The 283,897-nt window shown below is 50.7% G+C and overlaps 3 protein-coding genes across 7 annotated transcripts; 2 read left to right on the forward strand and 1 right to left on the reverse strand.

Annotated features, from left to right (window-relative positions):
- Positions 1-1,897: 1,897 nt before the first annotated feature.
- On the reverse strand, positions 1,898-2,557 carry LOC115507709 (putative claudin-24). The gene has a single exon (XM_030306162.1). The coding sequence runs from the start codon at positions 2,555-2,557 to the stop codon at positions 1,898-1,900; it is 660 nt and encodes a 219-aa protein (XP_030162022.1).
- A 46,877-nt stretch (positions 2,558-49,434) lies between these two features.
- WWC3 (WWC family member 3) lies at positions 49,435-168,842 on the forward strand. 2 transcript variants are annotated; one of them, XM_030304666.1, is made up of 23 exons: positions 49,435-49,534; positions 91,846-91,955; positions 98,313-98,516; positions 109,004-109,080; positions 110,469-110,548; positions 121,531-121,660; positions 124,611-124,757; positions 128,812-128,885; positions 138,620-138,862; positions 141,620-141,709; positions 142,517-143,082; positions 148,376-148,496; positions 149,525-149,599; positions 150,420-150,506; positions 151,242-151,434; positions 152,973-153,119; positions 153,450-153,601; positions 155,065-155,230; positions 158,477-158,641; positions 161,303-161,395; positions 163,943-164,170; positions 164,608-164,735; positions 166,104-168,842. In XM_030304666.1, exons 2-23 carry the CDS (start codon positions 91,940-91,942, stop codon positions 166,168-166,170), a joined length of 3,249 nt encoding a protein of 1,082 aa, XP_030160526.1. In that variant the 5' UTR covers positions 49,435-49,534; positions 91,846-91,939; the 3' UTR covers positions 166,171-168,842. The 2 variants fall into 2 exon arrangements, with proteins under 2 accessions (XP_030160526.1, XP_030160527.1); XM_030304667.1 differs by lacking the exons at positions 49,435-49,534; positions 91,846-91,955; positions 109,004-109,080; positions 110,469-110,548 and having other exon boundaries at positions 98,446-98,516.
- Positions 168,843-189,634: 20,792 nt separating this feature from the next.
- Positions 189,635-253,975, forward strand: CLCN4 (chloride voltage-gated channel 4). 4 transcript variants are annotated; one of them, XR_003966489.1, is made up of 14 exons: positions 189,635-189,775; positions 190,902-191,173; positions 215,063-215,217; positions 217,875-217,974; positions 222,351-222,538; positions 224,785-224,907; positions 230,168-230,374; positions 230,505-230,585; positions 231,560-232,105; positions 233,799-233,985; positions 235,455-235,853; positions 243,070-243,286; positions 249,946-251,768; positions 253,153-253,975. XR_003966489.1 is itself a non-coding variant. In XM_030304668.1 (14 exons), exons 3-13 carry the CDS (start codon positions 215,074-215,076, stop codon positions 250,034-250,036), a joined length of 2,283 nt encoding a protein of 760 aa, XP_030160528.1. In that variant the 5' UTR covers positions 189,635-189,775; positions 190,902-191,173; positions 215,063-215,073; the 3' UTR covers positions 250,037-250,043; positions 251,110-252,641. The 4 variants fall into 4 exon arrangements, 3 of the variants coding, with proteins under 3 accessions (XP_030160528.1, XP_030160530.1, XP_030160529.1); XM_030304668.1 differs by lacking the exon at positions 253,153-253,975 and having other exon boundaries at positions 249,946-250,043; positions 251,110-252,641; XM_030304669.1 differs by lacking the exons at positions 189,635-189,775; positions 190,902-191,173; positions 215,063-215,217; positions 253,153-253,975 and adding an exon at positions 216,746-217,076 and having other exon boundaries at positions 249,946-250,505.
- The last annotated feature ends 29,922 nt before the right edge of the window (positions 253,976-283,897 follow it).

A 283,897-nucleotide genomic window follows, 5' to 3' on the forward strand; every position in this document is an offset into this window, starting at 1 on the left:
CCCCTGCTCCGGTGACACGGGCTATGTTCGTGGCTATGAACATAAGCTGCTGTTTCCTGGAATTTCAGAAGCCTCCACGTCTCCTAATAGCTGGGAGTGATTTTCCCTGACTTTCACTCCACCAGCCAGTCTAATCTTCCAATTCCTAATTCTCTGTACTAGATCGTTCCTGTTGGAAATATCTAGAATTTTCCTGACTAAAACTGACTGATGTAGCAGAGATGGTTTCCAACAGTTCTCACTGCACATTTGATGATCCCTTGGCTGCTAGCCTTGTTGAAGGCAACCTCAGACACCAGATGTGTTCCCGCTTCCCGCCAGGCCTCAGGTCTCTGCAAAGCGGGGCTTCTCGGTCGTGAGTGGGCATCAGAAAATTCACTGGAAGGCGTGCAAAACACAATTTCCTAGACCCCCAACTCAGCATTTCTGATTCAGTAGGTCTGGTTTGGGAGTTAAGAATTTGCATTTCTAACAAGTCCCCCACTGAATGTTGACACTGTTAGTCCAGAGCCCCCGCTGGGAAACATTGGCAGCCGGATCCCAAAGGTCAGTCATTTTGAACGCCTGGCTGAATTATCAGAATTAAAAAAAAAATTTTTTTTAACCTTGATTTATTTTTGAGAGACAGAGAGAGAGCACGAGTGGGGAAGGAGCAGAGGGAGAGGGAGACACGGAATCCGAAGCAGAGGCTCCAGGCTCCGAGCCGTCGGCACAGAGCCCGACGTGGGGCTCGAACTCGTGAACCGCGAGATCATGACCTGAGCTGAAGTCGGACGCTCGACTGACTGAGCCACCCAGGCGCCCCTAGAATGTTTTTTTTTTTAAGATTTTATTTTATTTTTTTCAAGATTTTATCTTTAAGTCATCTCTACAGCCAACGTGAACTTACAGCCAAGCGAACTTACAACCTCGTGATCAAGAGCTGCACGTTCCACTGGCTGAGCCACCAGGTGCCCCTGAATTATTAATATATTTAAAAACGAACTCTTTAGTGATTACTTTGCTATAATTTGTGTGGACTGCTACAAACAGGACACCACTGTGTGTTGTCCTTCCTTTCCCTAACGTTGTGAGGCTGCCCACCTTTCCCAGTGTTGCCTTCTCACCTCCCACCTTTCCGATAGCATGTGAACTTCAGGCACCCGCTTTTCCTAGGGTGTGACACTTGACTTTGAAGTGGGAAAATGGAGCATAAATTCACCCATTCGAGGAGGCTTTTTCAGCTGGTATTTAATCGTGAGCAGCAACAGATGAAAATGAAGTCAATCCACTGTGGGAAAGCAAAGAGGAAGAGAGAAGGAGGGAAAGAAGTATGATTTCTGATACTTCTAATTAAACAAAGTGTCAACTACACTTTCATAAAAAAAAAAAATAGTAGTGCAATTTCTGAAAGACAAGGAAAACAGTGCCGCGTTGGAAACATTCTTCAGAAAGCTTGAGGTTAACGGTCCATTTTTTTTTTTAATTTTTTTTTTCAACGTTTTTATTTATTTTTGGGACAGAGAGAGACAGAGCATGAACGGGGGAGGGGCAGAGAGAGAGGGAGACACAGAATCGGAAACAGGCTCCAGGCTCCGAGCCGTCAGCCCAGAGCCCGACGCGGGGCTCGAACTCCCGGACCGCGAGATCGTGACCTGGCTGAAGTCGGACGCTTAACCGACTGCGCCACCCAGGCGCCCCAACGGTCCATTTTTTAAAGGAGAGAGTGAGTGGGGGAGGGGCAGAGGGAGAGGGAGAGGGAGAGGGAGAGCGAACCCCAAGCAGGCTCCGCGCTGCCAGCGCAAAGCCTGATGCGGGCTTTGAACTCACGAAACGCGAGATCGTCACCCGAGCTGAAAGCAGGAGCGGGACGCCCGGCCGACTGAGCCACCCAGGCGCCCCGGTCGGTGGTCCATTTTTAAACAAAGTCTACTTTAGCAAAAGGCACTTTTCTTGAGAAGTCCAGTTTTGAAGGAAAAGAGGTGGGGTTTTCAGCCAATCTGTTGGCACAAAGCTGTGACGCGATCAGAAGAAGGCCTCCGGTCAAAAGGAAAAATCCGCCAATCCAGCCGCTGAACATGGCATTGCCGTAGTCCCACCGGGGCACGTCGGTTGGGAACTCGGGGCCCCAGAACCTCTGCACGGTGACCCGGGCGATGTAGGACACGGGCACCAAAGTGGCGAGTCCAGCGAGGAAGAACAGAGCTCCCCCTGCAACGTTCGTGCTTCTCTCCAAAGAGCTTCCCTGGTGGCCCCCGTACCTCACACGTGTCAGTCCCAGAAGGACGGCCACCAGCCCGAGCGAGCCAGCGACGCAGGCGCCACACATGAGGATGCGGGCCACCAGCATTTCGGTGGCCAGGTCCCGCAGGCTGGCAGAGGCCTGGCACACACGGCCACCCGTGTCTTGAATCACACACGTTTCCCACAGGCCCAGCGTGTACTTCTCACTCTCCAGTAAGCCCGAGGAGAGGGTCAGCCACTGAGGGATGCAGAGCGTCACCAGGGAGCACACCTGGCCAGCCAGGGAGCCCAAGAGCCCCGCGTTCTTGACCAGGCGGAGCACCCCACTCGTCATCTCGCTGGCCAGGCCCGAGTCCGCTGGGGAAACTGCGTCTCCACCTAAGAGCAGGGCGGCTTTGCAAACATGACTCACTCCTTGGTTAACCAATCAGAATGCGGCGGCTATTGTTCACCCTTCATGAATGCAGACGGGCACCTACCATTAAAATAGGCCCGACAGAAAAGCCCGGGCGACCCAGGCCGAGGGGGAGGACAGGCGGGCTGGGTCAGGTAATACGCACTTGGGAGAATTCTTCCCAGTTGTGAAAGGTATTCATTTCAGCAGTCTTATTTTCAAAAAGGAGACAGTTTGGAATGGAGTTATTAAGCATTCGAATCACTGATCAAGGTTTTTCAAGGAATCTTTCATCATTTGGAACCATTTTGAATTCTCTGTTAGCATTACCTCTTCCAGGGTTTGGTATCTGGTTCCATCATTCCTAAACCTATCCTCACAGGAAGCCTCTAATTATCCACACCTTCCATTAAAACAGGAGATGGGGATCTTCCCGAATTAAAAAAGACTCTCATGGTCCAGCAGTCGCGCTCCTTGGTATTTACCCAAAGAAGCTGAAAACTTATGTCCACGCGAAAACCTACAGCAGCTTTATCATAGTTGCCAAAACTCGGAAGCAACCACGATGGCCTCCAGAAGGTAAATGGATACATAATGGTCCATCCAGACGTGGGATACTATTCAGTGCCAAAAAGAAATGAGCTACCAAGCCATGAAAACAAAGGGAGAAACTTTAAATGCATGTTACTAAGTAAAAGAAGCCAGTCTGAAAAGGCTACAGACTATACGATTCCAACTACATGACATTCTGGAAAATTCTGGCAAAACTACGGAGACAGTAAAGAGATCAGTGGTTGCCAGGATATGGGGTCGGGGAGGGGGGTGGGGGGAGGGATGAACAGGTAGGGCACAGGGTATATTTAGGGCAGTGAAACTATTCTGTATGATATTATAATGGTGGCTACTCACCATTATACATTTGTCCAAACCCACAGAATGTACACCACCAAGAAGGGACCTTAATGTCAAGTGCAGACTGGGTGATGACAATGTGTCAACGTAGGTTCATCAGCTATAACAAATAGTACTGCTCTGGTGGCAGATGTCAACAGCGAGGGAGGCTATGCATGTATGAGAGCAGGGAGTATGAGAGAAATCTCTATACCTTCCCCTCAATTTTGCTGTGACCCTGGGGTACCTGGCTGGCTCGGTTAAGCGTCCGACTTCGGCTCAGGTCATGGTCTCGCGGTCTGTGAGTTTGAGCCCCGCATCGGGCTCTATGCTGACAGCTCAGAGCCGGGAGGCTGCTTCAGATTCTGTGTCTCCCTCTTTCTCTCTCTTTCTCAAAAATAAATAAAAACATTTTTTAAAAAATCAAAAATTGTTTTTCTGTGACCCTGAAACTGCTCTAAAAATTAAAGTCCGTCTAAAGAGAGAGAGAGAGAGAGAGAGAGAGAGAGAGAGAGAGAGAGAGACTATTATCTGTCACTCCAGTTCCCACTCAGGGTCATCATGATCAGTGATAAAGGAGAATTTTCCATTGTCTCTCTGCTAGGTCCAAAATGATGTTGGGATCCCTCAGCCTGCCCCGGGGGGCTTCTTCAGGAAGCCGAACCCAACCTCTCAGGTTTCCAAATTCTCCCCCTTTGGGGCTTGCATACACATCATATTCTCTTGGAGTGCCCCACCCTCCTTTGTGCTGTTGTAAATGTTTGGCAAGTGGAAGATAAATCCACCCCCAAAATTCTGTCTCTGTCCCAGTTTGAGATATGGGTCTATGAGAAGTCTAAGAAAGTACAGAGACACAGTCAGCTTGGCCATTACTCAGTATTAACCAGAATCAAGGAGATTTCTGTTTCTCCAGCTTCTAGAGTGAGCACGTGAAGGAATATCTCACACACACACACACACACACACACACACACACACACACATTTTTCGGCGAGAGGTAGAAGGAAGAAAAGAAAGAAGAGGTCTTGACCTGCTGGGAGGAGGCGGCATCTCGCCAGGAGGAGGGTGTAATTACCCCACACCCAGTCCCCATTCCTAACTCCCCGATACCATCTAGAGAATGGACACCCACAGCCAAAGGGACACACGAGGTACGACTGTATCTGTGATCTGCCAGGAGGCCCTGAGCCTTCACTCCAATGCCAAGGACGGAGAGACTAATTCTGGTGAATCCCAAACAGGGATCTAGCGTCAGCATAATCAGTGCTGGTCAGAGCCTATTACGTTAGGGTGAATTCCCGGATTTAAATCTCCTACTTAGACATTTTTAGTCAATGGTTTTATGGAGCCCTACTTCTCACACAGGCTTTCTTACTCTTTCGGGACAAGTCTAAGGAAGCCCTGACTTTTGAGATCCGGTGCAAGGCCTTCGAACACACCCATGTTTGTCTCTTAAAGAGAAGTAATTAGCTTCATGTAAGAGAAAACTGTGTCAACACAGGTCTAGCCAAGATGGATATTGTGACAACAATATCCACGAGCTGATGTCCCTGCATCTCTGATGACTCAACAATGCCTCCTGCCCAGGACGGGCACTGCTTGGAGCAGATCGTAAAATAACTACACATCTCCAGCAGGGCGCCCATGTCTCTTGCCCCAGGGGATTCTATTTTTTTAATGTTTATCTATTGATTTTGAGAAACAGAGAGAGAGACAGAGAGACAGACAGAGAGAGAAAACCCCAAGCAGGCTCCAAAACAGAACCCGACGTGGGGCTTGATCCCACAAACTGAGATCATGACCTGAGCTGAAATCAAGAGCCAGATGCTCAGATGACTGAGCCACCCAGGTGTCCCCTTTTTTTATTTATAGAATCTTTTTTCATTTGTCTGTTTTTATTAAGTTTCTTTTTAATTTTAATTCCAGTGTCGTTAACATACAGTGTTGGATTATAGTGATTCAACACTTCTGTACGTTGCTCAGTGCTCATCATGATGAGTGTAGTCTTTATCCCCTTCACCATCCCCCCCCCCCACCTCCCCTCTGGTGACCATCAGTTTGTTCTCTATAGATAAGCGTCTCTTTCTCGGCTTCTCTGTCTCTCTATTTTCTTTTTATTTGCTTGTCTGTTTTCTTAAATTCCATATATGAGTAAAATCATATGGTATGTCTTCCTCTGACTGACTTATTTCACTTAGTGCTATATTCTGTAGCACCATTCGTGTTTTTGCAAATGGCAAGATTTCGTCCTTTTTTGTGGCTGAATAATATTCCGTTGTGTATATATGCCACATCTTCTTTATCCATCCATCTATCAGTGGACACTTGGGCTGCTTCCACAATTTGGCTGTTGTAAATAATGCTGCAATAGACTTAAGGGTTCATGTATCCCTTTGAATTCTACTTTTTTTGGGTATTTTTTGGGTAAATACCTAGTAGTATAAATCCCGCATTGTAGGGTAGTTCTATTTGTGACATGTTGAGGAACGTCCATACTGTTTTCCACAGTGGCTGCACCAGTTTGCATTCCCACCAACAGTGTAGGAGGGCTTCCCTTTCTCCACATCCTCGCCAACACCTGCTGTTTCTTGGGTTGTTGACTTTAGTGACTCTGACAGGTGTGAGGTGATATCTCCTTGTGGTTTTGATTTGCATTTCCCTGATGATGAGTGATGTTGAGCATCTTTTCATATGTCTGTTGGCCATCTGGATGGCTTCTTTGGAGAAGTGTCTGTTCATGTCTCCTGCCCATTTTTTGATCAGGTTATTTGGTTTTTGGGTGTTGTGTTGTGTCAGTTCTCTCTATATTTTGGATACTAACCCTTTATTGGATATATCATTTGCAAATCTCTTCTCCCATTCAACATTGCCTTTTAGTTATGTTGATTGTTTCCATCACTGTGCAGAAGCGTTTTATTTTGATGAAGTCCCAATAGTTTATTTTTGCTTTTATTTCCCTTCCCTCAGGAGACATATCTAGAAAAATGTTGCTATGGCCAATGCCTGTACTCTCTTCCAGGACTTTTATGGTTACAGGTCTCACATTTAGGTCTTCAATCCATTTTCAGTTTATTTTTGTGTATGGTTAGAAACTGGCCCAGTTTCACTCTTTGGCATATAGCTGTCCAGTTTTCCCGATGCCATTTATTGAAGACACTGTCTCTTTCCCATTGGATATTATTGCCTCCTTTGTTGAAGACTAATGACGATATAATTGTTGGTTTATTTCTGGGCTCTTTATTCTGTTCTATTGATCTATGTGTCTATTTTTGTACGCATACCATGCTGTGTTGATGACTACAGCTTTGCAGTATATCTTGACGTCTGGGATTGTGATATCTCCAGTTTTGTTTTTCTTTTTCAAGGTGGCTTTCGCTATTTGGGGTCTTGTGTGGTTCCGTGCAAAGTTTAGGATTGTTTGTTCTAGTTCTGTGAAAAATGCTGTTGGTATTTTGATAGGGATTGCATTACATCTGTTGAGTGCTTTGGGTAGTGTAGACATTTTAACAACATTTGTTCTTCCGATCCATGAACATGGACTATCTTTCCATTTGTGTCATCGTCAATTTCTTTCATCAGTGTTTTCTAGTTTGCAGAGCACAGGTCTTTCACCTCTTTGGTGAGGTTTATTCCTAGGTATTTTATTATCTTTGATGCAGTTGTAGATGGGATTATTTTCTTAATTTCTCTTTCTGCTGCTTCACTATTGGTGAATAGAAATGCAAAAGATTTCTGTACATTGATTATGTATCCCGTGACCTCCCTGAATTCATTTATTAGTTCAAGTAGTTTTTTGGTGGAGTCTTGAGGGTTTTCTATAAATATAGTATCATGTCATCTGCAAATAGTGAAAGTTTTACTTCATTACCAGTCCGGATGCCTTTTATTTCTTTTTTGTTGTCTGACTGTTGTGGCTAGGACTTCCAGTACTGTGTTGAATAAAAGTGGTGAGAGAGGACCTCCTTGTCTCACTCCCGACCTTAGGGGGAAAGCTCTCAGTTTGTCCCCATCGAGGATGATATCAGCTGTGGGTTTACAAGGCCCTCCGGAGATTCTTCATGTACCTGCATCAGGATGGGGATGTTTCTGGCCGGGAACGCTGCCCCACAGACACCGCCCTGGGGACAAGAGCTCACAGGTCTTTCTGTCCTGATATTAACCTGGAGCAGATCCAGACTCAGAGATGGGCGAAGGTCAGGTCGGGAAGCAAAGGCCTTGGCAGTTATTCTTGTCAAACGGCTCTGGGGTCATTCGGTGTGTAAGCCTCAAGCATCCGGGCCTTCCCAGGCCTTCCTGCTTTGTTCCCCTCTGAGCCCTTGTCCGGCAAGCTGGAGTTGGGGCCCCTTCCTTCCACTGTGGCGGTCTCCTTGGCTCGCCGAGCATGACCCAGATGACTCAAGCAGCTGCGTTATCCCTCAAGGGGCTTTGGATAGGGTTGATATTTACATTCAGAGACACACAGAAGTATTAACAACAAATTTTATGGAGACTGATACTATGTATGTGCATCACGGGCTATTATGATCTACATTCAGCTGGCCAATAATTTACCTCATGTGTAAAGATTATGAAATGCCTAGCACATCACAGGCCTCAATTGTAGGCCATTTCCACCCTCCTGGACCCTTCCCTCCCCACTGGGCACTGGCACACGGAAGACCTGTACAAATGACAAGCCTGGCTGTGGAGTTCAAACTCTGTCCCTCCTAGTTCCAAGGTGGCAGAGATTGTGAGACTGACTCATAACCTGCGACCGTCTTGGCCCAAGTTTCCAAGCAACTGCTCTTAAAAAAAAAAAAAAAAAAAAAAAAAAAAAAAAAAAAAAAAAAAAAAAGTTTATTTATTTATTTGGGGTGGGGAGGAGCAGAGAGAGAGAGGGAGAGAGAAAATCCCAAGCAGGCTCCGCACTGTCAGTGCAGAGCTCCACGTGGGGCTCGAACTCACGGACCCTGAGATCACGATCTGAGAAGAAATCAAGAGTCTGGCGCTTAACCGCTAAGCCAAGCCACCCAAGTGCCCCCCAAGCCACTGTCCTTCTATTATACTGGTTGTTTTTAAGGGGTGGGGAGAGCGGGCGATGTGCCAATAATGAGAACAGAATCTTAACTGTGTCTCTTCAAAAGCCATCAAGCAGATTGAAAGAAGTGCTGTCAAATAAGACCCGATCATTCAGATTAATTGTGTTCACTATTTAAAGTTTTTTTTTTTTTGAAGATTTATTTATTTTTGAGAGAGTGCACAAGCTGAGAAAGGCAGCGGGGGGAGGGGGGGGCAGAAGGTCCAAAGTAGGCTCCGTGCTGACAAGTAGCCAGTCCACTGCGGGGCTTGGACCCACGACCTGCGAGATCGTGACCTGAGCCGAAGTCGGACACTCGACAAGACTGAGCCACCCAGGCGCTCCTGTGAAAGGGCTTCATTTCAATTCTGATTTCCAAGCAACTACTGCACGTACACAGCCGGGCTGTTGATTTTTGTGTTAGTATCCAGCGGCTAACCGGGGTTTCCGCTGGGTTGGAATAGCTTTTTCAGGCGTTTTCTTGGGCTTTTGAAGGCATAGAATCAAGTTAGCCGAACAATGACTTATGTGCCCCTCTAGGATAATTATACCTCATTTCTCTGTCTCCTGACTTATGTCAGACCGGCTAGACCTTCCAGAACAATCTTACGTAACAGCGGTAATGACAAGTTTTCGAGTCTGGTTCCTTGTTTTCAGGGAACTGGTCTAACGCAGCGATTCACAGCAGGGACAGCAGAGGGGGTGGTTTGCTGGGGCTGAGGCCGAACAGGCCTCATTGGAAAAAGCCTCACAGGCGATTCTGAAAAGCCCCACCTCACCCAAGGGGGGTAAACCTGCATCCATGTTTCACCAAAGATTTAAATGTTCATTTAAAATAGGCATCATCAGGGGCGCCTGGGGGGCTCAGTCGGTTAAACGTCCAACTCTTGGATTCGGCTCAGGTCTTGATCTTGGGGTTCATGAATTTGAGCCTTGGTACCCGGCTCTGCGCTGACAGTGCGGAGCCCGCTTGGAATTTTCTCTCTCTGCCCCTCCCCTGCTCTCGCTCACTCTCTCAAAAAAAATAAATAAATAAACTTAAAATAAAATAAGATAGATATCATCAAGTGAAGCGTCTTTTGTTCCTTAGTTTACAAAGAGCGTTTATCAGAAATTAATGGTGTCCTGGTGTGAATCTCGAAGATAAATAGAAAGGTTTTATTGAGCTATTATCTACATACCGTACAACGCACCCATTTGAAGTGTGCAAGTCAGTGGTTTTTAGTGTATTCACAGAGTCAACCAATCACGGCAGTTGGAGAGCATTCCCACCCCCACAAAAAGAAAACCCACCCCAACCAGCAGCCACTCGCCTTCCTGCGCTGGCCCCGACAGCCACGGCCTCCTTTCTGTCCCCCTCGCCTGCTCTGGAAATTTCATGCAAACGAAATCAGATAATTTATGGCCTTGCGTATCTGGCCTCTTTCACTTCACATCGTGTTTTCAGGGTTCATCTACCCACGTAGTAGGAGGAGGAAAATTAAGTCATTTCCTGACTTATTCCTACCAAATTCACCTGGCTCAGCGACCGACAGTCCTGCAGGGAATACCCTTGGCAGCCGTGAACTTCCCCGTTCCTGGTCCCGCAGGGTCCTAGCGGAACCCCGTTCACAGCCGGGGCTCGCGACTTTCCAAGATTTCTCCTCCACGCTTTTGTCTGGAGTCTAGAGACACATCCCCTAAAGGGCATGGTGTGCTCCCGGCTACCCAGACTCCGGCGAGGCCACAGTGGCCGGGAAGTAGAAGGCTTCAGGTGTATTTGTCAGCCAAGATCTTCAAAGTCCGGCCGTGAGTGGCGCCAATAGCCTCCGACAGCCTGTGTTGCCCAAGGGACGTGCGTGGGCATCCCCTTTAGTCACCACACTTGCTTGTCCTCTATTTCCCAGCAAGCCCCACGCCTTGCCGCTGCTGCCTCTTTAATCTCTTCTCCCTTGGGGCCTGTCGCCACCTGTCATGTGCTTTGCCGCCATCCTCCCCCCCCCCCCCCCCCCCCCTGCCCCAGGAGCCACGTCTCCGCCCCCACGTCGTCTGCCGACCAGCTCTCTCTCCTCTCCTGGAGACCTTCCCCGGCTAATGGTTACTCCTTTCCCCCCATCTACCCTCCCCAGAGCCCTTTCCAGGCCCTGTCCTGGGCCCCTGCGGCGGCCTGTCTCTCCCCTTGGTGGCCCTCTGTCAGGCTGAAGTCACTTGCCAGTCCACACTGTCTTCCAGAGGCTACACGGCCTGACCCCGTCCCCCTCAGTCCTGCACTCCCAGCCCCTAATGCGGGCACGAGGTAGGTTCCCAAGAAACGTTTCTTTAGTCTGGGTTGCTCGACCCTGCGCTGGTGACACTGGGGGCCACACGACTCTCGGGCAGGGGGGCGCAGCGCGGGGCGCTGTCCCACGCCGGCACAGGGTTTAACAGCATCCCTGGCTTCTACCAACCAGAGGCCAGTAGCACCCTCCGGTCGGGACATCCCGAAATATCCCCACACGTCGCAGCTGTCCCCCGGGGCCAGTTCACACCAGGCTGAGATTCCCTTCAAGGCCTCAGCGAAGGAACGAAGGGATCCTGTCGCGACAGACTCCATCCGTGGCACCGATCAAACACCAGGAGGCCACTTTTCCTCTGCTCCATCTAAGTGAGCCAGAGAACCTAAAATGAGACCTAAAAGAGCAGGGAAAGAAATCAGCCATTCTACGCATGCTCTATACACCCCCACTCTATTTTTTTTAATATGAAATTTATTGTCAAACTGGTTTCCATACAACACCCAGTGCTCATCCCAAAAGGTGCCCTCCTCAATACCCATCACCCACCCTCCCCTCCCTCCCACCCCCCATCAACCCTCAGTTTGTTCTCAGTTTTTAAGAGTCTCTTATGCTTTGGCTCTCTCCCACTCTAACCTCTTTTTTTTTTTTTTTTCCTTCCCCTCCCCCATTGGTTTCTGTTAAGTTTCTCAGGATCCACCTAAGAGTGAAACCATATGGTATCTGTCTTTCTCTGTATGACTGATTTCACTTAGCATCACACTCTCCAGTTCCATCCACTGTTGCTACAAAAGGCCATATTTCATTCTTTCTCATTGCCACATAGTACTCCATTGTGTATATAAACCACAATTTCTTTATCCATTCATCAGCTGATGGACATTTAGGCTCTTTCCATAATTTGGCTATTGTTGAGAGTGCTGCTATAAACATTGGGGTACAAGTGCCCCTATGCATCAGTACTCCTGTATCCCTTGGGTAAATTCCTAGCAGTGCTATTGCTGGGTCATAGGGTAGGTCTGTTTTCAATTTTTTGAGGAACCTCCACACTGTTTTCCAGAGAAGCTGCACCAGTTTGCATTCCCACCAACAGTGCAAGAGGGTTCCCGTTTCTCCACATCCTCGCCAGCATCTGTAGTCTCCTGATTTGTTCATTTTAGCCACTCTGACCAGCGGGAGGTGATATCTGAGTGTGGTTTTGATTTGTATTTGCCTGATGAGGAGCGTCGTTGAGCATCTTTTCACGTGCCTGTTGGCCATCCGGATGTCTTCTTTAGAGAAGTGTCTATTCATGTTTTCTGCCCATTTCTTCACTGGATTATTCGTTTTTCGGGTGTGGAGTTTGGTGAGCTCTTTATAGATTTTGGATACTAGCCCTTTGTCCGATATGTCATTTGCAAATACCTTTTCCCATTCCGTTGGTTGCCTTTTAGTTTTGTTGATTGTTTCCTTTGCTGTGCAGAAGCTTTTTATCTTCATGAGGTCCCAATAGTTCATTTTTGCTTTTAATTCCCTTGCCTTTGGGGATGTGTCAAGTAAGAAATTGCTGTGGCTGAGGTCAGAGAGGGTTTTTTCCTGCTTTCTCCTCTAGGGTTTTGGTGGTTTCCTGTCTCACATTCAGGTCCTTTATCCATTTTGAGTTTATTTTTGTGAATGGTGTAAGAAAGTGTTCTAGTTTCATTCTTCTGCATGTGCTGTCCAGTTCTCCCAGCACCATTTGTTAAAGAGACTGTCTTTTTTCCATTGGATGTTCTTTCCTGCTTTGTCAAAGATTAGTTGGCCATACTTTTGTGGGTCTAGTTCTGGGGTTTCTATTCTATTCCATTGGTCTATGTGTCTGGTTTTGTGCCAATACCATGCTGTCTTGATGTTACAGCTTTGTAGTAGAAGCTAAAGTCTGGGATTGCGATGCCACTGTTTTGGTTTTCTTCTTCAATATTACTTTGGCTATTCAGGGTCTTTTGTGGTTCCATATGAATTTTAGGATTGCTTGTTCTAGCTTTGAGAAGAATGCTGGTGCAATTTTGATTGGGATTGCATTGAATGTGTAGATAGCTTTGGGTAGTATTGACATTTTAACAATATTTATTCTTCCAATCCATGAGCATGGAATGTTTTTCCATTTCTTTGTATCTTCTTCAATTTCCTTTATAAGCTTTCTATAGTTTTCAGCATACAGATCGTTTACATCTTTGGCTAGGTTTCTTCCTAGGTATTTTAGGATTCTTGGTGCAATTGTGAATGGTGCAATCCATTTCTTTATTTGTCTTTCTGTTGCTTCATTATTAGTGAATAAGAATGCAACTGATTTCTGTACATTGATTTTGTATGCTGCGACTTTGCTGAATTCATGTATCAGTTCTTTTTTTTTTTTTTTTTTTTTTTTTTTTTTTTTTTTTTATATGAAGTTTATTGACAAATTGGTTTCCATACAACACCCAGTGCTCATCCCAAAAGGTGCCCTCCTCAATACCCATCACCCACCCGCCCCTCCCTCCCACCCCCCATCAACCCTCAGTTTGTTCTCAGTTTTTAACAGTCTCTTATGCTTTGGCTCTCTCCCACTCTAACGTCCTTTTTTTTTTTTTTTTTTTTTTTTTTTTTTTTTTTTTCCTTCCCCTCCCCCATGGGTTCCTGTTAAGTTTCTCAGGATCCACATAAGAGTGAAACCATATGGTATCTGTCTTTCTCTGTATGGCTTATTTCACTTAGCATCACACTCTCCAGTTCCATCCACGTTGCTACAAAAGGCCATATTTCATTTTTTCTCATTGCCACGTAGTATTCCATTGTGTATATAAACCACAATTTCTTTATCCATTCATCAGTTGATGGACATTTAGGCTCTTTCCATAATTTGGCTATTGTTGAGAGTGCTGCTATGAACATTGGGGTACAAGTGCCCCTATGCATCAGTACTCCTGTATCCCTTGGATAAATTCCTAGCAGTGCTATTGCTGGGTCATAGGGTAGGTCTATTTTTAATTTTCTGAGGAACCTCCACACTGCTTTCCAGAGCGGCTGCACCAATTTGCATTCCCACCAACAGTGCAAGAGGGTTCCCGTTTCTCCACATCCTCTCCAGCATCTATAGTCTCCTGATTTGTTCATTTTGGCCACTCTGACTGGCGTGAGGTGATACCTGAGTGTGGTTTTGATTTGTATTTCCCTGATAAGGAGCGACGCTGAACATCTTTTCATGTGCCTGTTGGCCATCTGGATGTCTTCTTTAGAGAAGTGTCTATTCATGTTTTCTGCCCATTTCTTCACTGGGTTATTTGTTTTTCGGGTGTGGAGTTTGGTGAGCTCTTTATAGATTTTAGATACTAGCCCTTTGTCCGATATGTCATTTGCAAATATCTTTTCCCATTCCGTTGGTTGCCTTTTAGTTTTGTTGGTTGTTTCCTTTGCTGTGCAGAAGCTTTTTATCTTCATAAGGTCCCAGTAATTCACTTTTGCTTTTAATTCCCTTGCCTTTGGGGATGTGTCGAGTAAGAGATTGCTACGGCTGAGGTCAGAGAGGTCTTTTCCTGCTTTCTCCTCTAAGGTTCTGAGGGTTTCCTGTCTCACATTTAGGTCCTTTATCCATTTTGAGTTTATTTTTGTAAATGGTGTGAGAAAGTGGTCTAGTTTCAACCTTCTGCATGTTGCTGTCCAGTTCTCCCAGCACCATTTGTTAAAGAGGCTGTCTTTTTTCCATTGGATGTTCTTTCCTGCTTTGTCAAAGATGAGTTGGCCATATGTTTGTGGGTCTAGTTCTGGGGTTTCTATTCTATTCCATTGGTCTGTGTGTCTGTTTTTGTGCCAATACCATGCTGTCTTGATGATGACAGCTTTGTAGTAGAGGCTGAAGTCTGGGATTGTGATGCCTCCTGCTTTGGTCTTCTTCTTCAAAATTCCTTTGGCTATTCGGGGCCTTTTGTGGTTCCATATGAATTTTAGGATTGCTTGTTCTAGTTTCGAGAAGAATGCTGGTGCAATTTTGATTGGGATTGCATTGAATGTGTAGATAGCTTTGGGTAGTATTGACATTTTGACAATATTTATTTTTCCAATCCATGAGCAGGGAATGTCTTTCCATTTCTTTAAATCTTCTTCAATTGCCTTCATAAGCTTTCTATAGTTTTCAGCATACAGATCCTTTACATCTTTGGTTAGATTTATTCCTAGGTATTTTATGCTTCTTGGTGCAATTGTAAATGGGATCAGTTTCTTTATTTGTCTTTCTGTTGCTTCATTGTTAGTGTATAAGAATGCAACTGATTTCTGGACATTGATTTTGTATCCTGCAACTTTGCTGAATTCATGTATCAGTTCTAGCAGACTTTTGGTGGAGTCTATCGGATTTTCCATGTATAATATCATGTCATCTGCAAAAAGCGAAAGCTTGACTTCATCTTTGCCAATTTTGATGCCTTTGATTTCCTTTTGTTGTCTGATTGCTGATGCTAGAACTTCCAGCACTATGTTAAACAACAACGGTGAGAGTGGGCATCCCTGTCGTGTTCCTGATCTCAGGGAAAAAGCCCTCAGTTTTTCCCCGTTGAGGATGATGTTAGCTGTGGGCTTTTCATAAATGGCTTTTATGATCTTTAAGTATGTTCCTTCTATCCCGACTTTCTCAAGGGTTTTTATTAAGAAAGGGTGCTGGATTTTGTCAAAGGCCTTTTCTGCATCGATTGACAGGATCATATGGTTCTTCTCTTTTTTTTTGTTAATGTGATGTATCACGTTGATTGATTTGCGAATGTTGAACCAGCCCTGCATCCCAGGAATGAATCCCACTTGATCATGGTGAATCATTCTTTTTATATGCTGTTGAATTCGATTTGCTAGTATCTTATTGAGAATTTTTGCATCCATATTCATCAGGGATATTGGCCTGTAGTTCTCTTTTTTTACTGGGTCTCTGTCTGGTTTAGGAATCAAAGTAATACTGGCTTCATAGAAGGAGTCTGGAAGTTTTCCTTCCCTTTCTATTTCTTGGAATAGCTTGAGAAGGATAGGTATTATCTCTGCTTTAAACGTCTGGTAGAACTCCCCTGGGAAGCCATCTGGTCCTGGACTCTTATTTGTTGGGAGATTTTTGATAACCGATTCAATTTCTTCGCTGGTTATGGGTCTGTTCAAGCTTTCTATTTCCTCCTGATTGAGTTTTGGAAGAGTGTGGGTGTTCAGGAATGTGTCCATTTCTTCCAGGTTGTCCAATTTGTTGGCATATAATTTTTCATAGTATTCCCTGATAATTGTTTGTATCTCTGAGGGATTGGTTGTAATCATTCCATTTTCATTCATGATTTTATCTATTTGGGTCATCTCCCTTTTCTTTTTGAGAAGCCTGGCTAGAGGTTTGTCAATTTTGTTTATTTTTTCAAAAAACCAACTCTTGGTTTCGTTGATCTGCTCTACAGTTTTTTTAGATTCTATATTGTTTATTTCTGCTCTGATCTTTATTATTTCTCTTCTTCTGCTGGGTTTAGGCTGCCTTTGCTGTTCTGCTTCTATTTCCTTTAGGTGTGCTGTTAGATTTTGTATTTGGGATTTTTCTTGTTTCTTGAGATAGGCCTGGATTGCAATGTATTTTCCTCTCAGGACTGCCTTCGCTGCGTCCCAAAGCGTTTGGATTGTTGTATTTTCATTTTCGTTTGTTTCCATATATTTTTTGATTTCTTCTCTAATTGCCTGGTTGACCCACTCATTCGTTAGTAGGGTGTTCTTTAACCTCCATGCTTTTGGAGGTTTTCCAGACTTTTTCCTGTGGTTGATTTCAAGCTTCATAGCATTGTGGTCTGAAAGTATGCATGGTATAATTTCAATTCTTGTAAACTTATGAAGGGCTGTTTTGTGACCCAGTATATGATCTATCTTGGAGAATGTTCCATGTGCACTCGAGAAGAAAGTATATTCTGTTGCTTTGGGATGCAGAGTTCTAAATATATCTGTCAAGTCCATCTGATCCAGTGTCTCATTCAGGGCCCTTGTTTCTTTATTGACTGTGTGTCTAGATGATCTATCCATTTCTGTAAGTGGGGTGTTAAAGTCCCCTGCAATTACCACATTCTTATCAATAAGGTTGCTTCTGTTTATGAGTAATTGTTTTATATATTTGGGGGCTCCGGTATTCGGCGCATAGACATTTATAATTGTTAGCTCTTCCTGATGGATAGACCCTGTAACTATTATATAATGTCCTTCTTCATCTCTTGTTACAGCCTTTAATTTAAAGTCTAGTTTGTCTGATATAAGTATGGCTACTCCAGCTTTCTTCTGGCTTCCAGTAGCATGATAAATAGTTCTCCATCCCCTCACTCTGAATCTAAAGGTGTCCTCAGGTCTAAAATGAGTCTCTTGTAGACAGCAAATAGATGGGTCTTGTTTTTTTATCCATTCTGATACCCTATGTCTTTTGGTTGGCGCATTTAATCCGTTTACATTCAGTGTTATTATAGAAAGATACGGGTTTAGAGTCATTGTGATGTCTGTATGTTTTATGCTTGTAGTGATGTCTCTGGTACTTTGTCTCACAGGGTCCCCCTTAGGATCTCTTGTAGGGCTGGTTTAGTGGTGACAAATTCCTTCAGTTTTTGTTTGTTTGGGAAGACCTTTATCTCTCCTTCTATTCTAAATGACAGACTTGCTGGATAAAGGATTCTCGGCTGCATATTTTTGCTATCTAGCACCCTGAAAATCTCGTGCCAATTCTTTCTGGCCTGCCAAGTTTCAAAAGAGAGATCAGTCACGAGTCTTATAGGTCTCCCTTTATATGTGAGGGCACGTTTACCCCTTGCTGCTTTCAGAATTTTCTCTTTATCCTTGTATTTTGCCAGTTTCACTATGATATGTCGTGCAGAAGATCGATTCAAGTTACGTCTGAAGGGAGTTCTCTGTGCCTCTTGGATTTCAATGCCTTTTTCCTTCCCCAGTTCAGGGAAGTTCTCAGCTATTATTTCTTCAAGTACCCCTTCAGCACCTTTCCCTCTCTCTTCCTCCTCTGGAATACCAATTATGCGTATATTATTTCTTTTTAGTGTATCACTTAGTTCTCTAATTTTCCCCTCATACTCCTGGATTTTTTTATCTCTCTTTTTCTCAGCTTCCTCTTTTTCCATAACTTTATCTTCTAGTTCACCTATTCTCTCCTCTGCCTCTTCCATCCGAGCCGTGGTGGTTTGCATTTTGTTTTCCATTTCCTTTAAAGCGTTTTTCAGCTCCTCGTGACTGTTCCTTAGTCCCCTGATGTCTGTAGCAAGAGATTCTCTGCTGTCCTGTATACTGTTTTCCAGCCCAGCGATTAATTTTATGACTATTATTCTAAATTCACTTTCTGTTATATTATTTAAATCCTTTTTGATCAGCTCATTAGCTGTTGTTATTTCCTGGAGATTCTTCTGAGGGGAATTCTTCCGCTTGGTCATTTTGGATAGTCCCTGGTGTGGTGAGGACCTGCAGGGCACTTCCCCTGTGCTGTGGTGTATAACTGGAGTTGGTGGGCGGGGCCGCAGTCCGACCTGATGTCTGCCCCCAGCCCACCGCTGCGGCCACAGTCAGACTGGTGTGTGCCTTCTCTTCCCCTCTCCTAGGGGCGGGATTCACTGTGGGGTGGCGTGGCCCGTCTGGGCTACTTGCACACTGCCAGGCTTGTGATGCTGGGAATCTGGCGTATTAGCTGGGGTGGGAAGGCAAGGTGCACGGCGGGAGGGGGGGCAGGCTTAGCTCGCTTCTCCTTAGGTGATCCACTTCAGGAGGGGCCCTGTGGCAGCCGGAGGGAGTCAAATCGCTGCCGGAGGTTTGGCTCCGCAGAAGCACAGAGTTGGGTGTTCGCGCGGAGTGAGCAATTTCCCTGGCCGGAGCCGGTTCCCTTTGGGATTTTGGCTGGGGGATGGGCGGGGGAGATGGCGCTGGCGAGCGCCTTTGTTCCCCGCCAAACTGAGCTCTGTCGTCCGGGGGCTCCGCAGCTCACCCTCCCTTTGTCCTCCGGCCTTCCCGCTTTCCGAGCAGAGCTGTTAACTTATGACCTCCCAGACGCTAAGTCGCGCTTGCTGTCTGAACACAGTCCGTCAGGCCCCTCCGCTTTTGCAAGCCGGACTCGGGGGCTCTGCTTGGCCGGCGAGCCGCCCCTCCGCCCCGGCTCCCTCCCGCCAGTCCGTGGAGCGCGCACCGCCTCGCCGCCCTTCCTACCCTCTTCCGTGGGCCTCTCGTCTACACTTGGGTCCGGTGACTCTGTTCTGCTAATCCTCTGGCGGTTTTCTGGGTTATTTAGGCAGGTGTAGGTGGAATCTAAGTGATCAGCAGGACGCGCGGTGAGCCCAGCGTCCTCCTACGCCGCCATCTTCCCAGAATCCAATCACATGTATCAGTTCTAGCAGACTTTTGGTGGAGTCTATCAGATTTTCCATGTATAATATCATGTCATCTGCAAAAAGTGAAAGCTTAACTTCATCTTTGCCAATTTTGATGCCTTTGATTTCCTTTTGTTGTCTGATTGCTGATGCTAGCACTTCCAACACTATGTTAAACAACAGCGGTGAGAGTGGACATCCCTGTCGTGTTCCTGATCTCAGGGGGAAAGCTCTCAGTTTTTCCCCACTGAGGATGATATTAGCTGTGGGCTTTTCATAAATGGCTTTTATGATGTTTAAGTATGTTTCTTCTATCCCGACTTTCTCGAGGGTTTTTATTAAGAAAGGATGCTGAATTTTGTCAAATGCTTTTTCTGCATCGATAGACAGGATCATATGGTTCTTATCTTTTCTTTTATTAATGTGATGTATCACATTGATTGATTTGCGAATGTTGAACCAGCCCTGCAGCCCAGGAATGAATCCCACTTGATCGTGGTGAATAATTCTTTTTATATGCTGTTGAATTCGATTTGCTAGTATATTATTGAGAATTTTTGCATCCATATTCATCAGGGATATTGGCCTGTAGTTCTCTTTTTTTTACTGGGTCTCTGTCTGGTTTAGGAATGAAAGTAATGCTGGCTTCATAGAATGAGTCTGGAAGGTTTCCTTCCCTTTCTATTTTTTGGGATAGCTTAAGAAGGATAAGTATTATCTCTGCTTTAAACGTCTGGTAGAATTCCCCTGGGAAGCCATCTGGTCCTGGACTCTTATTTGGTGGGAGATTTTTGATAACTGATTCAATTTCTTTGCTAGTTTTGGGTCTGTTCAAGCTTTCTATTTCTTCCTGTTTGAGTTTTGGAAGTGTGTGGGTGCTTAGGAATTTGTCCATTTCTTCCAGGTTTTCCAGTTTGTTGGCATATAATTTTTCATAGTATTCCCTGATAGTTGCTTGTATTTCTGAGGGATTGGTTGTAATAATTCCGTTTTCATTCATGATTTTATCTATTTGGGTCATCTCCCTTTTCTTTTTGAGAAGTCTGGCTAGAGGTTTATCAATTTTGTTTATTTTTTCAAAAACCCAACTCTTGGTTTCATTGATCTGCTCTACAGTTTTCTTAGATTCTATATTGTCTATTTCTGCTCTGATCTTTATTATTTCTCTTCTGCTGGGTTTGGGGTGTCTTTGCTGTTCTGTTTCTAGTTCCTTTAGGTGTGCTGTTAGGTTTTGTATTTGGGATTTTTCTTGTTTCTGGAGAGAGGCCTGGATTGCAATGTATTTTCCTCTCAGGACTGCCTTCGCTGCATCCCAAAGCATTTGGATTGTTGTATTTTCATTTTCATTTGTTTCCATATATTTTTTAATTTCTTCTCTAATTGCCTGGTTGACCCATTCATTCTTTAGTAGGGTGTTCTTTAACCTCCATGCTTTTGGAGGTTTTCCAGACTTTTTCCTGTGGTTGATTTCAAGCTTCATAGCATTGTGGTCCGAAAGTATGCATGGTATGATCTCAATTCTTGTATACTTATGAAGGGCTGTTTTGTGACCCTGTATGTGATCTATCTTGGAGAATGTTCTATGTGCACTCGAGAAGAAAGTATATTCTGTTGCTTTGGGATGCAGAGTTCTAAATATATCTGTCAGGTCCATCTGATCCAATGTATCATTCAGGGCCCTTGTTTCTTTATTGATCCTGTGTCTAGATGATCTATCTATTGCTGTAAGTGGGGTATTAAAGTCCCCTGCAATTACCACATTCTGATCAATAAGGGTGCTTATGTTTGTGATTGTTTTATATATTTGGGGGCTCCCGTATTCGGCGCATAGACATTTATAATTGTTAGCCCTTCCTGATGGATAGACCCTGTAATGATTATATAATGCCCTTCTTCATCTCTTGTGACAGCCTTAAATTTAAAGTCTAGTTTGTCTGATATAAGTATGGCTACTCCAGCTTTCTTTTGAGTTCCAGTAGCATGATAAATAGTTCTCCATCCCCTCACTTTCAATCTGAAGGTGTCCTCAGGTCTAAAATGAGTCTCTTGTAGAGAGAAAATAGATGGGCCTTTTTTTTTTTATCCATTCTGATACCCTATGACTTTTGGTTGGAGCATTTAGTCCATTTACATTCAGTGTTATTATAGAAAGATATGGGTTTAGAGTCATTGTGATGTCTGTACGTTTCATGCTTGTAGCGATGTCTCTGGTACTTTGTCTCATAGGATCCCCCCTAGGATCTCTTGTAGGGCTGGTTTAGCGGTGATGAATTCCTTCAGTTTTTGTGTGTTTGGGAAGACCTTTATCTCTCCTCCTATTCTAAATGACAGACTTGCTGGATAAAGGATTTTGCTGCATATTTTTTCTGTTCATCACATTGAAGATTTCCTGCCATTCCTTTCTGGCCTGCCAAGTTTCAGTAGAGAGATCCGTCGCTAGTCTTATCGGTCTCCCTTTGTATGTTAGAGCACGTTTATCCCCAGCTGCTTTCAGAATTTTCTCTTCATCCTTGTATTTTGCCAGTTTCGCTATGGTATGTCATGCAGAAGATCGATTCTAGTCACGTCTGAAGGGAGTTCCCTGTGCCTCTTGGATTTCAATGCCTTTTTCCTTCCCCAGGTCAGGGAAGTTCTCGGCTATGATTCGTTCAAGTACACCTTCAGCCCCTTTCTCTCTCTTCCTCTTGTGGAATTCCTATTATACGGATATTGTTCTGTTTCATTGCATCACTTAGTTCTCTAATTCTCCCCTCATACTCCTGGATTTTTTTATCTCTCTTTTTCTCAGCTTCCCCTTTTTCCATAATTTTATCTTCTAATTCGCCTATTCTCACCTCTGCCTCTTCAATCTGAACGGTGGTCGCCTCCATTTTAGTTTCACCTCATTTATAGCATTTTTTAGCTCCTCCTGACTGTTTCTTAGTCCCTTGATCTCTGTAGCAATAGATTCTCTGCTGTCCTCTGTGCTTTTTTTCAAGCCCAGCGATTAATTTTATGACTATTATTCTAAATTCTTGTTCTGTTATATTGCTTAAATCGTTTTTGATCAATTCGTTTAGCTGTCGCTACTTCCCGGAGTTTCTTTTGAGGGGAATTCTTCCGTTTCGTCATTTTGGATAGTCCCTGGGGTGGCGCGGAACTGCAGGGCTCTTCCCCCGTGCTGTCTGGAGTAACTTCTGTTGGTGGGCAGGGCGCAGTCAGACCCGATGTCTGCCCCCAGCCCACCGCTGGGGCCACAGTCAGACTGGTGTATACCTCCTCTTCCCCTCTGCCAGGGGCAGGACTCACCGTGGAGCGGGGTGGCCTCTGTCTGGGCTGCTTGCACCCTGCCGGGCTTGTGGCGCTGCTTCGATGGGATCTGGCGTATTAGCCTGGGCGGATCCGCAAGGTGCACGGGGGCGGGAGGGGCAGGCTCAGCTCGCTTTGCCTTTGGTGATCCGCTTTGGGAGGGGTCCTGTGGCACCGGGAGGGAGGCAGACCCGTCGGAGGGATGGATCCGCAGAAGCACAGCGTTGGGTGTTTGCGTGGTGCAAGCAAGTTCGGTGACGGGAACTGATTCCCTTTGGGGTTTCGGCTGGGGGATGGGGAGGGAGATGGCTCTGGCCGGCGCCTTTGTTCCCCCGCCGAGCTGAGCTGTGTCTTCCGGGGCTCAACACCTCTCCCTCCCGGTGTCCTCTCGCCCTCCTGCTCTCCGAGCAGAGCTGTCGACTTATAACATCCCAGATGTTAAGTCCTGCTGGCTGTCAGAACTCACGCAGTCCGGCCCCTCTGCTTTTGCAGGCCAGATTCGGGGGCTCTGCCTGGCCGGGCGGGCTGCCCCTCCACCGCCCCGGCTCCCTCCCCCCAGTCCGTGTAGCGCGCACCGCCTCTCCGCCCTTCCAACCCTCTTCCGTGGGCCTCTCGTCTGCGCTTGGCTCCGGAGACTCCGTTCTGCTCGTCTTCTGGTGGTTTTCTGGGTTATTCAGGCAGGTGGGGTGGAATCTAAGCGGTCAGCGGGACGCGGTGAGCCCGGCGTCCTCCTACGCCGCCACCTTCCTCCGGTCTCCCACCCTCTGGAAAACCCAGCCCAACCCACGCAGTAGACCTCTGGCAGTGTTTTCCCTCTCGGCCCGCCGCTTCCTCGGACGTCTTCCCTCCGCGGACCGTGGCTCCCGGGGGCTGTCCTGTCCGTACCCGCGCCGCTGCCCCCGGGGCCCCCCATCCCTGCCTTCTCAGCCTCTCCAACGCGGGCTCTCCCCTCCCCTGGTTTGGGGCCCCACGGCCAGGCCGATGACGCCCATGACAGCAGGACCACTTCCCGGGCACCTCCCACGGGCCGGTGCCGTCCCGCAGCACACCCGGCTCACACGGGCTTAGCGGTCGGCCCCAGGCCCCACGACGCCTAAGTGGCGGGGGCAGAATTGGAACCCAGCTCTTTCCGAGTCCGGGCCCGGTCCCTCTCAAGGCTGAAAGGTGGGCCGCGCTGAGAGAGCTTCTCCTCCCGGGACACGTTTGCTCAGGACAGCCCGGAGGTGTAGGAAGCTCACCCCTCCCCCGCCCCCATCGCGTTCCTGGCCACCAGAAACTCGTAACAAAAGCGCCTTCTCAGTGGGGGCCGGAAGGACCTTTCCCAAATGCTAACCCACCGTGAGGCCCCCTCCCCAGCGCCAAATGTGGGAAGGGTCCCACGTCCTGGCGCGTCCCCTCTGCCGCCACCCGCTCCCTGCCTTTCACTCCCACGGCATCCGGCCATCGGTCCCGAAGCCCTCACCGCCCCTCGCCCGCGCGTGAGTGCTGCCCTCGTCAGTGTGCTCTGACCTCCGGTCTTGACTTGCAGGTGGCCTCCCGGGGCCTAGGGCAGCATGTGAAGCGCCGCGAGTCCTCAACAAATGTTGGCGGCTGGAATGTAGGGACCAGCGGCTGGAATTTTGCCGTGGGTTTGGTTTTTTTAAATATAATTTGTTGTCAAGTTAGCTAACAGTGCGCTCTTGGTTTGGGGGGGGGGTAGATTCCCCTGATTCGGCACTTGAGTACAACGCTCGGGGCCCATCCCAACAAGCGTCCCCCCCGTGCCCATCGTCCACTTTCCCCTGTCCCCCACCCCCCATCCACCCAGTTTGTCCTCTGTGCTTCAGAGTCTCTTGTGGTTCGCCTCCCTCCCTCCCTCTGTGTTTGTAACTATTTTTTTCCCCTTCCCTTCCCCCACGGTCTTCCGTTAAGTTTCTCAAGTTCCACATAGGAGTGAAAACCTATGACATCTGTCTTTCTCTGCCTGACGTATTTCACTCTTGCTGTGGGTTTTTAAATAGTGAACACAGTTGGGGCACCTGGGTGGCTCAGTCGGTCGAGCCTCCGACTTCGGCTCGGGTCACGATCTCGCAGCTTGTGGGTTCCAGCCCCACGTCGGTTCACTGCTGTCCACGCAGAACCTGCTTCAGATCCTCTGTCCCCCCCCTCCCTACCCCTCCCCCACTCATGCTCACTCTCTCTCTCTCTCTCTCTCTCAAAAATAGATAAACATTAGGAAAAACAATGAAGTCCCTTCACAAAAGCAACGCACTCTCAATGTACCCCCCAGATGGGAAGCCCGCACGTATCTTGCAAAATTGTTCAGGCTTCCTAGATGAACGTGTTGACTCAACGTCATTCTAAGCAAAGTATCGATGATAAGTAGTTAAGTGAAAAAAAGGGGCAATATCCACACGTACGAAGAAGGGTACCGTTCGCTCTGTCAAGTTTATACCCAGAGAAGATCACCACAAACACACACGGATCACTAGTTCGTGGCTTGCTTGTTGACACACTCAGAGAGACGTGTTTACAGACGTGTGCAAGAATAAGACGGACCGATCGATGGATACAGGGATGGGCGTGGGGACAGACATGTGGGAAAGGAAATACAGGTAGAATCTAGGCCGTAAGTATTCGTGTGTTAGCTGCAAACTTTCTTCAACCTTGTTGAATATTTGGAAATTTTCATAATGAAAGGTTGGGGAAATACAGAGCAAAGAATAGCAAAACTGAAAATGCATGTACAGTATGAGTCCAACTTTAAAAATGTGAGCTGAAGGGGCACCTGGGGGGCTCAGTCGGTTGGGCGTCCGACTTCGGCTCAGGTCATGATCTCACGGTCCGTGGGTTCGAGCCCCGCGTCGGGCTCTGTGCTGACAGCTCGGAGCCTGGAGCCTGCTTCCGATTCTGTGTCTCCCTCTCTCTCTGCCCCTCCCCTGCTCAAGCTCTGTCTCTCTCTCTCAAAAATAAATAAACATTAAAAAAATTCTTTTAAATATGAGCTGAAGACAGATGGGGAGGAAATGGGCTAAAATATTGCCTGTGGTGAAATTATATGTGGTTTTTATTTACTTTTTCATACTCCACGTCCTGACCATATTTTCTTTAAAAAAAATTGTTTTAATGTTTGTTTATTTCTGAGAGAGAGAGAGAGAGTGAGAACAGGGGCAGAGAGAAAGAGATACAGAATGTGAAGCAGGCTCCAGGCTCCGAGTTGTCAGCACAGAACCCGTTGCCGAGCTTCAACTCACCAATCATGAGATGGTGACCTCAGCTGAAGTCGTAGGCTTAACCGACTGAGCCACCCAGGTGCCCGTCTTTTTTTTTTTAATGTCTATGTACTTCTTCGTTTTGAGAGAGGGCCCACGTGCACACACGCATGAGTGGGGGAGGGGCAGAGAGAGAGGGAGACAGAGAATCCCAAGCAGGCTCCGTGGATGCCAGGGGGCTCAAACCCACAAACAGTGAGATCAGCACCTGAGCCAAGAGTAAAAGTTGGGCCCTTAGCAAACTGAGCCACCCTGGTGCCCTGAGCATGTGTCAATTTTTTTTAATTTTTTTTAATGTTTATTTATTTTTGAGACAGAGAGAGACAGAGCATGAACGGGGGAGGGGCAGAGAGAGAGGGAGACACAGAATCGGAAGCAGGCTCCAGGCTCTGAGCCATCAGCCCAGAGCCTGACGCGGGGCTCCAACTCGCGGACCGTGAGATCGTGACCTGAGCTGAAGTCGGACGCTCAACTGACTGAGCCACCCAGGTGCCCCCATGTGTCAATTTTTAATAATAAACTTATATATGATATCTTTATCACTATGCAAAGAACGCTTTGGGGTTTTAGAAATGCCTCTACGCATTCAGGAGCATTCTTCCATTTCTCCACGAGAGGGCGGCATAAGCACAGCAAATAGCAAAAATGCTTTGAAAGTATTCAGTCTGAAATTGAATGCTGCTGTTAATTGTTCAGTTTATTTGTTAAATTTTTTGTGTTTATTTGTTCATTTTTGAGAGAGAGAGAGAGGGAAAGAGCAGGGGAGGGGCAGAGGGAGAGAGAGAAAATCCCAAGCAGGCTCCTTGCTGTCAGCTCAGAGCCCGATTCGGGACTTGATCCCATGAACCGTGAGATCGTAACCTGAGCTGAAATCAAGAGTTGGACCCTGAGCCATCCAGGCGCCCCGAGCATGTGTCAGTTTTTAATAATATTATTATATATGATATCTTTATCACTATGCGAAGAACGCTTTGGGGTTTTAGAAATGCCTCTACGCATTCAGGAGCATTCTTCCATTTCTCCACGAGAGGGCGGCATAAGCACAGCAAATAGCAAAAATGCTTGAAAGTATTCAGTCTGAAATTGAATGCTGCTGTTCAACAGTTGTTTTTTTTTTATGTTTATTTGTTCATTTTTGAGAGAGAGAGAGAGAGAGAAAGCGGGAGAGGGCAGAGAGAGAAGAGAGAGAGTTTCAAGCAGGCTCCTTGCTGTCAGCTCAGAGTGAGATTCAGGGCTTGATCTCATGAACCGTGAGATCATGACCTGAGCCAAAATCAAGAGTCGGACACTTAACTGACTCAGCCACCCAGTCCCCCCCCCCCCCGATTTTCTTTTTACAATATCCAGGGACTACTATCACCATAATCCAAAGGGTATCGCTGCCCACCCACTCACCCTATGGCCAAGCCAGAAAGGCCCGTTGGGCATCGGTGTCTCACAGGTGTGCTCCGTCCTCGTGGCTGTGGCTTTGAACACCTCCTGGGTCCCCAGAGCCCTCTAAGCACAGCTCTAGACATCTGTCCACCTTGGCTTCTCAGGAGATGACCAAACCTACCAGTGACTTGAGTTCTCAGGCTACGCCCCACCCTGTCTGTATCTCTGCCCATCACGGGGCTACCGCAGCCTCTTGTTCCAACCATACCCTGTTGCTCCCTGTAGTTTTTGTCAGTTACTTCAAATGTCTTATTTTAAATGATCTTTGCCTAGAAACTGAAAAGGAAGAATTTACAAATTTTTCTATGTGACGATGTAAAATCCCTGCTCAGGGAAGGAAGGAAGGGAGGAAGGGAGAGAGGGAGGGAGGGAGGGAAAGAGGGAAGGAAGGAAAGAATTATGAAATGACATTTGCGAGAAATATATTTGCAACATACATGACAAAGGGCTGATTTGCCTAATTTATACAGAGCTCAGAATCAAATGTCAAAAAAAAAAAAAGGAAGATGAAGAAAAGCAGATGAAAAACCCAATAGAAAAAAAAAGGATGAAGTAAACAAAAGGGTACAAAGAAATCTAAGTCACCAACACACAGGGAAGAGCTGTTGTACCTCACTGGTCACAGAAGACACGCAAACCAAAACGATAACGGAGTAGAATTTCTTACCTTGCAAATTGCCAAAAGTGAATTGAAGTTGGGTGACACCCGGTGGTGTTGAGGATGGCACATTGGGAAATGAGCGCTCACGCGCATTTGAAAAGCACGTGCTTGTCGAAAAGCACGAAGGGATGCAACTTTCTGAAGGACCATTTGACAACATCGATGAAATTTACCAATGCATGTAGCCACCAAGCTACGCCCTGTTTGGAACTTACACTGTAGAAATATTTATATTTCTATATATGTATATGGAATTTACATTATAGAGAATTTTATACCAAAAAAAAAAAAAAAAACCCAAAGCGAAACAAAAACACAAAAACAAAACAAGGAGCTTGCAGCAACCGAAGTATCTGAACAGGGCAAAATTACTAGATGTTTATAAAAATGAAGAGGCTTGATGATAGGTTAAAAAAGCAAGAATCAAATACCAAAATCAAGTTCAAAGTTGGCACCCATGTAGCAGAAAAGTAGACTTTAAGGGCACCTGGCTCAGTTAAACGTCCGACTTCAGCTCAGTTCATGATCTCACGGTACCTGAGTTCGAGCCCCGTTTCGGGCTTTCTGCTATCAGTGCAGAGCCGGCTTCAGATCCTCTGTCCTTCTCTCTCTCTGCCCCTCCTCTGCTAGTGCTCACTTTCTCTCTCTCTCTCTCAAAAACAAATAAACATTAAAAAAAAAAAAAAAGTAGACTTCATACTGAAAGAACTATAGTGCCCTGATCTTTGTTTGTATCTCTTCTGCCTGGGAACTCAGAATCCTGACCCAATGGTGAAATGAGATCATGTGTGATTTTTTTCTTCTGTTGTACTTTCCTGGGTACCCTAAATTTTATGTAATGAGCATGTGTCGATTTTTAATAATAAAAGTATAGATAATATCTTCATCACTATGTAAAGAACACTAGGAATTTATAAATTACATTCATGAGCATTCTTCCGTTTCTCCACGAGAGGGCGGCATAAGCACAGCAAATAGCAAAAATGCCTTCAAGGTATTTGGTCTGAAGTCGAACACTGCTGTTAATTGGTCAGTTTGGTTTTTTTTCATATTTATTTATACATTATTGAGAGAGAGAAAGAGAGAGAGGGAAAGAGAGAGAGCGCGCAGGGGAGAGTCAGAGAGAGACAGAGAGAGAGAATCCCAAGCAGGCGCCTCACTGTCAGCTCAGAGCCCGATTCGGGACTTGATCCCATGAACCGTGAGATCATGACCTGAGCTGAAATCAAGAGTTGGACCCTGAGCCCTCCAGGCACCCCGAGCATGTGTCAGCTTTTAATAATATTATTACATATGATATCTTTATCACTATGCGAAGAACGCTTTGGGGTTTTAGAAATGCCTCTACGCATTCAGGAGCATTCTTCCATTTCTCCACGAGAGGGCGGCATAAGCACAGCAAATAGCAAAAATGCGTTGAAAGTATTCAGTCTGAAATTGAATGCTGCTGTTAGTTCACCAGTTTTTTTTATGTTTATTTGTTCATTTTTGAGAGAGAGAGAGAGAGAGAAAGCGGGAGAGGGCAGAGAGAGAAGAAGAGAGAGAGTTTCAAGCAGGCTCCTTGCTGTCAGCTCAGAGTGAGGTTCAGGGCTTGAGGTCATGAACCGTGAGATCATGACCTGAGCCGAAATCAAGAGTCAGATGCGTAACCGACTCAGCCACCCAGGCGCCCCTGGTTATTTATTTTGACGTGTTACTTGCACAAGCAAATTGTTCATTAAATTGTTTATTTGCATGATAAAATGTGTAGTCATGGTAAAAATTGGTATATAGGAGAAAACACAAGTCACCTATGGTCACACTCCTCATATGTAGCCAAAGTTGACAATCTGGCATTTATCTTCATGTTTATAGGTGCGTGGTGGAAAGAGGAAGCTACGGGTTTTTAAATAAAATGTGCCCACCCGTACAATTGTTTTGTAATCCGCCCTTTTGCACCAAATGTCTCTTGAGGATCTCCTTGTTTCCCTAAATTCTTTTTTTTTTTTTTTATTTTTATTTATTTATTTTTTTTTTAAAATTTTTTTTTTCCAACGTTTATTTATTTTTGGGACAGAGAGAGACAGAGCATGAACGGGGGAGGGGCAGAGAGAGAGGGAGACACAGAATCGGAAACAGGCTCCAGGCTCCGAGCCATCAGCCCAGAGCCCGACGCGGGGCTCGAACTCACGGACCGCGAGATCGTGACCTGGCTGAAGTCGGACGCTTAACCGACTGCGCCACCCAGGCGCCCCTCCCTAAATTCTTTGACATGGTGGTTTTTAAAGGTGTCATGGTGTTCCAGCTGGTGGACACATTGTACCTTGCTTAACTGACTTACCCTGGTCATTTAGGCTGTTCTTTTTTTTTTTCTTAATTTATTTATTTAATTTTTTTTTAAACATTTATTTATTTTTGAGACAGAGAGAGACAGAGCATGAACGGGGGAGGGTCAGAGAGAGAGGGAGACACAGAATCTGAAACAGGCTCCAGGCTCTGAGCAGTCAGCACAGAGCCCGACGCGGGGCTCGAACTCACGGACCGGGAGATCATGACCTGAGCTGAAGTCGGATGCTTAACCGACTGAGCCACCCAGGTGCCCCAACATTTATTTATTTTTGAGACAGAGAGAGACAGAGGATGAGCAGGGGAGGGCCAGAGAGAGAGGGAGACACAGAATCCGAGGCGGGCTCCAGGCTCGGACCTGTCAGCACAGAACCCGACGCGGGGCTCGAACTCACAGGCTGCGAGATCATGACCTGGGCCGAAGTCGGACGCCCAACCGACTGAGCCATCCAGGCGCCCCTCATTTAGGCTGTTCTAACCATCTTTAAATTACAAAAGATTTCCCATGTACAAAATACACAAGGAAAAAGAATGGTCACCCAATTAATCACTGCTCAGATTTGATACATGTTAATTTTTGCCATCTCTGCTTCAGATATTTTTTAAAAGATTTTAAGTAATCTCTACACCCAGTGTGGGGCTCGAACTTAACAACCTTGAGATCAAGAGTCACACGATCCACTGCCAGGTGCCCCTGCTTCAGATTTTTTTTTTTTAATTTTTAACTGTTTATTTATTTTTGAAGAAGAGACAGAGTTAGCAGGGTAGGGGTGGGGTGGGGGGGGGGACACACAAAATCCGAAGCAGGCTCCAGGCTCTGAGCTGTCAGCACAGAGCCCGACGCGGGGCTCGAACCCACAAGCCATGAGATCATGACCTGAGCCCAAGTCGGACACTTAACCAACTGAGCCACCCAGGCGCCCCCAGATATTTTTAAGAAAGAAAAGTTTATGGGTAGAGTTGAAGGTCCCTCTGGCCAGTTCATTTCTATCCTTCATCCCAACAGTCACCTCTAACATGAAGTTGGTGTTTATTTTTCCTATCCTTGATCTCACACTTTAATTGCAAAAATATGTTCCATAAACAACATAGTAGTGTTCTGAGTTTTAAAATTCTACACGTAAACGGAATCACGAGGGCATATCCTTTATTCACTTAATATTGTGATTTTGAGATTTACTCGAGTTGATATAGACCCAGGTAAGTTTAACTGCCCCAAGATATTATCATTTATGCATAGAATTCATTAACACACTCCCCCATTGATAATCAGGTAGGTTGGTTCTGACAGTCACTGCTTTTTGTGATGGGGCAGGTGGACAGGAGTCTCTCTAGGGGTCAGCCCATACTGAGCTGAGTTTGGCATTCCAAGAAGGGCCGATTCAAAGGGGCGAGCCTCTTCAGCCCTACCGGGTCCTGCTGAGTCACACTGTCGAATGACTGTGGTTTCCAGGTCAGCCAGTCTTTTTTAATTATTATTCTTTTAAAGTTTATTTATTTATCTACATAATCTCTACACCCACCGTGGGGCTTAGGCTCACAGCCACGAGATCAAACGTCACAGGCTCCTCCAGCTGAACCAGCCAAGTGCCCCCAGGTCAGCCAGCCTTGAAGGAGTGTCCCCTTTCCCCACCTCCACTGTGTGGTAGGACCCGTAGCTTTAAGCATCATGGAGATGAAGCGTTTATTCGTGGTCACCGGCCAGCAAGGTTTGTCTCTTGCGAACTCCCTACCCACGGCCTTTGCTAACTATGCACTTGAGTTATTCGTCTTTTTCTTGCTGACTTGTATACGTTTTATACATATTTCTGATTCACACCGGGTCTCTGCAAGACGCACGTGGCAACGCACAAGCCCAGTAATTTAAGGAGGGCTCGATAAAGGTGAGGGGTAGGGCGGCCAGCAAGGTGGGCAACCTCAGGCCTGAAGTGGCCGATGTTCAACAACAGTTCTCCCCGGATTTCTGGGTGTTTCCACACGGTCCCGCTCTGCCGAGCAAAGGGCACGGACGAGCTTGTCCGGGGATGATTGGATAGCAGCCGGCCTTGAGAGCTGGACTCGATGGAGATGAGAACATCGAGAACACCGCCCTCCCCGGAGACATTCCAGGATCCTAAAGCCAGCTCCTGCCGGCCCGGGAGACCTTTGCTTACCTTCCCCTGTGGCCCCTGAGGGGGTTTGGTTTGCTTGCATTCCAGATAAGGTCATGTCTCCGGAGGGGAGGATGGGCAGGCCATTAGCAGGCCTGAGAGCAGCTGGCTTTCCTAACTCAGGGTCCCTGTCTTGTAGTGCGTCCCCCCCCCCCCCCCCCCCGTGCAGGTGAGCGTCGCCCTGTGGGAACTGGGGAGCTGCTGCCGGCTCCAGAGAGTGTTCTGGCCGCTGCTTGTTGCCTAGCTAAATCCTGTGCCTCTGACCAGGGCTCCGGCGCTTCCCGGCCAGAGATGCCCACGAAACGCGGGCGGGCCGACTGGTTAGCCTGCGGGAGGGCACGGTCTCAGACCGCAGCTTCCGACTCGCCGGCAACGAGCGGGGCCGGGGAAGGGCGGCCGGCGGCTGGCCGCAGCCGCGCTAGACCGCGCGACTCAGCAGGAGCCGAGCTGGGCGGAGGGACGCGGCCAGCTTCCTCCGCGGGGGCGGAGCCAGGACCAGAAGCTCACACGCCGGCCGGCGGATCTCCCACGGAGGCTCCGCCCCCCCGGAAACCGGTGGGAACGGAGCGCCCGCTCCCAGGGCCCGCCTCCCGGGCGCCGCGTGGGGAAGGCTGGGAAAGGGACGGGCCCGGGAAAGGCGGAGAGGCGACCGGCGCGGCCGAGGGTTTTGTGCTCGGCAGATGTTTTCCCTTGGACTGTGGCTTCCCTTTCCCTCCAGAAACGTGGTCCCCTTGCTACTGATACTTTGGGGATGTGTGCAGACTTGCTTTGCATACTTTTCCCAGGTCTGTATTTGTAAATGTTCCACGTGTGTATTGACTAATCGCTGTGTGCTGGTTCCTGCGTATGCCCCGTTAGCGCAGGATGAACAACAACAATAATAGTAACCGACCGGAGCAGGGTGTAGCCGTGGGTTGGTTTAAAAAAAAAAAAAAAAAAGGTGGAACTATGCCGGTTGACTCTTGATTTCAGCTCAGGTGGTGATCTCACGGCTCGTGGGTTCCAGCCCTGCGTCGGGCTCTGTGCTGACAGCGTGGAGCCTACTTGGGATTTTCTCTCTCTCTGTCTCCAAATAAATAAATAAACTTAAAAAAAAATTTTTTTTTTTTTAAAAGTGCAACTACAATCCTTGGCAATAACCACGTGCAGGAGGGCAGGCCTTTCTGTGAGTTAGAACGTTCTGGGCGGTAAGGGTCAGAAACCGTGGCTCAGCTGGATCAAACAGTAAGGAAAGTTAGAGCTCTTTTAGCAAGCCCAGATGTAGCTGTCTTCCAGGCTGGTTGAATCTTCAGCGTCATGATGTTACCGTGGACCTAGACTTTTCCATTTCTCTGCTATCGTTTCCATTAGTTTAATGAGCATGCCCGGAGCAAGACATTTGTAGCAGTTCCAGGAGCCTCGTCCAAACTTGACAGTGTCGAGAGGAAGAGATAAATAATATTGTCCTTGCCTTTGTCTTGAAAAGAGAGGAGACTTCTCCCACAGCCTTCTTAGCCCACTGCCCATCGCGTGGCTGGAGCTGGGTCACACTGGTTTTCCTGACGCCATGACTAACAAGACAGAAGATAGTAAGTTACTCGTGTTGAGCTGATTCTTAGAGCAGGAGAGGGACTTGGTTTTCCCTTCAAGAGACTGGCTGTGCAGGGCAGAGGTGGATAGCTGAACAATATTTGGATTCTCTCAGGTAGGAAGGAGAGTAGGCGGATGCTGGGTAGGCAACCCAAAGCCTTCACTACGGGTGACCAAACCCTTGAACTCCACAGTTAAACACCAAACAATCCCATTAAAATCTAGGCAAAAGACGTGAAGAGATATTTCACTGAAGAAGATACACAGACGGCAAACGGATGAAAAGGCGCTCGACGTCATTAGCCGTTTGGGAAATACAAATTAAAACCGCGATGAGATATTATCGCACACCTATCAGAAAGGCTAAAATGTAAAAACAACGACAGTAGTGACAACACCAAATGCTGGTGAGGCGCGGAGAAACCTGACCGTTCCGACGTTAGTAATAGGAATGTGAAATAGTGCAGCCGCTGTAGAAAATACTTCGGCAGTTTCTTAGAAGCCTGAACATAGGCTTACCCTATGAAATTCTAATTTCGGTGTCAATAGAGGCAGTCTTACTGGTACACACCCATAACCATTCGTTTACATATTGTGTAAATACGTTAGGCCGTGGCTGCTTTCACGCCACAACGGCGGAGGCGAGTAGCTGTGACACAGACCTATGGCCTGCAATGACTAAAAGGTTTACAGTCCGACCATTTACAGAAGAGCTTTGCTGACCCTCGTTTTAGGCCAGATCAGCCCAAACACAGACACGCAACGATACCGTCACGGAGATCCAATGAACCACAACTACACGCAACAACGTGAGTGAATCCCACGGACATACAGCTGATAACAAGAAGCCAGAAACAAAAAAATACACAGAGTACGCATCCCAGTGGTAGCACATTTAAAAACAGGCCTGACCGTCCCCATGCTGATTGTAACCCCGAGGGACAGCCAGTTCAGCGCCCGGAAGGGGCCGGGACAGGGCATCTCGAGCGCCGATCTGGTGCCAGTTCAGCGGGTGAGTTCACTTCGTAAAAATCCACGGAGGCTTCCGCTTACAATCTGCACGCTTACTTGTGGGAAGCTGTGCTTCGACGAAGACTGCAGAAGAAGACAAGGGATGCGGCACCACTGCTTGGCCACATCTGGGAACAGGTGGGCCCATCAGAGCAGGCCAGGATTTCTTCTGTATTTGCTCCCGTTCTGTTTCTCAGCTAGCCACCCCCCGCCCCATCCCAGCTTTCACTGCTTCCTCACCGCGACCTTTCTAACCCTGCCCTAGCGGGAGGGGCTCCTCTTAATTTCGGCAGACCCACTCTGTGACCGGGAGGAGGTAGGTTGCCGGTATGCAGGTCTGCGTTCGTCAGAGCTATCTATTGCCACGTGACAAGTCACCTCCCAAGTGAATGGCTTAAACGACAATATTTTGTTGTTTGCCCCTGATTCTGCACAGCTGGCCAAGATGGAACGTTTAAGAAGCCTTGACATACGTAGTTGGGCTCCTCAGTGCTCCTTGCCACATAGCCATCTTGAGCCGCCTCATAGCGTAGCGGCCTCAGAGTAATCTGATTCCTCACATGGTGGCTAACTTCCAAGAGCAAGAAAGTGAAAGGGCCCATTCTCCTAAGCGTGGGAATGGACGCCTTAGAACATCACTTCCACCCAGTTTTACAGGGCAACGTAAGTCACGGAGAGGAGAAACAGACTCCCCCTCCTGATACAAGGAACAGAAATGCATGTGTGACCTTCTTTAATCCACCCAGAACTTTATCTAGGATGATAGGGCTGGAGCTTAGCATGCTTCCTGGAGCTCGAGGGTGCTAGGGCTCCAATGATTACAGCAAAAGCCCGGGTCCATCCCCCAGGGGACTTCCGCAGAGACATTATGTTCCAACCACCCAAGCGCCACTTGCATTAACTCAACAACAAACACACACATAATTGAATAATTTATAGAGAACCTTTGCGGAATAAATTGAATGGGAACTCGGTGGCTTTTCATTTCAAACAAATGCTACTGTGTACTCTGTTGAGCGTGAAACTCAAGCAACCCAACATCACTGAATTACCTGAATTTCTTGTCTAGACCAATGCTTCCCAAATTGTAATGTGCATGGGGATCACCTGGGGATCTTGGTTGTTTTTTTTCCCCAAGTTTATTTACGTATTTTGGGGGGAGGAGAGAGAGCGTGTGCGAGCGTGGGGAAGGGACAGAGAGAGACAGACTGTCCCAAGTGGGCTCTGTGCTGACAGTGTGCCGGGTTGAACTCACAAACCGTGAGATCACGACCCGAGCCGAAATCAAGAGTCAGACGCTTAACAAACTGAGCCACCCAGGCGCCCCAGGGATCTTGTTAAGAAGCAGATTCTGATGTCGCTTCACCAACTGAGCCACCCAGGCGCCCCAGGGATCTTGTTAAGAAGCGGCTTCTGATGTCGTAGGTCTGGAGTGGGGTCTGATGGCGCTGCTCTCAGTGTGGTTGGGCACAATCAGACCACAATGGAATTCAAACAGAGTTCGGGAACTTCCAAAGCACGTACTGGCTACAAACAGGGTCATTTGGACCCTCCATCAACACTCCCCTAGTTAAAGTAGTATAGAGTTAAGCTGATCCTTTGTAAGGAACATAAACCAGTTGGTTAGGGGTGAAATAATTTCTTCAGATGACAGTCAATCACACACACACAAATCTATAAATGAGAACATGACAAGGGCCGAAAATCAGATTCAGATTATGGAAAAGGACAGAAACACAAGCACCTCAGGAGGAATGCAACTTTAATCATACCAGACCTTATCAGCTCTAAGCAGGATCTGGAGAGCTAAGTAAGGTCCTGAGCTTGGGCGGAATTTATTTGGTAAACAGTATTGGTATTTGCTCGTATCATTGCCATAGGCTCACAAAGATGGACTTGTGCTATTTTAAATGTGAGCACATTCATTTGTACATTGTACAGCTCTTCAGAAATGGTGATCAGAGCCCTCAAAGGTGGTGTGTGTGTGTGTGTGCGCGCACGCGCATGCACAAAAAAAGATTTATTCAGTTTTACAGATTTGATAGCTTATTTAAGTTACAGGTTCAAATGCCTGGTTTACCTGAACCTTTTAAGTTCAGCCTAGAAACCTCATTATCCTTTTTCTGAATTCATTTTTAAGTCTAGCCAATAATAGCAGCCACTTTTAAGGGGCCTTCGGAAAATACTTGATTTTACTTGCAAACTTAGTTAATTAAACACTGTCACGAATTTTCAAGTACATTTAAAACTTAGTGTGGGGCACCGGGCTGGCTCAGTCGGTGTGGGGTGGGACTCTTGATCTTGGGGGTGTGAGTCTGAACCCCACGTTGGGCCTAGAGATTACTTAAAAATAAAATCTTAAAAAAAAAGAAGACAAAAAAATGTAGTGTTCTGTAGTTTCCTTTTTAATCACTTCAACTGTCTCAATTAACAAGCAAATACATTCCCAACTGTGCAAATAACTTTTGAGTCTAGCGAATTAAGCCTATAGTGAAACTTAAGTTTTCTTAAAATGTTCCAGTACCGTATACAAAATTAGTTTTCAACTAAAATCAAGAGTTTAGATTAATTACCCAATGATGCATTTTACAGTCGTTTCCAATGCTCAGAAAGTCTCTGAAACTTGTCCAACTACATAAAATATCAAATAGGCATAGATTCCTTCCTCACCCCAATGATGAGTCTCGTATTTTTGACTCTCTTAAGTTTCTCCACTTTTCCTAAATTCTCGAACTCAGAGATTCGTCCCCATTACAGATGATAGTTACCACCCCAAGACTGAGCCTGCACACACAGCCAAGATTTGGGCTGGCCTCTGGCTAGATTCTTGTCAGTGACCCTAATGAGATACCTGAAGCCTGTTAATGATTGCTATGTCCACGATGCGATGCTGTATTTCTTGTGAGGTGGAATCAAGACCCTGACCCTTTGTTTCTTTGTTTGCTTGTTTAGATTTGTTTCTGTAAGATTTTATTTTGAAGGAATCCGTGCATCCAACATGGGGCTCGAAACTCACAACCCCGAGCTGGAGTCGCACGCTCTGTGGACTGAGCCAGCCAGGTGCCCCCCTGACCCTTAGTTTTAAGCTGTACACATTCTTGGATTTTCTGTGCACTCCTGGACATTTGTAGAACTGGCAGCTGGATCCCCTGACTGGATTTCACATTTAGGCGGTTCTCACAATATGTACTTTTCTCTTTAGCCCCAAAGACCTTTGCACTTGAGGAATCCTAAGATATGTAAATACCCTTTTATCTGCTAATAAGACCTTGGGAATCCGTGGAATCTTTGTAGAGGCTTTGATCAGATTGGCTTTGGATTTTAGGGCCTGGGTGCCTCTCTCCGAGATTTCAGCAGAACACATACTTTTTTGAATATTTCAAATTACATTCAAGTTTTAATATTTCACATGGCTCTGTCTGAGCTGTGGTCACCAAAATTTGAGGTCCTTTTACTGGCAAGGTTTGATGCATATGATCAGCAAGCTGCTTCTTTACTAATTCAACAAATGTTTACTGATCACCTGCTCTTTGTAGATACGCAATAGAAAACGTAAGATGCTCTTTTCCTTCTGTCCTTCTTGCCCCGAATTTCTCAACCTCAGTACTACAGTCCATGGCCTCTCCCCACTAGATTCCAATAGCACCCTCCCCCCCCACCCCCCGCCCCGGGTCTTTCTTGACAATCCAAAATGTCTCCAGATATTGTCAGATATCCCCGGGAAGTAAAATCACCCCCGTTGAGGTATGCAGGAACCATTATAGGGTGTCTCGGTTTTGAACGAAAAAAGGTTAAGTGTTTGTCAATCTGAAATACCTGGTCCGAATCACGTCTGTGGTAGGCAGAATAATGGCCCCCCAAAGACGTCCGGACACATCCGATTCCCCCAAATCTACGTTTCTCTACGTGGCATACGGGACTTTGCAGATGTGGTTAAATTAAAGCATCTTGAGGTGGGAAGATTATTCTGGATTATGCAGGTGAACCCAATGTGATCACACGGGTCCTCATACGAAGGAAGCAGGAGGTCAGTGTCAGGGAAGGAGGAGTGAGATGTAAACTGAGGCTGGAGGAGGGACCCAACTGTTGGCAGGGGGATGAGCCAAAGACCGCAGGCAGCCTCTAGATGCTGGAAAAGGTAAGGGGACTGGACCTCCCCTAGCGCCTCCGGAAGGAACAAAGCCTTGCCGACACCTTAATTTTGGCACAATAGACCCATTTCAGAGTTCAGACCTCCAGAACTGTAAGATAATAAATTTCTATTCCCTCCGGTCACCATGTTTATAGTAACTTGTTACAGCAGGGAGACAAGATGAATACAATATTTAAATATTCAGATTCTATTGGCTCAGATGTTTTTATAAAGTTCCCATGGAATGAAAACGTTTTTTTGTTATTATGGAAATTTTAAGCATATGTAAGTGACAGCGAACAGCATAACGAACCTCCTTGACTCATCCCCGGCTTCAACAATTATCAACGCACGATGACCTTGTTTTAAACCCACTCGCTCCTGCTCTCCGTCACCTGTATTTTTATTTTTTATTTTTATTTTTTAACATTTATTTATTTTTGAGAGAGAGAGACAGAGCATGAGCAGGGGCGGGGCAGAGAGAGAGAGAGAGAGGGAGACTCAGAATCCGAAGCAGGCTCCAGGCTCTGAGCTGTCAGCACAGAGCCCGACGCGGGGCGCGAACCCATGAACTATGAGATCACGACCTGAGCCAAAGTCGGACGCTTAACCGCCTGGTGCCACCCAGGCGTCCCTGTATTATTTTTAAACAAATCTTAGCCATGTCACACTTCCCATGCATTTATAAAACGTATGGACTATTTCAACGGTAACTGAAATACCATTACCCAACCCAAATTTAAAAAAATAATTCTTTAATACCATCAACTATCAAGGAGCGTTCCCGTTTCCAGTTGCCCCACAAATATCACGGATATTTTTTCCAGTTGGGTCTGTATAAATCCGGATTCGCACACAGCCCACGCCGCGCTACTCGTTGCTACGTCGCTTCAGTCTCTTTTTCACCTGCAGGCTCCCTTTCCATCTCTCTTTTGTCCCCCTTGAAATTTATTTCTTGAAGAAAAAAGGACATTGGTCAGGTAGAGCTTCCTCAGCTGGGGTTTTGCTAATCTTCGCAGCCACTGAAGCTCAATGTCAGGATCCAGTCAATCCGTGGGGTGGTGGGGGGAGGGGGGGTTCATTCACATTTCTGATTCCCTCACTGCCCCTTCGGGATCAGCTGAATGTTTCCACAAAGGGACCCTTCTCTCATCTACAGGTTGGATACCCAGTGGTCCAAGGTGGGTCCGAGCTCCGGGTAACACACGGCGAATGTGGGCGTTCCTGGTTTGCTTCCCGTCTGGACTGGGTGTCAGCCTTTACTGTTTATGGAATGTGGTCTTGGAATCAAGTGTGACATACCTGGGGCTCCTGGGTTTGGTGGGATTTCTGGGGGCTGTCAGGGTGGGTTTCCGTTTTCTGGGATTCCCTGGCATTACATGGGATTCTGTAGACGGAGGTCTACAGATTCCCGACAGATTTCCAGGCGTATTAGTTTCCTGGGGCCGCCGTCACAGAGTGCCGCAGACCGGAGGGCTGAAAACAACAGAAATTTCTTCTCTCGCTGTTCTGGAGGCTAGAAGTCTGAAAGCAAGGTGCCAGCGGGGTCGCACTCCCTCCCTCCGAAGGCTCGAGGGGAGCGTCTGTTCCGTGTCTGTCTCTTAGCTTCCGGTGTTGCTGGCAATCTTTGGCTTTACAGGAACATCACTCCCATGTCTGCCTCCTTCATCACATGGCCTTCTCCCTGTGTGTCTGTGTCTTTTCTCTCCTCCAAGGACGCCAGTTATATGTGGTTTTGAGGGTTCACCCCACGCCAGGATGACCTCATCTTAATGTAACTGATTACAGCTGACCTTATTTCCAAATAAGGGCACGTTCACAGGTACCGGGCGCAGGACTTGAACACACCTTTTGGGGGACATAATTCAGCCCGCAACACCAGAGAACCCAGGGCGTAGGAGCAGTAGACCTTCTTCTTGCCAGCGATGTCACGGTAGACTCGGGGAGGGAATCAGCTTGGCAGAGACGTCCTGCGGAACGAGTGGTTTGATCTGCAGGAACAGAGCCTCGCTCCCCCAAACGGTCTTCCGTGCTATCGCTGAAAACTGCCGTCCCTTCGGAATGTCCGAAGGACACAGCAACTAGAAGTCAAAGGTACGGACAGGGCCCTGTGCTCCAGAGGACTTGTGTGAGTGAGATTTAGTGCTCTACCATCACCCTCTCGAAATTCTTCACAGTTTTTGTAAACAAGGATCCGCCATGGTCTGAATGCTTGTGTGCTTTCCAAATTCGTATGTTGGAATCCTAACCCCCCTGGGGGATGGTATTAGGAGGTGGGGTCTTTGGGAGGTGTGGAGGTCATGGTGATGGAGCCTCGTGAACGGGATCAATGTTCTTTTCTTTTCTTTTTATTGATTTTTTTAAGTTGATTTACTTATTTTGAGAGAGAGGGAGAGGGCGTGCGCGTGAGCGAGGGAAGGAGGAGCAGAGAGAAGTGGAGAGACAGGATCCCAAGGGTGTTCCACGCTCAGCATGGAGCCTGACCCGAGTCTCGATCCCGTGACCGTGGGATCATGACCTGAGCCGACATCAAGAGTTGGACGCGCAACCGACTGAGCCACGCAGGCGCCCCATGGGGTCGATGTTCTTTTAAAAGAGACCTCCCAGTTCAGGGTGAGGGAAACAGGACGGCGGCGTCCAGGAACAGCTAGTAAATTGCTGTCATAGAATTCAGCCTTTCTAAAGGGAGGACCAGACTCCCCCCCCCCCCCCCCCCCCCCCCCCCCCACAGCAGATGTCCCCTAAACAAACTAGTCAAGGGCACTGGACCTATTGGAGAGAGTCTGGGACTTAGTGACTGAGGAATTGGGGTTCTGACCCTACTCCGGTAAGTTGTACACAGGTGTCCCGCTCTCAGAGGGTTGGTAAAGGTTAAACTATACATAACTGTATAATCCATATAACTATATAAAGGGCAGGCCATAGATTTCGCTATCTCTCGCGTATAAAAAAGAAGTGTGTTCCACAGTGCCAAGCAGGGTGTGTGCTCAATAAACATTCTTTTTGGCCATTCATGAATAAATAAATAAGAAAGAGACCTGCCGGACTTTCCTCGACCCTTCTGCCCTGGGAGGACACAAAGACCCGGAAGAAGACCTTCATTCAACCATGCTGGCACCCCGATCTTGGACGTCCCAGTCTCCAGAACTGTAAGAAATGAATTCCTGGTGTTTATAAACCACTCAGCCTGTGGCATTTTGTGAAAGCAGTGTGATCGGAGTAAGACAGGGCCCCACATTTCCATTGTGCACCGCAAAGCACAGACCACACATTATGCGGCCAGTTCTAGGTGGGGACGCCGACCGGGGGTGGGGGGTGTAGAGGCACAGGAAACGAACCAAAAATCAAATGTTGTTTACAGCATAGTCGGCTTGGGGCTGGCTTTTTGCCTCTTTCTTCTCCTGTGCCAGGTAAGTCTGGCTGCACTTCACGGAGACATGGCCTAACCTTGAGTGACAAGCAAACCCGGCTTCTTAGCGGTGCTTGTTGTGCGGAGCGAGTGTGGACGTGGCTGTCACCATCCTCCGCTCAGTGACTGGAGTAGGGCTGGGCACCTCTTACGTGGTCAGTAAACCTCGACTGATTATGACGCTAAGTAAGGAAACCGTGACCTAGATCCTCTTGGAATCAGCGTTGTGAAATCTCTTCCCTCCCCCCGCCCCGCCCCAACACCATCCCCTTCTGTGTGTGTGACCTGGTGGGACCCACACGAATGGGTCTGGACTCGGCGTTACGGTGAGCTCCCCCGCGCTGCTGGTTTATGAACCTCTCTGTGAGTGGAAAGACTTGTAGAAACACAGAACAACTGCTTATGGAGTCGAGACGTGTGATGGATGGTTTGTCTGTTGACGTGACCGGACCGTGAGGTGCCCAGAGAGTTGGTCACGCGGCGTTCTGTGCCTGTGAGGTTGCTTCTGGATGAGCTGAAGGTGTCAATCAACAGGCCAGACCGAGGAAAGCGGATGTAGGTGGGTCCCATCCAATTCGTCGAGGGCCTGAACGAAACAGAAAGATTGACGCTCTGCGAGTAAGGGGGAACTCCTCCTGCCTGACGACTGAGCTGGGACATCACTTTTTCCTGCCGGCCTCCGCCTGGAACTGCACCATTGGCTCTCCTGGGTCTCCAGTTCACTGACTGCAGATCTTGGGACTTGTCAGCCTTCATAATCATGTGAACCAATTCCTTATAATGAATCTCTTTATTTATATATCATCTGTCTGTCTATCTATCTATCTATCTATCTCCTATTGGTTCTGTTTCTCTGAACTTCCATCTCAGGGCTGATGCTTTTTAGCAGCGGCCAGATCACATTGGATCAGCTACTTACATTCTCTGAGCCTTGGTTTCCCCGCGATAAAGCCTAGGCGGTACAAATGTGATCATAAGTCACACATACACTATGGGGTTTCTCATGGGGGCTGCATCGTTCTCTGGGAGGTGGGGCCACCCTGTGCACTGTGGGAGGGTGAGCAGCCTCCCCGGCTCCTACTCACTGGATGCCAGTAGGGGCCCTTCTTCCAAAAACGTCCCCAGACCCTGCCGCATGTCCCCTGGGGGCCACGGCCGGCCCTGGTTGAGAATCACTGATGTATGACAGGCGTCCTGTGGTTTTGCTCCAGGATCTAGCCAGGTTAACTGTGTTCCAAAGCTGTTCCATTCATGCGAGGAAAGAGACTAAGTTGTAACACCAGCATTGGCAAGCGGAGAAAAAAAATGGTTCGTGACCCAGAGGCTGCTCCTCTCTGTGTTGCATAAACCCTCCTTCTTGTTTCTGTAAGCCGGAGACTTCCAAGCGGCTCTGCTTGGCTCATAAGGCAGAGGTCTGCAGTTTAAGAATCTGTTTTTCCAAAGACACAGGGGACCAGAGTCCTAATCCTGAACCAGAGAATCCAGCCAGGAGGAAGCATCTCGTAGTATGCTGGCTCATGGCAACTGTGTCTTCCTAAAATTATGGTTTGCCTGGGATACATTTTCAGTTGGCTCGTTAGCATTTTGTTGAACAGAACCCACGGGTTGGGAAGGAAAAGAAGTAAAAGTGTAGCCCTGGGAGGGGAGACTTGGAGAGGAAGGAAGTGGGTGGTTCCGAGTGTTCTAAGTTTGGGAGAGAAATTGGTCTCACATTTTTTTTAATCTGAATTTTAATAACCCAGGTACAAATGGAGTCCTACAACATGACAGCCACGACCAATTCCAAGAACACCGCTTTGTGCTGAGACGCCGAACGATGCAGAGCAGAACGATGCACTAAAAACGACCAAATACGGACCTCCCGTCTTATCCACACAGCTGACTTTTCCAGAACACCCTGCATGGCTTTCGAGTGGGAGATCAGGAAATGAGACAAATCTTAATCTCAAAACTGGATGGGGGCGCTCGGTCGGTTAAGTGGGTGACTCTTGGTTTCCGCTCAGGTCATAATCTCGCGGTTTGGTGAGTTTCGGCCCCTCGTCAGGCTCCACGCCGGCGGAGGCCGACCGTGCGGAGCCTGCTTGGGATTCCCTTCCTCTCCCTGTCTTTCTGCCCCTCCCCCACTTGCACTGTCTCGGTCGCTCTTAAAATAAATAAACAAACTTAAAAAAAAAACCAACTGGATGCGTCTACACATTTGGGAACAGCGCTGCCAGTCTCTCCGTCCACACTCAGAATCTAAACAGCAGCCTTTCTGATCACGAGTCAAATAAGCGTCTAAAGCTAAAGGCATCAAGCCACAAAATAAAATATCAGGGAATAACCCCACCCTGTCCCCATTCCAGTCCGTGAGCCTGCCTAGGGGTCCCGGGTTGGGGACCTTGGCATTTTTCTCTTCTTTTGCAGGCCCCAAACCAGCAAGACGGGAATTAGCAAGCACTACATGTGATCTCCTCCACAGCCTGTTGGATTTGCATTATTTAAATGTATGGGAAGTGCCCATAATTGAGTAATTATTCTAGCATTTAAAGAATGCCAAACAATGAGCCATTTCTTCTTCAGACCCGATCCGGCCCACTTCCGGTTTCCTCCCCGCACAATGTGCAGAATTAGCCAATGTGTCATTTCCTAGAACACTTGATTGTTTATACAAGTAAGCAAGACTCCTTTGGCAGTATTTATTTCTCTCATTTTAGGCACGATGATTGTGGCCTTCGTGGTACTCCCTTCTCTAGAAGCTTCTCAAGTGTTGAATGTGTACAGATGCGATTTGGTACCTTTTTTTTTTTTTGTACCTTCTTTTTTTAAAATAAAGATTATCCTCTGGGAAGAGGGGCGGGGAGCGAAGGCGGAATCCAACTGAAAGAGCAAAACTCTTCCAACTCTGCGTTTGCTTCTCTGGCGTGCAAAGAGTCTGTCGGTTTGACTCCTTACCAAGCATTTTAAAGAAAATATTCTGCGAGCTGTACTTGAGTGCATTTTAGCAGTTTCAGAAAAGGGATTTCCCACAAGGTCGGAAAGGAGGAGAACAAGTATTCGCCACCTCAATGACCCAGAGCCTAAGTGGATTTTTCCTGAGCTGTTTTTCCATCAGAAATCTCGGTGAGAGGCTAGGTCACTATGATGTTTGCACTTTTGTTGTGGGCAAGGCTGTGGTTTTAATATAGAGGCAATTAGGGGCGCCTGGGTGGCTCGGTCGGTTAAGCGCCCGACTTCGGCTCAGGTCACGATCTCACGGTTCGTGGGTTCGAGCCCCGCGTCGGGCTCTGTGCCGACAGCTCGGAGCCTGGAGCCTGCCTTCGATTCTGTGTCTCCCTCTTTCTGCCCCTCCCCTTACTCGTGCTCTCTCTCTCTCTCAAAATAAATGAACTTAAAAAAAAATTCTTATAGAGGCAATAAAGAATGCATGCCTGTGCCTTCAGCTCAGACCAAAGCCTTCTTCCACTACAGTGTTCGGTGTGTGCCTGTGTTTTTAGTGCAACATGGAAAACCTGGTCTATAACAGGCCTTATTCTCCCTAACGGTCCACACCCGCACACCATACTTCCCAATTCGTGGCACTGCTGGGGAGTCAGGAGTCCCTTCCTCGGCCACCGACTTCTCTTCCACCCCAGCTCCCTATACAGGTCTTCGGGGAGGGCCAGAGGCCGGCTAGGGCAAACATTACAAGTCAAAAAGTATGAACGGTGCCATAAACAGGCCCCGGGAACCCCGAGTTCTGGCCTCTCCCCTTAGCTCATTTAGGAAGAAGTGCAGCAGGTCCGCCGACCTTCTCTGAGTCGGAGAGGTGCAGGGGCCACGAGTGGGCGTGTGGATAAGGCTTCTCCAGTGAGGGTCTCTGTCTTAACTGGCTGTGTCACCCTTTTTCTGAATTCCCCTCTTGTGACACGCACATGAAATTAGGGATACCCGTAGATGTCGTCATGACGGTCAAACGATTTGCTTGCCAAGTTCTTGGAAGAGAGCAAGCGCCCCAGACTCTCTTAGGTCAGGCTCCGGGAAGGGCGCCTGAGGTGGGGGTTCTCATGTGAGTGATTGATGGGGGGGGGGCGCGCTGACTGCAGGGGGTTTGGGAGGTGGGCCGGGGCAGGGGGCAGCCCAGCCCAGGGGGAGCTCTGGAGTGCGGTGCCCTGGTGTTTGCCCCAGCAGGGCAAGAGGCAGGGCTGTCACATAGCAGACTCAGTCCCCGGGGGGGTGGGCACAAGCTCTCAGACGCAAGGGCAATCCTCCGAGAAGGGTGTGTGCCCGGGGCCACGGAGATCTGGGTGGGATGCGGCATCTGCTATGCAAATCGACAAGTACTTGGGGCCAGCGGCTCCACATGCCGAGGGGACAGGGCCCAGAACTTGGGAACCTGAAGACCTGAGCCTCACTTTCCTCATCTGAGGCGTCTTCCTTTTAGTCTCGCGGGCCTCCCTGCATCCTCAATTTGAGGTTGGCACCTGGGCTTCATTTGTAGACAAGTCACAGTCGGTCACTGCCTGTTTCTTTGTTTCATCCCCAGCTTGTGGCGTGGGGCGTGCACAGACTCTGTGTTGCCCTCTGCAGCATCCCAGCACCCAGCACGATGCCTGCACACAGTAGGTCTGCAGCACAGTCCGATTGGGCACTTGGGAGCTCCCATGCTCAGCGAAAGGCCCGTCCACTCTTGCCTCTTAGCTCCCAACTGGATGTAGCCTCCCCCACCCCTACTCTGCGGATACTTTCTCTTCTTGCCTTTCCCCGGATGAGTCCTTCGATGTGCGGGTGTTCTCTCTCTGTAGACGCTGGCTTCACTCTAACACACCCCAGCCCCATTCGGGGCAGTTTCTAGCGACAGTACCCAGATTCACGAAATTCTGGAAGGACTCCGTGCCCGGGAGGGCCGGGACGCAGCTTCAGCCCTGCCACGTTGGGAGGCAAAGTGACTGCGTGCGCGGTGGGCCGGATGAGAGAGAAAAGGCTGTGGCAGCCCCCTTGGCAATAACGCATGCCAACCTGAAGGGAAGGTGTCAGAGCAAAAGCGCTTGGGCGTCCCCTGGAAAGCGCAAGATCAGAAAGTATTTGCTTTTTTTGCTACTCTCCCTACCCTTCCCTTGGACATTTAATAAGCCATCCATGTTTACAAGGACTCGAGCGGTGTTATTTCCGGCACATACGTTTTGGGTGGGGGCGGATACTTGGGGAGCAAGGAAGTTTCCGTGTTGTGGTGGGAAGACTGGAGGAAAGACCTTCCTCAGCGATGTCCCAGTTAGCAGTCTCCACGCCTTCACCGTCGTTAAAAACAACTTTCTCCCTTATGAAAGTAGTATTACCATTTTACAAACAATGTGGAGGGTAAATAATTTTTAAGCAACCATCTCACCGAAGGAATGCAAACTACCTGTGAGCATGTTTCCTCTAGTCTCTTCTCCCATGTGCCCAGATTTGGATCTCTGTTTTGACTTTTTACTAGATATTTTTATATCACTCTAAGAGCGTTTTAACCCCTCCCCCCCATACTTTCCTGCATTTCCTGGCATTAAATCTTGTGGCCAGGGAACTGGAGTACTAAGTAGCCGGGGCATTTGGTGCAAGAGACAGCCCCAAAGTTGGACTTCAGTTTCCCCAGCTTGAGATGCGAGTGGAACATAAACTGCCATCGAGGTTTCCAGTTTTAGGAATTGACCTGGCTTCCTCCCCTGCAGTGGCCTACTTGGGTCTCTGCTCAAACTAGCAGATCCTTCAGGCTGGACGATGGAAGAGCTCAAAGCAGGTCAGGAGGCCAGGCCCAGAGTGGGGACTCCGGATCAGTCCTTCTGGGGCTCTCCTGGCAGGGATCCATAATGCGTAAGTGGCCACCTGCCCAGCTCCCTGCTCCCAGGTGTGTCCTCCCAGCTCGACCCAGGACGACTGGCCGCGGCTTCCTCCTCCAGCTCCCCAGCTCCCTCGGCCTCCCCTCCGGGGCATTTCCCGCCCTCGCGGGACCGTCTTGGGCACTCGGGAGACCCAAGGCGCTGTCCTCCCCCACCCCAAGTCGGCAGAGGGGAGGCCAGACTTCCAAGTCCCGGGAGTGGGTAAAGTGAGGTGACCGCCCTCTCCCCCGGGAATTGTGTGGGTCCCAGGAGTCAGCCCCGGGGCGGGCCGCGCCTGCAGCTCGGGCGGGGTGCCGTCCTCCCGGCCCTCTTTCCTCTCCGCGGTGGCCCGGGGGCGGGCGGACGCGGCGGCGCCCATCCTGGCCCCCGCGCGGTTTCCCGGCGGGGCCGGAGGAGGGAGGTGATGGAGTGGGAAGAGGGAGGAGCGCGCGGAGCCCGAGGGGAAGGAGAAGGAGGAGCAGCGGTGGAGGGGAGAAGGCGCCTCCGGCGGGTGAGCCGGAGGAGCGGCAGCGGACGGGGGCGGGGGCTCGGGGGTAGAGGAGCGGGTAGCCGAGGAGCCCCGGGGAGCTCGGAGGCGGAGCGGCGGAGGGAGACTGGGGGACTAGCGGCGGACGCGGGCGGGGCCGTCGAAGCGGCCGGGGCAGAGGGGGGCGGAGCAGTGGGAGGGGGGCGGGGCCTACGCAGCCCCGCCCCCCTCCCGACCGGGCCGCGCCGAGGAACGAAGATGGCCGGGCGCGCCGCGGGAACCGAGGGGCCGCCGGCAGCAGCGGTGGCGGCGGTGGCGGCGCCGGGGCTGTGACTCTACGCGTGGCGGCGATCCGAGCGATCCGGGCGGGCGGGCGGACGGCGGCGCGCAGGGCCAAGAGGGCAGCGGGCGGGCGCCGGTGCGCGGGCGCCGGGCGGAGGATGCACCGGGTGCGGCGGGCGGCTCCCCGCGGCCGCCCCCGCGCCCCGGGCGCCGGGCCTTAGTGCTGGCTGAGGAGGCGGCGCGCGCGGGGCGGCCGGGCGGCGGCGGCGGGGCCCGTGCCGTCATGCCGTGGCTGAGCGGCGGCCGGCGGCGGCGGCGGGGAGAGCCGCGGGAGGCTCCGCGGGAGCCGCAGCCGCCCGCGCAGCCCGCTCGGGAGCCGCCGCCGCCCGCGCCCCCTGCCGCGGCCCCCGCGCCCTCCGCGCCCTCCGCGCCGCCGCCGCCGCGGGCCCGGGAGAGCGCCGAGCTGCCGCTGCCCGCCGGCTGGGAGGAGGCGCGCGACTACGACGGCCGCGTCTTCTACATCGACCACAACACGCGCCAGACGTCGTGGATCGACCCGCGCGACCGGTAAGGGCGGGGGTGCGGGCCGGGATCCGGGCGCTCCATCCCTTGGGTTCGGGGAGGGGATCGAGGACGCCGGGAGGCCTCCGGATCTGGACGAAGATCGCGCGTCCTCGGGGGTCCGGGCGTCGATTCGGGCCCTCCACGCCCCCACCCCGGGGCCTTGGACGAGGATCGAGGCGCCCCCTCTCCCGGCCTCGAGCCCCCGGAGTGCGGAGCCCCGGCCGCCTCCCGGCCCCCGCCGCGGGGCCGACACAGTGACTTGGTTCCCTCACGTCACCCGCTGACCGGCGCCTGGAAGCTGGGCGCCTGGAATTTCCTCTCCCGGGGCTGACGGATGGCCCTCTTTTCCTTTTTCCGCCGCGGCCTCGCCCATCCCTGCCGGGCCTCAGCGGCCCACCGCCCCCGGCCCCGCGGTGGCCAGATGAGCTGTCATCTTGGAGCCGAAACGTGCGCTCCAGCTTCGTGGTGTGGGTTCCTTGTCTGGCGGGCTCAGCGTACTTTCCATCCAGAAACTGGTGCCAGACGGGCCACTTCAGGGATTCCCAGTTCTTTTGCAGTTGGGAGAGCCCGCTCCCAAACTATGATGGTTGCTCTTTAGCGCCTTAAAAATTGAGGTAAAATTCTGATGGAAAGAGCCTTGCCTACTGCAGGCAGAATGGAATATGATTAGACCCATATGGTTTTGGGGTAAACGAAAAACAAGAGCTGAATTTCAGGTTTCCTTTTTGTGCAAGATGTGAACAGGGCACCAAGTTATCGTCTTATTCATGTAAATAAATCCCATGGAGGAGAAAAAAAGGATTCTTCTGAAAGCACTACCATATTGCATTTAATTAAGTTCATGTAATGACGCTTTTCCTTAACTTTCTGTTTGATTGCTGGTTTCAATGGCTCCGCTGCTTTTGGAGAGATGCAGTGTGTGTGTGTGTGTGTGTGTGTGTGTGTGTGTGTGTGTGTGTAATTGGGGATTCTGTTGAAACCGAGTATTTCTGGTGGTTACCTGATATCTTGCTGGGTGCCAGAAAGGCAATAGTGCTGGCTCCCCAGGGATTTCAAGACTTGAGAAGGTTCACTTTGGTGACATTGGTCCTGCTTTCCCCTCACCTGCACAGGAAAGGCAGTGCTGCATGGCACTGGCATTTGAAAATAAACTTTGGAGGAGGGAAGCTGCTGCATTATTGTTTGAAGATCTCTGTGGGTTCAGATAGGGAAAAACAAAGCCAAAGGATCGTGCTTCCCTAACATTTTCCCTGAACACAGCAAACTTCTGGACTCAGAAACTTAGATCAATCTTAGCACAGTTTTATGGGTTAAAAAGATGCTTGGTTATTTTGAAAATCAGGTGAGATCATATAATAATTTTAACCAAAGGCTAGAGCCACAGCTGTTTGATCAAGCCTTGGATGGTTCTGGAATTGGTAGAACTGCTTGGAGTGTAACGCCCTTTTATGCTGTATGTCTGTTAAAAACCCAAACAACTGGAAAATGAACCAGTTAAAAACACCGTTTGGCTTAGAAAAGGCTAAGGCTCATTTTATGAGGGTAATATAAAACAGTTGTGGTTACGTCGGAGTGGGGATTCAAGATGAAAAATATAAATGTGAAACTTTCCATTTTAATGGTATGACCCAGGGCATAGGTGAGCAGACCCAATGGAAGTCAGCTTGTAGAATCTTCCTTTCTGTGTGCTTCATACACATTTCGTATGTTCTTTTTTCCAGAAATCTGTTTGCGCGAACTGAATGACATTTTCCCCCTTTTCAGACATTGCTTATGTTATAGATTTTTGTTAGAAGTCCCCGTTTCTAATGCTTAAAAGTGTCGATTGAGTGAACAAAAGTGCATATTTTACATTTTTTGTAAAGTAAAAACATGTGTATACTTTTATGAGACATTGTTTTTATAGTGAGTGAAATTCAGCAGGGGACAGCTTGCACTTCAGCTCCCATAATACCTTGCCCGAAATATGTATGGAATGTTCAGCAAGCCACAAACATTTAAGTGGAGTCTACCGAAGGGTGTAAATGGGGTATGGTGTAATAGCCATTCTTTTTCCTCTTTCAAAACAGAACCCTGCTGATTTTTATGGGTGACTGATTATCCTTTAAGGTTGTAATTGATTTTTATCATATGGAAAAAACGGTTTGTCGGAGCACATTTTCTCCATGTGCGTCTGACAGTTGAAACCCTTTTTGAGTTGTGTTTGAGCCACACAACTGGAAGACGCTGTTCAAGGACTTTCTCCAAACAGCTTCTAAATAGAGGACCGACAGAGTGGCAGATACACAAATAGGTTTTTAAATTTTTTTTTTTTTTTTTTTTTCAACATTTCCATTTATTTTTGGGACAGAGAGAGACAGAGCATGAACGGGGGAGGGGCAGAGAGAGAGGGAGACACAGAATCGGAAACAGGCTCCAGGCTCCGAGCCATCAGCCCAGAGCCCGACGCGGGGCTCGAACTCACGGACGGCGAGATCGTGACCTGGCTGAAGTCGGACGCCCAACCGACTGCGCCACCCAGGCGCCCCCACAAATAGGTTTTTAAAGAAAACGAGATTATGAAGGAATACGTGAATGTGGTAGGTTAGGCGAAAATTGTTGCTGACTTAAAACATGATTTCATATACGATTTAGTAAAAGCCATAATAGCATAAAATATGCTGCTGTAAGCAAAATAACTGAGGACCGAGGGTTGTAAATAATCTCTTCTAGGGTTTTAGAGTAATTCCATTCACTGTTGTGTTTGACAACATTTGATATTGCCACGGCTCGGGGTGTGTTGGTGAATTACTGTAGGTATCGTTTCTTTTTGGAGTCACAACCAAGAGGTTGCAAGCCCAAGGAAACAGTCTTTACAGATGTGGCTACAGATTAGTATAAAAAATTTCAGTATTTCCAAAATGCAGTTTTTTTAGTTTGATTTTGAATCCCCACCCCCACCCCCCCACCTCAGGTTTAAAAATTACCATCTCTGCAGATCAGTACTGTGTGTATAATGTTCATACGTTTATACATGTTACATATGTATACATATGTATACAGTTATTACGTATACAGTTATTACATATACACGTATACATGTGTATACATGTATACGCATACATATACAGTTATTACATATAATGTTCATACATTTCCTTTAACAAAGGATTTTGTCCTTTAACAAAGGGTTTTGCGTTAAAAAATATAAAGTGAATTCATCATTTCTATGGCTCGTAGCTCCCGTGGATGAGCCTTGTGTGGTTTACATTAGTTGCACATATGCATCCTACGTATATTAACTCAGAGTTCAATGACTGCTCTATAAAAACGTGTTTGCTGTTGAGGCAGAAAATTTGGGAAGAACATTTTTGCCTCCTTTGAAAACCTTGAGTGCTTTTGACAGCTGTGTATATGTGTGCTTCCTGTGGGGTTGTGTCGATATCATCCTATAGGCGGACTGAGTGATCGAAACTGTTTCTTGTAGCTCAGTTGAGATTGTGCAACACTGGAATACCAACTTTGGGCAGCTTAGGAATGGTGGACCAGATCACACTTGAGGTTGAACAGAATGTAAATAATCCCGACGGTGGTGGAAGACCCAGACGATATCATGACATAAGCTTTTAGGGACCCATTTGTTCACGAGATGGGATTTGACCTGCTCCAACTGGAGACATTCTGTGGTATATTAAAATTCCTTTGAACAGGCTCTTGCTTTATGGAGAAAACAATCCATGGTTTGGGAATTTGCCAGGTTTGGAGCCCCATATGACAGAGCCAGGTGACATCATGACCCCCTTCTTAGAACTTTTATTCAGTATTAATTAATGGGCGGTTTACCATATTTACTCCACAGAATCTGTTTCTGGGTTATATAAACTTTCTGATAGATAAGCAACGATTGCTCCATTTTTCATTTTTTTTGAAGAATAGGTACTGTTTGTATGGACATGGGGGAGCATCTTGCTTTTAAGGCCATAAGGGGTGGGCTCCTGGAAGAATCAATAGTCATTTCTTGGTCTATTCTTGGCTTAGTATCTTTCTTTCTTTCTTTTTCTTTCCTTCCTTCCTTCCCTTTTTTTTTTTTTTTTTAAGAAAAGCGAATGGAAAAGTCATTTCTGAAAATAGATCCCGGATGTTTGGAACTCTCTAAGTTTCCTCTTCTCCCTTTTCACTCTGATTCTGAAAGTGGAAGTAATGTTTCACCTTCTGTAGTAGGTTCTGCTTCAGGAGCCCATGGGTCAAGTGATGCGTTAAAAGTCACCCGGCGAGCCTGGTGAGTTTCTTTAGTCCAGGTCCCTTTGCTACTGCTGGTTGCCTTTCCCATACGTTCAGTAAAATTAAGCAGAGTTAAATGCTACTGAATTCAGTTTTTCCCATTTAAATCCAGTAAAATGTAGAAGTATTTACAGAGATTCTTGGGAAGGTGGATGGGGAGACCCGGGTTTTCTGGGGGATGGGAGACAGACATATGCAATGAAGACAGTGGTCACCAAGCACCATTGTCAGGTGGTGACGGCTTCTGAGAAAAGGACGGGGGGCTCATTTGAGCCTGCGGGGTCTTTACCTTCTTCCATTGATTTCCTGGGTTGAGGGTTTCTTGCGTGCTCTCTTGGAGCTGGGGAACAAAAGGAGGCATGTGAGGACAGTGCTGGAGACAGGAAGTGCTGCGTGTTCAGGATAAATGAGGTCAACTTGACTGACCCAGAGTCTTTGTGTAAGGGGGGTGAGCCTTGGGTAACAGCACGCAGAGCTCGGAACCCTCAACTTTGGGCTTGGAGGAGCGAGGACGGTCTTGTGCAGGCTCTCATTTCGCACTGGAAGGCCACAGCTATGGGGACGTCCTGCCGGCAGATGGGCGGACGGGGAGTTGAGCTGGGTCTTCTGGCCCTGGCCCGGAACCAGTGCTCTTTCTGGTATGCCACTCAGCTGCCCAAACCCCACCCACTCTTAAGCATCCTACCTCTGTGTTCGTTCGTTCGTTCGTTCGTTCGATAACTGTTGCACAGCCTCTCCGTCTCGGGTGCTCTTCCAGGGTTTGAGACTCTAGTGGCGAGCACTAGCAGACGGGCCCCTGCCTCCGTGGGGCTAACACACCTCACCGTGCTGTTCCTGCCTCTCGGTTGTTCCCCACTGAGATCCCTCAGGTCTGTGATGGTGGTCAACAGAAGTGGAGTGCTGACCGTGTGCCAAGCGCTCTAGGTGTTTGTCTGGATGCTTTCACTGAAAGCCCACGGTGGCCGCATGGAGTGTGGGTGGGCAGGTGATGAAACAGGACAGGGAGGTTGACTTAGTCACCTCACTGCCCACAGCCAGAGAGGGGCAGCGTCTGTCTGACTCCAGAGTTGAGCCCACGTCTACTACCTGGACGTGACCCTCCCTCGGCCAGGTAACTGTGCCCCTTGCTCGGTGTTATACCCACCAGTTATTTTTATCTTGCATTCATTGTTGTTTGATATTTTGCCCCCTCTCCCCCACCCCGTGGTAGGTAGAATAACGACTCCCCCAAAGATGTTACAATGACATCTGTAGGTAGGATTAAGTTAAGAATCTCGAGATGAGGTGATTGTTCCCGATTATCCGGGTGGGCCCCATGTAATCATGGACCTTATAAGAGGGAGGCAAGAGGGTTGTTTCCCATTGAGAATGGAAGCATCTGGTCAGCTTGGTGTCTTTGATAATAACGGTGATTGCTGGTGCTTGTAGAATGCTTAGGGGGTACTGTGCTGGTATGCTCGTTACATCCATTTTCTCCCTAGCTCCTCCTAGCAGTTAGGAGTCCTTGTTCCTTTCAGAATAGCGTAGAGTCTCACCTTAGTCATCTGATGTGCTGGCCAAATGTGGGGTGGTGGGTAGGGTGAATTTCCAAGAGAAGAGGCCAGTTGGAAACTCTTGGGAGGTCTTCGTGGATGGTGAGGGCCTGATTGAGAGAGATTGGGAGCAGTGGGGCTGGAAAAGGCAGGGATTCTACGAGAGAAACTGTGATGAAAACAAGGGCACAGTATTTAGCTAATACTTGAATCAAGGCAGGTGGAATCGGGAGCTCTTGACAGACATGGTGAGGGCGTCTTGAAAGGCTGTTCGTGGAGCTGCGGAATCTCCAGTGTTTTCTACCTGGTGGGCCCTCTTTTTATTTCTTTAAAGGGGCTAAGGAAGTGAGAGGGAAGGAGAAAGGGAGTCGGCTAGGCTGGTCCTTAGGCAGAAAGCCCTGCACTCGGGTGGGTGAGTCATCGAGCCAGGCGGGAGATCTTCTGGTGGGTCTTATGCGCCAGCCGCGGCACCACCAGGAGATCGAGCACTGCCAAGGTGGGCACGGCATTGCCATGGCGTGGGAAGCTCAGCCAGGACACCGGATAGCCACCGTGGGAGACGGACCCCTTCTGCCCGTGGAGCTCTGTGCCACGGGAAGGTGCTCGTCTCCAGTGCGGGGCAGGCCTCTGAGGGTATGGATCCACTGGATTTGCCCTGAAAATTCTCCCCGCTTAACAAAAATTGAGACAAGATTTACTTACTCTAAAATGTACCATTTCAAAGTACGCTGTGTAGGTAGTGGCTTCTAGTATATTCGCAAGGTTGTGCCGTCGTCACCACTAACTCCAGAACTTTTCCTTCACCCCGAAAAGAAACCCTGTACCTGTTACCCAAAGTCACTCTCCACCGCCCCCAGCCCCTGGCAACTGCTAATCTGCTCTCTGTCCCTGTAGATTTGCCTGTTCTGGACGTTTCATCTAAGTGGAGTCATACGCTCTGTGGCCTCCCGGGTCTGGCTTATTTTGCTCAGCATGATCTCTTCGAGGTTTATCCGTGTCGCAGCGTGGATCGGTGCTTCCTTCCTTTTCGTTGCCAAGTACGGCCCCACCGGGTGGCTAGGGCACAGCATTAGAGGCTGCCCTGAAGTGCCGTCCTTGTCCAGGTGTCCCTACAGACTATAGGAAGTGGCCGTGGCTTGAATTCCACCCTGTCAACTGCAGCTGTTCTACTCACAGAAGAATGACCCTTCCTATGTTTACAGTGTCAGAATGTAAACATGACCTCGTGTATTCCCTGAAAAACACGAGGCTTGGGCTGGCTGTGATCAGCTGTTGTCTGTTCTCATTTGCTCGCTGCTTGTTGTGGCCCCTCCGTAGTGCTGTCCATGGTTGAACCGGCTGGAGGGGGTGGGGGGGTCTTCCGAGTCCCGGCGCCCTCTGCACGTGGCGCCCAGGTAGCCCGTGTTTTAGGTTTGAGTTTCTATTCCCTGACACGAGCCTTGAGTAGATTGCTGTTTCCGAAGATGATGTCACAGCTCCACACGGTGTTACGATGTTGGGCTTAGGTAGGTGTGTTCAGTTCTGTCACTGCGCTTGGAATTTCAGAATTTTGACAAATGGCTCTTTGTTGCGTGCTGTTTGGGAACTGCTCATTCCGGCTCTTGGGAAAATGTTTTCTGGCCCTTTTCCCCCAGGTCTCCGTTAATCCTGGGAAGTGTCTGTGATCTTGGGACGGACGGGAGAGCTCAGGTGAAGCCCGTGAGGATTTGGAACGGGGGGAGTTTGGCCCAGGACAGCTGGCGGACCTCGCCTGGCAGGTCAGGGCCGGGGCCAGGGTCACGCCCGCCTGGCCGGCCAGGTCCCGATGTGCAAGGTGGGGCCTGGCACTCAGAGCCCAGTGCAGGGGGGAAGGGAGGTCTGGCTGAGGCCGCACACCTTTGTTGCACCCTCGCTCCATTCTCTCTCCCTTGTCCAGAAACGCCCTTCCTGCACGCCGGCCCACTTCTCAGAGAAGAGAATCGGGTTTAAAGGGGAGGGTGATGCTGTCCCGATGGGCCCTTCTGCAGCCTGCGGGACTTGTTTGTGACGTCTGATGCACTTCACGTGACTGATCAGCTGATGGACGTGGGTGAGCCGCGGGAACCTTGGTAAAAATCCGTTGTTTGGCATCACGGCAACTGTGGCCCCTCACTTGGCGCCGTGCTCCTGTGCACAGCTGTGCGTGGAACCGACTGTGGCTGCCCTTTCACGTGTCGAGGCCCACGGGGACCTGGGGTGTTCCTTCTGTTCCACGGGGAAGCCACTGAAGCGTTCCTGCCACCCGAGAACGAAACCGTGCATGAACACGCAGAGTGCGTGCAAATCCCCGCCTGCCCCTTCCCAGAGGGAGCTCCCATAACCTCTTGCTGTGTGTCCTTTGGTCCCTTCTCGACACTCTGCCGAAACACATATGCATGAACCTGGACCTCTGTCTGGGGATTTTTTTTTTTTTCTAAAATTTTTTTTTTTTCAACGTTTATTTATTTTTGGGACAGAGAGAGACAGAGCATGAACGGGGGAGGGGCAGAGAGAGAGGGAGACACAGAATCGGAAACAGGCTCCAGGCTCCGAGCCATCAGCCCAGAGCCTGACGCGGGGCTCGAACTCACAGACCGCGAGATCGTGACCTGGCTGAAGTCGGACGCTTAACCGACTGCGCCACCCAGGCGCCCCTCTGTCTGGGGATTTTACAGAAACGGGATCATGCTATCGACTTGCCCCCGTGGCTTGACACTGTCGCTTAATGATAAGTCCCGGTGCTCTTGCCACTGTTGGAATATTACGGATCTACCACCGTTGTTTTCCATGTCGTTGTACTGAGGTACGTTTCATAACAGAATTACTCATTTTAAAGTGAGCCACTCCGTGGCATTCAGTTCGGTCACCGTGTCGTGCGGCCGCCCCCGCTGTCCAGTTCCAAAACCTTTCCTTCACCCCGGTAGGATACCCTGTCCCCATTAAGCAGCCACTGCCCGTTCCCTCCCCACCCCCCGTGGGCCCTGGCAGCCCCAGGCTGCTTTCAGGCCCTCTGGCTTTGCCAGTTCTGGACATTGCCTCCAAATGGAATCATATGATCTACAGGTGTCCCATCCCCTGGGCAGGGGACTTGGGTTCCATTACCTCCCCAAGGGCTCTTACGGTTGGCCCCATCCCTGGGGGCCATTTCCCCATTAACCACCCGCCAGCCCGAGGAAGGGTGAGGGGGAAGGGCCATCAGTGATATTAAAGTGGTGGTGGTGGTGGTTGTTCTAAACAAAATGGAGAAGCATAAATAAGTGAAAGGGTTTATTTCAGTTCCATAAAATGGATGAATGAATGAATGAATGAATGAATGAATGAATGAATGGAATCGTACGCTATGTGGCCTTTTGTGTTGGGCTTCTTTCATCTAGCCTAATGTTTTTGTGGCTCATCCCCATTGTAGGGGTCTGGTTTTATGCTTCTGCTTCTGGTTTAATACGAGGATACGCCCTCACGTGATCCTAACTGAGGGCAGCTGCGTGAACTTGCCCGCGGGAGCTGCCAGCACATTCTAAGAAAAGTCAATTGACAATCAAAGAAAAGAGATTTTTGCTTTTCGTTTGTTCCCTAATTTAGCCTTTAATTTGTTACTTTGAGAAAGAGAGAAATGTAAAATCTTTCACATTTCTCTTCAATGTGAGGGACAGGGAGCCAAAAAAAACTGATATGTACAGTAAGACTTTTCAATAACCTAGATGCAAAGAGAAGAATCAAAACAACCCCAAACAAACAAACAAACAAACAAAAACCCCGATCTACATGCTACGTCTGTGCCGGGGGCCATGGAGAGTAACAAATGAACATCCCCTAGCCGCTTTCCTCGGGGAGATGGAAACGCCGCTGGGGAAAACAGAAGAACCCACGTGGAATAATAAGCCGGTGCCGGGGTGGTTCGCGGTGGGCTGTCAGGACCGCGGCAGCCCTGGAGCCCGACGACGCGGGCGCCCCAGGTCAGCGCCTGCCACCAGCGCCGTGCTGCCGTGCAAATCCCTGAACTTCCTTGTGCCCAGAGTTTCTTACTTGTACAAGGAGAAGGGCAATACTTGTCGTTAGATGGACCAGCGTGTAAGTGTAGGTTCTTTTCCAGATGCAGTGGCCGGCCCCGGGAGGTCTTAGGAGAGGGGGGGGCCCAGCATCTGTTCCTGGGCAGCCTGTGGGATAAGAATGGGTTTTCCATTTGCAAATGGTTGAATAAAAAGAAGAGTAGTATTTTGTGAAATTTATGTGACATTCGGATTTCAGCGTCCACGAATAAAGTTTCATTGGAGCTTAGCCGCACACTCCGTGGCTGCTTTCGAGCTACAACTAACTACGAGGACAGAGTTGAGTGGCTGGGCAGAGACCGTGGGGGCCGCAAAGCCGAAAACGTTACTGTCTGGCTCTTTACAGAAAAAGTGTGCTGATCCCTGATCTTAGAAGACAGGATTGGGGCGCCTGGGTGGCTCAGTCAGTTAAGCAGCTGACTTCCGGCTCAGGTCATGTTCTCACGGTTCGTGAGTTCGAGCCCCGCGTCGGGCTCCGTGCTGACAGCTCAGAGCCTGGAGCCTGTTTCGGATTCTGTGTCTCCCTCTCTCTCTCTGCCCCTCTCCCACTCGGTCTGTCTGTTTCTCTAAAAAATAAATAAAAACATTAAAAAACAATTTTAAAAAAAGGATTAATTAAGGTCAGGGGACCTGTGGTCAGGGGACCATTCATTGGTCAGGGGACCTGTGGGGGGTGGCACAGGATAAGACCTGAAAACCCCAGTGGGAAGTCTAACCAGAGGAAAGGGGCATGGAATCATAAAAGCCAGTGGGGACCTTAATTTAGTCAAGGAACTCCTCCATAGAAACTTCTTCGGAAAAGGATGTTGTAGGGGTGCCTGGGTGGCTCAGTCTGTGAAGCATCCGACTTCGGCTCTGGTCACGATCTCACCATTTGTGAGTTCGAGCCCCGCGTCGGGCTCTGTGCTGACAGCTCGGAGCCCGGAGCCTGCTTCGGATTCTGTGTCTCCCCCTCTCTCTGCCCCTCCCCCGCTCACACTCTGTTTCTCTCTCTCTCAAAAATAAATAAACATTAAAAAAACAAAAAGGACGTTGTATCTGTCATATGACAACCGGTAGAGTTAGATTAGATCATTTAAATAGGATGCGAATTAAGACTGTATAAGAAGGCAGGAAAATAACCACATTTAAAAAGATTTTCACTAAAAATACATTTTTAATTCTGGGGATCTACTGCACAGCACTGTTATTATAGTGAACGGTACTGTGTCATATGCTCGAATCGCTAAGAGAGTAGATCTTAAATGGTGTCACCACAAAGAGGAAATGGTAATCGGGTAACGTGATGGAGGTGTTGGCACACGCTATGGTGATAATCATATTGCCATATATAAGCCTATCGAATCATCATATTGTACACCTTGAACTTACACTATGTTATATGTCAATTACATCTCAGTAGAGCTGGGAAAAACACAGTTAAAAAAAGCTAAGGTTTGAAGGTGCAAAAAAACCTTAGTTCCTGGGAGAATTTTGAGTAAAGGACTCATTCTTTTGTGCTCCTGGGTAAGTGGACCCGCCCCCCTGTACTTTATGAACTGAAGTGGGTTTTAAAGGCCCGTTAAGAGAATTGTGTGTGTGCACATATGTTGCTTGCTAAGAACACGCAGATGGAAAGAAGAAACCCAGCTGTTCTCTGCCCCTCCACACCCCCCTTCACAGGCCTGGAGGGGCAGAAAAGACCCCCTGGGACCAGTGTTACAGGGAGGGCCCTTCATTAGCCTGTTCCTCTTCAGAGCAAACCGAGACGCAGAAAGAAATTGGTAGGATTCCGTTTATATAGCATTCTTTTCTTTTTAATGTTTCTTTATTTTTGAGAGAGAGACAGAGTGCAAGCAGGGGAGGGGCAGAGAGAGAGGGAGACACAGAATCCGAAGCAGGCTCCGGGCTCCGAGCTGTCGGCACAGAGCCCGACGCGGGGCTCGAGCTCCCAAACTGTGAGATCGTGACCTGGGCCGAAGTCGGACGCTTAGTCGACTGAGCCACCCAGGCGCCCCGATAGCATTCTTAAAATAATAACATGGAGTTGGAGAGCACATTAGTGGTTGCTGAGGGTTAGGGATGGGGGGCAGGGGTAGGTGTGGCTATAAAAGTGGCTCGAGGGAGGCATGTGGTGGCAGGATATTTCTACATCTTCATTGTGGTTATGGAAACTACACATGTGGGGAAATGACACGGAACTAGTACACAATGTGTACAGCCACTCACGTGCACACGGATGTGCACATGAACTCTGAGTAAGCCGTGTGGGCTGTGTGGGTGTCGGTCCCCTGGTTTGGCCTTGTGCTGTAGTTGCGCAGGGCGTGACATGGGGGGAAACTGGGTAAAGGAGCCTCCCTTCCACAGAAGGAGCAACTTTCTGTGAATCTGTTATTTCAAAATAAAAAGCAAAAGGAAAGAAAAGTGAGAGAATGAAGGGACCAAGCATTTATAGTTTTGTTTTGTTTTGTTTTTTTTTTGATTTAAACCATCTCCTTTCCTTTAACTTATTTAGATTTTACTCTCCTTTTCTACACAATACCTACCACGCAGTGGGTGCTCAGTAAATGTTTTTTGAATGTAATTATGCATGTAGAAGCAGGTTTTTTAAAATGTTTATTCTGAGAGAGAGAGAGATTCAGAGAGAGCGGGGAGGGGCAGAGAGAGAGGGAGAGAGAATCCCAAGCAGGCTCTGTACTGTCAGAGTAGAGCCTGACGTGAGGCTCGATTTCACAAACCGTGAGATAGCGACCTGAGCCGAGATCAGGAATTGTACGCTCAACCGACTGAGCCACCTAGGTGCCCCCCTAGAAACAGGTTTGACTTACTTGTGTATTTCTGTGTTCCACTTAGTTTTTCTCAAATATTCTAGAATTCTCAAGAGCAGTCGTCTTTGCCTGCGGTCAGAGCCCCTGCTTTGTTGGAGTGCCCACCCTTGCCTTGGCTCAGGGGATGTTATCCTCTCTGCAGCTCCTGCTGAAGTCCTGCTCGCTCAGAGCCGGTGGGTCTCCGCTGGGAGTGGGTTTGCCCCTGCGGGGCCATTTGGCCATGTCTGAAGACATTTTTGATCATCACAGCTGGGGAGTGGGGATGGGGTGCGACTGGCATTTAGGAGGTGGAGGCCAGGGAAGCTGCTGGATGTCCTCCAGTGCATAGGACAGCCCCCAGCACCACGAGGAGTTATTTGGCCCCAAGTGGCAGTAGCCGGGCCTGCCTGCGTTTGGCCGAGGCAGGAGCACGTGGCCCAGAGCTGTGCCGTGAGCGCAGGGGGAGGTGCGGGACAGCCAGAGTTGAGGACAAGGCTCCTCGTTCCTGCGGACCTGCGTGGAAGTGACTCCTCCTTCTGCTAACCCGTCTCCACCTACATCCGGAGCTGGGTGGTTACGTCGCTGCCACAGAAGCCAGGAGGGAGCTGGCCGAGAAGCCCAGGGTGGCGGAGAGAAAAGGCTGCACCCTTGGTAAGGTGGGTGGTAGCTGATTGAAGAAGGTTCTAGAGCTACCTGCCCGCAGCACCTTTTCTTACATGAAATGTGAACTAACAGTGTCTACTTAACCCTCCAAAGCCGGTTGAACTGGGGTCTCTGTCACTTGCGGCCAGCAGAGCCGTCCTCGCTCGTGTGTGTCTATCTCGTGGCGTCTGCAGTTTCCATCACGGACATTCTTTTTTTTTTTTTAATTTTTTTTTCAACGTTTTTTTATTTATTTTTGGGACAGAGAGAGACAGAGCATGAACGGGGGAGGGTCAGAGAGAGAGGGAGACACAGAAACACAGAATCTGAAACAGGCTCCAGGCTCTGAGCCATCAGCCCAGAGCCCGACGCGGGGCTCGAACTCACGGACCGCGAGATCGTGACCTGGCTGAAGTCGGCCGCTTAACCGACTGAGCCACCCAGGCGCCCCCATCACGGACATTCTTACTGGGGGTGCAGGCTGCCACGGAGCGTCTGGGCCTCATCTCATAAGTAGTCCTCTGTTTTTGACCCTTTAGACTGTCCCTTGATATTTGTGATTATATAAGTACTATAATTATAGTGCTGCTTAGGTGCAATTATTTTCTCAGCAGCAGTGCTTTCCCCCGCGTTTGCTTTAGGAGATAGCTAAAGGCCTGGGCTGAATGCAGACCAGTGGTTGGTTGGTTGGTTTTAATACACATCTGTGTTGGAATGTTTTAGAATTACAGAAGAGTTGCAAAGATGAGACAGCTCCCCCCATTGTTAATATCTTATATCACCATAGTGTACTTGTCAAAACTAAGAAGCCAATTTGGATATGTTTCTGTTCATAAAACTCCAGACATTATTTGGATTTCACCAGGTTTTTCCGCTAATGTCTTTTTTCTGCTCCGAGAGTTTTTAGAACTATTAAGTTGTTGGCATTTGGATGCCTCAAGCCGACTATTGTATGTTTCTCTTATATCTCTCTTGTGGGTGTTCATTTATCTTCCGTGCACTTGACAGACTTGTTAGAAGTGCTCCCAGGCTGCTTTTCATTTAGGCTCGTGACGTCGTATGGCATCCATTGAACAGTGGAGGTTCGTGAAGAACCTTCTTTGCTTTCTCCAGCTCTTCCTCGGCCTCGCACCCATCCTAGCATTAAACTGTGGTGTGCAGTCACTAGATACAGCCCCCAAGTACCCAGCGGGTTTCACATGAAAAGGGAAGGGATCAATGAACCTCGAAGACACGATGCTGAGTGAAAGAAACAGACACATAAGACGGCACAATGTCCCCCAAAGGCAAACCCATAGCGATAGAAAACTAGTTGTTGCCTGAGGCCGGAGGTGGGAAAGGGAGCTACCTCCGCGATGAGAACGTTCGAACGCTGGATTAGGTTTTGTACAACTCGGCACGTTTACTAAGAATCAGTGAATTGTATACGTAAAAAGGGAGGGTTTTATGGTATGTAGATTATACCTCAATAAAATTGTTTTGAAAAAATCTTATAAAGCGAACCTGTTCTTACATTCCAGTGCCTACCTTGCTTTGGTGGTGGGACGGACCAGGCTAATGTCAATGAGAGTTGGCAGCCGCTCGCCACGCAGAAGGCTTCCGGGCTCCTCAGAGTGTCCATACGATGTAGCGTTTTGTATGTCAGCTCTGCTGCAATGGACAATAAAAAAAAGCTTTTGGAAATGTCCCTGAAGTCACCAGGTACCCTTAAGAAGCCGTATGCTAACATTGTCCAGGAGTGTGGCCAACTGTAAGGGGAGACCACCGCCACGAACAATCTGGTGATCATCACTCGATCAAAAACATAGGTGGTTTTCATGAAGGCACCTACCTCCTTCATTCAGAGGAATTTTCCTTCTAGGAGGACTCACCGGCGCTGCTTTCTGTTTTAGAAGAGTTGATGTGACATCTGATTATGTGGCAGTGTTTGGGTTGTAATGCAGTTTGTGGCTGAAGGGTCGATTGATACTTGGGCCTTTATTTATTTTTAAAATTTATTATTATTATTATTATTTTTTTGGTGTTTACTTTTGAGTGAGCGTGTGAGCAGGAGAGGGGCAGAGGGAGAGCAGGGCAGAGGATCCAAAGCGGGCTCTGCACTGACAGCAGAGAGCCCAACGCGGGGCTCAAACTCACGAATCGTGAGACCATGACCTGAGCCGAAGTCGGACGCTTAACGGACTGAGCCACCCAGACGCCCTGATACTTGGGCCTTTAAATGTCAGCATTCTTCTCTTTCACACATTTTTTTGGAAGAAGCTCTTAAAATTGTACTACATGCTTCTTGTTTCTTGGGTGTATTAAAATGTGACATTTTCTTGATAGTTACGGTTTGTATGGGTGAACAGGGCCGTTGATATGTCCTGAAATGGACCACTAACCATAGGGACCACCCAAGTGTGCTTAGCCCTCATTTTAGACGTAGACATCTTGAGTCTGACTCCTGGCTCTGCCGTTTGGTGTGTGCCCTAGGGCAGTATTTGGGCTCTCTGAGCCTTAGTTTCCTTTTCCATAAAATGGGGGCACTTAGGTCAATGTCTAGTGCATAGTAGACACATTTTAATTGTTCTTGTGATCATAGTAAATAGTCTTTCAGCATTGTGGGTCTTCAAAGTCTTTTTTCTTCTGCCTATCAAATTTTCCTCTCTCCATTATCTCTCTTCCGCTTCTGAGTTGCTTCCTTATTTTCTTTGTAGTTGTGTGGCCCTGGGGACCCACCAGTGTAAAGGCAGGCACTCAGAGTTCATGATAACTATTTTTCCTCTCTGCTTGAAGCTGTTCTTTGCATTCTCTTGGTTTTGTGGGCTGAGTGAATGAAGTTGCTGGGAGTGAAATGTTACTAAAGAGAGTGAACAGATTAGAGCAGGGCCATCAAACTTTCTTGGTAAAGGGCTAGAGAGAAAATATTTTAGGCTTTATAGGCCACGGGGTCTCTGTTGCAGGCACTCAACTCTGCTGTTGTAGCTCAAAAGTAGCCAGAGGCTATCCCTAAATGTGGATGGGCCTGGCTGTGCTTCAGTAAAGCTTTATTTATGAAGACAAGAAACAGGCTGAATTTGGCCCACAGGCCCTACTTTGCCAATCCGAGAAATGATGTCATGCTTGTTTGTGTACCGTGTTGACACAACAGAAGCTTCTACATGTTTAACTTTCGTTGTTATTGTATTAGCTTGGATATAAATCTGAAAATACCCCAAATATATACCGAATTATTGGTTTGCAGGTTTCAGCATCATCTTGTTCTGGAACTTGGTATTTGTAGCACTCAGTGATGTTGGGGACTTTCAAAGAATTCACATCATATGATTAGATCTTGTTCCGTAATTAATGTTGGATACTTAATATTGGACAGATATTAAGACCAGGAGAAGTTGATTCAAGGTCAAGGTCTTCAGCTACATCTTCTCAGCAACCTTGTGCACTATCTACACAGTTTTCGTGTGTGTATTAATAGCTTTTGGCTGCACATTATTTATTTATTGAGAGAGAGAGAGAGAGCGCTCGAGCACGCACAAGTGAGGGAGGGAGGGGCCGAGGGAGGAGTCTTAAGCAGGCTCCACCCTCAGTGCGGAGCCCGACGTGGGTTTTCATCTCATGACTGTGCCATCAAGAGTCAGATGCTTCACCAGCTGAACCACCCAGGTGCCCCAGGCTGGATATTTGACAGACAGACTTACTTTGGGGATGAAATTAAGTTTACCCAAAACGCTGTGCTATTTGGGCCTTGGAAGGGGGACTCTCAGAGCGCATGTCCGTAGCACCGCCTCTGGAAAGTCCTCACTCCTGCGCGGCTCACCTGCCGGCGGTGGGAGATGGGTAAGTGGGTGGACCGGGGCTGCAGGGAGGCAGCGAGAAACCGTTAACATTCACTTCAACAGTTAACTTAGATATTTTCCTAGCAGCATGTGGCCACAGCTGTAAAAGCTATCCCGGCCCTCAGGTTCACCGATTCCACCAAAACCAAGGCTGTCAGCTGGGGGCGGTTTCGCCCTCCAGGGGACGCGTGGCAATGTCTGGAGACGGTTCTGGTGGTCGCAGTTTGTGGGGAGGGGTCGGTACTGGCGTGCAGGGGGCGGAGGCCGGGGATGCCGCTCGATGTCCCACAGGGCACAGGGCAGCCGCAGCAGAGAGTGACCCGGCCCCTGTGCCAGCGGCGCTCAGGCTGCGACCCTGCTCGCGGGGGCACGCCGATGCCCATATGATGTCACAAATTGTTGTGTTTAGAAACTGAGGTTTTATTATTAAGAGCAAGTGGTGGCTGGTGGTTGCTTTCTAATGGTTGGATGGTTTGGGGTCTAAAGCAATAAGGCACAAGCCCGCGGTGGCCGGCGCGGCAGAGCTTCGTCACCGGGTGACTTTTCTTCAGAAGCGCCGTGGCGCCGTGTCGTTGGCCGTCCACGGACCGCTTCCGAACGCGTCGCACCCGGATCATTCTGTGATTGATCTGGCCCCGGGTTAACCGAGACCGTCATCCCCTGAATCTCAGTGTTAAAAGCCAAGACATCAGAAACCGAAGCGTCCCTCCACCGGGATCCTACACCTCCCGAACGTCAGCGTGCAGATGGCACATTGACAAAAATGTCGAGGATTACCAAGAATAGCTTCTTGCACTCACACGCACGCGGCAGGGAGGACAGAGCGGCGTTTGCTTCTCCAGGCCAGAACCAGCGACTCCTCTTGGAGCAGCTCCCCACGCTCGGCTCTGTCTTGGAACCGTAGACACACCCACTTTCAACTTTTAAATACAGATTCGTGTACTTATTAGCCATTATACCTTTAAAATGATTAATTAGCATTTTTCTTAGGCCGTATATCACCCAGCCCCTTTAAAAATATGGGTCACCCTGAAGTTCTCTATAAACACGTAACTGATGAGACGCACGTTTCCCTGAGTCATCGCCGGCATCTCAGTTTGAAATCTGGTGCCAGCTCAGTAAATACTCGGGATCAAAGTCTGCGCTTCCTTCAGATGGGCTGATTTTTATCTTGTGTAAAGTGGAGAGACCTATCACGTTCTTTCCATCTGTTTTGGGGTGGCTGGTAGCCACTTTTTCGTCGGTTGCAGTGGCTGCCATCGCTTTTTGCACCGGGGAAAATAACACCCTTGGCACGCTTTTGTTGTTGTCAGGGTTAGAAAACCATGTGGATTAATCCCAGCCGGGGGGTGGGGGAAGGAGCAAGAGCTAAGCTGGTTCTTCCACCTTCCAGAGCTGCGGGATTAGTTCCTGGAACACTCACCAAGCTCATGGCAGTTTAAACGACCTGGATTGCACAGGAGCTGGTCAGTGTCACCGCTGAGCTCTTCATCGATGGTGTGACAGAAAATAACAAGCATGCCGCTGAGTCGTTCCTCTTCTTCCCAGGATCCTTTTTTTTTTTTTTAATTTTTCTTTAAATTTTATTTTTGAGAGAGAGAGAGACAGAGTGCGAGCGGGGGAGGGGCAGAGAGAGCCGGAGACAGAATCCGAGGGAGGCTCCAGGCTCTGAGCGGTCCGCGCAGAGCCTGACGTGGGGCTCGAACTCACGGACCGCGAGATCACGACCTGAGCCGAAGTCAGACGCTCCACTGACGGAGCCACCCAGGTGCCCCCTTCCCAGGATCCTTTTTTACATTTCACTGGTGGCTGGTTGCTTTACCTCTCCACCCAGAGTAGAAGAAGGTGCTTTGGCGTATACAGAACTGGTAAAAGAAATGAAAATGGACAATTTTCCGTGAAGCTGACCAATGACATGGTAGTAACACAGGCATGTGAGTTACTGGAATTGGTTTTGTAAAGCAGTCAGCTGGTCACGTTTGCAAAGCTGGGAGGTGTAAGTGGTTGGGGTTTTTTTTGTCACCCAAACAGTAGCCCTACATTAAAGTTGAACATTCTTGTATTAATTAATGGGTTCCAAAGAAACTGAAGTTCTTTGTTCTTCCCGTGAAAGTAAAGGTGAAATGAAAGTGTGACCTTTAGGCCGTCGTTCTTTTCATAATTAGGTCTTAGACATGCTAGAAAGATAGGATCGAAGAACTCTCCAGAAGCAAGGAAAAGAAAGTGCTAGAGAAAGTACTCGATCGCAGTGCGGTTTGTTTATAAAGGAGTAAACGAATGCTATGTGCGGTGGTCCCTCTTGGTAACTACCTCCCCTCTGGTGGAATTGTGTAATAAAACGGTGTCTCACCATCTCTGGTCAGTATTCAGAAAACGAGATCTCTGAAATACCAGCAGGAACCGTCTACCGTGCCAGAGGCCGAGCAGCATGGGCTTGACGCCACAGGCATATTTCTGTTCCGAGGTGGCCCTTGCCCCTCAGGTGTCCTCAGGAATCTCAGACTGTGTGTTGCCATCGACAGTCACGGGGCCAGGTCCTTTCGGCCCGATGCCGTCTCCAGCCCTGGACGGTTAGCCGGCTCACGGTTCGAGCGGTCGGCCTTTGGCTGGGCTAGCCTGGGCTGCCGCTTCCAGCTCCCCTACCCCCTTTGGTCCTGGTTGGTTCCCCTAAGAGTCCATTATCGTTTGCTCTTATTTCATGTTCATCACGAACACGTCATGCTCAGTGCTTACTGAGGACACCCGTCCAGTTTGCATTCATCTGTGTAAATTGCACTCTGGGTCCTTCCATCAGTGTGGGGGCATGATTTTAAATGGGCACACTGTCCTGGTTATGTTGCTCTTGAGTGCCCTGTAGCTGGGATTTTGTCACGGCTTTGTATTTCTGAATGTTATGTGTCTATTTATATTTTTGAAAAATGCGTTGATTTTTTTTTTTTTTTCAAGAGAGAGGGAGGGACAGCATGCCATACTCTTTACCCAGGATGAGTGCAGCATCAGGTAAAACCCTGAGGTCTTAGCCACCGAAATGCTCTCATTTCTGTATTAATTTAAAGTTGCACATATGTTGGGGCGCCTGGGTGGCTCCGTCGGTTGAGCGTCCGACTTCGGCTCAGGTCATGATCTTGCGGTCTGTGAGTTCGAGCCCCGCGTCGGGCTCTGTGCTGACAGCTCAGAGCCTGGAGCCTGCTTTGGATTCTGTGTCTCCCTCTCTCTCTGCCCCTCCCCCGCTCATGCTCTGTCTGTCTCTCTCTGTCTCTCTCTCTCTCTCTCTCTCTGTCAAAAATGAATAAAACATTAAAAAAAATTAAAAAATAATTTAAAGTTGCACATATGCATGTGTGCAACCTGGTGCTTTTCAAACCTAGATGCAAGATCAACCTGGGGTGCTGTATATTTGTGTTTATTTGCATTTACACACACACACACACACATACACACAGCACTACCCTAGGAGATTCTGATCAGCAGGGTCCAAGAGGAAGCCCCCTTTGACCCATTTCTCTCCTATTTTTACACTTGATCTTAGGCAAAAGGCCGAGAAGCGATTCTCCTATTTTTAAAGACTGAGGTAGAATTCACATAACATGAAATTAACCACTGGCCTTTCCCCCCACCCCCCACTAACCATTTCAAATGGTTAATCCAGTGGCATTTAGTATGCTCACAGTGTTGTGCAACCGCTGTCTTCTATCTAGCTCCAAGATATTTTCACCACCAAAAAGAAAACCTTGTACCCATTAAGCTGTCACCCCTCATTCCTCCCCCCTTTCAGCTCCAGGCTGCTTTCTGTCTCTATTGTTTGCCAGTTCTGGACGTTTCGCATAAGTGGAATCGTAGACGATACGGTCTTTTGGGTCTTGCATGATGTTTTCAAATTCATCCATGTCATAGCAGAGATTGGGGTCTCATTCTTCTTACGGCCACCTACTGTTGCATTACACGGAGCACCCCACTGTGTCCCTTTGTTCGTTCACGGACACTTGGGTTGTTTCTGCCTTTTGGCTGTGGTGGATAGAGCTACTGTGAACACGCACTGCCGGTGTCTGTTTGCAGACCTGCTCTCAGGATCGCTGGGTACGTCCCTGGGATTGGATTCGTTGGGTCGCATGATAATTCTACGTTTCACTTTTGGAAGAACGACCCAACTGTCTTCCACTGTGGCTGCGCCATTTTACAGCCCCACCAGCAGCGTATGAGGGTTCCAGTTTCTCCATACCCACGTCAGTTCTTGTTATGTCCTGTTTTCTTGTTTGCTTGCTTTCTTGCTTTTTAAAAAGAAGGCCATCCTAGTGGGCATGAAGTGGTATCTGTTGTGGTTTTCATGTGCATTTCCCCGATGACTAATGATGGTGAGCCTCTTTTCATGTGCCTGTTGGCCATTTGTATGCCTTGGAGAAATATCTATTCAAGCCTTTTGCCCGTTTTTACATTGGGTTGTTTGCCTTTTTGTCGTTAAATTTGACAATTTGCTTCTACTCCCTGGATATTAGACCCTTATTGGACGCTATGATTTGTAACTGGTGTCTGTTTTGGAAAAGTTCTGGTGGGTTCAATTAGCGCAGATCTGGACCAGTGATTCTTGAGGCATCCTACAACACCTAGAAAGCTTTCTAAAAACAAACCGACCCCCTCCAAAGTGCAGCCTCCTACCCTCAAGCTACCCTGGGTTCTGATAAGCCCCCTCTCCCCCCACCCCAAACAAACAACCACATGGCAAAGCAGCGGTTAGAGGTGCCCGATGACCTAACTGAATGGACAGGTGTCATTAAAACAGAGAATCCAGCAGTTCATAGAGAATCCGCCAGCATCGGCTCCCCGCTCCCCCTTCTCCAGAATGTTCTGGGCGTTCGGTAAATGTGCAGCAGGCCGCCCTTCCTCATGCTCACGCACATTACAGGATGGCCTGGGCCTCCCGAAGGACCGGCACCGAACCTGCCATGTTGTTTGGCCTCTCAGGTAACAATTCATCTGCCTGTTTCTCCTGTGCCCTGGGGGAAGGGCACCTCAGCATTGCCGTGTAAACCCTTGAGCTGCGTGCTCATGTTTCTTTTCAGTTTCTTCTGATGGAGAGAGCACTATTGGTGCTTGCTTGAAACGTCATCTTAATCATGTTAATGTGGGATACTGTGGTTTTCCTCTCGAAAGAAACACATTGTCAGCCTGGGTTCCCTCTACCTTCTGTACCCTTAACTGCAAAGGATGGCTGAAAGCTTGGCTCAAAACCGAGAGGGTGGGATGGTTCTGGGTCCGTTGGTGGAACTTTCTAGTGAAAGAAGTTCTCATCTGATAGGAAGCTGGGCGTGGGGGTGGAGAGGGCGAGATCCCCAGGGTTCTCTGCTTCATAGGAATCTCTTTATTTATTTATATATATTTTTTAATGTTTTAATTTTGTTTTTGAGAGAGAGAGACAGAGCACGAGCAGGGGAGGGGCAGAGAGAGGAAGACACAGAATCCGAAGCAGGCTCCAGGCTCTGAGCTGTCAGCACAGAGCCCGATGTGGGGCTCGAACTTGGGAACCGCGAGATCGTGACCTGAGCCGAAGTCAGACGCTTAACTGACTGAGCCACCCAGGCGCCCCTGCTTCGTAGGAATCTCTTAAGAGAAAATATCTTCCGCCGATGCTTGAGCCATCCTTTACCACCTTGGCGGGTCCCTTCTTGTTCCTGGGTTCATAGGGGCTGAGAGCCTGTCATGTTCTGTGTACATGGTTCTTCCTTCCCGTGCCCTCCGCTCCAGTCTGCCACCTGCACTGCTCCTCCCATGTCTCCAGCTGGTGGTAAAATGACTTAACTTCCATACAAACTTTGGGAACCACATAGGGACTCCTAAGAATAGATTCTGATGGATGGGAAAAGAAAAGAAAAAGATCGCCTCAAAGGGATTCAGTGCCACAGCAGTGCATGTGTTTTATTAAATTCCACGTTACGGCGCAAGGTAGTTTTGCTGGGCGGTTTTTATGGGATCCTTATGTGTTGCATCACATTTAGCCTTAGAGGAAGAACGCAACGAAATGTGTTTTGAATAATCGCCTGGTCAGCCATACGTCTCCTGCTTATTAGCACGTGCCCTCTGTACCAGTTTTAAAAAATCAATTACTATTTTGGAACTACCGTCTCCCTGCGAAAAAGGAGAAGCTGGCCCTGGGGTACGTGTTGCATTTCATTGTTACTCCGTGCAGAAGCCTATCTTCGTGAAATGTAGGTAGCCCATGTATTTGGTTGGCGCTTTTCTTTTCTTGCCTTTTTGTCAGACCATATGCCTTCTGGGGCTTGCCCTCGTCTGCTTCCTAGAGCGTTTCCTGCACTTGGCACGTGGCAATGCCGTCCCCTGGGTAGGAGGAGAGATAATTGTTTGATTATAGCTCCAAAGATATTTTAAGTATTCAAGGTGGAATTCTTGGTTTGAAAAGCAGATGCTGGGGGGCACCTGGGCAGCTTAGTCGGTTGAGCGTCCGACTTCGGCTCAGGTCACGAGCCTACGGTTTGTGAGTTCGAGCCCCGCATCAGGCTCTGCTGACAGCTCAGAGCCAGGAGCCTGCTTCGGATACTGTGTCTCTCTCTTTCTCTCTCTCCCTCCTCCACTCACGCTGTCTCTCTCTAAAAATAAATAAATAAATAAACAAACAAACAAACAAACAAACAAACATAAAGAGAAGAAAAGCAGATGCTTGTGGAAAGTAACCGATGGTGCGCTCCCGAACTGTGCTTCCCGACCCTGCTCACTTACCATCTTCCCTCTCCGGGGCAATGCCACACACACAGGAGGCAGGTGACTACCCGCCTTTGAGCGTCACTTACCCGAGGGTCTCAACCCCGACTTCAAGTTACAGTGATCCAAGGAGCGCTTACAAGCTAGTGTTCCTCGTGTGCCACCACGAGTCAATTAAGTCCAACGCCTTGGACAGATCCAGATGTCCCTGATGATTCGAGTTGCAGCCAGGGTGGAAATCCACTTTCTCACGGGCTCCCTCTTGTTCACGGGACTGAAGGAATATTTGTTGACGATTTCAAGCCCTTTGTGACACTTGGGCAGATGAGCCTTGATCTTGACGACCAGAAACACGGAGGTTTGTAGAGGAGAAAGAAAGGTTAGAACAGCTACAAATGCTGTTATATCATCGTTCTGGGGCCGTGAGACGGGGGATAAGGATCTGATGTTCTGCTGACCATAAAAATCATTTATGTTCCTGTTGAAACGTTTCCTCCTCTGAGCCTTCTGTAGCGTTCTGCGCCCCTGCCACTGAGGGGATCTGTCGGGTGGTGACCATTTGTTATTTCTTTGCTCCCGCCTGAGATGAAGTCCTTGAGGAAACTCTTGGCACCTCGGATCTCAAACAGTCTTCCTGCACTGACTATTTGAACAAGCAAATAGCCCTTTATAGTTTTCCCACAGCTTGTCCTAGGGCGTGGGGCCCCCAAGCTCTCTCATCCTGAGCCAAGATTATATGCCTGAGCCGGTGAGCATCATCTATACCAAGCTTGGTGCCCATCTCTGCTCGCACGCCTCGTGCGTACCGTTTGCTGGGCTGTTCCCGGGAAGGACTTTCCCACCTTTGTGCCTCACCTTGGTGCAGTGATTACGGACTCGAGTGCCCACCAGGGCTGGGATCCCAACCACGTGACCGCGTGTCAGGGGTAACCAGGAGCGGTGGGGACCGTGGCCAGCTAGCAAGCCGCCCCTTCCGACGGGGATGGCCCTCCTCGGCTTTTGTCACGCGTTGTCTTTGGGGCTCATCACCCCCGTGTGCCGGTTCTTCTGATGTTCAAGAGAGGTAGAAATTCAGGTGTTTGAAGTGAGATCTTCTGAGTTTAAGTATTGGCAACTCGATGGGGTTTCGGTAAATCACCGTGAGGGCCGGCGCCGCAGACCAGACAGAACACGTCTGCAGGCCGAGTTGGCCTCCGGGTGGCTTTGGAGCCCTGCGCTGCCAGCTCTCGCCGCCTGGCTCGCCTTTCTCCTGGGTGGAGGGGAGCAGGAGCGCGATGGGAGCGCGGTGGCGGCCGCGCTTGTCTGTACGGATCGTGGGAGGAGGAGAGGAGACGGAGCTCTGTTGGATTCTGGGTAAACTCTCCCTTTTAAAAAATGATTTGTTTGTGTAAACGCACCACAATCCAGTCCAACCTCTACCGACAAGTACTGCCGTGTTCACATGTCTTCTGTAGTCTTTTTTTTCTTTTTGTAACCAAAGGAACCAAACCGTGGTCATGTATCAGCTAATTTGATAGCCACTCTTTCTCCCTGATCAATAACCAAAGCCCTTCCAAATTATTCCAGTGTGCTGTTAAACACACTTTAAAAATTATACCAGGTAGGGGGCGCCTGGTTGGCTCAGTCGGTTAAGCAGGTGACTTGATATCGGCTTAGGTCAGTATCTCACAGTTTGTGGGTTTGAGCCCCGCGTCAGGCTCCCTGCTGACAGCGCGGGGCCTGCTTGCGATTCTTTCTCCCTCTCTCTCTGCCCCTCCCCTGCTCTCCCCCGTCTCCCTGTCTCTCAAAATGAATAAAATAAAACTCAAAAGAAGTCCCCGGCGCCTAAGCGAAGTCTGACATGTGGTAGGTCCTCCGTGAGTAACTCTTGAGTGATTGTCAGCGGGCAGTAATTTATCGGATCCTATCCTGTCCTTATTGTTGGTCGTTTTTCCTTTTTTTCCTGTTGCCGTACACAGTGCTGTGATGCACCTCTTTATACGTTAAGCTCTTTACATATTTTAGCTGATTTTCATAGGTGGTACTGATGACCTCACGGCCGGGCAGTTGTTTGTTCTGGGGCCGTCCTGCACATTGTAGGATGTGAGCAGCATCGCTACGTGCCGGTAGTTCCTCCCCTTGACGCTCGTGACAACCCCAAATGTCTCCAGACACTGCCAAGTGTCCCTGGGAGGCCAAATGGCTCCTGCGAGAGCCGCTGTGCCGGAGGGATCAGCCAACCAAAGAGTGGCAGTGTATTTTAAGATTTTCAACTTACAATGTGTGCTGCTCCGAAGAGATATTTCAGCAGACTATGGTCAGCTGCCTTCCTGTACTCCCGTTTTACCCAGTCTCCTTCCCCCGAGAGATCAGAGCGTCCCCACTGCCCTGTGACCGGAGCAGTGCTGTCCAAGACGGCACTGTGCGATGATGGACATAGTCCGTGTCTGCCCTGCCCGGTATGGCAGCCGCCAGCCGCGTACGTTCCTTGAGTACTTGAAATGTGGCTGGTGCAACTGAAGGGTGAAGTTTTGATTTTATTTCATTTTAATTAATTGAATGTTAAATAGCCACATGTGGCTAGTGGCTGCCACAGTGGACAGTGCAGGAATGCTTCTCTCTGGCTCCCCAAAATAACCCACCCTTTCTCAAAGCGGCCTTGCTGAAAATCAAATCAGTAGCAGGTTTTGGGGCAGCGTCTCTGTGGTTGGTGTGGGTTTGCTGTTGAGTTTGGCTCCTTCTTTCGCTACCTTCCAGCCTCCCAGTTAGGAAAGCAATCTAAAGAAGTAAAGCCTGATTAAGATACGAAGGAACTGGGCTGCCCTCTGGCCCCCTAAGCCTGCCTGGAATGTGTTTACCTATAAATCTTGATGGACCTGGTTTGGGAATTCCGGCTTTCAGTTCCCCTTAACTCCTACCATCCACCTTCTCCTTTTCAAGACCTTTCCTCCCTACTGGCCTGTGTAGATGGATTCTTTATCTGTTCACCCCTCCCTTTCTTCCTCCATCCTTCTCTGTCCTTCTGTCCATCCTGCTCCATCCCTCCGTCCACCCATCCATCCATCCATCCTTCCACTGACGCCCATCCAATTATTTATCCATCTGTCCGTCCCTCCATCCACCCCTTTGTCCATCCTTCGGTCCATCCCTCCACCCATCCTTCCCTCCGTGCCTCCGGCTTTCCCCCTCGCCCTTTCTCCCTTCATCTGTCTTAGCATAGTGCACTCCTGCTGTAAGGTCAGGGTCTGTGCGAAGTGCTGGGATGTCAACATCTCTGTGTTCCCTGACTCTGTGGTGTGCACACACGAGGGGGGGCATCCGAAGGCCCCTGCCCTTCAGTGACGATTCAGAGCAGAGTTGGGAACGGGATTGCCTGGGCTCGTGGTGAGGGGGCCTCTGCAGGGCGGGGGGCTATGGATGCCTAGGGTGAGAAGGTGAGTTAAGGTCATTTCAGGGTTACAGCGCTGGGCTGCTTTGGGGAGGATAACGAAGACCAGAGGCCTGTGTCCCCGCGGGCTCATTCTCTGCGATTGGGTTTTCAGGCCATCACGTCTGGAAGTCCTTTGGTCTTCCTTGGTTTCTGGTCCTGGGGCTAACTCCTTACTTTGCTCGTGTCCCCTCTGCCATCGTGAAGCGGACCTCAGGCCCACAAAAGGAACTCGCGGTGGAGTCTGGTAGGCAGCGTTCCAGTGATCCGAGGGGCCTGGCGGTTCTGCGTGGGTCACGAAGCAGACCCGATTGACCTTAGCTGTGCTCTTTGCTGCCCGTGCTGAACTCTGCTCAGATGGAACCAGGCTCCGAGTGCTGGCAGTCCGGGCTTAAGGGTGTGCATTGACAAGTCGGACGGAACAAATGTATTTCAGAAGAAGAGCCGGTTACTTGTTCTAAGTGTGGCTTTCTGTTTTGGAGACAGCCAGGTGCCGTGCTTTTGCTCTAAGCGGCTGGCACATCCGGAGAGGAGCAGCCCAGTGCTCAAGGGATGATTCCGTGGGCTTCCTGGTGGTGGTTTTCAACATGGGAGGAGCCATCGGAGAGGGCCGGAGCGTGTCCTCCAGGGGAACTGACTCTAACCCAGAGTGCCCGGCCGGCCCGGAGGGGCCTGCACACGCGGCCCCGTGCTGGTACTTGGCAGGCTCGGTGTGGACATGAAGGGTCTTCCAGAGGCTGTAGGGTCTAGAAATTTAAGCCAGAGCGGCAGGGGCATGAGAGGAAGAAGCCTGGAGCCGGCGAGCTTGCGGGACGTACCCTGGCTCAGGTCCAAGGAGTGTAGACTTTCAAGCGGTTGTTAGAACGCCGCATGTTTATTGTGCTCTCTCGGGTGGGAAACGTTAGCTTCTTTTTGGTTCTGAAGGAGAATTTGGGGCTCACTATTAAAAAAAATTTTTTTTAATGTTTATTTTTGAGAGAGAGAAAGAGAGAGAGAGAACACGAGCAGGGGCGGGGCAGAGAACGAGAGAGAGAGAGGGAGACACAGAATCCAAAGCAGGCTCCGAGCTGTCAGCACAGAGCCCGACGCGGGGCTCGAACCCACGAGCTGCGAGATCGTGGCCTGAGCTGAAGTTGGACGCTCAACCGATGGAGCCACCCAGGTGGGGCTCACTATTAAGCCACCTCATGGGGCTGCTCAAATATTGTTGGCTTGCAGTCCTACTCTGAGGCTTAAAAAAATTTTTTTTTTCAGTTCCTGCAACTCAGTATTGAACAAAATGACAGATTCCTGACAGCAGTGCCTGCTGGTTTGGGGGTAGCTGCTTTTCTTACAGGACATCCTGACTCCAGCCCAGTAACGCCTGGACTGCCTCACTCATTCATTGGGTCGCGGCCCATGCGTTGGGCCCCCTGCTGGTGATGCTGCGATAAGGGCAACGGTGGCCTGTTCCCACCTCTTTGGAGAGTATCAGGGGAGCCTGGCATCGTCGAAACCTTTCCACCAATGACGACTTGCCCTTTGGGTAGGCGTGCCTTCGTGCAGATACACACCAAAGACCTCAGACTCAGCGCCTTCCTGGTGTTACTGAGAAGGGAAACCAGCAGGGTAATCAGCAGGGTGACGGGAATGAACGGGAGTGGTTACGGAGTGGCGCTGGGGTTCCTGATACTCTCCCCGTAGCGCCCACCCTCCGGGAGGCTGCCCCCCTCACCCCGGTCCGGGTCCCAGCCCTGGCCCTGCCACTGTTCCCCTGGCCCCGTGCTCCTCAAGCTTTGTTTCCTGCTCACGCCTCTGGTCCCTCCTCCTGCCGTCCACTTTCTCTACAGCCCAAGGGATCTTCATGCGCAGCTGATGTGATGATGGCGCGCCTAGCCTCCACTCCTCCTGACTTCGTGCCACCTACGGACTGCGGCCCTGCTTCGTCAGGACGGCCCACGCCTTCTGGGGGACGCTTCCCTTTGCCGCACCCGCCCGTGCGCCGTCCGCTTGGGGCCAGGGCAGGGCCCGGTCCTCCTGGGACTGGCCTGCGTGGCGCTGGCAGCCTCCTGTGCCCTTCCCGGGCAGGTCGGAGGCGGTCTTGGTGCTCCTCTCTCGGGCTTTGAACCTACCGCCGGTGAACCGGCCCTTCCCCCGGGAGCCGCACTGTCTACCTGGTGCCTCTTCCCCTGGGCAGGGAGCCTTGGGCACGGGGATCCTGAAACCGGACTTCCCGGACTGGCAACGTTGCATATAGATGCGAGTGGCATTCTGGGTGTACATGTAGGCACATTTTTCCAGGGAGGAGATCAGTGGCTTATCTCAGATTCCCAACGAGATCCGAGACCTGGAAGATCCGCTGTCCCAGAGAGCTTAACTGACTCCTCGTGTCCTCTCCGGGCGGGCGTTTCTTCCGAGGAGCTTGCTGGGTGGTGACTGAATGTCTTAGATGTTCGGGCATGTCCCCTTTGCTTTTGTTCGTGGATTCAGATGGTGATATGTGCAAAGATGCATTAATAAAGAATGGACTTCTCATGCCAAAAAGAAAACAGATTGCAGAAATGTGGCTGTTTTCTTCGTGGGGGGAGAGGTAATTCGTGCAAAAAGAGATGTGTGATGAAGTCCTTTTACTCTTAAAAGCCCGGTACAGGACTTCCTGCAACTGGGAACAATCCGAAGGGGTGAGCTTGATCTGGACGCTGTTTGCAAAGCTGAAATTGAGATCACGGAGCCCGGAGGACTGTGACGTCACCACTGTGTGCCGCTCCTCTGAAAGGATGGCCAGGACCCTCCCTGGTTGCCTCCCCCTGTGATGCCATTTCTAAAGAATGTTATTGTTGGGCCTCTTGGCTCTCCTCGGCCAGTGAGGTTTTCCTCTCTCGTTTCAGTTGAGTTTACTTTTTCCGTCAATTGTTACTATTTATTTCTTTTTTTCCCAAATCCTTCCTTACAACCTCCCCTTTTAATTTTTAAATATCCCTTCCTGTCCGTTGTATTCAGTACTAAGCTAAGAATCAAACTTCTGTAACACTGTATTTTATTTTTAGAGTGAAGTCCCTCATCCGGCATTTTGTCCATGTTAAAAATAAGACGGTCATTAACTAACTTCCATGAAGTACTCCCGTCAGAGTAATCCTCACTAGAAGTTTCTCGGGAGGATGATGGAGATAGAAATTATTTAGAGGTGGAGTATGGTGCGTGTATGCTTACAGGCACACCTGGGGTTTGGTTCCAGACCGCTGCAGTAAAGCGAGTGTCGCAAAGCGAGCCCAATGAACTTTTTCCCGGTGCATATAAAAGTTATATGTATACTATACTATAGTCTGTTAAGCGCACAATAACGGTATGATGTCTAAAAAACAGCGTACGTGCCTTATTATAACACACTTTATTGCTGAAAAATGCTAGCCATCATCTGAGCTCTCAGTGAGTTGTAATCACTGATCACAGATCACCGGAACAGTTAGACTAATAAGGAAAAAGTTGGAGATGTTTAGAGAATTACCAAAATGTGAGACAGAGACGTGAAACGAGCGAATGCTGTTGGAAAAAAGGTGCTGATAGACGTATTCTATGCAGGGCGGCCACAAGCCTTCGATTTGTGAAAAAACACAATTATTTGCCAAGTGCCATAAAAGGAGGTGTACCTGTATTTTATGGCATCTTTAGTTCTAGTGTTTTCCCCAGGGATGGTGGTTCCTGCCTGATAGATTCTTGGAACTGTTTCAGTTTTGCTTGGAATCCTTGCTGTGAGCTCAGTGGGAGTGCGGGGAGCCAGCCAGCGACCCTGCAAGGGCTTCTTCCGAGTCCTCGTCTGGTCTGGGTATTTCTTAGGCATGCATCCCCGAGCTCAGGTTCCTGCTGGGTGAACTGGGGGTGATGATCGTGGACCCATCGCTTAAAATTGTGCTGACTGAAGGAGACTCTCCCTGTCTGGCCAGAGCACAATGCGGGTTTGCCCCCGGCTGCCGGGTGTGGCCGCACACTTTCAGTTGTGTCTGCAAGACTGCGGGGAGGTGGGCGGTAGCCCTACACCGAAGTGCCTAACGTATGACTGGGTGCACTTGCCTGTGGGTATAAACCAGAGCATCGCCCTTCCCAGTACTGCTGACTGCTACGGAAAGGAAGGAAGGACTGTTTTGTATCGCATGCACGACCAAAAGACAAGTTTCATAACGTCGTATGTACCATGCTACCCCTCAGAGGTGTGCTGTGCTCTAAGATTTTCTTTTTAAACGAAAGCACTGATTGCGACCTGCCGGGTGGCTTTCACTGTTCATGAATGGGTTGACTACACACGAGAGCCCGATACAGGGTAAGGTGATGAATGAGTGCAGAGGATCGGAAACGGTTACTTTAGAGAGTGTGTCAGCATGCGTCCAGCTATTTGGAGGACGTTCTGGGACATTGTTGAGCCATCACTTGGAATCTGTGGATCAGAATCGCCAGGGGCGCGTAACAGCTTAATGTGAGATGACAGTGAAGCTGGCTGTTGTCCAGAGTGTTTCATATGATTTGGAATCTTGACATTGTTTCTTCCCACTGTAAATCATATGAAACACTCTGGACAACTTACAATTTTGAGAGAGAGAGTGCAGGGGAGTGGCAGAGAGAGAGAGAGAGAGAGAGAGAGGGTCCCAAGTAGGCTCTGCATTGTCAACACAGAGCCCGACGTAGGGCTCGATCTCACAAACTGTGAGATCATAACCCGAGCTGAAATCAAGACAAGAGTTGGATGCTTTACTGACTGAGCCATCCAGGCGCCCCTGTGTGTGTGTGTGTATTTTTAATACACCTTTAGTGAGGTGTAATTTACACAGCACAAAATTCACCCATTTCAGTGTAGTTTGAGGAGTTTTAGCAAATGTGTACAGCTGTATGACCATCACCGTGAGTTGGTTTTCGCATATTCCCGTCTCCCCCACCCCCGGCATGTCCCCTTTCCTGTTCCAGTCCCTCAAAACCACAGATCTGCTTTCTGTCTTTTATGTGTATTTTGGAATGCCTGCTTTTCTGGTTCCTCTTTGGCAAAGACACATTCCAGAAGTCAGACTTTCCTGGAAGTCGTCATTTCTCCACTTGCCCTGCTGAGAGAGAACTGCAGTGGCTGGGACCCTCCCTGGTGACCAGCTGCCTGGTCTGGAGCCCAGGGAGGAGGACAAACTCAGATTCGTCTATACAGGTTGGGCACTGAGGGCCGCTGGTCTGCGTGGGCGTGGAATGGGCGGGTGGGCTTTTAAGGCAGCCGTGGACTATTGGAGGACCCACAGCTGACTTTGGGTCTGCTCGCGAGGGCCCCTCAGCCTGCCCTGGCTCCCGTCGGTTAGTGCCGTGGGTCCAGGATGCCATTTCTAAGTCGACAAGCCCGCGTTTCCTATCGCATAGTAAACAGCCCCTGAGCACCTGTTAGTCCCATCCCCGAGAGGAAGAGAGGCGTCCGCCACGCTTCAGCTCGCTCCTTGGGATCCAGTCTCTCAGGCCTCAGATCTGCACACCTGCTCTTGAACGTATTCTGTCGAGACAGAGACATCTAAAAACAGCTCTAGAGCGACCACAGACTCCATTCGCCATCGATCAGATCAAGCCAGTAACTTCCCCTGCGTGTGCGGTTGTGGCACCTACGGGACACTCTGGAGCTCCGTGGGGGCAGGGCAGAGTTGGGGGAGATGCGGTTCTTGCCCAGAAGGAACCAACAGTGGGGGAGATGCGACATGAACGAATCACCACGTTCTGCTTGTAGGTTTCATAGATGTCCCAGGAGGAGAGAGAGTGCTGAGGCTGGGAGAGAAAGGGCTGCCTACTTCCTGCTGGGACGTGCTGGGTACGGACAGGAGGCATTCCGTGCCACATCCTGGGACACGACTAGGATTTGAATTGGAGGGGGACGGGAGGGAGGCGTGTCAAAGGGAAAGGACAGTCCAAGTCTGGGAAAGCAGTTCCTGAAGGTTGCTGGGAATGCAGGTGAACAGCGAGGAGCCGGAGGGAAGCAGAGTTCCCTGCATGAAGTTTTGTGGTCTTAGAAACCTTAGAAAGCATCTAGGATCCCCACTATGGGCTTGTGGAAGAAGGCTTTTCAGTGTAGATATTTCCTAAGGGCCCAGCATCTCAGCGGGTGGATTTTGCTGTGACCTTTTGTGGAGTCAGGTGACGGTAGAGCAGGGGAACCCCTCGGGCCATGCTGTCCCGCCCAGTAGCCGCTGCCACATGGGCGACTGTGCATGTCCCATCGTAGTGAGCCCGAGATGAGGTGGGCTGTGAGTAAAACGTACACTTTGTAGAAAAACAGGTAAAATATCTGTTTAAAATTTTTATCATCATCATATGTTAAGTGATAGTTTTTTCTATATATTGGGTTTCTTAAAAAAATACACACACACACCCATACACGTATATATGTATATATATAGGTTTTTCTTGGGGGGGGGGTAAGGAGGGGCTGAGAGAGGGAGAGAGAGAACATCTCAAGCAGGCTCCATGCTGATGCAAGGCTCGATCTCATGACTGTGAGATCATGACCTGAGCCGAATCACGAGTCGGCTGTTTAACCAACTGAGCCACCCAGGCGCCCCTATAAAATATCTTAGTAAACTTAATTTCACCGGTTTCCTTTTAAGTGTGGCTGCTAGAAACGTTTGAATTCGGTATGTGGCTCTTGTATTTCTCTTGGATAGCACCGCCCTAGAGAATTCTTTCCACCCACTGGGCTGACGTTTATCTTCTCCGGGCTCTAGCTTGTACCGTTGGAGCTCATTCGTGGAGGTGGACAGTGTTTTCTGTTGTCTGGGGACTGGGCACTTGATGGGCTCCATGAGAAATTCTTTTTCTCTGTGATTTTCACGGCAGAGGACCCTGCTGGCTGGGGCTCTCGGGCAGATGGCTGTGCTAGGGTGCCCCTCTGGGTGTGGTTTTCTTTGGGTGGTACACTCCCATCACATAGCGGCCTGGGGCCTGCTTGCTCCACTCTGCATTCTAGCACCTGAATCCCAGGCTTTTAAACTGCGTGCCATTTGTGCAGTATTCTGCTAAATCAGAATGATAATTACATTTTTCCAGTTTCTAGACAAAAAAAATACGGAGTATGTAATAAGTTTCAGAAACCTTGATAATGGTCACAGCCTTTCAGCCTCACCACCCCGCTGTAAAGATGAGAAAACGGAGGCCACAGTGCGACAGGCATTTGCCGAGGCTCGTCGCCACTTAAGTGGTTCTAGTTTCCTTGGTTGGAGGTTGTCTCCCACAAAGGTTACAAAAGTTAATTGCTGTCTGTGTCCACTGTCACTGCGATTCAACGAAATATATACCGAGGGACCCTGTGCTCACTCACGCACCAGCTCGTGGTCTTTTTTGGGTGTTGTGACTTTCTTTCACCAGTGCGTGAACCATCTGAGAACCAGGAGGATCTCTGGGGAGGGGGAGCCTCTGGGAAGTTTGCTGGTCTCCCGAAATACCTCCTAGACTGGTTGCCTTCGGACAGTTTATTCTTTGCCGGTCTTGCCTCTGTTTGCTCCCTTCCCGGTAGACAGGCCCACGCTCAGGAAACCAGGGCATAGGTGAGCCGTCGGCTCGGTCGGTAGAGAATCAGAATAGAAAGCTAGGGGAGGTCTTCAGGGACATTTCCTCAAGCTGTGTGGCCTGCCCAACTGCCTTTCTTCCTTCTCAGGATGTATCTAGAAGAGCTGTCAGAGGCAGGAATGAACCCACAGTGCCTTGGCCTCCTGAGCCCTGCTTTTCTTGTAACGTAGACCTTGTGAGCTCAGTCAAATTCTGAGTGCCCTTTTCTCTCTCGAGTCTGTCTCTTCCCGTTGTTTCTTGACTGCTCGTTGGTTCCATTTTGGTTTTTATGTGGTACCAGTTTCTGAAATTGTCCCGATCAACTTCTCACACAGTCTCGTGAAGGCCCGTTGTGTGCGAGGGCTCTGGCTTAAAAAGGTGGATTAGAGAAACAGCATCCTTGCTTTCAAGGAGCTGACAGACCAGTAGGGGAGGCAGCCAGGTGAAATAGCGATTGCACTACAAAGTGACAGCACTGTTGAGAACAGAAATATGCGCAGCGGTCCTTTTCACCCGTTCCCCCCCAAGACTCCATGGTAGGGGAAGGACAGACTCTCCAGTCCTCTCCAAATAATGCCTGCGCTTGGCTAACACAGTTTGAATCACCAAGGACGCCCCTATAACCAAGGGAGGCGAAACACTCAGACTTTTCACTGATTCTGATTCTCTCTGCCCTTCGTCCGGATCTCCGAATGCGTTAGCCAACCAAGTGCTCTAACAAATGGCTCAAAATCTCAGTTGCTTAACAGAAGTTTCTCGCTCCTGTAAGTGCAGTGGGGGTCCCGGGGGTAGGGAAGGGGCTTCCCAGACCCTCGGATCCATACAGCCTGCTCAGTTCTGTGAAACCAAAGTGCGCTTCTGATCTCCAGGACTGTAAGATAAAAAACCTATGCTGTTTAAAGCCACCACGTTTGTCATCATGCGTCCCAGCAGCAAGAGGAGACGAATACGGTCCGAAACGAGTCTCCTGGAGACACAAGAGGGAGGCAGGAAGGGGAGCGGCCGCAGCCCGCGTCCAGGCTGTAACTAAAGAGGCCACCCCCAGTTAGCACGAGCCTGGCGGGTTTGTTGGCTCATCCCCATTTTGAAGATTTGGAAACCGGGGCTCAGAGAGAAACAGAATGACTCATCCAGGGTTTCTCGGCAGTAAATGGCTCTCTTGGAACTGGCACCGACTGGGGCGGCCCGATGCCACCTTCTTAAAGAGCCCTGGGGGATGCAGCAGGTGGAAGGGAACGAAAGAAACCGGCATCTGTGCCGTCCATCACTCTCTCCCTTCTTGTGCACCGGCTCTGGTAAGATTGGCCAGCGACACGTACTCCTCTCCTCTGCTGAGGCCGAGAAGAACCGTTTGTTAAGGGGAGACTCCGCGAGGGGACTATGTCCGAGTGGTTGTTGAGGGCAGGGGGCACCTCTCCTGGCCGGCGTCGCTCAGACGGGGCGGCGGGGTGAGGGGCTGGTGAGGGCCGGCCGGTGTCAGGGCATGCGTTGAAGCGTGGGGACGGTGGGTGCCCTGCTTCTCGGTTCATCGCTTTCCATGTTTCCCCAGCTCCCCCGCATCGGGAAAATGCCATCAAACTCAGGCTGTGCTCGCTACCTACTTGTTGCCTGAAAGCAAAGCCCGCTTGTGCCTTACGGGTTTGTTCTGAGCCCTTGAGCAAGCGCATTGTAGATTTCCCCGGAGGGTGATGAGGCAGACCGTCTCTTACCTCTCTGTCAGGGGTCACGCACTTGGGCAGTTTATGTCAAGTGCTTACTGGAAGCTCACATTCGTCATTGACAATAAAGAGCAGAGTGTCGGGACATACCTGAAGAGGTGACTCGAGGTGCCTGGTAAATGGGTTATGCTTTTTACTGCAAGTGATGGAAGATTCCAGCATGGCAGAAAGTGGTGCTAATGCGGAGTGAAAGGGCACGAGGAAATAGACCAACCAGTGTACGAAATTGTATGTGGTGTCGTATCAGCTGTGGAAAAGTGAGCTGGAGGACAGAGAAGAGAGGAAAAGAAATGAAAACGTGAATCCAGGGCTTCTGGGCTTTAGGTGATTCTATCTCCTATTCTTCGTACTTTACTGTGAATGTTTTACATTGGGTTGGAGATACGGGGAAAAGAGCGTCATGTTCTTCAACCTTGAAAATTTACTTCTTGGACTCTTGAGGAAGATAGTTGTAAATGCAGATTATGAGCTTTCTAATACAGAGATGTTCCTTTCATCATAGTTTTACAAATTGGGATGTAATTCACATATAGCACGAAACTCACCATTTAAAGCGTGCAGTTCATGAGTTTGAGTGTATTCATATTGTGCAGCCGTCACTGTCTCATTCCAGAACATTTTTATCCCTCCCAACAGAAGCCCCACACCTATTAGTGTCACTCTCGTCCCCTCGCCCCCAGCCCCTGGCAACCACTGATCTACTTTGTGCCCCACTGGACTTGCCTGTTGTGGCCATTTCTTATAGATGGAGCCACACAACACATGACCTTCTGTGTCTGGCTTCTTTCACCCAGTACGATGACTTCAAGGTCCATCCGTGTTGTAGCAAGTGTCCATACTGCGTTCTTTTCTTGTGTTTTTAATGGCTATATAATATGCCATTGAATGGGTAGACCGTGTTTTATTTATCCATCCATCAGTTGATGGCCCTTCATTGTTGCCACCTTTTGGCTATTGTGAGTAATGCCAGCATGGACCTTCATTTGTGTGGATGTACGTTCTCATTTCTCTTGGGTATACGCCTAGATGTAGAATTACTGGGTCATATGGAAACTGAGTGTTTAACTATTTTGAGAAATTGCTGCACTGTTTTCTCAAGCACTGCTTATGAATATTCGTATTAACAGAAGTCAGGAAATAATGTAGCTTGTCAATAGTAGGAGAGTGCTTAGGCGAATTGTATTAATCCCCTTAGCAAATGCTTGGTAAGAACGCAAGTTCTTTTATTCCTAGATTACGTACTAGGGGTCAAAGGCAGTTGAAATGGGATAATTGTCCCTATTTAAGATTGAGCTTAGTCTATTCTACTCTTCTAGGTGATGTTTGCAGATAATTCAAGAAGGGAGACAGAATACTTGGGCTATAGTGTTAGGCCAGCTCCAGTAATTTGGGGGGAGGCTCCAGGTATGAATTAATAAGTAAAGATGTTACACATTACAAAGTTGAGTGGAATAGACAGGACAGAAAATTGTATATACTGTGTGAGCGTGACTGTGTCAGAAAAAACAAATTAAAAGAGCACAGAGGGGCGCCTGGGTGGCTCAGTCAGTTAAGTGTCCAACTTCGGCTCAGGTCACGATCTTGCAGTTCACGAGTTCGAGCCCTGTGTTGGCCTCTGCTGACAGCTCAGAGCCTGGAGCTGCTTCAGAATCTGTGTCTCCCTCTCTGTCTGCCTCTCCCTCGCTTGTACTCTTGTTTCTCTCCCTGTGTCTCTCTCTCTCAAAAATAAATAAAACATTAAAAAAAGAGTGAAAAGAACACAGAAAAAAGGTGGAGGAAAACACAGTAAAATAGGAATAATGGTTTTATTTGAGTGGCGGTATGAATGGACAGTTCTCTCCTATTCAGGTGTAGTTCCTAAACTTTCTGTAATGGAAACTGTAATAGAAACAAAAATGCCCCTGAGCCTGTGTGTGGTGACTGTGGGAAGGTGTCGGCTGGAAAAATCTAGCGTCAGGTTTCTGGGGAGGTGAGAATTCAGGAACTTGGGCCGGCCTGCCTGTGAGTGAGTGAAGACAGAACTTTGGGTTTGCCTTAGGGAGGACTCGTAACCCCAGTCTGGGCCTATCCTGGCACTCAGTGCCGTGCACCTGCAGACAGCCACTGCGCTCGAGGAGGGGCCGTTGGACATCAGTGTCTCCACCCCCTTGGAGGGATGAGTGTCACCAGGATGAAGGGTCACAAGATTGTCCCGGAAGAAGCCCACCACCTTGCTGAGGGTGCTGGTCGTCTCTGGCTGAGTATGAGATCCTCCCCCACGTGGCTCCAGGCCTCCCCCTGATGTACAGGAATCCTGCTTTTTAGCCAACAACAGCCAGAAAGCACTCCTTGCTGAAAAACTAACACCAAAACAACTCCACTGTTCCAGACTCCCAGACGTTGGCCTTCTGACAGTGAAAAGGGAACCAGGATTTATTCAGCTCTCCTCATTACATCAACGTGATCAAATACATCCTAAGACCGAACCTCTCATCTGAAGTGATTTAGTCATTACTGAAGCAATGTTACCCACCAACACCCTCCTTGGGAGAAAGACATCATTTTGATATTGGTACAGTTTCAAATATTCAAGGATGGCCTGTGCTGTGCAACAGAAAACCGTGAAGTCTTTGTCCCATAAATATTTCGGAATGATGATTAGGGCAATCAATTTAGACACGCTCGATGCTGTTGTTGAAAGTCAGGCCAGAATGTGCCTGTGTGCCATGAAGTCGCAACTGTCTGGAAGTCTGGAGGGTGTGTCGGCCTGGTAGATGGGTGAATCAGAAGATCGGCATGGATGTTTATTGTAATGTTCTGCAATAGGAGGAAAAGCCTTCTCTGCATTTCACTGCCTCCTAATAGAGGACAGCCTGGATCATCACCACAGATGTCCACTGCGGGATCTGACGATAGACTGGGAAGGGAAGTGAGAGCTTAGGTGTCTTATTGGTTTCCTATTGCCGCATCACAGATCACTCTGAGATTTAGTGGCTTCAAATGACAGTGAGCATTGTGTCACGTGACTCCTGTGGTGCAGGAATATGGGAGTTTCACTGGGTGGGCCTTGATTGGGTCTCACAAGGTGTCGTGGTCAAGATGCTGCCCGGGGCCGAAGTCATCCGAAGGCTTGACTGGGGCTGGTGGACCCACTCTCAAGGTGGTTTCCCCATATGGCCGGTCAGTTGGTGCTGGCTGTTGGCAGGAGGCCTCAGTTCTTCCCCATTTGGGTCTCTTCATCGGGCCGCTTTAGGGAGCTCACAACCTGGCTGCCGGTTTCCCCCAGAGCCAGCAATCTAAGAGAGCAGGATGGAAGCACAGTGTCTTTTATGACTGCATCTCGGAGGCCACGCACCGTCATTTCCTCAGTATCTTGTCGGTTGCACAGCTCAACCCTATTCTGTGGCGGAGGGGACTGTGTGAGGCCATGAACACCAGGAGGCAGGAGGCATTGGGAGCCCTCTTAGAAGCTGGCTGTCACGGGTGTCCTGCTGTAGGCATGCGCGTTTCATTCACAGTATGATGGATGAAGCCAGGGAGCGGGTTTTTGTGCTCCTCCTTGCTGTCAGCTGGCCCCTTTGCCGCGTTCTGCCTGCCCAAGGGATCCCTATCTTTGCCTTCTAGCTTACCACTTCTGTCTTTTGGGAGCTGGGAAACGTCATCATTGAGCCTGTTCAGACTACCATCAAGTGAGTAAATGGGCTCAAGGTGTAGGCCCTGTGGATCGATAAGACCAATAGCAAGGACTTGATAAACTTCTATGTGGGTGCAGGGACCTTACTCTTGGCGTGAGCCGGACTCTGAGAGGCGTGCTTCCTCCTCAGCTAGCTTTGTAGTACTGATTCTGTGGATGACTGTGCAAACTCCATGCCTTGTTTATTTTTTTTAATTTTTTTTTTTACATTTATTTATTTTTGAGACAGAGAGAGAGAGAGAGCATGAACAGGGGAGGGTCAGAGAAAGAGGGAGACACAGAATCTGAAACAGGCTCCAGGCTCTGAGCCGTCAGCACAGAGCCCGACGCGGGGCTCGAACCCACAGACCGTGAGATCATGACCTGAGCCGAAGTCGGACGCTCAACCGACTGAGCCACCCAGGCGCCCCTCCATGCCTCGTTTAGAAAGAAAGTGGAGTCAGAGACATCCGGCTTCTCTATCGGGCCAACATAAAATTCACTACTAGAACAGTAGAGGTGTCATTTGGTTTATTTTTAGAACAACAAGTATGGAAGTGTTATTATAATCCCCTGTACTGGCTATTGGACAGAAAATTGAAAAGACGAACTTCAGAGAGTTTTATAACAGTTCTGAATTATGAATTGAGTTGGCCTCAGTAGCTCTAGTTCAGGATTCCCACCTCTCTTTGCTGACGAAATGAGATCACAGATGTAAACGTGCTTGGAATGCACCTGTGCTTGAGCATTTTTCCCCCAGCTTATGTGCGAATCAAGAATGGCAGAGATGTGCTCAGGGCTCCATTTATCCTGAAGTAGCGTCGTTTTTGGTGTGGTTTGATCCCATTCAGGACTTGAATCACGCACAACGCCCTACTGTTGTTACCTGCTTGACTTGGAGCCACGCCGCCATCACGCCATCCCCGACCTGTAAAGGAATCGTGCTCCGGACGTTGGTGTTTCGGGACGGCGTGGCGTGCACTAGGCTCATCCTGTGATGTCGTGTGTTTTGAGTGCATTGTAGTTGGCAGGCTGTCTGTGGTGTATCTTGCCTTCTGTATATTTCTGTTTTGATGTTGACTCTAACATCTAAAAACTATGTATAAAATGGAGACAAATTACAATCTGTTCCATTCTGATGGCGCTTATCAGTTTCTAAATGCTACTGGGAGAGACAGAGCCTTGTTGTCGAACCAGTTTGGGGAAATAACATGTTCAGAATTCATCCTGGTCTTGTGAGGTTTGGCCGTGGTTGTGGTATCTCACTTTCCTGGGGCCAAGGACTTGAACAGAAGATGTGGGAAGATTGAGGTGGTGAAATTTAGGTTATCGGATTCCCATGCATACCAGTCAGTGTGCATTTATAGAGACGACCGAAGAGATAGCTGCCCAGACTCAGACAATTATAAGGTGTGGCCTGTTTCATCCAACAGCTGTCTTGTCAATCATTGTGATCATGGGATGTGGGGGAGGGGACGTCCTCCCTAAAGAAACCCATCTGGAAACCTTTTGCGTATCTATGTCAAGCCAAGGTTTCCTTAATCAGTTGTGCTTCAAGGAGAGAGGTCTGTAGACAATGCGCTTTTGTTGTTTTTCTCCAGAAAACAAAAAAGGACCCTTGGCAATTTCTGCCTCCTACTGTATAAGGAATACAGGCAGTATTTATTTAGTAGGTATCTCCTTGTATTGTCGCCACGCGTGCTGGGCTTTTTGCATTTGGTCAGTGGTTAATGTTTCACTCCTTAACTTCTGACGCCCAGTAGGTGAAACTTACCAATACATTTCAGATAGATTTAAGCTGTAATGCATGCAAACCGTTGTGTGTGTGTGTGTGGGGGGGTCATCTGTAAAGGAATGAGAACAAAACATAGGTGTCCTCTTGTGGAAGGTTCCAGTGTCATCAGCTCATTAAACGTAGTGCTTGGAAGAAGATGCTCGTTTACCTGTTCTGTAACTGTCCATATCTCTTTTCGCTGCTATTTAAAGTTGCACTTTGACATAGGAATGCTTTTAACTGCAAGCGTACAGATATTGTTGCTGATTATTATTTGGGCAAAGCCAGTCAGTTAATTTTCCACCTAAATAGTTGGAGCAAAGGCAGTCAATTAGATGACATAATATCTAATTTTGTATTAAAATCTAATTCTGGAGTCGATTCAAGCCAACGTACACGAAATTGACCTGACTTTCAAATTTGCTTTCATAATTTTATTTTGCAGGATAACAAAGCCATTGACCTTTGCCGATTGTGTTGGGGATGAACTTCCTTTAGGATGGGAAACTGTATATGATAAGCAAATTGGAATTTATTACATGGACCACATAAATAGTAAGTAGACTGCCACATTTGAGTTATTACATGTGAATGAGTTTTCATGTTGATCTCAGAGATGCTAAGAACTCTTTTTGTACAGCTAAAACAATCATTACTATCCGATGCGGCATTGGACTGGATTTTATAAATGTAACCTGAAGTTTTTGTTTGTTGAGTTCTTCAGAAAGTGAAGTGGTTACGTAGCTACCTTGCTTGTGTGTTGCTCCAAAATGCACGGAAAATGTTGAATGGAGAGTTTTAATGGCTAATAGAAGGACTACGTTTCCCAGGCAGTCTGGAAATAGAAAGATCTTTCATAATGAGAAGGTTGTTTATTGCAAAGCGGAGCTTACGGGTTCTTGGAACAATGAACACCCAAGTGATTACCTTACCTTCATTTTGTCTTACACATTTAATTTTAACTTGAATACACCAAACCTTTTTGATCTTTGGGGAGGGTGAAAACTGTGTAAAGACCACAGCTAAAATAAGGGTCCCTTGACCTCGCAAGCTTTCTTCAAAGAACCGTTTAGAGCAGTGGCTCTCCATCGGGGCTGGTTTTGTCTCCCGGGACGACTTGGCAGTGTCCAGAGGCCTTGTCCATGGTCACGCCCGGGAGAGGCGCTGCGGCGTCCAGTGAGCAGAGGTTGGGCGGGGGGTGCCGTTGAACTCTGTCCGCTGATCAGGACAGCTCCCCGAAACGGCAGTGGTGCCGAGGTCGACACACCCTGGTTCACAAGCTCCATTGTATCAGAGATCTGTTTTCCACCGCTCGCTCTCGGCTTGCTGCACTTCCGTCAGCCCTCCTCGATCTGGCCCGGCTGGGACCCACTTGTCACTCAGATTCCCGCTTTTTACTCCCTCCCGGCTTCATTCTAGCTACCCTCAGTGTTTCTGTCGTTCGACATTTTTCATTCCTCAGGACACCAAGCGTGGCTTCCCCTCAGTGTGTTTTCTGTCCTTCAGTTTATTAAGTGTGGGGGTGCCCGAGGGGCCCGAAGACTCGCGATGCCTGCCACGTGAGTGATTTGAAGCTCTTTCTGGTCCCACGGCTTCTCCTGTCCCGTAGTGCAGTCAGCCCAGGTTGGTGTCTTCAGGGCCGATTCTTGTCTGTCTCTTCCAGCCCGGCCTCCCGAGTCAGCGTTTGGAAACCCGAGTGGCGAGGCTTCCTTTCTCAGTCCCCGGGCAGTGGAATTTCTGGTGCCCGGAGGTCAGCCTTGCCCTTGATTGTGGCTCTTACCCCAAGACTGGGCAGTGGGGATAAGTACTGCCCCAGACGGGGCCCCGGCCCGTCTGCCCTGTCAGGTAGTTACCCAAGCGGCAGGAGGGCTTCTGGGTAAATCCACCACCCAGCGGACGGGGCGCTGTCCTTAGCTAGGCTCCAGCTGCGGATGGCCCTCCCTGTAGCCCCAGCCGACCTGGTGTCTCACGACAGTGTGTGTTCAAGGTGTCTTGTCTGGGCTTGCCCTCCCAGCTGCTGGAGGGAAGCTCCTGCAGGTGAGGGCCTCTGCTACAGGTGAGGGGCCGCTCCCGCAGGTGAGGGATGCTTTCGCAGGTGAGGGATGCTCCCACAGGTGAGCGATGCTCCTGTAGGTGGGGGCCGCTCCCGCAGGTGGGGGATGTTCCCACAGGTGAGGGCCGCTCCCGCAGGTGAGGGATGTTCCCGCAGGTGGGGGCCACTCCCGTAGGGGAGGGATGTTCCCGCAGGTGAGAGATGCTCCCGCAGGTGGGGGATGTTCCCGCAGGTGAGAGATGCTCCCGCAGGTGGGGGATGTTCCCGCAGGTGAGAGATGCTCCCGCAGGTGAGGGATGTTCCCGTAGGTGGGGGCCACTCCTGTAGGGGAGGGATGGTCCCACAGGTGAGGGATGTTCCCGCAGGTGGGGGCCACTCCCGTAGGGGAGGGATGGTCCCACAGGTGAGGGATGTTCCCGCAGGTGAGAGATGCTCCCGCAGGTGGGGGCCGCTCCCGCAGGTGAGGGATGTTCCCGCAGGTGAGAGATGCTCCCGCAGGTGAGGGATGTTCCCATAGGTGGGGGCCACTCCCGTAGGTGAGGGATGGTCCCTGCAGGTGAGGGATGTTCCCGCAGGTGAGAGATGCTCCCGCAGGTGAGGGATGTTCCCGTAGGTGGGGGCCACTCCCGTAGGGGAGGGATGGTCCCACAGGTGAGGGATGTTCCCGCAGGTGGGGGCCACTCCCGTAGGGGAGGGATGGTCCCACAGGTGAGAGATGCTCCCGCAGGTGGGGGATGTTCCCGCAGGTGAGAGATGCTCCTGCAGGTGAGGGCCACTCCCGCAGGTGAGGGATGTTCCCGCAGGTGGGGGCCACTCCTGTAGGGGAGGGATGGTCCCACAGGTGAGGGATGTTCCCGCAGGTGGGGGCCACTCCCGTAGGGGAGGGATGGTCCCACAGGTGAGGGATGTTCCCGCAGGTGAGAGATGCTCCCGCAGGTGGGGGCCGCTCCCGCAGGTGAGGGATGTTCCCGCAGGTGAGAGATGCTCCCGCAGGTGAGGGATGTTCCCATAGGTGGGGGCCACTCCCGTAGGTGAGGGATGGTCCCTGCAGGTGAGGGATGTTCCCGCAGGTGAGAGATGCTCCCGCAGGTGAGGGATGTTCCCGCAGGTGGGGGCCACTCCCGTAGGGGAGGGATGGTCCCACAGGTGAGGGATGTTCCCGCAGGTGAGAGATGCTCCCGCAGGTGGGGGCCGCTCCCGCAGGTGAGGGATGTTCCCGCAGGTGAGAGATGCTACCGCAGGTGAGGGATGTTCCCGCGGGTGGGGGCCGCTCCCGCAGATGGGGGATGTTCCCGCAGGTGGGGGTCGCTGCACCGTGGGCCCGGGCACATGCTCACTGCGGCTTCCTCATCGATCTTTGGCCTCCCCGGGCCCAGGTGCTATTACTGAATGGCAGAGGCATCTGCCTTACACAATCTTTCCGGAAAGCCAGCCTGCCACTGAGGTCCTGGACCCGTTCTGGCTCGCCTCTCTCGTAAACCCAACTTGCTCATCCCTGTGTGCCCCCTTCTTTGCTGTGGGCATTCGTTGCTCACCTGCTCACTGTCACGGCGACTGTTTTAGAGCACCTTTCTGTGCTGGCCCTGGGGACACAGGGCCCAAAGTGAGACCCAGTGCGCACCTCAAGGATTCCACACGACGCTCTAGACGTGGCCTTGAACCCAAAAACTGAGTAGTCACCGTGGACTTTCTTCCAGTCACTGTGAGTATAAGTGGGGTGACTCAGCACCGTGGGTGATGCTGGTGAAGACATCAGCTCCGGGATCACACCGCCTCCTCTCTCAGAGAACCCAACTCTTTTGTTTTTTTCTTGCAGGAACAAGAAAGGTTATTATTATTGCAATAGTTTGTACATGGAGGGCCAAACAGCACATTCCAGAAAACTTGCTCCCCAGAACCCAACTCTTCATAGCACAACTTTAAAACTCTTTAAAGGCACAGCACCCAGAGAGTCAGATATTAAATTGGAACCGTGCAGGTGGGCAGTAGGGTGTGAGGGACCAGAGGGACCCTGGTTGACCACCTTCAAGGTTCCCAAGACCCTCCGGGGCACTGGACAGAGTGCAGGCAGTGCTGGTGGGCCGCAGCGGGTCTCACTGCCACACACAGGCGTCGGCGACACCCGGCCGTTACAGATGTGATTCGGCCCCGTCCTGGGCCCGCTGAACGTGAGCTCTGGGACTCGGTCAGGACCCTGATCGTTGTCGTTATATTTGGTTTCTTATCGTCTAGCGTGGGCTTTTGAGGCCTGGAGAGGCTGTCCAGTAGGGGCCTAGAGTGGCAGTGTGAAAGGGGCGGTGGGTGTCGAAGGAAGGGGGTTTAAAGGGAGAACTTACTTGAAACATCCTAGCAAGCTCTTGTGTGTGCGTGTGTGTGTGTGTGGGGGGGGGGTATGTGTGTGTGTGTCTGTGGTAAAGAGCACATGACATAAAATTTACTTTTTAACCGTTTTGAGGTGAAATCCACAAAACCGAAAATTAGCCATTTTAAAGTGTGGAATTCAGCGGCGTTTGTTGCGTTCACTGTTGGACAGCCACCGCCCCTCTCTAGTTGCAGAACATTCCACCCCCCTCCCCCAGAGTCAAACCTGGAACCCATTAGCAGCCACTCCCCCTCTCCCCTCCAGCCTCCCAGCCCCTGGCCACCACTAAATCTCCTTTCTGTCTCTCTGGAGTTGCCTCTTCTGGACATTTCGCGTAGATGGGATCCTACGCTGTGTGACCTTTCGCGTCTGACCTCTTCCACCCCACGGGATGTGTTCGAGGTCCGTCCGCGCTGTAGCCGAAAGCAGCACTTCATTCCCCGTCGTGGCCGAATGACCTTCCATCGTGCGGATGGGTCCTGCTTTATTTATCCCCTCATCAGTTGCTGGACTTAGGCTTGTTTCTACCTTGTTGGCTGTTGCCGTAGAGCTGACCGAGCACACTTTATTCTGTTTTACTTATTTATGAAGATCTGATTGGCTTTATTACATGTTTCGTGAATCAGGCAGCACCCCTTCTCGCAAATAGAGGGGAGCTCCCCAAGCCACTTTAAATGAATTATTTTGCATGTTTGTGTAAGATTGGGGTACTCCTGTACTCTGCACTCCTGTGCCAGCAGCCTGCACGTATTTACCAATGTGTCATGGTTGTAACAGAGCCACCATAGCCTGGGGTCTCTAAATTTGGAGCAGGGACACCGCTTTGCAGTTTTTATTTGATTTGGGGCAACGCTTCGGTTGACATCTCCCCGTTAGGAGATTTGTGGCGGTGGAGGAGGGGAGCGTCTCCCGAGTCTGGGGGTCTTGCCCGTTTGCTCAGTCTGCCGCCTCAGTCTCAGGCTCTGATTTCGGGACCGTTGTCCTCTGCCTGTGGAGCGGACTCCCCTTCCTGCCGCTCGTTTGCTGCTCCTGCGGTCAGCAGTTAGTGATGGCCTTGCCTTGGGTTTCAGATGAAGGAAAAGGTCCTGAGAATATAATGATGACCGAGGCTCCGTGCCTGCCTTTGAGGGGCTCGTAGTTTGGGGGGGAGGGGGGAACAAATGTGAAAACGGTCACGTGCCCAGTGCCAAGAACTGCAGTCCCAGCCGTCGTGGAGAGACATTACATGCTTGCAGGGGCGGGGCAGGCTTCAGAAAGGAGGTGCTTTGGCAAAGGCACTCAGAAGACGGTAGGGTTTCCTGGTGGGGCGGAAGAGGACGCAAGCAGCACGAACAGATGCAGACGAGCACTTCCAACGATGGAGACTTCGGAAAAATTCAGCCTGTTTCGAGGACGTCTTGGTTGGGGGAGGACAGAAACTAGGAGTGAAGCTGGCAAGTTAGTTTCGGGACTCCGGCGTCACGAGGAGGATATTGCCTTGAAAGACGTTCGTGTGTTAAAGAATCGCAAGGCGAGTTAGGAAGGCGACTCTGGTGAGCGCACTGAGGAGGCGGGACGCCTGCGTGGGTTTCGGAGAGGGGTCGTGAGGATCCGATTGAACTTAGGGGAGATGGAGAGAAGGGCATGTCGTCAACCACGATTGTTTCTAGGGGGCAGGAAGCACCAGTTCTTGGTGGCCCGCAGAGAATTCTGGGCGAGGGAGAAGAGCGGGTGTTCTCTGGGGATGGGTCCCAGGTTGGCCAAGTGGGTGGATCTGGATGATGCTGCTCACGTCGAGAGGGGGCGGAAGGAGAAGCAGGTGACTGCTGTGTCCCTGTTGGCGTCGGTTGAGGGCTTGGTGGTGAACGGGCGCCACGTGAGAATGAGTTCTGCCTCGGACGAATGACTCGGAATTCCTCCGGCTCCGTCCGGGTGGAGATCTACCTAGGAGGCAGCTGGAAGAAAAATGGGAACTCGGGAGAGAGGCTGGAGCCAGAGGGAGGCATGCGCCTCCCACGGAGAGTGAGAAAGCCGGGGTGGAAGATGGTGGGGGGGGTGGGATTTATGGGTGGGAGGAGACAAGGAAGTTTGCGAAGAACACAGAGGGGCTGCAGGTCTGGTGCAGAGGCCCGACGAAGGGGAGAAGCCAGGTCATAGGGCATTCGGGGTCAGAGAAGTCAGTGACCAGAAGGTTGGGAGTAGCCATTAGTTTGACAGTGGAGAGCTCATTTGGGTTCATCCCCGCCAATGTTTGTTCGCAGTGTGAACAGTTGTCTGGTATCGTCTCCTCCGCGGGAAACTTCTTCATATCCCTAGAGTTTTCTTCGCGTTCCAACTGTGGATCTACAAACGGCAGGGGTTCCACGCTTCAGGAAGCTTCGTTATGAGGTCGCTTCCATAACGTACATCCCGGCAACGAGTTAATTTTCGTATCAGCCAGTCACGTGGCTGCGTGACTGTTGGTCAACCTCAAGACCTTACTTGTAAGTCACTTACGTTCTCGCCCTTTTAATTTCAGAGCTTACCCAGATTGAGGATCCCAGAGAACAGTGGAGGCGAGAGCAGGAACGGATGCTGAAGGAGTATTTGATCGTGGCCCAGGAGGCTCTCAATGCCAAGAAAGAAATCTACCAGATTAAGCAGCAGCGGTTCGAGCTGGCCCAGGAGGAATACCAGCAGCTGCACAAAATGTGTGAGGACGACAGCCGCTCGTACGCTAGCTGTGAGTTGACTGTCCCCCGTGGGTAACGCGCGGCTTCGGAAGCCGCCTCTCCGCCGGCTTACTGCACACACCGAACTTGACTCGGGCAAGACGGCTCCGTAAAGTTTCTAACCGCGTATCGTTAGGTCGTCGGTAGTTTGCTCTGGAATCGGGTGTCTTCCGTTAGCCACTCCTTTAGTGGGTATTTACCAAGTGCTTGCCCTGTGCCCAGGCACCGTGATGCGGCGGAGCCTGAGGAGGCAGAGGTCCCTGCCCTCGTCGCATCACATTCAGGTGGGGAAGGTAGAAGAGCAACAAGCAGATTTCAGGCAGCGGCACGAAACGACCTCGTGTCTCGTGTTTGTCAGTGCGGAAAAGGGCTTCACTCGGAGCCCTCCGCCACCGATAGGGCGTGTTAGGGGTGATCCCCGGGAGGGCCGCGCAGCGGTTTCGTTGATCCTGCGTGGAAAGACTCGGGAGCCATCACGTGTGTCAAGCACCTGTCCCTCTGTAGAGTCCTTTCTGGGGCGGCGCGCTGAAGGCGGAGGAACTCAGCGTAACCCAGAAGATCGGGGGGACTCCCCGCCTCCGATGGACGCGCACTGGTGTTCTCAAAAGGAATCCCTCTTCGTTTTAGAGGTTACTGGACGTGGGCTCCCATCTCATTAGTACTCGGCGGATGCTCAGGTATTGAAGGAGCCCGGTCCCGTCTCAGAAACCAAAGCATCTCGTTACCGACACAGTCAGTCACTGCTTGAGCCAGTCTCTTCCCCACAGCGCTGTCACACTTAACAGTCCACCACAGGTGCACACGGCCGTGACCGTTCTGGGTGCCCGTGAGCTCGGGAAGAATGCGTGGAGGTGCTACGACTAGGTTTTGTGTGATAACAACCTGAGTCTCTCGTTGAGACACGGGAAACCTTAACCTGTGACGTGGCCGCCACGTTGCCAGGTACTTGGCTCTGGCGAATAATAAAGACACAGTCAGAGCTTTGTTCTGTGTTGCGAGTCAGAATGGAGTTAAGGCCGAGGGGCCATAGGTCTTTTTTTTTATTGCAGCTGCTGTTGAAGGTGAATACGCCTTACAAGCTGTGGGGAAGCGAGGGGTGGGGGTTCCCCTCTGTAACAGGAACTGAAGACAGTGCTATCACATGTCCCGAGAGAAGGTCAGGACCCAAGTATAATGCTGTGTTGTTTCCAGCTTGTCTTATCTCTTGTTCTTTGGATGTTGATATCTACTAGGTTTTTGGTTTTTTTTTTTGGTTTTTGTTTTAACTGTTCATCAGAACGCAGTGCTCAGCTCAGTGCGAATTTTTAGAGGTTGGTTTCCTATCTCCATAGTTTCTTTTTTTATAATGTCTTTCTCCGATTTTGGTATCAGGCCTCACAGAACGAATTGGGAAGTGTTCCCTCCTCCTGTTTTTGGAAGGAGTTTGTGTGGGATTGGTATTTGATAGAATTTGATAGAATTCACCAGAAAAGCCATCTGGATCTTGAGTTCTTTGTGGGAGTGTTTGGAACTATAAATTCAATGTCTTTTATGTCTTTTATAGATATAAGGCTATTCAGATGTTTGTTTCTTATTTTTTTTAATTTTTTTTTAATGTTTATTTATTTTTGAGAGAGACAGAGCATGAGAGAGAGGCAGAGAGAGAAGGAGACACAGAGCCTGAAGCAGGCTCCAAGCTCTGAGCTGTCAGCACAGAGCCTGATGCGGGGCTCGAACTCACAGACTGTGAGATCATGACCTGAGCCGAAGTCGGACGCCCAACCAACTGAGCCACCCAGGCGCCCCTGTTTGTTTCTTCTTGAATCAGTTTTAGTATTTGTGTGTTTCAAGGAATTCGTCTATTTCATGGAATCCAAAAGTCAGCAAACTTTTCTACCAAGGGTTAGGTAGTAAATATTTTAGGCTTTGTGGGCCACAAGGTCTCAGCTGCAACTACTCAACCCTGTTGTTATAATGCAGAAGCAGCCAGAGATAATACATGAACGAATGTGTGTGGGTTGTTCTGATAAAGTGTAAACACAGGTAACAAGTTTGATTTGGCCTGCAGGGAGATTTGCCGACTGCCGAGCCAAGTTGTCAAGTTTATAAAGTTGGTCGTCAAGTTTATAAAGTTTGTAGAATTCCCTTACGGTTCATTTAAGATCTAGACACTCCTAGGTGGTGTCCTGTCTATCATTCCCAATGTTACTAATTTGTGTCTTCTTTTTTTCCTCAGTGTAGCTAAACTTTTGTTGATTGTATTTGTCTTTATAACGAGCTGGCTTTTTTTCCCCTCCTATTTCTTATCTGTTTTCTATTTTATTGATTTCTCTTTATTATTTTTTCCTTCTTAGTTTGGCTTTACTCTGTTCTTCCTTTTCTAGCTTCCTAAAGTAGAAACGTAGACCATTGATTTTAGACCTTTCTTATTTTCTCACCTAACCTCTAAAAGGTATGAATTCTTCTCCAAGTGCAATTTTAATTTTTTTTTTCAATGTTTATTTATTTTTGGGACAGAGAGAGACAGAGCATGAACGGGGGAGGGGCAGAGAGAGAGGGAGACACAGAATCGGAAACAGGCTCCAGGCTCCGAGCCATCAGCCCAGAGCCCGACGCGGGGCTCGAACTCACGGACCGCGAGATCGTGACCTGGCTGAAGTCGGACGCTTAACCGACTGCGCCACCCAGGCGCCCCCTCCAAGTGCCATTTTAACTGCATGCCGCAGGTGTTGGTGTTTTCATTTTCAGTCAACCCAGATTGGCTGTTTCTTTTTGGGTTCTCTAAAAGCAAGTTGTTGGGACTTTTGAATGTTATGTTGCCGATTTCTAATGTAATTCCATTGTGGTCAGAAACTACACTATGTAAGATTTCAATGATTTGAAATCTATTGAGATGACTTTTATGACCCAGCATATGGTCTCTCTTGGTGAGCTCATAGGATTAGAAGCCCATGGTGTTGGTACAGTGAGGTCACGCCTAGCTGCACCAGCGGCTTACAACTGTTCCTGAGAGCCTATGGTTAGCGATCTTAAGTCTTTTCGAAAGTTACTTAGTAGAAGCTATGCCGAACCATAGAAAATTGTTCTTTCTGTAGCTTAAAAAGGGCTGAATATAGGCAGTTTCATATGATTCAGCCTAATGGAATGTTTCTTCCCAGTAGCCTTTAGGGACCTTATCTGTTCCATGGTTGGGTTTGATTAGATCTCCAAAGGCCCTCCGGTTGATTTTTCATCCACGGATGGAATGGGGGAAGGACAGACCAGACAAATTTGGCAGGAACTTTCTTCCAGTGATTGAAGAGAAAAATCGCAGCAAGGGAAGATGTTTCTTACATGTTGCCTACGACCAGTGCAGCTGAGACTTCAGTCGTGGTGAACGTGGGGCCTCTGGGCCTGAGCCTGTGAGGGTGCAAGTAGAGGAGGACCTTGGCGCATCCTGTTGGATTCCACACCCAGCCCTGGGGGAGGCGAGGGAGGAATCCCGGGCCAAAGCTGAGCCCCTGGATTAAGAGCATTCAGAACCTGTAGCCCTGTAGCGATGGGATGTCCCTCACCATCAGTTTTTGTATTTCCGTGGGCTTTGACATTTGGGCATGTAGGAAATCGCACTCGGTAATATTCCTTCCTGTGCTCCATAGGATTTTCCTAATGCCCAGTAAAAGAGAGCTACTCAAGATGCCGTCCTGCGTGGTGCATGAAGAAACCTTCAGTAGAGGAAGCAGATGACTCTGGTGTTCGCTTGACACTCTGAACCATGCCCATCAGAATCCTGACCCGCTAGAAGTCTCTGTGTAGACACCATCTCTGCATCCACTTGTATAAGTGGCCTTGGGGGCCAGATAGGGCCAGCCTGTTTTCATGAAGGGCTAGAGGAGCCAGTGGATTTTGCTGGGGCCTGTTGGCTCATCTGGGATGAGACGCCACATGGGATCGTAACGGACTTAATCCAAGTGCTTCACCAGGTTGCTGCTGCTCTTGGGGTTTGGACCAAGCTCTTTCAACTTGCCTTTTAACCTGAACTACTAATTGCGATGACGAAAACTCTGTTAGTGACTCAAATGAATTCTCTCTGACCACACCGGTCTCACACAGCCCAGATTGCTAGTCATCTAAAGCAGGGAGGCATCTCCTTGCTCCGGTACTGGGAACGGGATACCATTTGGACCCGTTGCTCGTTACTTCCTTCGTTGGCAGTGACTTGAAGCGAAATGAACCAGTATTCAGTGAGCTAGAGTTTTCTGTGCATCGTTTGGATTGCAACATCACGAAGCACATGATGCTGTCTTTGTTGTACACGTGAGAAGCAATACTGGGGAGGCGAGGTTACTTCTTCAAGGTCACATGCCTAGTAAATGGCAGACCTGGGATCTGAACCAGATCCGTTTGTGCATGTAGCCTTCAGTGCTGTGTACTGTTTCCGAGGCATGGAAGAGGCAGCTCAAAGGAGCTAATTGTGTTTTTGAAACACTTTGCCCTCCTGTTGTTCGACTTATCTAGAAGGAAAGACCGATTATAAATTGACGAGGCCTCTGGCAAGTTTGCAACACTCAGAGGGGCGAGTGGGAGGCAGAGCACTTTCTATGTCTTGGCTTTCTTGTGGCCCATGGCAGGATTGCTAAACTATTCGTCTAGTTTCCAACAGATACTTACTTAGCACCTGCTATTGGTATGTCCCAAATGCTGGGGACACGATTTCTGTCTCCCTAATGGCCGATTGTAGGGAACAGTTAGGCAGTGATGGGGAACAGAGGAATTAACTAAAACAGCCACTTTTTAAAGTGTTCATTTCTTGATTTTTGAGAGAGAGAAAGAGAGCACAAGCAGGGGAGGGCCGGAGAGAGAAGGACAGAATCCCTGGCAGGCTCTGCGCTGTCAGCACAGAGCCCGACGTGGGGCTCGATCTCACAAAGCATGAGATCATGACCAGAGCTGAAATCGAGAGTCAGACGCTCAACTGACTGAGCCCCCCAGGCGCCCCAAAAACAGCCATTTTTAATATTGGAGCAGGAGGGCGGGAGGAAATGACGTGCATCTGTCCTACCCCCTTCACAGATTCCTCCCTGAGTTGTGGAAATCACCAGAATAAAACTCCATTCACTGGAGAGAAAAGATTTTGTGTCAATATTGGGCCATCTGGTATCTAAGAATATCCAAACCTTGACCTTTTTCTGTCCCTGAGCAAAGCAAAAGCAGATGCTTGCTGGATTTGAGCGTACATGTCCCCGTGAGGCTAAAAACCCTACGCTACTCTATTTCTGGGAGCCGCCTGGTACCCGGGCCTATTTTGTTTGTAGAACACGGGGACGGAGCTGTTCTGCAGTGGGCTCGTTCTCTTTGAGCACACCGGTTCTCTTCCACAGTTCCATCCTGTCGTGTTCTCCTACTTTCTTCATGTCTTGTTTTGCTGGCAAAGGAGTTTTATTAAAATCTTTGTAGCAAAGGAACTTCTTGCCGCTTTCATTATAACTATACAAAATGAAAACAGAAAATGCTAAGAACTGGAGGTCTTTGTATGTCTTGACCTGAGTGGTTATGTTTGTATTTGCTTTGCATTAATTCATTGTTTTGTATGCTTCTCTTTATGTGTGTTATCCCCCCACCACAAAGCAGAAAGAAAAGCCAGGAGGGGCTACATTAAATTATTAACATTGCTCACATCTAGAGGTAGAAACAGGGAGGTCTTTTTCTTTTCTCAAACCTATTTTAAGATTTGTCTCTTGATTCCACGCGTTTATTTCATGCAGTGAGCAGAATTCTCTCTGGGTGAAGAGTGAATTGATATCTCATTTAGAGGAAGGAGATAGTTCTGTCTTGATTTGCCCTACTTTCTTCGTTCTAATGTGCTCATCTCTTTGCCTTTCCCACTGAATACATTTGTTATGTCAGACGCTTTTATGCTAGAGTTAATCTTTCAGTCTTCCTGAGAAACTTGAGCTCCTAGATGCCTTCAGATGAAGTATTATGACCATTTGCAGGATCTTTTGGAAGGAATTCTTGCATGGGATGAATTACAGTCTAAACCACAGGTCAGCAAATTATGTGTGGTTTCTGGGCTGAATCTTGTCCACTCTGGCTCTTTATAAATAAAGTATTATTGGAACGCAGCCACATCTACTCACTTACCTATTGTCTATAGAAGCTACGATGGCAGGGTTGAGGAGCTGAGACAGAGACTGTACGGTCCACAAAGCCAAAAATATTTACTCTCTGGCCCTCTGCAGAAAAAATTTCCCAACCCCTGGTCGAAACCAGTAGTTCTGAACCCTGGCTACAGGGTATCATCTCCCGAGGGGCTTTTAAAAACTGCTGCCTGGGCCCCACTCCCAGAGATTTTGATCTCCTTGACCTCGGGTGGGGCCAGACATTTTTTTTTTTTTTTTTTGGTAAAGCTTTCCAGGTGAATCCCAGAGTTGAGAATCCGTCGGTCTGGATTGACTGTGATGGTCTCTTCCGGCAGCAGGAATATGACTTTGTGCCTCTGGCTCCTGGGAGCCACCAAAAGTCTGCACCAAAAGTATCTTCGGGTGGTTGGGAGAGCTGGCTTAATCTCCCGTGAGAAAGTGCTGACCCACCCTGAATTCCTGGGTTAGGTGGTGGTGAAGCTTGACCTTATCGGTTATCAGTTTTGCCAACATTCTTTCTGAGGCTTTAGGCCCGTCCCACAAAGACGGCCTTCCATTGGTTACCCAGGAGAGGGGTTTCTCCTCTACTACCTAGGGGAGTGTAATGGCCACAGTCCATCCATTCAACCTTCTGTTTTCCTTCGTGGGTAAGCGTGTTGGAGCTGGCAGGGGAAAAATGGATCACACGCAGCATTTTTCACGGGTATTAGTTGGCAAGACTCAATCTTAAAGGCGATTGCAGAGCCTATGTCTGTTGAGAGATAATCCCCTAGTCTGCCCTAGAGAGCATTTCTGAGAGAACTCTCAGTCTGAATTTGGTGGGATCTTGTGTTACTTCTGTAGGTCGCCTCTGAGCGGGCTTGTTTGATATTTTTTGTTCCTTTGCTTATGGTGCCTTTAAAAACAAATGTCATGCCCTCCTCTGTTGGCCTGGGTTACTTACGTGCATGCCTTTGTCGCTGCTCTGGTAATTAGTACCTGTCAGCATGGGAACTGTCAGGGCTTGCCATCCTGTCTGCCAGGGTTCTTTTGGCTTCCTTGAGCAACTCCCCGTGGTGCCGATGCCTGGAGGTGCACACCTGGTCCTAAGGGGCAGTCTGCCCAGAGGATGTCTTTGGAGAAGGACTACTGGTCTTTCAAAGCATGTTACCCCCCTGGGGTGATCTTAGGTTCCCACAGCACAGAGGAGGCCTGTGTGTATCAGAGAAACAGGGAGACAGAGACAGACACACCAGCAGACGTGTTTTCCCTTTTCGATACCCTGGAAAATCAAAATCCAAAATAAGTCCTGGGGTCTGCAGCGTCATGAGTGCTAAATGCACGGGCCACGCTCACCTCTTGGACAGTGGGCACTGGGGAGCCCGGGGTCCATTCCTTCTCTTGTTGGAGAAGCTGATCTGATGGAAGAATCTGGGGCATCTGGCCCACAGGAGCCCAAGATTCAGACCGAGGTCCCTTTTTGACTGATGTAGATCAAGGCACTGGAAACTTAGTCTTCGTTCAAGTGGGGAGACGTGATCATCGTCTCTCACAAAGATTTTCCAAGAGTTGATGTCGCTGTGGTCCAGCTAGACTGTAACCTGATTTTCGTGTTACCCAAAGCACTACGGTATGCCTGAGTGGGCTCCTTAAGCTGTTTAATAGCTGTGGCCACTCAAGTCTTCAAGAGAGAAGAAAGCTTCAGAGGCGAAGATCTGGTATTTATCATAAACCTTGAGGTTGGAGACGTGTCTTAACAGAGGCATAATTCTTTTTTTAAATGTCGTGGAGTGCACGCCGTGAAAAATGGAGGCTGGTGCCCTGAGGTGTTCCTTGGACTCCAGAAATGGGTTCCGTTAGACCTACCGGCCGATGTCAGGAACTAAGGATTTGGCTTTGCAAGTTAAATCACATTATTAAAAGTCATGCCAGTGTTCGTGACGCTCCTTCGTATTTGAAGATAAATGGACTCACTCTTTTAAGTACTTGAGTTGCCTCTTCCCTCGTCCCAGTCCTGGAATTTTTAAATTTTAGAGACTGTAGCAAAGCTAACGTGAATGCTGTCTGCATAAGGAAACCCCGTTTTATCATTTGGGATGGTTTCAGCCGTAAGTCACAGAAAAGACCCGCTCCTTGTCACATAAGAGTCCTTCAGCGGTGGGGTGGGCCCCCCCGGTGGGCCCCCCCATGGGTGCATTCGGTGGCTCAGGGATACCATTTCTCTATCGGGCTCCCCCTCCAGGACTCGGTACACCTTGAGTCTCCCCCAGGGGAGGGGTGCACGCCCAGCGAGCCGAGGGTCCTGTTAGAGTTAGGAAGGAGAGCTGGGGGGCTGGTGGCTGTGTATTTGTCTAGCCGTATCCTGTTATTTCAAGTCTGTCGGCTAATTTTCCCTGTGAAATTGTGCAGAAGAGGACTTTTGTGGCAACGATTTCAGACCGTTACGTTACTGCTGTCGAACGCTGTTGTCAGTTTCCCCGGACTCTGGGAACCCAGAGTTACTTTCTGCCCCACGTGGGAACGACCGCAGGTGGCAGCCGTTGGCGTGGTCTCCCTCGAACGCAGGGTGACGGGTGGACCCATGTGGGGGTGAGCAGTCAGCGAGCCTTGGGCTCATTTGCTTCTTATCTGCATCCAAGTGGAAGTCCCTCTACCTCAGGTCGGGGGGAACGTTTAAGTCCTGGGAGTTCAAGGTGGGGGTTTTGTAGAGATGATTTCTGACTCTTAAGGGCTTTGTTTGGGGCGTTGCTTTCAGTACTGGTCTTAAATGAAGCCAAGGAAGTCAGTCAAGATGGAAGTCGAAGGATTTGGAAATAGACACTCTTTGTCTCAGAAAGAATTCTGTTTTAAAAGTATTTTACTCCGTGTCCTCAAGAGATTACGATTCTAAGGACATTTGAGATAAAGTTGGCAAATGCTTAGCTCCTCCGGATATTTATTTCTAGTAGATTCTAATGGTTTGAAATTCTGACCGTGATAGGGACTATCTTCTTCTTCTTATTATTTTAGAGAGACAGGGAGCACACGAGCAGGGGAGAGGGGCGGGGAGGGGGGGGAGAGAGAGAATCTTAAGCAGGCCCTATGCTCAGCTTGGAGCCCGATGTGGGGCTCGATCCCACGACCCTGAGATCGTGACCGGAGCCGAAATCAAGAGTCGGACGCTCAGCCGACTGAGCCCCCCAGGCGCCCTTGGAACTGTTTTTTTAAAGAGATATCTGAACTGCTCACACTACCTTTGGATGCAGTTCTAATTGAGGGTATTAAACAATCTTGCTGTGTAAGCCCCTTGATGACTTTGAGCCGTCCTCTCTGATGCAAAGTCAGGAAGTGATTTTGAACTAGTCGCTAGCGGTTGGCACCCAGTCATCCGAGTGACAGGCAGCCTTCAGCTCCCAGAGCAGAGGGGTGAAGAGAAAGATGCCGGCGCTGCCGATGGGTTTTCCGAGCAGGTGGAATCAGTGGGAATAACCCGGACGCAGACGAGAGCGGTGCGGGGTCGGCCACAGCCGGGGACAGGGGCGCGCCGCCAGCCAAGGTGGGGGCAGAGACGAGTCACTCCGGCACAGGGGCCGACGGCTTCCGAAGCTGAAGAGAGGAGACGGAAGCATCAGGAAACAGCAGTGCAGGGAGGTGAGCGGGGTGATAGAAGTTCGAAGCGGCCACTAACTGCTCGGCTGCGGAATCCCCGGAAAAGGTTCTTCGCTGTCCGCACCGCCGGAAATTGGCTGACTGTGCTCCGCGCACAGCTAAACAGGCCTTCGCGTCCTGCTCACGCCAGGTCCCGGCTGTTCATAACGGTGCCGCGTCTGGCCCGGAGCGCGCGGCGTGGAAGGACGGCTTTTTCTCGGGCCTGCCAGCTGCTGACACATTGCTAGAAAGTCGTCGTTTTTATTTGATAGAGCTTTACTAGTTGTTTCTCATGCCAAAAATCGTTCATGTGGAGAATACAGATGTGAAGAAAGGAGAAAGAAAACCTTCTGTGATGAAACCAATGAGGATAACCACAGGTAGCTTTGGGATTCTGTCCTTCGAGTGACATCCATGTGTATATGCGTTTGAAAAGGAAGCAAAAACGGATTCATCCTGTATGTGCTATTTATCTACTTAGAGCAGTTTTCCATATCATAATCACCGCCCCCTGCCCCCGAGCGTATCTGTGGTTTTTAACCCGAGTAATTTTGCTTTCGAAGCAGTTTTGATTTACCGATAGCCATGTATTGCCTCGTGTGGAATCACATAGAAGGGCCACATGCAGAAACGTCAAGATTTGAGGCTGTGAAATGTTAATTCCTTACGAGCCGGTGCCAACTTGTAAATTGGAGACTTAGAATTAATTATTGATTCAGAAGTTCCTGTCTGTGTGTATTTATTTATTTTGAAGGATCCATTATAAAATAAAATGTTTTCCTTCCGTTTAGCCTTCTCTGGATATTCAACAAATACAAAGTACGACCCATACCAAATTAAAGCAGAGATAGCAAGTCGTCGGGATAGGGTGAGTAAAAGAGCGCTCCCACAACTAGAAGCCCTGTGTGTATTTTCACGTAGCGTTACTTCTCGTGGCTCATCTAACGGGGGTCGGTGTGTCTAACACTCATATTGTGGTAAAATTTTTAATTTCATGGATTATGATGACGTTTGGTTTTACCCTTCACTTTTTTTCTAACAGGAGGAGAAAAGTTTCTTTTTGAAAGCTCAGCCCATCTAACCAAAAGCCACCTGTACCCCTCTGTGTTTTCCCTAGAGCTAGGGTCCTCCTGCCCACTTTGGAAAGATTGGGTGACGTCGGGGCCCGGGCTCCACGGCCTGCTTCCCGATATCAGTGGGTTGCCAGCCTTGATCCTTGGCAGCTTTAGCTTCTCCTGTTCTCCCCTGGTTGCTAGATTCCTAGGGAAATCTTTCCCGCAATGGCATTTGACCAGAAGGTTCTGATGCTCCTTCCCTGGGGACACTGGAATTCTTCCCGTCTCATCCCTTCAGTGCCCTGCCTTGGTCGCGTGGGAAGGGGGACGGTTTTGTTGCTTTTGCAGCAAATCATGGGACACGTCTTGGAAACAAAGCCTCTTGGTGTCTCATGCCCCAAACGCCAGTGTCTCTCTCAGTGCAGCGGTTCCCAAACTCTAGTGTGTCCAAGAAGAGCACCTGGGGAGTTGATTACACATGCGAGCTGCCAGGCCCACCCCCTGAGGGTTTTTTTTTTAATGTTTATCTATTTTTGAGGGAGGGAGACAGACCGTGAGCAGGGGAGGGGCAGAGAGAGAGGAAAACAGAATCCAAAGCAGGCTCCAGGCACAGAGCCCGACACGGGGCTCGAACTCACAAACCGTGAGATCGTGACCTGAGCTGAAGTCGGATGCTTAGCTGACTTGAGCCACCCAGGTGCCCCCACCCCCTCCCGAGTTTTAACACGGGCCTCAGGTGGATCCCCGAGAAGCTTTCCATGTGACGCACTCTCAGGTAGTGGGACCGCAGGCTTCCGGCAACAGTGTTCCCACATGTGGGGTCTCGGAGTAGTAAGTAGAGGGAAGGTGAAAAACGCATTAGGCAGTTTGCTGATTGTGATGTATAAATCACTACCCGAAAAAGAAAATAGTTGCCGGTTGCACATAGGTAGGAACCTGTCGGGGACCTGGGATTTTTGTATCCAAGCGAGGCGCTTCTTCCACGCTGGCTGTTCTGTTTGCCCGTGGATGGAAATTCATGGAGAGCCTAGGAGAGCCTACGAAATTCATGGAGAGCACATCGGGAGTGAATCAGGAACTTAGAGGACAATGCTAACACGAATCAGGAACTTAGAGGGCAATGCTAACACGAACAACTATAGAAACGATTTTCAGAGCTTTTTTTTTTTTTTTTGGAAAAAAAAATATAATTTGTCTTTAGCTTTCCAGATTAAAACGAGAGCTGACCCAGATGAAGCAAGAACTGCAGTACAAGGAAAAGGGGGTGGAGACCTTGCAAGAGTGAGTTGCCCGCGATGACAGAGGGGGGGTTTCCTATGATTTGCTCTTGTGCTCGCCTGTTGGGTGCCTGGGTGTGCGTCCTGAAGCTTCACGGGCCTTCTGCTTCTATGCTTTTATTTCTGCTCATGTTTTCCCCAATCCTAAGCCTCGGAATCTTTCTTTTCCCTGAAGATACTTGGTTCCTTTAAATGGAAATACCTGGGAAACAAGACCTTTATTTTACATTTATGCACATTCTCTGTAGCCGCACCGTCCAGGACCCCCGTGGATGTTTAAATTTGACTTCTAGCTCCGTTGCTTTTAGTCTCAAATTGTTTTTATTTAAATTAAAGTGAACTAAAATTCAAAATTTAGAAGCCCAGTCACCTAGCCATATCTGAAATGCCCAGCAGTCACATGTGGCCAGTGGAGGTTTTCTCTACCTCGCTGCTGTTGGCACTTTGGACCAGATAACTCTGTGCATCACAGGATATTTAGCAGCATCCCTGGCTTTGACCCCCCGGATGCCCGTAGTACCCTCCCACCCAGTTGCGACAGCCAAAACTCTCTGTAGACATTGCCAAGTGTTCCCTGGAGGGCACACGTGCCCCCGATTGAGAGCCAGAGGGCTAGCGGTGACTGCATCGGACAGAACAGGTAATCGAACATCTCCGTCGTCACAGAACATCCTGTGGGGCGGTCTGGTCTACAGACCTTCCTGTTGGCGTCTTTACAATTAGGACTTGGTCCCGACTAAGAGTTTGGGGGTGGATTTCTTTTTTGTGAGCTATATTAAGTCAGCAGATGCAATGAACACAAGTTATTTCATAAATGGTGATGTTGTCCTTCTGAAAGAATTGATTTTCTTAAGAAAGAGTATTGTATGCTTACTGGTCGGTCGAGATTCAGAGCCTGGCTTCTCTTGCTGCACTTGAACACGTGCCTCACGAGACCTTCTGTGCCTGCTCTTCCCATCAGTCACTGGGGATTGTGCGAGTAGCTCAGGCTGCTATAACAAAACATCCTTGGCCGGGGAGCTTAAACAGCAGCCATTTCTTTCTCACCGTTCTGGAGGCCAGAAGTCCAAGATCAGGTCCTGGCAAATTTGGTATGTGGTGAGGGCCTGCTTCCTGCCTTCTTGCCGTGTCTTTCCGTGGTGGTGGTGGTGGTGTGGTGAGTTCTGGTCTCTAGGGTCTCTCCTCCCCTCGTGGGGGACCCCGCTCACATGACCTCATCTAACTCTCGTTGCCCCCCCCCCCAGAAGGCCCCATCCCCATATACCATCACACTGGGAGTTAGAGCTCACCTTGTGAATTTTGGGGAGACGCGCACCTTCAGATCATTGGGCCGAATTGTCCAGAGGGCGGTGCCGGTGCCTGCTCTGGCCAGCCTTCGGTGAGTGGCAGGGATCCGTGTGGTTACTGGGCCTCGTAAGGGTGGGCAGCACGTCACTGTCTTGAATCCTGTGTGCGGACGCGGCGACAGCGTGTCAAATGGGACTGATGTGTTGCTCTTGATAGGGAAGTGATACAAATGTAAGTGTCGGACAAGCATAATTATCTCAGCCTCAGATAAAGCGTAATCGCTGGGCGTGCCCAACCCTGTTGTTTAATACTGTTTAATGTTGCGATTCATCTTCTTAATCATCCAGGATCGGTTTGGTTGATGATTTATGGGCCCATTTCTTTATGAAGGACCTATTATAGGCACCAAGGGAGGCACAATAGAAAACTGAGCTGGGTCCTCCCTGGAGCCGGGTCCTGCTTGGCTTTCTCTGGCCCTGAGATGTGGCCATGCCTTCTGCAGGCCCTGCTGCGCGGTGGATTTTGATAATCCCATCCACACGCTTAGTGCGGCCGGGAGTCTTTAACCTTACTGTCAGCTTTTTGCTGCTCTGCCGTTTTCCAGCTGTGCACAGTCTCGTGTGATTTCAGTCTACAGTGGGAGTTCCTTTAACGAGCCCTAGTCCATATGGCTTTTTAAAAAAGTTCTGCTTAAGCAAATCAGTCCTTCTCGGTATCGGCTACTGTCGCGTTCCTCATCTTGTCCGTTTGCTACGGCGTTTCCCGGCGCGCCAATTCGTGCTCCGTAACTTTACGCATACGGCCCAGCCAGCCTCCAGATACTCCGATGCCTGCTAGGGCGCGTCCGTGTGTGCTGTGGCCACGTTTTCCTGTGTCACTTCCGCCGAAGGGCCGGATGAGAAAACGAGCAGGAGCAAATAATTTCATTTGGGAGGTCTTCTACAGTTACGAGGGCTGTCTGGCTGAATCAGAGATTGATTTCATTCTTTCCTTTGGCCACCCAGGAGCTTTCTGTCATTACCGGGGAGAATCGGGACTTCACGGTGTCTCCAGATGAGAACTAACTTAATGCTAGGCATCGTGCCGGCTGGAGAGCACAGCTAGTTCAGTTCTCGCTTGTAGAGCTCTGGGGAAGGTGATAGAGGTTCGGGGTGGTTCGGGAACACTGTGAGGACACACAGGAACCCCGAGCCTCAGAGGGGAGCCTTGCCCGGCACCTTTCCCTGCCGGCCCCGGCTTCTGTAGCGGGATCGCCGGCCCGGTGCCCGTCCCTCTGGCCTCCGTCCCTCCGGCCGTCTCCGTTTCTTTATGTGAACGCACGGGTTCCATTGCAACAGCAGCCGATGACTGAGCACTAGAAAACAAAGGTGTTGGGGCTCAGGGGACCGAGCATCTCTAGGAAGCGAATCCGTCGCTTGTGGTCGAACTAATTTCAACAATAGGAAGAGGTGGCCTCGCTGTCTCCAGGTTTATTGGGTGGCAAGCAGCCAGGGCAGGCAGAGCTGTGACTTCACACCTGCGGCCGGAGCGGAGTATGGGTCGTGCTCCTAAGAAGAGAAGGGCCAGCGTGCTTTGTCTTTGCTTTCTGCTTTCCTTAGCAAGGTCTCCGTTGGGGAGTGGTGATGGTAAACGTGTCCCTGCCAAGGAGACAGTCTTCACCCCCTTCCAGAGCCCGTGAGGATGCCCGTGCTCCCCAGTGGAGGCTGGGAGAAGGTTCTGGACCTGGCCTCGGCCCTGGGGGACTCACTGCGGCTTTCCAGGTCGAGCCGCCTGGAGAGGTGGCTGCATTGTCACTACAGGCTCAGTCTGTCCTCACGGGAAGGACAGAAAACACAGGCACTCGTGCCATGCTTACCTTTCTTCACGAGTGAAAACTAATCCGATAGCCTTCCTCTGAGTATACACGCTACGCGGGAGACGGAAACAGCCTCATTCTCTTTCTGGTATTGAGGATTGACTCTTAAGTTTCCATCGAATCCTGCAGATTGGCATTATTATCAAGGACATTTGGGGAACCTTCTGGAAGCATTGATAATGTGATCGCCTCACCCCTAATACACGAGCTGTTGTACGCGAAAGGGCTTCTCGGATGTTATTACCAGCATCGATTTAAGCCAGAGACCCTAGCTTTTCCTCCAGAAAATTTTCTGCTGTTCTTGCTTCCCAGAATATCCATTGTATTCTTTTCCAGAGCACCTCGCCAGGAGTTTAGCCGCTTATAACATTTTAAACTCTTACTTGTTTATCTTGGTGAACTTTCCTGGCTAACAAGGAAATCCATCATTATGCTTGGGTCCAAGTGAGGAAAAAAGAGCCTTTTGTATTTTTTTTTTTCAGGTCTGTGTATGTTGTTAATTTTTGTAAATGGGAGCTGGCCACGAACACCGTCCTGGGTTAATGATAGAATAGGTACGTGCCTGTGTGGGAGCGTGTGCGTGTAATGCATATAAACTTTTAACGATGGAAAACGTCAGGCGTACACAGGAGCAGAGAGAATAGTATCGTGGAACCGTCCTGTGGCCTTGACCGCACTTCGGCAAAAGTCACCACACAGGGGCCGGTCCTGTTTTGTCACCCTGCCGCACCCCTGAGACCCTCGCTGCCTTACGGAAGCAAATCCCAGAACCCTTTTGAGTCCATAAATGGCTCTTCTGAAGTTACGGATCCCTTTTGAAAACGTAGCTACAACACCTGTTCCCCACTTAACAGTCCTCTCGTAACATCGTCCCCTCTCCAGCACGTTTCCCGTTTCTCTGTTTCGTTTGGTCCAGGTTCGGAGAAGCCCCACACGGTGTGTTTGGTTGGTGTGTCTGTGAATCTCTACGCCCCTGCGCTTTTTTTTCTTTCCTTCTGGCGACTTATTCATCGAAGGAACTAATTCGCTTGTCCTGTAGAATTTCCCTGATACTGGATTTTGCCGCTTTGGCCCTCGCGGGCTCACTTGACACGTTCCTCTGTCCCTTGCTACTTATGCAAACTAGTGTCATTAGTCTGTGAGGCTTGATCTGATTTGAGTTCAGGTTCTCTTTCCTTTTTTTTTTTCCGGGGGGAGGGGGAGGGGCTGGGCTGGGCAAAGTCCCATTTCCTGGGATTCGGAGATTGTTGGTGGGTCCTGGCATCGTCAGCCTCATTCGCCCGTTTATAACGTTTCCCATCAGCTTTACACCTGCTGCTGTGCCCGTGTGGGTAGGAAGGCGTTCAGGATAAGTTCCCGAAAGTGGGTTTGCTGGGTCAAAGGGTAAATGCCCTGGTCGCGTTAGGAGATGTGGCCAGATCCCTCTCTCTACCACGTTGCCTCCCCGCCACTGACAGGTGAGTTTCTGTTGCCACGGCTGTGCCGACAGAATGTGTTGTCGAGCTTTTGCGTCGTTGCCAGGCGCAGAGGTGGGAGAGAGTATCTCGGCGTGGTTGTCATTTGAATTTCTCTTGAGGCTCTTGCTAAAAGTCAGACGATCGGAGCGGCGTTTACGGGTAACGGAAGTCTTTTTCTAGAAAACTTGAGCTTTTCCAGTGAAAAGGCGGCTGCGCTCCCTGCCCTAAAGTTTCCGAAGGGTGTTTGGGAAAATTATCTTAATGTAACTTGTTACTCCCCTCCAGGGGCAAAGGCGGAGGGCTCAGGAGTGGCATGTGCACAGCTCCCCGAACGGGTGATGTACAAGAATGCGCTGAGTGTGCCAGTGGGTGTGGGAGAGTTCCCTCTCTAGTTATTCTAGATCTCCTGGAGATCTGGAACGTACCTCGTGTTAGATTCCCAGTTGTCCTGCAGCCAGAAAGCTCATTTAACGTTGCTTCACCCTGAGTTTCCCACGCTTACGTGCCGTTGAAGCCTTTTTTCTACTGAGACACCCGTGAGGTCCCCGAGAGCTGGTGTGACAGCCCGAGACGCTTTGGCAGGAGGCACTGTCCTGCCCACCTTTTTACCACCCGTTGTTCTTGGTGTGCTGTTATCACACCTGACCCCCGTTCCTTCTCCCAGCTTCTAGCACGGTGGCTGTTACGGCTCACCGTTCTCACGCTGTGGCCGTGGCGACTTTTCAAATGTCACCTGTGCTTGTGGCTCTCCGGGGCTTTCTCTCTCACTTCGAATACAGTCCCCCGGATGATCTGGCCCCTGTCCTGACCTCGTTTCCCCCAGTGTCACCCCCACTCCCCTGTGTCTGCCCCCTGGCCGCCCTGCTGGCTCTCCCCACTGGAACTTGCAGCCCCCAGTCCCTGGAACACTCTTTCCCCCAAATTCTACTTGCCTGCCTGTTCCCTCCTTTCTGTAGTTTTCTGGACAAATGGTGTCTTGCCAAGATCCTTGGCTAACCACTGGACCTAAAAAGGAGCCCTTTCCGTCACACTCTGTCCCGGAACCTGGCTTCGTTTTCCTTAAAACGCCGATCGCTGCCTGCCCTAATGATTTATTCTTTGTGGTCTCTCTTCTTGACTCGCATCGTGCCACATGGGAACAAGGACTCTGCCTTGTTCCCTGCCGGGTCCTCAGGGCCCAGACGCTTCAGGCACAGGGCAGGGCTGAGTGGCACGAGTGGACCCGGCCCTGGGTGCTGTGCGCAGTAGGCTGATGTCGCCGCTCCTGCCCGCTGGGAGCTGTGATGCGGTTCGCGTCACTGCTGGACACTGGCACCCTCTGGGCTGCCTGGACCACCGGAGGACTGTGTACATCGGCCCGCTCACCTTCTTATTAACCGCCCTCCAGCACTACCTTGTCGTCTACGCGCCGTGCTCTGTTGTGTTTTAAGAAATCCTGTTCCTCATTCCTGCTATTGACATCACAGAGAGGGGCTTACGAAATATTCCAACGACCAGTTTCCAGGGGGCACATTCTTCGCCACGGGGTACCGTTTTCGCTTCGAGCCTCGTAATTGCTTGATGAGCGTCTTCCCATTTGGGCGGTGTGCGCAAAGTGAAAGCCACGTGTCGCAGACAAGAGTGACTGCACGCTCCCGAGCAGTCTGTACTAGAAGGACGCGGTATTAGATATGGGAATGAGCGTTCTCTCTCCAAGGGGATTTAGCGTTTTCAGAAGAGAATGGGATCGTTCACAGTCGGCACAGGCTGAGGCCGACAGTTTCCCAGTAACATGGCCCGTCAGGTACAGCCCGTGCGGAAGCCCGGCACCGCTCAGGTAACTGGAAAGCGTGCAGCAGCGGGGCGGAAACAAAAAGAACATTGTTCCTGGTCGCGGGACAGGTCTGCTGCTGCACACAGGCCCTGCTGTTGATAGAAAGCTGCCGGAAGCTGTCTGAGGTCCCTTCAGGGCCCCTTGCCAGAGCCGGTGATGTAAAAGGTGGAGCCGTAACAAAACTCCTCATTCTTTTGGGTTGTAATGTGTGGTATTAACATGGAATATCTTCAGCGGCCTGGCAGCCCTTTTCTTCCAAGCTGTGGGTTGAAGGAGCCATTTGGTGTTGCGTTTGCCGGTGCGGTTCTCTTGACGTCTTAAATCCAACAACAGATACGGAAACCAGGGTAGTAGAAGGTGGAGGTTCGTAGATGCTCTGAAATGCCTTCTCACCCGTACTGCTGTCATCGCCTGAAGCTGCACCTTCTCCTTTTTCCCTCTAACCCTTTCTTTCAAAAGTAGACCCTGGAGGGCACCGGTTTACTTTGGGACCACATCTGACTGGCTGTGGGGGTGGCCTTCGGCTGTGACACAGTGTGAATTTGGAGGCCTTGACTCTGTGCGTATTGCTAGCCCAGTGATGAAGAGGCTGAGAGCCGGTGTGAGCGGCCCCGGTGTGAACTTCACCGTGCCTCTTACTGGCTGCGTGACCCTGAGCAAGTCACTTAACCTCCCCGAGGCTGCTTCAAGATGTTGGAACGTGGAGACTGTGGTCTGGGTACTGGATTTTTTTTTTTTTTTTTACACTGTGCCTCAGTCCATTTGGGCTGCTAAAGCAAAATACCACAGACTGGGTGGCTTATAAACAATAGAAATTTATTTCTTAAAGTTCCAGAGCCCGGAAGTCCCAGATCAAGGTGCCAGCCTGGTCGGCCTCTGGGTAGCCACCATCTTGCTGTGGCGTCACAGGACGGAAGGGGCAGGGAACTCTGTGGGGGTCTCCTTTATTAGAGCACTGATCCCACCGATCCCAGTCATGGGGGCTTCTCCCTCATGACCTCATCGCCTCCCAAAGGCCCCACCTCTTAACACCATCCCCCTGGGGGTCAGGATCCCAGCATGTGAAGGGGGGTGCGTAAACATTCAGATCACAGCACCGGGCGTCCTAACTTAAGTTTTTACCTTTTGTTGACAGTTACCACTTTTCTGTCATTTTATTTGAGATGTATCCGCACTCTCTTGGGCTCTTGATTAAAATTAAAAAAAGAAAAAGACAGCTCCCTGGCAGTCACAGATGTTACGATCTTCTTTATGAAATGGAGTATATTGGTATTTTAGAAAATACCAAATCACTGACCACATCCTCTGAATTTGACCAAAGTTCTAGAGGGAATTGGAGCAAAGGGAGGAAACTCCCAAAGAAATGAATTTTGCAGATGGGAAAGAAGGGGTTTCCTACCCTTTGAAGTTTTTATTAGCTGAAATTTATCATCGTTGAAAAATGGAAGTGGTTGGGATTCTGTGAAGCCTTGCCTGCCCTTAGAAAAGCATATGGGCCCGACCTTGGCCGCTCTGAGCAGGAGTATGCCTGTGGGATCAAGGGGGCAGCACTGTACTTGGCGATCCGACACAGGCTTGAGAATTGGGAGACGTGGGTTCGAAACACTGCGGCTCTGCCGGATCTTAGCTTGTCATCTGGGGCCGCGGAGGTCATCTCTCTGAGCCTCAGGTTTTTCATTATAAAATCTGAGAGGGTTATGCTTCCCTCATAAAGCTGCTGAGGGGACTCAACGAGGTGACAGACGCCAAGCGTGCAGCAAGACCCTGGTGCCTAGTAGGTGCTTGGCACGTTCCACTGTTGTAACGTACTAGTTATATAATTACATAGTGTAATCAAATAATACATACCGTATAGAGTGTTTACCTAAGGTTATATTTGCATAATACATAATGACCCTTTTAGATGATTGTATGTTCTGTTCTATACCATTAATATTGACATACAGTTGTGAAATATGATGCACAATACAATAATGGTATATAACCGTTTTTAAATAACAGTATTCTCTCTGAAATACCAGGACTTCAAGATCACGTTCCCTAATAGCTTTCGCACTTTTTTAACAGCGGAATCTTTTTCCTTTCCCTTTCCTGCACATGACATCTTCTGTGGAACCAACCGGAATGTCTGAGACGGAGCAAAGGGGAGGTGCTCGCTGAAGCAGGGGTGAGGGTCCTCGAGCCCTAGACGGGCCCTCCCTGTAGCCGCTCCTGCTCCCCGCGCCGGACACCCTTGGCACAGAGCGGAGACAGCCGTTCTAGGCCAGTCTGCATTCTCTTCGAGGTCCCAGAGCCACTTGGGTATAGCCAAGGCCAGAGCGCAGGTCCGTGGCCTTGAAGTTGAACTTCCGTTCTCCCAGGTGCTGTGCAGCGTCCGCCGGCGGCATGAATTACGGGGCTGCCGATCCCTCTTCCTGGGGGAATTGCGGCCTGTTTTCCTGTGTGTGGCAGCCGTTCCCGTCATGGGGCCTGGTGCCTTGACGGGCTGCTGGCTCAGCCCCTGGGCTTACTGATGTGATGGCCACGCGCAGGCGTTCTTGCTACTGAAAGCCGTGAGGAAGTCACAACACTTACGTATAAAGCTGGAGCTGGCATGCGTAGGGTCTCACGTCACAGCCTTAGCGCCGGGAGCGTGTGTCTGTACTTCTGTGGCTGTTTGATTAGCTTTGATTTTCAAGCACTTGAAAACATTGTGCTCGGTGCAGTGGAGTTCATTTCTCCACGGGGGTGTCGGCGTCAGGCGAGGATCTATTTCCTGCGTTTCCCGTTCTGGAGCAGTAGACCTGGTTAGCAGAGGCGCTGGGCATTGACTGTTACCGGGAAGTCAGACTTGCCCGGCCTTGGTGTTTTGTTCGAGAACGATGGAACCCTTCTACCGACTTCATGAGCCTCTGCGGGTTGTTGGCTGTGACATTAAATGAGATGTATTGGAAAGCCTTTTATCAGAAGATCGGTGCCAGGAGACCCTGTTATGTAAACGAGTCTAGCTTTTCCCTGCAAGAAAAACCGGGCCACTTCTTCGGCGGATGTGGCGCTGTGAGATGGACGGCCTCTTATTTCCGCCCTCTATTGGAGACCCTTGGTTCTCTGGAGAACAGCTGAAATGGGAAAACGCGTGGCCAGGCCCTGCTGGGATGGAAGCGTGTCACCACTGGATGGGTGGGGGCCCGTGGCGTTGACTACATGAAAGAGAACTCAGGGCCAGGTTTCGTAAATATGTGGTTTGCAGCGGATGCGGTGCCGGCAGTGGCCGTGGAGCCCTGAAGCCCGGTTCCAAAGGGAGGGAATGGCTTCCTGCCTTGGTGTATTTGTCCTTCTCTTATTCCAAGGGTCGTGAGAGCTCAGATCAACTCCGGGCCTAAAGGACCAGAGGCGGTGAATTATTTACTTTTTCTCCCATGAATACACAGATTCAGTGTTATCCTGACGATAATAATAATCACCGCTAACATTACACGCCTGGCCTTTCCCCATTAAGTGGGGGAAACGTGAACCTGAGGTTTACAGAGGCCAAGCCGCTTGCCCGGGGTCCCGCTGTAGTGCTGCAGCGTCACTGGTCCTCACCAGTGTGCCAGGATGCTTTCGTGAGCGGAAAACCGGCGAGTTTGGGCTGGCCGTTAAGGATCCAGATTTTCCGGTAACGTGGGGAAGAACGGTGTCGAACCGGAACCTGCGTAATGGTGGGTCTGGAATCTGAAAGGCATGCTAACTACTGTCCAGCGGTGGAGTTCGTGCCCCTTTCTGGATCAGAGTATTCCAGCTGCTTTACCCTGCGGGTTTCCAAGCCTCAAGACTTAGGTAAGGGAGGGAGACAAAGGACGTGCTGTATGCGGGAGGCGGCCTGCTTTGTGGAGGCCAGAGCCAGGCCTAGTCTCTCGGTCAGCGCTCTGTTTCCAGCACCTGGAAGCAGGCCTTGTGTGCCTGGGGGCGGCCTGGCTGAAAGGAAGGAAGGGAAGGATGGAAGGAGGGAGAGAGGGAGGGAGGGAGTTTGGATGGATGGATGGAAGGAAGGATGGATGAATGGATGTTTGGATTGAAAGAAAGAACTGAGGAGGTGAGTAGTAAGGAGAAAGAGAGAGAGAGGGAGATCAGAACGAGAATGAGATGGAAGAAGGTAGCGGAGACAGAGTTTCCAATTTTATAGAAGGCATCGCTATTAAAAGTTCACAACATTTTGCTGTTTCCCGTATGCTCTCCTTGCACACAGATGTCATTCGTATGTTTATTTAATAGACAGTTTTGACCGCTAACCCAGATGCCGGGGATAAACAAGTAAGACATAATCCCCCTCTCAGAGAGGAGTTTACCATCTCAGGATATTACTTAAGCCAGTGTTTGTTGCCTGATCATTAGTAGAGGAGGAAACCGTCCACCAGCCAAGGTTATCTCTGCATGTTTACCACAAGCAAGAAAGGTTTTATGGGATCTTTATTTCTCTTTGCCACAACGCTTTTAACCGTTTCCCACCTTTCTGTAAAGCTTTTGAGTTATGTTGTTGTTGTTGTTGTTGTTGTTGTTGTTATTGTTATTGTGTAATGGAATGTTATAATCTCTTATTTTTATTTTTTAACCAGGATTGATCGTAAGATGTCAAGCACTCACACCAACTACAAGCTGGATGAGGCACAGGCCATAATGAGTGAGCTCCGGACCATCAAGAAAGCCATTTGCACAGGCGAGAAGGAGAGGCGGGACCTGATGCAGGTAGGGGCCTGGCACTCTTCAGATCCCACGTCCGTTCGTCTGCCTGCCTACGCGTCTGTCTTTTATTTAAAATTTTAGGAAAATATGTGCTTACCATATATATTATGTTATGTATGTATTATATATGCAATCCATATATTTTTAAAAACACGCATATATATCATACATATATGCGTATATATGTTCTTTATGTGTGTATATTTATGTATACTGTATATTAAAATGTTTTCAAATACGGGTATTAGTTATTCCTAGGGCCGCCATGACAAAGGAGCACACACTGGCATAGAACAACAGAAATTTATTCTCCCAGGGTCTGGCGGCCAGAAGGCCAGAGTCAAGGTGCCGACGGGGCCCTGCCATCTCTGAAGCGGTAGGGGAGGATCCTTCCTCACCTCTTCCAGCTTCTGGCGTTCCTTGGTATCCCTCAGCTTGTGGCTGCATTGCTCCAGCCTCTGCCTTCCTCGTCACGTGGTGCTCTCCCTGTGTCCCCGCATCTAAATGGTCTCCTCTTATAAGAGTGCCAATCGTTGGATTAGAACCCACTCTAATTCTGTATCACCTCACCCTAACTTGATTCCGTCCGCAAGGACTCGATTTCCAAAGCAGCCCGCATTCCCAGACTCTTAGGACTTGAGCGTAACTTTCTGGAGGACACGATTTAAGCCACAAAAATGGGTGATGCCTATTGTTCAATAATCAAAAAATTTTTAAAGTCTACGATGACAGGTCCTGCTGTTGCCTCATTCGCTTGTCTCCTGTAACCACTTTTATTAGCTTCCCGTATATCTGGCTAGTGTTTATGCAGCCCCGGGAGAGCGTGAACACGTGTTCAGCCATCCTCACGGGGAGCTAGGACTATGCCTGCTGCTCCCCTGCCCCGGCTTCCTCACCTAACGATAACACCCCGTCTCTTTTTCCGCATCTGTCCACCACGCGCCGCTTCATTCCCTGACGTGGCCGCGAAGTACCCTACTGCGTGCGTACATTTCGGTTCCGTGGCTGCCATCAGTGGAGCATTATATCGTGTTCTTTTTTGTTCCTCGCGCTTCTGTAGATGTTGTTATTTTTAGGAAAAGCCTGAGTGTTTGCAAATGGGTGCGCGCTGGCCTTTTTGCTTGATGCTCGGGTGCTTTCAGATGTTTCTGTTACGGCTTTCATTTCGCGTTCCACACACTGAGTACCTAGTAGGCACCGGTCTAGATTCCGCAGAATGTAGGGCATAGAAGGGCACGTGAAGCAGAGCTCAGACTCGTAGGCCAAATGAGACAGGTGCACAGATAGCTGCCTTCCATGGCAGTGCTTCCTGAGGTCAAGGATCCAACAGACTTGTCCCCACAGTGGTCACTGAGTTGCCCATTCCCGGGCCGTGCCCGGGCCTACTAGATAAGGCTCTGGAGGTGTGGCCCACACATCTGTATTTTCACACGCCCTCTCCAGGTCATGAAAGTAAACGATCGACGGTTAGATTGTCTCCGAGCACCGGTAGCAAGAACAGCTACTGCCATTTACTGAGGCCTCTGAGCGCGGTGTCGGACAAGGTGCTGTATGGATGTCACCCATCATAACGTGAGCCTAAACCCCAGGGGTGAACCAAGCGGCATTTCACCACGGGGGCTTGGAGGCTCTGCCCCTGGAGGTTGCGCTAACTGCTCCGCACTGGCCGATCCAGGCGTGCAGGGCGGGGGCGACCGCCCAGTTGCCTCGAGTGGGTTCCCCACTGTGGGGGCTGGAGATAGAATTTCTAGAAGAAGCTTCAGACCCCAGCATCTTCTCTGAGACGCTCCTGGGAGAGGCACGGGGAACGTCCTCTCTAGTAAAATCAAAGAAGTTGTTTTGTCTTTCTTTTTTTTTTAATTTTTTTTTTTCAACGTTTATTTATTTTTGGGACAGAGAGAGACAGAGCATGAACGGGGGAGGGGCAGAGAGAGAGGGAGACACAGCATCGGAAACAGGCTCCAGGCTCCGAGCCGTCGGCCCAGAGCCCGACGCGGGGCTCGAACTCACGGACCGCGAGATCGTGACCTGGCTGAAGTCGGACGCTTAACCGACTGCGCCACCCAGGCGCCCCATTGTTTTGTCTTTCTTTTATGAGCTTAATGGTACCGGCCCATTCCAAGATGCCTTTGTCTAGAGCCAGAACCAGCTACGTGTGTCATACCGCTCCTGCGCGTCCTGGTGTCCACAGCAATGTCTGCTGAAGATAAAAACGTTCAAAAGTCTTCTAAAAACTTGTAGAAAATCTCATTGCTCTTTGACTTGCACCCAAAGGGGTTACGTGTGCCAGAATACATACTCTGGTTTTTGGCCAACTGACATCACGTGAGATGACTCTTGGTCATGTACAGTCACCTGAAAAACCAGGTTGTGAAAATACGTAAACGTCATCCGGGAGTGGTTTTGCTTCTGTGTGGTTTATCAAAATCTCAAGGTGGCATTCATCTCAGACTCATTTATTGATAGAACATTTATTGATAGAACGGCAGTGCTCCCCCCTTTTATTGAGGTACAGATGACAAAATTATATAAACTTAAGGTATACAACCTAATGATTTGATATACATATATAATCTGGAATGATTACCACGATAAAGTTAGTTAACACATCCACCGTCTCACATAGGTACCGTGCCTGTGTGCGTGTGTGTGCGCGCGCGCGCGTGTGTGTGTGTGTGTGTGTGTGTGTGTTGAAACACGCTGTGTTTCCTAAAGAAGAAAAACAGTAACAGTGGTACCCCGGCAGTTGTCTACGTTATCCACATGCTGGCAGGGGGACTCGGTCACGGGGGGACGTAAATGACGAAGAATTGTATTAAAGGTGCACGTGGCGGTAGACTTGGCTTCTCCACCTGGTGGGGGAGGGGTGGGGTGGGCCGGCACCAGGGGCGGCCCTCAGCGGAAGGGAAGCGTCACCACCTCTGTTCAGGCGGCTCGTTTCCTTCTCTTCCAGAGCCTGGCCAAGCTGACCGACGGCTTCAGGAATAGCTTTTCTCTCACCGACCCTCTGCCGGAGTTCCCTCACAATCCAGGTGTGCTTGGCGATTCTTTACCTCAACAGTTCTGCGACGCTGGGTCTCAGACCGACATCGTTGGAGAGGTATGCCAGGAACCGGGGGGGGCTGGGGTGGAGGGGAGGGCCGAATGTGCCAGGAGAGGAAAGAGCCGCCTTCGCGGTGCCGTCACTCGTCACTCGTCACTTTGTTTTCCTCTGCCACTTTCTCTTCAGAGATGTTTTGGCTTTTGTGCCATTGCGTTGGAGGAAAAAAATCCAGCTTGGAGGTCCCGGGGCCTGGAAGGCAATCGAATTGCTTATTACCTCTCTCCTTGTGATTCGGATTCTTTAAAATGGCAGAATCCTTTTGAGAATTGAATTTAGGTGTGTTTTTAACAGACATATGATATCTTACAGCAGGGATCGGCTATCTTTTTCTGTAAAGGCCCAGGTAGTAAATATTAAATTTTTTTTAATGTTTATTTACTTTTGAGAGAGAGAGAGAGACAGAGCGTGAGCAGGGAGGAGCAGAAAGAGAGGGAGACACAGAACCTGAAGCAGGCTCTAGGCTCCAAGCTGTCAGCACAGAGCCCGATGCAGGGCTCGAACTCGGGAACAAGATCGTGACCTGAGCCGAAGTCGGACCCTTACCCGACTGAGCCACCCAGGCACCCCTAGATAGTAAATATTTTAGACCTTTGCCATAACTATCCAACTGTGTTGTTAGAATGCAAAAGCAGCCATAGGCAGTGTGCGAACAAATGGGCAGGGCTGTGTTCCAATAAAGCTTTATTTTTAAAAACAGGATTGGATTTGGCCTGCGGGGGCCATAGTTTACCGATCGTTGGCTTAGCCCAGTGATTTTCCGAGGCTTTGTGGCTGTGGCACCCTTGGGTTATACTTTGGTGCTATTTCTTATTCTTCTAAAAGAATGTCAGGAAATTGAATTGAATCAAAATTAATTTTGCTTGGGACTTGGAAGAATTTCATAAGGCCCCTTTTGGCAATTAGCGAAGCCTTGAGTTAGCCACAAAAACAAAGTTGGCAGTCATCATCTGAAGCAGGGTGGTGAATGCTTAAAGACACTCCTGTTGTAATGTTATTGAGTGAAGTTTATTACAAATGGAAAACAAATTGAAAAAAAAAGATGGCTTCTTTTTCTTAGAGCTTATTAAGTAAAGATGAGACATCAATGGAATGTGGAATGCCCTCCCCAAAATTACATAAAGAAAAGGAAACAAGGGGAAAAGACCATTGACAAAAACTCTGGGTTTTAAATAATTAACTAATATTTTGAAGTTTAGGCAAATAGTATCTCTTTGAGAGTACTATGGTAAATAATGACTCTTTTTGTCCTGGACGTCCCAGAACAGCCCTATTTTCAATTTTCCCCTCCCTGCTTTCAAAAGTCCGCGTAGACGTTTTTGACCAGGCAATTTTGGTTTTAAAGGATAGGGTCACCATCTATATAAAGACACAGAGAAAAGAATCTGTAAGTCAGAAATGCCTGCTATTTTTGCCTAAAGGGTTTGGTGTGCAGGAAAGAAAGAAGTACAAGACTCACTGAATTCCATGAATAATTGCGGTTATCATAGGTTAGGATTAGAATTTAGAGATTCGACTAGTTTCGAAGAAACAGAGGTTCTCTAATGATTAGGTAAGACTTTCTAAAAATATCAGGTGGGGAGTGGCTGGTCGTGCAATAACTCAAGGAGTAAATTGTTATCGTTTGTGAGTTTACTGGGGCTGGCCCTGGACTGACCGCTTCATGGCTGTTACCTTATTAGTTGTTTCCATATACTTTTGATAGACGAGGGGATCAGGTGCCGAGTCAGCTAAGGTCATGTAGCCAGGGCTGGCTGGGTTTGAATCAACATTTCTGATGTCTAAACCCCTGTTTATATCATGTCGTTATAAAAAAGGATATTGAAAGGCCGTAATTGGATTAGTGGGCTATTACTGCCTAACAGATTACTCCAAAATGTAGCATCTTAAAACATCACACTTCGATTATGTCAGACTTCTACTGTGGGTCAGGAGTCTGGGTGGGCCCTCTGCTTCAGCGGCTCTCACGAAACTGCAATCAAGGCATCAGCCAGGGCTGCAGTCTCATCCAAGGACTTGACTGGGGAAGAGGCCACTTTGAAGCTCACGTGATTGTTGACAGGATTCACTTCCCCACGGGTCGTGGGACAGAGGGTTTTGCTTCTTTGCCGTATGGACCTCTCTGGCACCATAGCTTGCTTCATCAAAGTGTGCAAGCTGAGAGAGTCTGCCAGCAAGATGGAAGTCACTGTCTTCTGTAACCTGGTCACAGAAATGGCTTCTCATCATCTCTGTTGTATTCTATTGGTAATCATGGCTCTAGAGCACTCTCAAGGGGCTCACACATGGGGCGAATCCCAAGAGGTGGAGACTACTGGGCACCATCTTAGACGTCTGCATACTTGGCTTAGTTATCACTTTGGGTCATCAGTTTTGTGGGATGGGTGTGGACATAATTGGCTATGCTTTTTGACCCCAGGACTTTGCAAACACAGATGTATACACGCTGCAGGCCTAATGCTGGGATTCGACGGTTGGGGTACATGCTACGTAGGAACTGTGAAGCAGGAACCTGCTGAATCCATTGGGCCGTAGGTTTTTCCTTTTTTGACCAAGATGTCCATTTTGTTCTCAAAGAAGAGTGCAAAAACAGGCTCAGAGATCTACAGGAGCATCAAGAACAGGTTGAAGAAATATCTGTTGGTCTTGATGATGGGTCAGCTGCAGGAGTCTCCGACAGACAAGGTGGTGAGGTGACATGTAGCTCGTTTCCAGCGTAGATGGCTCCTGGAGATGTGACGTCAAAGCATAGGAGTGTGTGTGTGTGTGTGTGTGTGTGTGTGTGTGTGTGTGTGTATTGAGGAAACCGCGGGGAGGCTGTAAAATGTGTAAAATTATGACACATCTCATCGGAGAATGCTCAGCCCCTCGTAAGGCATTTCTTCCATCTCGCCATTCAAGACGATGAAGATAAAGACATTCCTATTGATATGTATCAACACTGGTATCGATAAATTCATCACTAATCATTCAGATAGAATATTTTCAAATATTTGCTGACATGACGTTATTTAAAAAAATGACTTGGAGGCTATGGTCTAGTTAAGGTCAGATCTACAGAGAGGACTGATTTAATGACTTGGTGTCATAGATTTCCAGGAATGAAAGAAGTGACCAAGGTGAGCTACCATTACCTCCCATACAGGTCTTTTTTTGTTTTGTTTTAGGAATTTGTTTTGTTCGGTGTAATTGGTAAGAAAATAAGAACAACTAATGATCATGTCAGGGCACCACATTTCAATTCTAACTCCTAAGGTGATGTGCCCCGATCCAGGCTTTTCCAGACCTTGCTTTATTTCCTTTTGACCTTGAGCTCTCTAACATGCCATGTGACACTAGAAGGAGTCCTGTAGCCCATGCCTAACACAGCTAAGTCTGTCGTCTTCCGATCGTGTGACTTCTCGGGAGAACATCGTTATTCTGCATTTATTGAAGAATGACAAAATGTACTGTACAAAGTGGGACGGACGTTTATGCCTTTGTGTCAACTTTTACTAAGGAATTCCCTATTTTGTTTTTTAAACTTAATTTGTTGTTAGGAATTATACAATAGATGAATACACCTCCACTGGTAAAAAATACAAACAGACCCACCAGTGTTTGAAAAGCAGAGCTTCCCAGCCCCACGCCCAGCTTCTAGCAACCAGAGGTGACAGCTAAGTATTATTTGGTGTGTTTCCTTCCAGACCCTTGAAAAGGGGACATTTGTTTTCTTTTTTGAGAGAGAGAGAGAGAGAGAGAGAGAGCGCGATCAAGCACGAGTGGGGGAGGGGCAGAGAGAGAGCGAGAGGGAGGGAGAATCCCAAGCAGATTCTGCACTGTCAGCACAGAGCCCGACGTGGGGCTCAAACTCACAAACTGTGAGATCATGACCTGAGCTGAAGTCTGACCCTTAACCGACTGAGTCCCCCCAGGCGTCCCCGAAAAGTGGAAATTTAAAGACAAAATAAGATCTTCTTCACTGTTGCTAAAAGTTGAAATGAATTTTCTATTTTGAAAATATGTTTTAATATGTTTCCCCCCCCTCCTTTTTTTTTCCTTCTGTTCCGGGAAGTTTGTCTTTGATGATAAGACAAGACTTGTAGACCGAGTCAGGCTTAATTGGCAGTATGAGGAAGCCAGAAAGAGGTAAGAAGCTCCTTTTTCCAATCTTGCCTTCTGCTTCCTTCCTTTCTCCCATGGAAAGAGGTTTTGTGGAACTCCAGTGTGGGATCGTCCACTTTTTCTCAGAAAGCAGTGTCTGATAGAATATAAAATCAAAGATCTTCCTTTCTGTGGAAGCTTCCTAATACCCACGACAGAATTTCATATGCATTTAAAATGTGAAACGGTCACTCTTGTGAACAGTTATAAAGCCATGATTTAATAAAGACAGAGACACCTGGCTCCCGCCCTCCCTGCCTTCCCACCAAGGCTTCAACACAATCGCCTTGTCTTTTATATGTGCCCTTTCCGACTCCGTAGGTTAATGGAGAAGGCCACGCATCTTGGTTTAAAAGACGGGTTAATAAGGACTAGGTCAGCACGTGCTGGCGGCCCCCGGTCTGTTTGGATTTCGATAGAACTGAAGCGTAGCCACTTTCGTTGACCTTTGCTGTAAATCACCTGCCCTCTGAAAATTGAGACTCGACCCTGTCTGTACATTTTCAAAATTCATCTTTCTGTCCCCCTGTCTCAGTCCTAACCGTAGCCAGGGGCAGGATTGAGAGGCAGCGTGCAATCCTCACAGGCAGGCAGGGTTTTTAGCACGTCATGCCCCTCCCCATGTCCCCAGGACCCCGTTTTCTGTATTCTGACCCTGCCGTGGCTTTTGTGTCCTCTTTTTAGACACTTTCTCTCTTTTGTGTCTTTTGAGAAGAGCCCTAAAACCAAATCATTTCCAAATCTGTGCTTTGGAAAGCTACAAAGCGTATCGTTTTGAAAAAAGTTTCTTGAGTCACATGCGAACCGTTTTCTTGGAGGGTGGGGGAGAAGGAGCGGAATGCCCGGTAGGGTGAGGGAGTCCTTTCTGGAAGCGAAATAGTTGGGTCTGCTCGATCGACTGTATCATTCCTGATGTCTGGTAATCCACTTGGTTGCCTTTGTAGAAAATGTAAAAATAGCAACCAAAGCAGATCAGATGACTCCCCTGCTAGAGGGCCTGCCACGGGCCTTCTGTTTGCTCGGAGCTCTGACACCCGGCTCTCCCTGGCTTCCCCCCTCGCATGTGCAGTGGGCTTTCTGTTTCCACACGGACTGCCGCCAGATCCGTTCAGCCGTGCTGCTGGGCTCCGCGGCCGTATTGTCCACCTGCCGCGCGTTCCTGCTCTTGAGCTCGCTGCCGTCTGTCAGGGGCTGTTGTCCCCGTGGAATGTTCCTCTGCTCATTCCTGCATGTTTCTACTGGACTGCGCAGTGTGGGTGCTTGGAATTTGCTGCGCTGTTTTAAAATGCACAGAATAGAAGGTTGCTACACTTAGGAACTTAATTGTTACGTGCTTTGCTGTGACATTGTCTCAACATAGCAAGTGATTTTTTTTGTTTTCTAGAGATAGCATCGGCACACAGGGAGTCACCTTTTAAATGTTGAGATAATACATTTGGGCGAAAAGGCGAGTATTTAAGGCAGATATGCAGGGGAGGACACTGCATTTCATCAGTATCTTTTAAATGAAAGTAATATTTCAAGGTTGCCAGAACCTTGTTAGGAAACGCACTGCAGCTATGGGGGTGGGGGGTGGAGTCCTGCCCTGGGTGCTTCAGCCTTTGTGGGACAGTGAGGGCTTCTCGGGAACGCCTTTCTGGGCTGCACTGGCACCATTGACGTGAGGACCTCCTGGGCTGGCTTGCACGAGCGCTGCCTGTCTTCCCTCTAGCACAGGGGTTCCCAGCTCGGGGGCGGGGGACCCTTTACCCCCAGGGGACTTCTGGCCCTGTCTTGAGGCATTTGTGGTTGTCACGACTGTGGGGGACCTGCTATCGGCATCCAGTCGGCGGGGCCCAGGCCTGTCACTCCATCATCCTACGGCGCACGGGCCGGACCCACACAAAGCATGATCCCTGCCGTGTGTCCCCAGTGCCGAGGCCAAGAAACCCTTCTCTGTGCTGGAGGACTGCGATGTCTTAGCGGGGCCACGCCCGTGGTCTGCGTGGGTGACCCCAGGAGCTCCAGTGGGTAGAGAAGCCGCTGGGAGAATGGGAGATCGTACTTCTTTCTACCCGGCACCTGCCCTGTTCGGGGCATTTCCAAACAATTGTGTGGTGTATGTGATGCGATTACATATGGTCTTTAACCTATTTGGGAGATAAACTCCTCCCCAGCTAACAGAAATCTGTGAGTTTATCAGCGGCTCTGCCTGGGGGTGAGGACCTCCCCCCACCCCACCGGGCAGTACCTGCGGGGGCTGCGCGTGCATGTGTGCGTGAACATATGTGTACACGCGCCAGAGCCAGAAACACATGCCCGTGTATGCTTGTACGTGATGTCCGCATATACCACAGGCATGCTTACATACGTGCGCGCACGCTTGTATTTTCCTCTTTGTTTTCATTACAAAAACAATACATGAATACATCGTTTTTGTCACAGGCGCAATCAATAAATAGAGACCAGCTGTTTTTCCCTTCTCTAATCCCACTTCCTACCATTAATGGTTTGACGTGAAACCTTCCAGGCTTTTATCTAAACATTGAAATCAATTAAGCCCAGCGTAGTTAAATACGGTACGTGCTGCATGGCTTAGGAGGCATAGCCATCACTCTGCGGCTAGACGTCTTCGATGGCTGCAGTTTTCCCTTTCCACAAACTGCACGTCTTTTTGTGGGCCCCAGCCTTGCAGGAATGACGGTTCCCGTGGACCGAGACTGAGCAATGAGATGTGTGGGTCTAAAGGCACGTACGCTGAAAGTTTTGCACTGCTGCGAATGGCGATTGAGAGCCCTGATTCTCACATGCGCTTAGCATCATGAAACGTCTTCATTCCTTGTCAGTTTTCCTAGAGTGATGGGCGGAGACGTCCTCCCAGCTGCCCTGCGCTTCTCCCTGGTGTGGACGGTGCGTTTCCTGGTGCGGTTCAGCATACTCTTGTGTAGCCTTTGGTCATTTCAGTTGCTCTGTCGGAATTTTTTTTCCAGACAAGTGATCCTTTCAAAACGTGTTAGATGCTGTCATTCCTCTGCCTCGCATGGGTCTCAAGCATTGAAGGAGGCAATGTTTGCTCCCCAGGGAGCGTTTTTGGTCCCTATGACTAGAGACCGGGCACTGCCGGCACCCAGCGGGCGGAGCCCAGAGATGCCGCATGGCCCCATGGCACAGACTTAGGTGGCCCAGACTGTCGGTGGTGTCTTGGCTGAGAAGCCTTACTCTCGGGCTGCTCGTTTTGCTCCTGAATCCCTACTGTGTTTGGATCGCGAGGGCCCACAGGAGCAGGTTTTCGCTAACTCGGGGCCTTAGCCCGTTCCCCGCGCCCTCCCCGCCCTGCTCCAGCCGAGCCGACCCCTCGGTGTTCCCCAGACATACCGGGGCTCCAGCCTGCCAGGCAGACTCCTGACTTAGTGCCTGGAGTTAGCAGAACCACCCCCCTCCCCAAGATGTCCGTGTCCTGCGGACAGAACCTGTGACTGTGTTGCCTTCCATGGCCGAAGAAACTGTGGATGGGATTAAGTTAAGGACCTGGAGATGGGGGGATGGGCCTGGATGATCCAGGTGGGCTCAGTGTCATCACTAGGGTCCCTGGAAGAGGGACGGTCAGGGAAGGAGATGTGGAGGGAAGCAGAGATCAGAGTGGCAGAGACCAGAGCTGAGGCCTGTGGGCGGCCCCTAGAAATGGCAGTGGGATGGGTTCTTCCCTAGAGCCTCCAGAAAGATCACAGCCTTGCCCACCCAGTTGTGACTTGTGACTTCTGGAACTGGAAGATAACAACGTGTGCTATTTTGAGCCACCAAATCTGTGGTCTTTTGTTACAGCAACAAGAGGAATCTCACAGAGTGCCCTGAGGGCTCGATCCCAGGAACAGAGCTGTGAGATCACGACCTGAACTGAAATCAGTCAGCCGCTTAACCGCTTAACTGACTGAACTACCCAGGTGCCCTGAGAGTGGTTATTTTATTTATTTATTTAAACAATTTTTTTAATGTTTATTTATTTTTGACAGAGACAGAGTGAGCAGGGGAGGGGCAGAGAGAGAGAGGGAGACACAGAATCCGAAGCAGGCTCCAGGCTCTGAGCTGTCAGCACTGAGCCCGGTGCGGGGCTCAAACTCACAAACCGTGAGATCATGACCTGAGCTGAAATTGGACGCTCAACCGACTGAGCCACCCAGGCGCCCCAGGATGTATTCAGATTAAAAGGAAGTTAGTGGAAGTGGAACTCCTAATTCCAAGTGGTAGTGTGATTTCTAGAGAATTCTGTCGACCAAATCACCATCATGGTGACTAGTTTTGTGTTTTCAACTCTGGATCGTGGAAAATGTACCCAAACAACTGCTTCTGGGTTTCCCTTCAGGAACATCACTTAGGATTCTCAAGGCAGACCTTATGATGGGAATACTTTCACATTATTGGTTGAAAATTTTAGAATTTTTCAAAGCCGATTTGGAGGAACGAGTCTCGAAGCAGTCCCAGTGACGCAGATAGTTCCTTATTTTTAACCTAAGAGCACTCGTTCCAGAACTGTGCACAAACTGCAGCTGTTTCCATAGAAACACTCGCAGTCCAGATAGGAACAAAACATCGGACCCATCCAGTTTTTTGTGTCTTAGCGTTTGTTGCCAGGATGGGTCCTGCTGTTCATCTGTCGTCAGAAACCAAAGTCGTGTTAGGATTCCAGTCGAATTCGATCAGTCGCTTGGAGTTTTCCTTCGTTTCTGCAGTGACTGTGTATCGGGGCTCGGGCGTGAGTGAATCACAGCCAGGAGCGACGTGGGAAAGCATCCTTGCCACGCCCGGCTCCTTCTTCCCCATTCAGGCCAAGAGAAAGAAGCCTACAGATGCTCTGCTTCTCATTTAAAGGAGTTGCGCTCTGAAGATCTGTACCCTCAAAGGGGAAAAGACACGAGGGCAGGGAAGGGTTTGGGGGTGTTAGTAGACCCTTCCTACACCACATATTCGAGATTCAGCTCGAATTTCCAACACAGAATAGAGAGCTGAGTCAAATGGACAGCGGTTTATTGATGCTTAGCTCAGTCAGCTGAAGCGATTTTATCGTCCATCTGACCTAGATCTCAACTGAGATTTTCTTGAACTTTTGCTTTTCGCTTACATGGATATTTATAAAAAGAAAACTGAGGAGAGAAAACATAAGCAGTGTCAAATCTGTAGCTGCGATTGAAATCTGAAGGCACAAGGCTCTAAGCCAACACGACGTCCCGGAGTGTGGCACTGGGGGGTCTGTCATGTCTCAAGCGTCAAATGGGACCTTGGCTTGCCTGGGGTTCCATTTCTCTTCCGGAAAGCACCCATATTTTAGGAACATGCAAAATTATACAGTAGACTGCAGAATTTATATATAAATTGAAAAAACCAAGGATTGTTCTGGGTATGTAAAATATACCTCAGAACTGTGCTGTATTAGAAGTGCATTATTTTTTTCAGAAAAACGCAGACACTATTTAGGGCTTCTGTGAACTGTGGGGGCCTAAGTAGTTTCTGCAGCATAAACGCACCTTTCCATTCATGGTTTTAATGGTGCCTGGGCTGTAACAGAACAGGTGGTCAGGCAAAAACAGCGAGGGGGACAAAAGATTCATATATTACTTGTGTCTACCTTAGACCTGTTCAGGGAATGGAATTTGGAGATTACATAATAAATATGAAGGCTCAGTGTTTGGTTGAGGCTTTGCCTTCATTTCTTCTCCATCATGAGCACAGGGACATACGTTTTAAAGCTTTTTTTTTTTAAATTTGTTTAACGATTATTATTGAGAGATAGAGACAAAGCATGAGCACGGGAGGGGCAGAAAGAGGAGACACAGAATCCGAAGCAGGCTCCAGGCTCCGAGCTGTCAGCACAGAGCCCAACGCTGGGCTCGAACTCACAAACCACGAGATCATGACCTGAGCCGAAGTCGGATGCTTAACCAACTGAGCCACTGAAGCTTTTAAAGGCATTTGTGAGAGATTATATGTAAGCCATAAAATGTATTACCTATCAAAAATTAGAATCAGTACAGAATACAGTTGACTTACAGGAAATAAACCGTCCCCAATTTTTTTTTTTAAAATTTTTTTTTTCAACGTTTATTTATTTTTGGGACAGAGAGAGACAGAGCATGAACGGGGGAGGGGCAGAGAGAGAGGGAGACACAGAATCTGAAACAGGCTCCAGGCTCCGAGCCATCAGCCCAGAGCCTGACGCGGGGCTCGAACTCACGGACCGCGAGATCGTGACCTGGCTGAAGTCGGACGCTTAACCGACTGCGCCACCCAGGCGCCCCTAAACCGTCCCCAATTTTAAGCGGTTCTCGGACTCCCTTCAAAATGACCTGGGGAACGTTTCTTTTTTGCAAACGTTGGTTTGCTTTCATGTATTTAATTTCACCGAAATGGTATTTCAGGAAAGAAAGCCTTTCTGGAGATTGTTTTCCTCAGAGTGCTCAGAACTGGGATGATGGTACTCGTAGGAGTGGGGTTCCAGCCTCCAGATCAGTTGTGTGGCGTGGATGTGGAAGAAGGGGCACCGGAAGTGATGCCGCGTCTTAGGCGCGAAGTCAGTCTCCTCCAGTAAACCTACCACGCTACGGGTCCTCCTGGCAGATGGCTGCTTTCGAGGCTGGCAGCACGGGACGGCACAGTAGACGAGGCGTACTGTGTCAAAGGCAAAGCCGTCTTGTCTGTCCCTCGGTGAATGCACCAGAAATGAGTGAAGGAATCCTTCTAGAGCTTTGGGCTTCTAGTGCGGACACACACACAAGACGCGTGTGCCACGCTCTCAACCCGGCCCAGAGCAGGTCCCGTGTGCCTGCATCTGGAGTAGGGAGACAGGGCAAGAAATGGCGCTTTGCGACACGTGTCAATAGTCTTCTAGATTCATAGCTAGCTCTCAGATGACCAGGCGATCACTTGCGTCATTGTGAGATGTATTTTAAAGAGCGCTATCCTCAAGCGTAGAAATGCTTGCCTAGTGTTCGGCACAGCCCAGGCAGCTTTTCCCGACGGGTGGCGTGAAGTCCACTGCGTCTGTCTTTGGTTTCTTCTACAGACGTTGTCCCTTGCCGCGTGGCTTTGCTTATTTTTCTTGCGAGCTGTGCCGAGTCACAGAAACGTGCTTCACCTCGGCCGCCGTGCTGTTTCTTTTATGCCTTCGGTGGACAGCCCTTTCGAAGCTGGCGCTTTGCTCCTCTTCCCGCCTGTAATTCTTTTCTTCCCCTCATTCTTTTTTCTGATAGCGGATATTACTTGAGATCTGCCTGGAAAGAGTAGGATTAGCTAGGACTGGCTCTTCCACCGCCCTGCCGCCCTCGGCAACTTGAATCCACATAGAATGGCAGCTAACCTGCGCCTGGCCGGCTTGGACAGAATCACGATCGCCTCTCATGTGCACCTCAGAGACTCAGAGGCAGTGCTTTTTAAACTGTGTCCGCTTGTAGTGGATGTATGAGAATTAGTACACGTTACAAAGTAATACCGCTAACTTTAGCAGGGTTCAGAGAGGCTTTCCTGTGGATTGGTCAGGTAAATTACATGAGAACTTACGAGGACACGATGAATTTGCTCATTGTTGTTCGGCCCCTTCATATTTATTCCTTACTTTGGACTTGTCTGGATCTACGGTAGAACGTTCCAGAAATTTCATTGGGTATAATGTCTGATTTGGCACTAACTTATTTATGGGCCTACTTGCAGTGTATTTTCCTTGGGCTTCAGTTATATGACTGCCATAAATTTTAATTACACTAATTAGACATAGATGGATGCTTAAGGCCCAGTTGGATTCCTAACCCTGTTCAGCTGCCTCTGTCATTAGTATTTTTCAGTGACATGATTTGGCACCATTTTCCAACACATTTTCAGGAAATTAGTTTTAAGTTGGAAAAGAACTTGCCTAATAAAGCTACTGACATTCAACTATTTTCTTTACCTTCTTGGGGAATTGGACTTGAGTAAAATGCACACGTTGAAACTGTAATTTGTACACTCCTTTTTTAAACCGTTGGCTTTCGGATTGGCTTGGTACTCGAAGAAGGCGTCTTACCCAGTCCTCTGGCCGGGCTGGCCAGCCCGCACGCTCACGTCCAGCTCAGAGGAGCCTGACTTAGTGCAGGGCCGGCTGACAGGCTTTGACACGTGGACCGACACCAGTCGATGGATGGGCAGCGTCTGCAGGGAGCTTGGTGTCGAGAAGGATTCCGAGGGCTGGACGTAGCGGGCGGGATGCCAGCTTTGATGAGTGTGTGTGCCCTGGGCATGGGACAGGGTGGCCTCAGGGGCACTCCTGCCATTCCCATTTTAGTGAGGATCACCACATCGGAGCCTGATGTGAGCCCCTAAGAGCTCCAAGGCCAGTTAGGATCCTCTGGACAAGGCCGGGCTGCCTGGGGTCAGAGGCTTTTTGAACTCCAGTGAGCATCAGAAGTACCAGTGGGACTTGTTAAAGTCCAGATCACCCGACCCCGTCCCCACAGTGTCTCCTTCAACGGGTCTGGGGTGGCACCCGAGGTTGCCGTTTGTCACAAAACTCCTGGTAATGCTGAGGCTGCCGGTCCGGGACCCCACTTTGAGAATCACTGCCTTAGAGGCTACAGGGCCACGTGCCCCTGCCGCTGCCCCTTCTTCACCGCTCTCTGCGACCTCAGGGACGTCTCTGGATTTGGGTTTTTGGGCACGTGTGCCAATGTCTCTGTCCTTCGCGGCGCCGGGTTCGGGGCAAGTCTGGCGTCCCTCGCTTCTGCCTGAAAACAGATAGGCCTCATATTTAGCCACACCTAAACTTGAAGGGCCTACAGCAGTCTACTCTGGCCATGAAAGGATTGCTCTGAAGATACAGGCCGCATCTCTGCCGTTTAGTCTGCATTCAGCAGCGTCTCGGGACACACGGCGATGCGGTCTGCCAAGCGAACGCATGGAAGTTTGGGCCCGTGGAAGGTGACAACAGAGCCTGCGTTCTTACACCCGGAGGGTGGTCATGCCGATGCGTTTAGCGAGGCCGACGGGTCTCTACCCCCCTGATTACCTCACGCCAACACCCACGCCTGCCAGGGCCGACCCTCCCGCTCTCGTATATTTGTGGTCATGTTTGCTCCCAGTTCCGTGCGCTTAGCCCTTGCCGAGTGTCTGCTCTCTGCAAAGCATTTTGAATGTCACCTACGGTCAAGGTCTCTGGTGCTGGAGAGAGCAAACAGAACCAGGAGAGGTAGATCACTGGCCTTCGGGGGTTTTCTGTCCAGAAGCAGTGTGAGGGGTGCGTGGCTGTCCTATCACTTTGTCTACGTGGCGTTGGTGGTCAGGCACGGCATACCAGGCGGGAAGCCAGAAGCATGTCTCACGTACCCGGCGCAGTGTTTAGCTACTGATGACGAGGGATGGGGAGAAAGGAGCCGGTTCCGTCCTGCTCTGCGACAGTGCCATGTGGGAAACCGTGCACCTGAGACAGCACAGTGCACGGGTACGTGGAGGACGCCAGCCTTTCTGTCATTTGTCTACGACAAGCACGATTTGCTCACTGCCGTCCCCAGTCTAGACCCGGGGACGTTGTGCAAAAGACCTACGCGCCATTCTTATCACTCCTCGTTTCCAAACGCTTTATTTCTGTCACTGAAGGTTCACTTGGTGCGCTAACTTCAGTATGTACTGAGCAGGGTGAGTTTCTGGAATGCGCGTGATGGTGCCGAGAACGTGGGAAGGTGACATTTTGACTTCATGGATTTTTCTGGGCCCGTCTCTTGCAGGGTGTCGACCATCCAGCAGCAGCTGGCCCAGCTTGACAACGAGTCCTGGCCGGGTTTGGCCGAGGCCGACAGGGACCGGCTGCAGCTCATCAAGGAGAAAGAGGCCCTGCTTCAGGAGCTGCAGCTCATCGTTCAGCAGCGGAGGCCGGCGGAAGACGTGGCCCGGCTGGAGGAGGAGCGGAGGCGCCTGGAGGAGGAGATCCAGCGCGCGCGGGCCACGTCCGTGCAGGGCGCCACGGAAAGGTGCGCCGGCCCCCCCGGGGTCGGGGGCAGGGGGGACCCGGCTGTTAGTGCAGAACCAGCCGGAAGAGCTGACTCGGAGAGCTGGCACGTGACTCGAGACCGGTGCCGGTTGCCGTTGGCGCTCGAGGCGTCTACCGCCTGGCGTGTCTCCTCGCCAAGTAGAGCGAAGGGAGAAGGCGCGGGGAGCGCACGCCTTCCCTTCTGTAGGAGGTCCCGGCTCTGCCCAGGGCTCCCGAGCTTCCTGGCTCCTGGACAGAAGCAGGAGGGGATGGAGAAGGGGATGGAGCGAGGGAAGCCGCCCGCTTAGACCGCACCCCTTCCCGGTACGGGGGTGCTTTCCTCCGGTCCGCAGGACGGCAGCCTGGACGGGTGTGGGCTCGCCGGCGGGAGGGCGGGAGGCGGGCGCCGGCACGGAGAGGAAGCCCGCGTTCCTCCATTGTGGGCGTTGGGGCCAGCCACCTCTTCCTTTCATCTGCGACCTTGATTGGCCCCCAGGAAAGCCCGCTCTCTCTGCTGCGGCAGGAAGCCGGCAGCCTGGCGTGTGTCCGTGCCCAAACGTCCCTCTCCTCGGTCTGTCCTGGGCTCTTGGCTGGTGAGGCCAGCACAGCGTCCCGTGTCCTCGGTGCTCGGCGCTTTGGGGTGTGTGGGGGTCTGCTGGTTTCCGTCTGGCGCGTGTGACCACGGGCCGCGCCAGACGCTGGGTCTGACCTCCACGTTTCGGGGCTGTCGGATGGGTATCTGAGGGCATCAGCTGAGCTTTGGCGAGCCCACCCTGTCTGATGATCTAGTGGACCTTCAACTTCAGCGTGTTAAGAGGACAGTACGCTGCATCTACGTGAGCATTGCCGACGTGGATTCGGCAGTCAGCTGAATGATTTCATCTGTACGGAGGCCCTTAGAACTGTCAGTTCATCCCGTTAGCCCGTTCTCTGTGTTGGGGGTTATCGATGCTCGGATAGTGATCGTTTTTTGCTGAGGTCTGTGTGGTGACATTAGTGGCCGATGTCAGTGTTGGCAGGCGGTGCTGGTGTTCGGAGAGCCCAGCTCCTAGCAACAGGCGGGATGTGTTCTGGTTAGCTTAAGATGCTAGCGTGGCCTGTCACTTCACTCAGAGTAAACACGGAGTTGATTTTGAGTCTGAGAAGGGATTATGGAACTGAAGTGTTCATCCGTGCCCTTGTGCGTCCAGACTCTTCTGCTTCAACGTTACCTTCCTCTCTACCCTTGGTATTCTGTTGTGCGTGTTCTGGCTAGGGGGGCCTGGGCGCTCATTGGGTTGGTTCTCTCTTAGGGGGGTGGATCCGGTCCCACAAATGCCACCTGCTTCTCCACACCCCACATCCATGCACCCCTGACCATATTTGCCCTCGCCGTGTGGAAACCCTGGCACACGTGAGTGCTGTGGTCCCAGGGTACAAATCCACGGAGCCCCATGGAGCCACCGTGCCCCTCGATGCCTAGGTCCGGGACTGGCTCAGCCAAGCTCATCCGGCTGAGGGAGGCTCTTGTGGGACCAGCCCAGGAGAGAGCCGTCCACGGGTGCCACTACACGGCCCTGGGCGAGGACGGCACACCCTTGTGCCGGCAGCGCTTTCGCACCGAACACTTCGGGAACATTCTCTGCGGCCGTGTGCCCCTCGAGGGCGCCTGCAGCAGTGAAGCGTGGGCCTGGTGGAGGCAGGCCTGTTTCTCCGCATGCCTCCCTCCACTTGATGCGTGCTGGAACCGGAAGTGTGGGCCCCCGAGGTAGGAGGCTCTCCCTGCGAATAGGCTGAGGGGTGTGAGAGAGAGCCGGTGTGGAGCTGGGCCAGAGTGACCGACGTTGGCGTCTTAGGGCTGAGATGTGCCCGCTGCTTGGCCAGTCTTTGCCCGTCTCGGCCTCCGTGTCCTCATCGTCAGGTAGGAACTTGGTGCCGGGGTCGTGAGTGTCACTGGGGATTGGGACGGCATAAATCCTTTCCCCTGTCAAAGGACAGAGCAGCTGTTTTAAGGGTGCCTACTTGGTCCCATGCTACAATGCCATCGTTTGATTTGTAAACAAGGACTGTTTTGTTCTGAGGCAAACATATTCATACATTCATTCGGTGACTGTTGAGTGCCTGTACGTGTCAGGCTCTATTCTAGGCAGTGGGCTTAGTGTAGTGGAAAAAGTTCATCTCAGAAATAATAAAGTAGAAAAAGCGGAAAGAGGAGAAAAATTGTCTCCAACCCTGTGACAGTTGCTGTTTTGTTTTGTTTGTGTCTAATCTTTTAATTCTGTAGATTTTAGAATTGTATGCATTTTTGCCTGGAGAGGCCTTAAATGAGGGACCCGGGTTTGTTCTAAGAAATTCCAGTAGATTACTGCGTGTTCTGCATTTGAGTCCATTTTCTAGTCTAGCCCCTCATCCTTTCTGTCTGTTCTGTGCCTGCCCACCCCATCCCCCACTCACCCCCCCACCCCTTCCCCCTATCCATATGCCCCCCCCCCCCACTCACCCATCCGTCCACCCGTCCGGCCGTCCACCCGGCCACGCACCTGCTGAGCTCCTACAGTGTATCAGGCACTGCTCAGGGTGCTGGGGGTACGTTTTCAAGCAAGACAAAACCAGTCTGTGTTATCCTGGTGTTTGTGACCTGGATGTGGTTTTTTAGAATTTAGTCTCTCAAACCTAAATCTTTGGGAGCGTGGGGAATTCACAGTTGAATTTCTTGTTGGGAAAACACACTCACTCTGTCTCTGAAAAATCCACCAATGGACCGTTTTCTTACCTACAGGATTCTCCTTCAGGAAAAAAGAAACTGTCTGCTTATGCAGCTAGAAGAGGCTACCCGCCTAGCGTCCTATCTCCAGTCCCAGTTAAAAAGGTGGGTAACTTACTGTCACGTTAGAACGACGCGTCCGTGAACGTCATCATTCCCTCTGGCTTGTTTTTCTCGTACCAGAACTTGGAACCGGAAGCGGTGGTAAACACAGGGTAGAAAAGCAGCTTCGTTGTATTTTTCAGAGAGGCTGCTAATGTGTGATTCAGGGAATATGAGGAGAACCGGACTTGGCTGCAGAATGACGAGTCTGAAGTCAAATTCGTCCGTCGGTTTTGTAATTTAACCCACCGCTTCCGAAGCGTGTATATTCATCTCCATATGCGCATGGATATTTTTATGTTGTTTTTTTTTTAATGATGTGACTATTTGTAAAGTAAGCTTTGGATGCTTAGTAATAGCTTCTGCTTTCGAGTACTTACCGTATCGTGAAGCATAATGTAAGGGTTATCTATGTAGTATTTCCTCAGTTACTCCTAAAAATGTCACGAGGGAGCAGGAATTATTTCCCAGCCCCCAGTGAGAAAGTAGGGGGTTCCGAGAGGGCACACAGCTTGACCCAGCGGACCCAGCTACTCTGCGTCTGAGCTGGACCGGGGACTCGGGCGTGAGTCTCTGATGCTAACTGCTGCTCTCTGCTGATATTCGAAAGAAACAAAGGGAATATTAACGAAGTCGCCTTCTAAATGCTCGCAAGAGGCTGAAGACCCGCTCTGGTTCACGGGAGCCTTGGGCAGGGTTTCGTTCCCTCTAGAACAGACCAGACGTTCAGCTTCGCAGCGGAGGACGGTGGGGCTCCAGCCGGGGTGTGCAGGCTGCTTGTCTCACAGCACGGGGTGTCTGTCCTTTCAGCCTGTCTGCCAGCACCCTGACCGTGTCTTCGGGGAGCAGCCGCGGGTCCCTGGCCTCCAGCCGGGGCTCGCTTGCCTCCAGCCGCGGTTCCCTGAGCTCCGTCAGCTTCACGGACATCTACGGCCTCCCGCAGTACGAGAGGCCGGACGCCGAGTGCGGCCAGCTCCTGCGCTTCGACCTCATCCCCTTCGACTCCCTGGGACGAGACGCCCCCTTCTTCGAGCCCCCGGGCCCCTCGGGCTTCCACAGGCAGAGGCGCTCCCTGGACACGCCGCAGTCCTTGGCGTCGCTGTCCTCGCGCTCCTCCCTGTCCTCTCTGTCGCCCCCAAGCTCACCCTTGGACACGCCCTTCCTCCCGGCCTCGCGCGACTCGCCCCTGGCCCAGCTGGGGGACAGTCTCGAGGTGCCCGGCCTGGGCGCGCTCGACAGACTGCGGGCTCAGGCCTCGGCTTTGGGGGACGAAGACTCGCAGGGCACGGCGTCCCTCCAGCCGCACGGCTTCCCCGGGGACGGGGAAGGACCTCGCGAGCGAGGACCCCAAGCGGCTGCCGCTCCCGTGGGAGCAAGTAAGTATTGATGAGCCCTGTGGGGGGGGGGGGGGGGAGAAGGGTTTCCGAATCGGGGAAGAGATCGCGTGCGGTGGCACTGAAGCCAGCCCGCCGGCTCTCCGATTCCATAGCGAGCTCTCAATTCCAGACCGTTGGTAGGGCCAGGAGGCGCGCACCTGCCGTCCGTGTGCTCTCCTAGCCGGGCCTCGTGTCTGTGTCCCGGAGACATCGTTCAAATGGCAAAGGCGCCTTTCCCGGGCGTCTGGCTCGTTCTCAGAATGCGCTTGCCTGTTGGAAAGGACGGGAAGAGCCACAGCCTTCCACACTCAGAGGCTGCTACAGAGGTACCGGGGCCTCCGTGAGTTCTCCGGGGCGTGTGCGGCCTAGGAGCAGCAGTGGGGTTGTAGCCCAGCACAGATCCCCCTTCCTTTGTCCCTCTGACTCCGTCTCTTCTTCTTTGGCCTTACGGTTTTCAAAGATGTAATTTATCAGACGTGGGATCGAAAAGAATTGGTGTCATTTCAAAAGACGTGCCGGTCAGCATCGGTCATTTCCACCGAATCGATTTTTCTGGTAGTCTTCAAATCGAGGCGCACGAACTGGGTCCGTCTAGTCCGAGTTCATTCGGCTTCTGCTTGGCGCCAGGGCCCGTCCGCTCGTAGCCCGTGTGGGGAACTGGACTGCCGTTCTACAGAATATTCCAGCTGATGGCTTGTGCCCGAAGCAGGGCCTGGGCTCCAGCCTTCCTCTTCTTGACCCCGTGCGCCTCTTTGAGCCAACCCTCCCGCAAGATTAACTTCTTTGGGTTTCACAGAGGATCGAGAACCAGGTCTCATTCCTGAAGTTCCCGAACTTTTCTTTACATGGCAGAAAGGTTTTAGACATTCCATTTAAGCAAACGCTGGGTGTTTGTATAGCTTACTGGATCTCAACCAGGGGAGTTTTTGAACCCTGGAAGGTACCTGTCAGTGGCTGGAGACATGTTTTTGGTTGTCACAGCCGAGGTGGTGGTAGGGAGGTGCTGCCGGTATCTGGTGGCCAGAAGCCAGGGATGCGGTTCAGCATCCTCCAGTGCACAACACAGTCCACCGCCCCCACCCCCCCACCTCCGAGAATGATCCGCCACGATGTCGGTAGTGCCGACGCTGAGAAACCCTGGGTGTGTACCGTTGAGTAGTTCAGCAGCAGGGGGCAGAAATAGAACGCGAACACGGAACCAGGTTGTTTTGGGGGGAACGGCTTCAGACTCGCAGCTTAGAGGCCCAGATTCTGTTCCCTGCCCTGTTGACTGGTTAGCTGTGTGACCTTGAGTGCATCCCTGGACTTGGCTGAATCTTGGCTTCCCTGCCCTTGAACGAGGCGGTCTTGATGGGCTCTTGCATTCTCCACCATTCTGTTACCCTGAGTTTTATCGATACAACCACACTGGTTATTATGTACGTGATATAGTAATCTTCCCGGTTAGCACCTGCGTGCGTAACCAGGGAGCTGTGAGGTCCTCAGGCAGCCCGGTGGCTTTCCGGCATCTGTTACTTTGGTGCCTTCTCTGTGTTTGCAGACACACCTTTCATACCCCCGGGTATATTGTTTCGGTAATTCACATATGCAGGTGACCTTCATTCACTTTGCTCTTTATAGTCACAGGTTCCGTGCTCCGTGCTTACTCCTTTGATTCAAAAAAGAAAACACAAAACAAGGACCGGATTGCACATCTGTCGTTAAGCTCACCGCTCTCAGTGCCTTGCCTCCCATACCAGCCCGTCTTTATAAAGGTTGAGATGCAAAAGTAGTCTTGTTAGGCAGAAAATCCACACGAGGCCCGAGGGAAAGACGGGATGAGATGGAGAAGAGCTGACTGACTTTCTGATCCTGATTTCTTTATTTTTCTTCCCACTCTGGCTGACATTATAATGGTTCAGACTCCTTAGCCGGGGAGGTATTTGCTTGCGCCACATTCAGATACCGCCACCTCGTGGTAGATTCTTACATGACACTGTCAGTTGACTCCTGTCTTTAGAAATAATTAGCTCAGTGAATGAATTGGTCCTGGTGGGTGCTCCCAGAAGGCTGGGTTGGGTAACGAGCTTCAGGCATGGACACAGGGTGACTTCTGGCCTCTCTTGATGCGTGTGGGAACGCTTGAGCCCAAAGTCATCGTAGCTTTGTACAGTTGGCAAGGACCTCTGTACCTTCCTTATTTTAGCCCAGCCCTCGTTTATGATGCCTCCCTGCCATCATGCGGTTCCCTCTGACTTTCTAGTTTCCCTAGGAACAAAACAGTCTGAGTTTGACCTCCAGCAAGTTTTAGAAAGATAAAATCTTAGTAAGATAAAATTCTAAATTGCCCAAACTTACAAAGCAAGCCCTAGGAATAATTTCTTCCATTGTGTTTTAAATGGAAGAAATGTGTTTAAATGTGTTTTGCCTGAGGAGGCAAAACATGGGACCGGGGAGTGGGAAGATAGACTGTAATCTGTAACATTTTAAATATTTTTACTATACTTTTATCTTCTTTGGGTTAAATTTTTTTTTTTTTTTTTTTTTTTTTAGAGAGATCACAAGTGGGGGAGAGGGAGAGAGAGGAGAGAATCCCAAACAGGCTCCACGCTCTGCACGGAGCCCAGTGCAGGGCTCGACCCCATGACTCTGGGATCACGACCTGCTCTGAAATCAAGAGTTGGACACTCAACCGACTGAGCCACCCTGGTACCCCTGTCTTCCTTGGATTTTAAAAAGCAAATGTGCCGGGGTACCCGGCCGGCTCAGTCAGTGGAGCATGCGACTCTTGATCTTGGGGTCATGAGTTCGAACCCCACGTTGGGTGTAGAGATGACTTAAAAACAAAATCTTTAAAAAAGCCAAATATGTCAGATTTTGAAATCTTTTCCTATTTTCATTTCCCATTAGTATTTGCTAATCTAAATCTGGGAAAACCTTGATTTTGTTCACCCATTTACTGGCGTTTTTATTATGAATACTTATACTCTGTTGAAAATTGTTGGCTTAAATTCTGCAGTTTTTTCACTTTATGCTTTTTTTTTTATCTCTTTTCTCATGCGGCTCGCCAGACACACTCGCTGTAAGTGACCTTGGAATTCTTCACCTTGTTGGTCAGGCAGTAGGCACATCTTTGTGCAATGAATCAATGTATGTACGATGGTAGGAGCGTGGCCACAAAGGGCGTATCTTATAGTTGTACTTTTATGTAGCTCCACAGTTACTATTATTATTATTATTAATTATTATTTCAACATTAGTATTTATCATGGCTATTGAAGTCGTCTAAGAACTTTTCTAAATGCTTTAAGTATTCATTCCTCTGTATTTTTCCCCGGACGTTAGTGGCTTACATTGTTTTAGTATGCCAGCTTTGCCCCAAATGTGATTTTCATTATATTTTCTTTTCGTCAAGCAGTGTTGATGTCCTCGGGTCTCAGTGTCTGTCTGTCTGTCTTTCATGATGGAAAGGTCAGAGATTCCTAAGGTGAACGTGTGGAAGGTTGTTTCCTCCTTGCCTCATTGCCATTGCCCCCGGTGGTCCATCCGGTTGCCTTGAAGGCTGAGAGCAGGTGGCTGGGCACGTAACGTGGGGTCTGCTGTGCGCTTTTTCTCACCCGGGGCAACGGCTCACCATACTTCATTCTGGCAACTGCTTCCCATTGCCAGTTGCTCCGTGAATGTGGTGACAAAGCCTGGGATCACTGAGGATTCATTCCTTCATTTCCTTTTTCTCCTCATCGACTGCCATTGCAACGAGGGAGAAATTTTGTTAGAGCTGTACCGTCGGGTTACCTGGAAGTGCTCGGGGTCACTGCCTGGTGTTAGTTATGTCCTGGACGGAACGCAAAGCCATGTCTAGGAGCCGTGCTGGGTGTCCGGGCTGGGGACGGAGATAGGGAGCAGTTCCGTCTGCTGGGGGTCAGGGCACCAAACCGGGGTTCCGTCCGCAATTCCAAGCTGGGGACTTTGAGGCCTCCCCTGTGGCGGGGGCGACCGGAAGAGCTGGACTTTGAGAGTCGGTGCCTCCGGCCACCCCAGAATGGAGCCGGCCTCGGTCCCCGACCGGGGAGGAGCCTGTAGTCGCCCAGGCCTGGCATTGCAGACCTCTGGAAGGACGGCTTTTGTCTGCAGTTCAGATCGTGAGCCCGAAGACCACGGCCCTGTCTGTCTGTAGGCTCTTTAACGCGTTTGGATTTAATTGGTACGTGAATAATTTGGTTGAGACGAGAGCTGGTCATCGGTGGACTGGACGTATCCCCCTGTACGGGGTGCACAGGTGCCTAGATGTTCACGTTCGGAGCTCAGGCGGCCGAAGAGAAGCCGCACGGGCTGGAGGGACGTGCAGTGTGTGCAGAGGTGTCACGAGGCGTGGTGCTCCGTTGGGGGCTCTGCGTTTGCACCCGGGCTCTAACCACGTCTGCCTCCCCGGGGAGCGCTGACGCTCGCGTGTGCACACTCCCACGTGGCGTGGGAAGACTGAATGCCCTCTTTGCTTGGCTTGGTGGAAAGGGCCTTGTCGCTGCGAGGGACGGGGCAGAGGCAGTCGATGAAATGCCGGAAGGAAGAACGTCCGAGGCCGTGTTGGGCTCTTGATTACAATAGATAAGAGGCAAAAAGGACCTGCCTCGTCAGGGTGGCTTGCTCGCCCCAGAAAAGCCATTTGGGACGCCGATCTGGCCCCGGGGCTGCCGAGGACACCGCAGTGAGAGGGGTTGTTGCCAAGGCCATGTCTGGGGTCAGCCGTGTCCTGAAAGTCACCGCGTTTAGTTAGGGTTTGTTTGGATAATTAAAAAAATTTTTTTTCTGATGATAAAATATGGAGTGTGTGTTTAGTGTATAAAATGTGGGAAGGAACCATGCCGGATAAGGAAGGAAATGAAAAATGCCCCTGTCCCCTGCTCAGATACATTTAGGAGGACAGCTGCTGTCCACATTTGGGGTAACGTCTCTTGCCCGGTCTTTCAGGTATGACGGTCTTTTCTCCAAGTGTGATACGAAGGGGCGTCCCCCTGTCATCTTCTGTTCTGTGTGCTGGTTAAGGAGGTGAAAAGACATCTGTGACTGTTTAAAGAGCTTTTCAAGAAGTAACCAGAAGCCTGTTCCTGCAAATTTTCAATATCAAAGGAAAAATGAAGTGCAGCATATTTAAACATATGCATGTATATGATGTGCATGTCTGTATAATGGCGTGTCTCTGGAACGCTCAGCAATCTCATATGTGCGCTGACTCAGAGTGTTCCTTTCTTGGCATCACGGTCCCTGGCCTCCCATGCTGTCCCCTCCTGACCCCCGGTGTGTCTCTTGTTTGTAGCGGTGACTCTTCGAGAGGACAGTGCCACGAGGTTGGAGAGGAGAGCACGCCATGTGTCTGCGTGCCTGTCCGATTATTCACTGGCGAGCGATAGCGGAGTATTTGAGCCTCCAACCAAAAGGTTAGAAGCCGATCTTCTCCCTCAGCAGCCCTTCCACAGTGTTACTGTTTTTGTCGTTAATTTTTTTTTGTTTCTTTATTTTTGAGAGAGAGAGAGAGAGAGAGAGAGCGCGTGAGCAGGGGAGGGGCAGAGAGAGAAAGAGGGAGACACAGAATCCGAAGCAGGCTCCAGGCTCTGAGCTGTCAGCACAGAGCCCAACACGGGGCTCGAACCCACGAGCCGTGAGATCTCAACCTGAGCCGAAGTCGGGCGCTTAACCGGCTGAGCCGCCCAGGCGTCCCGTCCACAGTGTCACTGTTAAGCACGACGCGTGTACACACTGAGACTTCCACATATTGAAACTTTGCGTGTATCTCCAGGGCTAGAATCTTTGCCTGGCTTCTCTCAACTTTGATAGGTTGGGCCTTAGCGAGCCACAAAGAAAACTCCTCTGACTTCTGTGTGGCGTCTGGAGGTTGGCCCTCCTTCCGTGGTTCGAGGACGACTTCCTCCTGTTTGGCCCTGGCCAGTTTCAGGCTTAAGCCCATGAGAGCTGGAACAGGAGAACCCGTGTACAAGAGACACCCGCTTTTCTAGAAAGGCATTCGTTAGAAGTGAATGTTCTCCCTCCTTCCCTTCCTTCTTAAGCTGAAGGAAAGTGACAGGACACCTTTGGGGATTCTGGACTTTATTTTGATTTGATATGTTTGATGTCATTGTTTCCTTTCAGGTGTCTGTCAGACATTTCACTTATCACAAGTTTTTTAAAAGTTACTTTTGAGCTTTGCCCTGAATACCACATGTGGTTTTGAAAGACATCCCAAGTTATTTTCTCAAAAACAACAACCCTTTGTAGGCAGGTCCCCACTGAGATAGGGCATGGCAGGTCCCCAGGGCCCATGACCGTGCAGTCACTTAAAGAATTTGTTTATGTCGCAACTTAAGAAAGCTCTCCTCGGTGAGAAGCGCCCCTGACACGAGAGGGCTTCCGCCAAAGCGGCGCTGATCGGTTCCCTGCGGAATAACCCTGTGACTTCCGGTTTGTTCAGGAGTGAAGATACCGAGGAGTCTGCACATGGAGACGCTTGTGGTAACGAAGGGCCCCAGATCCACGTTGGATTCTTGTGAGTACAGGAGACTCCTAGTGATGATCTGTAGCGCGGGGCCCATCCAGCGACTCACACTTCCAGGCCGGGCGGGCCCGGACCGTGGTCCGGGTGCCGCCCCCAGCCTGGACACCCCCAGGCTGCTTCGGCGTCTCGGCTGAGGGGACGGAGGTGGCGGGACGGAGGGTTGGGGTTGAGCCGCTCCGTCGCTGGCCTCCAGCGCCGAGAGTCACAGCTGGGATGTCCCCTCGTGGAGCTGGGGGCCAGGGGCCATAAGCGGGGGGCCCGGAGAGCCCCGGGGAGCGAGCGCACGCTCCGCCTGGAGCTGCCCGTGTCCGCTGCGGCACGGAGGGGGAGGCCCAGCCCCTCGTGCCCGCAGCCAGAAGCCGGGTGGGCCGCAACGCGGAGCCTTTGGGTCCCAGTCCCCGTTTCAGGGAGAGCGGTAACCAGCGGTGTCGCGACTAGCAAGGCGGGAGGCGTGCATGCCCACGACTTCCTTGGCTCACCCCCGTCATCGGGCCGGGTGTTTCTCAGTGCCGGCGCTGTGGCCATCCGGGACTGGGTCGTTCTTTGCCGTGGGGGCCGACCTGGGCGCTGGAGGGTGTGGCACGGGAACCTGGTCCCCGCTCCCCAGGTGCCGCTGACACATAACATCCCCCCCACCCCCGCCCCGCACCCGGTCACGACAGTAAGACGTCTCCCGACTTTGCACACGTCTGGGGGCGGGGGGCGGGGGGTGCAAAACCGCCCTCAGTCGAGGGCCGCCACTGTGGTCGGTCCGAAGGAAGTTTCCACCGTGGGGGATGTGCACTCAACAAACTCGCGTTTTGTTTTCTAGGCTCGACACTGCCAGCGAATGTCTTCTCGTGAATGTGTTCCAACTAAAGAATTTTGCGGGGCTGGTCATGAAGGAGGACTGCAAAGTGTAAGTAGGCTACCTGGCCGGCAGCGTTTCCTTTCCGGGGGCGCGCTCCTGGCCGCCTCGCCAGCCCCGCTCGCCGACCGGTTCTGCTCGGCGGCTTCGGGAGGGAAGAGGCAGCTTTGGAACCTGAGTTCCAAAGCGTATTCCTAAGAAAATACCGGGAAAGGTCTGAAACCCAAAGGATCGTAAGTTTTAGAGACAGTCGTCGTGACCTGAGGCAGACGAAGTTGAGGGAGCCGGGCTGGGCTGGTCATGTGCCGCGGTGATGCTGAGAAAGTGGCCAGCGGCAGCGTTTTGGTTTAAAATGTGCATCCTGGTCTGGGAGCTGGGTGATGTGGCGCTCAGCTCGCCGATCCCACGAGGGGAACAGAAAGCCTTCTCCCTGGGCCCCGGGGGCCCTTGTCTGCGCAAAGGAGAAGGTAAGACGCGTTGTTGCCGCTGGAAGGAGCTACCTCTGTGAGCTCCGCAGCCAGAGATGGGTCCCACTTACCAGGCACTGACTTTTAAGCCTTTCTCTTTACGCGTGTTTTCCCCGTAGTCTCCAGGGGTACGTAAATTCTTTGGGCTTACTCTTAGTTGAGAAAAGGACCTTTTCCGAAAGACTTCAAAACTCGGCCCGTGGGCATCCGAACAGGGAGACCTACGTGTGTATCCATGCGTGTGGTTCGTGGATTCAGTCGCACAGATCTGTCAGTAAGTGTTACCTCTCTGTTTTTTCCTCCCGCTTCCTGGTTCCAGACACATCCGAGTCTATTTGCCACCGATCGACTCCGGCACACCAAACACTTACTGCTCTAAGGCTCTGGGATTCCAGGCCCCCCTGGTATTTAATGAAATTTTCAGAATCCCTGTGCATTCAAGCATGTTGACGTTGAAGTCACTTCAATTATATGTGTGTTCAGTGAATCAGCAGCTGCAGGAAGAACTGCTGGTATGTCCCTCCCCTCCCCCCCACACCCCCCCCATTTCCTTTCGGCTCCCCTCCCCGCCTCCCTCCTTCCTTCCCCCGTGTTCCCATCGGTCTCGGTCTCGCTCCTGCCCCTTCTCCTCTTGTCTTTCTGCCTGCCTCTCTCTCTTCTTTGTCTCTGTCTCTCCATCCCCTCCTTCCTTCCAGCTCGCTCCTTCCCTCTCTCCCCTCCTTCGTTTCACCTGTGGTGGGCTGCTTAGAAAGTGTCGTCCCCTCACGTGATGCCTGTACCTGGGAGCGCACGCGAGGACACGAAACCATTGGTCTCGCCAAGTGTGCCGTACTTCAACTATGTCATCTCAACTAATACTTGCAAAACTGCTCTATTGCCCCCATTTTCAGTTGAGGGAACGAAGTACGGTTGAGAAACTGAGCAAATAAAAATGGAGGATGGGGACGCCTGGGCGGCTTAGTCGGTTAAGCTCCAGCTCTTGATTTCGGCTCAGGTCATGATTTCACGGTTCGCGAGACTGAGCTCTGTGTCGGGCTCTGTGCTGCCAGCTTGGGGTCTGCTTGGGCTTCTCTCTCTCCCCCCCCCCGCCCCTCCCCTGCTCGTGTACGCATATGCCAGCACGTGTGCATGCCCACTCTCGCTCTCAAAAGAAATAAACTTAAATAAAGCACCTTAAAAATTTTTTTTAGTTATTTATTTTTGACAGAGAGAGAGAGACAGAGCACAAGTGGGGGAGGGGCAGAGAGAGAGGGAGACACAGAATCCGAAGCAGGCTCCGGGCTCCGAGCTGTCAGCACAGAGCCCGATGCGGGGCTCGAACTCACAGACTGTGAGTTCATGACCTGAGCCGAAGTCAGATGCTTAACCGACTGAGCCACCCAGGCGCCCCTAAAGCACTTTTTAAAAAATTAAAATATAGCATGGTTCATGAAATGTGAATTTCAAATAAACTATGGGTTCTTTTTTGAGTATAGTGTCCCGTGCAACACTTGGGATATACTTATGCTTTAAAAGAATGCATTGTTTACTTGAAGTTCACATTTCCTGGCTATCCTATCTTTTATCTGGTATCTCGGGAACTAAGCGCCAGCAGCTCGCGTTCAGTACCCCCAGCCACGTGCTGCCCGGGCCACGACTCGGCAGCCCGGGTGGCTTCTTTCACAGATCGGAATTGTTCTCCTTGGTGTCACCCCTCAGCAGTAGAACTAGATTGTGGCGGTCAGCCAGCCCTCTCTTGTTTCACAAATCCCTGAATCAGCGGCTCATCAGTTGGCAGACCCTGAGCCCCACCCACCACTCCACGTTGCCCATTCTCTGCCCCCGGCCCCCTTCTGGCACTTTCTCCGCGGGCTGAACCAGCCGTCGAGGAGCCTCCCTCAATCAGATCCTGTGCGACCACTTCCATTTTCCTGCAGTCCTTCGAATAGCAATGAAAACATTCCGTCTTTCCGGTTAAGATTGGAGGGCGACCTCGATGTCTTACAAGATCCCCCTTGGCTGTCAAGGCGAAATCACTCACTGCCCGTTCTGCTTGTTAACACTGGTGCAGGGCATCGCTCAGATCAACTTGGCCGACTACGACGGGTCCGGCGAGATGCAGCTGCGCTGGTACGCGGTGCAGGTGTTCGGCAGCTGCGGGCCGCCCGGGCCGGGGGCCGCCGCCAGGGACCCCGCGCTGGCCGTCGCCGGGAAGACGGTACGTGTGCCCGCCCGTGGCGCCACCGCTCTCCTGCCGCCCGCACCCGCCGTCACGCGGGTCCACCCCTCACGAGCGTCTGTGCGCGCTTGACGTCGGAACGTAGTGGCGCCGAGAGGCAGTGTCAGGGGACGGCACGGAAGTAGGTTTCCGTAGCTGTGGCCATGCGTGACGGCGGGTTTAACGCGGACGAGCTGGTGACTGTGCGCCACACGTTGGTGGCTTTAAAATCGAGCCCTCGGAGCCGCTCGGGCCGGCCAGGCTAGGTCCCGGCGACACGCGGCCAGCTGCGGCTCAGGTGCGCCCTGTCCCCCCCACCCCCCCCCCCAGGACGCGGTGACGGCGCTGCTGGCCAGGACCACTGCCCAGCTGCAGGCCGTGGAGCGTGAGCTGGCCGAGGAGCGCGTGAAGCTGGAGTACACGGAGGACGAGATCCTCGAGATGGAGCGGAAGGAGGAGCTGGCCGAGGCCGTGTCCGAGAGGTAGGGCCCTTCCGCGCACCGGGCGCACGGAGCCCGGCGCCAGGCAGCCGCCGCCCCGGCAGAGGGCCCCGGGGCAAGAGGTTCTTCTCACCCGCGCCTCCGTGGAACGTGCCGGGCGCACACTCCGTGCCGCCCGACGGCCGGGATGCTCACGGGGACTTTCGTGCAGCGCCATAGGAGGCGGTACCTTGACCCCTGTCCCCAGCTCCCCGCGCAGGCTTTTCACCCTCTCCTCGTGTTGTGGAGTGTCCCCGAAAGAGAGCGGCTGTGAATGGCTACGAGTATTCTGCTCTGCCGGGATTGGTATAAGGTCCCTTTCCGTTGTATTTAAGCAGCTTTTTCGGCTTATGATCTCCCTCCCACGCGGTTCACCGTTTCAGGTGAACGAGTCCGCGGTGACTGGGAGAGTCACAGAGTTGTGCCACCTTCGCCACAGTTGATTTCCAGGCACTTTATTCATCGCATCAGAAAGAAACCCCTCTCTCGTTAGAGCAGTCGCGCTGTCCTCTCACCCTGGCCCCTGGCCACCGCTCATCTCCTTGCTGTCCCCGTGGATTGGCCTGTTCTGGGCATTTCACCCCCGGGGAGTCATGCACCGGCCCTTCGCATCGCACCTCAAGCAGCCTCTTGGTGAACCCTTGACTCGGTAGAGACCGCTCTGCGGTTAGAGGCATAATTCAGACGGACAGGCTCTTCGAGTGAATGGATTTCTGTCTGGTCCTTTCTGGAGCTTTTGTATTGCTTTATTTGCCTGTTTCTCCGTGAAGAGCATCCTCTATTTCCAAAGCTTCCTGCTTCTTCCCGATAGCTTTCCCTGAATTGATTTTAGGAATCGATTTTAGGGAGGGAAAGTGCACGGCAGTGGGGGGAGCAGTGTATTCAGGGACCCTCGGGAAGCTGGGAGGGCCTGGGAGAGAGGGTTCAGGATTCTGGCATCTTCGGCAGCTGCCATCGGGTGATAAAGACAGACAGACCTCCTCACTGAAAGTCCTTGTCACGTCGTCCTCCCTCTAAACCAGAAAAGCCCGTTCACTTCTTGAGGAAGCACCTCTCCGACCACCGGAAGGCGCGCGGGTCTTGCTGCCGTGCTCTGAGTGCGGCGGGGGACTCAGCCCCTTCATGCACGTTTCGTCTTTCCAGTCTTGTCAGAAACGATATACTTTATTTTTCCGACGCCACACCTCTGCCAAGGGGTTTTACCAAATTGAATGGAGGTTACGCAGAACGTTCTGTGCGTGAGCTGGGGAGGCAAGGGAAGGATCCACAAAATGAAAAACAAAAACGAGATCCTGGGGAGCTGTGAGCATCCGTTCCGCTCCATGCGAGTCAAGTTCGGTTGGGAATTCCTGAGAAAGAACAGAAGAGGGGGGCGGACAGGGAAGGCCATGTTGGGGAAGAAAAGGCGGAGGGAAGGAAGACGGCGTTGACGCGCCTGTCTGGGCTTTCGCGATGTCTGCCTTCAGGAGCTGGCAGGCCGACTCGGTGGACAGCGGCTGCAGCAGCTGCGCCCAGACCAGCCCCCCGCACCCCGAGCCCTGTTGCATCGGCGCCGACCCCATCCGCGGACACACGTTTGCCGGCCAGGCAGACCCTTACAGCCCCGAGAAGTTTCAGCCTCCACCTCGTAAGGTCAGTGGAAGAGGGTGAGGGATCTGTGCGGCCCCCCGAGGTCCTGCCGCACCGTCCCAGGCACCGCCCTGGACGACGAGCGGGAGGGCCCACATCCTCCATGGGAAACCGAGGGAGTCGGTGCGGGGGTGGGCGAGAAGACACTGGGGCCGACAGACTCATACACGAGAGTAGGGCGGTGTGGCTTGCCCGCGACCGGGGCTGTGGGGAGGGTGTGGTGTAACGTGGGCCGTGCTGCTGGATGGGGTGGGGGGGGGGGCCACGGCCAAGGTGGTATTTCACTGGGAGCCGAGGGAGAGAAATGAGGGCCTAGATCTGGAAACAGAGTCACATGGGCCCAGCGGGTACCGTCAGCTCTCAAGTAAAATGAAAGGACGGCTACGGCGAAACCTGGTAGGTTTGTACCCCTCCGTGCTGTGGGGCGATGACCCGTTCCCATCTTCGGGGCTCAGGATGTTTTGTGAGTCCCCGGGGTTTTGGACACTCATGGTCTTTTTTTCTCCGTCGGTGGCGTGACGAACTGTGAAGTGTCCCTTTGCCCCTTCTGTTCACCCGATCTTAGCTGTGCTCGCGGCCGTATCTTCAGTGCAGAAATCTTGGTCGCTTGCGGTGATGTGTCTGAGGAAGCCGGAGAGGTGGGGAGACACCGCATCAGCGCTCGGTCGAGACTTTGTTCCCAAACGGTTCAACTCCCCAAAGCTTTTTATCAGCGTGGCCCCCGCTCTCCCCCCACAGCACAGGTACTGAGAGAAGTGGAACCCGCCTGCCTCAGTTTCCCCAGGCGCGGCCCACGCGGCCCCAACCGGGTGGCCTCGGGCTAGGCTGCCAGTAATGGCCATCGGGCAGCTTCTCAAGACCTTTGAAAGCTTCGGCTCAAACGGGGAGGGGGCCGTGGCGGGCTGGTTTGGTGGGTTGTCGTCATCCCCAGGCCCCGATTTGCATTTTGAAATACTTCACATCTACAGGCGACTTGCCGGGATAGTAGAACGAACGCCCGCCTGCCTCGCACCCGCGTTCCCCAGCTGCCCGTCCCTCACCGCGTTTGCACCGTCTCTCCACGTGCACGCGGGAGGCGCGAGGCGTTGCACACGCGGCCGTGGAGGAAATAGTGCCTCGAGGGGGAGGCGGGCAGCAGGGTAACTCCGTACAGTACGAGGGTGCTCGCCGCTTGAGAGAGTCACGGGGGCTGCGAGTGTATCTCAGGGATTTGCGTCTACATCTCAGAAAGGTCGGGATTGTGAAACGGTGCAGCCTCTATGGGTAACAATACAGAACTTCCTGAGAAGCTTAACAGAGCTGCCGTGTGATCCAGCGGTGCCATTTCTGGGTGTGTATCCAGACAGTAGGGCCTGCAGGAGATACTGGCATGGCCAGGTTCCTAACAGCGTTATTCGTGGTAGCCTACAGGTAGAAGTCACCCCTGTGTCCACCGGCAGGTGGGTGGATAAGGCGAACGCCGCATAGCCACCCAGCGGGATGTCATTCAGCCTCAGAAACGAAGGAGATCCTCCTTCCACGCTGCCACAGAGGCGAACCCTAAAGACGTTGCGCTAAGTGAAATAAGGCAGCCACAGGAGGGCGAACACCGAATGATTGCACGTACAGGAGGTCCCCAGAGCGGTCAGATTCCTACGGACAGGAAGCACGGAGGTGGTGGCCAGGGGCTAGGGGGCGGGAGGATGGGGAGTTGTCGTTTAATGGGGACAGTGGCAGTCTGGGAAGATGAAAAAGTTCTAGAGCCCTGTGTCGCAACAGTGTGACTATATTTAACACTGTCGATCTGTACGCTGAAAAATGGTTAAGGTGGTAGATTTTGTGTGGTTTTCACGATAAAAAAGAATGAAAGGTCACGGAAGCCTCACCGAGAAGGGAGTTTTTGAGCGGAGGCCTTGAGAAAGGAGTCTCCAGAGCCGTGTGCGGGGCCGGGGAACAGCATTCAGGTACAGGGAGCTGCATGTGCAGGCCCACGGGCGGGGGTGGGGGGCTGAGAAAACAGCAGTGAGGCCGGTGTGGGGCAGGGGGTCGTCAGAGCCGAGGACGGAGAAAAGTAGAAGGACCGGATCACACAGGGCCCACTCGGGACCCTCCCTTTCCTCTGAGATGATTGGGAAAGTGGTGGGTGGTTTGGGGCCCAGGATTGACCTGATCTGACGTAAGGTTTCTCGTTGATTTTCCTTTGTCTAAAATAATTTGGGGGGGGCACCCGGGTGGCTCAGTCGGTTAAGTTTCCGACTCCCGATTTTGGCTCAGGTCATGATCTCACGGTTTGTGAGTTCGAGCCCCATGATTCTCTCTCTCTCCGTCTCTCTGCCCCTCCCCAACTCATGCACGCTCTCTCTCTCTCCCTCTCAAAATAAATAAATAAATAAATAATAAATGGAATAAAATAATTTCTTGACATGTAATTGACAGAAAATGAACTATTTCAAAGCGAGCGGTTCAGGGGCATTTAGTATGTCGGCAGTGCAGGCAACTACCACTCTGCCTAGTTCCAGAACGCTTCCATCACCCCAAAGTAAAACCGCGTGCCTATGAGACTCACTTGCCAGCCCCCCTCCCCAGCCCCTGGCCGCCAGCAGTCTACTTCCTGCCCGGGAACTTGCCCATTCTGGGAACTCCCCTCCGTGCATGGACAGGTGGGCTGTTTTCACCTTTGGCTGTTTGGATAACGTGGCTTTGAATGTTCGTGTACAAGTAGTTGTTTGAACACCTGTTTTCAGTTCACTTGAGCGTGTGGCTAGGAGGGAAATTGCCAGATCTAACTTCGGCCTCACTGGCGTCTCCCTGGTGACTGTGTTGAGAAGAGATGGGGGAGGGGAGGGAGATCTGGAAGAGGGGGAGACCGGTGAGAAACCCACTGTGCTGATCGGGCGCGAGATGCTGGTGACCCAAATGGAAGGTTGATGACAAGCGGTCAAAACGTGCTTCCTCGTAAACCTGGAGCCTGTAGGATTTGATCTTGGACCAGATATGGTGTGTACGAAAGAGAGCAGAGTCCAGGATGACAGGAAGTTGGGTTTTTTTTGTTTTGTTTTTTGTTTTGTTTTTTGCATGAACCATCAGAAGGTAGGGGTTCTCAGAGGAGGTGGAGAGGTGTGTATTAGGGGGAGAAATTAGCAGAAGTTGTTTTGGACGTAAGTATCAAATGCCAGTTAGAACTCCAAAGGCAGAAGGCCGGGACTGTTCATGTGAAGCTTATTGTTCGTGTTCTAGAAAAAGTCATGGTAACGATGAGCTACTGTCTAGGTTGATAAAGAAACCAACACAGAAGATGTCTTCCCAGAAGAAGTCGCGAGTCTTCCGAAGGAGAGGCCCGGCCGCAGGGCCCGTGGGTCGCCTTTTGTCCGGAGTAGCACAATTGTCCGTTCGCAGACCTTCTCCCCCGGAGCACGAAGCCAGTATGTTTGCAGAGTAAGTTGAAATTCCGTTGCCACCTGTCTGGACTGTTTTCTTCCCCCCACCCCCTTTGTCTGTGTTATTTTCACTGTTTATGCTAAAAGACACACGTGTTCCCACGCATACCAGTGATGAGCACCAACGCGTGTATGGATGGAAAATCAGTATTGTGGCTTCGTCTCCCCTCACCCATGCATATGTGACTCTGCATCTGTTCGAGATTCTAATACATTCCTCCCCAGATTTTCAGTCTGTATGCAAACCAGCTCGTGGTACCCGGGAAGCAGGGCCAATCAGTTCTACATCGGCCTAAGGAATGACAGGTTGGAACAGGGAGTATCCCGAATTGGATTGAGATTGGGAAGTCGGGCCACTGAGTGGTTGGAGGTCTTAAAGTGTAGCTGTAGCGGGGTCCCGGGGAGGATGGCAACCTTGAAGACTCTGGACACTGAGGCAGGGTTCTGACCCCCCCCAGCATGTAAATTCTCCCCCCGAGGGTGATGGCGGGAGATGCTGGGTGCTTCTCAACCTTGGCTGGCCGTGCGGTCAAGTCATGTTGGCAATGGTGGGGGGTGGAGGTGTTGGGCAGGTGGGAGGGCTTCACAAAATGCTAGTGCCCGGGTTCCCAAGATTCATCATTGGCCATGGTGGGGCCTGGGCATCAGGCTTGGGGAAGCCCACATATGATTCTGATATGGAGAGCCCCGAGGTAGGTAGAGGGGGAGAGCCAATCCGCTGTGGTCCTTGAAGATAGGACAGCGTGTTGGGGGTTGGCGAACAGTGGCGGTGTGACAGTAACAGCACGGAATAGGAAAGAGAAGGGAATTTGAAGGGTAAATAGTCATGACACAGTGGCCTGATGCAACTGTTTGGGTTGAGGAGAACTTGGACCCTTCCCACCTCTGAATTGGGCTCGTGGAGGTAAAGCTCCTTCGGTTGCAGGGGACCGCCAAGGAGCTGGCTCCATTTGGGCAAAAGCAAAGTTCAGTCGTACGAGAGAATCAGGCTCAGGCCTGGGAGCGTGGTCCAGGGGTCCCCGAGCCCACGCTCAGGTTCAGGAACTTGCTAGGACTCCGAACTCGGCAAAGCCGTTACACGCGTGATTGTGGTTTATTACAATGAAAGCATAGAGACCAAGGTCAGCAGGGGGAAGAGGCGCATAGGGCAGCGTTCAGGAGACACCTGGTGCAAGCTCCCACTTCTCTTCCAGTTGCCTGGATGGCTCTTGGCACTGGTCACTGCCGGGAGAGGCCGCAGGCGTGGAGTACTGCCAACCAGGGGTTTGTGGGGGGCTGGTCACGTAGGCATAGCTGATGGCCTGCATGGCTGACCTTAGTCTCCAGCCCCTCCGGAGGTCAAGCTGATGGCCTAAGGCCCCCACTATAAGTCACATTGTCAGCAGAGCCTGTGTGGTTTGGCCCGAGGTCCCCAGGTAAACAGGGATGCTTAGGCAAGACATTCCAGGGCTTCACGGGTCACTTCCCGGGAGCTAGGCAAGGACCAAACCTTTCTTGGGGAAAAGTTAATCCTTTATCCTATGGGGGGGGGGGCAGTGAACAGCAGGGGGTTGGGGCTATGTGGCCCAAGCTGCTCCTGTGCCATTTGCCAGACCTGCTGTGCGTCTCCCCACAGAAGCGAGGCGTCCGATCGCGGCTGCCCTGGGTCGCGCAGGGTCAGGCCCGGACACTCCCGCCCCATCAGGCCGCAGCCCTGTGGGGGCTGATGCTTAACCAGACACCTGGAGGCACGAAACAGAAGGCTACCCTCATGTCCCTTCCTCACCTTAGGCCGAACCACTGCAGAGTGGGTTCGGGTCTGCTCAGTGAGCAGGGCAGGGAGGTAAAGGAGGAAGTCTTTGTTTCCCCAGAGAGAGGTTTCCAACTCTGGTGCCGTGTTCTGCGCCCTGCATAAAAGCGTGCATTTACAAGTGATGCTTTTAGAGGTCTCTTTGTTTTTGTATGTTTGTGATGATGGGGCGGGGAGGCACGTACACTGGTGTGCCACAGCATTTCCTGAGTCTTCTGGGTCAATTGGCATGGAAGATAAGGCCGCGAAGGCAAGGACTTTGGCTTTCGCACAGATACACACGGATCCTGAAGCGCGAACCCGCCATCAGATGCCTTGGCTCCCATAAAGAAGGCGTTCTTTCTTTTGCTTCTTAAAAGCGGGCCTTTTCCCTGGCAGAGCGGGTGTTAGGGCTGCTGGCTCGTCCTACTACCAGGAATGAGTCTCTCGGAAAGCCATTTTTTCCCAGCTCTTGCCAAAGCCAGAAACAGAGCAAATGAGAACGCCTGATAAAAAGTCAAAGGCGCTGAAGTCCGTGCTGGCTTCCTGAGCATCACACAGGACGTCACGTCACAGTTGGTATCAATGAGACAGAAATCTTGTGGACTCTACCACCCTGGAAACTTCGCGTGGTTTCGTTGATGTGGCACATGAAGGAGGACAGGGGGTTGGTTTGCGTATTCAGTTTGTTTTCGCTTGTCTTCAGTTTGACTCGAAACTCCTGTGTAGTTTTGTCTTCACGGAACCCGCAAGTCTTGCTAAAAAGCCCCCGTAGCCGTGAGCACATTCGGGTACCTGTGAGGAGAAATGAGATCAGTTCAGGGTACACCGAGAGAATGAATATCGAATTTCTGTGAAAGTGTTTCTGAACATCATTTCTTTTTGGCACAGCTTTATCGTAGTGACAGCGACAGTTCGACCCTGCCCCGGAAGTCCCCCTTTGTCCGAAACACCTTGGAAAGACGAACCCTTCGCTATAAGCAGGTATGTGTCACGGAAACTGATACGGAGTCTAGACTTACCCTGGGAGTTATTGTTACAAAAGTTAAAAGGTGGGGGCTCTTAGGTGGCTCCGTCTGTTGAGCGTCCGACTTCGGCTCAGGTTATGATCTCATGGCTCGTGAGTTCGAGTCCCGCGTCGGGCTCTGTGCTGACAGCTCAGAACCTGGAGCCTGTTTCGGATTCTGTGTCCCCCTCTCTCTCCGCCCCTCCCCCACTTGTGCACGTGCACACACTCTCTCTCTCTCAAAAATAAACAATAAAAAAATTAAAACTTAAAAGGTAATATTTTAGGTCACGTTAGTTAAAAGGTAATATATTTATTTCCTCATTTACTGTGGTATAATTTTTCAGAAGCCTATGTAATGTCAAAACATTGCCAATATTTCTTAATGTCCTAAGATAACATCATGATCTAGGATAATTCATGATCTTTCCATTTTTAAATATGATACATTCATGAACAACCATCCTAGATGAGAAAAAACCATCCTTTTCTCTTTTTTGACAAGGGAACACACAGAGTTGAGAAAATGGGAGTCTCAGCCCAGAGCCTTCCACATAGGCCTGTTCTACCGCCTTCGTTCCCTTTACCCACCGAGTTCTTTCTCCACATCACGCCGGTTGACAGCGTTGTGCCGCCTTCAGTTTGTGAGCCAGTAGCTCCTTATCTTTTTCAGGCTAAGATTCTTTTAAAGAAACAGTAAGTCCCACATTCCCACGTTGCTCTACTCAGAGCAGCTGCTGACTGGGAACGAGAAGACAGGACAGAGTTCAGCTCCCTCGGTGTTTTTCAGCCGGCACGCTGGTGGCAGTTTGACTGGGTCATCGCTGTGGGGGCCGCCCTGGGCGCTGGCGGCCGTTGAGCTGCCTCCCTGGCCTCGATCCGCTAGTAGCCAGTGGCACCCGCCCTCCCCTCAAGCCGTGATGACCCAGAATGCCTCCGGACGCTGCGGAGAACCAACCGAGCTCTACCGCGAATTCAGCAGTGCTTTTAAATGAACCTGCGTTTGTTAAGTCATGTCGTGTATTTGCATTAAATGTACGTATGCGTGCATGCTGTACGTGTGCGCAATAGTGTACGTGGGTGTAGAAAGCATACAGTTCCTCAGTCCGCTGAACGATGCCCACTGATGTGTGCTACAGTGAGTGCCGTTCCTGAGGTTGCTTCCCATTGAGCGGGAAGTACCGTTCTCCACTCCACACACAAAGTTCACTTTTCATCTCAGGACTTTTCTTAAACGTGGCGGGTTTGCTTACTTGAGGCTTCTACGGGGAGGGAGGGTTTTGACAGCTTGCGTGTGTGCCTGTGCAATCTTTTAGCATGGATCATTTAAGATTGTCCAGTATATTTTTTCAACTTTTTACAGTGGCTGTATTTTCTGCTGCCCTTGTAATTTACTTAATCCGTTTTCTCTTGTATTTAGGTTTGGTCAGTCATAAACTTTATTTTTTAACGTTTATTTATTTTGAGAGAGAGAGAGAGAGCAAGAGAGTGTGAGCGGGGGCGGGAGTGGCAGAGCGAGAAGGAGAGAGAAAGAATCTTAAGCAGGTTCGGGGCTCAAACTCCCGAACCGTGAGATCGTGTCCTGAGCCGAAATCAAGAGTCGGACGTTTAACTGACTGAGCCACCCAGCCGCCCCCTGTCATAAACTTATTTTTTAAGACTTTTTTATTTTTGAGCAATCTCTCTACTGAACATGGGACTCGAGTTCAAAATCCCTCGATCGAGAGTCCCACGCCCTACCAACTGAGCCAGCCAGGTGCCCCTCGGTCATAAACTTTAATTGGATTACTTTTGATTACTTTTACATGTCATGAGTTGTGCCTTTATTTGTTTTTTGAAATATTTATTTATTACAGAGCAAGAGAGCATGAGCAGGGGAGGGAAAGAGAGAGAGAGAGAGAGAGAGAGAGAGAGAGAGAAAGTGAGCTCATGTGCGAGTTGGGGAGAGATGGAGAGAGAGAATCCCGAGCAGGCTCCGCACGGTGCGCAGAGCCCGATGCGGGGCTCGCACTCAGGAACCGTGAGATCATGCCCTGAGCCGAAACCAAGCGTCGGACACTTAACCGACCGAGCCACCCAGGCGCCCTGAGTTGGGCCTCTTAAGTGCAAGTCGAAATGAAATTTCGTAACCAAAGAAAATGCACGTTTTGGGGCTTGATGTATGTTGTCAGGCGGAACCTCAGAAAGATCGTACCCGCCCCCGATCCCGGCAGCTCCTTCTGAGCGGCTCTGTTTCTTCACGCTTTCCCAAATGCGTGGGGCCTCGGGAGACGGGCCACCTGCGTCACTGACTTGATACTGGAGACTTCGCCTCGCCCACGCCTGTGGTTCATTTGACATCGGCCACGTGTGGGCAGACGCCGCCCCCCCCCCCCCGACCTGTGCGGCAGCCGCGCCTCCCCTGCCCGCGTGCCGCGTGGCAGAACCTGGCGGGGGGCGAGGGGGTCCGGGCTCGCCGCGGCCCCTGCCCCCCCCCCCCCCGCCCCGCCGTCGGCGCACGCGCTCACAGCTGCCGCCTCCCGCAGCCCTGCAGGGCCTCCCTGGCCGAGCTCATGGCCCGCACGTCCCTGGACCTGGAGCTGGATCTCCAGGCCTCGAGAACGCGGCAGCGGCAGCTGAACGAGGAGATCTGCGCCCTGCGCGAGCTGAGGCAGCGGTTGGAGGACGCGCAGCTCCGAGGCCAGACCGACCTCCCGCACTGGGTGCTGCGCGACGAGCGGTTCCGGAGCCTGCTGAAGGAAGCCGAGAGGCAGGTAGGAAGCCGGCGCCCGCCTCGCCGGCCCCTTGGCGTCCTGGGCCCGCCCGGTCGCGCTGACGAGGCTGTACTTGAAACCATCCGGGTGCTCGTGTGAAGGAGCTGGGTCCCTTCCCCCCGTGGGCCAGGCAGCCGGTGTCCCCGGTGGCGCCGACGCACGTCTTTTGCAGCCGCCTCGGGTCGGGGGGCGGGGGGGGGGAGCGCGGGAGGGAGGGACCCCGGGACCCTCCGGCTGGCGCCGCCATTCCCCGCTCTGCGGTGGAACGTTCCGTGTCGGGTGTCTGCAAGGCATGACCCCCCGGGTCCCCAGTAGGCCTCTGTGAAGATTCCCTGTTGGGGGGGGTGTGGATGGGGCAGGCCTTTCTCCCCTCCGCGACCCGGCGGCTGGGAGCGGCTTAGCAACGACGCCTTGTTCGTCCCACGCTGCTCTTCCAGACGAGACAGACCAAACTTGACTTCCATCAAGAACAGGCAGCTGAGAAGATGCTGAGGAAGGCCTCCAAGGGGGTCTGCCAGCTGCGAGGGCAGAACCACAAAGAGCCCGTCCAGGTGCAGACCTTCAGGTAGAGGCGCCACGGCCCCGCTTTCTTGCGTTCTTTGCACCGTCACACCTTCGTCGTCACCACAAGCATAAGCGTTACAAAACCCCACGGGCAGTTCCGGACAAACCCGGAACCCCCACTGCCATCAGCATCTTGGTGTTTTCTGCTCCTCCGTGTCTAGGAACTGGGTTCCTCCTGCTTGCAGTCATAATGTGGGTTCCCGTTTGCGTTTCGTTTTTTGTCCTTTAGTGAAAATATCCTGGGTTGCCACATAACCTGTTAGCCTTTCTGGCTGTCACGTTTCATGTAAGATAGAATTTGCCCGACTACTCTATTTTACAACCTTTCCTAATATCTGCTGTTGTGAACAACACGGTGGTTTACAGACATATACACACGTATCACCTGTGCCTCTTCACTTAACTTTTTATTGAAGCATAGTATACATACAGGGACGGGTGCATTTTGTATGTGTAAACTAGTCCGGTGGGTTGTCACAATGCCACACGGCAAGAATCAAACATTATCAGCACTCCCTGATTTGAATCGCATACGTCAGTTTTCTGTTTTTGCTTTTCGTAGGAGGAGAATTAGTTATGTCCATATCCTTTTGTGTCTGACTTTTTAAAAGATTGAGGTGAAATTCACAACGCATAAAAGTCACCGTTTTAAAACGGGCAACTCCGTGACATTCAGTACAGTCACCGTGTTGTGTGGCCGTCCCCGCTGTCCAGTTCCACAACCTTTGCTTCACCCCAGAAGGAAACCCCGTCCCCGTTAAGCAGCCACTGCCCGTTCCCCTCCTGCCCCCTGCGGCCCCTGGCACCCCCAGGCTGCTTTTGGGCCCTCTGGCTTTGCCAGTTCTGGATGTTAGGTGGAAGTGGCCTCATACGGTACGTGACCTTTGTGCGTGGCTGCTTTTACTTAGGATAATGTCTTTGAAGTTCACGTATGTGTATGTAGCTCGTGTCAGTGCTTCATTCCTTTTTATGGCTGAATAATCTGTGCCTTTTAGCCTTAATGTTTTATACGCTGAATTTTCATGTCGCCATCATAAAAGAACATAAAACACTATCACCGCCCTCCCTCAATCATGATTTAGAACTCCTTCATTTGTAGAGAGATTCATTTGTTAATAAAGCAGATATTTACAGAGCACCTGCCATAAGCCAGGCACCGTTCTAGGCACCGGGAACAAACCCTTGTCCTCATGGGGCTTCATAACTTCCATCAGCATTTAGAGAATCTGTACACAAACAGATGTGTTGTTAGGAATTTAAATTCATTTTTTTTCTATGCTTAAGAAAGGCCATCATTGATACGAGAGCCTCCCATCAGCTTTCGTCGCACGTATATCTGCTTCTAACCTGTCATTCTTTCCAATCCCAGGGAGAAGATAGCATTTTTCACAAGACCAAGGATTAACATACCTCCTCTGCCTGCCGACGATGTTTGATACAGTGCTTTGTACACATGAAGTATTTATCTGCCTGTTTTATTTTCATGAAGTTCTTAGACTAGCTACATTTGTCTTTAAAATATTTGTGCAAAGCTATTAATATACACCTTTTGTAAAAAAAAAAACCCACATCTATATCTATACATATATATTTTATAATAGTGACGGCAACAGGGCTTGGCTTTCCCTCGTTGTGAAATTGACATCTCTGAAGACAGGTTATTTTATAAAAGATCAACTATCATGTTAAGAGTGTACAGTTTTTACGCTGTTTTATTTGACTTAAAGGCTGGAAGACAGAAACAAAGTGAGTTCAGGCAAATTCACTGTATTGTAATTTATTTATAGTACTTTTTTTTTTCCTTGAAGGAAAATACTGACGTTCAGATGTATTTTAAGACTAAAATTGTGTGCTTCAGTATTTGTCATGCAGTAGAACGGAACTTTGGGGCCGGTTTTGTTTCTGACACCCAAAACGCAAACACTCTGTGCTCAATCCATCGCTTGTAGCCGTCTCTCGCGTGTCTTCACCGTGCCCGGCGTGCACGCTGCGGTGGCCCAGGGCCGGGTCACACGATGTGCGGGCACCGCAGAGCTGTCTCCCGTGCGCAGTGCGCGCCACGAGCCTCCCGTCCTGCCGTCCCTCCGCACATCCCCGTGCGTCCCCCCGTGAGTCTGACGCGGGCCCGAGCCCCGGCATCCTGGCCTCTAGCCTGCCTGTCCGTGGTGGCTGCCCGTGGTGGCTGTCCGCAGGCAGCCCCGCCTTCTGAGTCCGCTCCCCCTGACCTTGGCCTCCGAGGCGGTTGTGGAGCTCCTGCGCTACCACCGTGCCGCGAAGGGAAGTGACGGGAACCGGGAACGCGCGTGTTCGCAGACTCCGTGAATCCACGGATGGACGTGGCGGTTATGACGTAGAAGTGATGGCCTTGGAAGGCGCTTTTTTGTGGAAGGAAGTGTGTGTGGGTAACGACGATTACCCAGTGGGTCTCTTACAGGAGAGTATTTGATTTAAATCAAAACCCGCCCCCCTCCCAGTACTGGACTCTACCCAATTTTTCTTAAGAAATCTTAGAAGTAGTTCACGAGGCAAAAAAAAAATTTTTTTTGTAATAAAAATATACCAATATTCTTTTAAAATGCCAAATGATATAAATATTTCGCCTAATACATATTTATTATCTATGAAATGCACTCTCCTTTACGAGGCCTCAGAGAAGTAAACGAGGTGGGTCACATGGAACGTAAAAAGAAAACAGAACTCTCTTCCTAGATCTTTCTGCCTCTCCCTGGGAAATGCCCCGCCCCCTCTAATCAGTGTCTCGCCCTTCTCATTAGTCTGTAACCGCCCCCTCGTGTAACCTGCCTGCCTTTTTACATTTGTTAAAAATGAACTTTGTAAAAGCATTTCGTTGACACAGACCCGTCACAGACAGTGGCGTTTGTCAGTGGTGCTGGGACTGAAGATCGTGCGTTCGCAGCGCCCAGCTCTTGCTCTGTATTTCCGCCTCTAGTCTCGCTTTTTTTTTTTTTTTTTTTTTTTTTGCTAATTTCTCCGTGCACATAACCCACAACAGAGGCAGAGACGCGCAGACCGTCAGCCCTTGCCAGAACCGCCCGGCCGCAGATGGCGCGGCCGAGCAGGTGACACCGGGGGCCGGCCCCCAGCTGTCGAGACTCTCAGCTCCAGCGGAGAACCGCCCGCCTCCGGACTTGGGTGTGTGGAGGGCACGTCACGCCCGTCTCGGGCACACCGCTCCCTGGCCGTGCAGATGTGTCCTGGAGGCACTGCTTGGCCGCTGCTCCTCAGCGGCTGCCACACGCAGCTCTCTCCGCGGGAGGGGGGCCTCGGGGGGCTTTTCCGGCAGCCTCCATCAAGTAGCAACGTGGGGAAAACCCCCTGTGCCAATGCAGAAGGCCCTCACCCCAGGGCTTTCACACAACTCTCACTGCCCGGCATATGCAGGTTTCTGTTGGGAGTGCGCCCGCACCCCAGGGTTGGTCGTTTGTTTCTTCAGTCCCTATTCCGGTGCCAGTCCAAGGGGTGCTTGCGTCTGTCACCTCTCCAGTTACTTCTCCCGCGTCCCCGCGAGAGTCCGCCTTTGCACCTGAACGGCACCAGAGTGCGCCAGGAAGGAAAAGCCAGCCAGATGGAGGAGGTGGAGGGTGAGGGGCCGGAAAGGGCACAGGGACGGCGACAGAGACCAGCCCAGCTGGCAGGTGGGCAGGAAGCACCATCACTGGCTTGTCTCTCGTGACCTGGGTTTCCAGCTTCTTTCTAGTTAAGACTGCCACCCCCTAGAAAACCCCCGCGCGCCAGAAAACCGAAGGCCTGTTGTCGTAAGGGGTGTTCTCATCTTCTGTTTGAACTTGACCATAACCGTGCCGTGGGATGAGAAAGCTGCCGTGTTTTATCAGCAGGTCTGGTCCAGAGACGATCCGAAGTCTGCCACCAGGGCTCTTTAGAAACAGCGCGACGAGTAAAAGGGAATTTGGTCTTCATGTCACCTGATCACAGAATTGTCACTGCTGAAATAACCTTCTGTCGTGGGAATAAGTTATAATCAGTACTCATCTCTGTTTTTGTCACTGTTCCCTACTTGCATTGTTTGTATTGTTGGAAAGTATTCCTCCTATAAAATTAAACTAACCTGCCTTAAGAACAGAATGGAGATGTGTGATTTTTTTTAAAGAAAAACGTAATCACGTGGGCTTAAGTATATAAAAATGTACATTTTTTAAACATAAAAACAGGTATAAGAGTAGAACAGTAACACGAACACACGTGCGGCCATCCTCCATACACCTTCTCTGTTTAAAGAAAAATGTAATCACATGGGCTTAAGTATGTGCACCTTCTCTGTTCAGCTACGTATTGCTGACTTCTAATGCCATTCAATAGCCAGGGTTCACCTTTCCAGTGGTCTCGTGGGTCATTCGCTTTTTACGTTGTTTTTTAAATAGGCTTCCCGCCCAGCACGGAGCCCAACTTGAGGCTTGAACTCACGATCCTGAGATCAAGACTTGAGCTGAGAGGGATAGTCAGACACTTAACCGACTGAGCCACCCGGGCCCCCGTCATTCTTTTTTTTTTTTTTTTTAACTGAACACAATCCAAATATACATTTAATGGGATTTCTTCACGCCGATGGGTTTTTTTGGTAACCGTTTTCTTGAGATAGAATTCACGTACCATATAGTTCACTGTTTAAAGCATGCAACTCATCGGTATGTAGGATATTCACAATTGTGCAGGTATCACTACAATCAATTGTAGAACTTTTTCATCACCCATTAACACTCCCCCTCCCCCCCCCCCAATTCTCCCAACCCTTGGCAACCACTGACCTGTTTTCTGGCTCTATGGATTTGTCCGCTCTGGACATTTCCTATAAACAGAATCATACAGTGCGTGGCTTTCGTGTCTGGCTTCCTTCACTCGGCATTGGGTTTTCCAGGTTCATCCACGTTGTAGCAGGCGTCAGGACTTCATTCCTTTTTTTATTGCTGAAGAATAATCCACTGTGCGGATAGACCACGTGTTGTTTATGCGCTCACCAGTCGACGGACATTCCGGTTGCTTCCACTCTTTGGCCAGTATGAATAATTCCTCTTCCATCGTTCACGTTCAGGTCTTTGTGCGGACGTATGTTCTCCTTTCTCTTCGGCCTGTACTAAAGGTGGAGCTGTTGGGTCGGACGGTAACCCTGTGGTTAACCTTTTGGCGAGCTGCCAGACTGTTTTCCCAAGCAGCCGCGCCATTTTACATTCCCACCAGCAGTGTGCATGGCTTCCGATTTCTCCACATCCTGGCCGACGCTTGTTACGTCATTTTGACCATGGCCGTCCTGGTAGGTGTGAAGTCGTATCTCCTTGTAGTTGCGTCTGTCTTTACAGGATCTATCCCTCCACCCCGCACCACCCCCCCACATACACACCCTGATAATTTGTTGAAGAAACAAGATTGCATGTTCTCTGAGCCTCCCGTGTTCTGGCCTTTGCAGTGTCCCTCTGGAGGTGCCTGGGTGGCTCTGTCGGTTGAGCGTCCGACTCTCCGTTTTGGCTCAGGTCACGATCTCACGGTTCATGAGTTTGAGCCCCACATCGGGCTCTGCGCTGACGGCACAGAGCCTGCTTGGATTCTGTCTTCCTCTCTCTCTGCCCTTCCCTCGCTCACACTCGCACTCTCAAAATAAACTTAAAAAAATTTTTTGAAGTGTACCTCTGAACTTCATTTTCCATTAATAAATACTGTGGGGGGAAAAGCTGTTGTTGAATCTACAAGTTTGGTCAGATTCCCTTTGGATCAGATGCTTTCCCTTTTTTGGGGGGCGGGCGGGGGCGGAGAATGAGTGGCAGGAATTTCTATTTTCATCCATCTGGTGGCTTGCAGTGTCTTTTTTGTAACGTTGGAAACTGTTGCCAATCGACACCTAGATCCATTAACTCACTAAGGTTGCAAAGTGAGGATATTCGAATGCTAGCAATGGTTTTTAACTTACTTTGAAATACCTTTATAAAGAGAGAACCTAGTGGTACAGTTTGTATGGGTAAAGCAAAATAGATGCTTAATTTTTTTTCTCGACCAGTTGTGAAAATAGCGAATTGCTTTCCTAGCATTATACAGTGGTCACCGATTTGTTCTTGGTTTTTGAAAAAAAAAAAAAAAAAGCCCGCACGGTTTTCTTAGTATCGTTATTATCAACACACAGTTTAAACATGGTTGGTGTGCTTTAATCCATTCGAGTTGTTACCTTTATCGATGCTTAAATTCCCCTGTCTTTGGCAGGGGGACCTTGCCTGGTTGGCTCCTGGGTCCTTTTTGGTTTTGGGGAACAGCCTTAGCTGGCTCCCTTGCTATCCCGCGTGACCCGGAAATGGTCATTTCTCCATGGAGGGTTGGGTCTGTTGGTGCTAGAGGCACTTACCGATACTGGGCTGGTCATTGTTTTTAGGCCTTTTAAATAGGTAGGCAATATTTTCTTTCTTTCTTTTTTTTTTTTTTCAGGATAAAGGGATGAGAAAATATCACGTAATTACTCCTTCATTTTGTCCTGTATCGTACACACACCACAGTTTCAGAATAACGGAACCAACACGACCACCAATAATATAAGTAACTAGAAACTGGCATTTTTCCCCCTGTTATTTTAAGGTGTACCTCACTAGGAATATGTATTCAAATTGACCGTGTTTTAAAGTAACTTGGAATCTTTCCATCCTACGTGACTATCAGCTGGGCACATGTGTTTCGCTTTATTTTGGACTTTGCATTTTTATTTTATTTTATTATTTTTATTTCTTAAAAAAAATTTCTTTTTGCGTTTATTTATTTTTGAGAGAGAGAGAGGCAGAGCACGAGCAGGGGGAGGGGCAGAGAGAGAAGGAGACAAGGAATCTGAAGCAGGCTCCCGGCTGTGAGCTGTCAGCACAGAGCCCGACACGGGGCTCGAACCCACAAGCCATGAGATCATGACCTGAGCCCAAGTCGGACGCTCAACCGACGGAGCCACCCAGGCGCTCCTCAATTTTATTTTCTAGTCATGTAAAATATTGACATGATTCCAAAGACAAACAAGGTGTATTCAAAGGAGTTGTTTTTACTCGTGCCTCTACCCTATTTTTTTCCCTCTCCTTAGGGGTCACCATTTAGGAAATACTGCCTTTTCCTGCATTGTTCAGTTTTTAGTATAAGCAGATACATAGGCATATGTAAGTGCATACACAGGCATATGCGCAGGCTGCACACATATATACGTGTGAATATATGCATATACACAAATACGTCCACATCTGTGTTTGTGTTCACTCCCCTCTCCGATAAACGGTAGCACACCAAACACACTTTTCTCTGCCTGGCATTTCGCACTTACAAATGTACCTCAGAGGTCACCAACGTCTGTATTGGCTGCTGTAACAATTTACAACAAACTTCGTGGCTTAAAACAACAGAAATCGGGGCGCCTGGGTGGCTCAGTGGGTTAAGCCTCCAACTTTGACTCAGGTCATGATCTCAGTGTTCATGAGTTCGAGCCCCGCGTCGGGCTCTGTGCTGACAGCTCAGAGCCTGGAGCCTGCTTCGCATTCTGTGTGTGTGTCTCTCTCTCTCTCTCTGCCCCTCCCCCCCCAAAATAAAATAAAACATAAAAAAAAACCAGAAATCTATTCTCTCATAGTTCTAGAGTCCAGAAGTCTGCGATCAAGGAGTCGGCAGGGCTGGGCACCCTCTGAAGGCTCTGGGGGAGGATCCTCCCTGCCTCTTCCAGCATCTGGGAGGGGTCTGGGAGCATCTGGGGTCTGCCTGCAACCCTGGCGTTCTTGGGTTCCTGGTGGTAGAGCCACGCCCCCAGTCAACCCCTCCCCCCCATCTTCATCACCCTCTCTGTTCCTCTTCTGTCTCTTCTCAGAACACATGTCCTTGCATTTAGGACCCACCGGCTAATCCTAGATGATCTCAACTCAAGATCTTTAATTACCTTTGCAAAGACTCATTTTTCCAAACAGGGTCGTGTTCACAGGTTAAAGAGGGCCACCGTTCGACGCACTACCATCTGCCCCCCCGCCCCGGCTCCCCCAAATTCACGTCCATCCCGCATGCGAGTTACGTTCACCAGATGCCCAGCCCCCCTGCACGTGCCCCGGTTTATGCAACGGCCCCCCCGGGGTTTCTAGTCTGCTGCTGTTAAAAATAACCCCGCAACGAAAAAGCCTTCTGCAGACATCTTTTCGTATTTTTGCCAGGGTTTCGGTGGGATCGGTCCGAAGCGGGAGCTGCGGCTTACAGGGTCAATGCATCTGGGATTTTGCGGGGTGCCACCTCATTTCTCTGCTGGGGGCTGTGCCATTTCGTGTTCTCACCGGCCCTGTATGTGACAGTTTCCCCACACCGTCACCAATAGCATGATGTCACCTTGCGAGCGGTTGCCACTTGCAGAGATGAGAAGTAATAGCAGAGTCTAAGTGTGTTGGAGACTGCCTTCATTATAGAAGCTTTTTGATCTGTTTTATTGTGTTAGGGCTGACTCTCTTTCTTTCTTTCCTTTCTCTTTTCCTTCCTCCCTCCCTCTCTCCCTCTCTCTCTCTTTCTCAGCATTTTCTCAGCGATCCTTACTTAGTTGTGCTTCCAAATGGATTTTATAATCAACTTGTCTAGCCCCGGAGTGGAGGGAAATGATGGAATCATTATCCAGGATCGCATTAAATTTACAGATGAGGGAAAGCTGACATCTTTATGGTGTTGAATCGTCTTCTCCAACAATGTGTTACGTATTTTCATTTGTTCAAAACTAATATTGTGTCTTTCAGGAAGGCTTTGCAGTTTTACTCGTTTATATTTTAGATTTTTTTTTTATAGGTTTTGGCCTATTTTTATAGTCTGTCTTAACATGGATAAAGACAGAAGATAGGGATAAGATAAATACTCTACATACAAGGCTATAGACCTTTTTCTCAGACCTCACTGGAAAAGCCAGCGTTTCCCCATTAAATAAAATGTTGGCTTCAGGAGATGAATTTCACACACGCACGCTTTGATGTCAAGGATGAGCCCATCGATTTCTATTTTGTTGAGTATTTTCGACATGGATAGGTATTGGGTTTTTCTAATTCCTTTTCTCCATCTATTGAAATGATCGTATCATTTTCCTAAGCTCTAAGAATGATTGATTATATTCCTGGGTTTCCTATTAGAGACGTTTTGTAAAATAAATTCCATTCGGCCATGATATATAAGCATTAATGTGCTTTGGAGTTGGTTTGTTAGTATTATATTTACGATTTTTGCATTGCTACACTAATTTTTTTTTTTAGTGCAGTCTTGGCCGCGTTGAGGGTCAATACTATAGTTTCTAAAGAAAATGTGGAAGTTTTTCTTCTTTTTCTTGGCTCGGAGATGGTAAGTTTGAAAGAATTCTGCTGGGGAACCATTTGGGTGCATTCTGTTTCTTTTTCTTTTTCTTTTTTTTTTTTTTTAAATCACAGGGGAGCTCTTTAAATCACTTCTCTACTTCCTCTATGGCAATTGAGCTCTTTAGACCTGTCTCTTGAGGTCAGTTTTGGTTAAGTTGTATTTTTCTTAAAAATGATCCATTTCACATGTTTTCCCTTTTATTTGTCAAGAGCACACGGCACAATGTTTAGCGGTTCCTTCCTTTCAACTGTTCTTTCCCCCTGGCATTTCCGACTCTCTGCGTGTGTGTTTTCTCCCTTGTTTTTCCCCTTGATTAGGTCAGTTACTGAATTATTTGGGGGCTTCTTTTTTTTTTTTTTTTTTTTAAGAGAACCAGCTTGGGGCGCCTGGCTGGCTCAGTTGGTGGAGCTTGTGACTTGATCTCAGGGTCGTGAGTCTGAGCCCCACGTTGGGCGTAGAGCTGACTTAAAAAAAAAATAGTACCAACTTTTGATTTTACTTATTCTATTGTTTTTCTGTCTTACAACTCATGAAATATTGCTTTCGTTTTTATGGATCCTTTGTATTCTTGTATCTTCCTTAGTTGCCTCATTTGGGTAGTTGTTTGAGTTGGGTGTGTTTATTTGAAATTGTATAGGGCTAATCCAATTTAGTGCTCTATGTTTTCTCTTGTCAACTCATCTGTTGAGTTTTCATTATCATTATAACTAAGAAATTCTAGAATTTCACTTTGTATGTCCGCTTTGACCCCAAAGCATTATTAACATGTCTTTAAAACGTCTTTCTGGAGGGGCGCCTGGGTGGCTCTGTCAGTTAAGCATCTGACTCTTGATTTCAGCTCAGGTCATGGTCTCATGGTTCATGAGTTCGAGCCCCGCATCGAGCCGTGTGCTGACAGCACGGAGCCTACCTGGGATTCTCTCTCACCCTCTCTCTCTGCCCCTTCCTCACTTGCTCTCTTTCTCTCTCTCTCAAAATAAATAAATAAAACCTAAAAGCAATTAAAAAAAAAAAAACACCTCTGGCCTGCTCTATTAAAAAAAAATCCAGATACGAGGGTCTTAACAGATTTTTATTCATTTCTACTTTCGTGGCAAAGTAGAGAAATCTTGTTTGTGTTATTTTTATTTTTCGGAATGTATTCAGGTTTTCTTTGTGGCCTGTGATAGTCATTTTTTATGAATGTTCCGTGACAAGCAGCACATTCTGTATAGTTAGGGTTTAGAAATTGGCTGATTGATTTATACTTGCATACATTTGATATTCATTTCCTAGGACTCCCATAATACGTTACCACAAACCAGGTGGCTTCAAACAACAGAAATCTTGTTACCTCACAGATCTAGAGGCCCGAAGTCTGAGATCCAAGTGCGGACAGGGCCCCGCTCCTTCTGGAGGCTCTCGGGGAGGAGCCCTCCTCCCTCTTTTGGCTTTTGGTAGCTCCAGGTGGCCCTGGGCTTGTGGCAGCGTCCCTCCAAGCTCTGCGCCGTCTTCACGTGTCAACAGATACCCTCTCCTTTCTCTTAAAAGGACACCAGTCATTGGATTTATGGCCCACTGTACATTTCATCTTGAAGATCATTAAATATTCCACGTGCAAAGACGTTATTTCCAACTGAGGTCCGATTCTGCAGTTCTGGTGGACATGAACTTGAGGGGGGGGGACACAATTCAACCCACTGCATGTACATACACACCTAAGCCCTATTTCATAGATCACGCCTGGGTTTTCTGGGTCTTTACTCACGTCTCGTCTACTTGAGCCGTCTCGGACCCATGGAGGATGGCTGTTAGGGTTTCCACTTTTCCTTCTGTCACCGGTAGTTTCTCCTTCTGAAAGCTGTTGCTTGTTATTGGGCACAAAAACGTTAGTGACTCTCAAAGTCTTCGTCGTGCGTTGTAACCTTGCGCACCGTGAAATGGCCTTTGTCTCTCCGAACGCTTTGTGCCAGAAAGTCCACCTTCCCCGATATTATGAATGTGATCCTTTCGTTGTGTTTGGGCTTTCCTTGTACATCATTTATTTCAGTCGTTTTGTTTCAGCTGCATCTGTCTCCACGGAGATTGTTACGTTCTGCTTTGTTAGATACTCTAAAAATGTGTTAACCTTTTTGCGTGAATTATGATGGGCTATTTACATTTATTAATGTTATTTATTGCTCTCTGATCTCATTTCCGTCATTTTTTAAAAATGATCTTCTACTAGCTGGAGGGCTTTTTATTTTTTTAATTATTTTTTTAATGTTTATTCATTTTTGAGAGGGAGAGCGAGCATGAGCAGGGGAGGGGCAGAGAGAGAGAGGGAGGCACAGAATCCCAAGCAGGCTCCAGGCTCTGAGCTGTCAGCACAGAGCCCGACGCGGGGCTCGAACCCACAAGCTGTGAGATCATGACCTGAGCCGAAGTCGGACGCTCAACCGACTGAACCACCCAGGTACCCCTACGTTTTATTCTAATGGTTTCCTTATATTAATGTCTTGATATCGTCCTTGTAGTTGCCTCTCTTTTTGTGGTTGGTATCTGTTGGTTTCCTACTATGGACAGTGTTGAAATTAGCAAGTTATCCCCCTTTTTCCTTTTTCCTGAGGTCCGATTTGAGGTAGTATCACTAGAAGTCCACCAACAAGCCTACTGGCCTTCCTCTAACCCTTCCCCGTCCTCCCCATTTTCTCATAGCCACCAGTGTTCCCGTTGTCGGGGCAGTCCTGACCCCTACATCCTGTCTTCTGTCTCGTATAAGCATTTTGTCATCGCTCTACAAGTAAATGCATATATAGGTCACCATCAGTCCTCCTGTTGCCTGCTCTCCTTCTGGTTGTCTGCAGCTTGTTCTGGGCAGATTTTTCTAGAAGGACTTGTGGGAACAATATTCTCTGAGCTCCTGCAGGCTGGTGGATATAAAATCCCTGCCTCACCTTTTCCTCCCTTGAGTACCCTAAACGTGGCACTCCATTGTCCTCTGACATGAAGGGATGCTCTCGAACTTGCATGAGAAACTGATTTCCATTTTCCTACAAGTGACTTGGTCTCCCCCCCCACACACCCTGATACTCAGAGGATTTTTCTTATTTAAATCCAAAGTCTTTCCCACCTTCTTTCTTGGTGCTGGCTCTTTTTTTTACGAGTTTCTCGATTTCTGTGTGCCCTGTCGATATAGTTTCACGTCTTTATATGATGACAGTTTTCTTTTTTTTTAATGTTTATTTTTTTTCCTTTTTTTTAAATTTTTTTTTTAACATTTATTCATTTTTGAGAGACAGAGAGAGACAGAGCATGAGTGGGAAAGGGGCAGAGAGAGGAGGAGACACAGAATCGGAAGCAGGCTCCAGTCTCTGAGCTGTCAGCACAGAGCCCGACGCGGGGCTTGAACTCACGAACTGCGAGATCATGACCTGAGCCAAAGTCAGACACTCAACTGACTGAGCCACCCAGGCGCCCCTAAATGTTTATTTTTGAGAGAGACAAAGCACAAGCAGAGGAGGGGCAGAGAGAGAGAGAGAGAGAGAGAGAGAGAAGGAGAGGGAGACACAGAACCCGAAGCAGGCTCCAGGCTCCGAGCTGTCAGAGCAGAGCCGGATGCGGGGCTCGGACTCATGAACTGTGAGATCGTGACCTGAGCGGAAGTCAGACGCTTAACCGCTTAACCGACTGCGCCACTCAGGTCCCCTGATGGTTTTCTTTAATGTCACTTTCCAGTATCTGTCCAGGTCTCCTGCTTTCATTTGGCTGTTGGCTCTTCCTGGCCTATTTTTTATGTTTGTCACTTTCTCTCAAAACCCTTTCAGCTCTGCATTTCTTTGTGATTTTTAGTATTTCTCTTTCCCTTTTAATATTTAAAATACTGTGTTTTGCATTTATCATTATCGTGTTCCTCCTGTTCTCTCCCTCGTGTTTCTGATTCTTTGCTGAGTCCTCCCCTTTCATTTCTGAGTTTGTCTACTTCGAGTGCATTGCTGTTCTCTCAGATAGCGTTTCTCTTACTTTTTTCTCTCACACTGCAATCTCCAGATGACGCTTCGCATCTGTTTCGTGAGCGCGTCTTCCTGGCGCATTTTCGTAATCTGTAGGGATATCCGCGTGTTTTTTTATTCTCTTTTTAAAAATAATTTTTTAAAAAAGCGTTTAGGGACGCCTGGGTGGCTCAGTCAGTTGAGTGTCCAACTCTTGATTTGGGCTCAGGTCATGATCCCGGGGTCGTGGGATCGAGCCCTGTGTCGGGCTCCGCGCTAAGCGTGGAGCCTGCTTATGATTTTCTCTCTCTCTTTCCCTCTGCCCCTCCCCCCACACTCATACTCTCTCTCTCTCTCTCTAAAATACGTAATAATAATAATAATGATAAATTTGTTAACACTACTGTGGCCAAACCAAATTTGCTCCAGTTCCTGTGGCATAAAGCGCCCCCTCCTGATGCCTTGGGACACACCCCATCCTCCCTCTGGCCCATCGTCCTCCTGTGTCCCCCCAGCTGCTGTGTGACCCCGCTCATCCTTTGCTAGGCTAACCAGCTGCTTTCTCAAGGAGGCGGGAAGTGGTGTCCACCCATGAATAAATTTGGTCCCTCTACTTTATGTATTAGACCAGGGGGCTTAAATAACACAAATTAATTTTCTCACCGTCTGGACAGTGGGAGTCCAAGATCAAGGTGCCAGCAGGGTTGGGTTCTTCTCCCTCCTCGGCTCACAGACGACCGTCCTCTTGGCACATCTTCCCGTGGCCGTCCCTTGGTGGCTGCCTTCCTCTTCTCATAAAGACACCGGTCACTGGGTGAGGGCTCAACCCGATGACCTCATTTGAATTTAATCACCTCTCTGAAGACCCTATCTCCAAATACACTCACATCTAAGGTCCTGGGGGTGGGGCTCCCGCATACGAATTTGAGGGCACACGCTTCGGCCCCGAACAGCGTGTTTCCCCGTCACCCAGCACTTCTCTCGTTGAGCGCTGGCGGCTATACAAAGTCTCCTTCCGTGGCTTTCTCGCCAAAGACTGTAAACTCTGAGGGCAGAGGCACCGGGTCACTCCAAAGCATTGCTGGCCCTTGGGCCTCGCAGTGTGGGGCGCACACTGGGTGCTCGATCAGTATGAACCGGGTGAATCAATGAGTCAAGGCTCTGTTAGGTACCTCTCGCTGCCGTAACAGATGACCTTAAACTCAGTGGCTAAAACAGCGCGGGTTCATTCTCGCACAGTTCTGGATGGAAGTTGGGAGTCTAAAGGCTGCATTCCTTCTGAAGGCTCTAGGAAAGAATCTATGTCCTTGCTTTTTCTGCTTCTAGAGGCCACGTGTATCTGTTGGCTCCCGGCCCCTCCCCCACTCTTCCAGGCCAGCAACTGTGTGGCTCTGACTTCGCTTCTGTGGGCACATGGCCTTCTCTGACTCCGACCCTTCCGTCTCCCTCTTATAAGGACCTTTGTGATGACGTTGGACCCCTCCCGCCCCACCCCAAGCCTGGGTCATCTCCCACCTCAGGAGCATTAACCTAATCACAGGCGCCAAGCTCCTCTTGCCATGTGAGGTGACACGTGGAATTAGAGTGTTAATATGTTTGGGGGGGGGGTGTCATTATTCAGCCGAGCCCAGAAGCGCTCATCTTTAAAGGGTCCGTTCCCCTGCTCTGGAACAAGGTTTGCGGGCCTCTAGGGAAGTGCAAAGGCAGACGGTGCACATCCTGCGGCATTTGGAAACATCTTGCCTGGGACGTGTGGCTAGAGGCACGGAGCCTTCTGGAATCCGTGTTTTCCGCGCTCCCCGCGAACAGACACTCTGGCCAGATTGCTTCTCCTACGCTGCAATTACAGGCAGAATCCCCTGGGTAATAAACACAAATTGTTTCATTGCAATGGAATTAGTTGAAAAGAAATGCTTTGTAGCACATGATAGAACTGATGATGAAATTGTTCCGTACCTGCCCTGTGTGGCTCTCCAGCCCTCGACACGTGGCTAGTGTGACGGAGGAACTGACTTCTAGATTTGACTGATTTCAGTTAATTTCACCGTAAACAGCCCCCGGTGGCCAGTGGCTACCGTACTGGAGCAGTACGGTTTGATAAAAATCCCGCATCCGATCTAAAGCGCTCGGACGAGGGGCGCCTGGGTGGCGCAGTCGGTTAAGCGTCCGACTTCAGCCAGGTCACGATCTCGCGGTGCGTGAGTTCGAGCCCCGCGTCAGGCTCTGGGCTGATGGCTCAGAGCCTGGAGCCTGTTTCCGATTCTGTGTCTCCCTCTCTCTCTGCCCCTCCCCCGTTCATGCTCTGTCTCTCTCTGTCCCAAAAATAAATAAACGTTAAAAAAAAAAAAAAAATAAAGCGCTCGGACGAGGCACAGCTTTCCTCCAAGAACGCGTGCCGGGTGAGAAGAGCTGTCCCTTCCCCAGGTGCAATAAAACGGTTCACTTGTATTGCCTGCTTACTTACGGCGCAGATACTCGGTCATTTTCCAAGTGCGCGGCTAGTGAGCTGGCAACCAGCCATGGCGGGAGAGCTCGCACGCGGGCATCTGCAAAGGCCGCCAGCCAAGGCTCCCCACCCCCACCCCATCTCTGCCCCCAGAGAGCTGCGCTGTTCGACCTCGGCCAGCACACCGCTGTGCACACGCAGCTGTGAGGGCCCGGTCCCACTGAACTGTCTTAGCACAGTCTGAGCTTCCTGGCACCCAAAGAGAGAAAGGACGCGCCGCAGGCTGCACGGTGTTCGTTGTCAGAGAGGAAAACAGGATCGTGGCTTCTGGGGTGGGGGGTGGGGGGTGGGGAGGGTTCTCTTCGCCCTCAGCGCCGCCCGGGATGGGCTTCCTCGAATGACAACTTCCTGGGCTTTCGAAGCTGCTGCTTGTCACATCATTCAAGGCTGTCCCTTTCGATAGATGTGGGGGTGAGATGGCCCCACCTTCGCCGCTTTCGGATGTCCATCGTGATCTCGGAGCACGGCTCAGAATGCCTGGGCGAGGCTGGATTGCATATACTTAGTCTCCACCAGTCGCTTCTGCCTCTCGTCTCTATGACGTTGGCCACCTGCGTCGCACCACGCTCGGTGTGGGGGACACATTCATTGATTCGTCCATCTGGAGAACGCGTTCAGATGCACAGGAGCTCAGGACATAAAGGCAGATGAAACGAGGTCCTGAGCTCCAGGTTTTATCAGACCCACCATTTACAGAGGAGTTTGCCAGGGACTCAGGGCCGGACTTTGGAGGAGGTGAGGCAGGGACTTGCCTTGGGTGCAAAATTTAAGTGGGCACCGAAAAGTCGGTGATCAAGATAATATTCATAAAAATCAAAATTAATGCAAAAATTCACAATGGGCGAAATCGCACACTTAAAAATAAAAACAGGCTGCCGTGTGTTTGACGACCGGGCATTATCGTGCAAGGGGAATAGTCACTTCCGAGCAGCCAGGGCTAACGCGCCCCGCTCGCCCCTGCAGCCTGGGTTTATGGGGATCGACCATGGTGTGTGAAGAAATTGGGCCGCGTGGGGCTTTGTGGGTGTGCGTGTTTGGTTATACGGTCTCTATGAACTTTTTCCACTTGGCTGAAAGTGTTGGGGGCTATCTTGATAAGCATATATACGGGTGGACGCTTCTCCTTGTGTCTCAGGCTCCAGCTTGCTCTTTCCGGACCCCTAAGTCTCACCGTGCCTTCAGGTGGTGGCTGTTTATTACCGCCTACCACTGCGGCCCGCTTTACAGAAGGGAAAATCAAGGCCTGTGGAGGCTTGGCAAAAGAGCGCAGACGGCGATACCGTGAGCTGGCCACGTAGTACCTCAAGATGGCGTATGATAAGAGGTGCTGGTCTTTGCTTGAGAATATCGGGAGACGGCTTTGCTTCTGGTCTACCCCTGCACCCCAGGGAGTGTGCTCTCAAAGACAGGTCAACCCAGCTCCCTTCTCTTCCTGCAGGAGCTCGAGGCGAATGTGAGCAAATGATTTCGCTCCATGGAGAGTCTCAGGGAGCTAGCGCGGTGCCCCGGGTGAGAAGCCAGGAGGACCGGCCCGACCACAGGGCACGCCAGCCCGGGGAGCGGGAGACTGACGTCAGGGCTTTGATGCAAGGGGGCTTGCAAACGGCTTTCTAGCAGGCCGTGAATGCACTTCCTCGTCTCTGAAAGCTTCCTGCCACCTCTGTGTCCCAGCCGCCAGGTTCTCTCCTGTACGTGCCACCTGCCGGAAGTCCTACGTTGGAGGCATTCTAAATGAAGCAGAGTTTCCAGCATGCTATGTATACCGTGGTGAACTCTGAAAAGGGGCTGGAAAACGGAACATTTTTGGCATCAAATTATACTTCGCGAGTAATTTTATTTTATTATTTTTAACGTTTATTTATTTTTGAGACAGAGAGAGACAGAGCATGAATGGGGGAGGGTCAGAGAGAGGGAGACACAGAATCTGAGACGGGCTGCAGGCTCTGAGCCGTCAGCCCAGAGCCCGACGCGGGGCTCGAACTCACGGACCGCGAGATCGTGACCTGAGCCGAAGTCGGCCGCTTAACCGACTGAGCCACCCAGGCGCCCCATTCGCGAGTAATCTTAAACGAGGGTTCCTCCAGCTCTGTCCTCCCGGTGCTCTGCTGGGGGCGCCCCGCGCGCCGTGGGAGGCCAGGCAGCATCCCTCGCCTGCAGCCACTGGCCAGATGCCAGCAGCATCCTCCCCCAGAGCTGTCGCGGCCAAGCATGGCCCAGCCGCGGAAAAATGTCACGGCTTCAAAGGGAAACAGAGCAGGAATCTGTGAAGAATATGGAAGGCACCTGTAAGGAGCGATTAAAGCTCAAAGTCTGAAGGATCGTTGCACGAAAGACGGTCACCGCTCACTTTCTGTCTCCACACGGGGCACAACAGGAAGGGAATTGGCGTGGCAGAGAAAGTGAGACTGACCGACAGACGATTAAACATTAACACCGGTTTGGGGCTGGCGGCCGCTTTTCCTAAAGATGTTTATGAGCAGAATAATCTAGGACGACCAGGAACTGTTCTCCCGGGGTTTTGCAGTTAAGATTTGAGAATCTTCAAGTAATAAGATCGGCATTGAAAAGCAGCCACAAAAAAAAAAGAAAAAAGAAAAAAGAAAAAAAAAACAGCCACAAATGTTCATTCCATGATCCTGTCTGCCATGGTGCTTTTAAGAAAACAAGCGATAACTGTTTCTTGTTTCAAGACTAATACACATTAATTGTAAAAAAATATATATAGATAGATAATGTAACTAAGCTAAAAAGAAGAAAAATGTAAAACACCCCCAATCCCACTAACCAGTGAAATACGATTGATACTTCAGCGAATTTGCTACCTGATTGTTTTCTGTGTTCAGATACAAAGGTATCCGTGTAGATACAAATATATTGTATTGTAGGGGCAGAAAACTTTCCCCTCTTCCCTTCTGGGTTCTTTGGCTAGTCCAATAATTAAATGGACATAAGACAGATTAACAGGAGAAAAACAAATTTAATTTTGTACATACGGGAGCCCAGAGAAATAGGAGATGCCAAGAAGTGACCACAGCAAGCAGCTTTTATACCTTGTAGACAAAGAAGCCGCAAATCTGTGAAGAATTGATGAAAGTCCGGGCTTGGGGTAGCAAATTAGTGAGAAGTAACAGGTTTGTTTCCACAGCCCTCTGGCCTTGGACCCCCATCTCCGGCAGGAAGGACGTCTCCCTTCCTCCGGGTTCGGGGCGGGCGCCTTCACGGGGGATTTACGTCCTGCTCCCAGGGCACACGGCAGGCCAGAGTGTCCTTGCACGGGCTGCTTCTTATGCGACTTGAATGCGAAACAATCAATGTGCCAAAGTGGCATATTTGTGGGGCAGCCTGCCCTGAAACGCAGCTTGAGCCATGGTGAAGTTCAGCCGTGCCTGATTGACACGAAGCAGAAACACTCGCGGAGCAGGTGCACTGCCCCGCGCCCAGCCCAGAGGGCACGCTCGCTCCGGTCTTTCCTGTCTATCCACCATCCCCCGTGTGCGCCGACCGGTCCTTAAACACAAAGGAGCGACCCGCCATCCCTCCTCTCCTGTGTGGGCCCCGCCACTTCTCGCCCCGGCCGACATGTGCCCCGGCTCGTCCTGGCCGTTTCCCGCGGACTGGGCCGACCCGGCACCACGTAGAGGCGGTGAGCTTTGTAGATACGGTTTTCACGGTTTCGCGTGGGCCTTGAAACCCAAGAGAAGTGGGAGAAAGAATCTTCCGGCAGATGGAACGTCATCAGCTGCTAGAATCTTCGAGTGCTAGAAATGGAAGGGATCCCAGAGATTCCGGGTCTGAAAGTCTCATCTCACAAAATAGGAGACTGGGTGGGGAGAGGAGGAGAAGCTTCTCAAAGACAAATTCATTTCAAACACAGTTCTGAAAGGATCCTTACAACATGCAAATAAAAATCTTTAGAAAAACTTTGGCCACCTGAGCATGTAACTTTAACTTAGTGTATCTGCCGGGAAACACATTTTGGATCTAACCATTTTTATTTTTGAGTTTTGTACCTGGGACATGGCTAAAAGTTTTTAAACAAAGGCTGTTAAGAGCTCTGTGTCTGTATTTTCCATGTCTGTGTGTCTGTATGTCTGTGTATATATGTCATAATGTGTGACATTTTTCTATGAGTATTGCCAAAACTAATTTGCAAAGAGCTCTATTTAATTGGCTTAAAGAAAACTGAGTGTTTACAGAAATCAAGTATACTCTTAGAAATTGTAGAAAGTAAGCCAAATGTTTGTTTCAAGTTCACATGATCTGGGATAATCTTTGATAAATAAAAATTCATTTAAATTTGCTGGTTTAATAAAAGCAAGCATGTCTTCGAAATTTGTCAACAGCAAAACAATAAATAAGATAATGGCTAACCATTTGATGTCTAATCCGAGCATCATCGTTAAAAAGAAGTAATTTAAGTATGTGTAAATACGGTCAAAGTTTATGCTAAGTTAAACCAAATAATGGCTCTTCAGTGAATATCTAATTCATTTCCAAATCAGATGAACATTAAATGCTAAGCAGAAGTTTATCTACTTTTTAATTTTTACAGAGAGGAGCAAATATTTGGGTCTATCGATAAACATGTTTGACGCCACATGGAAAAAAATTATTAGAAGAAGACCCTTCCAATAATCTTGCAATGTATTTATCAGTTTGTTAATCTACCACAGGATGCTAATATACGATAGCGCGCAGTCGCCTGCTTCCTGGTTTGCCCTGGAAAGCAAAGATTGCAAATAGTTTAAAAAATGGGAGGAAGGGCTGCGGACGAACCAGAAGAAGAAGCGGCAGGTAACTCGGTACAAAGCCTGCAAGGGCTCCAGGCAAACAATGCAGGTGCAGCAGGCGGCCCCCTGGGGAGGTGAGAGGCCGGTCAGGTCAGCTTCTTCCTACCGCGCCCAGATTTACCGAAACTTCCAGTTTCCCAAACTGCGCTCACAGACCCTCGGTGAGTGAACATTAGCCTTCCTGTGCATAGAAAACATGCGTCTGATCTACTTATATCTAGATAAATGGAAAATATGGATCTTCAATTTTATCCATCCTTTATAGATGGACTTATATAGGTGGATTTATTATCTGTGTATAAAGGAAAGGATAATTTCGTAAAGCGCAAAACAGAGTGCGTGCGTGGCATATACTAAAAATGGGAAACGTGTGTCAGTTTATTAAACTTTTCTTTCAGTCCCTTCTATGGTTTTATATGTGTGAGTATGTGCAGGGCCATACTATTCACTCTGTTTCTTGCTGTGGAATTCTCCAACATGTTGGAAAGCCACTGGGTGGTTTTTTTTTTTTTTTTCCACAGCAAATTGAGCATCGGAAGGGTCTGTGTGGCCAGCTGGAAAGGCCCTTAGGAGAACAACCACCCTTGAAAAAAAGAAAAAAAAGAAAGGAGGAAGAAGAACAAAAGGGAAAAGAAAGAAGAAAAAAATTATTTAAAAGCATTTGCCCCATTTCTTTCTGGTGCAAGGCTGGGAAATCTGGTGGCGGCTTCCCAGCTCTTTACAGCCAGTTTCGACCTTGCTGTCCGGTCTTTTGAATTTTTATTCTGCCTGGTCAGCTTAGGGCGACCGTCTTCAGCAACGATGTGGGGACCCTGGTGGCCCTGCCTGTTGTATCATCCCCAGTTTCCCAGGGCAATGTCAGGCTGAGCCTGGAGATACGAGTGAATGTCATACTGTAAATTTCAAAAAGCGCATGGTGTATTTCCGCTGTATTATATGCTATTGTCTATGAGCGAATCTGTAATTATTCTATGGCGACAGCTTTGTGCCGATCCGTTTCTAGATGAGCTTTGTAATTTTTTGAAATTGAGAAAACAACATTTAAACGAATAAAGGTGAAGTTGTCAGAAAAAAGAGGCTTTTGTTTGCTTGTTTTTTGTTTTACGACACTACTAGAAATAAGAAGGGTGAAAGAAAATGGCTGGATATGAAAAGCAGGATGTGTGTTTTGGCTAAAAGATGATATGAAGGATGGAGATGCATTTTTCGTAAGGAAGAAAAAGAAAGTAATTTTATCCTAAAGTAAAATCACTGTTCCAGAATAAGAAAGAAAAAAGATAGGACTAAATGCAAATGGATATACAAAGTTGAAGGCTTGTGGAAAAGGGATCTTGAGAAAGGAGTCTTATGTGTGGCCAAGCAGACCAAGATTAAAATGGATTTATTTAAGTTAAAAAGAAAAAAAAAGTACTAATTTTATTTTTTATTTTTTAAATGTTTATTTTGGAGAGAGAGAGAGAGAGAGAGAGCGCACATGCGCGCACGAGCAGGGGAGGGGCAGAGGATACAAAGCAGGCTCCCCACTCACAGCAGTGAGCCCCATGTGGGGCTTGAACTCATGAACCATGGGATCCCTGGTGCCCCAAAGGAAGAATTTTAACATCCAAAGTATAATGGTGCAAAATTAGAATTTGGTTTCCTCTCTGTTAGAAGGACAAAGTTTTCTTCGATTATGGGTCTGCTCTTGGTAAGAAATTGCAAACAAAGGTTTTTCTTTACCTTTAATGTAATCCGCCTAGAAAACAAAGATTTGATGTTTTGACTTCATCAGGTTACGTAAGCAAACGGGGTCTTCTTTATTTAAAAAGCTAAGTTATTTTTTCAACTAACACTTTAATGTTATGTTACATTTCATGCGAAGCATTATCAAGTAACAAGTGATGCTAAACTTTTTTAGGAAATATTTACATAGATGTTATTGATATAAATGTTCTAGAAATTATATGAAGTTCTTGGGAATCTGGTGTACTGACATAGTGTTATCAGTGATAATTCCAGCGATTGTCTTAAAATATTGTATATCAGAAATGACCAAATTTTCTTGTCCATTGCATTATAATAAATTCTCATCTGATGTTTAACTACTGCCGATTTTTAAGTCTTTTGTTTCATCCTGATGCTTTTGCAACAATGTTCCTGCAAAGATGCTTTATCTTTGAGGAGATTCACGAAAAAGACCTTGATAAGTACTCTGTAGAATAGAGGTTTCTGATGACTTTAAGATCATAATACTGAAGTGGGTAAGAATTTCTAAAACTTCCATGGAAAAGTGATGAGTTCATAAAACCGACAAAAGATCGAGCTCAACAAGAATTCATTACAAGAGACCCAATGGATCCATGAAGATGACTATAATTTTTATGACTTCATTTAAAATATTGCTGGTTCTTTCATGTTTGGTTTTGCAGATTTAAAAGGATCCGGAAGAACATGATCAATCACTATTCTTGCTGCACTTACGGAAATAATCAGGCCGAGTTTATTAAAACGCCACTTAATTTGCAAAACAAATTGGTCTTGCCTCCGTGGTCTTGGATGGAAATGGAAATGATTACGGAGAGAAAATTATGTTTCGGTAACACACCCTGGTGGATATTAGACTCGAGTGCTGGTGATCGTCTTTGAGGCTTATTTTCTACCTGTAAGCTGGAATCACTGTGAACTTAAACCTGCCCCTTCTCCGAAGCCAGGCAGGCTGAAGCTGGACAACTTGATACAGGCTTCAGATGGTGTGGACCACCTTTGTGCCTGTGGCCAGGTGGCCACTCAGAACCACCCCCAGGGACATTCACACCACAAACGGGAAAGTCTGTCTGATTGCCTGACTGTCACTGCTTGCACTCTGTCTGAAGATACTTAGAATCCGACAGTTCGAAATCTTCTCAGCCGACTGCTCTCCCAATTTAGAAAACGGAACTTCTAATTTGCTTCAACTGTGGGTCTTTGTTTTTCTTTTGTTAACGTAGAAATGCCTCTCATTAAATCACCTGATTGCCCACATCACATAGCCGCCTAATTCAGGTGGAAGCCCAGGTGCGACACCGCCTCCTGAAATACAACATCAAGTTCATCCTGTCCTAGGAAACCACGAGGATATGTGTTTGCTAATACATCATGTTATGCCTATGTAAATAAACTTTTTTTTGTAAATTGACTTAGTAAGGTAAAACCTGAATCTGATTATAACCCGGTTGATTTATTTGGTTGGTTAAACCTTGGCTCCTGGGTATCTCGGCTCTGGGGAATTTTTCAATCCTGGGCTATTGTTCTCCCTACAGTCATCATATTGTACGCACTTGAAGCTTTTAAGTGCCTGTGGGCAGTCAGTCCCGTGCCACACGGTATCCAACAAGATCAGGCAACTGGAGGAAATCAGCAATAACCACGTGAATGAATGATGAAGATGGTGACTACAGGGCCCTCTGGCCTGATGACTCAATGGAAACAGAAATGTGTGATCCTCTGGACTGGCTACCAAGACCATGATCCTACGGCCGGTCATACTCTCAGCCTGCTTCACGGATGACCAAAAGCGGGGGAATTGTTAAAATCAGAAACAAATGAAGACCAACCTTGAAGGGTCCCCGAGCAGACAGCGCCGGTCCAGTCAGGCAGGCAAAGCTAAGTGGACCTGGTCGTTTCTTGCTTGTGTCTCTGGAAAGGATAAGCGAAACGTGCACCGCTTCCCAAAGTTGCTATGACCGGTAACCACTGAAAATTATACCATTATAACTCACCACTGTGAAGCATGTTCTGGTTTGAGTGCTCCAGGGGTTCGCTGGTTTTATTTCGGCTATTTTGAACCTTTGACAGAAGTCATCTCATTCTGTTGGAAACTGACACGGCCATTTTAGGCCTTTTCTGACCCGCCCCGTTGGCTGTAATGTGTCTTACACTTGAGCAATCCCCTCCGAAAGAGAAGGTGAAACTGACCTATTGGCAAAAAAAATCGCCCCACAATGAGGAAGGTGCCTTTGCTGTAATCGTTTCTGCCAAGCCGGAACACAGAGCGTGTCATTTCAGACCGCACGAGGGCATTTTATAGACCCTCCCCACGTCCCCTCGATGCCTGGAACTCTGTCACAGCAGCCTGTGCAGGCCGGCTTCTCAGGGCAGAGCGTCCTGTGTCCCGGACGCGAGGTTCTCGCCGGCCGGGGACACACACCGAGGGTAGGAGGCGACAGAGCTTGGCATGGCGGGCCTCCAGACCGGAGAGGTGACCCAGCTGGCTGGGCCGGGCTGAGTGGCTGGGCCCAGCACGTGACCTCCGAGCCTGGCTCCGTGGGGGGTGGGGGTGGGGCCGCCCTGGGCGCCTGGGGCTGAAATCGACATTTGCCTCTGGCAGGAAAGTGAGCCTGTCAGACTCTGTCTCCGTTAGACCCTCCACCCACGGGAACGGGGGATTTCGGTAGCCTTTTAGCTTTCTATCTCAGGAACCAGAAAGCCCAAGGTAAGAGTTACTTATCACCTAGAAAAACAAGCTTGCGAGGAGTGACCTAGAAAACCACACGGCCACATTTGTTGAGTTTTAAAATCCGGTGCTGAAAATAATAGATCGTTGTGAGGGGCAAGGGCCCCTGGTTGTTCCCAAATTACAGACTGACCTTCTGAACAGATGTTTGGTTACTGTGGAGGGAATGGCCGTAAAAGGGCCCAGGTTAAATATAGAAGGACGTGAAACCTGCGGAATAAATAGCAAGTAGGTAACTCTCATCTGCTTGTAAAACAATGTTTCACATCTCTTTGGGGGGGGGGGGGGCTGGGCAAGGGAATGTTAAAATTGGGATTTAAACTCTATTGAAAATAAACTAGTCTATATGAAGCTGGGATACAAGTAAAACCGGTTCCTGCTTTTGTCCTTTCACATTTCAAAACCGTTTATATGGTTTGGCAGAAGAAAACTTGGTGTGTTCACTGCTCAAGTTTGAAATATGCCCTTTCAAATTTACATGATCACTGTTGGGGATTTTCTAAGGCTTTCTAGGCAAGGCTGTTTTGAGTTGTGAATGAGAACTGTTGACATCGTGCATATTTTCTGTAATAGTAAGATGACTCACTTTCTGCAGAATGTGATAAAAATTAAAAAGCGTGAAATAGTGAGTTCTTGTGAATTCACTCCTTCATGTCTGAGAGATCAAATTCCTTGCCAGAAAATTTAAGAAAACACGGGTAGGTGGCATGAATATACGGTATCCTTATTTTTTTTATTTGGCAAATCCACGTTAATATGGATTAGAATGTTATGCTAGTGGCAGTAGACAAAAGCCTTACTCACCACTGCAATTAGCGTAATATTCCAGGATGAATATGCTTCAAATTAAAGTATTTGAGGTATGACTTCAAACAGCGAACCTCAGTGCAAAGTATTTCCGTGCGCTTCGTATTTCAACTGCGCTTTTGATTTACACAAAATCGGTTTCTCCGTTGCATTTGATAAAGTCTCTTCAAACTCAAACACTGAGTTGTTCCCTGTCGTTACTAATCCCTGTACTGCTAACTCTTCTGAAATCCTATTACACGCTTGGAGCCTGTAATCATTCGGGTTTCTCCTCCTGTGTGCTGTTTGTTTCCCGTAGCCGGTGAAAGGCCGGGCAAGCTGCGCACGTCCAGCAAACTGCCCGGAGGGGAGGCCCCGGAGCGGGGCTTCCCGGTCCCCCGCTCCTCACCTCCGGGGACTTCCAGGTCTTCCTCGCCCCCCACCCTCTCCCCGCCTCGCCCCGAGGGCGTCACGTGGCGGCGTGGGACCCGCCTCCGGTGACGTCACCGCGCTCGCAGCCGTCGCGCTGAAGAAAGGATGCTCTAGGATGCTGTGCAGGTGGGGGGCCGGACGCGCCATGCGGCACTGCAGGTAAGGGACGCGCGGCGCCCACTCTGCAGGCGGAGCCCCGGCCTGCAGGCGTGCGGCCCGTCGGCGCCCCGGAAAGCGAAAGTGGGGTCTTGGGCCGCTGCGGCTGCTGCCTGCGCCAGGCGGGGGTGCGGTGGGGGGGGGGGTGTCGCAGGCCCACGCGTGACTCGGGTCTCGGCGTGCCCATCCGGGGAAGTGGGCAGGGGCCAGACGGGAAGACCGGGGCCTCTCGCTCAGGAGAGCGAAGAATCTGGAACCGTCAGCCTACGTGCATTATAGGGCGAGGAAGGGGCTTGTCCAAGATAACTGTCAACTGTTTTCCAGCTGCCATTGTGCTTCATAAATCATGACACATTGACTAATTCTCCTTACAGGGGTTTGTCCTCAGGATTTAGCCTGATTTCTTTTAAAGCAAGAGCCCCTTGGCTTTGAATGGGGTGGAAACTTCTTGGTTAGCAATTCAAAGAGCTAGATGTGCAATATAAATCGTTTTGCGGAATTTTGCAAGGTTCCAGCGTTGAAAGGGGACATGTCAGAAATGCTTCCCCCCCGCCCCCGCCAGGTGTTTTCGGTAGATTAAAAAATAACGGTATCCAAGAAAACAAAACACAATAGAATAAATAAAATGAGCTGCAGCCTCCGAAGATAACTGCGGGCGTTAAGAGCGGATTAGCTGCATCTCTGAAGAACAAAGTGGATTTTGGAAGGGGGTGGGGGGTGGAGACAAATACCAAACCCCAAGAATTCCCAGTGTTCTTTTTAATTCCCCCGTGCTGAATAATTAGCCTGCTGGAAGAAGGGGCTTGATGACTCAGCGGCAGATGGGGGGGGGGGGTGTCAGGTGACTTTTCAATTCTAGCCTGACGGGGTGGGGGGGTGGGGGTGGGATTTTAATGGGCTCTCTTAAGCGTTCTGACCTGTTTACATTCCTTTCTCTGGTTACAGCCTGAGGCCAGGACATGGGTGGGCACCCTTAGGAGGAGAATGTGGCATTCCTTCCTGTAAAACACCACTCCTCTGGAGGTCGGGGTGTCCGTAAGCTGTGTTGGAACTCACACCATGAATAATTTGATTCCCCAGCAACTGTCGGAGGACAATGTTAAAAAGCAGTGCTATTTTAGTTGATAATTAAAGAGGGTTCTCTATTCTTTTCCCCTTGCTGTGGGCTTATTATGATGTCAGGCAGCCCCAATAGCTTTGGCTCTACGCAGGGGATTACATACTTCCTCTCTCTGCCTATTTTCTGACCAATTTTCAATTGATTTGCCCTGACTATTTATTTCAGAATAAGGCAAAGCTATAAAAACAAAGGATAATTCTCTTCCCACTTAGAACTTCATAAGTTTGCCACCCAGAAGACATCGGCGGGGGGGGGGGGGGAGAAAAATGGAGATGTGTAAATGTTTAAATGTTTAAAGAAAATGGGGGGTGGGGTGAAGTCAGCAAGGCTCCTCATTTGCTAAAATCAGACTAATGTTTCAGAGAAATTAATGCTGTGTCAGAAAACGAGCTGGCAAGATATTGGAACGTAGTCTCGCGTGTACTTCAGCCTAGAGATCCAAATGTCAAAATCGTATCTCTGTCCACATCCACGTCTATATCTATATAAATATGCATACATTCATGTCTCTGTCTCTCTGTAGCTATGTCTTTGCTACTGTAGTCTTTTTTTTTTTTTTTTTTTTTTTTTTTTTTTTTTTTTTTTTTTAAATTTTTTTTTTCAACGTTTATTTATTTTTGGGACAGAGAGAGACAGAGCATGAACGGGGGAGGGGCAGAGAGAGAGGGAGACACAGAATCGGAAACAGGCTCCAGGCTCTGAGCCATCAGCCCAGAGCCTGACGCGGGGCTCGAACTCATGGACCGCGAGATCGTGACCTGGCTGAAGTCGGACGCTTAACCGACTGCGCCACCCAGGCGCCCCTGTAGTCTTTTTTTAAAATTTATGTTTAACTTTATAAGAAACTGCCAAACTATTTTCCGAGGTGGGTGTACCAGCAACGTAGGAGAATTTCCGTTAATCAGGATCCTTGCCAGCACCTTGAGTTGTTTTTATTTTTTGTTTTTTAATTTTAGCCATGCTTGTAGGTGTGTAGTGGTATCTCTTTGTGTTTATTTGTTTGTGAATGAGTCTTATTGTATGTAAATGATTCCCTAGCTCTTCTGGTAGGTAACCGTGATCTCTCCTTGTATTTTTTTCTTCTTTTGGATTTTTTCAAAGCATTTGTTTTTAACGTTTATTTTTGAGAGAGAGAGAGAGCGCGCGCTATCAAGCAGGGGAGGGGAGGGGCAGAGAGAGAGAGAGGGAGACACAGAATCCGAAGCAGGCTTCAGGCTCCGAGCTGTCAGCACAGAGCCCGATGCCGGGGCTGGAACTCACGAACGGTGAGAGCATGACCTGAGCCGAAGTGGGACGGCTTAACCGACTGAGCCACCCAGGCGCCCCCTTTTAAAATTTTTAAAGAATTGACTTGTCTATTGTGTTTCCCCCTGGTAGAATATGAAGTCCATGAAGGCAGGGATTTGTGTCTGTGTTGTTCATTCCTTTATCTCCAGCTCTGGGCCTGATACAGGGCATATTTAGTTAGTGTTTAATAAATCAGTCAATGTTTAGTAATTGAACAAGCCCCGAAGGCCTGGTGGGAGCCCCCTTGCTCACCCCAGAGGGGGTTAAGCCATCTGTGGTGCCCCTGCAGTTCTCGCTGGTGCAGGAGTCCAGGATGAATTGGATTTGGCCGCGCATTGCAAGCTGAAATCATTATCAAGGAGACAGCTAGCAACTTTCATTACCTCGCTGGTAACTGATCTTTATTTGCCATTAATTATTTTCAAGTCCCTGGATCCAACCATGTCTGAAGCTTCAATTAAAAAAAAAATTACTTCTCCCACCATGTCCCCCTGCCTTTGGCAACCGTCAATCTGTTCTCTAGCTCCGCCCCCCCCATTGGATTCCACACATAAGAGGGATCAGAAGGTATTTATCTTTCTCTGTTTGACTCACATTCTTTAGCATAATGCCCCCGGGGTCCATCCCTGTTGCAAATGACAAGCTTTCATTCTTACGGCTGAATAATATTCCACTGTAAATATATGGCACAGTTTCTTTATCCATTTATCCATCGACGGACACTTAGGTTGCTTTCATGCTTTGGCTATTGTAAATGATGCTGCGGTGAACATAGGGGGGCAGATATTTTTTTGAGTTCGCGTTTTTGTTTCCTTCGGATAAATACCCAGAAGTACGGGGCGCCTGGGTGGCGCAGTCGGTTAAGCGTCCGACTTCAGCCAGGTCACGATCTCGCGGTCCGGGAGTTCGAGCCCCGCGTCGGGCTCTGGGCTGACGGCTCGGAGCCTGGAGCCTGTTTCCGATTCTGTGTCTCCCTCTCTCTCTGCCCCTCCCCCGTTCATGCTCTGTCTCTCTCTGTCCCAAAAATAAATAAAAAAAACGTTGAAAAAAAATTAAAAAAAAAAAAAAATACCCAGAAGTAGGATTGCTGGATCATATGGTAGTTCTATTTTTAGTGTTTTGAGGACCCTCCGTACTGTTTTCCATAGTGGGGGCACCACTGACATTCCCACCGACCGTGCGTGAGGGTTCCCTTTTCTCCACATCTTCGCCATCACTTGTTATTTCTTGTCCTTTTGTTAATAGCCATTTTAACAGGTGTGTGGTGTTACCTAGTTGTGGTTTTGATTTGCATTTCACTGATGATGAGTGATGTTGAGCGTCTTTTCATGTGCCCGTTGGCCATCTGGATGTCTTCTTTGGAAAAATGTCTGTTTCGATCTTCCGCCCATTTTTGGATCTGATTTTTTTTTTATTGTTGTTGTTGAGTTGTATTAGTTCTTTATATTTTTTGGATATTAGCCTTTTATCGGATATGTGATTTGCAAACGTTTTCTCCCATTCAGTAGGTTGCCTTTTCATTTTATAAATGAATCCTTTTGCCGTACAGACCTTTTTAATGTGCTGTAGTCCCACTTAGTTATTTTTGCTTTAATTGCTTTTGCTTGTGTCAGATTCCAAAAAACATCGCCAAGACCTATGTCCAGGAGCTTACCGCCTGTGTTTTCTTTCTTTTTTTTTTAATTAAAAACATTTTTTTAATGTGTATTTATATTTGAAAGAGAGAGACAGTGCGCGAGTGGGGCAGGGGCAGAGAGAGAGGGAGACGCAGAATCCGAAGCAGGCTCCAGGCTCTGAGCTGTCAGCACAGAGCCGACATGGGGCTCGAACTCACGAACTGTGAGATCATGACCTGAGCCGAAGTCGGACGCTTAACCGACTGCACCACCCAGGCACCCCCCCCCCCCCACGTGTGTTTTCTAATAGGAGTTTTATGGTGTCAGGTCTTATGTTCGAGTCTTTAATCTAGTTCGAGTTAATCTTTGTATCTGGTATAATTTCCTATATGTGGCCTTTCGTTCAGGGTTTGGACACCCTGATGTGTTGTTGCAGTAATTCAGCAACTTCTTTATTGCAGCTTCCTTCGTTCGGTTCAAGTTGGCTACAGGAATTAAGATCCTTGGGTCCTCCGCCTTCCTTCTCCCCCAGCCCAACCCTAGATAGAGCCGAATGGGTGATAGAGACGGATGTAGTTGTGACCTGGATTCTTCTGGCTTCCGGACCGTTGGCACCTTGGGCACGTTACTTTGTGTCTTTGGGCCACAATTTTCTCTTCTTCAAAGTAACCAAGAAACGTAGATCTCAGGGTTCCTCTTGCCTCAGCAGCGGTGACATTGGGGGCTGACTCAGTCTGTTGAGGGGGGCACCCGTGCCCTGTAGAATGCTCGGTCGCATCAAGGCCTCTACTCACTAGCTGTCAGTAGCGCCTCCCCAAGTCGCGATGACCAGAATGTCTCTAGACGCCGCCACGTGTCCCCGGGGGTGGGCAGCGGTGCCCCTGGTTGAGAAGCACCGATTTGGATGATCTCTAAATGTTCTTCTGGCTCCGGTATTCTAGAATTCGTTTTCCTATGAGTCGTCTGGTGCTAAGTCCTCCGTCAGAGATCCAATTCCTTTTCGTCACGTCGTATATGTTGGGAAATACAACGAGAAGGCTTTTTTTTTTTTTACGTTGTGGGTTCCAGAAGGAGCTTCTGTCCGGAAGGGGAGGCCTGTTTGTGAGTGAGCTGTCGCTGGGAATCTAGCTGGGACGGGGAGGCTCCCTGCGCCCGCAGGCCCCACAGCCGCGACCCTTCCTCGTGGCGGCAGCGCGTGGCGCCGTGGGAGGGTGGCAGGACGGTGGCGGTGTCTCGCCCACCGCGGAGCCCCCTCGGGGCATGGTGCTCAGGTGCGCCAAGCCTGGGGATCAGAGCGGTGCTGGGTCTGTCTCGTGGGGCCCACGGCACTTGCTGGTCCTGCCGCCTTGGCCCCGGGGGATCAGAGGGACGGCAGACGGTCAGCAGGCTGGGAAACGCCCAGGAGTCAGCATGCGGTGATGGCCTTGGTGGTGATGGCCATGGCGTTGCATCGTGCGCCCAGTGTGGTGGGGGTGGGGTGGGACACTTAGAACGGCCTGCACTGTGCTGTTCCCCGTCCCCTTGCCATCGGCCTTCTCTCCGGCTCTTCCCGGCCCCCCCAAAATTGGCGTCAGGCACGTTGGCCCGCAGGGAGAGAGGGGCCGCGTGGGGGCGACATTTTCCCTGCGGGCCCCTTTCGCCCCTGCGCTCCTCCCGCCGGCTTGGCACCCTCGCTGGGCCTTCAGGCCCACCTCTGCGACAGGTCACAGCCCACAAGTCACAGCCGTGAAAGAAGTTGGAAATAGGAGGGTATTCACCATCAAACGAAACTTAAGAGACCGAGTGACTGTGCCTGCGCCCTCTGCCCACAGGGTCGGTTCCGGTGAGGGCCCTCTTCGGGGCTGCGGGGGCCACCTTCCTGCCCCCGCCCGTGGCAGGAGCCTGCGTAGCTCGCTGGGGTCTCTCCGTAGGGCACTGATCCCATCACGAGGCTCCTCCTTCAGGACCTGGTCCCCTCCCTACGGCCCCGTCTCCTGATGCCATCACATTGGGGGTTAGCTTTCAACATGGGAATTCTGGGGGGACGCATTCAGCCCATGACAATAACCAAATATAACTCGTGGCCCCCGTTTGGGCCCCGGCCCGAACAAACACCTGTAATCGGCGCCCGGGGACACCCGGGTTATGTTTATGTGAGTGGTCATTAGACGATATAAGGAAACTACCGTCAGCGTCACTAGATGTGATAATCTTGTGGCGTGGTAGGCACCTAGCGAAGCCACCCTGGGGTTCCCGACGCGAACAGTGAGGTGACGCGGGTTTGTTTCCCGCCGCCACGTTTTGGGGTCTTTGTTACACAGCTGTAGATAACCAACACACGTGTACGTAGAAGAGTCTTATTTTTTGGTGACGCGTGCTGAAGTATTTAGGGACGGAGTGTCACGATAGCAACAAGTTACCTAGCAATTTCTTTGGACCATTTTTGGAGATCTCTTTAACGTACGGCTAGATACAAGACAGGTGAATACCTGCTTCTACATTCAGTCCGTCGCAATATCACGCGTCACGTAGCCTCTGGAAAATTCTACCGTCTACTCACAAGAGAATGAGAATGGGAAAAGGCACAATGTAAGATTATTATAAAAATATTTTTGATAGCATGGATCCCTTAAAGTGTTTTGGGGACCCCAAGGTGTCCCCAGATCACCCTTTGAGAACCGCTGTTCTAGAAAATAATTGATGTGTAAATGATTCAGTTAAATGGGAAGAGAAAAAGGTGAGGCAAATTCGGCCAAATGGAAACACTGAATTTGCTGCTGTTCATTGGACTCTTCTGGATAATGTTCTGTGTATTTGAAAATGTTCACAATAGGGGCACCTGGGTGGCTCAGTCGGTCGAGCGTCCCACTCTTGATTTCGGCCCAGGTCATGATCCCAGGGTGGTGGGATCGAGCCCCGCATTAGGCTCCGTGCTCAGGGCAGAGCCTGCTTAAGGTTCTCTCTCTTTCTCCCTCTGCCCTTCTCCCCCTCTCTAAAATAAATAAAAAGATAAAAAAAGGAAAATGTTCATAATAAAACATTTTTAACAAGATAGAAAAGAAACGTAGACTCTTGGGCATGTGGGGGGCTCTGACTGAGTGGGTCACGGGGTGAGGCCCGGCAGGAGCATTTTGGAGCTGGGCTCCGGGTGCCCCCGGTGGCCCTGAGGCCTGCTGGCCAGAGGTTCCCAGCCCCCCCCCCCCCCCCCGCCTCCACCCTCCCGCCCGACGGAGCCGAGCGCTGTTAGTTAGCGAGTGGTGAGGCTTATCTGTTTTCCCACTACCGATGGGCGCCCTTGGGGACAGTCTGTTCCACACACGCTGTCCCTCCTCCGCAAACCCTGCGTGCCGGCTGTGGGGAAGACTGCGTTATCAAACCGTTGCTTAACCGCCTTTTCAGTGGACGGCAGAGATAAAGTTTCCTTTCTAAGGGCAGGGGTGGTTTTCCTTCACAGACCGTCCGAAGTATTTTTGAATGACTCGTCCACGTTACAGACGCACGGTGACTTTCCAGCAGGATCAAGGTTAGGCAGAGAACACCAAGTCTCCTTCGTATCCCCGTTCCCCTGGTCCCCCCCTTCCCCAGGCAGCCACCGATAACTTGCTGAAATGTGGTTTCTGAAAATGGCTGTTGCAAATGCACCCATCTACAGAGTGTATGTCGTGCCTTTTTTTTTTTTTTTTCGGTTTTTGCTTTTGTGGGATGTAATTTACACGGAGCAAAATGCATGGATTTTTAATCCGGTTGGTTTTGACAGAGACTGTTCCCCACACCTCCGGAGGGCCCCGTCTTGCCTTCCTTGAGCCAAACCCCGTGCCAGCGACAACCACTATTCTGATTTCCATCAGCACTGTTTACTTTCGCGCGTTCTTGAACCGCATATACACGGACCCCTGTAACATGTACACTTTCGTATCTGGCTGTAGAGAGGTTTCCATGAGACGCGAGCCTCGGTGTTCATTCGTGCCTTCCCTCCCCCATTTACTTCCTTGCTCAGCCAATATTTGTTGGGTCCCTGCGATGTGTCCAGGACCGGATTCTTCAACGTTGACACTGCGGCCATTTGGACTGGACGACTCTCTGCGGGGGGCCGTCCTGTGCATCGTACGATGTTTAGCAGCCTCCCTGGCTTCTACCCACCAGATGCCAGCAGGAAGCACTACTGGCATTGTGACAGTTGTGACAGCCAAACTCCAGGCATTGCCAAGCGTCCCCGGGTGGGCAGGAGTGCCCCTGGTTGAGACCTACCAGCCTGGGCAGTGAGACGCACTGTGGTGCCGAACAGACAAGGCTCATGCCCCGGTGGAACATTCGAGTTGAGGAAAGGGAAAGGAACCGTTTTATCGGTCGTGCGTTTAGTGAGGTACGGCAGGGGGCAAAGGATAGACGGCGATGGATTCAGAGTGCCAGTCGGGGGGTCACGAAGGCCTCTCTGAGGGCTAGCACGTGAACAGGGACCCACGTGAAATGAGGGAGAGCGATGTGAACCTGGAGGGCCTGAGTGTTCGGGGCTGAGGGAACAGCCAGTGCAAAGGGCCTGAGGCAAGGCACGGCCAGGTGCATTTGAAGAACTGCGAGGAGGTCGGTGGGTCCAGAGAAGAGCGACCCAGAGAACACGAGGTGGTGAAGGTGCGCCGACGGGTGGCGGGGGGCGGACCGTGCAGGGACTCGGCAGGGGCGGCGCCGGCCCCGAATTATTCTGAGCGTAAAGCTGCCGGCTGCTTTCAGGCGTGGGAGCGGCGTGTGGGGGCTTGTGTTTGAAAGGGTGACCCTGGCTGCTGTGAGAAGAGTCCGAGGTGGCTGAGAGAGGAAGCGGGCTGGCCGGTGAGGAACGCGATGGCGGCCAGGACCTCAGGGACCTGGGTGGCCAGGTGGGCCGGGGCGCGCCTCTGGCTGACTTGGCGGCAGCGTGCCGTGCGCCACGCGGACTGCGCCGTCAAGTGCGAACGTGTAACGGCAGCTTGTGGAGACGGGCCCAGGAGGCCGCCCCGGGTCAGGGGCACGATTACCCTCGATGGGCAGCGGTGCGCAGGGACAGCACGTGAGATGGCGCCTGCGGTCCACATATGATGCTAGAAAGGTCTCTTCCCGGCTGTCCGTGGTGGATGAAGTCCCCCGTGCCCTTGGGTCACGGTTTGGTGGCCATGATTCTTAGGGTCACGGTGACACCTGGACCTTGAGCCCGCCACACTCATCCTTGTCACTGGGTTTGTGAATTGGCTGCTCTCTGTGCCTGGAGGGCTAAGCCCCCGTGTCACATGCTGGCCGGCCCAGGTCACTCACGGCCCGCTGAGCCCTCCCCCGAGAGGCCATCCATTGTCACCCTATCCGAGCTCTCCCTGCCCCAGCCGGGTGTTGTCCACCGTCGCCGTGCTGTTTTGCCTTCCCCGCAGCCAGGTTTCACACTGCGGTTCTGCTCGCTGAGGCACCTGCTGTTGGCCAGACCTCCGTGTCATTCAGAGCAGGGAGCCCGGTTTGAGCCCAGAGCTTCCCTGTCGGAGGTGACGGTAAGCCCTCCTGAAGTCACAGAAGGGGAGTCATGGAGGCCTGGGGACAGGCCCTCGAGCCTCCCAGGGTGGAGTCGGGCTCGCCCCCCTGGGCAGCAGCTCAGGTGCCTGGCAGGTGCGGGGCGTGGCTGGAGGGAGCACTTTTTACCGTGTCTCTGGGGGGCGGCCTGTGCTTACCTGCCCCTTGCTGCTTCGTTTCCCTTCTGGCTAAATGTGGAACTTCGTCTGTGGCTGTGGCCAAACATGAAGCCGTTTTTCTCCCTCCACTGTAAAACCCTTGGGGGCGCTGCTTGCTTTGGTGGGCTTTGTGGTGAATAGATAGGAGGGCTGACCGCCAAGATTACAGACGAGCTATTTTTCCTCTCAGCTTAGTCATGCCTTCCACAAGCGCCCCTCTTGCCCAAAGCTTACTAACTGACCACACATCGGCCCTCATCTTTTTTTTTAATTAAAAAAAAAGTTTTTAATGTTTATTTTTGACAGAGTGCAGGCGGGGGAGGGGAGAGAGAGAGGGAGACACAGAATCCGAAGCAGGCTCCAGGCTCTGAGCCATCAGCACAGAGCCCGATGCGGGGCTCGAACTCACAAACCGCGAGATCGTGTCCTGAGCCGAAGTCGGACGCTTAACCGACTGAGCCCCCCAGGCGCCCCTAAGGGAAACATATTTTTATTTATTTTTATTTAATTTTTTAAACATTTATTTATTATCAAGAGACAGCGAAAGAGTATGAGCAAGGGAGGGGCAGAGAGAGAGGGAGGCACAGAATCCGAAGCAGGCTCCAGGCTCCGAGCTGTCGGCACAGAGCCCGACGTGGGGTTCAAACCCGTGAACTGCAAGATCATGAACTGAGCCGAAGTCAGATGCTCAACCAGCTGAGCCACCCAGGCATCCCTCAGCCCTCATCTTGGTGACCCAGTTAGAGTACGCTTAAGCCACCCGGTGGCCTCGTCCTGAGAGCTCCAGGAGGGACACCTCAAAGCCGTGTTGGATGACTGCCTACATTTAACCTTTACAGAGTGGCCAGTCGTGAGTGTCTCTTTAAATTTAATTTACCTGTGTGTGTGTGGGGGGGGGGCTGTACTGCACCTTAAGCGGTAAATGGATTGTCGCGGAGGAAATGGCCAAGGGAAGGTCAGTCTGAAGAGGTCCCGGGAGCGGGACGGGGGGAAGGGCAGGGAGAGACGGAGAGCTATTTCCCACCAGCGTTGTTGAATTGTGTCCCTCAAAATTCGTATGTTGAGGTACCACCGGGACCTCAGAATGCAACCTTATTTGGAGATAGGGTCTTCATAGAGGTAATCGAGTTAAAATGAGGTCATCAGGGTTGTTATAATCCGGTGTGACTGATGTCCTTCTAAGAGGAGGAAGGCACAGAGAGAAGGCAGTGTGAAGGGACGTGGGGAGAATGGCTGTCTACGAGCCAAGAAGAGGCTGGAACAGATTCTCCGTCAGTGCCCTCAGAAGGAACCAACCCTGCTGTCATTTGGATCCCAGACTCGTGGTCCCCAGAACTGTGAGGCAATAGACGGCCGTTACTTGAGGCGGCCGGTCTGCGGTACTTGGTTGGGGCGGCCCCGGGGAGCTGGCATGGCACCGCTCTCAGAGGCCGGAGGGTCGCCCAGCCTGCCTTTATCGAAGCTCCACGCAAGCTTTCCGCACAGTTTAGGAGGGAAGAGGGGGGCAGCGCCCTGTCAGCCGAAGCGGCGGCCCTCGGGTCCCTAGAGGACCCAGGCCTGCGAGGCTGTTGCAGAAGAAGGGCCCTCGGGGCCTGGGCTCGAATCTGGCTCCTCGCTTACCTTCTGTGAGACTCGAACCTGTGACCTGACCTCTCCTCTGCCTCCGTTTGCTCATCTGTAGCGTGGGCCCGAGGGTGACGGTATTTAATTCGGAGACTGTCAAGGGCTCTAGCGACCGAATACGTGTGACGTGCTTAAAATAGCGCCTGGCACACGGAGTCCTGGAAAAAGTTGTTACTGTGAGAAGGAGTCTCCGGGGAGGTTCGAATCCCTTGGCCCTTGGCACCAGGGGCGCAGAGACTCCTGCCTCTCCTCCCTCCCCCTAGCGGTGGGGATGTGAGAACACCGAGTCTGTTGTGTCACTCGAGGCCACGTGCAGTCGGCCTCGTCCCCTCTCCGACACGCAGGCTGTGTTTCCCACCGTGACGGAGAGCGGAGAGTGTGGCCCCGGGGCCGTAGGAGGCGTGTCACGGAGGGAGGGTCACAGTCCCACGTTGGCTGCCCGGTCCTGCGGAAGCGAGGCTGTAAGCGAAGGAGCACGGAGCGCTGGGAGCTGGGAGGCCTGCCAAGAAGGAAGGAGGAAGAAGGAGGCCGCCGCGGCCCTCCTCTGTCTCTGTTGGCTCCGGGCAAAGTTTAATCTTCGAGTGCCTTTCCGCCTGTCCTTTGGCTCTGGGCTTCCCTCTTTTGGGGACGCTCATTGGCCCCGTGGCCCTCGGCTGGCCCCTTGCGCCACGACCACCGGGGGCTCCTCTCACTGTCAGTGCCTCTGGGGAACCCGCCTCGGGATCTGGAGGACTGGCTGGAAGGAGGGAATGCGTCCCGGCCCCTCACCATCCTAAAGGTGTCTACGTTTTAAAAAGGGAGAGTCCGTCGTCTCAAACGGATTTGACATCGGTGGGGTTTCGGGCCGTGGCTGGCGCGGGAGCCGGCCTCCGCGGTGGCCCCGGCGGTCCTGCCTCCCGGTGCCCGGGCCCGCGTGCGGTGTCCTCCCACGCTGGCCACCCGGGGCCCACCTGTGCCACCAGTAGGGCGCCGTGCCAGTGACGCCGTGGCTCTTCCGAGGCTAGGTCCCAAGACACTCTACTGCCTCCGCCTGTTCCCTCGGATCGCCTGCTTTGGAGGGAGGCAGCCGCCCACAGCCCGCCCCAACTGCTACCCGTGTCCGGGAGCCAACTCGGAGGCGGGTCCTCCTGCCCCCATCGAGCCTTCAGATGACCGCAGCCGTAGCGGACCGCTTGACCACAACCTCCCGAGAGACCTCGAGCTGGAAACACCCAGACGAGCTGCTCGCGAGTTCCTGACCCACAGAAGCTGTAAAATCATACGTGTTTAGCGTTTTTAGCTGCTGAGTCCCGGGGTAATTTGTTGTGTGGCATTGGACAGCGAGTACAGTGGTGAGGACCCAAACTTTCGTGGGGGGGGGGGGAGGCCTGGCGCCGGCTGCCCCTTGGGTCCGCTCCCCACGCGGGCACTCTCTCCCTCTTGACCCTTCTGAAGCTCCACTTTTCTCCAGCTGCTCCATGTTTGCTCACGGTGTGGCCCCCCCTCCTTCTCTAGCCCCCACCTCTCTCTCTCTCTCTCTCTCTCTGGCCAAGGGGAGAGGCGCTTCGTGCGAGGTTTATAGGTGCATTCACGGTAAGTTAGGGCATACTGATGACGGCTTCGAGTGTGTCGATTTTTAGTACATGGACAGCTGCCTGTATTTTTTCACAATGTATTTCCCTATATTCATCTTCAGAGTCTGGACACTTTGGTACAATAAACCCCCAATGCCAATCGGGTTGGATGTCTGGCTGTCGTGTTGAGAACCCAGCATTTGCCAGTGTAGGTTGTGATTTGCTTTTTTTTTTTTTTTTAAGGTTTTGTTTGTTTATTTTGAGACAGAGAGAGAGAGGGAGAGAAAACGAGCAGGGGAGGGGCAGAGAGAGGAAGAGAGAGAATCCCAAGCAGGCTCCGCACCGTCAGCACAGAGCTGGGTGCGGGGCTCGAACTCACGAACCGTGAGATCGTGACCTGAGCCAGAATCGAGAGTCAGACGCTCAACCGACTGAGCCCCCCAGGCGCCCCGTAGGATATCACTTTCTGTGCCAGCATCTCCCCTCTTCCTCTTGCGACGGTGGAACGTATGCTGACCTGTAACGCCGCGTGGAGCCTGTGTCCTGTGCCCACCGCGCGGCGGGTCTGCCAGCCCCGGTGCCTTGGTTTTGTCCGAGGGTTCAGACTTTCCACCTGAATTACTTCGGTGGGAGGTCATTTTTGCAAGAGGTGATGTGACAGGTATTTCGAAGATGAAGTATTATCACAGGCTCTTTAGGGAGGTGTTGTAGCCTACAGAAGTCTAACTTTTGTAAAGTTAGAGGCCGTGAGATGTAATTCTAGCTGATGGCTGTTTTGGATTGCCCTTCAGTAAGGCTTTTACTGAAATACATGTGCGGAAAAGTGTGTAAAGCAGAAGTGTGCAGCTTGCTGATTTTTCACCAAGTGACCACACCCGGATAACCAGGGCTTAGATTAACCGGAACATGACCAGTCCCCAGAAGCCACCTGCGGGGTCCCCTTCTAGGGACTCCCCAGCCCCAGGGTATCTGCTCCGACAGATTCATTTTGCTGGTTTGGAACTTTCTATCAGCGGACTCGCGTATTCCTTCGTGTCCGGCTTGACGTTGGGTTTGCGAGCTTCAGCCTGGTCAGTGTGAGTAGTGGCACGTCATTCGTGGTCACGGCTGTGTGTGGTTGAAGGGTTCGCCCTGTACACGTGTGTGTGTTTTCTTTTACTGCTTTCAGGGTATCCTCCTTTCCGCTGGTGTTAACAACTTGACTTTGCTACGCCTTGGTGTGGTCCGGTTTGTTTACTGACTTATTTACTCTTGTGCTAGGGTTTGCGGGCCTGGGATCCCATATCTGGGATCGAGTCTAATAGCTCGAATCCCTACAGTAAGCGTGCGGGGCAACTAATCAAACGTTATTTCAGGAAACTTCTCGAGAGAGTTTGAAGCGAGTTTTAAACCAATTTCCCTCTCACCTCCTCCACTTGGGTAAGAATGGCGAAGAAGGTTCGCCTAAAGGAACTGTCAGCTTGTGGTGCTTTTAGCCGCCACGTTGGGTTCAGAGTCCACTCCCGTGGTCCCCGGGGGCACAGGCCCGCGGTTGAGTATCGGCCAGGATGCTTGGCAGCCGCACTGTCGTCTGTGTATTTCTCAGCTCAGCTGTTTCCATGGGTGAAATGCAATAAAGGAAAATCAACATGAATCGAGCAGTTAAAAGGAAACCCCCCAAACCTAGCAGGGAAGGTGGTGTCACACAAGTGTGGGACGGTGCGTGAACCAGATGATATGTAGTCAAAGAAAGGTGTTAAAACCGCTCACATTTTACATGGGTAGCGACTTCAGTCTGGTTTATATTATTCTTTTTGTCCTGAGTGTGTGCACGGATAAGGTATCTTTCTTGTATGTATTTTTCAGTATGTCTACGCAGTGATGTCCAAAGCATCGAGCTGAGTGCTGGATAGAGGTCTTTTTTTTTTTTTTTTTAAATCTATAGATGGATTACAATATTAGTAACGCGCTTGTAGAACGGAGATAGTGTATGTGGTCGGCTAAGCTTTTTAGGTTTAGTGGGTAATATTACTGTATGGCAGGGCCCAGCAAACACTTCCTCAAAAGCCCAGATAGTAAATAAAGGTGAGGAACCGACCTCAAGGAACTCCCAATCTGATACGGAAGGAAGCAAGCTTGCAAGTAATTATTCTAACAAAACGCAGTTTGTAAATAAGGTCGATGCTAAAAATATTGGTGATGAAAATACAGTGGGAAGGGTACAGGGCATGGGAGAGAGTGGGAAATAGGAGGGGACAAAAAATGAAGGGGCCAGTGGTTCCCCAAGTACAGTCCACGAGCCAGTATCATCAGTCGGCCTCCCTGGGAGCTTGTTAGAAATGCAGATCCCTGGGCCGCACCCCGGGGCTGCTAAAGCTGAAAGTCCGGGCGTGGGACCTGGACCCAGCGTGCTGGGAGTGCTGACACACACTGGAATTTGTGTGTATCCCATCTAGGCAGTGATCGGCCACCAGCGTCCCATCGAGGGGCGTAGGACAGGCCATTTGGGTGCTCAGGCTGTCCCAGAATTGCTAGAGGCCTGGGGACGGCTCGGACCCTTGTGTTGACGGACCGTTAATCTGTTTTACTTTGCCCGTTAGCATAATGTGTCCAGTTTTTCTTTTATGGATCATGCTTTTGTGTCCCTTCTGATAAGTCTTCGCTTAGCCCCACGTCATGAAGACATTGCCCTTTGGCGCGGGGCCATAAGAACACCCCTTGTGAGTTTCACATAGGCAAAGGCGTCGGTGGCCGACGAGGCAGAAAACGCCATGCTGCCTTCATCTGTGTTCTCCCAGAGGTGGACCCTGGGACCAGGAGCCCGGTGCGGGGTCCTTTGGGAGGGGCGTGGGCAAGTGTGGCTGGGAAAAGAAGGCAGCCATCAGAGGCTGGGCTGGAGGTGCGGGTCACCCAGTGGGCGACCGGAGGCTACCTCTATGCTCTGGGCGCTGTAGGAACCGGAGCTTTGTGTGTCACCGGTCCCCGAGATCATCTCTGGGTTCAGCCAGGGGTATTCACAGGACAGTCTGTGGTTGTTTTCATGGCTGTGCTTGATTATAGCCGGGGAGGGGGGGCTGTAGGGCAAAATCAGCAAAGGGGAAAGGCCCGGTCGTTAGAGCCTCAGTGCTGGGGGTTTCACTGGAGGCTGCTTCCGCCGGCACCCTCTGTCTAGCTCGCTGTCAGAATTCCAGACCTTTAGAGGGAAAGCGGGAGTGTGGCACAAACGACATTATTTGGACAGCCAGTGTACACACAGTGAGCCATTCTTACCACTTCGGGGATGGTGGGAACCCTCTTGAAGTCCAGGTTCCCAGATGCAGGCCTTCCCGAGGAGAGCAGTGTCCGGCCTGCAGTGGCAAATCTTTTCTGTACAGGTGCAAAACATGCCTTGAAGTGATTCCGTTCGAGGGGTGAGGGAGTGGGGGTGTTTCTACACCAGCTCCTGAGAGCCCTCAGGTCCTACCTGCTCCCAGTAATGCACCTCGGGCGTGCCGTGGCTCCAGGGCCATTTTCGGGGGGTCCTGAAACAGGGGTCTCGGGCACGGAGATACTGTCGGAAATCAGCTGCAGCTTATCGGAAGGGTTTGAGGGGTACGGGTAGCATCGGATGCAGTCGTTCTTCTAGAAACTGGGTGAGGACAACAAAGCCTGTACAGGGCAGTTCACGTGCCTGTGGTCGCGCAGTGGTTTTACAACTGTGGGGGAAGCGACCAAAGGCCGGTCTTCCCTGGAACTTCCTTGGGGTGTGGCAGGAACCCGACGCGGGGCTCGAAACCATGAGCCGTGAGTTCGTGACCTGAGCTGAAGTCCGGCGCTTAACGGACTGAGCCCAAGGCGTCTGGAATCTTGAAGCATCAGAGTAGCTAATTAATTGCAGAAACTCTTCTGATTGTAGGATATTATAGAAACCTCAATGTGTGTGTGTGTGTGTGTGTGTGTGTGTGTGTGTGTGTGTGTGTGTGTTAGAAACTACCTTCTCAATTTTCCCAGAGCTTCCAGGTCGAAATGTTGCTAGTGAGGTCCTTTAGTTGCATTTTTAGGGTCTAGTCCATTCATCAATTGATGGACCTTTGGGTGGTTTTCACTTTTTGGCTGGTGGGAATAATGCTGTTGTGAGCATTTGTGTGTTTGTGGACGTGTTTGCAGTTCCCTCCCATGTAAGCCTGGGAGTGGAATTGCTGGGTCATGTGGTGAGTCTGTGTTTGACCTTTCGAGGTGCTGCGAGACTGAAACCACTTTTCTTAACTGAACTTTTTATGGAAGTAAACATCTATCTATAAGAATGCAAAAAGTGTAAGTGTGCACCTCCACGAATTTTTGCAAAGGGAACTCAACTACGTAACCAGCAGACAACTCGAGGAACAGAATGTGACTGGTCCCCAGAAACCTTCTGTGACTTCTTCCAGGCCCCACCCCTACCCCTAAAGGTATCTGCTATCCCATACTCTCACCACAGATTAATGTTGCTGGTTTTGAACTTTATATACATTTTTTAATGTTTTATTTATTTTTGAGAGAGAGAGAGAAAGATTTATATATATATATATATATATATATATATATATATATATATATATATAATCTGAAGCAGGCTCTAGGCTCCAAGCTGTCAGCACAGAGCCCAATGCGGGGCTTGAACCCACAAACCAGGAGATTGTGACCTGAGCTGAAGTTGGATGCTTAACCGACTGAGCCACCCAGGTGCCCCTTGAACTTTGTATAAATGGAATCTTTTACTTCCAGCTTTTGTTCTACATTATGTTGTAAAATCTCTGTCGTTGGGTGTAATTACTGATTGTTCTCTTTGCTGTGTAGCAGCAAACTTTTTCTTTAAAACAAATTTTTTTTTTTAAATTTTTTTTTCAACGTTTATTTATTTTTGGGACAGAGAGAGACAGAGCATGAACGGGGGAGGGGCAGAGAGAGAGGGAGACACAGAATCGGAAACAGGCTCCAGGCTCCGAGCCATCAGCCCAGAGCCCGATGCGGGGCTCGAACTCACGGACCGCGAGATCGTGACCTGGCTGAAGTCGGACGCTTAACCGACTGCGCCACCCAGGCGCCCCTAAAACAAATTTTTTTTAACGTTTATTCATTTTTGAGAGACAGAGAGCATGAGTGGGGAAGGGGCAGAGAGAGAAGGAGACACAGAATCCGAAGCAGGCTCCAGGCTCCGAGCTGTCAGCACAGAGCCCGATGCGGGGCTCAAACTCACGAACCGCGAGATCATGACCCGAGTCGAAGTCGGACGCTCAACCGACTGAGCCACCCAGGCGCCCCAGCAAACCTTTTCTATTAAGGGCCAGATAGTGAATATTTGAAGCTTTGGGGGCCGTGTGGCCTCTGTCAGAACTACTCAGCTCTGCCCTTGCCACACGAAAACAGCACGAGACAATACACAAATTAACAACTGGGGCTGTGTTTCAATAACGCTTACTTTGTGGACACCGAAACCGAATTTCTTACAATCTTCGTTTGTCACATAATATCATTCTTTTGTGTTTTGATGATTACAAAAATGTAAAAGCCATGCTTAGCTGGTGAGCCGTGCAAAAGCAGGCGGTGAGCTGGACTTGGGCCACGGGATGATGCATTTTGCCAACGCCTGTTCTGTAGCGTTCGATTGTGGGACTAAGCCCTGATACATTTTTCTCCTCTACTGTGGACGGGCTTCTGGGTGCTTTCCCACTTGGAGCCGTTACGCGTGGTGCTGCTGTCATGTTTTACATGCACACGTAAGATGTGGTTGGAGACCTTCCGCCGTCCCTTCCTCCCTCAGCCCGGCAGTGACCTGGTGCCGTAAGAGCCTGGTAGTTCTTTCCCAGATCAGACCACGTTGCCTTATTGGCCGACTTCCCTATTAGCGAATTCCCAGATGACTTGGGCAGATGGAACGGAGACTCGTAACTCAGATTAAGAGGTGAAAACCCTCCAAGCGGCAAGGAAGGCTGGTCCCCACGGGGGTGAGTACCCGAAGATTCCTCCCGCAGTGTGGACGCGCTAGAAACTGCCACTGAAACCTCCCGGGCTCATGAGCCTTTCCGGCAGGCTGTCCTTGCCACCTTTCTCCTCGCTGTCCCCTTGTAGCGACCGAGCTGACGTTCAGGGGTTAGCAAATGTTTCCTACGAAGGGCCAGTGGGAAATGTTTTCAGCCCTGCGGGCCTTACCGTCTCTGTCGCAGCTGCTGCACTCGGCTGCGGTAGGGCGAAGCAGCCCCAGACGGTGGGTAAAGGAAGGCGTGCGGCCGTGTGCCCTTAACACTTTATTTACAGAAACAGGCGGTGGGCTGGATCTGGCCTGCGGGCTGTGGTTTGCCAGCCCTTGCTTTGTGCCCCGAGCGTTCCTGGGCACGAGCTAGCTCCCAGACCCCTGTCCACGGTACCGGAGCTACCAGCCGACCTTTACCTACCAACGGGAGTCAGCAAAGAAAGCATCGTGATCCCCTGGGAGAGGGACAGAGATAAGTAGGCGACCGAAATGCCCGTCAGCGGATGAATGGGCGAAGGCGACGTGATGTGTACCTACAGTGGCGTTTGAAAAGGAGCCCTCCCACGCGCAGCCACACGGGTGAAATAAGCCAGTCACAGAAAGACAAATACTGCATCGTTTCATTTACAGGGAGTCAGACTCACAGAAGCAGAACGTAGCAGTGGTTGTCAGGGGCTGGGGGGGAGCGGACATGGGGGGGTTTGTGTATAAAGTTTCAGTTACGGAAGACGAAAAATATCTAGAGATCTGCTATACAACATTCTTCACAATAATGTGCTGTACGCTTAAGATTTGTTAAGAGGGTGGCTCTTGTGTTGTTACTGTTTTAAACATCATTTAAAAAAAAACAAGAAGAGCCGAGCATGCTTTGGGGTTGCCAAGGAGGAAGCCCTCAAATCCCTCTGGGGACATTAGTGCACGTTGCCCAGAGACAGTGAAACAGAACAGGATTCTGGAGGGTGAATAGAAGCTTTCCAGTCAGAGGGCAGGAAAGCCGTTCAAGGTAGAGGAAACGGACGTTCAAATGTATGGGTTTCTGCGTGACGTTTTTGGTCAGACATGCTGATAATCCTTATTAGCCTAGGATGGGGTGTTCTATGTTCAGTCAGGCCTTGGTTATACCTGGGTCAGAACCCGTCATTCTTCATCTCGATCTGGGTGATTTCCTGCCTTCATTCACCTTGGAGAAACCGTTTTGTTATTGCCGACACCCAACTATGCAAAGTGCGGGTTTCCTTAACATTTTACAGATCCCTGTTTTGAGGGTGAGCCGACCCATCCAGAGCTGTGTTCGACATCGACGTCCTAAGTTATGTCACCGAGAGTGTCACAGTTAACACATGCTTGTGTTCGTCGGGCCCTGGGTGAAGTGAGTGTTACTGGACACGGTCCGTTGTTGTCATCTGCTGTCGAACACTTTGACCCTGGCCCCTTGGAGTCGTCCTTCCGGAAGACCAAACCTAGATACCTTCTTGCCTTAAAGGACTGCACCTAGATCTTTTATGCTTCCAGAGCCCCTTTGTAGGTAAACAGGGTCGCGTGGGAGAGATGTTACTTTGTCAGGCCGCGGCTGCCTCCAGCTGGAGGTGTTTTATCAGCCGGTCCTCATCCCGTCCCGTCCCCGGGGCTGGTCTGCGATGCCACAGCTCGCTTATCTGCCTCATTCCTCCTCTCCCTCGAGCCCAAGTAACAATGTTAAACACTGTTAGGACGCCGCCACGTGACAGGCTCTTCAAAAAGCCCGGTGGCTTGGAACAATAACCGTTTGTGCTTCTCACAGTCTGTGGGTGGGCTGGGTGATTTGATTGGGCTAAACTCAGCTGATCTTGGCTGGGCTCGCTCATCGATCTGTGCCTGGCTGGGCCTCGGTGACCTAGGACGGCCTCAGCCAAGATGACCCAGCTCTCCATTCCGTGCGGTCTCTCAGCTTCCAGCATTCTAGCCTAGGCTCCTTCCCGTGACAGAGGTGGAGGTAAAAAAAACAAAAAAAAAAAAAAAAAAAAGCAGAAGCTTCATCACCTCTTGGGATCTAGACTGAGCACACGTGCATGCTGTCACTTCTGCCACATGTCACAAGGCCGGTGCAGAGTCACCGGGTGGAGAGATGGACTCCACGTCTTAACAAAGAGGACCTGTGAAGTCCCCTTGAAAATGTGGTAGATACACGGAGGGGTAGAGAATATGACCTTTTTTGCAGTCAGCCCACTGCGTAGATCAGGGATCGGCAAACGCTTTCTGTACGCGGCCGAAATACTGAACATTCTAGGCTTTGTGGGCCATACTGTCTTCGCCATGACCGCTCAGCTCTCGTAATGTGAAAACAGCCATAGACCCTACCTAAACGACTGGGCACGGCTGTGTTCCAGCCGCAGTGTGCTGAGCCCTGACCTAGATGATCCAGACCGAGTAGGAATCTCAGATCCAGGTTCCAGGATGTTGTCCTTCCTGAAACCATGGCCTTGAAGCCATAAGCATAGGTGTCATGTGCCAGCAGAAGCACTCTTCTTGGAGAGAAGAAATGAGAACAGGTGAGAGGAGCGGGGCTCCCCGCTGAGGTACAGATGACTGTTGGCATCCATTTGGGGCTGTTCCTTGAACCATGATGAACTTATGGAGGTTAAGTTTATTTCTCAGCAAGTCCTTGGAGTTCGCTTCTAGTTGCTCTCATGTTTGGCTGGACTCTCATTCCTTACCCATCCATGTCTCCCACCTGGATTCCAGATAGAATTCTTTCCATTTTTCTAACCTGGATGCCCTCTTCTCATCCCCCCCCCCCCCGGACCCTCCTGTCTTTCCTAATAATCCCAGTGTCAGAAGTGACCTCACCACCTCCTTCTGGGCTCCCACAGAAGACCCCAACTAGATCCCGTTTATTTTCCTTTACCGGCTGTGTGTCTGATTGTCACGACCATGACCTACTCCATCAGAATTTAAAGGTGGTGACTGTTCTCAAGAGTGACTTTTTGATTCAACCCTGATTGCCTGGAGTTGTTGCTTGACTACAGATTTGGTTAAGCTTCAGGGAACACGAAGTCCCTTTTTAATAGAATGTTCGAGTCTCTGCTCTCTTATTTTTCCCATCAGAGATTTTCTTTGCCACATATAATACAAAGCTGTTACCACCTTGTTTTTGTAGAAATGAGAATGAGATCTTTGCTTTCTAATTTCACTCCTTCCTTTTTATTATTGGTTGCTACTGACTTATGCAACATGATTCTTCCCTGGGTACCCATCAGCGGGTATAGTTTTCAGCTTGGCATAGCTCAGACCTCAAACTTTTAAAGTTTTAAAGCAGCCGAGTTGCACAGACGGTCAATAAATCACTCACTATTGCTACTTTATTGCTTGTAAGGTGATTACCCCACTTTGCCCATAGCGACTTTTCCATTTGATTAAAACGCAGTTAGTTTCATCAGGTCGTGGTTGAGTCCTCCAGATATAAAAAGACATAAAGCAATGAGAGACGCCTATGCTCAAATATTTTTATAACTACCCTTTGCCTCTTTAACCATCTACTCCAGCACTTTTGTGGTCCTCGCCCTATAATTCAAATTTCCATGCTCTTCGCCAAAGTAATTTTTATTTAGTGCTTATTCCAACCTCTTGTCTTTGTCAGAGCGTATTATTTTTTCTGCTAACTGGTGGGGAGCGTTGGTCCTGCTGCAAAGCATTTTCTGCGTCTCAAATGAGCTCCTACGTGATCTGTAAATCAGGCTCTGATGGTGGTATAACGTGGAAGGTGTCTTGGGGGCCAGGATGGTGGGAGTGGAATTGTTATCTTAGGCAGGAAGAAGAGAAACTCTCCGCCCGGCTACCGTCCTGGCAGCCCGAGCCCTTTTGACTGTATTTTAAGAAAAATTAAAAGTGAGTGCCTGTATCCAGAGCTTCTGTGCCCAGGGGGCGTGCGGCCAGCCTGGCCCGGCTCTTGGCCTTTATTGTCTGTTTGGGCTGCTGTGATCAAGTCTCACAGACTGGGGGGCTTACAGACAATAGACACTTAGGTCTCGCAGTTCTGGAGGCTGGAAGTCTGACGCTCGGGGGCCAGCCCGGTGGGTGTGAGTCTTCCCTTGTCGGTCTCCGTGGGACCCCCCCCCCCCCAGGGCCACCGCCCTCTGCAGCTCACCCTGGCTTCCTGGCATGCTCGCCAGCATGCCACATCTGTAGTGACGACCACAGAGGCTGCCTGCCTGCGTGGTCTCCTCCATCTCACGAGAGGACCAGTCACTGGTTTGGTTCCAGGGATTCGATTGTGAGCGGCGCGCCTCCGCCCTGCTTCCCCTCCAGTGCTCTCGTTTGGATGGCTCCCTCGCTTCCGCGGTACTTGAGGTTTTCCAGAAATGCGGGTGGCCGATCCTCGTGATTTGCGGGTCTGCGTCTGCGCATCTGCCTACTCGCTAAAACGTACCTGTAAGCCTTGCCCCCCAGCCCCCGCGCGTGCCTCTGTCCCGGTTACTCACGGACGTGTGCGTGTGCAGAGTGGCGAAAAGTCTGAGTCCCCAGAGAGGCGCGTTCCCAGCCCCTCCGTCTGATTTCAGCTCCCAGACTAGAAACGAGTGTCCTTTGCCCGGACTGTTTCGTGCCAGGGTTTTCACATTTTTGTGCTCTTATTATGGGTAATTGTGCTGTTGGCAATGGCCCCGAGATGCGGTGCTCCTGGTGTTTCCATTTGGAAAAAGGCTGCAGCGTGCCTTGTGGAGAAAAGACATTTGTCACACACGCTTCGTCCAGGCACGACTTGTCGCGCTGTCAGCCGCGACTTCAGTGTTAAAGAATCAGCAACATCTATTCGGTAAGATATCCTTAAACAGGAACACAGAAAACAAGGTTGTAGATTGACCCGTTCACAAAAATGCGACCTCGTTTGCCAAGATGATGCTTGCGGGAGCCTAACCCCACCTAACGCTTTGGGACGTTGCCTCCGTGCTCACCAGTTTGGAGTTCATGGTGCCTTTACAGAACATAACGACCGCGCGTGACAAAGGAAAAAGTACATGTGGATGATTCTGCCGTGTCTGTGCAGATGTCCTGCATGATGGTTTTAATCACAGGTTCTCTCTCCCAGGTGTAACTAGCATGGTCAATGCAGGAGCGATGAGTGGTTCTGGAAACCTGATGGATTTCCTCGATGAGCCATTCCCTGATGTGGGGACATATGAGGACTTCCACACCATCGACTGGCTAAGGGAAAAGTCACGGGACACCGACAGACACAGAAAGGTAGGTGGCCTTCCTAAAAGACATATTGAAGGGGGACGCTTCCTGAGCTGAGGTTAGGGTCACATGTCACATGCTGGGCTACGTTCTAAAAAAGAGAAGGGCTAGTGGGAGAGGCAGAGATGTGGACAGATAATGACGGTATTAGGTGCTCGGGGTGGGGGGCTGTGTCATACAGAGGTATGGTGTGGGGGGCAGGGAGGGGACTCCGGAACCAGACAAGTCAGGCACATCGTGCCCTTGGCCCCTTTAGGCGGGGTGACTTTTGGGGTGCCGTTTCGGGACCCTGGTTTCTCTTCTGCGAGGATGGAGGTCATTCGGCGTAAACACCGAATGAGGTGTGTGTGTACGAAAGCCCGTATTTCAGGGCCTGGCGTCCAGCGGGCAGTCAGCCCATAGGTCAGCGGCCACGGCGAGGTGGTATCGGGGCCGTGTGATCATTCGGGAGGGACGGTCAGGGAAGGGTGTTTTAGAGAGGGTGACCTTTCACTGGGGTCTGGAAGGATGACTGGGAGTTTGCTAGGCGGAGAAAGAGGAAAGGGTTCCCAGGTCAGGAGCGGCCCTTTTTCGCGTGGCGGAGGCGTGGCAGAACCCGGCGCCGTGGGTGGTTCCGGCGGCTCGGAGGCCCGGCGGAGGGTTCCCAGAAGGGAAGACCTGAGTCTGGTGGCACTGGCCGTGGAGCCGCGCTGGGGGTGGTGGCCAAGGAGGCCGCGAAGAGGGGGTTGGGTTTCCTCTTCCGGGTCGCGGTCGCGGCCACGGAGTGCGAGAAAGATGCGTCGCAACGGGAGACGCGGGAAGGAAGCTCGGAGATCAGCTGGGGGGAAAGAGGAAGAAGGTGCGACCGAGGGCAGTGAAGTGCGGGCGGCGAGAGGCTCCGGGTCAGGAGTTCGTCAGGGGAGCCGCCGACGGGGATTTGGGGCGGGTCTCGGGGGCGGGCGGGGAGCGGAGGCCGGGACGAGGCCCGGCCGCGGGTTCGAAGCGGACGAGGCCTCTGTTGGCGGGAGGGAGGAAGAGGGGAGCGGCCGGCGGGTTCCGCGGGAGCCGCTCCGAGTGCGCGCCGTTGACGTTGACGCAGCCCGCGGCTGGGGACGGTTGGCAGGTGGGGGGCGCCCTGCGGCTCCGGGGTGAGGTCGGGGCTGCGGGGGCGTCGGGGGCTCGCGGGCGGGCGCCGAGGGGTCCGAAGCGGCCGAGGCGGCCTGCGTGCGGAGACGGAGAAGGTCCCTCGGGGCGCAGACGGGGCGCCCGTGACAGACGCTTCGAAGAGGCACGTAGAGGCGGCGGAGGGGAACCGGCGAAGTGGCCGCGAGCGAAAGGAGGGAGAGAGTGGCTGGCGAGGTGGCGGACGGGCCCTCGGGGACGGCACCTTCCCGGTAGGCGAGGGGTGTCCCGTCGCTGCACCAGCGGCGGGAGAAGGGGAAGAGACACGTGTGGGGGTGCGGCGGGGTCAGAGGATGGCTTGGCCCCTTGGTCCCCGGCAAGGAGGAGGGCGGGAGACGGGGCGGCCGGACTCCGGCCCTCGGGCCCTGTCGGGCACCAGAGTGTTCCCAGAACGCGGCCACGCACGCCGCTTCGCCCCTTCGCGTATGCGTTCCTCGCGGCTCCTTTCGTGCCACTGTCGCACGGCCAGGTGGTCGTGCCAGGGGCCCGCCGGGCCGCGGAGCGCACGGTCTTTCCAGAAGATGCTGTGAAGGCTGCCGAGAGGAAGGCGTCCCAGGAAGGCGGGGCTCTGTGAAGGGGGAGCAAAGGTGACCCGTGCGGCTCATTCGGCTCATTCGGAGTTCTTACTCCTAACGTTCACCCTGGGAAAGAAGCAAAGGAAATGAACTCGTTGAAGGGGTTCTTTGGCGAGCAGACCTTACAGTGTAAGTGAAAGCAGGAATTCTTGTTTTTATTTTATTTATTTTTAATTTTTTTTTAACGTTTATTTTTGAGAGAGAGAAAAGAGAGCACGAATGGGGGGCGTGCAGAGAGAGAGGGAGACGGAGAATCCGAAGCAGGCTCCAGGCTCTGAGCTGCCAGCATAGAGCCCGACGTGGGGTTTGAACCCCACGGACTGTGAGATCATGAGCTGAGCTGAAGTCGGACGCTTAACCGACTGAGCCACCGAGGCCTCCTGTCATTCCTTTTTTTAAATAAGGTTTATTTCTTTACCTTTGAGAGAGGAGAGAGCACACGTGCGCACGAGCAGGGGGGAGGGGCAGGGAGAGAGGGGCCTCCGACTCCTGAGCCGTGAGATCACGCCTGAGCCCAAACCAAGAGTTCGATGCTTAACTGTCTGCGGCACCCGGGCCCCTACCCCCACCCCCCAGCGGTAATTCTTATTGAAAGTGGTGACGATGAATTCATGCCTCCCTTCGAATGGCTTCTGAATAATCAAAGATCGAATCACACTACGGAAGGTTTTTTTAATGAAGTGATTTTCGGGGTGGGGGGGGGATTCTAATTCTTTGGAGACTGCTATGGCATCCTTGTCACCCTGTGAACCAGAAAGCCCATTCTGTCATCGTGCTGGGCAACCGAAAGGATATCGTCAGTGGGAATTTTGTTGCTTAATCACACTCATTTTCTTAGGCACCCGTTTCCCAAGGAAACCGTTCCTCGGCAGGAAGCATGGGTTACAAAGCGTATCCAGATGAACCACTGTGTCTTTTTGTTTCTAGATAACCAGCAAAAGCAAGGAGTCCATATGGGAGTTCATCAAGAGTCTGCTGGACGCCTGGTCAGGATGGGTGGTGATGCTGCTCATTGGCCTGCTGGCGGGTATGTGGAGGGCACGCGGCGGACACGTGGAGGGGCAGGAGGTCCTCCTGGGCGGAGCTGGAGGTACCAAAACCCAAATCGACAACTGTCTGGGACGGTATCCCGAAAAAGAAGCGATCCTCTCTTACCCGTCGAGGCTTTTCTTACTTGAAATACCTAGGAGCAAAATACACGACCACACGTTTCACGTGACGCGTGCCATCAGTAAGGCAAGACCCCAAGGCGTGGGCCCGAGTGCCGTCACTGGAAAGCTGTAATTAGAGAGCTGGTAGCCGCTTCTGCACCGCACGGTCGTTCGTTGCCGTAGTGGATTTTATCGAAGGCACGTTGTATGACAGAAAGTGTGGGAGCACTTTGATCTCTAAAAACCAAACCCCATAGGAGGGAGGTGTTTACGGATACTGGCAGGCCCTGGAACGAATTGTACACATCCTAAAGATACTCAGGATAATTCCAGCCCCCCGCGGGCTGTGGACTAGGCCCAGGGGAGATACCTGCAGGCCGACGTTGCTATGACCCTCAGGGACTCCGGGCCCTTCGTTTTATAATCCCGTCACCCTGCTGCCAGCGGGAGGTGTCCAGAGTGAAGGGATGAGTATCTGGAGGGGACAGCTGCCCTTTGAATGTCACAGGTACCAGCTCTCCGTGGAAATTGTTTCCTGAAACTTAGTTCCTTTTAGGAGGCTGTGAAGGTTAACGTCTGAGAATGAAATATCTGAGCACACTAAGAGATGCCCTTGATAAAAATCACCTGCCTGTAATATCCTCATAGTTGTGGTTATAGGATCGATCAGAGGATCACTAGAATACAGGCCGAATGTAGTAAATGTTCTAAAAAAGAATCTTAAGGGGGCATAGATACACATTTTCCGATTACAGAGGATTTTGATTTCTGGGCATTCTTTCATTTATTCCATATTCAGTTGTGGGAGAGGCTTGGTTGCCAGGGAGGGGCTCCATTGGCCTTGGCCTGTCCTAAAGAGCCCAGACTAGTGTGGAAGGGGGGGCTCTTTCCCTCTGGTCACGGTGGCTGTCCATCCATTTCCCTAATTTTAGCCTCCCTTTCCCGGGGGCATCCCCTGTATAAAATGGCAGCAAGGCCAGCGGGGACTTTGATTTCACGGATATACGGTGTTTCTGATTTCACGGATATACGGTGTTTCGCCACCAGCTTGTTTGACTGCTTCCACGAAGACCTTTGAAAGTGGGCAGGGTAGGAATTTGCTGTGAATTTTGACGTCTTTATGTAGAATAGGTGTATGAAGCTGTATACTGTATCATTATTCTTGCCTTGTGGGAAGGACAAGTAAATAGAGGAAATGAGGAAATCCGGAATAGATACTCCAGCATCTTCCCAGGGCGCACAGCGCAGCATGGATTTATTGGCGAACGTAAGAGCCTGATTGGGCTCTCTTTAACCAATCTGACACTGCCCGGTTGGTTTCACTGCCAGCCCAATTTTTGTCAGTTGTTTCAGGAAGAATCACCTGGGGAATGAAAACAAAAATTCTGCTGCCTGGGCTTCAAGGAAATAGGATCCCTGGAGATGGTGCCCTAGCATTGGGTAAAGCCCCTCTCCTCTCTTTCTCCCAGCCCCCTCTACCTGCGATTCTAATGTGCAGCTGGGGCTGAAACCCCCCTGGCGAAGCGCGATCCCTTGGACACACCAGCAGACAGATCTAGGAGGAAGGCGAGAAGGGGATGATACTGGCAGTGAAGGTGGCCTTGAAGGGAAAGTCAGCAAATTGTGTCCCGTTCACTTTTCCGTTCCCCCGTTGTTCTGACCGTGGGGGAGGACTCAGGGGTCCCACTGCCGGGCCTGGCCTCTCCTCAGCGGCGCCCTGGGCATCCTGTTTCAGCTCCCATTATGGGGAGGCCTGAGCAGCGTCGCCTCTACAGGGCGTTTATCAGGAGTCACCACTGGGTGTCGCTGCTGTTCCACCGAAGGAAGCTGAGCCGCACAGCGCGGGCCAGCCCGCCGAGTCCGCCCGGAAGGTTGGAGGAGGGATAAGGTGATCACAAATGAAAGAATAGTGACGAAATTCGGGGGGAATCCTTGGGTCTTGCCCTTGGGTATCTACTGGACCCCTCCCTCACCTTCATTAGGCCTTCGTTCAAGTGTCCTCTTCCCTTGAGGCATTCCCCGACCACCTTTCCTAAAAGTCCTCTCTCCCTCTCTCAGCCTTGCCCCAGTATGCGTGCGTGTGCGTGTAAAACCTTCATTAAGACATAATTCACATCTTGTACAATTCACCTTGTTAAAGTGTGCACTCGAGTGGTTTTTAGCGTATGCAGAGTTGTAAAACTGTCACCGCTATTTTAGAACGTTTTCGTCAGCCCCCAGAAGACCTCCATACCCCTTAGCTATCAAGCCCCAGTGCCCCCAGCCTCCTCCCAGCCCTAGGAAGCCCCGGATCTACTTCCCGTGGCTATACGTTTGCCTCTCGCGGACATTTCACGCAGCGGGATCCTACCGTATGTGGTCCCGCGGTTGGTGTCCTTCACTGGGCATCACGTTTCGGGGTTCGCCCTGTCACGCGCGTCAGTGCGTCACCCTTTCTTGTTGCCAAATGCTGTTCCATCGTGTGGATAGACCGCATTTTATTTGTCCGTGCGGCAGTATGGGCGCGTGGGTCGTGTCCACTTTTCGACTGCTGAGAGGAGTGCTGCTGTGAACATTCGTGTGCGAGTCCTTGCACGGACTATGTTTTCCTTTCTCCCGGGTGGACACCTTGCAGATGGCTGTTTTCCAAAGTGGCTGCACCGTTGTAACGTGCTGGATTTTTCTCTCTAGCATGTCCCACCTGCCATCGGAGCCCCCGATTCACTTACTTCTTTTGTCCAGTGTCTTTCCCCCCATGATGTGCAGTTCCACGAAGGCAGGGACCTGAGTCTGCCTCGTTCACTGCCATATCCCCAGGGCGTGGACCAGGGACTGGTGCGAAGGGAGGAGTGAATGGCTGGACCGGGGTTTTCTGGTTTTCGTTCGTTTATTTATCGCACTCTGGATGTATAGTTCGCGCCGTGTCCCCAACACAGATACAACAATGGACAAGCCACTTGCGGACATAGAGCGGACACAGAGTCTGGACATCTGGCCGTGGCATGCAAACCACACAACAGGATCTCCACCCTCCCAGCCCCATTTATGGACTAGACACTATACACACACATACACTCATCACACACACACTCATGTTATCAGGATGTGACCGGTATGGTGATGGGGGAATGCCTGGGAGGTACGCCTAGCCCAGACCTAGGAAATCAGGGAAGGCTTCCCGAAGGAGGATGTAAATACTGACTCTGGAAGGTCAGTAGGAGATTGGCGGGTGTGGGAAGGACAGTGCTGGCTGAGGTGGCGCAGAGAGGAGAGCCTGGTGTGCTCCATCCAGGAACATGGTGTGGGCAGTGTGGCGGTTAGCGATGGAGAGAGCTGAGGCTGGAAAGGTATGAGGGGCCAGCTGTTCGGGTCTGCTGCCTGCTAAGGATTCAGGCGTTCTCCTGAGAACAGGGGGCGGCTTTCGGTGTAACAGGAGAAGAGCAGGGAAGGGTGAGCCGTGTCGCAGGTGTGCGGACGCCTTCGGTGTTGATGCAGGTGGGGAGGCGGTATTGAGATAAAGATCTAGTAATAGTTTGCAAAATGTAGCGGCCTGAAAGTCTTCCCTGCCTCTGTAAAAGACTCTAGAATGGGTTATTCTGGAAGGAGACCCAAAGGTAGGCTTCCGCGGCCCACCGCACACTCTCTGTTATCTCACTTCCATCGGAGTTCAAAGCAGTTATTTACTCAGATAGATCCACACGGTCCCTTATCCGTAATTTTAAAAATCCGGGAAAGTCCTAATAGGTGCGATTTTCCAAGTTTGGTTCCCATTTGGTGGCAAAACGGTGCTTAAACGATGAGGCTGGTATAGTCATTATGCCTCCGTTTTCTCTGAATCGTCAGGTTGGCCTGAGACAGGTTAATAATGTGTGTGATCCCAGCCTCGTGCCCCAGAAGCCGCTGAGGGGGTTGCATCATTTACAGGGCACAGGTACCGTGTTTCTAGACTTTGGAAGGGGTGAATTCTGAAAGCTGCTTGGCCCCGGTGGCTTGTGGTGACCTAAGACCTGCCTGACCGTCAGTCCTGCGGGATTTAAGGCACGCAGGCGGCACGGATCGTTGTCCTCTGCTCGTCACCGGCCTGGGCGCTGCTTGCCCACGCCGTAAGTGCTCAGGAGACCCGACGATCGATGAAAGAAACTTTCTCTACGTGTTCCTTCTGCTGCATGTTCATCTCCTGGTCCGGCCGCGTCTCTGCGTGGGCCCCGGGCCCCGTGTTCTCCTGCGTCATCACAGGGCGACTCCTCTAAGGGGCTCTCGCTGCTTCTTCCAGGCACCTTGGCTGGGGTCATCGATCTCGCTGTCGACTGGATGACCGACTTGAAGGAGGGGGTCTGTCTGTCTGCCTTCTGGTACAGCCACGAGCAGTGCTGCTGGACGTCCAACGAGACCACTTTTGAGGACAGGGACAAGTGTCCCCTGTGGCAGAAATGGTCGGAGCTGCTGGTGAACCAGTCAGAGGTGCGTTTCTGGGGAGGGTCCTGGCTGGGAGCGGCCGCTGTTCCACGGGCGCTTGGGAACCTGGGCCTTCTGTGACTGTACTTTTACCTCCAAGTGTCTGTTCCGGCAGCCGTTGGTGCTCAATACCACCAGTGCGGCTTGGCTTTTCCCAGCTCTGATGTGCAAACCGAAGTTGGAAAAGCCTTCCGTACTGATTCGTGTGCATGGTATACGTAGGCGTTCGTAAAAGCCTTGTTATTTTTCTTAGCAGAGTGGTCTGTTGATCGTGCTGCAGAAATAGGGTTGCTTTTTATACCTTCTAATAAAAGAAGTTACCTTTTTTTTTTTTTTTAACAATACCAGCTTCAGTGAGATATAACTCACCTCCCATATGGCTTGCCCGTTGAAAGCGTGCAGCCCACTGGGTTTTAGAATATCCGCAGCGTTGTGCTGCATTAACCACAAAATAATTTCACAACATCTTCATCATCCCCAAGGAAACCCTGCACCCCTTAGCAGTCCCTCCCCATTCCTCCCAGCCCTCCAGTCAGAAGCAACCACTCCACTGACCTTTCCGTCTCTAAGTGGAATCGTACAATACGTGGACCTTCGTGTCCGACTTCCTTTGCTCGTATGAGGGTTTCAGGGCATCCGCCTCCTCGCCCGGTTTTGATTGCAGCCACCCTGGCAGGTGCGAAGTGCTATCTTGGTGGGGTTCAAGTTCTCGTCTTCCAGTGCGGTTCACGAGTGCATCGCAGAGGGTGCTTCTGGGCCTTCTCTGATGGGAGTGTCCCAGCACAGGGGACTTAGAGCTTCAGATCTGTATGCATGTGTCACTGACAGATTGGAAACCCAGGTCGGGGGGCGCTGGGTCGGCAAGATTCACGTTAGGGGTAACTCGGAGACGTTCAAGCTAGAACTATTTTTGGAAGATGGATGTGATTTATCCCTTTTCTCCCCCCCCCAACCCCCTCCCACGCACTCCCCCCTCCCCTCCCCCCCCCATGTACTTGCCACAGCTGAAGCGATGTGGAATGCACTTGGCCATTTTGCTAAACCTCCTTCTCAGCGGAATTGAAAATTAATTCCTTCCAATCTGAGAGGTAGACAGGGATCTTGAAATCTCACACGTTCTCAGTGCTCTCCGTGACGTCCAAAAATAAATTCTCTCCTTGGGTTGATGGGAGTGGGCAGGCGATATTGGCTGGACACCGTATTTTATTTCTTCTCTCCTCCTTGCAGTATGGTTTTTTTTGGGAAATATGGCCGTCTATCTTTTCATCCGTTTCTAAGATTTATGCTTTGATTCAAAGAATGACTGTTACCAAGAGTGAGAAGTTATTTTTGGTCTCAAAAAAGCACATTTTTAAGTGGGTGAAATGTATTCTTCGGTCCGATTTCTCTTGCCTCGGGTGTGAATATATGGGATTGTAAAGGCCAGAACGGTCTCCTGGAACGTGGTTTTGCATTTAATAGGCGCACATGCGGCCGTATCCGTGGCCTGACTCCTAGGTGACCTCGCTTTCCTTCGCCCCTCACTTGAGTGATCCAGATGGTGGCAAGCAGCTGAGGCCGAGAGAAGTGTCTCCACCCGGCCAACCAGGTCCTCAGCATCAAAGACCCCAGACCGTGTGTTTGGTTCAGAAAGCCAGCCTTCATTCATCAGATAATTTGGAATAAATGGTTCAAGGGGTTATTCTGAAGGAGATGAACATGCATTTTTCCCTCTAAGAGCGCCTGGAGAGCGTGTCGCGGCGCACTTTGCTGGGCCCCACCTCGGGTGCGTGTGACTCGGCAGCCCCGGGGCGCGGCCCGAGAACCTGCGTCCCGCACGCGGGCTCAGGTGATGTGGATGCTGCGGGTCAGGGGACCACAGCCGGGTGGCTGCATCCTGCAACATCGGACAGAGCCTCCGGGGTCGCCAGGGCAGACTTCTGGGCGTCCCGCCTTCCCCTGCCCGCGGCGGGCGAGGGGGAAGGCCCCGTGACCTTGGCGGTTCCCCGAGTGCTGAGGGTTTCGCCCCGCGGAAGGTGTGTGGGCACAGCTCCTGGACGAACGCCCGGTGCGGTGTTTGTGTGTACCTGCCGTAGCAATGGCAACAGCTGATAAAACCAACGCTGGCCTTTTTGTTGACACGGGACCGGATGGGAAGCTGGCCGATGCCTTCAAAGCTCCCGCTGTGCCCTCTGCACGGAGGGGGCGGGCGGGCGCGGCGCTCAGGTTGGTGACGGCTCATCTTTCTTTCTTGTTTTGTGTCTGTCGTCTAGGGCGCCAGTGCTTACATTCTGAATTACCTAATGTACATCCTGTGGGCATTGCTGTTTGCGTTTTTGGCCGTCTCCCTGGTGCGCGTGTTTGCACCATACGCCTGTGGCTCGGGTATACCAGAGGTGAGTGCTGGCTGGATTTCTTCTGTGCCGATAATAAGCCTGGCAAACACTTAACATAGCACCTAGGTGCCAAGCATGTGATCTCTGTTAACTCATTTAGTCCTTACGGTGAGACGAGGAGGTAAGGTCTGCTATTTTGCCCTTGAGAGTTAAAGAAACTGAAGCACAGAGAGGTTAAGTAACTTGCCTGAGGTCACGAAGCTGGTTAGCAGCAAGTTGAACCCAGCTGTCTGGCTTAGGGATTTATGCTCTATATTCAGGATTTATGCTCCATTGCTTCTCAGATGATTAAATTCTTGTCTTTGCAAGCCAGGCATAACTCTCACAGCCTGTGGAATCGGAGTTAATTAACCACATACATAAGTGTGGCACTTCAGAAACTTGTAAGTGCACCTGTGACATAATGTGAGCAGAGACAGCGATGGACGTTTGTTACCCAGAAAGTTCACTGATGAGTCAACTCTCTTGTGGGTCAACTCCCTTGCCCTGTTTTGCTCTTCTGGTGACACGGTAATAGCGATCCTTAAAAAGCTTAATTCTGCATTCAGCGCATGCACTGTGAACGCACCCTTGTGGGCTCAGAGTTCTTACGTCTTTTTGCATTTTCGTGTAACCAAAGTGTAAGGGAAGTGACCTCATCGATCAGGAGGGATGCTTGAGATTAAACTTCCCACCTAGGAGGATCTGCTGGCTAGAATAATGAGAGTCGGGCTAATTCCCCAAAAGCCCAGTTGCTGAAAATTTTGGCCAGAAATAAGTTCACCAGTTCTTATGTTATCACTACCATCGATGCAGTTCCGTTTTCCTTCAGGCTGGTGCTTCGGCAACGCCCCTAGGTGGTGGGGATGGTGAGTTTAAAGATGTGACCGATGATGGCAACGGCCCCACGTTGGTCCCTGCTCCCCTGCGCCCACATTCTTTGCTGGTATTTGCCAGCACTGCCGCTGTTCCGGGCGGTTCACGGAAAGGGCTGGAGTAATTGAGAGACTGCCGAAAGAAAAGCGCGACATCGTCCCGTTCCGGGAAAGAGAGAGAGAAGAAAAAGACCTGATGCGTCATGTTGACTTTTTGACGGTTTGTATTAACACGTTACCGCAGGAACCTGAAAGGCAATCCAGTCGTGCTGCAGCGCGACACGGGCGTCCCTACAGCTCACGGGGCCGTGCGGAATCGCACGAGAGAAACCACAGCACTCGTGGGGAAGATGGCTCCAGGAGCACAACACGCAGAAACTCCGTCAGCGACACGTATAGAAAAGACAGAAACCCAGTCGAAACAGTAGCCCGGCTTCCACGTGTTAAATGGTGAAGAAATCTGTACTCGCCACTGAGCGTGTGACCTGGTAGACGTTGGAGGCACGTGCCGCGTGTGTTTTGTGCGCTCCCGCCGCGTTTCTCCCAGCTGAAATTGTGCATAAACAGACGCGAAATTTGCATTATGCTCAAGTTCTTCCCTAATGCATGAGTCACGTTGGAACAAATTTGTGTTTTCAAAACGAGCGCTGTGACCGAACCGACTGTGTTGTATTTGGTGTCTAAGAGCTGACGCACCCCAGATGACAGAAAGAGCAGACTGGTGTTGGCCTCTCGGTTTTATGATCCCACTGCCCGATGGTAGGCTGTTTGGTTTTTTTTTTTTTTTGTTTTTTGTTTTTTTTTTTGACCCAAGTTGCCTTTCCAAAATGAGCAGGTGGCCAACGGGGAATTGGAAAATTTCAGGCGGCAACAACCGGGGACATGTGGCTCAGCTTGCGAACTTGTAGACAGACAGGGGGCTTGGAGGTGAGTTCTGTCTGTGAGGGGCCGCCTGCACTTGGTCTTGTCCAAAGCGGGCATCTGTTTGTGACAGCTGAACCGGAAAGGAGTTAAGTCCTGAGTCGGGTATCACGTTTCCTATGTGGCAAACGTGCAAGGCACACACTGGTGTGGATGCAACGCAGAAAGGCAGTGTCGAGTGAAGAAAGGGGCAGTAGAATATCTGAAGTGTGATTCTATTTCTGCAAAGTCCGCAAACGGCCACAACGGAGCCGCACCCTGTTTAGTGACACACACGTACGCGGATGGTATAAAGGAAGGCAAGGAAACGATCGATTGGGCTCGGGAAGGAGGAAGGTTCCACCGAGGGAACAAACACGGGGCTTTCCTGGGTACCCATTCTTCTATCTGAAATGCGGGTACGTGGGTGCTTGTTTTATTAATATGCTTTTGAGTCATATGTAACATGTAACAGATTGGTTTCTCAATTTATGAAAGAGCTCACAATGATCTTTGAAAGTACCACGAAGCCAAGGGCGGCTGTCTAATGAAGTTTGGGTCACCATGACTCAGTAGTAGCAAAATTTTCACTGTTATCACACCAGGGCTTGAAATTCCTAACCTCGGGGTGCAGTACCTACTCCAGCTCTTGGAGGAAAGGGGCAGAGGAGAAAGGAAATGTAAATGGTTCATGCTGGAAAAGAACCTCCTAGTCAAGACCCAAGTGACTACATAAACTGACTTCACTCACAGTGAGATACAAGGCCATGCGCCCTCATTTTAGCAAAGAGGCTAACTGCTCAGAATGGACATTCCTTTGGAAACCTTTTTTGCAATGCAAATGTAGAGAACATTTATTTTGTGTAACACGTGCTCTTGTATAAGGCACATTCAAAAGTGCACACTAGTTCTTGGGGTTCCGGTGTCCCTCCTCTGCCTGCTTTGTCCGTAGAACCACCGTTGACTCCGGAAGAAATCATGTCCTTTTAAAAGTTGCTTTGAATTGATGTTTCAGCCCATTGCAAAATGCGAACGCGCTCACCAACGTTCATTTACCAGAAAGGTTTTACAGTCAACACCGGCAAGTCTCAGAACCACTGCAATACATCTCGTTAAAGCCCCACTGGATTCGGTCTCTATTAATTCATATTAAGCAAGTGATTACCTTTTGGCATTTACTGGGAATGAATTTGCTTTCTTTAGTTCCTAATTTGATCGTGACAATTTTATAAAATCATTTTAGAGAATTACAAAATACCTATTACATTGTTCAATTCACCGCATGTCACGGCTGGCGGAGGCTCAGGTAATTTAGATGCTTGTAATTTTCTAAATGGTGTTACACTCTTAAACTGTACCCTAGGGTCCAAATCGACATTAACTAACTGACAAAAAATTATGGATAATTTTATTCGAGGCAACACAAAAGGGCAGGACTGCGACAGGCATAATAAAACATCCCTTAAATAAAGGGATCTGGGATCCCCTGGGCGCGGGCTCACACAGGCCGACCACCACTAGTTAAAGACCACCTTAACCACCGCTAGTCTCTCTGCCATTAGTGAAAGGCTAGTTCAAGAAACACTGTCCGATGGTATCGCCACCCCACTTGTGCTTTTTCGGGTGCGTGCTTGCACGCTCGCTCGCTCGGTCTGTCTCCGTGAATTAAGTGTTCCGTTCGTCCACCTTGAAAATTTTGAGGATTAGCTCACTTCGCACCCCCCCCCCCATCGCCAAAGGTGACGTGGTGCCAGAGAATGTTTGGGGACCATCCCTTGAATACGGAGAAATGGGCTGCATTTTTGAATCACCCGGGGAGGCTGTAAAAATCCCCAGGCCCAGAATACACCGCAGACCAACTGCATCAAATCTCCAGGGGGAGAGCCGGTCCTCACTGGTTTCGAGCGCCAAGCTCAAGAAGGACTGTAATAGCTATTTGAGAAGTCAATTTCTTGGCATAGCAATGTCCACCAGGAGGCACTTGGAAGATATGCCAATATCCTGACACTGACAAGAGATAACATTGTCCCGTTATGTATTGATGCGATGGGAAAAACAGAAATTGACCATGGATGTCCTTGGCTGACTTACTTATTGCAGACTTGTGAATTGCCAACTCAGACAGTAAACATTCACTCCATTTCAGCCAGTTGTAGGAGAAGTTGAAGGTAAAAAATTACTTACCCATTGGTGATGCTTCTGGATCCAAAGAATAGGGATTTGGGGTGAGGAGGACTCCAATATATGAAATTAATCACTGAGATTGGCACCCAGTTGAATTCTAAAAGCGTAAGGCAAACCGCACCTTTAGCAGGAAAGCCATTATTTGGCTTTTATTTGGCCTTTTAAAATGCGGTAGAGGGGCGCCTGGGTGGCGCAGTCGGTTAAGCGTCCGACTTCAGCCAGGTCACGATCTCGCGGTCCGGGAGTTCGAGCCCCGCGTCGGGCTCTGGGCTGATGGCTCGGAGCCTGGAGCCTGTTTCCGATTCTGTGTCTCCCTCTCTCTCTGCCCCTCCCCCGTTCATGCTCTGTCTCTCTCTGTCCCAAAAATAAATAAACGTTGAAAAAAAAAAAAAATTTAAAATGCGGTAGATCTGAAAAAGGAGCAAGATGACTCTACCTGTAGTCCCAGAGTCCTTTTCAGTATGAGGGGGCAGGATTCTATGGAAGGCAAGGAGTCACTCTGAATGTAGTCACCATTATGTCCCCTGGAGACGTGTTATTAGAATGTTGAGCATCATCTTTTTCTGACATCGTATTAGGAATACTTCCAAACATTCAGATAAGTTGAAATAATTGGGCAGTAAACCCCCATGCCCCTGGCCTGCTGCAGGGGTTAGCAGACTTTTCCAGTAAAAGGGCAGGGGATCCATATTTTAGGCTTTGTGAACCGAGAGGGAAAATCTAGCAACGGTTGTCAGTAAAAGGTTAGTAGTCTGGTTTACACATTCCATTTAAAAATGTTAAAGCACTCTGAGTTCGTGGGTCATACAAAAATAGTGCGCTGGATGTAGCCAATGGGCCGCAGTTTGCAGACCCCGACCTATGGTTCAGTTGCCATTTTGTTCTGTTTGCTTTGTCACACAGTTAGCCAGCTTTCTGTCTCTTTATCTTGGATGTCCCTCAATAATAAAAGATTAAGAGTTAAAATCGATAGCTACACGTCTCTCTTCAACACAACGGAGGATAACGTGAACAGGGTTAAAATGCCGTAAAGAAAATGAGACCCTGATAATCGCTCCTTCAGTTCTCGTTATGGTCTCTTATTACTTTAGAAAGTCTCCAGATTTGTTACGCGTTGAATGGTTTCAAGTTATCATTAATAAAAAAAAATTATATACTATTACAAGTTCTGTTAATACGAAATCCGAGCCAAATCCAGGACGAAAGTAGCCTGTCCTTGGTATGATCGCGTGAATCTAGTGGGGGGCAGGGGGGACTTGTCACTTTCCTCGCTGTGGCATTGAAGCGGCTCATTCCACCTCGTTCTCTGTGCTCTGTTTCAGATAAAGACCATTTTGAGCGGCTTCATCATCAGGGGCTACTTGGGGAAGTGGACCCTGCTGATCAAGACTGTCACCCTGGTGCTGGTGGTGTCCTCGGGCCTGAGCCTCGGGAAAGAAGGGCCGCTGGTGCACGTGGCCTGTTGCTGTGGAAACTTCTTCAGCAGCCTTTTCTCCAAGTACAGCAAGAACGAGGGCAAGAGGCGCGAGGTGAGCAGGCTCCCCCCGACCCCCGTCCACGGTGTGACAGCCTCTTCCGGAGGTCCCGGCCCCGTGTCCCCTGCACGCGCATGTTTGCACGACAGGTCTCGGGGCCTACGTGGCGCTCTTTGCCTTACAGGTGCTCTCGGCTGCCGCCGCTGCTGGAGTTTCCGTTGCCTTTGGGGCTCCAATAGGAGGTGTGCTTTTCAGCCTCGAGGAGGTGAGACGGGGCGGGATTTGTGGCCTGAGAGGTCAGGGGCGCGGAGGGCCGGCACGGCAGTAGGCTCTCAGGGCTGTGTTCCAAGGGGTATTGACCGCAGCTCATTAAGAAGCCCCAGTTCTTGCCGTTAAATACCTGTTTTCAAGTATTAATTTCAGAAATTGCCGGTGTAATTTTTTTTGTTTGTTTGAAGTTGGCAGTCTTTCTCATAGCCAACCTAGTGGGGCATTTCTGGTTGTGGCAAGCCGAATGGATCTATTCCAGGGGTCAGCCAATGTTCTGTGCAAAGGGCCAGAGAGTGACTGTTCTAGGCTTTGGGGGGTCTTACAGTCCCGGTTGGAACCTGTCAGCTTTGTCATTATAGTGGGGAAGCGGCCGCAGACAGCACTCACGTGAATGGGCATGGCCGCCTTCCAGTAAAACTTGCCGTATGGATGCCGGAGTGTGGATTTTATATGATTTTCACGTGTCACAAAATATTGTTTTTCCTTTTGAATATTTCAGATATCACAAGATGGTTCTCCCCCCTCCCCACCCCCCAACCCCCGCAAGCATTTAAAAATGTAAAAACCATTCTTAACTCCTGTGTCCTACAAGTACATTTGCTGGGCCAGGGTTTTCCAACCGTCGACCTGTTCTGCTGTCTGTAGAGTCAAATCCGGGGCTTTATGTGCCTTCAGGAGGGTCTTGGTGACATAAACAGAAGTATAATGAAGTATTTCCATTCCTCGTAAAAAATAGCTCAAACACATCGTGACCAGCATCGATTCCACTTTAGACACACAGTCCTTTAAATACCTCCGTTGATGCATCTTGGTCCTAATTGAACCTAGTTTGAGGAAGCGAGTACTGCCCATCTTTGGTCTGGGTGTGACCGTGACACTAAGCGCCAGCGGGTGGCTGCGGGTCGGAGGCTGGGGCTTTGCGCAGCCCTTTCTTCAGCCGGTCTCTAACTCTCTGCTTGTCCGTCCCAGGTCAGTTACTACTTTCCCCTGAAGACCTTGTGGAGGTCCTTTTTCGCGGCCCTGGTGGCGGCCTTCACGCTGCGATCCATCAATCCCTTTGGGAACAGCCGCCTTGTTCTCTTTTACGTGGAGTATCACACGCCCTGGTACATGGCCGAGCTCTTCCCCTTCATCCTGCTCGGGGTCTTTGGGGGCTTGTGGGGAACGCTCTTCATCCGCGGCAACATCGCCTGGTGCAGGAGGCGCAAGACCACCAAGCTGGGCAAGTACCCGGTGCTGGAGGTCATCGTGGTGACCGCCGTCACCGCCATCATCGCCTACCCGAACCCGTACACGCGCCGGAGCACGAGCGAGCTCATTTCCGAGCTGTTCAATGACTGCGGGGCCCTCGAGTCCTCCCAGCTGTGTGACTACATCAACGACCCGAACATGACGCGGCCCGTGGACGACATCCCGGACCGGCCGGCCGGGGTGGGGGTTTACACAGCCATGTGGCAGCTGGCCCTGGCACTGGTCTTCAAAATCGTCATTACCATCTTTACCTTCGGCATGAAGGTGAGTGAACGGGGGAAGGAAGATGTGGGGGCACCTCCCGTCCTTCTGGGGATAGCGCCCTGCTCGCCAAAATGAATTCAGGATGGGGGCGCCTGGGGGGCTCAGTCGGTTAAGGGTCCAACTCTGGATTGTGGCTCAGGTCACAATCTCACCGTTCCTGAGTTCGAGCTCCACACTGACGGCGCAGAGCCTGCTTGGGATCCTCCCTCTCCCTCTCTCTCTCTCTCTCTCTCTCTCTCTCTCTCTCTCTCTCTCTGCCTCTCTGCCCCTCCCCCACTTGTGCATGCCCTCTCGTACTCTCTCTCTCAAAGTACATAAATAAACTTCAGAAAAAAAACAAAAAAAAAAATCGTGATGGGAAGGGAAAGGGGAACCGACCTTTATCAACCATTCTCATGTGCCGGGCACTTGACATTCTTTTAATCCATAAGAAGCAATGCTTTTGATAAACCAGCCTGTGAAATAGAGATTTTAATCCCTTTACAAGTGAAGGAGCTAAGGCTCAGAGTATGTCGTTCATACGGAGATGTGGACAGCTCGAGGAATTTTCATAAAACGCATGCTTGTGTCATGAGCACCCAGGACCAGAAGCCAAACGTTTTGAACCCTGCAGAGCCCCTGTAGTGTTCATTACTGTTGCTTTCTGTGTGGGACTTTTAGGATTTGTTTCTTTTTACAAAGTCTAAGAAACTGGGTACTTTAGTGTGTAGTGGTCAAATGCGAACCTGAATTTTTGCCTTAAGAACAAGGATGGGTGGACTTTATTAAACGGCCAACTCTCTCTGATGCATCGTCTCCTAGCAAGTGGATTATTTGCGTGTCTGAGAAAGACGTTTGCGGCCTCTTCCGGTGCCTGCTGGGAGAAGTCTCCTTGGCAGTTACGGGGAGTTAAATGCCTAGGGATCAGGGGCATCTCAGAAAGGAAGTTTCTTCAGGAACATCCCAAACTCTAGAAATGGTACTCGAGGATCCAGACTTACCTGGTGTGTGGGAGGGAGCATCAGGGCGGCTCCCGGTCGGGATTGCCAAGCACGCGACGTCTCCGCGAACACGGAGTCAGGCGTGTTCTGTTGCGCGCGTCTGATCACGCGATAAAACGCGTTTCCACACGGCAAAACGTGAAGCACGCTACCACCGACATCTCCCAGTTTACTGCCAGTTTACGTAGTCCGTTTCTTTGCTGCCTTTCACCTGGCTCGGCCCGTGAAAAGCTTCGCAAGGCGCAGGGCAGCTGCTCCGAGCTGCTTTGTGTGAAAGGGCCGCGCGCCCTTCTTTTCCATTCTCACGCTGGGGCTTGACATTTCATTTCAAAAGCTAATCTGAATGGCGCGCAAGGAGAGAGAGAAAGTGGGGAGTATCTCAAGCGGCCGATGCTCACTTTGAATGTCATTTGCAGCGGGGCTTGTCGTTCTTTAACGCGCAGCGGGGGGACCGGGCCCGCTTCCCAGGGAGAGGAGACGCAAGTGTGAAAGTGCGTCCTGTCCAAGTCGCGGTAGCTGGGCCTGACTCAGCGGGTGAAATCCCTCGTCCCGCCTTTTGCCAGCTGACCCCCGTTGGGAAGCGTTGCGCCTCCTCTGGAGACCGAGGCGGAACGCAAGCTTGTTGAGGGGGGCGGCGCTCACTGGGAGTGGGGTGTGGACACGCGGACTCCTCCACTCACGCTTCCTTTCCCTGTGCTCCCCCCTCCCCGGAGATCCCGTCGGGTCTCTTCATCCCCAGCATGGCTGTGGGCGCCATGGCGGGCAGGATGGTGGGAATCGGCGTGGAGCAGCTGGCTTACCATCACCACGACTGGATCGTCTTCAGGAACTGGTGCAGGCCCGGAGCCGACTGCGTCACCCCCGGACTTTACGCAATGGTGGGAGCCGCCGCCTGCCTAGGTACGGCCCCCGGGGGGATGGTGCGGGCCGCACGGAGCGCACGGGCCGCTGTGGCTCCGGGCACCGGCGAGAAGGAAGGCAGGGGCTCGAGTGCCGGCATTCCCAGGACGGGCAAGCTCGCGTTGCCGTCACAAGGAAAGCCCTAAGTCTCCTTGGCTTAGCGCACCAAGGCGTGTATCTCGCTCGTGACGTGCGGTCGACTCTTGTATACTGTGCACGAGTATCCTTTCCTTTCCGTGGTCTACTTAGTGCCACGTTTTGGCGTTTTTATGCTCTCGGTTAATGATCCTGCTGTTTTAAGTGGCCTCCGGCCACAGTGCTGTCCGGTGACCCGAAGCACAGGAAGGCTGGGACGTGGCTTGCAGAGAAAATAGGGGTGTGGAGAACTCCCTTCGGGCACGAGTTACGGTGCTCTTGGCTGTGAGTTCAGTGTTAACGAGTCATCTACACGTCCTAGATGAGGTGTCTTTAAACAGAAATGCACATAAAATAAGGTTCGGTGTTGATTGGTTCACAAAAATGTTGTGACCAGAAACTCGCAGAAACCTAACCTTACGTTTCCCGTAGGGCAGTGATTGAGTGTTTGCTCATACGGTGTTCGTGGCAACTTTATACATCATAGCCACCAGGAACAGTGAGAATCAACTCTGTGTGTGTGTGTGTGTGTGTGTGTGTGTGTGTGTGAGATGTGACTTATTAGAGGGCTTTTCTCCACTCCGTCATGCAGGGCCCAGGGTGATGGAGTCTCCATCTGGCAGCTGTACCATCTAGAAGAGTGGTTTTCACCTGGGGGCACCTGTGCCTCTCAGGAGCACTGGACAACGGAGGAGTCCTTTCCGGTTGTCACACCTACGGGGGTGGTGCTACTAGCATCTAGTGGGCGGTGGCCAGGGATGCTGCTAAACATTCCGGAGTACACAGTGCAGCCCCCACATCAAAGAAAGATCCAGCCCCAAGTGTTCCTAGTGCTGAGCTCGAGAAAGCCCAGTGTAAGCTCATTGGGTGATCAGTAGGAGTTGGTATGGAGTCTCCTTTTAAATACCGAGGGACACAGAGTTGGGTCCCTCTCCTGTCTGCAGCTCCTACGAATCTCTACAATTTTCTAGCTCGTGGGGTTCTGGAAGAGAGCCACATTTGCTGTGTCAGAAACCTGCATAGCCCACATAGGATCCCCTTCCCAAAGAGCCAGGCACGTGGTCTTGGGTAGACAGACAACCCTGTTGTCCCTCACTGAAGAAAAGCCCTCCCCTCCCCCCCCCCCCCGTCAGAAGTGACTTACGGCTCCCTGAGGGAAGGCCGCATTTGACAGCCTGGCCTCCGTTGCAGAGGCCCGCCATGGGCAACCTGGACGACCGTCTCTTCAGAATAGGTGTCAGGAGCATTTATAGCCAGCTCGTCCATTTCCATAGTTCACGCCCTCGTGAGGGCCCGGAGGTGGGCTTTCAGAACTGTACTCTCTTCGGTTGCAGGCGGGGTTACCAGGATGACGGTGTCGTTGGTGGTCATCATGTTTGAATTAACGGGTGGCCTAGAGTACATTGTGCCCTTGATGGCGGCAGCCGTGACCAGCAAGTGGGTGGCCGATGCCTTTGGGAAAGAAGGCATCTATGAGGCTCATATCCACTTAAACGGGTACCCGTTTCTGGACGTGAAGGATGAGTTCACCCATCGCACGCTGGCCACTGACGTCATGCGGCCACGGCGCGGAGAGCCACCCCTGTCCGTGCTCACCCAGGACAGCATGACCGTGGAGGACGTGGAGACGCTCATCAAGGAGACCGACTACAACGGCTTCCCGGTGGTGGTCTCCAGGGACTCCGAGCGCCTCATCGGATTTGCCCAGAGGAGGGAGCTGATTCTTGCAATAAGTGAGTAAAGAGAGGGGATGTACTCAGAGGGGAACGGTAGCCTCTGTAGCCCCTGAATTCTCAAAGGAGGTAGAGTGCAGAGGCCAGAGGGCTCGAAGCCAGGGGCTCTGCGCATTTTGCATTCCCATCCCCTGGGCATCTGGCGGAAATGCAGATTCTGATTCAGTAGATTTCGGGTGGGGCCCAAGACTCTGCGTATATATTTTTTTAATTTGAGAGAGAGAGAGAGAGAGAGAGAGTGTGCGATCGGGGGAGAGGGGCAGAGGGAGAGAGAGAGAGTGAGGATCCCAGGCAGGCCTCATGCTCAGCACAGAGCCCGATGTGGGCGTGACCTGAGCCGAAATCGAGGGGCGGACGCCCGAGTGACTGAGCCACCCAGGCTCCTGGTTAATGGTGATGCTGCTGGTCCTCAGGTCCTACTGGCAGGGACGACGCCTAGGGAGAGAGGTGCTTGGCTGGAAAATGAGCACCGCGTTTGCACGCAGCCGAGGGGCCCACTGCTGCTAGGTGGCTGGCTGCGGCTGCGGCCGCCGCCTCTTTTAGGGAGTTGTCAGGTAGAGCCGGCGAGGATTGAGGTGTGAGAGCCCGGCCCGGCCCCGGGCAAGCTGGTCTGGGACACAGGCTTTCAGGCGGGCTTACCGACTTCTGTGGTGAGTTCTTTGTCTCAGACGCCTCCCCCCGCCCCACCGCCGGGCACCACGCAAGCCCTTCACTTTGCTTGGTGGCATTATGTCCCGTCCCATTAGTTCGAGACCCTCGTGGGTCAGTTCCCCGTGGTGCTCTTCCTCCCTGTGCGCTAAGTGAACTCTGCTGGGCTGAGGGGCAGGCTGTCGTGTTGGGAGAGGAGTGAGTGGATGACCGGGGTCGGGGTGGGGGGGGCGGTGCCAGAGACCCACAGGTCCGAGAAGCAAGAAGAAGCGGGCACGTCAGCCTAGGGGTGCCTGCACGGAAAGGGGGGCAGGAGGTAGAAGGATTCCCAAGAGAAAGGTCTGGGTGTGAGGCACGTGGAGACCTAAGAAGGAGGACAGTGAGCTCGGAGGCCCCCTCGGGCTGGGGTCCCACCCGTGGCATGTGGCCAGTACAAGTGCCGTCTGGCTCAGCACGCCTGCTCCCATGATCTGCTCCTGGTTCCGGCAGCCCACGGTGGGCCCGAGGCACGGCCCCTGTGGACACTTGATGACTTTACCACGTACCCTGTCTTCCAGCGTACCTAAGTTCGCCAGGGGGACTGGCGCGGTCGGTCGGGTTGCAGGACGCCTACTGGGAACACACCTCCACCAGATGACCATTTGCTTTTCCCTGCCCTTGGTTAACTATCTCTGCGGCTCCTTTTGAGTTTCCAAAATCTCTTTGTGATGTTAAATAGCTTTTAAAATATCTTTAGGAGCGCCTGGGTGGCCCTGTGGGTTAAGTCAGACTTCAGCTCAGGTCGTGATCTCAGGGTTCGGGGTCATGAGTTCGAGTTCCGCATCGGAGTCTGCACTGAGGGCACAGAGCCTGCTTCGGATTCTCTCTCTGCCTCTCCTCCACGTGCACGCGTGTCTTCTCTCTCTCTCAAAAATAAATAAACATTAAAAAAATAGCTTTAAGGTATCTTCGCCAAAGGCTTTATAAAAATAAGTTTAGATAAGCCGTGTCCTTTAATTTGTGCTTACGTGCTCAGTGATGCTTCTCTTTATTATAGGTCCTGTCGCTTAACAGGTAGGTGCCTTTGGGCGTAAATATTGCCTTATAGATAACGGGATCTGTTTTAAGCTGTATAAGTAGGGTAGGGTTTGTTTTAAAATAATGTAATCAGCAGCCTTTAAAAATCCATTCAGTCCCTAAAATCTTTTAAGCAAAGGTTGAAATTTAAAAACTAAAGTAATAAATGTCACCGGCTCCATTACCTATTGTGTAGCTCCAGGCACACCTGCTAAGAGACAGCTTACTAATTTCGCTGAAAGCCATTACCGTAATCAAGTGGGAAGCGGTAATTGTCATCAACCGGTTAGAGAAGAAATTTAAGCTTGCCGACGGAGCGCTCTCTTAGAAGCTATGTTTGGAATGTCTGAAGAGGCAACACGCCGGGTAAATAATACCTGTATGCTTTCAATCAGACCGATAATAGTATAGAAGCTGCTGTTTACATGGTTTGTGGAAAGGCGAGGAGTGTTTCGCTCTGAGCAATCAGAAAAACTGTTTTCCTGATCTGTGGAAACAGAGGAGTCCCTGTACTCGGGTGGACAAATATGTGACCGGTATTTGCAGAATTATGTGACCTTTCATGAAGATAGAAGTATGACTTTAGCATTTCGCTAGTGACTGTCGCATGCCAGTTTCATTTGCAGGGGAATCAGCAGAGATTCTAGACAGGTAGATCCCAGACAGCCTGTGTAAGAACGCTAACTGAGGCAGATGAGGATTTTTCTTACGTATCCTGTTAAAATCATAGCAGCTGCTCACACGAAGCTGAAAACGTTTTGTTATTTTCAAACATCTCTGGAATGCCGAACCATAGCCGTCGTCCTTGTTAAAAGAGCGATTCGTTAGCCCCGCGTAGGACACATGGCCCACTTCCCCCATCACATACTGACACACGGGGCGGTGTGTGACCCTCGTTCAAATTCCCAGCAAATGGGACTTTGCCTTTCAGTGCCATTTGCAAATATGAGGCTCTTTCTGTGCTCAGCAGGGCTCAGACTCTTCTAGTCTTGAATTCTGCAATTAGGTGAGGACGGGTTCAGAGAGGACTCAGCGGGAAGCCGCAAAGATGATTAAAGGGATGGAAAGTTGGAGTCACAGGCAAGAGTTAAGGGAATGCTCCTTTTTTTCATCTGGTGGATGATTTAATGATGATTCTCTAGCATGTGGAAGATGCTTACTTACAGAAAGGGATCTACGGCCAGAACTGAACAAAGTGTCAGATCTGTTGGAAGGGCTATTTAGGGATAAAGCGGTTTCTTCCTGGGAGGGCCGTTGATGATTGGAATAGGCCACGGAGAGCGGCGGTATCATCTGCTTTCTGCTGGGCTTAACACACATGTACAGAGGGACTTCTCCATGCCGCGGCAAACTGCAACTTATCATAACATCCTCTGCTTTTTCTTCGAGATGGTTTTTTTGCAATCCCATCTTTGTACTGGCCACCATTCCGGTTGCTTTCAGTTTTCCATTTTAACCTTTCGAGTTAATTACATCTGTCATATGGGAGCATTTTTGATGGACGGGATGGTCGAGTATTATCTCTCTAAAAACACGTTACTCTAAAGTAGAGCTTCTCAACCTTAACACCATTGACATCTGGAGCTGGATCATTCTTTTGTGTGAGGGCTCGTCCTGGGCACCGAGTGACGTTTAGCAGCACCCTTGGTCTCCCATCACTGGGTGCTAGTAGCAACACCATCCCCCAGTTATGAGGACCAAAAATGTCTCCAGATACTTCCAAACGTCCCCTAAGGGTGGGGGCAGCATTGCTCCCCGTTGAGAACCGTTGCCGTGGAGCCATGATAATAGCCTACTGAACATATGATTATTTCCAGTCTTAAAATTTCTTGGTCTGTCATAGTTTGTGAAATTCACTTTACGAGCACCCTATTTTTTATTTTTAATTTTTTTTAAATGTACCTCCAAGTTAGTTAGCATATAGTGCAGTAATGAGTTCAGGACCAGAATCCAGGGGCTCATCCCCGACGTATAACACCCAGTGCTCATCCCAACAAGCTTTCTCCTCAGTGCCCCTCATCCATTTAGTCCATCCTCCCACCCACAACCCCTCCAGCAACCCTCAGTGTGTTCTCTGTATTTAAACGTCTCTCATGGGGGCGCCGGGGTGGCTCAGTCAGTGAAGCGTCCGACTTAGGCTCAGGTCAGGATCTCACGGTCTGTGGGTTCGAGCCCCACATTGCGCTCTGTGCCGACAGCTCGGAGCCCGGAGCCCGCTTCGGATTCTGTGTCTGCCTCTCTCTCTGCCCCTCCCCCACTTGTGCTCTGTGTGTGTCTCTCTCTCTTTCAAAAATAAACATTAAAAAAGTAAAAAATAAAAGTCTCTTATGTCTTGTCCCCCTCCCTGTTTTTATATTATTTTTGCTTCCCTTCCCGTATGTTCATCTGTTTGGTATCTTGAATTCCACACGATACTTTACCAGCACTCTTATCTGTACTTGGCATTGTCATGGTATTGTCTGCTAGAAAATGGAATGTCAAGTTGAATAGCCTTAGCAAGTACTCACAAAACGTACCTCATTTTTCAGGAGCGGTGGCCGCTGACACTAGTTCTGGTAGAATATATAACAAATCTTCTTTATTAAGAACAGTTTAAGTGGTCTTTAAAACAACTAAAAATGGAGTTTATTACGTTTTTATGTTTTTATTAAAATTTTTTTTTTCAACGTTTATTTTGTTATTTTTGGGATAGAGAGAGACAGAGCATGAACGGGGGAGGGGCAGAGAGAGAGGGAGACACAGAATCGGAAACAGGCTCCAGGCTCCGAGCCGTCAGCCCAGAGCCCGACGCGGGGCTCGAACTCACGGACCGCGAGATCGTGACCTGGCTGAAGTCGGACGCTTAACCGACTGCGCCACCCAGGCGCCCCTTTTTTTATTAAAATTTTTTTAATGTTTATTTATTCTTGAGAGAGAGACAGAGCACGAGCAGGGGAGGGGCAGAGAGAGAGGGAGACACAGAATCCGAAATAGGCTCCAGGCTCCCAGCTGTCAGCACAGAGCCCGACGCCGGGCTCGAACTCCCGAACCGTGAGATCATGACCTGAGCCGAAGTCAGATGCTCAACCGACTGAGCCGCCCAGATGCCTCTATTACATTTTTATTTTTAAAAGTAATACATACTCATAGAATATTGGGGAAATCAGAAGTAAAAGGGGGAAAAAAAAGATACCCACTTTCTCAAGACCATGGAAAGCCATGGTTAATAATGTTTAGTGCATTTCCTTCTTGTCTTTTAGGTCTTTGACATCTGTAAACCTGGGGCTTTTTTTGCTTGGTTTGGTTTTGCTTTGTTTTTTTCGACACGAGTCTTCATGGCTCCCTGGGGTCTGGGAGTCTACACTCTTGGTAGCAGGGGATCATCCCCTGGGCGGGAAGTTGGTTTAAGCTTTCCCACGGGGACTATTTCTTGTGCACGCGCCATGTACTGGAACAGCTCTGGGAGCCGGCAGGACGGGGATGGCAGTAGCCAGGCTGTGCCCCCTGTGAGCGCACAACGTGAAGTTTGTTGTAGGCATCTCGGTGACCGGTGAAGATTTCTTATCTGAGCCAGGAGATGGCTCCCCCCAGCAGAACGACGCAAAAAGCTTTCTTGCTGGTTCTTCTGTTACTGGCCGGAGCACCCCCGCCCCCAAAGTCTGAGCATTGAGGTAAGTCCCGATAACAGAATTCCAGAGTGGCCTGACAGACCCTTCCGGAGAGAGCGGCAGTCGCCACTCTTGGAGTGACAGGGAGCATAGCTCACGTCTCCGGCTCGGACGCCGGCCGGCGCCTTTGATTCTCGTTCGTGGGCTTTCCTTCGCAGCACCTCCTACGTGGGATGGGCTGGGTTCTACATGGCGGGCGGACCCGCGTCCGCCAGACACTTAGGAGACCTACTCACTCATTCATTCGCTTAGCGATGCGTGCGTTTGGCGGATATCTGTTTTGTGCCTGCTGGATACCAGGCATTGTCCAGGCACTGGGAATGTACTGGTGAGCCAGAAATCACTGAACTAGCTGCTATTAGAATCAGGGCTTCTAACCCGATCGGGAGATTCAGAGGAAATCTATAGGGTGGGTATTCATTTCAACAAGTAGACTGGACAGCTCACGAAGTCGTATTGGGTTTTTACAAGGGGTTCAGCGAATCACGTGTTCAGTTCTCGACTGAGGTTTGTGGCTTGATCCAGTCCTGAGAAGGATCCATCCTCGACCCAGTCAACCTGACTGTTGGAGTCGATGGCATTCTTGTCACGTGGGCCTTTCAGAGACTTGGTCGGTCTGTGAAAGTGAGCCCGAGTCTGCTGACCGTTGTATCCTCACCTTAGTGCCTCCGGCCGGAACCATCTTGATGGAGGAGAGAAAGGTGCAGTGTGCGTGATGTGACATCATGTGCCGGCATTTGCCCAGGGGGCCCTCTGTTCCTCTTTTAAACAGAGACCCCTTTTCAAACTCAGCCTGACCCCGAATGCTGCCAGTTTTCCATTAGAGTACTATTGCGATAAATGGCCTGAGAGCAGGCAGTTAGAATTTTATTTTTCAAAGAACAATATAGGTGAATAGTAGTCTTTGAGAAGGCAAGAAATGTATTATCGAAACCAGGATCCATTTTAAGGCAGGCCTCACACTACATTTTTCCTAACCTTTTCCCATGAACCAAGAGAAAGATTAAAATTCCAACAGAAGGAAAATCGCCTTGGAGAAATATCTTGAGACCGATGGATTTATTTCATGTGTGACTTAAAATAGCCTGGGCTTCTAGTACTGCAGAAAGCTGTGTTTCTAATGAGTTCCTGTTGCCCTGCTTTTCCTCAGCTGGCTTTTGCGCGGCCTTGCCTACAGATAGAAAGAGGCTAATTGTTACCATCACAGTGTCACTATCTTTCTTTGAGGAATCCCCAACACGGTCCATTTTTAAGAGAGGAGATCCGGGAGGTGGGGGGAAGGTGGCTTTTCTGGGGTTACTTCTTTGGTCCCAAGGGTCATATTTGGAATTGAGCTGCATTTCTGGGCTGGGAGCCTAGGATGGTCCTGTGGTTTTTGTTCCTCTCGGGATTCATAATGCCACTTGGGCCAGTTAAAAGTTAGTTTGTAAGAAAAAAACCCCAACTTATTAGGGTCGTTGGGCAGCTCAGCAAGGCCTCTTGTCACGTCCAACCCGGGCCCATGATGAGGTGAGGGACTGTTAGGAAAGCAAGGGTGGAGGGCCCTGGAGGCCGGGAGGAGGCAGCACGTTCTCCCCAAGAAGCCACCCTGCCTGCTCAAGCCCGCGTGTCGAGACTTTGGCAGTGAACGATCAGGTCACAGCGTGGGGACCCTCGTAGGGCACTCGCTTCAGAGAGATGCCGATTTTACAGATGTTTGGCTGCAGCCCCTCATTAGGAATGTGGCGTTCGCCCTCTGAACCCCTTCCCTGTGGGGGTCTAGGATGTGGATGGAGGGCAGACGTGTGTCGGTGCGGGTGCGGGGCCGACGGAGTTGCTAAGCACGGGCCCTCGTGTGCCTTATCGTTCCCGCTCGCCCATTGCAGAGAACGCCAGACAGAGGCAGGAGGGCATCGTGAGCAACTCCATCATGTACTTCACGGAGGAGCCGCCCGAGCTGCCGGCCAACAGCCCGCACCCCCTGAAGCTGCGGCGCGTCCTAAACCTCAGCCCGTTCACGGTCACGGACCATACCCCCATGGAGACGGTGGTGGACATCTTCCGGAAACTGGGGCTCCGGCAGTGCCTGGTGACGCGCAGCGGGTGAGTGGCCGGACAGGCGCGGACGGGCTGTGTGCTGGGGCCGCACTCTGAGAATAAGAGGAATGAGACACGGCCACGGCCGTGCAGGGCCTCGAGGTTGCCCGGGGCGGATAGGTACTTGGGACAGGGCATCGGGAAGCTGCGGCGAGCTAGCGCGCCGAGCAGGACCTGACCGTGACCGGGAGCTTTGGGAGCTTGGCGCGGGGCCCGGGAAGGTGCGAGAGGCTTGGGGGCGGGGGCGGGGGCGGGGGGGCCGTCTGGCCTGAGGCTGAAGGTCGGTCAGAAGGGGGAGGAGCGCATTCCTCGCAGCCCAGGGCCCCCGTGCAGGGAGCTCCGAAGCACGGGCTGATGAGAAAAACAGGGTTGTGTGTGCAACACGCCACGGTGGCGCGCGCGCACGCACACACACACGATGGGAACCTGCTAAAAAGAAAGTAGCACGGCTTTTGCACATTAGATGGTCAGGAAAACACAAATAGTACAACAACGGTAGCACTTTACCTTGAAGACGACTTGAAGTTGTTTTGTAGAGGTAGGTGTCGTGAGGGCTGCAGCTTGCGAGCTCCGTACAGTCGGACCTCGCACGACACCGGGCTGGGGGCGCCAAATTCCCTCGCGGTCAGAGATCACGTAGAACTTTTGAATCCCCAGAACCGTAGCTGCCGAGAGCCTGCCGTTGACCCGAAGCCACACCGATAACGTAAACAGTCGATTAACACGTTATTTTGTCTGTTCTATGTATTATATACCGTGTTCTTACGGTAAGTAAGCCAGAGAAAGCGTCAGTAAGAAAATCCTCGGGAAGAGACCCTACGTTTATAGTACCGTACTGTACTTCTTGAAACAAATCCGCATATAAGTGGACCTCAGCAGCCCAAACCCGTGTCGTTCAAGGGTGGGCTGTATTCCTGTGCCCCTGGCTTCAGCTGGGTGCAGTTTTCTGCACGCACCTGGAACGTGTCCCGGATGAAATCACCCACATGCGAATGTGGAGTTCACATCGTGCTCAAATTGCTCAAATTATTCCCTAATATAGCAGTCTGTTCAAAACAACCTCGCGTTTTCACAACAACGGTTACTGTAGAGCTGAGAGATTTGGCGGCCCCGTGGCATCGTCTCTGCCGCGGCGGAGGGGTACCTCTTGCTTTGTGTAACCGCAGACCGGGAAACTGGCATTTCGAAGATCAAAGGTTCATGATGGCGGGAGAGGTGCGGCGCCTCGAGGGCCATTCTTTGGGCTCCGCGGTGCTCCCTGAATCCCACGGCTTCAGCAGCTTCGGTGGGGGACGAGATTGGCCGAGTGAGGGTGGCCTGGAGCATAGGGTCGGCTGCCTGGCTTATTCCTCTGTAGACTGAGAAGAGCCGGGGCATGGGTCCTGGAGACTCCGGCCCCTAAGTGCACTCGGGGCCTTAATTCCCTAACGTAGTTTACGTTGCAGAGCCCATGCTCCAGTTTGACGCGACGGTTCTAGACCAGGGCGATTTTGCTCCCCCCTAAGATTTTGGGTGTCACAACTGGACAGGGGATGCTCCTGGCATTTAGTGGGTAGAGGCACGGGACGGCCCCCGTTGCAACAGAGAGTCAGTGGCCCAAAACGTCACCAGCTGTGGAATTGAGTGACCGGGGACTAGACGCCTGGGAATAGCCACGTGAGTGCTCCTGGTTCCCTCGTTTCCTTCCTGCTGTCCCGGCCACAGCAGCGTCGGGCTGTACGAGGGGCCGTATGTGCGCACTGACCCCGAGAACTCCCAGCCCACGCGACGAGCGTCCTCAGCTCTGGCTGCAGCCGGGGCGGGTGCCTTGCACACAGGAGGGACGATCAGTAAGGAATAAATACGTGTTTGGGGCTAGAGATCACTTCCGCTGGTGTACTTGGAAGGAACTCGGTGGATCGCAGAATCCCCCTGGGGATGCAAGCTCCAGGTTAAACCGGGAGTGTTGGGTCCACTGCACTGACTGATCCCTTAGGTCTGGGAGGGGCCTGCGAATATATATTTCTAGCGAGCTCCCCGGTGCTGCTGCCGGTCAGGACTCCACTTTGCAAAACCCTGAAGCCCATCTGCAGACTTGAATTTCTAGTGCTCGGCATAAATACCACTGTGATCACCCGCCGCGTCTCAAGTGCATAGCAGTTTCTCTTTTCCTTTAAAATAATAATCCAATGTCAGTTATCGTGGAATTTCCAGTTCTGGCAGGAAATTCTGCCCTTAACGCCCGCTCACACCTCACGCAGCCCCATGAGGTTTTCCTGTGAAGATCTGGGTGCCGAAATTGGCTCCGAATGTTCTGCGAGAAAACAAAATCGCACTCTCTCTCGCTCTACATATTTTAAACAAACACAGATGCTGATACGTTACTGCTGGCAAGGGATCCTTGTTTGCGGGCCTTTCATCTCCTCGGGCTTTCAGCCAGGACAGGCATGTCTCGAGCCAGCTTGCGTTTTTGATGTATTCCGTCACCATGTGCCTTCCCTGCTCGCGGGGAGAGCCCCAGCTCGCCCTGTCGACCTGCATCGTCTGCAGGATTACTCGGGGCCTGGGGGTCCAAGGTAGTCTTGAAACCAGACCAGGAACCACCGAAGTCTTTGTCCCCACAATGCCCGAGTCTGGGAACTTCCGGTGGCGGAGACTGCATTTGGGTGGGGTCTTCCCCCCAGAGGATATCGAAAAGGGAAGGCGGGCAGGGGACGTTGTGTCCGCCTTCCCTGAGTCTGCTAGGCGGGCCCCCGGGACTTGGACCGATGGCCTTCTCAGAAGAGCCTGGCTACCCTCATCTCATACGTTCACGGTCACAGATTGGCCACTCCCCAAAGGGGCTGGAAGTTCGAACACTTGATTTTAGCCAAATAGGACATTTCACGCCACTAACGATCTCCGCCGGGTTTGATGTTGCCTCCTTCTTGTCGGTGTTGAGCTTCCTTCTTTCGCAGCGATTACCGTTGCAGGCCAAGGCACAATTTATGCCTGAGGCCGAGGCAGCTCCTGAAGTCACATGTCCCCGGGAGTGTTGTGAGCAGCTTGACTTGGAGGTGCTGTAGTTACAGAGCTTTAAGGGGAGGCTGCCTGGACTGCTCCCCGGTGAAGGTGGGGCAACAGAACCAGGCCTCGGGGATAAGGGAGGGGCGCGCGGAATAGAATCCCTATCGCTCTGCAAACAGGAGCAGGTCAAACTTTTTCAAAGCAACACTGCCTTAATCACCATCTTACTGAGCATCTGTTTGAGACCCGGAGAAAGCTCGAGAGGTATCTAAAAACTAATAAAGCCAGGGAGTTTGTCATCTACTAGGGAATGTGGACACACTCCAGTTCAGGTGGTACTACCCAGGTGTTCTAGAGAGGAATGTCCTGAGCCAGGCTTTCAAGTAGAAAACGTCCGAGGACAGGGGCGTCCGGGGGGCTCAGTCGGTTGAGCGTCCGACTTCGGCTCAGGTCATGATCTCGCGGTTCGTGGCGTTGAGCCCCGCGTCGGGCTCTGGGCTGACAGCTTGGAGCCTGGAGCCGACTTCGGATTCTGTGTCTCCCTCTCTCTCTGCTCCTCCCCGACTTGTGCTCACTCTCTGTCTCTCAAAAATGAATAAATGTTAAGAAAAAAAAAGAAAGAAAACGTCCGAGGACAAAAGAGCGGTGTCGGTTGAGAGACGGTCTGCTTGGCGATCGCCAGCGGCAGAGCCCTCCCTGCCTCACGCAGACGGACGAGCGCCCTGTCTCTGCAGACCCGACTGCTCACACCCCTCCCGTTTGTCTTCCCACCACACCTCTGCTAGTGGCGATTGTAGGCATAAGCTGCTCGCCTGTTTCCTGTCCCTTTTTGATTTTAAATGCAATGGAAGAACGGCTGGGGACTGAATTGTATCCCCCCGGATTCCTGTGTCGAAGCCCTAACCTGCAGCATGACCGTGTTTGGAGATGGAGTCCTTAAGAGGTAAGGGTGGGTGAGGGCGTGAGGCCGGGGCCCTAATCTGGTAAGACTGGCGTCCTTAGAAGAAGAGGAAGAGGCAGCAGGGCTGTGAGGACACGGCAGGAAGGTGGCCGTCTGCAAGCCAAGGAGAGAGGCCTGTGGAGACCCCAAGCCTGCCACCACCTTGACCCGGGCCTTCTAGTCTTGGGAACCGTGAGAACAGCCATTTCTGTTGAGCCACCTCATCTGTGGGGCGCTGTTACGGCGGCCCGAGCTAAGTCCTCCGGGCGGCTTTAGTAGGACAGTATCTTGCTTTACTGCGTTCTGATAAATTTTAGAAATGTATTTCAGGTCATCTCTGAACTCAGTTGAAGCCAAGTGACTCTGAACAGCTGGGACAGAAAACAGTTCCCGGCTTTATCCTTCTTCACCAGCACCCCTCTCCCTTCAGGCAACCACGTTTCTCCCACAAGGGTGTTTTCTTTAATGAATGGACTATTTTTTTTGTTACATTTATTTATTTTTTGAGACAGAGCGTGAGCGGGGGAGGGACAGAGAGAGAGGGAGACACGGAATGTGAAGCAGGCTCTAGGCTCCGAGCTGTCAGCACGGAGCCCGACGCAGTGCTTGAACTCACGAACGGTGACATCATGACCTGAGCTGAAATCAAGAGTAGTATGCTTAACTGACTGAGTTAGATGCCCCCAGAAAATTATTTTTGTTTTTTTTATTTAAAAAAATTTTTAGGGGCGCCTGGGTGGCGCAGTCGGTTAAGCGTCCGACTTCAGCCAGGTCACGATCTCGCGGTCCGTGAGTTCGAGCCCCGCGTCAGGCTCCGGGCTGATGGCTCGGAGCCTGGAGCCTGTTTCCGATTCTGTGTCTCCCTCTCACTCTGCCCCTCCCCCGTTCATGCTCTGTCTCTCTCTGTCCCAAAAATAAATAAACATTGAAAAAAAAAAATTTAAAAAAAAAAAATAAAAAAATTTTTAATGTTTATTTAGTTTGGAGAAAGAGACAGACTGTGAGCCGGGGAGGGGCACAGAGGGGGGGGGCAGCACAGAGTCTGAAGCAGGGTCCAGGCTCTGAGCTGTCAGCACAGAGCCCGGCGCGGGGCTCGAACCCACGAGCCACGAAATCATGACCTGAGCCGAAGTGGGATGCTCAACCGACTGAGCCACCCAGGCGTCCCTAATTAACAGACTATTTTTTATTAGAGCAGTTTTTGGTTTACGGAAAAACTGAGCATAAAGTACACAGTTCTCATATATCCTCTCATCCCTTCAATTTCCCTTGTTAATGTCTTGCACTTGTTACGTTTGTTGCCTCCCACGACCTGATATTGACGCGTTAACTAAGGTCTGTAGTTTAGGGCTCACCCTTGCTGTTGTACATTCTGTGTGTTCTGATCAATGGAGAATGACATGTATCTTTTATGACATGTATCTTTATAGTGTCGTACAGGGTAGTTTCACTGCCCTGAAAGTCCTGTGTGCTCCTCCTCTTCATCCCTCCTTCCTTTCCTCTAAGCCCTGGCAACTGCTGATCTCTACTGTCTCCATAGTTTTGACTTTTCCAGAATGTCATCGAGTTGGAATCGCACAGTATGTAGCCTTTTCAGACTGGCTTCTTTCGTTTAGTGATGTGCATTTAAAGTTCTTCTATGGCTTTTCATGGCTTGACAGATCATTTTTTTTTCAGCGCTGAATAATACCCCACTGTCTGGATGGACCACGGTTTATGTATCCATCACCTTGAGGAGGTCATCTTGGGCGCTTCTGAGATTTGGCAGTTGCGAATCAAGCATACATCTTCTTTTTTTTTTTTTTTAAGCATTTCTTAAAGTTTATCTATTTTTGAGAGAGAGAGAGAGTGAGCACAAGCGGGGGAGGGGCAGAGAGAAAGAGGGAGACCCATAATCCGCAGCAGGCTCCAGACTCTGAGCTGTCAGCACAGATCCTGACGTGGGGCTGGAACTCACAAACGGTGAGATCATGACCTGAGCTGAAGTTGGGTGCTTAACTGACTGAGCCACCCAGGTGCCCCACAAGCATACATCTTCTAAGAGTTAAGGAAATTCTTTTATATAACCATTAAACCATAATTATACAAGATGAACAATAACTCAGTGTATCATTCAATATCCAATTCATATCAGATTTCAATCCAGAATTCCTTCAAGCTTCACCCATTGCATTTGGTTGTTGTTCCTCTTTAGTCTTTAGTCTAGAACAGTCTCTTGTCTCTTTTTGTTTGTTGTTTATAACATAGATTTTTTTCTTTTGAAGAATCCAAATCAGTAGTCTCACATTCTGAATCTGTTTGACTGCTTCCTCATGGTTTGATTTGGTATAAGTAGTTTCTGGCGATATGCCACCGTAGATGACGTCATAATGTCAGCTTTTCCAACCTTGTTGGTGATAAGCTCTATCTCATGAGGTGGTGGCGGCTGGAGCCCTCCATTATAAAGAGACATTTTTCTCTGTGTACGTCATCTGTGGATGGATACTTTCGGGAATTTTTTGTTTTCCAGTGACCATTTGCTGAGTGGTTTTGGAGTCCATTGATAATGGGCGTCGATCGGGGCATCTCTCCTCTCTACCTACGTGCCGTTGGCCAGAGCTCACTCAGTTGTCCCCACCCAACTGAAGGGAAGCTGGGAAGTGTCTCTGTGTGTCCAAGTGGCAAAGTCACTGGGGTTTAGGACATGCGTGGGTCAATATTGTAAGGCTGACCTCTTTTCTGTATTTTGTTTCTTCTCCAGGAGACTTCTTGGCATCATCACGAAAAAGGATGTTTTGAGACATATGGCCCAGATGGCAAACCAGGACCCTGAATCCATCATGTTTAATTAGAAACAAGGTGGCATTTATTTTGAGAGAAACACAACTGTGTCATTTTAAAAGAAATAAACAAATGATATGTTATTATCCTAATGAACGATTATACGCTAGGGGCAGTGGAAAGAAAAGCTTTGTTTGAACGAAAGGAGGATAAAACCTGGTGTGTGTGTGTGTTTTTTTTTAAAGACATCCACGAGTAGGCATTTTATAGCTTTAACCCCTTGTGAGTTTCCAGCTGTGTTTCTTAATGAGTTTATTAACTGCCGTGGGAGCATGTGGGTGGGTGTAAACGATGTGGTTTGTACAAGGACACAGAACACAAATGCTGAGTCAAGAAACGCTTGCCCCTTCTGTTTAAGGCTGTTTGGGAAGCTTTGAGTCTAAGAGGCCAAGGGGTATTGGCCCGTCAGCATCTTTATTTATTGGTTCCCGAAGTGTTGCTGCTATTTTACTGAATTGGATTAAAGATGTTTGCACTGACTTTGTCGGAAAAGAAAAAGAAATTAAATCTGAACCGAGTGAAAGCTGCACGAATGCCAGTGGGCCCACTCGTGACCATCCCGTTGTCTTGCTCCCGCTCTCATCCGTCTGTGCACCAACATCCGGGGGCTTCTGCTCCGCTGACTGTGAGAAACCCTTTCTCGGTGCAACACCAGCATCTCGGGGCCACACCGTGAACTCACTGCTCGAGCGTTTAGTGCTCCGCGGGTTTCCTCCTGCACGAAGGGACCCGCCGCGATTTTGAGGGTATACGCACCTGCTCATGGTTTCGCGTCCCTGTTGTATGTACCTCACTTGTTGATCGCCGTGGCCTGTGCATTCTTAAATATTGATCAGTCCGGCACTTTCCACGGGCCATATCCTGTATGCTGCCAGCTTGCCGTAAGCGTGCTTCAATTTCCAGATAGCGTACGTGAGAGTCAAAGCCGGCCACCCAGTGTTACTACTTATTTTTCCTCTCAGCTCTTATTAAATACGGCTGCAGGGAGGGTGAGGCATACGAAGTCTCAGTGGGAACTCCTCCAAATGGATTGCGAGAGAAATGCTAAATTGATTCTAAATCTGTTCCATTATCTTCTCTGTAGGATGCATAACGTCCGGCTCTAATGTCTGAGCGCGCGCTTTCATGCTCGCAGTCAAAGCACAGAAGGGCAGAGTTAAATTGGAGACCGCCACTTGGAGCACTGGGCACCTTCGTGTTGAACTTAACGGTGCATTTGTCCCTTTAGTCGGGACTCGGCTCTTTTCTGTGAGAAGGAACCGAGCTGCGGTTCCGGTCCGCTGTGGCACCGGTGTGAGTACGTCCGCTCCCGGGAGCCTGTCACGTGTGTCCCCGCTCCCCCCTTCTCACCGAGTGGCCCGTGCCCTTTGCGATCTCGGTCTCGGATATTGACGTGCCAGGTGTGTGTCTGGCGGCCGGAGAGAAATCCCACGAACGGTGATGAGCTGAACGAGAAACCGGGGGTCGGGCACTCTCGCGTGTCTCCACATTACCACCCAGCAGCCGTACGCTTTGCCATTGTTGTCTGCCGTCCTTCGTCCTCTGGCTTCTAGCCTCAGAGTCACAGGCCGGGCTCTCTGTTACCCGGCTGCCGGCCAGGCCGTCGGCTTCCTAGGCACGAAGCGGGAGGAGGAGACACGTAGCAAGGTGCGATGCCTGTGCCCAGGAAGCAGAACTTGCCCACAGGTGCCCAGCTGATGTCCACTGGCTGGACTTTGGTCCCGCGACTCCCCCTGGCTGCACGTGAGTGTGGGAAGGAGAAGTTTTAGTGAGGCCTGGTACTCTCTGAATGAACTTTGGATTCTTCTAACAAGGAAGAGGGACTGGTCCTTGGGAGGGAAGACTGTCCCCTGGATTGGATGCCATCATCATGTCTCTGTTGGTGTCCTCCCTGTCCTCCTTACTCTCTTTCTTGCCACACCCTCCAGACATTGTCCTACTCACCGAGCGGTTCCCCACCCCTTCTCTCAGACCTGACCTAGAACTCCCAGTCGGAAGCCATCATTTCTCAGCCCTCGTAAAAATGCTCATCTTGTATAAAAACCTAGCGACTAGCGGGTTTCTGTGAAACTGGTTGATACAAGAAAATGTACTGCTGTGTCCTCTGGGTTCAAAAAAGTGAAGTCAGATCGTGCTGACAAACACTGGAAAATTTGTTTCTGTGATCGCTTGGCCCCCTCCAGAATGATATCAAATAGCCACTTCAGTGTGGAAACACTGGTCAGTACTAGAGAATTTGATCTTGGTGTCCCGTTCACGGCACGTTAAGTGTCGAGTCACAGATCCCAATATTAGTGTTGTTACTGGGGTTTCCACGGAGCGTGTGCAAGTGAAGCTGGGTTCTCCTGGACTTGAAATCCTACGAGGTCTTAAAGATTGCTTCATGTAGTTCCCGCTAACTCCCGCCTGGCCTCCCGAAAGAGTGTTAGTTACAGCCTGGATTTGTATAATCCAGAAAGCCCCTTCAGCTAAAACAGGGAGCTTCAAAAGGGAACACGAAACCGTGAACGGATAGCCAAAGGGCAGTGAAACCACAGAACTTCTTCCTCCTCCAGATGAGGCCATAGAGGAATGAAGGGATAGTTTACTCCAGGCCAAGGTCACCAAGCCGGGGGGGGGGGGGGGGGGGGGGGGGGGGTTGTGCTCTGTCCTCCTCCCAGGCCTTAGTGTAGAAGAGGTCTGCAAATTCACGGCAGACCGTTGGGAGTGTTACTTTGATGCAAATAGCCTTGTTTTCCTTCATGAGTTGAACCTCTAATTTGTCGTGGGGTTCAGGCTCTTGGCAACAGAAGGCCATGGTCAGACAGGCAGGTGAAGGTCAAGGGTGGGAGAATTTGCAGCGGGGCTGCCAGAGCTGGTTGCCTTCCTCCCATGGAGCCCGAAGTCCCCTGTGCGGTCCACTCGCCTGCTGGCCCCGGGCTCTCACACAAACTCCAGGGGGAGCAGGCTTCCGAGCTGTTTGTCGGTCTTTCTTGTACAAGTACACGGGTCGGGATTCTGAAGGGATTTGCTGTAGCCAAATGTAGAACCTTGTCTATCTGGCGATCTGATGAGCGGGAAGAGTACAACTGGGATGTGGAAGTAAAATAAACATTTCTCAGAACGGTGTGTTTGTTTCTTTTTCCAGAACCAAACCCTTTAGACTTCTGTAGAACTTTCTGGATCCTTTCTGAAGCAGTGTTTTATGTAAAGAAACATAAATGTGGGACAGAAACGGAGTTCTCTAACAGAGCACATCAACCTATTTCTTGCTCCCCCTCTCTACTAGTAAGGAAACGTGTTGTAGAAGGACAGACATCATAAAGAACATCCCGAGAGGGACACATGGATTTCTTGCGTGTTTCGGTGCACCCCCCGGGAATGCGGGTGCGTGGGTGGCATTTATGGAAAGGTAAATGTGTTAGAAGCAATCAATACTCGGTGTTCGCTGTTCCTCAGAACCAGGCCAGCTCAACTTTCTCTGTTTGGTACTCCCCAAAGACCTTACAAAGGAGAAGACCTCTCAGTAAGATCTCGTTTTGGCCCCGGTAAGCCACAGAAACTGGGGAATTGGTTTCACTGAGGGGAGAACTGGTTACTTCGGATTATCGACAAGTGCAGATCTGCTCAGGACTCCTTATCAGACGCCGAGCTGGAAAAGATGAGAAACACAAGCCTCTGAAATGATTTACACGACGGGGGAGCATGTATATGTGACTTGGGGACATTAACCAGACTCCATTTTCGCTGACGCAGTAATAACTATTTATTTGCCGTCCTAGGTGTGCCGGGAATGAGCCTACATGCGACTTTTATGAGATCTGTTCGCATTTGGTGTTGGAACGACCACAGAGCAATGTGGTGGTTTTTTTTTTTTTAATTGTAACCCTCTGTGTAAACGTTGGCACCTTACTAAAAATTAAGTGTTTGAACTTTCCTTTTAAAAATAAAACGAGCACAGTCTTCAAGCAGCAAGTCGTAGATGGGAGAGATACTGATTTTGCAGCGTGTTTGTGCCCAGATGGAACAGTTTGGTCAGCTCTAAAATCCCTTGCTCTTAGCCTGGTGGGTGACAGCTAGGTAACAGTTCAGACTTGGTGCTGTGTATTTCCAAGGATGGGGTAGGACCACTGTCCCCAGGCCATCTGTGTTTCTGCCCTGTGCACAGACGCTAGGGAGGACAGGTTGGGCAGCGGTCTAGTAATTCTTTTCAAGCTTTTTATCTATCACTTTGGGAATCACAAGGGTTTAAGTTATGTCCTTCCCCAACAGTTTTTTTTTAATTTTCCACTTCGTAAAAATTTGAAGGGAAAAACACAGAGAATGCCCACATCCCTTTGACGACCTCAGAGAGGCAGTGAGGGGAGTCCCTTCTAATTAGGGGAGAGAGCCAGCCTGGGGACCACTTAGGGAGGATTGTCCTCAGCAGAGGGGCCAGCGAGTGCAAATGGCCTGAGGTATAAACAGGCCTGACTTCCTGGGGTCCCACCAGGGGCGGGGGCTGCAGGATGGGTGGCGCTTGAGGGAGGGAGCGTCGGGTATTTGAAGTTGGTTTTGCTTTTCTCTTGGGAGGAAGCTAACACAAACAGATGCTTCAGAGTCCCACAGGGCCGGGTACAGATACGGGGTCGAAGAGGAACGACGTGCTTGGACTTGCACTGTACAAGAACCATTCTGGCTGTTGTGTAGCAGGACTGGAAGCCAGGAGGCTGGCTCGGAGGCTGTTCCAAATACACGAGTTATGATGGAAGCTGGCCCCAGAGACGCTCTTGAGTTCTGGATATACTTCTGAGGCAGAGCCAACACATTTGTTGGTGGAGTGGGTATAAAATGGTACAGCTGGGGGCGAGGGGCCCCTGGGCGGCTCAGTCCGTTGGGTGTCTGCCCGTGGATGTCAGCCCAGGTCACGATCCCCCGGTTCGTGGGATTGAGTCCCACATCGGGCTCCGTGCTGACAGTGCAGATACCCTACGAACAAACAACCAACGTTCTGACAGAATTGCAGTATCGAATTTTCAGGGAGTCACGCTCGCCGACTCACACGCCGATAGGACCGCACTTGAATGCCAGCGCCACTGCCTCGTGTCTGTGTGGCACTGTGAAGGGGTCAAACCTCCCCGAGCCTAGATGATCCCGTGTCTGTAGACTGAGCTGTGGCCCGTGACAACGGCACGGCCGCGGGAGTTTGGCGAGAGACTGGCTGTACGCGAAGCACGTGGCACGGAGCGGACCGTGAAAATGGTGGGTCGTCTCATCTTCTCACGTTACGGAGCCCTCCCGGCAGCTCTAGTTGGAAGCCGACTTTGTGTTGTCAGAGGACCTACGCTTTGGTTGAAGTTTAAGACCCCGAAAAGTGACACACGTCGGGCTAACCAGCTGCCTTCTTTCCAGGCTCTATCTTCAGTCATTTCCAAACCACCGAAATGAGACAAAACAAACAAAAACTCAGATCTCTTCAGGGGCGTCGAAAAGGTCTCACTGACTCCACAAATTCACGGGAAATGCTTAGAAAAGAAACAACTTGGTGAGAATTTCCAGTTCTCCGTAGCTTTGTATTGGCCCGGAGAAGAGAAAAGCATAAGAAGGTGTGGGGGGTAACGGAACTATTGATTGGCCTAAGATGTGGAACGAGAGGTCACAAGTCACAAGACTGTGTTCCTTATTGTCAGACCACGGAAAACCCAATACTGCTGTACCTCCAGACGGAAAAACCTCTCTAGCACGGTGTTGATGTAGAAATAAGTCTCATTGGTAAAACTCCTCAAAGACCAGCCTTTTGTGGGCCTTGCCTATTTCCCCTCAACACGATGTAGTTTAAAAACCAGAGGGGGAGAACGAATGAACAGGATCTGTCTGAAAGGTGACGACCCATCCGTTGTAACTCTGGGAGCTTAGCTACAGCGACCCAGAATGACTTTGCAGAGAAACGTCCGGGGGTCAACGGGCTTCTTCCTGGGCTTTCGCGAATTGAGACAGGACCGAGACGGGACCGGAGACCTCCACGTCCTCCTGGGACCCGTGCTCTGGCCGAGCGCAGGGGAGCCCGGCACGCCCATCGTTACGGCTCGTCCCCAGTTCATTGGTAGTTAACTGGCTAGAAAGAAGCTACCTACCATCTGGGAAGGTAGAGCGGGAGTGTCTCTTCTTGGCAGGCCCTCCACGTCGCGTTTCATTAAAGAAATGGTCTTCTCTTTCCCAATGAACAATAAGCAAAGAGCACCTTGTGGGGATTTCCAAACCCCTTTCGTCAGGGTTTGGCTCACGGAATGAAGATCAATTTCCATGCGATTCCAGGATCTGTTATGGAACACATATTTCAAAGATTAAACGGCCGCCCTCAATCTAAACAGGCTCTGTCAGAGAAATTGGAAACACATACATAAACTCTCGTCCTGCAGGCTGCCCGGGACAGGTTGCATCCAGAGGACGCTTGCTGGTGGTGGAACATTCCTTCCTTCTGCGCGGGCCCATGTTCATTTCACACACGCTCACTCGGCTCCCACCTGTTCCCAGCAGGTACCGACCCGAGCGGAAATTGGAGCTAGCTTCCTTTTGATGGGCTGGTTTCCTTTCCTGACATTTCTCAAACTTCAGCCTGTCCCCAGAAAGATGAGCATTTCCAGGAGTGGCTGCGGGCTATTTCCATCCCTCCAGGGAGGGAGCGAGGTGCTCATGGGGTGGGAGTCTCCACAGTGATGGGAGAACCCGCCCCGTGGGTCTGCGTGCGGGGGGCTGGGGAGGGGTGGGGGGGTGTGCTTTCCAAAGTGTCCACAGGATGCTTCTGCCCCCCCCCCCGGCAGAAAGCATGGCTCCCGTGGTTAGCGAATTAGAAAGACCAGGGTCTCAAAGACCAGTCCTTGGGAAGCGCTGCTTTGGGGGCAGGAGTTTCTGTTCAGAGCTGAGGGGCCTGGGAGAAGTGAATCCCCTTTGACGGGACTTACAGCACATCATCTGTGAGGCAAGGGCCTTTCCTTCTGCTTGACAACCAGAATGACATTTAGGGACTAACCTCTCCTGCTTCACCAGAGCTGGTGGGAAGTGCAGTGGTCTGAGCCCCGCTCAGGCCTGCTGAGTCTGAATCTGCTTTTTCCAGGGGTTTTGTGTGCAGAGTAACGTTTGAGCAAGTTGACTTGCCAAGTTGCCTTCCAGCTCTCAGATCTCTAAGGGGGACTTCCAGGGCAGGAAGTAGCAGTGGCTGTGGTGACTGGGTCCCCGAAGGAGCCTGTCCAGAGGAACGAGGCGGAGAGCGACTTGGCGTGGGGTCCCTGAGTCTGACTTCTCAGCCCCTAGACCGTCCCGGTCACCGCACGGCTGCGTGATGCTCTGCGTCCGTGGGCGGGGGGAGAGGGGCAGCCCGCCCCCCACTCTAATTGTGCAGAGGGCAGCCTGGGATTTACAAAGCGTGGACACAGGGACCCTGCCTTGGGATAGTGTGGGTGAGATTTTCATCAAGCTGGTTGCAGAGCTCTAGTGTTAGGCAAAGACAGGGTGTACGTGCTCTGGGTGGCCGGGAAAGAGTGTCCCCCGCCTTGGAGCAGAAAGCAACAATGTCAGGCAGGCGGGGACATCCACCTCTTTCTTTCTGAGAACTAGCTGCGTGCCCGGAAAGACTGCAGACATCTTATCTGGGCATATGCCCGGCGCCAACCGGTGATTCGGAAGGCTGCTCTTCCGGCCCTCCTACAGTGTGCCCTGCCTGGCCCTCCGTTAGCCCGCCGCCAGCCTGCACACCGGAGCGCAAACAGAGCGCGGCTCTTCGCTTGCAACATTTCACCCGAAAGATGCCCGGTAGCTTCCTTGAGTCGACCTTGAACATTGTTTGTATCTTCGTCGAAAGTTCAGAGCAGCCGTTGGCGAACCACAGTACCGCGGGCCCAATCCAGCCTGCCACTTGTTGCTGCAAATAAAGTTTTATTGGCACGCAGCCACACCCGTTTTGCCAGTCGCCTGGGACTGCCGTCAGGCTACAATGGTGGAGTTCAGCTGTTGCAAGAGAGCTGTGCAAGGCCAGCAAACGCTACCGTATTTGCTAGTCGGCCTTTTACGTATTTATTTTAAGCGTATTTATTTAGAGAGAGAGGGAGAGAGCAAGAAGGAGGGAGAGAATCCCCAGCAGGCTCCCAGCTGTCGGCGGGTATTTGGCCTTTTGCAGAAAAGTTTGCCGACTCCTGGCTTAGAGTCCGTTAGGGTCACCAAAGCACTGGGTAGTTACCAAGAATAACTGAACTTTCTTACACTGGGTGGAAAAGAGAGACGCTTTTAAAACGCCCTCCTAATCCTCCAAGCTTCTCCAACAGCTTCATTTGTGCCAGAAACTATCTGTCCTGCTTGGATACCAGCGGAGGTATTGGTGACCTCCGTTACAATTTAAGTATGTTTTCTGCCGGGGAAAGTAACACCTACCCTCTGACCAGCTCTCTGTCATTTATGAAGGGATTTCAATATTTATTTATGCTTCTCCTTCTCAGTGGTCCCGTGAGGTGAAAGGGATCATACGCATCGTTCAGAGGGCGAAGCTGGGGCTCAGAGAGGTTGAAGCACAGGAGAGTCACCCGTAGAGCGTTTACGGCATGCTGCTGCCCTGGTGCCATGCGTCGTGGGTGCGATCTGGCATCCCCTTTAGAGAGGGCTGCCGTGTGACCCCAAAGCGTGGTGCAGATTGAGAACCTCTGGGCTCCAGGGACTTGCCCAAGGTCGCATAGCTAGTTGGTGGTCTGACTAGAGCTCAAACTTGGCTCTTTTTGCGACTTTCAGTCCAGGGACCTTTTCCAACAACACGACAGTTCACCTTAGCTCCGATCGGTCTCAGAGTCAAGCCGGTTGGAGTATCCCCGTGGTTCTCAAAGTGTGGTCTCTTGACCAGCAACATCAGAGTCAGCCGGCAGGTTGTTAGAGATGCAAAGACGCCCTCGGCCCCACCCTGACCTGGTGGTTCAGAAAGCTGGGGGACAGAGCCCTGCCACCTGTGTGTTCACGAGCCCTCCGGCCCATTGGGGTGCGGCTCCCGTGTGAGAACCGCCGGTCTAAGGTGATGGGAAAGCGCCGATGGAGCGAGGATGCTAAAACCAGAACACATGCACACGCGCCCACACCTGGACGAGGCACCGCCTCTGGGAAACGAGGCCTGGGTGTAGACGGCCAGAGCGGGCGCGGGAAGGGATGGAGAGAGTGAGACTGTGTGGGCGTCTGTGGAAGCTTGGGGACACCGGGGCGACAAGAAAGAAAACATCTCCCCGTCATCCCGAGATGAGCCTATGCTGACCCGCTTTTCGAGCTGGCGCCCCGACGGTGTTAGAGGGAACTCAGGCATGTTCCCTTGCTGTGTTGGCAGGTCTGAAGGGTTTTTTTTGTTTTGTTTTTTTGGGTTTTTTTGGTTTCGTGTTTATTTTCTGAAGTTTGGGTTTTTCTGAATCCAGCACTGTGTAGAAATGAACATTCTTGTGGGATTAAATGAACCCCCTTCTGCTCGGAGCCAAAGTCGCATTCTTTGCTTCCATTTCAGCCAGGTGCTCCTTTCTCATTGCGCTTTGGGTTCAAGTGCGCAGCCGTGTCCTTCCCGGGGGAGGGCTGGCCCCTAATCGCTATGGGCTTTGCCCCTGCAGCTGGGACTTCAAAGGCCCCAGAAGTCCTACTGTAACGTGAGCTCCCAGTTGTGTCCAGAGAGGCATTGTCAGTCAAGTCAAGGCGAAGGGACACCTCAGTGTGGAGGGGAGAAGAAGAATCTGGCCTCGTCTTCAGTCCCCCTCGGAGCCCCCCCACCAAAGCATTGCCCTTCCCAACATGAAAACCGCACCGAAACATGCATAATTCAAGTCTGTGCACCGGCCGCCCAGAGCGAGGGGACAGATGTGCATGCCCCGGGAAAGAATGTTTGTTTCAACCAAACGTTCACAGCGCCAGCTGCCAACGGGAGAGGAAAAGCAGAGAGGGGCTCCCACAGACTGACGTGGGAAAATGTAAACAACGATTACAGGCTCGGAGCAGGGACCGTTGGTGGGTGAAATCACATCATCTGATTTGGGCTTTGGTTTTGCAATTACTGGACCTAGAGAGTGTAACTGCCACGCACGTGCTGTTTCCAAGATGGGCGGGGCTGTGTGAGCTCACCATGGGTTCACGTCTGCACTTGGACTTTCAAGTCGGACTCTGAGCGTTAATGAGAGCAGGCCTCGATTTCCACAGTAGCTTAACGTCAAGTTCCGAAGCACGGTCCCTGGAGACAGATGGGGTCACTTGTGACTCTATTTCCTTTCTTCGGCCCAGAGCTAACGTGGAGTATTGATTTGCAAAGTGCGAATTCCGAAGGTGGAAATCTGGGATTTGCTTTCTTGCTCAAATCTGCGAGTTTCTCAAGGTCATGGAGCGATGTTTCCATTGTTTTTCTTCAGTGTCAGTTCTGGTATCACGTACGGTGACGATAATCAATGATTACATATTTTTGAAGAACGGATAAGCGCCGAGGACCTGCTCTTTAGTTGTGACCTTTTGGAATAAATCGAGAAAATCATCGTGGCAGAGTTTTCTGGAGACAGAGAGCGTTTCCCCCAAAGAGAGCCATCCACCATTGTGTAAAATGTCACATAAAACACGCCGCGTCAGAAGAAAATGGTAATCGGCTTGGTGTTTCATGGCCTGAGAAGGGCTGCTCAGTTGAGAGACCCTGAATTTCCAAAGACTAAATATGAAAGCAGAGTCTGCAGACCCTATGTGTCCTGGTGTACCTTTGATCAAACTGAACCAGAAAGAAGTGTGGCAGGCTCTAAATGCCGCACAGACTAACGGCTCGGGAAATCCGTGCCCATGACTTTACTGAACGTGTCACATCAAAGGGAGAAATGCCCCACTGACTGGAAAGTTCTTTTGCTGTTCAATGTTGAGAGAGAATAGAAATGAGATTAAATTTCAGTATTTCTGGATTTGGTTAATAGATTCTCTCTCTTTTAGATATAAGAACTTTAAGTGATTCTGTTTACTTAGTAGAAAAATATCCAAAAGGTGCGTCTAATAACCACATCTGAAGGGGAGTAAAAATATATATGTAGAAAGAGCGTCGTGACCTTTAGAGAGGTGGTTCTGCTAAAAGTTGCTTTCAGCTGTGACATCCAGGACAGGTGAAGTTCACCAGCACAAACACCCCCACGGGGAGACTCCGGGTTTGTTGGCAAATCCCAGGGCACCGTTTGCCACTTGACTCCTTTCTTGGGGATTCGAGGAGGCCGGGGCAAAATGCTGGGGAATGATATTGGAGGAATAAGCATGCTAATTCATAGTTTATAAAAAGAAGAAATACCATGCATAGCTGAGTACTTAATATCAACCAACCGTTTGGACCCTGCTTCGCGGCTGCCGAGGCTCGTGGGGCCCCATTCCGTACCCGGAAGAATCCGTTCTTCCTGAAGCTCACCAGTAAGACAAAAGACAGCGTCTGAAGGGGCCAGACTGAGAGCTATGTCTTGTCAAAGGAGAGCTGACTCAGCTGGTTTCTGACTCAGGACCAGGTCACCCCCAGCCACCATCTCTGTAGCGGTGAAGCTCTCATCTCTCCAGGATGTTAATTCTTCTGTCCGTATCAACGTGGCGAGCGCAGTTCCTAACACAACACGGGTGCTCAAAAATGTGATTGTGCAGAGAGAGCCAATGCCCAACAAGTCTGCGCTCTCCTTCTCTTCCTGGGCACGCGACATGCCTACGTCTCCCAGCATCCCTTGCAGTTAGGTGTGGCCATGTACAGGTTCTAGCCAGTGGAATGTGAGCAGAAACGAGGCCCATGGAAAACTTCCCGTGTGCAATCTGCTGCAGTCTTCTGCTCTCCTGGGTTGGGAGGGAGATGACCAGGGTGATCTTGGAAGCCTCTGAATGACTTTGGAGGAGGACTCCCCAGCTCCCTGTCCCCTGCCCTTTACTGCCATGGGAGTAAGAAACAAAGCTCTGTGGTACTGGGTCATTTTCCACTTTGGGGTCGTCCGATAAGGTAGATAGTCTACCCAGACTATGCACTTAATATCATTACAGATTCCTGTGCACTGGTGTGATGAACTTGTACCAGTTCCCAAGACCGATGGTGAAATTTGCAGGACTTTTGCCAGCCGGTTGCTGTCACGTTCCTAGCTTGAAACGGGTTGTGGTGGGAATTTGTACGCCACACAAAAAGGCAGATACCGTAAACCGGGTTTCGCCCCACCCCTGCGCCCCCATTGGGGAACGTTTACCGGCACACCACTGACTGGGAATATATCTTTCTCTTCTTGGTCTTATCCCAAAGCCTTATAGCCTAGTGCACTGTATGTTTATATGACTCAGAAAGCGTTTGTGTCTCGGGTCATGTTAGAAGGCTCAGGTCTTCAACTCTTTTACCCCTTGCCTTCTCCGGTTGTCACTTGTCCACCTGGCAGGTGGGTGTCTCCCGAAGCACAGCGATTCTGCCCTCACTCCCAAGCACTCCGTGACGACAGGCAGCGGGGAAAGTGTCTCATTCTCCTCGAGTTACCGTTGTCGGCACAGGTCGGGCTGCCTCAGTCTGGATTCCCCCAACAGCAGACCCCGAGACAAAGGTTCAAGTGCCGGTCATTTATTTGCAAGGTGACGCCAGGAAACAGCGCAAGGGAATGGGGAGGAGGAGGAGAGAGGGGAAGGCAGCCAGAAAGGGAGTTACCCGGCAAGTTGCTGCCGTGGGCAGCTACAGACATGGGGGATGGTGGAGAGCACTCACTTCCAGGCTATCACCCCCACAAGGGACAAGGCGGCTGGGGTGTTCAGTAGCGCCCTTCAGTCCCTGGTTGGTGCGTCACCCTGTGTCTGGGTCCCTAACCAGCCCGGACAGCCGGACTGTCCCTGCTCTTTCACTAACTGGCACTCTCGTTACTCCACCAAGACTTCCCTGATTTCTCGGAGACCAGCTGACTCCTCCACTTGGACCTCCCAGTCCAGACTGCACACGTATTTCCTTAGCTGCCCTTGACCACGACTCCAATCGGATATGCATCCTGACCTCTGTGTGCATTAGATCCCTTGAGCGCATTCACGTATATGAAGAATGATTCCAGTCGCAAATCTTAGAAATGCCAGAACCGGAGAGTTCTTGTTTCATGATCTAACACGATTACGCCCACCTTGGATTAGATGTATGTTTCATCAGAATTTCCACACCGTGGTAGACACAAACGTTGGCTCCCAAAGTTGTCCACAACTGGATCCCCTGCAGCCACGAACATGTTACCTTCCACGGAAAAAAAGGACTTCGCAGGCGTGATTCAGTTAAGGATCTTGAGAGGTGGCGATGATCCCGAATTATTGGGGTCGGGGACAGTGTCATCATAAGGGTTCTTCTAAGAGGGAGGCAGGAGAGTCAGAGTCAGAGAAGGAGATGGGATGATGGAAGCACATTGCGGTTGTGCAGGGCCACGAGCCAAGGAACTCAGGCGGCCTTCGGAAGCTAGAAAAGGTAAGGAGCAGATTGTCCCCTAGAGCCCCCAGAAGGAATACAGCTCTGCTGATAGCTTGACTTAAGCCCGTAAGACCTGTCCACACGTTTGTCCTCTAGAATGGGGAGCTAATAAATTTGTGTTGTTTTAAGCTTTAAGTTTGTGGTAATTTATTACAGCAGAGGGAGAGAGAGAGAAAGAGAGAGAGAGAGTGAGCGAGCACAAACAGGGCAGGGGTGGAGAAAGAGGGAGACACAGAATCCGAAGCAGGCTCCAGGCTCCGAGCTGTCAGCACAGAGCCGGACGCGGGCCTCGAACTCACGAACGGTGAGATCATGACCTGAGCCGAAGTCGGACGCTCAACTGACTGAGCCACCCGGGAGCCCTTCAAAAATTTTAAATTATGTATTTCTGAATGACTTTTTGGGGATCCGACATAACTGTGATGGCTGGCAGGCTATTTTCAGTGACTTTTGGAATCGGCTTTGTGGATTAACTCTAACCAAATCAAGGTGGGGGCTGGCGGCCCTCTGAGGTCTGCTCTCGATCACCGGCCGGTGGCTTCTCGGGGCAGAGACCCTGACCCCACACGCAGGTGGGCGAGCCGGGAACAGGTGTGCTGTTCGAGGCGGCCGCCGATGGCGGGCCAGTTATTTCTGGATTAACTGCTATCTGTGGGTAATCCCTCATCCAGATAATTGAAAATTCTCTGCCTGAGCGCTCTCTGTTTCCGTCCACTCCGAAGCCGAGGGGTTGGCGGCTTCAGCGCACCAGTGACTTTTACGTTCCCAGCAAATCGGTTGGCTTACTCGAGAACCTGCTTCATTCTAGATAATAGCAAATACTTCCTGAACATTTTACGCCACCAGTCAAAACTCCAGGCTGAGCACTTTTTGAGTTCATTATGCTTTTGAACACTCACTCGGAGCTGAGGGCTCCACGTACGGATTGTGCAGTCTGTACACGCGAGGCCAGGAGGGCCGGGGGCCCGAGGGGCTCGCTCGGCTGGCGTCCGGCAGAACTCTACTCCGCAACCGGCCCCCCCTGGCTCTTGAGCCCGTGCCTCTCACCAGTAATGACAGTCAGTCGCTGTTTTGTTTTGTTTTTTTGGAAATGGCCCAAGTTTGTTCCCAGAGCTAGAGATGAAGTCAGCATTTGCCTTTAACTGGTGGTGGAAGACGCAAGAGTCAGGAGCCAGGAGCCCTTGTTGGCAAAAGCAGCCCCTCCGTGAACTGTTGCACTCTCTCCTGGCAACACTCTTCTGGGAAGGGAGGGTCTCTGGGCGTCCTTTCTGTTTCCAGGATGCTGGATTCACCTCCCACCTCGCCAGGAACTGAAGACGATAGTTGTCCCGGGGTCTTAGTGATCAAAATGTGTTAAAAAGGCTTCCGGCTTGTGTCCAGCGGCGGTTCATTCGGAGAGAACGTCTAGCCAACAGATGCCGTCCCCGTGTTCCCGTTGCGCCGGCGCTCCTGGCTGCGGTTTGCTTTGTGTCGCGGGGTGCCTAGCCTTTATGGACTCCCCGGGTCCTTCCTATTAGATCAGAAGATTGCTTCTCTTTGGAGTTTAGAAGTGGCAGGCCGACACAGTGGTTCTCAGGCAGGGATGACTTTGCTCCTCAGGGGACATTTGGCAATATTTGGAGACATTTTGCACGGTCACAACTGGGGGAGGGCGCCCCCGCTGTCCAGCGGATTGTATTCGTTTCCCGACGCTGCCGCCAACTTCACATCCCCGCCCCCCCCAACCGCCTGCCTCACGTCTCCCTCTCCTTCTCTTCTAAGGACACCTGTCATCGGATTTAAGGTCTAGGTCCGGGATGATCTCATCCCGAGATCCTTACCTTAACTACATTTGCAAACATGCTATTTCCAAATGAGGTCCCATTTACAGGTACTGGGAGTTAGGCCTGGGACATATTTTTTTTTTAAATTCTTTCTAATGTTTACTTGTGAGAGGGGGGAGGGGCAGAGAGAGAAGGGACAGAGGATCTGAAGCGGGCTCTGTGCTGACGGCAGAGAGCCTAACGTGGGGTTCGATCTGAGCAGAATTTGGACACTTCACCGACTGAGCCACCCAGGGGCCCCCACTTGGACGTATTTTTTGAGGGGGACACGATCGGGGACCCGTTGCAAGAATAGATGCCAGGGATACCAGGACACATCCTACCACGCGCAGGACAGTCCCCACCCCTAAGTGGTTGAGAAACTCTGTTCCGCCACGAGTGTGAAAATTGTGGCAGAGAAGACCTTTCCGTGAACCTCAAGTCCTCCGGCCAGTGTCGTGCGCGGTGCTGCCCGGCACGGTGTCGCCACCCAGTTCTGGAGTGTGACTGATCGTCTCCAATGAGCGGAGGCTATTCGTGCCCAGTAGGTGGCATTCAAATCCCCAACTATAACCACGGCTGGCGTGCAAATGACCCAGAGCGTCGCAAATGCATGCGGTGCTCCCGAGCGTGTGTATTTGGCGTGTGAAGATGCGATTTGTGTCTTCCTTCTGATTTCCCGGCGTAGGCTTTCGGGGCTTCCCCTTCTCCAGCCCCTGCGTCATCTTTACGATTCTGTTCCCGGCCAAAGTGTTTATGAGAATTTAATACGGGGGTCTCAAAGTTAATTTGTAAAAGGCTAGATAGTGAATGTTTTAGGCTTTGCAAGCCAGGAGGCGGGATGGAGGGTGTTAGGTGGGCTCTGAGATAACGAGGGAGAGAAGTTGTGCCGTGCCCTGCCCTGCTTGCCCTGGGTGACTGGGCTTGGGTGGTGGGTGACTCCGTGCCTAGTCGTCCCCTGCCGGAGTTCCGGCCCCACTCTAGGGTTGGGGCCGGGCCCTGGCCGGAGCAGGAGTGGGGTGGGGTTGTGGGGCGAGAGGTGGGAGGTTGGGGGGAGGGTGGAGGCACACTGCTTTGGTCAGTTTCACTCCCTGCCTGGTGACCCCCAGATCCCGACACCCTCTCCTCGCTCCGGAAGGGTGAGGCTGTCTCACTCTGGGCAGCTGGAGGCTTCCAGGCTGCCCACCGCCCAGCAGATGCCAGTAGCCGAGGCCACAGTGTGTAGGTGGTGACCGGTACCGTCCCCGAGCGGCAGCCACTGGCCCCAGGGGGGGAGGGGGAGGCTCTGGCTGGTCTCCTGGCTCCCAGTGGCAGCTTGCTACAGCGATGTCTGTAGGCCGCACGAGCAGCCCTGTGCCAAGCTAATCCGCGGGTTGTTAGAGACCATACATAGAGGCTCGGGAAAATGGGTGCAGTAAGGGCTTTCTTTGCAAATGAGCGTGCGGGCCAAGGAGAAAGGCAGAGTCTGGGAGGTGGACGGAATATTTCCGCCTTGCGCCTTTTGAAGTTCAGCTTCTTCACCCCTCCCCGTTCGATTGGATTCTATTCCTCCTATAGGTAGCTTGGTTTGGGCAAACCGTGCTCTAGGAACGGTGACCGGTGGATTTATCTTGCCTTTTACCATATAATCCCCAAAGGTAAATATTAGAAGCAGTAGGCTCGGAAGGACTAAAAGAGCAGAGAACTCCCACATTCGAGGTTTCCGATGCCATCACGAACCCTGTGCTGCACGCGCCAGCCGTCTGGCATTTGCAATATGGACGCGTCGGTTAAGACAAAATGCCTTCCTAGTCAAAGCCCCGGAAAATTGTCTGCGATCACAGTAGCAACCGCTGTCTGTCAGCGAGTCTTCTTTCCTCGCTTAGAAACTTCATTAAAATGCCTTCTCAAAAATCAGCTGTCACCTCCCATTTGATTCAGCCGGGCTCAGACTGCAGCCTCCTTCCCAGCACGCTTACCAGTCGCCTCTGAGCCAAGTGCGATCAGGGCTGTGGAAATGTCTGCGCTTCCTCGGATCCTCCGCGGTCCCTCCAGATGCACCTCTGAGCATGATCCTGAAGTCTGGGGACCTTTCCCGAGTCCTTCACTGTGCACGACATGGGAACCGGGTGCACTTCGCGCCCGCCGCTCTACCGTGGGAGGTATCGCCAACCACTGGAAGCGGAGAGGTTTTGAACGGAAACATGGGAAATCGGGGGTAACGGATGAGAGAGGAGAGCCTGGGACAGAGGGCAGAAACTGGTTCTGAGGATCCCTGCCCCCCGAACCGTGTTCGTGCCCCAGTCAAGGGTCTTTAGGAATCTGGTGCTGACGAAGGAACTGTCTTGGGGGGAGCCTTGGCCCTGAGAGGTGTGGCTGACGATGCTAGAATGGCTTCCGATCGCCCCTCATCCGGTTCTTGCTGGTGCCCAGACACATGGAGTCTGACAGTCAGGAAAGAAGCACTCAGCGAGGGTTCTCTACCTCCTAGGTCCTCCTCGACCCTCGGCAGCACCTGACATTTGCTGCTCTGATTTCTTCCGGAAACCTGGGCTTGGTGGGGCTCCGGCCTTGGCCTTCTCGTCTGTACGACCTGCTTCTGTGACCTCATCCAGGCTCTCGGTTTTGACCAGCTCTCCTTGATCTCTGGCCTTGATTGTCTCCGGAACTGCAGACTGGTTGTCTAACTTCCTGTTTGGATGTAGCCGGAGAGCCCCCAGGCACTTCAAACTCAACGTGTTGTCTTTAAGAGACGCACTATAATTTCCGAACACCAAAAGGTTGCAGGATTTGGCACCCGGTCGTATGTAGGAAGAGATGGCGGGGGGTGGGGGGGAGTCATTGGCGACACTTCTGCTTCTTGAAATTTACCAGGATGGCGGACAGGTATGGGGAACGTGGAGGTCGGTGATGTGATGGGGGTGATGAGTGGCTTAGAAGAAGAAAATAGAGTTGTGAGGGTTGTGAACCACAAAGACTCAACTCAAACTAGCTTACACACACACACACACACACACACACCCCCAAAGAAAGAAAAAGAAAAAAAGAAACTTTGTAAGTTTATTTGCTCAAGGAATTGGAAAGTCCAAGGGGGTGCTTTCAGGGACAGCTGGATCCAGGTGTTCAAATGGTGTTATCTACCATAGTCTGGGTTCCCCCGTAAAAGAACCTGAGACAGGGGTGCCTGGGTGGCTCGGTCAGTTAACTGTCTGACTTCAGCTCAGGTCATGATCTCATGGTCTGTGAGATCGAGCCCTGCATCAGGCTGCATCTGACAGTGCGGAGCCTGCTTGGGACTCTCTCTCTCCCTCTCTCTCTCTCTTTCTCTCTCTGGCCCCCCGCCCCACTTGTGCTTTCTCTCTCTAAATAAATAAATAAATAAACTTAAAAACAAGAGCCTGAGACAAGGGCTTGTGTGCCTGTAATTCTTTTGGGAGCCGTGTTGGAAAGGGAACACGGGACAGCTAAGCGAAAGATGCATGAATGAGTCCCCTGGCAATATGGGATCTTCAAAAGATGGAAGGGAGAAGCACTGATTCATCGGCCAGGCGCCGCAGTCATCAAGGGTGGCCCGTGGGCATTGACTCTTCCCACATTTATACACGCGTAAGTGCCCAGCGGGTCCTACAGGTGTCCCACAAGACAGAAGTCTCTGGGTAGAAATGAACTTATGGTGGCCTCGGAGAAGTCCTGGGGTGGCCGGGTTGCCCCCGTGTGAGGCTGGTCAAAGCCTGCACGGGACCAGTGTCAGTCACAGTGGATGGGGTGAGGGCAGAGGCCAAGAGGATTCGAAGTGGCTCATAAACTGGTCTTACCCACCACCAATGTCTATTTCCCTGTCTCTTACCCGTCTCTTGACCACGTTTGCATCTTCCTGACCCTCCGACAGCCTTACCGATGTCCAGAACTGATTCTGATGGTCCCTCCTTGGCCCATGTGCTGCTCATCCCTGTGACCAAGAAAGCAGAGGGTCTCGACTCCTTGCCCTGCTAGAGTTACACGGAGTTGGGAGTCGGGTTGTTTTCCAGTGGACAGGTGGTGGCTATGGCAGGCACCGAGAGGTGGCCCTCAGATCCTCCTTCGAGCCTCGAGGAAAAGCTTGCTGCTGACCCGCGAGGTGTGTTTTCTGCCCACCGCCTCAGCTTGAGAGCCAAGGTCATGCTCTTCGTAGGGCAGTCCCTGGCCAAGGACCACGGCAGGGCAATGCTCCCCGGATCCTAGCCATTGCTCCCCAGAGCAGGGCTCCTGGAAGCACAGTTCGTGCTCTGGAGCTGCCTGTTGGGCTCATGGAGAAATTGTCAGGCCAGCATCCAAGTCTGGCAGCTTCTTCTGCCCGATCCTTCTTCCTCTCTCTTTTCCCCTCAGGTGCTTCTCTCCAATGCACCTTTCGCGCCCCTGACTCCATCTCGGTGCCTGCCTCCTGAAGAACTCACAGAGTTCACTCAGGACAGAGGGGCCTTGAAGATGGAGGGAGGGAGGGAAGAGGAGAGAGAGAGTCCCAAGCTTTGAGTGGGGACAACAAAGGGTTCCAATCGCCACCTCGCCAGGGCTTCGGAACCACCCAAGGTCGGCCCGTGCGCCACTCCGTAACCAGCCGTAGGAATAAAAGGCAGGCCTGGATTTGGAATCGATGCTTTTAGCTTCTGCTGTCCTATCACCGACAGGGCCATGAGTCGGGGGCTACACGGAGCCAGGGAGATAAACACAGAGGGGAGGTGGCGTGCTCATCCACACCTTCCGGGCAAGCCAACGCCACTGCTCCTCACGGGGACATCGACCCTGGGCAGCACCGGAGGGAGGACCACGTGAATTTGCGAGACCACCTTCCGTATGAGTCCCTTCTGCTGACAGGCACATCAGGGAAGGGTACGGGCCCCTTTGTCTGGAATTCCAAGGTCCAAGGAAACACGGACCCGAGCGTCATCATTTCTCGGAGCTGCTCTGTCTAACGTGTCTCCAAACACCTGGTTTGCGCATCATTGGCCTTGGCTTCGCAAACTGGGAGTGAATTTTATGGGAAGGTGGCACAGAAAATTATGGGTCTATAAACGGCCATCGGAAGCCAGCCAAGTAAAAGGCATAAATTCCAAGTCATATGGTATGAAGAAACAGAGCTGAAACTGCTGTTGTTTTCGCTGGCAGGCAAACGAAAGTGAACAAAATCCTTATTTTTCTGAGTGAACAGGGATCAGAATGCATTCCCATAGTGACTTCTCACGTCCTGCATTCCAGGGAATGAAATAGAAGGTCTGGTTCACCAACCTGACTTCTAATTGCTGAGATCTGACGTGAATACAAATAATCATGGTATTCTGTGGTGCTTCGTTCCGGAAAGCCGGTATACGGAGTCGTAAAACTCCTCCCACGGCCCTAAGGAGCACACGTAAGGCAAACAACATTACGATCGTTTTTAAAATTTATTTTTAAGTTTATTTATGTATTTAAGCAATCTCTACTGCCAACGTGGGGCTCAAACTCACGACCCCGAGATCAAGAGTCTCATGTTCTTCCGACTGAGCCAGCCAGGCACCCCTGTCACAATCATGTTTGTAGCTGGATAGATTGAAAAAAGCAAAGGATGATCTGATTGCTACTTCGTGCGTTAAAGAATTGGGCTCTTTTTGTGTCCGTTCCTGTTAAATCGTAAACTACAACAAAGGAGAATGACTTTATTTAAAAGTTGTACCGAGTCCTTGTGGCCGTGAGAGAATGTGGGCGCATCCAGGGCAGAAGTCTTTACTAGCACAGTTAGAGACGAAAGAGGTAAGACGAGGTCGTAGGTTGACAGTGTAGGCGATGCAGGGGGTCACCAGGGTACTGGGTTTTTAAGAATAGACGGCCTATTTTATCAGTGTGACCGGAGATATTGGGCTCTTGGGCAGTGACTCCAAGTAGCCCATCTGCTAAGAGACTGAATGGTAACAGGGAACACAGATGTAAGCCCTGACTTTGTCTAGGGCTGGGACATTTTGTGCCGGCCACCCCGAAGCTTTCTGTCTTGGTCTCCGGACATCTGGGGAGTTGGCTTAGAAAAGAGAAGACTGAGTATATAACGAGGAATTAAAAATGAGGCCGCTGGATGGTCCCAAGAGCTATGCCATACAGGTCCTGGTGACTCCGAAGAACCTGCCGGCTCTCCCCACAGTATTTATCTCTAAGGACCGAGAGAATTTGTACTTGTGAGATTCGGTGCCTGCCTCTCTCCTCGGTAAACGCCACCATAGTTTGCTCTCGGTAGACGCATTTTCGTGGTCCACCCGTAGACTAGTATCATCCCACCTTAAAAAAGGAGCCTTTCTTTAGAAAGAAATACAACACCATGGAATCATTTACAATCATTTTCTGACCTGCCTCTCTAAGTTGCTGCTGGTGTAATTCTGGAACTTAACCAAGATCAAGGACAACTTACTCTCTTTGATAGTCCCAATTATCTCATTGGTTTGTGAAAGTTGAAATGAACATTTCAAAATGCCAAGAGGCGGGCAAACACAAGAAGTTTTTTTTTTTTTTTTTAATGAAAGTATCAAGTAAGAATTATAGTTGAGTCTTGAACAACACAGGTTTGAACTGTGTGGCTCCACGTGTGTGTGTGGATTTTGTTCAACAGAGTACAGTACCATAAAATGCATTTTTCTTCCTTAAAATTTTCTTTTTAAAATGTTTATTTATTTATTTTTGAGAGAGAGAGAGAGAGAGAGAGAAAAGAGAAGCAGAGAGAGGCGGAGATAGAGAATCCCAAGCAGGCTCTGTGCTGTCAGTGCAGAGCCCGATGCAGGGCTCGAACTCACAAACTGTGAGATTGTGACCTGAGCGGAAATGAAGAGTCGGACGCTCAACCCACTGAGCCACCCAGGCGCCCCCTGTCACATCTTTCCGAGTTCAGGGCCTCGGCAGCTCTCCACAGGACACCGCCCAGATATTTCTGCAGAATTATATCTTGTATCTAATTCTTCTCAAATGGCTGCTAACAGGCATTTAATACGAATTAAACACCCCCCCCCACCACCACCACCAATAACAGAGGGTATTTGCGTTTTAGAGAGTCAGGGACGGATTAGAGTTGGTGGCAAAACCCGAGTAGTTGGTCACCAGTTTTCCTTGCTTTCTAGGGCATGTCGCTTGCCCACAGTTCCCAGAATTCCTTACCGTTAGACGGGGGTGGGTATGGCACACCATCTTCAGACCTGGCCCATCAACAGTTCCTGTACTTTCTCTTTCCCTGAGGGGTGACCTAGTACAGAGCATGTGGTGGAGGACTTCAAGGTCCCCTCGGATGTTAGAGCCACTACATAGAAGACACCTGGGTCCTGGAATATCTACGTGGAGCAGAGCCTACCTGATGGGACCACTGGGATCTGAGAGTTGTTTGCTGTGGTAGTTAACCCGCCTGACTCACACAGAGCACTTAGCCACTCACCATTGGTTTTTGCCTAAGAAATGTGCATTCGTGGAGCCATTTAGGTGCCCTCAACACCTCTGCTAAAGCTCAAGGGTTCGAGGATGACCACAGAGGGTTTCCACTTTTGGGAAGAATTTCCAGAGGCATTCTTCCCAAACTGGTGTTATTTCCCCTTTTTCTGACAACACGGTAACAAATTTTTACTTCTTTCGTGTAACCTGTCGCACAGTACCGAAGTTGGTCGTTGATGGTGTACCTTGACCATCTTAGGCAGAAGGGGAGTCTGTTCCGTCTTAGGAAGTGAGGGAGATGGTCTTCCAAGATGGCCACCATCAATTCCTCTCCTCCCTGCACCTGCATGCTGCTCTACCCGTCAAAGGACGGAGTCTGGCCTGTGGCCTATGACTTGCTTTACCCCGTAGATCGCCAAGGATGTGACATGCTGGGACTCCCAAGCCCAGGCCTTGAGAGGAATGGCTGCTTTGTTTTGACTTATTTTATTTATTTATTTTTTTAATATGAAATCTATTGTCAAACTGGTTTCCATACAACACCCAGCACTCATCCCAGCAGGTGTCCTCCTCAATGCCCATCACCCACCTTCTCCTCCCTCCCACCCCCCATAAACCCTCAGTTTGTTCTCAGTTTTTAAGAGTCTCTTATGGTTTGGCTCCCTCCCTCTCTAACCTTTTTTTTTTCCTTCCCCTCTCCCATGGTCTTCTGTTAAGTTTCTCAGGATCCACATAAGATTGAAAACACGCGGTATCTGTCTTTCTCTGTATGACTGATTTCACTTAGCATCACACTCTCCAGTTCCGTCCACGTTGCTACAAAAGGCCATATTTCATTCTTTCTCATTGCCACGTAGTACTCCAATGTGTACATAAACCACAATTTCTTTATCCATTCGTCAGTTGATGGACATTTAGGCTCTTTCCATAATTTGGCTACTGTTGAAAGTGCTGCTCTAAACATTGGGGTACAAGTGCCCCTATGCATCAGCACTCCTGTATCCCCTGGGTAAATTCCTAGCAGTGCTATTGCTGGGTCATAGGGTAGGTCTATTTTTAATTTTTTAAGGAACCTCCACACTGTTTTCCAGAGCGGCTGCACCAGTTTGCGTTCCCACCAATATTGCAAGAGGGTTCCCGTTTCTCCACATCCTCGCCAGCGTCTGTAGTCTCCTGATTTGTTCATTTTAGCCACTCTGACCAGCGTGAGGTGATATCTGAGTGTGGTTTTGATTTGTATTTCCCTGATGAGGAGCGACGTTGAGCATCTTTTCGTGTGCCCGTTGGCCATCTGGATGTCTTCTTGAGCGAAGTGTCTATTCATGTCTTCTGCCCATTTCTTCACCAGATTATTTGTTTTTCGGGTGTGGGGTTTGGTGAGCTCTTTATAGATTTTGGATGCTAGCCCTTTGTCCGCTATGTCATTAGCAAATGTCTTTTCCCGTTCCGTCGGTTGCGACTTCCAAGCTCGGGCCTTGAGGGGAATGGCTGCCTTAAAGTTCTCCCTCCTGGAATCCGGCCGCCATTTGAGAGTCTGACTATCCTGAGACCACATGTGGAGAGCCCACTTAGGCACCAGATGTGAGCGAAGGCTTCTTGGCCCTTCCAGCCAGCTCCGGTGCCAGCTGAATACAGCCGAGTGAGTGCCTCCAGCCGATGCCAAATGGCTCCGAAGAACTACCAGCTGAGCTTGGTCAACTCACAGAATCATGGGAAAAAATACATCGTTGCTGGTGTAAGCCACCCAGTTTCAGAGTGGCTTGTCCCGCAGCAACAGATAACCGAAACAGGAGGCAGTTCAGATGTGGTTTTGACTGGGTGAGGAGAGAATTGTAGGCTCCCACGGGAGTGTTCGTTGCTGTCTTTTAAGTCACGAAGGTGGAAGCATGGCTTTCAAAGAGGCCCGAGGAAGGTTCTTTACGCTCAGGGGCACGCAGGGGCCACTTCCCCACGCTTCTACCTGAGCCCTGGCAAATATTTCTCTCACAGAAGTGTTTTGAGCGAAAGGAAGTACTCGTGTCCCTCTCTGTTCCCTGTCTTAGGCCATGAACTCCTTCAGGGGCGTGATCGTGTGTTGCTGGGCGTAGAGCGGAGCTTCAGGAAAGTTGCAGGCTTTGAAGGGTCAGTGACCGAGTTAACGCTGCTGGGGGTGGGCGGTGGGGGGCTCATCCTCTGAGAGGATAAGGAAGCGATGAGGCGAAGCCCTTGCCTTACCCCTAATGTCTCCCCCAAAGAGCAAAAGAGGTGGCTACAGGAAGGAGGATGCGGTGCACGCCGATAGTCGCAGTAAATCGATAAATATACCACCGTGTGTTGCGGAAGGCAGTTCACTTGCCACTCGATAGAAAGAGAAGACGTTCCTTATCGTCAGGCCGGAAACCACTCTCCGAGGATGAGGATCAATCAAGGTGCATTTCCAACCCTCCTCTGGCTGCACTTTGTGTCCTTTTCTTGAGTAACGATTTCGCGACAGACAGTGTGGTGACCTCCAGGCACGAATCACAGCGGAGCCGGCCCCGAACTGGGAGGAGCGGATGTGAAATGGACCACATCGGGACAGAAACAAACCTGGCGGAGACCAAATACGGAGGGCTGCGGCTTCCCTGTTTTGCCCGACACTCTGGGTACACTTACCTTTTCTTCAGTGACCAAGGGACGCTTGTTCAAGTCGTATATCGAGTTATAACCCAGCCAGAGCGGCTCCTTAACCTGGGACTTGGTGAAGATAATAAAAGGATCGGCTGAGAAGAGGCAGACCATGCTATGGAAAGAGAACGACATCCATCTTAATATTGTTAAATCAATATTTAACAATTGCAAACCACAAATTACAAAGAATATACTGTGGGGTTGTGTTAGAACTTCCTCGTATTGCTTTTTAGGGAGTTGATCAGAACTTCTAGTTCCTTTGACCTAAGGACCCAGGCTGGTATACTCATAATTTACGTTTCCTCCCTCCCTCCCTCCTTTCCTTCCTTCCTTCCACCCAGCCACCCACTCACCCATCCGTCCACCCGTCCGGCCGTCCACCCGGCCACGCACCTGCTGGGCTCCTACAGTGTATCTGGCACTGCTCAGGGTGCTGGGGGTACGTTTTCAAGCAAGACAAAACCAGTCTGTGTTATCCTGGTGTTTGTGACCTGGATGTGGTTTTTTAGAATTTAGTCTCTCAAACCTAAATCTTTGGGAGCGTGGGGAATTCACAGTTGAATTTCTTGTTGGGAAAACACACTCACTCTGTCTCTGAAAAATCCACCAATGGACCGTTTTCTTACCTACAGGATTCTCCTTCAGGAAAAAAGATACTGTCTGCTTATGCAGCTAGAAGAGGCTACCCGCCTAGCGTCCTATCTCCAGTCCCAGTTAAAAAGGTGGGTAACTTACTGTCACGTTAGAACGACGCGTCCGTGAACGTCATCATTCCCTCTGGCTTGTTTTTCTCGTACCAGAACTTGGAACCGGAAGCGGTTGTAAACACAGGGTAGAAAAGCAGCTTCGTTGTATTTTTCAGAGAGGCTGCTAATGTGTGATTCAGGGAATATGAGGAGAACCGGACTTGGCTGCAGAATGACGAGTCTGAAGTCAAATTCGTCCGTCGGTTTTGTAATTTAACCCACCGCTTCCGAAGCGTGTATATTCATCTCCACATGCGCATGGATATTTTTATGTTGTTTTTTTTTTTAATGATGTGACTATTTGTAAAGTAAGCTTTGGATGCACACCCCTGTGAAGCTGTCCATGACCCCCCCCCTCCAGCCCCCCACCTTTTTAGCCCTTGGAGACTTGCTGGCATCTAATGCAAGTACATTTTCACTGCTGTTTTACGAGTTTCTTGGAATGGGTGCCGGCGTCTGTTCCCTTGTTGAAGCCCCATCCTTTGGCACAGCGCGGGGAGCCGCGCTAATCGTAGGCAAACAAACGCAAATAATTGAATACTGCCCTTTGCGCCTTTTCCCCTCTTGTGATGATTTCTTTTCATCACAATTTTATCTCCTGACATTTAAGCTCTCCTTTCTGTAGATCTGAGGGGCCTTTGAAGCCCATTTTAACCCGATTTCCCCTGAGGAAATATATTTCAGTACGAGGGCACTCCCTTATCCCCCCCCCCAACCCCCTCCCCAGACAGTCCTCGCTCACCGGCAATACACACAGGGAATTTTAATGCACAGTTAATTGGAAGGTTTTTACCAACCTCTGTCCCTTCGCTTGCCCAGAAAGCACCGTGGTTGCCATAGAAAATACCACTTTCAAAGCTTGCGAAACTAAAACACTAGGTTGCGACTGGTCATATGTTCTTGCGTCGGTGTCTTCGTTATTGTACAAGACGACAAAGGAATGAATGAGTGAGTGAATGCACTTACTCCGTTTTCCAGTCTGGTGCCTTACGAAAGAGGTGGGGGCCGCCTTTGAAGAAATGGGGGCTCTCTCTGGAGCATTATGGTGACCCGCGGGGGGCGGCGAGGACTCCGCAAGGAAACCGACAGGACAAATCATTCAGCACCAGTTCCATTCTCGTTGCTTGTTGTCATTGGGGGTTTAAGGTACGCGTCCACGTTCAGAAATTTAATGTGTTCATAATCTTTCTGGGTCTGCCTGTTGCATCCAGTGAGGGGTACCTGCACATGCTAACAAGGGAAACGCTCCCATTCTTTTGCTTTTGGGAAATAGTACCTTCTAGTGCCTGGGGCACACAGCTGCCGAATTACACGTGTTGGCATCGGCTGGTCTCCGACCACGCGTAATGAATGTGTTCTGCTTATTCTGACGCTGCCTCCAAAATGGGAGAATTACTGGCACCTTCGACCACCGGCTGAGAGGGCTGGTGTCTTCTTCGAAGCAGGCGCCAGCTTGTAATGCGTCGTCTGTTCGGCGCGATTTATCTATGATAAGCCACAGCCAGCCTGACACAGACGGCCTGACCTTCTCCAAGTACAAAGGATCATCACAGCCTGGCCTACCCAAAGCTGAGCTGGGCTCAGCCATTCGCTGCTAAAAAGGCCCTTCTCTCCTTTCTTTCTGTAGGGTGCGGACTGTGTCCCAGGTCACTGTTTGTTTGAGGCCTCAGTTTCAGAGATGAAGTATTTAATGGGGTTGAGTCCCCTGGTCTCTCATCCAAGGAGTTTCTTTTGGCCCCGAGGTTACCTGAAAGTCTGTCCTATGAACCGATCGCCTCTTTTCTTTCGGCCTCTATTTGCCATAAGAAATGAATCATCAGACATAGACAAACGTGACATCACGACATTCATACGCTTTTAAACAAAGAAAAAACAAGGAAGAAAAAAAGAAATCTACGTACATAGGTCTTTCGCTAATATTTGTTAGAAGTATTTTCTTTCTTTGTAACCTACGAGCTCATTCTTTCAAAGCTAGTCGCTGCTTCGGGGTTGATGAATGTTCTCAGCTCGTGAACCATGTGCATTTTTCTCCCACCTCCCACTTCCTGTATGTTACAGGCCCGTCCAGATATTGGACATGCTGGCTCCAGGCTGGAAATTCCATCAGCAACCTGGTGTGGGAGTCGGTGTGTCAGCTGTCTCCTAGACGAATGTCGGCCTGAGGAGTCTGGGCCGGAACTTGAAGGGTCGAATCTGGAGAGGGGAGGGGCCGGGGTGAACTGGCAGGGGACCAGAGTTCCAACCCCAGTCATCGCCAACGGTATGACTTTGGACAAGTCACTTAAAACAATGTGGCCCCTCCCTCTTCCCCCGTAAAGGGAAAGGACCGGCTGTGTCTTACAAGGGCCCGTCCGTTCTACGATTCTGGTTCCTAGACTTGCACCCATCTGAGGTCACCCAGACGGGAAGGTCTACCTGTCTGGGACTTTGCGGCAGGAACTCAGGGTTCCTGCGCCTGGACGGCACTGCTCTTCGACTTGGAGGACTTGACAGATTATAACGCCGTTCCCAAATACCAGTCTTTTCCCTGCAAACTTCAGATATGCGCTGTGTCCCTGTCCCACCTGCGTATTTATTTACTAGGTATTTTTCTTCGAGTTGACTTTCTAAGACTTCAATTTAATTATGGAAACGCTGTCACTTCAGCAGAGGGATACACAGCTTGGTACCGACCGCAGCGGAAGCAACTACAATGACAACTCAACATTACTCGGGGCTAATGCCTTTCTTCCTATGGAGGTGCCTTCTGCTTCTCTTCCTCCCACGGGCTTGGAGCAGAGCTGGTGTCCGGCTCGCCGCGGAGAGTGCAGTCCGGATTTGGGAGAACCAAACACAGGGGGCGCTCAGGGCACCCGCTCGGCTCAGCACGACGTTGGCTCAGGGCAGATTCCGTTTAACTCGGGCTCTCCATTACGCCCAATGCTGATTAATGGGCAACAGAAACATTCTGGTCTTCCAGAAATTACTGTTGACTCGGGGTTCAAAGGGGTTCAAATCCTGCCACCGAAGGGGGAGAAAATCCCCCACATCCGCTACTTCGAGTGGCGCGGCATACTCCCTTGTGTCTCTGATGAGCATTTCCCTCGGCCCGTGGTCGGGTCTCCCCCACAACCGAGAGCACCCCAGGGCGGAGCCCAGACCTCGTGCTCTCTTAACGCGTTGTCTGATCCTGGGTCGGCCTTCCGCGGGAGCCCCATCCACACCCACGACCGATACCTGCATCTGACATGCAAACCCAATGCCTTCACCTCTAAGGAGCTGGGGGCAGGGCTGGTGAGTACTATTTAATGTTGCTGCGGCAGGAGACTAGACCACCAACCACCGCCGGGATGAGATTCATCTACTCAGAGTCTCGACCATGAATTTTTGCTGCCACCGACCCACATCCCAGGTGAAACCTTACAAGAAGACAGTGGCTGCCCCGCTGTCTTTCCGGGGCGTTTATGAAGCCCCCGCCTGTGGTGGCCCGTCGCAAACCGTTCTACGAAGCAATCAGAGGCACGGGCTATGTTCTCCAGGGCTTCTGATTAAAAACAGGCTTTCTCTGAGCTTACAGCGTAGACTGTTCTAGATGCTGCCTCCCAAAAGTCTCCTGCTGGTCCTCGACTTTTGCTGGTAATGACATTCACACACGGAAAGGACGCAGCCCCTCTTCTTCAACAAAGCCCCAAACTTCTGTGGTCTGAGCCCCGGAAAGGGGATCTGTAGAGAAGACGGCTGGTGGGCCAGGCACCCCTGAATCTTCACCCCGAGTTGCTTCTTCCCCCTGGGGTTCTCTCACCCGATTTCCACACTCACCACCATCCTGCCCCCCTTCCGCCCCCCCCATTCCCGCCGGCTTGGTTCCCTCTGACAGGTGAGAAAGACTTTATTCTGAATATATGTAATAGTGAAAAAGGAAACAAAATAAAGGAAGAAAACCAGAACTGTAACTCGGAAAAGACTTGACTAAATCCCAAGAGGGCTACAACGATGTGGGTGCAAAATCACGTATATGATGACCATACGGCTTAGCCGGACGGGCTAACTCCCGTGTGACCGTTGTCTTCGGGGTCTGGGAACACTTGATTCCAGGTCCCAAAGTCTGCAGTCACTCCTTGGCCTGAATTCCTTGCTCCCTAGACCCACACTCCGTATCAGGGTTTCTCCTCCTCAGCGCCGGGGACTCTTGGGGCGGGATGATTCTTGGCCACCCTGCACACTGTGAGACGTCGAGCGGCACCTGGGCCTCTGCCCGCCGGATGCCAGGCGCGCCTCCCCCCGGCCCCCCAGCTGGACCAACCAAAAATATCTGCAGACGTTGCCAAATCCTTCAAGGGGGTGAACGGGCTGAGCCGAGAGCCGCTGCTCTGTCTTCTGGCCCCTCCCCATGAGGTATCACCTCTTTCTGAAGCAGGGTGTTCCCGTCACTGCCTACTAAGGAACCGAATTCCACTTTGGTTCTGGCTTTTGCCCTAGGTCGTTGTGGTATAACATATATGTGGTCTTTGTCCCCGGTTCCTGGCACAGAGCTCCTAAAACCCTTGTACTTTCCAGACTGATAGAAGTGTCTTTTGTATTCATGAGAAAGCCCTTTCAACCCTACCTGAAATTATGCCAATGAGGTGACTCATGAAGGAGGTGTGGCTGGATAGCTTCAGGACGGGGCTGGTGGCCAGAAAAACCAACCAGTGACTAGAGAGTTAGAACTTTCAGCCCTGTTCCCCCACCTCCAGGGGAGGGCAGCTGGAGACTGAGTTCAGTCACCAGTGGCCAATGATTTTATCAATCATGCCTCTGTAATGAAGCCTTGATAAAAACTCGGATGAGGATTGGGGGAGCTCCTGGTCGTGAACATATCAGTGTACCAGGAGGGTGGCACACCCCAACTGCACAGGGACAAGAGGGTCCTGCGCTCAGGATCCTTCTGGATCTCGCCCTACGTACCTCTCACCTGGCTGTTCGTTTGTATCTTTTATAATAAATTGTAAATGTAAGTATAGTGCTTTCCTAAGTTCTGTGAGTCATTCTAGCAAACTACCCTGAGCGGGAGGCGGTCATGGGAACCCCCGAATTTGTAGTATGCCAGGCTGAAGTGTGGATACGCTGGGGACCCTGTCTGTGGTATCTCCAGTGAGGCCAGTCTTGTGGTCCTGAGCCCTTCATCTGTGAGGTCTGTTCTAACTCCGAGGTAGTGTCTGAATTGAGTTAAATTGCAGGATACCCAGTTGATGTGAAGGATGGAGAATTGATTGTTGCTGAAAAAAACGACGTAGTAGTTGACGGGATCATTGGGACGTCCAAAATGAAAGATCTCATGCTTCCGGTGAAAGTCTGCCTGCGGTTATGTATCAAAAGGTACAGTGAACTTTTGGGGCTCCTGGGTGGCTTAAGCATTTGACTTCGGCTCAGGCGATGATATCGCAGTGGGCGAGTTCGAGCCCCGCGTCGGGCTCTGTGCCGCCAGCTCGGAGCCTGGAGCCCGCTTCGGATCCTGTGTCTCCCTCTCTCTCTCTTTGTCCCTCCTTTGCTCACGCTCTGTCTCTCTCTCTCAGAAATAAACATTTAAAAAAACCAAAAAGGTATAGTGAACTTTTAACAAAGTTTGTCAAGCCTGATGGAACACTTGGAAAATAATGGGATGTTGATGGAGCATCGTTATGATGTCATTGAATGTAATTGTTCCCCCATAGATGGCGACGTTAATTGTCCTGATCTTACAGGTGAATTCACTGTTGCAACAATTGATTAAAATTGCCAGCTTCCCTGGTGGTGTGGAGTATGTGACTCCATCACAAAGGATTTCGCGGCAAAATGATATAGTATTTTTCTTAGAACGTTTCAAATGTTTAGACAAACTGGGAAGCCTAACGTCTTTGGGCAGTGGCAGTTGTTAAAGAAATAGGGGGAATGGTGGGGGTGGGAGAAAGTGCCCTTCCCTTTGAAGAGGGTGTTCTCTCCAGAAGAGCCACTCCAGGCCCAGTGGGCCACGCTCTGTGTCACCTGCAGCACATCCCAACAGGTGACATGTTCCTGACGTGACATTCCATCAGGGTGACTGGGAACCTGGTCTTGCCCCCTGCCACCTGGGGAATCTTGACTGTGACAGGAAGGCCACTCTTCTTCCTGGTGCACGAGTTTCCTACGGCCACCGTAACCAATCGCCACAAGCTTAGTGGCATGACGAAACACAAATTCATTAACTTACAGTCCCGGAGGCCCCAAGTCTGAAAATCGGTCCAAAATCAAGGTGTGGGCATGGCTAGAAGCTTCTGGAAGCTCTGGAGGAGAATCTCTTCCTTGCCTTTTCTGCTTTCTTGGCTCATTGGCTCCCTTCCAGCCAGCCATGGCATCTCTCCAATATCTGCTCCCGTGGTCACGCCCCTTCTCTGACTCTTACCCTTTCCTGTGGTAAGGACCCTTGTGATGACCTTGGGCCCATTTGGAAACTCCTGGATAATCTCCCCTTAACTATATCACACCTGCAAAATCCTCTTTGCCATCCAAGGTAACACCTTCTCAGGTTTCCGGGATTAGGCTTGGGGGCCGTTACTCTGCTTAGCACACCGTGGCCTGCATGTGACAATCCACGATGGAGTCCATCAGCCCAGGACCTCAGGAAGGCGAAAGGAGGGAGTGCGGTGCATCGCCAAACGCAGCTGTAAAAACCACCCCGTGAGATCCTGCTGCCCGTCCCAAGGTCCTACTCATCCACCAGCTTCACTAGGCAGCTGCAAGCACGGCCTCCGTTTTGATCTGGTTTGGACTTCTGTCTGTCTGTCCTCCCACTTATACTGATCTTCTCTTCCGAGTGCTCCGGAAGGGGTGTGTGTATAGAAGTAAGCGCGGGGGGCGTGATCACTCCACTTCCTGTAGTGCCCAGAGCCCAGAGGTGCCTAACAAGCGGGAGTTGTTCCCGCCGGTGGTTCCGTCCATAGTACGTTTGCAGAAGTATTGGCTGGCTGTGTGTAAAGCAAAGTTCCGGGTGTCCCCAGGTGAGGGCCCCTCGTACTCACAGAAGCCATCCACACCAGGGCCTGTGCATTGGAATCTTGTGGGTCTTGTTGACATCCGGCACAGATTCGCCAGGTCTGGGCTGGGGCCTGAGATTTTGCGTTTCTAGCACGCTTCCAGATGATGCTAACACTGCAGGTCCCAGGACCGGACTTTAGGGATCTCCCAACCCATTTTACAGATGAGACGATGGAGGCCCAGGAGCACAGGTGAGTTACCCAAGGTTTGTGGCAGAGTTGGAACCGGGATCCAGTGGCCTTCCTCACAGTCCAATGACCATCCCATGTCACACGCCTGTCTCAGGTGAGGAGAGGATTCAGCTGTGCTAGCCGTCAGTGAAAATAGGGCGTTGCCTGATTATATAAAAATTATCAATGGGGCGCCTGGGTGGCTCAGTCAGTTAAGCATCCGACTCTTGATTTTGGCTCAGGTCACCATCTCACGACTTATGAGATTGAGCCCTGCATCAGGTTCTGCACTGACAGTGGGGATCCTGCTTGGGATAGTCTCTCTCTTTCTGCCCCCCTCCTCAAAATAAATAGGCATTTGGAGAGAGCCAAAGCATAAGAGACTGTTAAAAACTGAGAACAAACTGAGGGTTGATGGGGGGTGGGAGGGAGGGGAGGGTGGGTGATGGGTATTGAGGAGGGCACCTTTTGGGATGAGCACTGGGTGTTGTATGGAAACCAATTTGTCAATAAATTTCATATATATAAAAAAAAATAAATAAAAAATAAAAAATAAAAAAATTATCAAGATTTAGCAACACGAAAAGAGGAAAACCATGATAGTGTGAATCAATCATATTAATTGTTAATGAGAAAATGGGCGTATGTTATTTATTTGCTTAAGGGACCAGACTCTATGTGT

This window comes from Lynx canadensis, chromosome X (assembly GCF_007474595.2).
Source record: "Lynx canadensis isolate LIC74 chromosome X, mLynCan4.pri.v2, whole genome shotgun sequence".
Lineage (NCBI taxonomy): Eukaryota > Metazoa > Chordata > Mammalia > Carnivora > Felidae > Lynx > Lynx canadensis.

Bases quoted from the DNA above. Each gene is read 5' to 3' on its own strand.
- LOC115507709 (XM_030306162.1), bottom strand. From the start codon at position 2,557: ATGACGAGTGGGGTGCTCCGCCTGGTCAAGAACGCGGGGCTCTTGGGC.
- WWC3 (XM_030304666.1), top strand. The intron at 98,517-109,003 runs GTGAGTTGACTG...CCTTCCGTTTAG, and splicing joins CAGCCGCTCGTACGCTAGCT to CCTTCTCTGGATATTCAACA. The intron at 143,083-148,375 runs GTAAGTATTGAT...TCTTGTTTGTAG, and splicing joins TGCCGCTCCCGTGGGAGCAA to CGGTGACTCTTCGAGAGGAC.
- CLCN4 (XM_030304668.1), top strand. From the start codon at position 215,074: ATGGTCAATGCAGGAGCGATGAGTGGTTCTGGAAACCTGATGGATTTC. The intron at 224,908-230,167 runs GTGAGTGCTGGC...GCTCTGTTTCAG, and splicing joins GTGGCTCGGGTATACCAGAG to ATAAAGACCATTTTGAGCGG. The intron at 233,986-235,454 runs GTACGGCCCCCG...CTTCGGTTGCAG, and splicing joins GGGAGCCGCCGCCTGCCTAG to GCGGGGTTACCAGGATGACG.